Source organism: Stenella coeruleoalba (assembly GCF_951394435.1).
Source record: "Stenella coeruleoalba genome assembly, chromosome: 12".
Classification (NCBI taxonomy): Eukaryota; Metazoa; Chordata; class Mammalia; order Artiodactyla; family Delphinidae; genus Stenella; species Stenella coeruleoalba.
In genome coordinates, this window is record NC_137158.1 from 66,161,728 (window position 1) to 66,450,085 (window position 288,358).

General features: G+C 38.6%; 2 protein-coding genes across 4 annotated transcripts; one reads left to right on the forward strand and one right to left on the reverse strand.

Moving 5' to 3' along the window:
* Nucleotides 1-20,686: 20,686 nt before the first annotated feature.
* Nucleotides 20,687-134,030, forward strand: LOC307195353 (uncharacterized protein; the record flags this gene model as incomplete). 3 transcript variants are annotated; one of them, XM_079939430.1, is made up of 6 exons in its annotated part: nt 20,687-20,760; nt 21,153-21,290; nt 28,239-28,389; nt 53,101-53,269; nt 133,705-133,766; nt 133,910-134,030. In XM_079939430.1, the coding sequence occupies exons 1-6, from the start codon at nt 20,725-20,727 to the stop codon at nt 134,002-134,004; spliced, it is 651 nt and encodes a 216-aa protein (XP_079795556.1). In that variant the 5' UTR covers nt 20,687-20,724. The 3 variants fall into 3 exon arrangements, with proteins under 3 accessions (XP_079795556.1, XP_079795554.1, XP_079795555.1); XM_079939428.1 differs by having other exon boundaries at nt 133,881-133,996; XM_079939429.1 differs by having other exon boundaries at nt 28,254-28,389; nt 133,881-133,996.
* Nucleotides 134,031-134,054: 24 nt separating this feature from the next.
* Nucleotides 134,055-138,829, reverse strand: LOC307195354 (FUN14 domain-containing protein 2-like; the record flags this gene model as incomplete). The annotated part of the gene is made up of 1 exon (XM_079939431.1): nt 134,055-138,829. Exon 1 carries the CDS (start codon nt 134,622-134,624, stop codon nt 134,055-134,057), a length of 570 nt encoding a protein of 189 aa, XP_079795557.1. The 5' UTR covers nt 134,625-138,829.
* Between the last annotated feature and the right edge of the window lie 149,529 nt (nt 138,830-288,358).

A 288,358-nucleotide genomic window follows, 5' to 3' on the forward strand; every position in this document is an offset into this window, starting at 1 on the left:
AAGGGAAGGACCATGTTACTCTTGTTCTTTCTTTTTTTCCTTTTAAGGCGATCAGTGAAGCATCAAGTATAATTACGACTTAATAAATGCTTTTTTGTTGACGATGATGAAATGTTCTTTCATAGTTACAGACTGTACCTTCCTGTAATCCAGGTACTATAGTTCACGGAGAAGCTATAGTGGGATATTAAAGTGGATGAAATCTGGAGTGATATCTTTGTTATTAACAAACTGAAAATTTGGATAAAATTTTAAACAATTTCTTTATATACATCAGACCAGCTACTATCAGGGATCGGGGGGTGAAAATAAGTCCACAGTTTTCATCATGGATTGTGGAGTTTGGATAAAGACAAAGAACTTTCTAAAATGCCAAGAGTCCTCCAACCCTCAGGGAAATCACCGCTCCACACATAAGGTAACATATACTGAAATTTTTTTCTCGTGAGGGCACCAGATATTTCTCTGTACATATATTTTCTTTTGACATATGGAATACTGGGGAAATCTACCACTAAGTTTTGGAGATGTTGCCATAATCCCTGATTTCATAGGGAAGAAAGATGATTGTAGTGATATTTTTCTTACTTTGTTGTTGTTGTTCCTGGTAATAATTCATGGCATTGTTGAATTAGGAGTTGGTATTTTATCCAGATTTCTCAGTAGGAATATGAGTATGGGGGATTTTAAATTAAGGGGCCCAAGAGCACTTTTGTTTTCTAAATAAGGAAGCAGATGCTTAGATAGATGACATTTAAGATTTGATGGCTGACACAACCCATCCCATTGGTTCCAGTCTAGTGCCCTTTCCAGTGAATGGTGCTGACTCTGTGAGTGAGCTCTTGCCACTGAAAGTAGGGTAGGACACATTGATGTTGAGAAATTGCTCCCAAGTTTTGCCTATTTTTATAGAAGTCTTCATAGTGCTTCACTGATGCCTTTACTTTTACAGAGGTGTTATTATGGACGCAATCAATATGTGCTTGTATATATGGAATACATATACCTGGTGTGTAAAATAATGAGACACTGTAATGAAAACTTTTGTTGCAAATAATGCTGACCCATCACTAGCCTGGACTATAGGTCTCCATGAGTAAAAAAAAAAAAATTTTTAATTAAATATTATGGCAGCCAATATTTGATGTAGGATAGAAGGATTGAAGGTGGAAGAAAGGTGGAGAGAAAGCTTTTCAACTTTCTGTGCCTTTTTTAGGCCAGGTGACTCTAGCAGTGGTGCTCTGGGCTTACTGGCAGAGAAAGGTTGCCCCTCTCTTTTCTTTTATCCTCCTATTCCCATGCCCCACCCCCCAGTAGAGTTTCAGAAGTTCCTCTCTCCAGTCTAGGGGAAGAGATACTACATCTCTCCCTAAAAGGAAAATTTATTTATTTATTTGTAGGATCTTGGCGGTGGTGATGGTTGACTCGTCTATAAATTCAAGGCAAAAACCGGAAACAAGACCCCTAAACCTTTGTAAACTCTCTCTCTTCCTCTTTGTATCTCCTTTTGAGTAAATCCCTCTTGGCCTTGGCTGTGTCACCTGGCGCATTGCGTGTCACCACAGAACTACTGAAGTGAAGCTGGCCCTGTCCCCTGCTCACCAGCATTATAACAAGGCCTTCTTCTTTGTTCTACTTTTCAGGGCAATTCATTGCCCTGAAGCACGGGTCTCCCCTTCCCAAAAGATTTGAAAATGTACGTCTCTCTTCCAAAAGGAATCTTAATTGTAATAAAATCACACGAACGAGTTGTGTAAGTTTTTGGCAGGTTCAGGAAAATAATGGTTTCACTTAGACATGAATCACTGAAACACTGCTTCTTTAACACAATTAACTCAAAGCAGCTCTTATTGTTAGAATTAAGAGATTTCCTCCACAAATCTCTCTTCCTTACGCAGACTTCCAATATGGAAGCACAGAAAACTGTTTTAACAAATCTTCTTTTCTCTAAAACGGGATAAAGATGTGTTTCTTCTCATTGTCTTCCTGAGGAAAGCTTCTCAGGTTTCCAGCGTATTAATAGACTGACTAAGACATGCCTAAGTAAATATATCAAAGGTGAAAAAAAGGAAAAGTTGAAGAATGTCATTTCCTCTGAGGGAGATTTTTCAGTAATCACAAGAGGACCATGGGGACTGCTATCGTTTAGTGTGGAAGGCATTTTGGTTGGCAGCTTTACTAAAATAGGGGCTTAGAATGTGGACCCAGGTCGTCTTGTTCTAAACAGAACTGCGGTTGGGTGCACATGGCGGTCGTGAGCCCAGGGATGCACTGAGTGTGTGAGGTTGTCAGGAAATATCAGTGAGAGCTTTGCTTTGCTGTGGAATCAATTGTTACACGATATTGCTTCTGAGCTACATAAAGAACATTATTTTCGAACAATGTTTATTTTAAAACATAGGTAGACTTGACAATGCTTAAGATGCTAAAGAAAATTAAAACACTTTCCCCTCTGAGAACTTAAAGTCTAAAAGACAACATGATTGGCAGTAACTATTACTTTTCTTTTTCAAATGAAGGACATTAAAAGTCTTTATCTTTTTTATCCTCGGGCCCCTTTCTTTTTTTCTGTTGCGAGTTAGTGTTTGGTGATGCGGAAAGTTAAGGGGGTATATGACCTTATTTCATTGTAGAGAAAACTAGGGAGCTGACCAGAGAAAACAGAGCTGCCTGAAGAAGGAGAAGAGGAAAGTTTGTAAGTTAAGCTTTTTTTCTTTTAGGGTAGGATGGACCAATTTAAAAATATCAGGGGTTCACATGTTGACACATACCATGTTTCCTATTAAGAAAATTTGAAATAATTGTTGAGCTTGATTCCTTCTTTCAGGTAGGAACCTATGATCTGCTCTTCCTCTGGGATGCCTTTCACATTGAGTAATATCCAAGGAGCTGAGGAAAGCTTTAATTCACTATTAGTCCTATAGGAAAGATGAACACACAAAGTGGGATGGGTTTCAAAGGCATTTTTAAAAGAATCACATTTTATTTTTCTTTGATTAGGTTAAACATACACATGATACACAATTCAAAAGAGCACACAGTGAGAAGTCAACTTCCCTCTACATGCATCCCACAACCATCTAGCTTTCCTCCCCAAAGACAATCATCGTTGCTGTTTTATTTTGTTGTTCTGGAGTTAGTCTATTAGAGGCTTCTTTTAAAAACCCTCGTTTAGGGGCTTCCCTGGTGGCGCAGTGGTTGAGAGTCTGCCTGCCGATGCAGGGGACGCGGGTTCGTGCCCCGGTCCGGGAAGATCCCACATGCCGCGGAGCGGCTGGGCCCGTGAGCCATGGCCGCTGAGCCTGCGCGTCCGGAGCCTGTGCTCCGCAACGGGAGAGGCCACAGCACCCCGTTTAATCCTTCTGATAACGTCAGGTCATGGGGCCCAAACGTTTCCCACCAGGGAAAGGTGTTCGGCCTCTTTTTGGCAAGAGGGGTGGGTGTGCAGTGTGCCGCGCAACAACCTGAAAGGTAGGTACAGCCAACCCCATTTTCCAGATGAGGAAAACTGTGATTCCAGGAAATCGTGTGATTTGCCCAGCCAAACAGGTTGTTACTGGTGGAACCAGAGTTCCCACCCAGGCACTTTGAGCCCTAGCCTTACTCTTTCCACTGTGCAGTTGTGCTTGACCAACCCAGAGCTCTCCTTGGCACCAATTAGCCTTCTCCAGAGTGGGTGCAAATTGGTTTTCCTCTTTTGAAATCATGATCCAAAACAGCTTATAAGGAAACTTTAATATTTTACTAACAATATCCAGAGTTCCAACAACACATTGGGTGCTTGAATACAGATACACACAGGCCCGCAGCACTTCATGACCTCCTCACGTCTCCCTGCGCAACTCTGATGACAAGTGTAAACTGCTGCCATGGTTCACTAATATTCTAAGGAAGAGGTTGGGCTTGTTTTATTTCTATTCAGCCACAGGAAATCATTAAGAAAGGAGGTGATTTAAGACAGATTGCTGCAAGTGCCAGGCAATTGGTCATCATTGTTTGTGGATTTTATCTGCAAATTTGGCATCTCCCACCTCCCTGCTCCGCCCCCAGGACACCCCATTTCATCCTTGAGGTAGTGCTTCTGGCAGCGACCACTACTAGACATCGGAGGTTGTCAGGGACCCTATCGGTTTCCAGTTGGGTTTCACTGGTTTGCGCATTCTTACTTGTGCGTGTCATGATCTGGTTATATATAAACATGGCCCAGTTTCTTTGAGCTGCTCTGCAAATTTGGCCATGATGGACGTACATCATTTACTTTAGACTCACTTTTTTTTTTTTTTTTGCAGTACGCGGGCCTCTCACTGTTGTGGCCTCTCCCGTTGCGGAGCACAGGCTCCGGACGCGCAGGCTCAGCGGCCATGGCTCACGGGCCCAGCCGCTCCGCGGCATGTGGGATCTTCCCGGACCGGGGCACGAACCCGCGTCCCCTGAATTGGCAGGCGGACTCTCAACCACTGCGCCACCAGGGAAGCCCTAGACTCACTTTTTAAATCGTGATCATAAATAGTTTCTGAAGCATTAATAGGAGGACATGCTGTTCCTCATTTGTATCACCATGTCACTTTGGAATGTCATTAATGATTGGCTTGCATTATCCGTACATTGCCCCGTACTCTCCAAAAGTAATAATTTTGGCTTTATTTTTAGTCTGTGTACATAGTTCTGAAAATGACCAAGGAGAGGAGGAGTACTCTTTTAAAGGAGATTCTTTCTGAGCATGGGCTTATCAGCTGTGTTCACAAAGAATCAAGTATTCTGCCATTTGTTCCTGATCCTACAACACTAAAACGTTCCTTATATCTCAAAATGGGCACCTAAAAATCAAAGCTCATAGCTATCAATGTATGTAGGATGTACTTTCTTTTCCTTGTTATATTAAAAGCACAGAAACATGTCTGGCCCAGATTGGTATTTCTCAGGGTTAGAATGAATAAGCTTTTAAATTGCTTTGTAACTATATCAAAGTTAATTGAAATACCCTATTAAATTTTTTCTCTCGTCTCAGTTATGTAAGAAAGAATGTGCTTGAGAGTAACATTCCTCATTTGTAGTATTAAGAGAGAAATTGTATGTAGCATTTCAGTTCTCCCCCTTTAGGCAGGAAACATGCCTGAAGGTGACACAGGATTTGTCATAGAAACTTGGACTGCAGTTCATTGGTGGCTGAGGCTGGGCAACATCGGAGACCTGTCTAATTGCTGCCATGGAACCGGAGTCCTGGGGGTGAGGCAAAGACCACCTTCACCATTGGAGCTTTCACCACTGACTATGGTGGAAAAGCTCTGGTCTCTGCACACAGAACAAAGCATTCCTAAGCATGCTCTGGTAGGATGTTCACCCCAGCGGTTATGGACTGAGGGTGTGTGTCTCCTCAAAATTCAAATGCTGGAGCCCTAACCCCCAATGTGATGGTATTTGCAGGTGGGCCTTGGGGGATAATTAGGTTTAGATGAGGTCATAATGGTGGAGCCCTGTGATGGCGTTAGTTCCCTAATAAGAGGAGAAAGAGTGACTAGTGCTTTGTCTCTCTCCACTGTGTGAGGACACAATGAAAAGACGGCTGTCTGCAAGCCAGGAAGAGGGCCCCCAAGGGGGAACCGAATCAGCTGGCACCTTCATCTTGGACTTCCCAGTCTCCAGAACTAAACTAAGTAAATTAACTGAATAAATTCCTGTTGTTTAAGCCACCCAGTCTATGGTCTTCTATGACGGTAGCCTGAGGTGACTAAGACACCTGCATACTTTAATGCTACCCTGACACTGGATTTCTCACTTATCATTTAATCTTTTTGCTCAGTGCTGCTCTATGCCTTGATCTGGGCCAGTTCTTGCTTGTAACCTGGAGAGCCTATCAGGTCAAAAGTCATCATGTTGTTCAGTGGAGACAGTTGCTTCTCCAACATCTCCAAATTCAAAGACTGATGGTAGATTTCCTTAACCACGGGTATTTAGTTTTCTTTGTTACATTTCCTTGATAATTGATTCATAGCGCTTAATCCCCAGCACTGTGTAAAAATTATTTCGTTTTTTCCCCCTTGTCTGCCCTTCTCCACTAGAATCTTAGCTCTGTGAAGGTCAGGATGTGTTCTTTCTGTGCCTTTCTGCATCGTCAGCAGCTGGCATGGTACCCAGCTCCAACAGGTGCCGAGTGATGACTGAGTGAGGAGCATTGCTGGGTGTGATGAAAGTCACTATGTGAGAGCACCTCTGATTCAGTGCTAACTTGGACCCTGAAAAGAATTAAGGAATTCTTTGGAAGATGTATCTTTTCTAGGGTATTTCTTTCCGTCCACCTCTCTCTTCCTTGTCTAGATACTGTCAAACTCATTTCCTTGATTTGCTCTAAGCTGACCATTCTAAACAAATTGTGACAAGAAGACTGAATAGGAAAAGGGATTCGCCAGAGCTCTGAAGGAGTTAATGGAGGTAATTGAGAAACTGTTTGGCCAGATCTGTAATCTCAAGCAAATTATAATTTATACTCAGAACGAGGAAGATATCTAGCCTGGACCCAGAAGATTATGTTTTCTGTTTCTCCTCTGTTTTAGGCAGGCTCTAAAGCTAGGATCATTGAACATTTACATACAGAAAAGATTCCTCTGATAGGCAATTCTGAGCCCTAAATAATTGCCTTGCATTAGGATGTAAATTTGCATGCAGATAAGGAGAGAACTGTAGGTGGAGTATATGTAGATTTTCATAATGTATTTGATAATTCAATTTTTAGTGGAGTGTCCCAGTGTTTTTCTCACTGGGGGAAAGAGGATGATTAGTCACACTTGGGGAACCAACTTAAAAACAGAAAATGAAGTATATGGTTAACAGACAATTTCACATGGGGAAATATAAAGGAGGCAATGTTCAAGCCTTTGTTTTAACCAAATTCTTTATAAATTAATTTTAGTGTCTAAATTTGTGAATGACACAAAATTTGGGAGGTTGGGAGGCAAGCTAAAAAGATAGATAAGTGCAGAAAGTTCATAAGTCTGTTAAGTGGGGATAAAAGTGGCAACTAGAACATTTGAGAGGTTTTTAGGTAACAATCAATACTAACATTTATCAAGAGCTTACCATGCACTGGCCACTCTGCTAAGCACTTCACATCTATTATTTTACTTGGCCTCCTGACCACCATATGCAGTTGGTTCTAGTATTATCCTCATTTTATTAATGATGGAACTCAGATAGTTAACTTACTCAAGGTCATACAGCTAGTAAATGAAGGAGCTGGATTTAACCTAGGGAGCCTGACTCAGAACCTGTGTGCCTTACCACCACTGTAGAGGACCAACCACATCAAATACATAGAAGATGAAGGGAATAGAAACCAGGAAAGAGACTAAAAATCCAGACCATCGTTCAAAGCAAAAATTCTTCCAAGAGAAGAAAAAAAAAAAAAAGCCCAGCATCAGGAAGAGTGATGAAAAACCCGATCAAATATGGTCCTATCGCTTTCTAATTAGGACACACATTTATACTTGCATTTTTGTGAGCAGTTCTGTTCAAATTAGTTTAAGAGGGAACCAACCAACCAACCAACAGAAGACTGGCAATAAAAACTATAGAACAGATGAAAATGGAAGTTTGGGAGAATGACTTTAAGAACAAAGTTTGAGAAAAGGCTGAGATTACTATCTATGAAATCATAACTGACGTGACTAAAGTAGATACAAACATTACTCATGAAATAGCTGGCAGAGTTAATAAAGGGCACGAAAAGGATGTAACAGTGCACTCATTTAATAATAAAACCATGGCATCGTTACGCCAAGAGTTAGTGTGGGAAGAACATATAATATCTATTGCTATGTTTAAAACTACTAAGAATAATTATAAACAGCTTCTGAAAACAGAGATGGATCCGGCATACAAGTGTAGTATGAGGGTAGTCATGAGCCTAACCCAGCCAAAAAAAAGAGAGAGAAGTTGTACTGCAGTGGTCAACTGTGGCTTTGAAGTCATACAGACTTAGGTTTAGATTCCGACTCTACAATTCACTGAGAAGTTATTTAATCCCTCTGAGTCGTAGTTTCATCACCTGCCAACAGCAGATAATCATACTTCACTGGGCAATTGGGCCTGGCACATAATTGGCACTGAAAAAACGTTGGCTGTTATTATGATTAAGATGACCCCATGTATCTCTGTGTGATGTGCTCAAAAAAAGCTTTTCTCTTCCATTAGGCTGAAGGATGTTGAGAGTTTCAATTTTATTTTACCCTGAGCTGAGGTTCTTAGGCTCAGCTTTGAACAGAAGTTCATGTCCCTACATGCATGATGGGAAATTGCTGTGGTCTCCCTTAATCTTGGGAAAATTTGTACTTGTGTGGCATTCTCTTATAGATTAAAACAGCTTACATATTCTTTCTTGATTGCCTTTTCTTGAGTGTTTACAATTGTATAGGTGATCTCTTATGCATCTCTTTTGAATTTTGTTTTTTGGCTGCTTGGTTTGTTTTTGATGATCCTCCTCTGCCTAGCATGTGAGAGGGGAAGGACACTGTGTGTTTGCTTTTCTTGTGAGAGTGGATTCCTTTTCTTTGCCATTTCTTATCTCCTAGATTGAGAACCTTCTAGTCCAGGGACCAAACATACTGTAAGTAACAACAACAGTACTCAACTAAGCCTTCCGCTTTGAAATGACAGGCTGAATAAAAGACAAAGTAGCGTGTGCTTGTTATGACTCACATGTTGCCTAGAACTTCAGAGTCTCTGCCCTATTTTGTTTAAATCAAACATGTCAGGTGATCTGGCCACAGGACTGAGTATGACACTGATGTGCATTTTGCTGAAACAAGGTCAGCAGTCAGAGCTGGAGAGCTACACCCTGGGGAATTCAGCTGTGACCGTTGCCCAGAAAATTATAATTTAGGAAATTATTTCCTAAATTTCAACAACATTTCTCATTTCTGGGCAATGTTATTTTTTTTTAAATCTTATTTTTTTTCTGTTTGCCTGGTGAATAGGTGACTCTTTTTCAGTTACAACAGTCAGGCTTGACTTAAAAGAGAAACAGGAAGAAAGAAATTGTCCAGAACTTTGGAATTATATATTTCCATTTCCATTATGTTTATAGTGTCCAAGAAAGAAACAGAGAAATAATTTTAAAAAGGGAGCACCAGCCAAAACAAATTTACAGGGGAAAGTAAATAGTTGATTAGAATCTGAGATTATGAATATTACTTTGTTTTTTTCGTAAACTGACATCTACCTTAAAGACACAACTTTGGAAAAATGTATAAAATTGAAAACACATTGACAATAAAGCATGACCACCCCATCCTCCCTTTATTTTTACCTCAGCTTCAAATTTTCTGGCTACAGTCACAAACAGGAATGAAAGGTCAGTGGAGAACTACAGAGTTTCCTTTAATCTTTAAAACTTCTTTACATGCTTTAGATGGCATCTACCTGGAGCCTGGGGCCACCACCATAGACTCCTTGGAATTGTTGCTTCAGCAGGTCTGTCATCAATGGTTTCTGAGACGTAATCCTCTCAGAAACGTAGTCAACATTCATGTTTGCTTTAGATTAAAAAAACCTCTAAAGGATGCACGTACCCCAATGTTCATAGTAGCACTATTTACAATAGCCAAGACATGGAAGCAACCTAAGTGTCCATCAACAGATGAATGGATAAAGAAGATGTGGTATATATATAGATACACACCCACACATCCACACACCCACACACCCACACACACACACACACACACACACACAATGGAATATTACTCAGCCATAAAAAAGAACGAAATAATGCCATCTGCAGCAACATGGATGGATCTAGAGATTATCATACTAAGTGAAGTACGTCAGACAAAGACAAATATGATATGATATCACTTAGATGTAGAATTTAAAAAATAATACAAGTGAATTTATTTACAAAACAGAAACAGACTCACAGACATAGAGAACAAACTTATGGTTACCAAAGAGGAAAGGGACAGGGATGGATAAATTAGAAGTATGGGATTAACAGATACACACTACTTTATGTAAAATAGATAAACAACAAGGACCTACTGTATAGCATAGGGAACTATATTCACTATCTTGTAATAACCTATAATGGGAAATAATCTGAAAAAATATATAACTGAAACTTTGCTGTACACTTGAAACTAACATAATATTGTAAATCAACTAGACTTCAATAAAAAAATTATGAGAACAACAAAAAAAACCTAGGTGTTTTAAATCAACCAGGTAAATATATCACAGAGAACTTCAGCTACAAATTAAAGTGTATTTATTTTGAGAGAGAGAGAGAGAGGTAGGTGATTGGGACTAACAGTCTGTATTAAGTAAGTGAGACAGTAGACAGCTGCACTACCTGACCATCCCCTCTGCTTTTTTCCTTGTTCTCCACAACTACCAAAAAAATTGTCAAGGTCACCCTTCTGCCTTCTTTCTCCTGGATTCCCCCTTGTCTTTTTTCGGCTGGTTTTGAAGCATATTTGGTAAACTTCCTATCCAACAATGAGAAAGGAGAAAACTGGATAGCAAGGGATAAGGGGTCTCCATTCAGAGGGGCTGGGTCTAGTCTTTTGTACATAACGTAGCTACTACGTTATGGGTGAAACCTTTGTAGATGAAGGCAAAAATGCCTGATCATTTGTTTTAGCATTTTCAGATTTATTTTTTTAAATTAATGTCGATTTTGGAGAGAGTAGATAACATTGTTAATGCGTTCTCCAGCACTGAGGGAAGGTTCTGGAGTGGCCCCTGGCCGCTTCCCTGAGAGAGGGCACAAACTGGGGGCGGTGTGCCAGTTAAGTTCAAATTCCCATTTCCTTGTGCACCTTGAACAGCACTCAAAAGTTGACTGCAAAGGCTCCCCCCTCCCCCCTTTTTGTTTTGTTTTGTTTTGCCTTGTTTTTAATGCTCTAATTAAAGAATTCTGGGTACATATTAACTTCTCTCCCTCTACACCACCTCCCGACCCTGCCCCACCCCAAGTGTTTTGACTGCCAGGGACTAAGCAGCACAGTGCTTCGATGGATTTCCTATTTTGATAGTAAAATCCTTGTTTTTCTTACAAAAAGGATTTTTCTCTGCTTCTAACAAAACTCTAATCTTGCCCTTCTGACTCCTTATTCCCTGCATCCCTTCCTTCCACGTTTCAGGAAGGAGCAATTAAGCAATCCTGTCCTGTTTCTTCTGAAAGTAGCAAACAGAGTGGCTTTAAGAGCCATTATGCTGAGTCACCACGCAGACATGTTTTCAACACCTTCCAGACCATTTTGGATTAAGGCAGAAAGCCTGATTCTGAGGCACTATTGAACTCAACCCTGGAAAGACAGAAGTGTGGAAGAAGGGAAAAATGTTGAAGGAAAACAACCTTATCTGAGTAAAAAGTCCAGTTTTTCTTCCAGCATGTAGTTTAAAAGTGCTGACTCATTGGAATGAATTTGAGATTCAGGTTACAGTTTTCTTTTAGCAGCTTTTGGCATTAAATGCATCGAATAAACCCTTTTAAACCTGTTACATGACGTAGAGATTAAATTCTGCACCCTCTCTACTCACTCCCCCACCTCCACATCCATCAAAACCACTAATCTCTGATTTTTTTTTTTTGGGCAAAAGGCCCCAGGAAACACATTTGCCTTGGAGTCCTGAGCACTTGGGCAGCTGTGGGAACCACCATTCCTGAGGTTTTAGCTGCCCTGGGACAGGCAGCGCCCTGTCCGTGTCCGGGGTAAGTTGCTCCCCTGCGGGAAGGCCCACACCCTGGCCACACCTTGAGAGTCAGTGAGGCTGGAGGGAGACAGAGATAAGATTCAAAAGGGAAAGAGATCCCCCTTCCCTGCCTCCACCCGCATCTCCTTCCTCAGGTGGAGAGCCCAGGGCCCACTTTATTCTTCCTCTGGATGAAAGGAATGTGGCACTTGACCTACTCCTCTCTTCAAGACTGTGTAAAGGGTGAAGAGCCATTTCTTCCTAGAAGGGGTTCCTCACCCCCACTCCTACCCACCTCTGACCCCCTGACTTCCCTCCTCAGTCTGCTGCTTTTTATCCTCTCCTCTGAAGCAGCTGGCTTTCTTGTTGGTCTCTCGCCAGACAGAGAAGTACCTCGAGATACTGGACTCCCGGAGTCTTGGTAAATCTTTGTAGCCTCCGGTCTCGCACTTAGCAGATGCACAGTTGTTAACTGAGCAGACAAGCTGTGGGAACGCACAGAGTTCTTCTGACCGCCCCCCCCACCCCCGGACTGCACAGATAAAGCTGTATCTGTGGGCCAGGTAGACCACGCCTGTCACGTCTTAAAATGGGAGATGCTTTGAAGGAGGGAGAGGAGGAAAACAATGATAGAAGTGGTCTCCTGGTAAACAAAGTAGGAGCTTTGAAAGGATCAACAAATAAAAATTAACTAGGAATCTCTGCTTTACGGCAAATCTAGTATTCTAAACCCAGATTCAGGGCTGCGTTGCTTTATCAGTCTCCGGCCATCGCAAATCCAGTTGTGTTATTTTCTGCACGTGTTTTCTCCTTCCAGTTGTGATATAGACGAAGCCATCAAAATGCTAGTACGATCTATACCAATCACCTCCGAAGTGTTTAACTGTGCATTCTATAGGTAAAAACTGTATCAGCCCACATCCTCTCCTTCTACATAGCTGTAAATTGTATGCCTGCACTGTTACCGTGCTAGTGCATCCTGCACGTTATAAAACATTACCTCTATACATTAAAGATGAGATAAAAATATAAATAGATATTCCAGCATCTTCTCCCCAGGCCAGGATGGATCACTGTTGCACCCTACCTGGATGGCACACCCAGTCTGGAAGGGGCTTCTCCCACCTCTCCCACCCATGACTTAATGATTTGGACAAAGTCAGAGCATGCAGGTGTGGGCTACTTATTCTGCTTCTCTGTGCTTCAGTTTCTCTCTCCAGGTGATATAGGCTCATTTGTCTCACAGAAATATAGAGATCAATGAGTAAGGTCATTAGTTTAATATATTGTATTCCTTCTAACCTCTGCTGTTTTCCGGGAAAATCTTATGATTTCATTAAGTCATGTTGATTCTTCCACTAAGTGTTGGCGGTGGGGGATAGAGTCACCTTTGTCTTTGAATTGTGGAATTTTAGCAGCTGGAGGAATCTTAGTGATGACCTCTAGTCTAGTCTTTACCCAGTGACGTGAGGAAACTGAGCCGTAGAGAAGACAGAAGGCTCCTTGATATGGCAGATAATCCCCGTTGCCTGCAAAATTGACCTTTCCTCCTTTCCTCTAATTCTGTTTACCCTCCTCTGAGTGCCACATGCTCAAAGGCAGGCTGGGCCCCCTCATCAGCCACAGGGAGTGTATCTTGATTAGGGCAAGTTACTTATGAAGATTCCATCCATGAGCCTTGTGAAGTGGTTGCGTTTATGCTTAGGCATGTGACATGGTCTGACCAAGCATCTTGGAAAGTTTCTTTCACTCTGAAAAAAGGACACACCTGGCACACTTTCCCTTGCTTCCTCTGGATCTCATCACCTCCATGTGACACGGACCCTTCAGCAGCTGCCTGAGGGCCGTGGAGGGAGCTAGCCTACTGGGACAACCTGTCCAGGAGGCATGGCAGAGGACAGGGATGGTCACAAGGCATGGAGCTTTCAACTTAATCATGCTGTGACTTCCATCACTCTGGGATTCATGCTATGAAACATAATAAATTCCCTCATTGTTTAAACTACTGTTAGCTGCATTTTCTGTTATTTGTTGCCAAACGCATCCTGACCGATACGCACATACAAGGGGTTTGGAGATGGCAGAAATGGAACAAGACCCTAGATCTTTAAAAGAGCGAGTGCTATACTGCTTGGTTTTTATTTACAAACGATAGCTTAAAAGAATTCATTCATCCCGCACGGTAAGAGCAGTTTGTTCCTGTCTCTTCAGGAACTTTTGTCCCTGTATACTTGGAAGGTTCTGAGAGAATAAAATTATTTGATTATAAGAATGTCCTAAAAAAAAAAAAAAAAGAATGTCCTGCTTCTTCGCTTTCATTGAATGTTCTTCTCTGGTGACATCTTGATGGCTTTCTTCTAAGAATATATCTTCACTTTTTAATATTGAGCTCCAAGTATAGAGATATCCAATTACACTATACATTTCATCTATTGGCAAATATAAGTTGCCTTCAGAGGCCCGGGCCAACAGTCTCTTGGTGAGTTAGTGGCAAAACGCCTGAGTGTGGAATCAGGATAGTTGTACATTCAAACGAAAACCCCACCCACTGCCAGTCCGAGCTGCCCTTGCTGCTGCCGATTAGTTGGGACACTCAGAAATAACCCAGGAGCTTATACAGGTAATGAGTCGTTTCGAATCACCCATAGACACCCATAGTAAATGGAAAAGCTTTTGTCAACATCTTTAATGGTTTCAGTTGGTAAATTATTAACAGAATATATGTGGAGTCCTCAGCATTTCAAATACATTTACTTTCTGAGCGAGAACACTGGAGAACAGTCTCTCCTGCCAAGTCCCCAGCTGCAGGTGCCCACTCTCCTGCTCCTGCCTCCCTCCTTCTCCCAGACTGTGTAGAGTCTGCCTTCTCTTACACCAGGGGGCTTCCCCTGCCGCTGCTGAAGTCTCTTAGCTTCTCCAGTGTGCTTCTCCTCGGACCAGGCTCTATCACGTGACTAGTTTCATTCCCTTCTACTCCTCCTCTCCTGGCATGTGGGGGAAAGATTACAGTTTCAAAAAAATAAAAACATGGATTCTGGTGAAGCCGCCACCTCTTACTGACTTATTAACTTTCAGTAAATCATTTAACTTCTCTCAGCCTCTGTTTCTTCACCTGTAAATTGGGGCCAGTCATACTATGGGTGTTCTCTACCTCTCAGGAATGTTGTCAGAATCAAGTGATATAATCCATCTGGATAGGCTGTGACTCTTATGATTCTCAATACTTACAAATCGTATTGTTTATGCTGATATTTTTCCTTCCAAGGAGGTTGATACACATCCACTCAAATGTTCCAATTCTGACTAACTCAGTAGGCAGGAAGAACAGGTCCACATGCCAATGAGTGGAATGACCTATATGACACGTTGGCTGGAAAATATAGAGTGTGGTCTTGTTTTTACATGAACAAACACTGAGAAGCAGATCCTGTTATTATTTTTCATGGCAACATTTCCTGACATATACTTGGCATGCTGGTGATGTCCACATGTTGGGGACATTCAATATTTGAAGGAGAAAGGGAAGAGGTTTAGAAGAATAGAGGAAGGGTGGGTGGGAGAAACAGGTTTTACTACATCAAGATTTTTTTTTTAAAGAGCACTCGCTATTCCATTTTTATGATTACGTCTGTGGGACAGGAGACACTGTCCTGAATCAGAAGACAATAAAATGTATAGTCTATTATTGTCACTAACAGTAATGATGCTGGGCAAAATATGTAACTTCTCTGAGCTAAATTTTCCCCATCAGTGAAATGGAAATGGGAATGGTACCTACCTCACAGGGTTGATGTGAGTATTAATTGGGTTAACACACAAAGTAACTAGCACACGATGATGATGCTATGTGTATGTGTGTGGGAATACTTTACTATTACCCAGTTTCTGGCTTACTGAGAAGCCATACATTTGACTGATGACTTATAAATCACAGCCCCATGCTGCAAGGCAATGAATCTGAGCTTAGAATTTAGACAAAAAGTAGAAAAGACAAGGGGACAGAACACAAAAGTACCAGTGAAAAGTAAATAAACTGAGCAGAAGCAAGAAGAACTACAGTTCTGCAGCCTGTGGAAGGAAAACCACATTCATAGAAAGACAGACAAAAAGAAAAGGCAGAAGATTATGTACCAGATGAAGGAACAAGATAAAACCCCAGAAAAACAAGTAAATGAAGTGGAGATAGGCAACCTTCCAGACAAAGAATTCAGAATAATGATAGTGAAGATGATCCAGGACCTCGGAAAAAGAATGGAGGCAAAGATCGTGAAGATGCAAGAGATGTTTAACAAACACCTAGAAGAACTAAAGAACAAACGCCTAGAAGAATTAAAGAACAAACAAACAGAGATGAACAATACAATAGCTGGAATGAAAACATACACTAGAAGGAAGCAATAGCAGAATAACTGAGGCAGAAGAACAGATAAGTGACCTGGAAAACAAAATCGTGGAATTCACTGCTGTGGAATGGAATAAAGAAAAAAAGAATGAAAATACATGAAGGCAGCCTAAGAGACCTCTGGGACAACATTAAACACAACAACATTAGCATTATAAGGGTCCCAGAAGGAGAAGAGAGAGAGAGAAAGGACCCAAGAAAATATTTGAAGAGATTATAGTTGAAAACTTCCCTAACATGGGAAAGGAAATAGCCACCCAAGTCCAGGAAGCACAGAGAGTCCCAGGCAGGATAAACCCAAGGAGAAACATGCCGAGACACATAGTAATCAAATTGACAGAAATTAAAGACAAAGAAAAATTATTGAAAGCAACAAGGGAAAAATGACAAGTAACATACAAGGGAACTCCCATAAGGTTAACAGCTGATTTCTCAGCAGAAGCTCTACAAGCCAGAAGGGAGTGGAATGATATCTTTAAAGTGACGAAAGGGAAGAACCTACAACCAAGATTACTCTACCCGGAAAGGATCTCATTCAGATTTGATGGAGAAATCAAAAGCTTTACAGACAAGCAAAAGCTAAGAGAATTCAGCACCACCAAACCAGCTCTACAACAAATGCTAAAGAAACTTCTCTAAGTGGTAAACACAGAGAAGAAAAGGACCTACAAAAACAAACGCGTAACAATTAAGAAAATGGTCATAGGAACATACATATCAATAATTACCTTAAACGTGAATGGATTAAATGCTCCAACCGAAAGACATAGGCTCACTGAATGGATACAAAAAACAAGACCCATATATATGCTGTCTACAAGAGACCCACTTCAGACCTAGGGACACATACAGACTGAAAGTGAGGGGATGGAAAAAGATATTCCATGGAGGGCTTCCCAGGTGGCGCAGTGGTCGAGAGTCCGCCTGCCAATGCAGGGGGTGCGGGTTCGTGCCCCGGTCCAGGAGGATCCCACGTGCCGCGGAGAGGCTGGGCCCGTGAGCCATGGCTGCTGAGCCTACGTGTCCGGAGCCTGTGCTCTGCAATGGGAGAGGCCACAACAGTCAGAGGCCTGGGTACTGCAAAAAAAAAAAAAAAAAAAAAGATATTCCATGGAAATGGAAATAAAAAGAAAGCTGGAGTAGCAATACTCATATCAGATAAAACCAACTCTAAAATAAAGAATGTTACAAGAGACAAGGAAGGACACTACATAACAGTCAAGGGATCAATCCAAGAAAAAGAAATAACAATTATAAATATATATGCACCCAACATAAGAGCACCTCAATACATAAGGCAACTGCTAACAGCTATAAAAGAGGAAATTGACAGTAACACAATAGTAGTGGGGGACTTGAACACCTCACTTAAACCAGTGGACAGATCATCCAGACAGAAAATTAATAAGGAAACACAAGCTTTAAATGACACAATAGACCAGATAGATATAATTGATATTTATAGGACACTCCATCCAAAACCAGCAGATTACACTTTCTTCTCAAGTGCACATGGAACATTCTCCAGGATAGATCACATCTTGGGTCACAAATCAAGCCTCGGTAAATTTAAGAAAATTGAAATCATATCAAGCATCTTTTCCAACCACAACGCTATGGATTAGAAATCAATTACAGGGAAAAAAACATGAAAAACACAAACACATGGAGGCTAAACAATACATTACTAAATAACCAAGAGATCACTGAAGAAATCAAAGAGCAAATCAAAAAATACCTAGAGACAAATGACAACGAAAACACGACGATCCAAAACCTATGGGGTGCAGCAAAAGCAGTTCTAAGAGGGAAGTTTAATACATGCCTACCTCAAGAAACAAGAAAAATCTCAAACAATCTGACATCACACCTAAAGGAACTAGAGGAGGAAGAACGAACAAAACCCAAAGTTAGTAGAAGGAAAGAAATCATAAAGATCACAGCAGAGATAAATGAAATAGAAACAAAGAAAACAATTGCAAAGATCAATAAAACTAAAAGCTAGTTCTTTGAGAAGATAAACAAAATTGATAAACCTTTAGCCAGACTCATCAAGAAAAAGAGGGAGAGGACTCAAATCAATAAAATTAGAATGAAAAAGGAGAAGTTACAACAGACACCACAGAAATACAAAGCATCTTAAGAGACTACTACAAGCAACTCTATGCCAATAAAATGGACAACCTGGAAGAAATGGGCAAATTCTTAGAAAGGTATAACCTTCCAAGACTGAACCCGGAAGAAATAGAAAATATGAACAGACCAATCACAAGTAATGAAATTGAAACTGTGATTAAAAATCTTCCAACAAACAAAAGTCCAGGACCAGATGGCTTCACAGGTGAATTCTACCACACATTTAGAGAAGAGCTAACGCCCATCCTTCTCAAACTCTTCCAAAAATTGCAGAGGAAGGAACACTCCCAAACTCATTCTATGAGGCCACCATCACTCTGATACCAAAACCAGACAAAGATGCTGCAAAAAAATAAAATTACAGGCCAATATCACTGATGAATATAGATGCAAAAATCCTCAACAAAATACTAGCGAAGAGAATCCAACAGCACATTAAAAGGATCATACACCACGATCAAGTGGGATTTATTCCAGAGATGCAACAGTTCTTCAGTATACGGCAATCAATCAATGTGATACACCATATTAACAAATTGAAGGAGAAAAAACATATGATCATCTCAATAGATGCAGAAAAAGCTTTTGACAAAATTTAACACCCATTTATGATAAAAACTCTCCAGAAGGTGGGCATAGAGGGAACCTACCTCAACATAATAAAGGCCATATATGACAAACCCACAGCAAGCATCATTCTGAATGGAGAAAAACTGAAAGCATTTCCTCTAAGATCAGGAACAAGACAAGGATGTCTACTCTCGCCACTATTATTTAACATAGTTTTGGAAGTCCTAGCCACGGCAATCAGAGAAGAAAAAGAAATAAAAGGAATACAAATTGGAAAAGCAGAAGTAAAACTGTCACTGTTTGCAGATGACATGATACTATACATAGAGAATCCAAAAGATGCCACCAGAAAACTACTAGAGCTAATCAGTGAATTTGGTAAAGTTGCAGGATACAAAATTAATGCACAGAAGTCTCTTGCATTCCTATACACTAACGACGAAAGATCAGAAAGAGAAATTAAGGAAACAATCCCATTCACTATTGCAAGAAAAAGAATAAAATACCTAGGATTAAATCTACCTAAGGAGGTAAAAGACCTGTACTCAGAAAACTATAAGACACTGATGAAAGAAATCAAAGATGACACAAACAGATGGAGAGATATACCATGTTCTTGGATTGGAAGAATCAATATTGTGAAAATGAGTATACTACCCAAAGCAATCTACAGATTCAGCACAATCCCTATCAAATTACCAGAGGCACTTTTTTACAGAAATAGAATAAAAAATCTTAAAATTTGTATGGAGACACAAAAGACCCCAAATAGCCAAAGCAGTCTTGAGGGTAAAAAACAGAGCTGGAGAAATCAGACTCCCTGACTTCAGACTATACTACAAAGCTACCGTAATCAAGACAATATGGTACTGTCACGAAAACAGAAATATAGATCAATGGAACAGGATAGAAGGCCCAGAGATAAACCCATGCACCTATGGTCAACTAATCTATGACAAGGAGGCAAGGATATACAGTGGAGAAAAGACAGTCTCTTCAATATAGGTGGTGCCGGGAAAACTGGACAGCTACATGTGAAAGAATGAAATTAAACACTCCCTAACACCATACACAAAAATAAACTCAACATGGATTAAAGACCTAAATGTAAGACCGGACACTATAAAACCCTTAGCGGAAAACATAGGAAGAACACTCTTTGACATAAATCACAGCAAGATCTTTTTTGACCCACCTCCTAGAGTAATGGAAATAAAAAGAAAAATAAACAAATGGGACTTAATGAAACTTAAAAGCTGTTGCACAGCCAAGGAAACTACAAACAAGACGAAAAGACAACCCTCAGAATGGGAGAAAATATTTACAAACGAAACAATGGACAAAGGATCTCCAAAACATATAAACAGCTTATGCAGCTGAATATTAAAAAAACAAACAGCCCAATCCAAAATTGGGCAGAAGACCTAAATGGACATTTCTCCAAAGAAGACATATAGATGGCCAAGAAGCACATGAAAAGCTGCTCAACATCACTAATTATTAGAGAAATGCAAATCAAAACTACAATGAGGTATCACCTCACACCGGTTAGAATGGGCATCATCAGAAAATCTGCAAACTACAAATGCTGGAGAGGGTGTGGAGAAAAGGGAACCCTCTTGCACTGCTGGTGGGAATGTGAGTTGATACAGCCACTATGGCAAACAGTATGGAGGTTCCTTAAAAAACTAAAAATAGAATTACCATATGACCCAGCAATCCCACTACTGGGCATATACCCAGAGAAAACCATAATTCAAAAAGACACATGCACCCCAATGTTCATTGCAGCACTATATACAATAGCCAGGTCATGGAAGCAACTGAAATGCCCATCAACAGGTGAATGGATAAAGAAGATGTGGTACATATATACAATGGAATATTACTCAGCCATATAAAGGAACGAAATTGGGTCATTTGTAGGGATGTGGATGGATCTACAGACTGTCATACAGGGTGAGGTAAGTCAGAAAGAGAAAAACAAATATCGTATATTAATGCATATATGTGGAACCTAGAAAAATCATACAAATGAACCGGTTTGCAGGGCAGAAATAGAGACAGAAATGTAGAGAACAAACGTGGACATCAAGGAGGGAAAGTGGCGGGGGGTGGGTGGTGTTGGTGGGATGAATTGGGAGATTGGGATTGACGTGTGTACACTAATATGTATAAAATAGATAACTAATAAGAACATGCTGTATAAATAAATTAAATTCAAAAATTCAAAAAAAAAGAAAAAGGAAAATTGAATAAATTAAGATGCTAAATACAGACCATCATTGGCTGTAGATGCTGAGAAGATTACGTGTTCCTTGAAACCTGAAAAATTCACTGCAGTTGTGTTTCCTAGGCAGGATCATGGATCTATGTCTTGAAAAGGGGAAGAAATTCCAGGTCTAGAAGCCACGAAAGCAATGGCAAGCTGGGGAAGTGGAAAGAGACCCAGGCTGGCGAATGGCCAGCCAGTTGGAACTGGCTGGATAGCAAGGTAGGGGTCAAGTATCTTTTTCATGGATGCTGCCATTGGCTCCAACAGCAATGGAGTCTCCCTGGTCATTGCTTATGCATTCTTGCTTCTTAAGAGAGCAGCTGCTATGAATAATGCCTGAAGATACCTCATTGACACACAAAATACAGTGCAGCTTGGCTTTTCTCTTTGTAAAGAATTGCTGTTGATCAACAATATTTACTGGGTGGATTTGGTGTGCTAGGCATCAAGAAAGGTTATGAAGAAAGTAGGTAGCGTGCAAGATACCTGGCCAGAAGATCATTATAATTGTGGGCATAGGATAAAACACATACATAAAGAAAAGGGATCTTTATAGAATAGGATGGCTGCGTGTTTTACGATAGAAAGCCTTTTCTTAAAAAACAGCATCATAAAAATAGAAAACTGGGCGGTATTCCCTGTTGTTGACAAAAGTGGTATTGTTGTGAAGTTGGTGTGTGTGCAGAGCAGCGTTCAGAAAACCTGAAATCATGATTTGACTGTGCTTTGCCTGAGGCCCGCTCAGCCCTGGGGGAGTGGTCGGCGTGCCACAATATTTCCTGTTTGCCTGGCAGGTTACCCATAGTATTTTGATCTTGCTGCATCAAAGCAGTGATGATGTGTTCAATGACTTTTTTTTACTCCTCTTGTGCATTCTCTTTTGTATTTATGGATCATGTGTCTCCATTTCTTCCTTCTCAACCTGACTCTTGGTAAGTTTTAACAATTTCTCCCCTCAGTTGTGTGCAATTCTTTTTACTTCTCAAAACATCTGTAAGGATCTGGAAGAGGACCTCTGGCCGCTCCCTGCTTCTTGCTAAGTGTTAGGGCAAACAAAACCCTGAGAGATGAGTTGGCTGCATCTGCAATTTAGAATTAGAAGGAGAGAAAATATAAATGGATACCAAAAAATGGTGTCAATCTTGGAAAATGAGATTGAATCATAGCTATATAAGCTGGTAGAAACAAAAAGAAGCCACCTGCTTCCCGTAAGATACCTGCCAAATCTTAAGGAAAGTGAGGAGGAAAAGATGATGAAGGTGGCTAACGTAGGAGCTCCTACCAGCTTGAGCTCTCTGGGGCAAGGACTGTCTCTTTTATTCCTTTGACCTCACACAGTGCTGGGCACATCCTAGATGCCCACTTAGAGTTTTGTGTGCATAAATAAATGAACAGACTCTGAAAAGATTTCATGAATAGGTGGTAGCTTCAAACAGATCCACAGTCTTCTGAAGCTTAACTTCTGGGTTCACCAGACAATCACTGTGGCTCTATATTGTTCGTGGACGGATCTTAAGTTTCTGTAATTTAATGTTTCCTTTGGAATAAAACCGCTATTTGAGGCTTGAGACCAGAAGGTACCTGTGCAACTTTCACTCAAGAAATACTGTTGGTGGTTGCAGAATCTTTTTATTCCTCGAGTTTTCTTCTCCCAGACCCCTTGCCATTAATATTAGACTTAACTTTAAAACACTTTTAGAATTTCAGCATTCAAGATTTATACATAAATTATGGCATCTAGCATATGAGCATTCACAATTCATACCTATTTGCTTTCTACCTAAAATCTGTGTAATTTCTCACAGGGCTAAATAGAGAAAAGTGTTACACAGAAGAAAATCCACATTGTAACTTTGTCCTAAGAATGCCCTCGGTGCTATCGTTATTTCTGAGAAAAAAACAAGGTCTGTTTGTCTCAGTAAGAATGGGAAGAGGGTACAAGCACCTTCTTTCACTACAAAGGAATCAGTTTGTGTTATTCATGCATCTTTCTCTCTCTCCTCTTTCTATGAACCAAAGAACAGAACAAAACAAAAAGTCTAAGAACAAACAAACTCACAACAATAGCAGCAGCAAGAACAAACTCGAGGATTTAGGTGGAATGATACCAGATCAGCGAATGACATTTGGGAATGTCACGTGGCTTATATAATTCTAGGAAAGAGATGTTTTATGTGTTGCTACCAAAGGAAAGTGGGAGATAGGAAAAATAAAATAAAGAAGAGGAAAAAAAGGAAAGGGAAAGCACTATGTGTGGGTCCGTGTTTCTCAGGAGGGACGCTATTAGCGCTTGGGGTAAGGTGGTCAATCGTATTTTTAAAATATAATGAAGAGTTTTGATAGGGGCTTAAAAATGGGTTGGACTCCTCTTGATTAACTGTACATTTTAGTCCCACTTCCAAAATTCCTGATGTTTTAAACTTTTTGGAAAGAGGATTTCTTCCTGTTACAGTTTATAAATGTCTCAAAGTGTGGGTGTACGGCAAACCATTCCAAATTTACCCTCAGAGGAATATTCTTCAATTTTGACTCTTCCGGTTCTCCGCTTGACTTTTGCTTGAGCATCTGTAGCTCACTCTGCTCTTCTGTCTTTAAACTCTCTGGGTGAACTGATTAATTGTCATAGCTTTGATTGCTGTTGATGGCTTGCTTTTTACACCCATCCCTGACATTTTAACTGCTCTTCAGCTCCATGTCTTAAACAGGGGTAAGAAATCTGCCTTTAGATCTACTTTCCTCATCTAAGAAAAATATGATAAAAATCAAACTTAACTACTTCTCCTTAGCTCCCTTAATACAATCAATGACACCATCATTTATTGAGTTTTCTTAATTTCACAAATATTTGAACTTTTGATGCTAAGTTCCAGTGACCAAACTGGCAGAGTCCCCAGTCTCATGGAACATTATAATATAGGAGTAGAAATGTATTAGTAATCACACAAATGTATAATGACTGATAGAAATAATGGCTATAAAAACCTCCAGATTTCTATAAGTGTCTAATGTAAAGACCTCAATTAGTCTGAGCAGTTAAAAATGACTTTCTAGGCTGTATTTCCTTTACCTCCCATATCCACTCAACCACTAAGTCCTATTGGCTGCACCCCCATTTTTACAGTTGCAATTCTGTTGGGGGCTGTTTCTGTATTTGGATTACTCCAATTGGATCCTCACTTGATTTTTCTCTATTGCAAACTATCAGCACATGGCTGCCATGTGATTTTTCTTAAATTTTCATTTTTGTCACATTGCTCCCCAACTTGAGAATCTTTAGTGGTCCCCCATCATCCATTGACTCGACTTCAGGTGGATTACTTTTTCCTAAATGCTCTTATTGTGCTAAATAGGAGCATTTCTATCACCACTTTCTTATTCAGCTTCATCACGCTGTTCTCTGCACCCAGAGGGCTGCCTTCTTTCTCTCTGTACCTCGTACCTTCTAGATTTCAGTGATTTTCCAGCTGTGAACCCTTGAAGAGAAAAGGTTAGCAGGAGAGAAATACGGGCAGTGGACGGGGTGAGAGGTGGGCTCTGTTCTAATTGCTCCCTCCACTGGATTTCATGTGCAAGATTTCATTTGAAGAAAGGGGTCCAAGGCGAAAGAACACTTGGAAATCTACGTATCATTGAAGTTTCCAGTTGAAATTCATCTTCCCTCAGAAGTTCTTCCTTACTAAGCCCCTCTCCTCCACACTGACTTTTCCCTCTACTTTCAACACTCCACTCCTAGGTGTGATGCACTTGCTGACTTATTGCTTTGTTTTGTACTCTTGATAAATTGGCCTCCACAAACTCAATTTTTAATTCTGTTGCATTCTCTGAGGTGCTTTACTTTGGTATAAATGGGTGAATAAACTGAACACATGAATACCCTGTGGTTATTTCAGCTAGTGGAAAATTTCTGTCTATGACATTATGTCTCTAATCTATTCTCCATTTTTTAGCAACAAAATAAAAATAATCAGTACAGTAAGTTCCCTGCACACGAACGAGTTCCATTCTGCGAGTGCATTCATCAGTTCAATTTGTTCGTAAGTCCAACAAAGATAGCCTAGGTTCCCAACTAACACAATCGGCTATATAGTACTGTACTGTAACAGGTTTATAATACTTTTCACACAAATAATACACAAAAAACAAACACAAAAAATAAAACATTGTTAATCTTACAGTACAGTACCTTGAAAAGTACAGTAGTGCAGTACAACAGCTGGCATACAGGGACTGGCATCGAGTGAACAGGCAAGAAGAGTTACTGACTGGAGGAGGGAGAGGAGGTGGGAGGTGGTGGAGCCGAAGGATCGTCAGCAACAGGAGACGGAGGGCAAGCTGCAGTTTCACTCACGCCTGACGGTGATGGCAGAGGTTCTGGTTCCTTGCTGGATTCAATTCTATCTACTCTCTTGAAAAAACCATCCAGTGATGTCTGGGTAGTAGCTCTTTTTTTCTCATCATAGATGGCATGATAATACTGGATTGCATTCTGAACAGCTGCTGCAACCCTTGTGTACCATTCTACGTTTGGGTCCCATGCCTCAAATACTAACAGTGCCTCCTCAAATAAAGAAAATCCCCTTGCCACTTCCTGAGTCGTGAATCTCTTCGGTTCTTCAGTTACTTCTTCTTCCTCTTGTCTCTCTTTGTCCTTTCTCTGGTAAAGTACACAAAAGCACAACCACTTGTAGAGGATGCACACACGTGACATTGTATGCCAGACACTTGAACTAACTCACGTGACTGGACCTGTGAATGCACGTTAGCATCTTTGAAAGTTCGCTACTTGAAGGTTAGTGTGTAGGGGACTTACTGTATATGAGAAGTGACTTTCTGCCGTATGACGGTGAGTCCATGTAGATGGTCAAAAAATAGGGGAGAGGATTTGTGAGAAGTGCTGAGAATGTTCTCTTTGAAACCCCTTGTTCACCGGGATTGACCTCCTGTCCTTTTTACTCCCCCAAGGTTGACATGGGACTGTTTGCCAATCTGTGACATATAGGTCAAACTTTGTATCTTACCTCTCTTAGGGCAGAATGGAATCTCTTTTAGGACCGAGGTTTACTTAAGTTGAAGTAATGTACATTTAATTGGATCACAAATCTTGTTAGCACTTATTATTCAAGTCTGTTCCTGAACTACAAGAGGACCATGACGTATCCCAAATTCCCAACTGGGAACAAGCAATGAAGAGAACAAGTCCCTGCAGTGGCTTCTCCGCTGAGCCCAAAAAACCACATCTGATAAGCTATGTAATTTGCTCTAGCAATTTTGTGCCAAAAATAAAGGCACACTTTTGCAGAGTTCCACATTTCTAAGAAAAACTGAACTCCGCCTCATGCTAATCCAGCTCCCTTTCTTTCTTTTTCGAACTTGATGTTCATGGAGAGAAAATACCAGTTTGCATCTTAGGTCCGATAGACCCTTGGCCAGATGGCTAGGTCCATCCTCCTCTAGTCATCCTAAGCCTGCCTTGCTGTCACACAGAAACCTAAACCTGAAGGACAGGCAAAGACGCCAGCAGTGCTCTGTTTTACGACACCCCGATAACAGGATGTTTTTAGCAGCACAGCAGATTCTTGGCCGATGGCCCTGGTTAAAGGAAGAGAGGCACAGAATCTTCGAAGTCATCAATTTTAATGAGGACTGCAACTATTCCAGTAAACTAGATCCCTTCATTTTTGTTAGCTTGACAAAGAAACCTGATACATCCAAGACATTTATTTTTTTTTAGTTCAGTACCAAGACAGGAACTCGCTTTTTCACCACCAGTATTAGGCCCCCAATGGTGATAAAAATTCCTGTGCAGTCTTTTGGAGGGGAAGAATAAAAGCGCCTACAAGGGGGAAAAAAAGAACACCAAACAAATACGCACTTTTGAAAAATTCAGGCTTTTCTTGGCTCAGAGGTTAAATATGAATTGTTAGAGTTCCCTTTCAAAGTTGGAGTCTGCCAAGGTCTCTCATAAGCTTGGATAGTTTTGTGGAAGTTACAACAAATAAGAATAGATATATGTACACGTATAACTGAATCATTATGCTGTACACATGAAACTAACACAACATTGTAAATCAACTATGCTCCAATATAAAATAAAAATTAAAAAATACTTGAGATTAAAAGAAAAAGAAATTTCATCTGTGTTTTCAACAGTGAGGAATATTGCCTTTGAATAGTGGTATGTGTGTGTGTGTGTGTGTGTGTGTGTGTGTGTGTGTGTGTGTGTGTGAGAGAGAGAGAGAGAGAGAGACAGAGACAGAGACAGAGACAAAGACAGAAAAAACAGAGAGACAGAGAGAGAGGGAAAGAGGCAGATAAATCGAGCCAGAAGATGAGAATTCAACTAATTTATTTATGACTTAATAAATTAAAATAATTTGAAGAAGTATTTCTGAATTTTCTGGGTAAGTCACACTAGAGGTACTAAGTAATTTCTAAGTTTCGTGGTGAGATAAACAGCTAAATTGCTTGAGAAGTTTGAGTATCAGAGAACCCAGCCTTTGCTTCTAATCTTTTTCATCTTTGTGCAAACTCACTGAACTCTTATTCCAGATCTGAAGGCAACAGACAGGCATTTGTTTTAACTCCTTAAGTAGATTCAAGTTTTAGAATCACTAAGGTTGAAAGTAGTGGTACAATTTCTAAATCCCACTCTTCAGTAGTAAGGGATTCAGAGCAAGGGCAAGCTGTGCCGTCTCTTACGAATTTTTCAATCAAAAAGTTTCTTTTTTTTTTTCCCCCCTGTTAAAAAATTCTTTAAATAGAGTTGGGGGGGAAAAAAAAAACAACCCAGAAAAAGTTACGCAAATGGCAAGGTAGTGACAGGGCATCTATCAAAATGGCTCTGGAAATTCCATTTTTAAAGTGCTATAAAAATATCATTATTAATGATGATTGACTGGGTTTTCAGAGCCAAGATATTTCAAGACTGCTAAGTTAGCGCCGAGTGCAAAAGTGTGGGTGCTGAAGTGGCTTCAGGGTTCCCTCGCTGTGTTTCTTCATTGATTTTTAAGTAACATGTGAGCCCACTCAAATTGATGATTTTCGTTTTGAATTAGTTTGGCCTCTGTCATGGAGAGCCTTCCATCTTTGCCTGACTGTCAGGGTCTAATTCATCTTCATCAAGTCCCCAGCAGGAAGATTTGGATCTTACTACTTTTTGTTTTACAGTTTTATTGTTTACAGGAAATTGGGACACAGAGAAAAATAGAGCGGAATCTACCCAAGTTTTCAGTAGAAGTACTCAAAGGGAGAAGATACACCTTCACTCGTGGACCTTGTAGAAACTCCTGGATTGTGGCAGTCCCACGAGGTGGGAGAGGTAATAATATAATCCAGTAATAATATAATCCAATACTCCCTTCAGATTTTGTTTGTTTGTTTGTAAGATTCCTGAAAAATCTTAGCTTCCAGTCTGTGTCAACCTGATGCCTTGTACCTGTTGCTTTTATGAACCTAGAAGTCCTCTCCATTTTACAGATGGGAAAACTGAGGCTAAAGAAAATCATGCACAAGATTGGAAAAACCATATTAGATTTCAGTATAGTCGGCTGTTCCTGTGAAGGTCTTATATTTTGCTGTATTTTCACTCACTGCCAAGACTGGGAAAAATGACGAGTATGTTTTTTTTAAAGTGTAACTAAAATGTACTTGAAAAACATCACAAAAATATTATCCTGTTTAGGTAAGGCCCAAGGCCCAAGTTAAAGGACTTCTTTAAAGGATGCAGGGAAAAAAACACCACCACCAACAAACCCAATCATCTACTGAGCAAAAATCATGTCTTTTCTACTCCCTGAAGCTCCTTAGTACTCACCCCTCTGCTTTTCACAGCAAGCATTGCTGCTTCTTTTCTGAAGACTCACTCATTCTCCAGTCCTCTGGGAGAAAACTAGTTTGCCTTTTTGACGGTGTGCCAAAAATGGAAAAAAGGAAGAATTTAAGCAACTGTCAACCAGGAAATTTTTTGTTTGTTTGTTTTTTAAAAAAGGAAATTTCCCAACCTAGCCAAGAAATTTTGTCTAAGTTACAGACTGTCAGTCTTTATAATCCCTCTTTGTTCCTTTTCTTTTCTGAATCCCGCATTTTCACCGAGGGTAGATAATCTTTGGCATTATCCTCATTGGCTCGGCTTAGCTTTCAGTCCCTTGGGGTCCTGCTGACTCCATAAACTTTCAACTCCTAAATCCAGTGCTGGCTCACCCAGGAAAGAAAAAAGCAAATTGAACAATAAAATTCAAGCTGTAGCTTCCGTTGTGACTCAAGAGCAGAAAATGTTTTTAATGGCCAAAAGCACATAAATGCCATTAATCACCAAGAATTTGTTATTCCTCATTGGGTGCTCCAAACAAACACTGTTTTGTCCAACTCCATTACTATCGGGGATTTGAAAATTATCTGATTGAATATTCATCTAGGGTTGAGCATTTTGGAAATTCTTTCATAGAAATGATACATGCCAAAAAGGAGAAAGGAACACTTTTTTCTCCCTTTCTTTTCTTTTTCATCCCTCCCTTGTGTGTCTCTTCCTTTCCTTAGTCTCTTTTGCTGTGTCAGCCCTTCTATGCACGATCGGTTTTCTGTGATCTATGGAAAACTCCCACCTCAGGAATTTGAAGCCTTCTGTTAAGTCTTTTTATTTTGTTGAGTCCAGGCTACAGATTTTTGTTTTGAAAAAGTCTCAGAGGATTGTATTATAGCCACACATTTTCATTCTTTGAGCTGCATGTATAAATTAGACCATTTTTTAGGAGGCACTTTGCAGGCATACTGTCTTCTGGAATACTTTTCTAGTGTATCACTGAAGCATTAGTATTATTTGGAGGTTCACACAGTAAGTTGATGGGATGCTTTCTTTCTTCTCTTTTTTTTTTTCTTCTGATATTTCTAGAGCAATAGTGGTTGAAAAATGTTATAAATTAATTTGTTGGTGATTCTTGGAATAAATTAGAATAATTGATTTGGGAAACCTAAGTAAATATTTGTCATAACAAACCCATTTTTTAATTTCACGTGGAAGAAAGCTGCATTTTCCTTCATGCACAGAGATCAGATCAAAAGCTTGTGTTGAGCAATAGGGGCTCCAAATCTATTCTCTAGTCTTGTGGGACATAACTTCTTGGGAGAGGTAGACTACAGTGTAACTACAATATTCAGAATGCAAGCAAGAATTTTTTAAAAACAATTCTTCTTTTTCTGAGTTGGGATTAAGGAGTTTAATAGTGTGTCATTTTATATGCTCCATTCGAACAGAAAACTAATGGGGGAACAACTGCATTTGTTGAAAGCCTGCAGTGTACCAGGCTCTCTATATATTCTCCCCACAGCCCTGCAAGGGTGAGCATCATTTTCCCAGATGAAAAAAAAGAGGCTCAGAGGGGTTAGGGGATCAAACAAGGGTCAAAAACATAATAAGTAGTAATGCTAGGAAGATTCACATGACTCTTTTTCATTTTAACCTATTGCCTCTAGTAGGTAAGGATGCTAGTTTGATATTTTCCATTACTGCCTACCTAGACAGGTACATTTCACAGAGAATACTAATTCTTCCAATGGTTTGCCAGCCAGAGGAAGGGGAGGCCATTGCCTTTGGCTAACTGGTCTCTTCAGGAATCTTGAGGACGAGCAGAATGTCTTTCCCTTCTCACTGTATTGCCCTCCACTGCCACCTCCCCAAATGGACAGCTCAGAGGAGCCTGTCCATACTTTTAGCTGATGTCAAAGTGTTCAGGGTGAGGAGAAAATCAAGTCACACAAGCACTGTTGTATCAGGTATAGTAAAACAAGTGTGAATCAGCGTGAGTTCTCCTATGATCTTCAGTTTGGGATTCTTTCATAGGTCACTGAATAAAGCAATCTTAACTGACAAGATCATAACAAGTTCTTGGTGGGATGGCAGTGGTTCTGGCCCTAAGTACAACTGTAAAATGGGCAGACTTATTTTGGGGGGTACTTGCTTCCTCTTCAGAGCTGTTGTCTCTATGATGAGAATTCCTCTTCTGTCAGGCACCCTGGACCTTCATACTCTTTCCACTTTCCCCTCAACACAATCTGCTCTGGAGAGCTATCACTTGGAAAGACTCTAATGAATTAATCATCACTTGCAGGTATGACTGTAGGGGTGGAATTTCGGGAATCGAGGCAGGCAAGGGAAGATGCAATTCAGAGCAGCAGAGGTTTCTTAACAGCCTTCAATGAATAGGATGTAGGTGACCACCTGTTCATAGAATGTTCATGGGTAAGGCTGATCCTGGAGGGAGACAGAAGACTAATGTAGATGGCTGAAGGGCGCTTGACCAGAGTACGCATCTGGAAAAAAACCAAGAGTTCTCCTGCTGGTCTCTTGTCTCTCTGCCATCTTCCAAGTCACTCTACTATGAACTGTGGCATTTAGATTGAGGTTGGGGTGGGTTGGGGAGTGGGGGAGCATTTTCTGTCCTGCGTCTGGGCTCTCAGCCTCTTTAGAAGAAGGCCAAGATGGTTCTTTCAACCACGGAACTTGGTCAAAATATTCTCTATAGAAGAGTGATTACGAAGACTGATAGCCTAGGCAATGCAGCATAAAAATGTAGCACATTCTTAAAAACTAGTCCATTGATTGGCTGTAGTGCCAATAGAATTCGATGAAGTTTTCTTAAAGCTGTTTCCATGTCTATTGTTTATTAGAAGCTTTTTGGAAGACCTAAGCTTTTGGTTTTGGAGTGGAGGAAGTTTCCTGGAGTGTCAGCAATTTACCTGTCTCCTTACTTACTGTAGATACTCACCTAGGGCAGAAGGACATTGCCAGTCTATAAGGTGATCCATGGTGTAAAAAAACTAAGAACGAGGTTTCTTCCACAGCCAATTCAGAAGCACCACTCTTTTATCTAGAGAGCCAAGAAAATACTGGAGGCAAAGGGACAGTGGCAATCTGTGACAGGGTAGGTAGATGATACGTTTCTTTTGTGCTTGAGGGGTTGGCCAACGATATTTGAGGTACTTGTAACTTACTTCTCTCAAAAAGGAGGAGGTGAAAGGGCTCAGGGAACACCTCTGTATATTCCACACCGTGAGATGATGTGTTGGAGAAATAACACAGAAAATAAGCCAGATGGGAAAACAAGAAGAGAGAGAAGAAGAAATATCTATATCAACAAATCTATGTAGAAATTAGGCATATTCATACTTTTTGTTTTTTAATTTACATCCTTCTATTAGAGCATGGCTCTAGTTGTTTTCTAATTATTCCTCTAAGTCTGCCGAGCCCCACTAGGTTATGAACTACGTGAGGGCACGCATCTTCTTTATTTTTGTATCCCTGGCATCAGGCATGCTGCTGGACACAGAACAGTTCCTCAGTAAGTGATTTTTAAATGATGGAAATTATTTCCATATAATAGAATTTTGATTCTAAAATAATTGCTTCCCCGGGAATGAGACACCCCTGTGAGTCATCTCAGAGAATTTAGGGGATGAGTGGAACCAACAACCTGACCTGAGTAGGACTAGATATTGACTAGTAAAGAGATGTCAGTCTTTCTTACTGTAATTGACTGAATCTGAAACATGAATACGGTGAAGTTAGCCAAAGAGGATACCCTGGGGCAAGGAAGATCACACAAGATTGAAGACTAGGATGATGGGAGCCACAAAGACCAAGATCAGAGAAGCTGCACCCAGATAGTATCTGAGAAAAGCAGGTGAAGATGCAGGCATTGAACATAAGTAAAACTCATGTTACCTGGCTAGTGAATGTGCTGCAGGCACTGTACAAGATAGACTTCCCAGAATAGTGAATGACAGGACTACTAGTCAGGGGAGGACAGGCATCTTCCTGGGGAAAGAGTCTTCAGGGAGCAAATAAGAAAGGTCTGTTTCCTGCTGGGGTGATAGGAGAGATGAAAAGAAGGCCTTACAGGATTGGAAGACTGGGAGACTCTCAGGAAGAGTGAAAATTTACTCTGCAAATTCAGAGTAAAATATGCTGCGGTGCAGAGAAGGAATCTTCAGGTATTCCTAATCTTCGTTCCAAAATAGGCCCCCTGTACGAATGCCAGATGGGTCAACCTGGGAAGCCTCACACCAGGGACAAATATTAGAAAGTAAGACACTAAATAATAGAAGGCACTAAAAATTCACAAGACCTCACCCTGGTTTCTGAGTATACTAGATAAAAAGCAAGTCAGTAATTATATGCCAAGGAAAATTATTAGGACAACTCTTAGATATCTTGATATTTTGGGTAACTGTTTCACATTTGTTGTCATTATCTCCATCTAGTTTCCCATAGCGATTAATGACATTATCTTAAAGTGGAAGGGCCTGCCTGTGTACTTATTCTGGGATGTACCATGAAAGGGAGCATGTGGGAGAATCACATGGTATTCTGTCCTCTACCCTGGGAGAGCCTACCTTGGAGAAACACATTGGGACTGTAAAGTGACTCCAGGTTTGTCACTGGGAGTAGCTTGGAGGACTGTGACACAGCTGAGGATAAGCAAGAAGAAATTAGACTGCAAAGATGCCTTATCCCAGCCTCTAAGAAATTCCAAGAGATTCCTAAGCCTTCAAGAAATGATGGAACTACGTTATCTCAATCGAAGAAAAACGTAACATGTCGTAACGATTTGACAATGAACTCTCTGCTGGTTGGGAGGAAGTTGCCGTGCATAAACCTGGCATATTCATGGGTGCATGTGCTGTAACTTCTTGGAGCGAGATATGACAGAGAGCCTGCCAAGATCACCAAAGTCACCAATCCCCACTGCTCCGATGGTTCCTGTAGTAAAAAATATTACAGTCATAAGGAATCTTCAGTGAACCTCCAGGACCAGGTAAGGAAGTGAAACCGTTTAGGGGTTGAGTAGGATTTTTTTTTCTCTTCATCCAGTTTGTGGACATGACTCTGAAAGAGAAAGGAGGGTAATAATTGGTTACATAGAAGGCATCCGAAGGAAAGAATTTGTCTTCTGGATCATGACAGGAATGTCAGGAAGATGTACTACTGAAAATGGAAAAGGGCACTGGATCAAAGTAGAGAACGTATTTAACAAGGATAAATGGATGAAGGGGAGGGAGAAAAATCAGGACCGACTACCATGTAGGTAGTAAGGACAGTGGGCATGGCAGAGTGTATAGTGGAGGTGGTTCTTAGTAATTATCATTCTTTCATTCATTCAACAAATAACAGAGAAGTTCACTAAGAATAATCCTTACGACCTTAGAGAACTATCTGTGTCAACACAGAATAGGAGGTGACAAAATAACTCGAAGTTTCAAAGCACAAAATGAATATAATGTTATTGAGGGCATTAAGATTTGATGGGATAAAACTCAGCCTAAAAATATCAAGAGAAAGACATACTTTATTAAAAAACTTGTCTAGCAGAAGAAAAATAGAATAGTGCTATGTATAACTAAGGACACTTCCACGTGGAAGCAAAGGTAAAGCAAAAAGGCACAAGAGAAATAAACCAATCATACTGCCATGAGAATATACCTCAGACCACTTAGGAAGAGGAAAAATATGGATATTATGTTTTTGGTGTTAAATCTTGGTAGGAAGTAACCCTTTGCAGTTAACAGGAGACTATCTTTTGGAAAATTAACTTTGATAAAATTAAAGTATTTGATGAGCGTTTAACTTCTAATGTTCCATTTTTAATCTCTTAAAAAGAGGGCGAATACAAGAGAGGTAAACGTCAATATGGAAATTCTGAGGGGGATTAATAATAGTGAGGGAGTAACCAGAATCTTGGAGTTCAGACTACTGCAAAAGTCACATATGTCCCCTTGCCCAGTGTTCCTCAAGATGAGGTTCCTAGACACAGTAGTACCACACATTTTTGTTGGTCTGCAACAAGCTTAAAGTAAGTTCTGGAAACTTTTACAGTAATTTCCATCGCCACAACATTTTTACTGTTCAAAATTAAAACTGATCCCTTGCTCTCTTCCACTGGAGGCCCAAACACCACGCCTCTAGTAATGCAAGTACTCAACGCCCACATCGATGGGCGGCGGAAGATTGCCTTTGCCATCACGGCAGTTAAGGGTGTGGGGCAAAGATGGGCTTGTGTGGTGTTGAGGAAAGCAGACGGACCTCAGCAAGAGGGCAGGAGAGCCCACTTAGGATGAGGTAGAGCGTGTGATTACCATGATGTAGAATCCACGCCAGTGCAAGATCCCAGACAGAGGGACGTGAAGGATAGAAAATAGGTCCTGGCCAACGGTCTGGACAAAAAGCTCCGTGAAGACCTGGAGCGACTGAAGAAGATTCAGGCCCACAGAGGCTGCACCACTTCTGGGGATTTCGTGTCCGAGGCCAGCACACCAAGACCAGAGGACGCCGTGGCTGCACCGTGACTGTGTCCAAGAAGAAATAAATTTGTGGGAGTAGTCTGTTAATAAATAACTTATACAGTTAAAAAAACCCACAACTGATCCCTCACAGATGCTCTGACAAGCACTGTCCTAGTTCATGATAAAATAGAATTCAAAAAGTGTACTGCTCTTTGTTCTGAAAAGGAATACAGCTTATTAGGAAAAAGAACCTAAAGAGAAAACTAAAGAGTGAGGAAATCGGAGTGTACAGCTGGGGATTATTCCAATGGGACAAATGAGGGAAATCATCTAAAGAGTAAGGTGATTATATTAACAGCTCTCTTGATGAGAAAAGGGGGTGAAACCCTTTTATTGAGCACTTGTTTTCTACTGGACACTTTTATTTACATTATCTTATTTAATCTTCTCCCTTCAGATAAGTGCTATTTTTCTAATTTTTATGGAAGGGGGCATGAGGCTCAGTGACTTTAATAGGCTGCATGGTGGCCGCCCAAAAGATATGCACGCCCACATCCTAATTCCAAGAACATGTGAATATTACCTTATCTGGTAAAATGTGATTAAGTTAAGGATCTCAAGCGGAGGAGCTTATCCTAAATATATACTAAATTCAATCACTCGTATCTTTATAAGATGGACGCACAGAGAAGATGAGGAAGCAACAAGTTCGTGGAAGGAGAGATAGGAGTGATGTGTCCACAAGCCAAGGGGTGCCCAGAACCATTAGGAGCTGGAAGAAGCAAAGAATGGATTCTTCCTAGAGCCTTCAGAGCCTGCAGACACTTGATTTTGGATTCTGGCCTCTGGAACTGTGAGGGAACAAATCTCTGATGGTCTAAGCCACCCAATTTGTGGTAATTTGTTATAACAACATTAGAAACCTAATACAGTGACCTAAAGTAACTTCTACAAAATGAAAAAAATATATATGATATTTAACCTCGGGCTAACTCTAAAGCTTTTTTACTCTGACGTATCACATAACAGCCTTCCAGACTTTATAATGCCTGGATAAATGATTAGGAATATATTGAAAGGATAGGGAGAGCACAGAGAAATAAAGAGTATAAGATGTGGCGTCATGTACTAGGTGGGAATCTTGGTTCCTCTACCCACTTACTTGTCTTCTCAAAGTCTCAGTGCCCTCAACTGAAAATATCACGTTATTGTGAGGATTGAGCACAATAACATACCTGTAATTTTCTTTGCAACTTGTGCAGCACTAGCCCAATGCTAATTACCAAGACCAATTCTTTCCTCAAGAGAGACTGAAGAGACAACGTTGGTAGTACCCCATCCATTCACTCTTTCTCTGTTGCAGATGCAGTGGCACTGGATTGCCCACCTTCCTGCCACGGCAGATGGCAAGGCGAGCATCCTCCTGTTTCAGGATGCACAGTCCTACTATCACGTGCCGACAGGAGCAACAGAAAGCCCCTGAGCCTGCTGAGCAATTTCTACTTGAAAGAAAACCTCAGCAGCTACCAGGCCAAAACAAAATAGTTATTTTTGGCAGATCTTTTCTTCAGGATTCAGAGAGACAATAGTAAATAACTCTATTCAACAGGCCAGCTCATTTTTACTTGTTTATTTACACCCTGCCTTGTTCCAGAAAGGATTTAAGGTGGATTACCTATTAATACTGCACAAGATAAGTGAAAAATAAGTGGTGAGGAAAGTAGGACAACAGGAAAATGAAACTCAGAAAAATAAGAAACCAGGAATGAGTTAGACTCACCGTGTTTAGTGAGGATTTTCCCTCACCAGGGGTGGCCATGAGTGTGTCTCTAAGCTTTCTTGCTGTTAATATAAAAAACGGCTCTAAAGCAAGGTCCCCAGCAACATTCTCTTTAGGATGTGATTTCAGCCTGCCCAGGGCACTGGCTATGGGTGATCAAGGCCATAAAGATCTTGACACTGAGCATAACAGTCATCATTTTAGCCTGGATTAAAAAAGAAAAAAAATCAGTAAAGCATCAATGAAATTTGTATCTTTGAGGAACATAACTTCCTGATGTCGTGCATAATATAAACTAGCTATAAAATTTATATTTACAGAACTGTTGACTCACTAACTGTACAGGGTGATTAACTATAAATCAGGCAAGCAAAAGGGGACATCTACCAAAAAGGATGACTTTGGTTTTAGAACCGTTCATCTGTAACCCTTCTTTTTGGTACTAATCAGGGCAAGCTTGATCTGCAGCACTCTCTCTTCATGGTAATAAACTTACTGTCTGCTTATAAGAGAATGTCTATTTTTCTCTTCTCTAGAATGGGGGAAATGCATCCAGCTTATAGAAGAGTGTCATTAAATTATTAAGATTCAAATTGAAAGGAAAAGGGCAGTTGGAGCACGTCTCTATTTTTACTTCACTGAAATCACTATTAAAGATGAATTGAGCTAGCTTTTGGGGAGTGAATTGTGCAGCTAATTCACAGGGTGGGCGGGGGGGAGCCCTTCATGGTGTTGCGATGCTTAAAATAAAAGAGTTTATAAGGGTTATATTAAGGTATTTTATAGTGAAAATTGATGATGGGTAAGTAGCTATGGCCCTCATGCCCCTTTTAATCCTGAATTCCCTCTCTCTGCTCTCTGGCAGGGATTGGTAAATTTCTTCTGCAAAGGGCTAGATGGTAAATATTTTAGGCTTTGTGGGCCTTATGTTGTCTGCTGTGACTGTCCAACTCTGCAATTGCAGCGCAAAATCAGCCACAGGCAGCTCGTCAGTTAATGAGTGTAGCTGTGTTCCATTAAAGCTTTTTTTAACGAAAGCAGGTGGCAGGGGACTTGGCCCATGAGCCATGGTTTGCCGAATCCTGCTCTGTGACATAGAACGTGGGGTTTTAAATCCTTGTTCAACGTTTTCACTGTATTCTGAACAACGTTTCTGAGAGAAATTTTGCCTGACAGCCTACCTCCCTGAAGGTGATGGGAGCGCCCTCCCTTTAGGTTAGAAGACCTTGATTTTTGAAATAGATCACTGCCTCCTGCATACCGGTTTTCTAAATCATGGACTGCTCCATTCCACCGATAAGACTGAAAAGCTGAAAAGCTATGTTCTCGGCCTCCAGCCTAACCCCTACCTCAGTATATCAGAGCCTAGCCATGTGTCCAGGTCCGACTGGGACACACATGAGGGACATACCTTAGTGGGCACAATCATAACTCTTGATTTTAAAAAGTTCAGGCTTGCCTCAAGCCAGTTATAAGAACATTCATACATGTACAATGTCACCTTTTCTTTTTTAGAAGATCCTCACAGAATAACAGTTGGACACTACTCCATCTTTTATTAAGGACTGTACATAAAAGTGACCCTTTGGAGGGTATATTTCCTCCTTTGTAAAATTGCTGTTGAAGACACTTTCCATTAGATTGTTTTGTGTTCTTCATGTAAAACTTTGTGATTCCTCTTAGAGTTTACAGGGACGACAGAAGTGCTTCTCTTGTTATGCTTCCTGTTATTAACCAGACAAGGCAGTATAACTTCTCCTATGCCACCCGTTCGTCCTACTTTTTAGCTGTGTTTCCAAAACGTAAAGCTAAGTACATGTTCCGTTGCACAGGTTATAAATAGTCGAGGTCTTCTTACCCATCTATGTCTTCCTTTCCATTCTTGGTCTTTTCATTTTTTTTCTGTTTTTTTTTTTGAGGGGGGAGGGGGCATCTGATTGTATTTGTATCTTAATATAGAATACCATAGAAGTATAAATAACAAGTAAATAATAAAGTTTGGGCTTGTTGAAAATGTTAGAGACCACAAAAGGACAACTTCATCTGTGTTTGAAACTAGAAAAACAAGGAAGTGATCACCAAGCTGCCTGGGGCAGATGGTGTAATGATAACAGATAACAAAACTATTGAATTTATATTTTACTTTCAAATTCTGCTGCAAGGAAAGTGGTCTCCAGGCTGGAAGAATTAAGAACAAATAATACCTTGAATTATTTTTTTGAATTCCTTGTTTTCTTGGAATATATTTAATTTTTTTTTTTTTTTTTTACACCTTGTCCCATTGTATTTTCACCCTGGGAGGTGGTCACAGTAGTTATTATTATCCTGCTTTACTAAGGAGGAAATTGTGACTCAGTGTTAAATGACTTGTGCACACTCACAAACAATGCAAAGAGGGAGTTGACTGCAACTCTGTGTAAATAAGTAGACAGTAAGGCAAAGCCTGGTCGCTTTAAATAAATTTTGGTTGTCAGCACTGGATGCGAGTTACGCCAGCCTACTGAGAAAACTGGGGTGCGGTGCAAATAGGAGATGCTCAAAATATGTTTTTGAATGAGTGAATTGAGCTGAGCATTAATCTTAGTAAATTACTGAGGTATTGCAGAGACCAAAAGATGAATAAATAAGGGAAATCTCAGTCCATTTTTCAAAAAGAGGGAGAGATTCCACAATCCATAAATAGGTCAACTATTCTCAGAGGCGATCCCAGAAAAAATCAAGAATGGACTTTCAAGCTAATGGCTTTGAGTATTAACGAAGGAATGTAGTGGTTACTAGGAGTGAACATAGGTTCGTAAGGAATGCCATGTTATGCTTGCTTAATTTATTTTCTTGCTTTTGAAACAGAGCTACTGTAAGATCAGAGGATTGACTAGGAAAATTTAATTTTCACAATAATATCATAAAAATAGCAACCACTTCTTGAACACTAACTATATGGCAGACCCTGGCTGCCTTATTTCATTTAGTCCCATAATGGTCCCAGTGCATAGGTATGTTTCTATCTCCCTTGTTTCAGATAAGACAGAGGTTCAGAGAGAGCAAGTAATTAAAGTCACATTGCTAGCGAGTGACTGAGCTGGAGTCAAAGCCAGATTTGTCTGACTCAAAGCCATTGGTGGTAAGTCACTACAGCACCATTTCGTGTTGACACACAGCAGGGCTCATAAGATCTTTGAGGTGAAGGTGAACTAAAGATCTACAGGTTGGGTCACACTATCTTTACATAAATTCACAGCAGGTTGAAAACAAATCTAAGGCAGGTTGATTAGTATTTTGGTCTTAGTCTGCTCAACATTTGAATCTATAAAGACATAGAAAACATACTTATCCCTTCTGCAGTGGACAAAACCAAGAAGAGAAGCCAATCTTACCACTGCTATAAGCTAACATTTGCATGGTGTGTCTCATTTTACAAAATACTTTCACTTAGCTTGTCACATTTGATTCTCTCTCACAACTCTATAAAGAAGACTTACCACTAGCTCCCAAACTCTCCCTCTTGCCCACCCCCGCCACCCGCCTTTTTTTTTTTTTACAATGAGCAGAAATGAGGTTCAGGGAAATCAAATGACTCAATCAGAGTCATGGTGAATAATCTGGGGACTTCTGTTTTCTGTCACACTGCAACAGATATGGAGTCATGATTAGAAATAATATCAAGACATGCAAATGCCAGATCAAAATTATTAAGATGAAATATGAAGGTGATGAATGTGAAGTCTAACACTGAAGGAAAAAGTATGTTTTGTTGAATGCGTAATGTAAACCAACATTTCACTCTGATTACTAATAATACTAATTTAATTTTAGCCTGGATTAATGGAAACATAATGTCTACATCACAATAAGCAGTATTTCCACTGAACATGTAACTTTTCAAAACATACATGGACCCATATTTGCTGGGCCTAGTATTTATTAAAATCTCAGACTAAGTAGAGTGCACCTAAAGGCAGGTAAATACTGAAGAGACCATGGGCTACATTTGATTGTGGAAGGGAATGAGGAAATGCATAAAAACTCTGATTGGTTTCAAATTTTTAAAATTATCACGTGGAAGAGGAAAGATTAAGATTTGTTCTGTGTTGGTTGGTCTAGGTCCAGCAGGTGTTGGTGTACAACAAGACAAAAAGCACAAAGGTTTAAGTATCAGACAGTCAGATTTTGGCTCAACATAAAAAATAATTCTAACAGTGGAGCAGTTCCTGAGGAAATGAGCGTAGTGAGTTTTTAACATTTAACTTATTTAAACGAAACAGAGAGCCAAAAGCAATTCATTCATTTCTCCCATTCCCCACTCTTTACCGTGGCAGCTACCAATCTGCCTGTTCTCTCTGTCTGTGAGCTTGTATTTTGTTGTTTGTTTGTTTTTTTAGATTTCATGTATAAGAGAGAGCATATAGTGTTTGTCTTTCTCTGTATGGCTTATTTCACTTAGCATAATGCTCTTGAAGTCCATCCATGTTATCACAAGTGGCAAGAGGTCGTTCTTTTTTATGACTGAATAATATTCCATTGGCTAAATATACCACAATTTCTTTATTCATTCATCCACTGATGGACAGTTAGGTTGTTTCCATATCTTGGCTATTGTAAATAATACTGCAGTGAACACGGGGGTGTACATATCTTTTCAAATTAGTGTTTTTATTTTCTTAAAATAAATACCCAGAAGTAGAATTGCTGGATCATATGGTAGTTCTATTTTTAATTTTTTGAGGACTGTCCATCATGTTTTCCATAGTGGCTGCACCAATTTACATTACCACCAGCAGTGTACAAATGTTCCCTTTTCTCTACATCCCCATCAACACTTTTTATTTCTAGTATTTTTGACAATAGCCATTTTAACGGGTATGAGGTGATAACTCATTGTGGGTTTTTTTAATATAAATTTATTTATTTTATTTTATTTATTTATTTTTGGCTGCGTTGGGTCTTCGTTGCTGCACACGGGCTTTCTCTAGTTGTGGCGAGCTGGAGCTACTCTTCACTGTGGTGTGCGGTCTTCTCATTGCAGTGGCTTCTCTTGCTGCAGAGCACGGGCTCTAGGGTGCGCGGGCTTCAGTAGTTGTGGCTCATGGGCTCCAGAGCGCAGGCTCAGCAGTTGTGGTGCTTGGAGCTTAGTTGCTCTGAGGCATGTGGGATCTTCCCGGACCAGGGATTGAACCCGTGTCCCCTGCATTGGCAGGCGGATTCTTAACCACTGTGCCACCAGGAAAGTCCCGCTCTCATTGTGGTTTTGATTTGCATTTCCCTGGTGATTAAAGACGTAGAGCATCTTTTCATGTACCTGTTGGCCATCTGTGTGACTTCCTTGGAAAAATGTCTATTCAGATCTTCTGCACATTTTTCACTTGGATTGTTTCGTTATTTTTGCTGTTGAGTGTTCTTTACATATTTTGGATATTAGCCCCTTATCAGATATATGATTTGTAAATATTTTCTTCCATTCCTTAGGTTGCTTTTTCATTCTGTTGATGGTTTTCCTTAGCTGTGCAGAAGCTTTTAGTTTGACATAGTCACACTTTTTAATTTTTGCTTTCATTGCTTTTGCTTTTAGTGTCAAATTCAAAAATCATTGCTCTGACCTATGTCAAGGAGCTTTTTGCCTATGTTTTCATCTAAGAATTTTACGGTTTCAGGTCTTGCATTTAAGCCTTTAAACCATTTCAAGTTAACTTTTGTGATTGGTGTAAGACAGTGGTAAAATTTCATTCTTTTGCATGTGGCTGTCAAATTTTTCCAGCACCATTTATTGAAGAGACTGTCCTTTCCCCGTTGTATATCCTTGGCTCTTTTGTCATAAACTAATTGACCATATATGTGTGGGTTTATTTCTGGGCTCTTTATTCTTTTCCATTGATCTATGTGTCTGTCTTTTTTTTTTGCGGTACACGGGCCTCTCACTGCTGTGGCCTCTCCCGTTGCAGAGCACAGGCTCCGGACGCGCAGGCTCAGCGGCCATGGCTCACGGGCCCAGCCGCTCCGCGGCATGTGGGATCCTCCTGGACCGGGGCACGAACCCATGTCCCCTGCATCGGCAGGCAGACTCTCAACCACTGCGCCACCAGGGAAGCCCTATGTGTCTGTTTTTATGCCAATACCATGTTATTTTATGTAGAGGCTTTTATTATAAAGTATAAAAATACCTCAGTGATAAATGATATTCTCTTTCCCTTCCCCCAACTATCTCTCTCTCTCTCTGTCACACACACACACACACACACACACACACACACACACACACACACACACACTATCTCCTGTCATTTGAATGTTAGTTCCTTGGTAGCAGGGATTTTGTCTTGTTTTTTATGAATTGAATTTTGTTCTTCAAAACTTATATGTTGAGATCTAAACCCCAGTACCTCAGAATGTGATCTTATTTGAAAATAGGGTTGTTGCAGATGTAATTAATTAATGTGAGGTCATACTGAAGTAGGGTGGGCCCTAATTCAATATGATTGATATCCTTATAAAAGGGGAAATTTGGACAGGGACATGCACACAGGGAGAATGCCATGTGAAGATGAAGGTAGAGGATCTGGGTGATGCTTCTACAAAACAAGGGATGTCAAGACATTTAAACCACAAGAAGTTAGGAGAGAGGCATAAACAGTTCCTCCCTCAAAGCTCTGAGAAGGCGACAACACTGCTGACATATTGATCTTGGACTACTGGCCTCCAAAACTGTGAGACAATACATTTCTGCCATTTAAGCCACGTGGTTCACAGTATTTTGTTATGGCAGCCCCAGTAAACTAATAACGTGCTGTATTCCTGTATCTAGAACTGTGACTAGATAGAGTAGGCATTTTATAAATATTTTTTGAGTGACTGTTGAGTGAATAAATAAATGGCTGAATGAGTGAATATACATCATCCCAGGAAAGTCATTTATTTTTTCTAGTCCTCAGTGTTGTCATTTGTAAAATGACATTCGCCACAGTGTAGAAGATTTATACAGTTCTCGTCTCTTCTACTACATTCATAGAAAAGAACTCTTATGACAGAAAAATTGATCGCATATTAGAAGTTATCAAGAAAGCTTATTTAATCAGAATCTCTATTGAAAAATACAGGCAGACATGGGTTTTAAGGATGATTGAAATTTTAATTTGACCTGAGGCAAAAGTCTGAAATGAATAATTTCCTGAGTTTGCTTTTAGATTGTGATCCTGTGTTTTTTCTTGACGAATTTATCATCTATTTATAGAAATTAGGTCAGTGAGACTGTGTGAGTTATAGGCAAAGCGATTTCATCGCACTCCAGGCTCAACTATGTTTCAGAATCGAATCTTCCTTACTGTGGAGTTGAGCCATCAGCAAAGAAATGGTACAGGAATTGAATTAGAGCCGAATGCAGAAAATTGCCTTCATGTTTGAGAAGCTTGGGTGTGCGATTACCTGAGATGATATTAAATTTATCCATGTGCCTTCAAATAATAAGCTTTGGCGAAGGAGCTAGAGGAACAGAAAATCAACAGAACTCCAGAGAGTGATCTGGATGTGATGAGATTTACTAGTCTGGATGCCTTCTGGAAAGCCGCAGCTGGCCAGAATGAGCTTATGTTTTCAGTTCTTCAGGACTGGCCTAGGTGGGCTCTCCAGTGCTGATCTGCAGAGGTGATTTTCCAGAAACCCAGTCCACTGGACAGAGCCATGGTTCTATTTCCCTTTTTAGATCCTTTACCTTCCAATGGTCTTGCAGGGCCCTATTCTCTCTCTTTCTCTTGGTCTCTGTCTCTGTCTCTTTCTCGGTGTTCAGAACCTTTGATCCCTCCTGTGTGTAACTTTTCCAAGTGTCCTATCATTGAAAGTTAACATCCTCCACTTGGTTCTTTTTCCTTCTACTCCTCAGAAACTCATATTTCCTGAGATGGATCTTCACTCCAATAAAAGACATTGACACCTCGGTGTGCAAAACTCTTAGATTCATAGGGGATGAGTGAGAAGGGCAAAACATTTACAGCTCCAATAGGAGTTAGATGCATCTTCTCTCACTAGTAGTCTGCTACGCCCTATGGGGAAAATATTTTAAGCTAGAATTTTGGTACTTTTGGCTTCACTAACTCTTGGGTTCTTTTAGGTACCCACCACAGTGTTAAATATACGAAATTAAAATCAGCAAAGAGCAGAACATGCCTTTTACTTTCCCACCCCCTACCCCAGTTTTGCAAATGGGTCAGCAAAAATAGTGTCCTTGATGTGGGCAAGGGTGTAAATTCATACAGTGAAAACTCAAACGGAAAACAGATCCCAAGAACAGAGGCTATATTTCAAATCTTTGGATTATGGAGAGCAGTTAGAGAAGAAATCTTAAATGTCATCTAATTTAACTCACTTATTTTACAGATTAGGAAACAGAACGCTCTGGGCGAGAGATCTTCTGACTAGCAGACCCTATATTCTTCATGTACTTCTATATTTTTATGTCTTTTGGATTTTTGTTTGTGTGTTCGTTTTTCTTCCTTGCATTATCTCTGCCTGATCTAGGGCAAAAAATGTGTATAAAATAAGAGGGTGGGTGAATCAACCAAGATCACAGCGCTAGCAAAGTGAAAGAACTTGGATGGGACCCCGTGTATCCTGGTTCTTAGTTCCTTGCTCTGTGATTTGAGCATTAAAGCAAATCAAGACTGGGTGAAGATTAGAATCTGTAGTCCCTAGCCCCTTGGGTAAAACAGGCTGCTGGGTTATTCTATACAGTCTAATGTTTGCTATCAGTCTCTGTGGCAACTGTTCTAAGTTTCTTCTGGAGGACGGAGTAATAGTCCCCATCTGAGAGTCTGAATATCAAGGATCCTCTCCTCAGAAATATGTACATACACAATTTGCACAGAAATTCAGTTGATTCCCATAATTGAGGACAGACCCCTAGACTGTGAACTAGTGGTCTATATATTAATGTCAACTAATGGTTATTGAATGTTTTCTATGTTCTGGGCGTTATTCTGAGGACTTTACATGTGCTATATCATTTAATTCCTGCAACACTTAAAAGCAGTTTCCATTCTTATTTCCATTTTACAGAAAAAAGAGACATTTAGAGAACATCTGATTATTTAACACTATTTTAAAAATACTGACGATGCCAGGTGCTAAGGAAAAAATGGTGCAAAAAAACAAACAAAAAAAAGGCACAGTGCCTGCCCCCGTCAAGCTTGGAATCCAGTGAAACAGGCTGATTACATGTTTACAGAGAAATGTGCCATGAAGCAAACAGACATGGGCGAGTGTGTCAGGCAGTGATAATAACACTTATAAGTGGACTGTAAAATCCTTTGCTAGAGGTCAACACCAAAGGACAGACCCCAAACTCAAACCAGGTCCATCTGCCCCCAAAGTCAGCCCCTGCCCCATCGTTGCAACAGTTGAGTTCTTCTAACTATGATGACTTTTGGTGATACTTTATAATATCCTGTCCTGGTCTCCTCCATGACTGTGAGATACACTTTCCTGAAGCACCCAAAGCAGTGCTTCTTGGACCATCTATGGTGAAAGACCAAGTGTTAAAATTTTCAGTTTGTTACACTGTGCTCTGATACTTTTGTCCTTATTTTCTGCCTTAGCCCGCAAGCTTGTCCCCATGTCTGGATGGGCTCTAAGTAGGAACACAGAGAATCTTGGGTAATTATGGGTTCATGTTTGGTCATTTCCTGCCTCACCCTAGATATGGAGGGATTATGCATCTAGACTGGTAACTTAATTTGGTAAAAAAAAAATCTCTATTTCTAAAAAATTACCTAAAAGTGCTTCAGGCTCTCGCTGTTGCCCCCATATCTGCAAAGCCTTGCCCCAAACAATTGGGCCTTTATTTCTTCTTTCCAGAGCAACAGCTTGCTGACACACGTGATTCCCAGGCCCGGGGCTGGAGCCCTGCCCAGAGTGACAGGGGTAGGTACCTGGGCCACGTATGACTTGCAGTCTGTCGTCCAGCTGATGTACTTGGCGTGCTATTGCCGGCGAACATGCCGCACATGACAAACAGAAACACAGTGCTAATTTCAAGGTCTATTAGAAACACAAGGCAGTAGAAATAACGGTTGATGGACAGAAATGGTAGGAATTGGCAGGTTAAGAAATCTTCTTCTAAAAACTTCTAGGGGATGTCGACAAACACGGGGAAATAAATACACTTTACGATCATAAAAATGTGCCTGACAATGGGCTTTTGAATGAGCACAGTGAGGGACTAAAGTGGATGATATGTGACCGTGGTTTTTGCCCCCCACCATCCAGAACTACTGATAAGGTCAGGCTGAGAACAAGCATCTGTGCATGAATGTAAAAGCTATTGGAATGCAGAGTGTTCCCAGCTACTACATTAATAACTTTCAACAACCTTCACTCCTGGACATGATGTAATTAATTTTTGAACTGGGGAAGCAAGATGGTCTGTGGTCTGATATTTTCATTTGAAAGCAAGTGGGAAGACAAAAGCAAACAGGCTTTTTGGCTATGAGGGAATAAATGACCTTCCAAGTAAGGAATTTAAACCGGAGCTTTCGACTTCAGAGGGGATGGGGCTGGAGAACATTTTTGTAGCAGAAATTTAAGGTGGAGAAATGGTTGTGGGTTACAGGGCCCCCCATCTCCCCCAGCATGTGCGCCCTTCCCCATTACACGAGCCACTCTCAAGGGTTCTGGTGGCCCTAAACCCCTTTTGAACAGAAAAACATTATTGCTAACAGTTTTTGTTTTTTTTTTTAAACACAGGGCTGGCATGCCAGCACATGCTTGGATGCTCTCACAGTTACATATAAACTTAAAAAGAGGCCCCCCTTTCCCCCTAGCCTGACTCATACTCCATGCATCATATAACCAGTATTTGGAAAGGCTATGAAGAACGCTTGGGGCAGTTGGATATATTTTGTCCAATAGTGGGAGTGACAAAAACAGGTGATCTAGAAGCGGGTAGGAGTGTAAAGCTGGGGGGTGCATGTAGGGTGGGGCGGGAGTCGTGAAAGATGGAAGGAAAGATTGTCGTACTTCTTGACTATTCCTTAGGACATTTAAGATAACAGAACATTTTAAAGATGGAAGAGACCTTAGAAATCTGAAATGGAGATTCAGAGGTTATGCACTGCCAGTGCAAAATCCTACAGCTAGAGAGGAACTAGCCTCCAAACACTCTCTGTATAGCACAGACCCCACTTTGCACCACAGAACCTGTTTGAGAATCTGATGAAGCCTGCAGACACTTTCTTCTGAAAAACAAAACTACACATAATATTTCCTGAACGTTTCAAAGGAATTATGGACTCTTTAAGTTCATCAATGAACCTGAGGGACTGATGAATTTTCTGTTGTATTAAGGTTATCAACCGAGCATACAAATAACGTTCAGACTAGGTTTTAAGTCTCTCCTTTCTACTTATTGGCTGTTTGAGCACAAGCAAGCAGGCAATATATCTAGGCCTCAGTTTCCTGACGTACGAAATAGATATAATGATAGTATCTATTCCTAGGTTATCGTGAAGATGAACTGCCATAATGAGTTTAAGGAAGCCTGGCAGTGGGAAGGACAAGCCATGTTGCTATGGTTGTGGTTGTTATCGACCTCCATGCTCATTGAGCTGTGTCCTCTGTGGTTGGCTGTTGATGGGCTCCTCGAGATCCAGGTCTCCTGAATTTCTTCCTGTCCTTTGCCTTTTGCTTGCTTCCAGCATAAATCTGTTTGCTTCCTGATTGTTCTCCTTTCCTTAAGGGTCTCTCCTTCTCACCACATGAAAGGCAGCCTGTGTTAGAATGTCTTGATAAATTTGCTGTGCGGAAATCCATTAGAAGGAAGTGCTAGGAAATAAGATTGTTGGAGAAAAGAGTACATCTGTGAAGTGCTTCCTTACTGCAGTGGAGATCAAACAGTAGAACAAGTGGAAATACCAGGTCTGCAAGAATGGTTTGAAGTCATGTTATTATTTCAACTTCCCTTTAATAATTGCAGGGAAAAAATGTTTTTTTTAAATACAGTTCATTTTTTTTAATCTAAATTTTCAGTGTGGAAAACTTCTATTTTTAATATCAATTTCTCGTGCTGATGTACTTAAATTACTTGCAACTTCTAATGAGTTCCACCACCTGACTCCACCCCAATTTCTTCAAATCCGTGCTGAGAAACAGAAAGGTAGCCTCAAGAGGAAGAGGAATGTTAAAAATACTGAGCAGAGAGGAACCTGCTTACATCATCCTCCTTCTAATTTAGGTTGTCTGTTTTTCAGTATCGGAAGTTCTCCTGGGGACTGGTGTAGGGTGAATTATATGAAATTTTGGAAACTGAGTCTCCAAAGATAGTTTGGTGTAAGCCTCAAAGCTTTCCTTCTACCTGATAAAGGTTGACCAGAAGACTGATAACTTCTGGGGGCGGGGGGAGTTGTTTGTTTGTTTGGGTTTTTTGGTGCCAATTCAACTCCCTCCCACTTACACTTGAAAGTAGGACTTCAAGGTACTTTACCACTGAAATCAGAAAGCAGCCTTTAAATAGTTCCAGAACAGCAAAAGTCTACATTCTCATTAGGCTAACAACTGAGTTTACCTTCCCCCACACAACAATTATAAGAGCCAGAAGAGCAAGTTTCTGAATTTCTGATGCTTTATGATTAGAGGTAGTCATTCTCTTCTCTGTTGTCCTTTCACTATTGACCTGGTAGGAATGAGAGTGAAGTGCCAGTGATGATCTTAGGAACAAAGTCTTCCTCCTTGTAGGGATGGTGGTCATGTCACAGTTCCCCCAAGAGCTGCATCTGAGGGGTCATAAAATGAAGCAGCTTTGCATAAAGTGTCTTAGGGGTAATGCTGTCACTCTCTTTGCTCTTAGATTTGGGTTCAAAGCCCTCCTTTACTATCTTCTAGCTAAAAAGCCTGGACAACTTACTTACTTTTAGATTTGTAAACTTTTGTTTCTTTCTCTGGAGACATAGAGCCATTGGTGGAACCAGTCCATGTACAGTGTCTGGCACATAGCATATATGTCCTCATCTTGGGACAGGGAGTTTCATCTTGGACAGTGACTAACTGTCCTGGAGGATGGGAACATGCCTTTTGAAGAATGACTTAATCTCCAGAGTTAGTGGAGATGGCAGGTTCGGAATTGGAGTGTGTGTATATTGGGAAGGGGTGTTTCTACTCATTGAAGATAATGAGCTTTTCCTCTAACTTGTTATAAACATACACTAGAACCTTTCTTCACTGATTTTACTCAGTGTCTCGTAAGAGTGTCAACAAAGAAATCAGTTAGATTGGTACAGGGCCAGCTCATCAGGTGATTTGTTAACAGAGACCACATCCATTTGTTATTAACTTTGGCATGATATGCTGAAAAGAGAATTGAACTGGGCAGTACAAGGAGAAACATTTATTCCACTTATACATATTAACACCTACTCTGTCCCAGGTGCTGGGCTGGGTGCTAAAGATACAAAGATGAGGGAATCCAACATCACATTGCTGAGAGATTCTTATGTAGTATTTCTCAACTGGAATCCAAGGATTTTCAGGGATTGGAAGTTCCAGAAGAACTCTTTTTTTTTTTTTTGGCTTTTGTTTCAATAATTAATTTTAATAGTCATCTTACTTGTTATAAAGGCAAAACTTTTAAACTTTATTGAGATATAATTGCCATATAACATTGTGTAACTTTAACGTGTGTCCCATGTTGATTTAATACACTGGTGTGTTGCAATATGATTACCACTGTAATTTTAGCTAACACCTTCATCATGTCACATAATTACCATTTCTTCTTGTGGTGAGAACATTTAAGATCTACTTTTTTAGCAACTTTTGAGTATATAGTACAGTACTGTTATCTATAATCACAAGGTGGTGCATTAGACCCCTAGAACTTATTTATCTTCTAACTGGAAATTTATATTCCTTGACCATCTCCTCATTTTCTCTACCTCTCAGGCCCTGGTAACCACCATTCTACTCTCTGTTTATTCAAGTTTGGATATTCTTAGATTCCACATATCAGTGTTATACACTATTTGTCTTTCTCTGTCTGGCTTATTCCACTTAGCATAACATGTTCAAGGTCCATCCATGTTGTTGCAAATGGCAAGATTTCTTTTTTTTCTCATGGGTGAAAATATTGCATTTTACATATTTAGCATATCTTCTTTATCCATTCATCCATTGATGGACACTTAGGTTTTTTCCCTATCTTGATTATTGTAAATTATACTGCAGTGAACATGGAGATGCATATATCTTTTTGAATTTGTGTTTTTGTTTTCTTTCCATAAATACCCAGAAGTGGAATTGCTGGATCATATGATAGTTCTATTTGCAATTTTTTGAAGAACCTCCATACTGTTTTCCGTAGTGGCTGCACCAGTTTATATTCCCACCAACAGTGCACAAGGGTTCCCTATTATCCCCATCTTGCCAACACTTGTTAACTATGGTCATTTTGATAATAGCCATTCTAACAGGTGTGAGGTGATAATTCATTGTGGTTTTGATTTGCATTTCCCTGATGATTAGTGACCTTGAGCATCTTTTTGTGTATCGGTTGGCCATCTGTATGTCTTCTTTTGAAAAATGGCTATTCAGGTCCTCTGCCCATTTTAAAATCAGATTGTTTGTGTGTTTTTGCTTTTGAGTTGTATGAGTTCTTTATATATTTTGGGTGTTAACCCCTTATCAGATATATGGCTTGCAAATATTTTCTCCCATTCAATAGGCTGTGTTTTCATTTTGTTGGGTGTTTCTTTAGCTGTGCAGAAGCTTTTTGGTTTTATGGAGTCTCACTTATTTATTTTTGCCTTTGTTGCTTGTGCTTTTAGTGTTATATCCAAAAAAAAAAAAAAAAAAAAATTGCCAAGACCTATGTCAAAGAGATTTTCCCCTATGTTTTCTTCTGGGAATTTTAAAGACTTACATTTAAGTCTTTAATCCATTTTGAGTTAATTTTTGTGAGTGGTGTAAGATAGCAGTACAATTTCATTTTTCTGCATGTGGTTATCCAGTTTTCCAGGCAAAACATTTTTATAACAATAACACAGATCTGAAAGATGATATATCCAAAGATTATGGATTAAGTTTCTTAATCTGATATCTAGGAATAGATATAAGAATATGTCTGCATGTTCTCAGAATCCTCAAGAAGTTTCCTTTTATTAGGAGTATATATTTTATCAAAGAGAAACACTGACATAAGGGACCTGAGATTTTGTACTCTCCAGTCTCTAACTAGGTGGTATGTGGTCTTAGTTGAGACCCTCATTTAAACACATTGACTTTAGAATCTTTCTCTTAAAATAAGGTTCCCGGATCAGGTGAACTCTGAAGCTCTTCCAGCTTTAATAGTCGATGCCTCTATGACTATCCCTCTAACTGGGTTGTAACCTGAATTTCTTTGTAATTTCTGGTTCAGAGGAGAGGGCACTAGCCAGACATCAGATCTGTTCTAATTCTGCCTTTGATAATGATTGTTAGGAAAATGCTGATGGAATCACTTTTCTGCTTCATGTTTTAGGTTTTCCATTTGAGACTTGAAAGTGGTAACCTGAAAAAAAAGAAAAATTTGAAAATAAGTGATAAAAAACTTGAAAGCTTTGGAACATAGCAACAATGTTATTATAAAAACGAGCCCTGAAATGATGCTAAGTGAAAGGACAGATTACCATCTGTAAGTTAATTAGTCAGGAGAATAGAGGTTATGCTGTGACAACAAACGACCCTAAAGATTTACTTGAGTTATAAGTCAGTGCGAGTTGTCGGGGTTGGGGTGAAGATCTGCTCATCATAATCATAAACTGCACAGTGTGTTTTATTCATTTCATTGGCTAGTGCAGGTCACATGGTTTTGCCTAAGTTCACAGGGGGTGCAGGATAGCATTTTTACTTGGACCAACAGAAGAACATCTTGAATATTTGTGAAATTATTATGATACTAAATATTCACAAATGCATCATGATGTTCATTTTAAAATTTGGAGACTAAAATCCATATTATAATTTCAGGTTATGATCATTCTAAAATGCAAAACAGTGAACAAACTCAAGTTGATTTTGGATTTGACCATACGTATTTCTCAGAAGAGAGTGCTTTCCTGGAGAGAGTGAAGGAAGAGAAGGAGGACATCTGGCCGCTGTTGAGTGGTGGGTTGCCCACCAACAGAAGAACTGGCAGGTAAGAATTCTTCGCAGCGAGAATGTGCACAAGTAACAAAGCAGAATTAACTGAGGTTAAAGTTCATGGAGCATGAAAGAAAGCAGGTTGAAATGTGATCAAAGAAACAAGTGGTTTATGATAGAGCTTTTTTATTAAGGATTCTGAAATGGAAGCCACGTTTGTGTTTAATATAGGATAATCCTATATGGGGCTTGAGGAAGCAGGTTTGCAATGAAAGAAATGTGCTCAAATTGGAAGAGCTGTAATAAACAACAGGAAAGTCTACAGAGAAAGCTACAGTGAATGTTTGAATTTCTATGTCGGGTCATACAAATTAGTTTTGTCAGTAGTGTACCTTCACATTTAGTACTTTAGTGAGATTGTCACTGCATAGCTCATGGTAACCCAGCAGAATAAATGAAAATTCTAAAATATCAAAAATAACATGTTTTGATATTTTAATCAAAACATGTAATTAGTTGATTATCTGCTTTGTAGAGACAACTCCTCTGCTGTAATATGGTTTTCTGTCATTGATCTGGGGGATAAGGAGCTCTAAATAGCGTGGCTCTATGGTTCCCTTGAACACAGTCTTCTTAGAATGACATCATGATTTAGGACAAAATATTATGAATTCCCAAATCACTGGAAACATATATGCAGATATAAGTATAAAAACGTGTTCAAAATGCCAACTCTAACTTAAAAAAATAGATAAGCTGTCCAGGGCTGGCTGACTAGTGATGTTTGTACTTATTCACATTTATTTTTCACTATTGTCCTTTATATTGGTGTGTCGAGAGAATTTGTGAGCATAGAAATAAAAGTGAAACCCCACAAAGGGGAAAGGACGGTACATGTTGGCGCCCCCCAAATTTAAAAATACGAAGGACCTAGGCAGAAAGGAGGAGAGCAAATGCCTTGTGTGATATGACTTTTCTAAAATGACCATTCATGATTCGGAGGCAGCAAAAATTAGAAGAAAAAAAACGCTTCTTATTAAAAAAAATGTAGTGATGCTTAAATTTCTGATAGATATTGGGAATGCAGGTAGCAATGCACTTGGTGTGGAGAAAAAGCACCTCAAAAACCTGACTCACAAGTTCATGCATTTCATTTGCCGTCGTGTTGTTTGTAAATCACTTTAGAGCTTCAGAAGTACAATATATGCATACATAATATTAATACTAATAGCAACCATAGTAAGTTCCTGGTCCTGCCTGCACTGATGTCTCTCTTCTCCAAAGGCTATTATGGGAGGCCGCAGCAGTAAAGAACTAGCAGCAATGATTGGAAGGAATGTTCTCCAGTTCTTTCTCTAAGATGAATATGGCCTTACACTTCAGGTTCTGCTTCTGCCCATCTATAGAGTCGTAGGTAGCAAGCAAAACATAGCTACTAATTAAAGTTTTGATCAAGATGGCCTCATGACCTACTGAAATGGCAGGAAAGCAAGTTTAGGGGGGAAAAAAAGGACCTATGAGGATAGAGAGGAGGACATATATTGTTATTCTCCCACTTCTGCTGGCTGCCACCAAGTTCTGATCTTAAGAGCTTATAATGATCTAATGACACCTGAAATAGTTATGTTACCTGCATTCTTCATGGGCCTATCACCATGGAAAAGTGTTCTCATGCTTGATAAACCTGTCGTTCTTAGAGAGAGAATGGCATTGTTAAGAAAAGGGGTGAAGCGCTCCGGGAGCTGGCCAGTTCTCGTCTGGCATGTACTCATGGCCGCCCATTTCGGCAAACCTTAGCAAAGGCGTGGACAGACTCAGAGTGACACTAGCTCCTGGGACTAGAAGGGCCAGAGCAACGACTCAGGGATGGGCCTTTCCCTCCCGGAGCCTCGGAGAGCCAATGGTTATTGCCTGTCAAGTTCGAGATAAGAATTCAGATTATTATATAACTTGTTTTCAAAACATTCTAGTGGGGATGGGGAGGTTGCAGCTCTTCATGGCCCCTTTTGCCATGAAGCTCTGTAGCTCTTGTGGCTTTGGTCCTGCTGTGGTAGGGCAGGCTGATCAAGGTGGCCAACCTTGTAGATCCTGTCCTGCATAGAATATTTTCTTCTCTCTCCACTTTTGTTGTTTACTTAGCAAAAGGCACTCCACCCTCACTGCAAGTTTTGACACTCTCTGATACACTGTGTGGCTACTGTACTTTGACTTTCAATTACATTCAATCCTATTATAATCATTTTCTTATAACAAATCCTCCTTAACACCTGAAAAGCTCAGCTCCCATAGTGTCATGCTGTCAAAATAAAAAAACAGAGGGATCCTCCTGGAATTGCAGTAGCTATTGTATGTGCTTGAAAATCAGATCAGCATAAGGGCCTAACACACTTTGCTTTCAACTCTGGTAGTGAAAGAGAAAGTTTTTCTAAGTCATTCAAATATGGCTTGACCTATAAACCAGTGGCCTTAATTCAGTGATTTTAAATCAGTGGGATAGCATGTTAAAATCCTTTCTCTGGGAAAGCATTTCTTTCAGGAGCGAGGTCCAGAATTCCTAATTATTACCATTATAATGATTAATGTAAGCAGAATTCTTCACGAATACAAGAACACACTGTATGGGAAGGTTTCTCTTTGTTTGTTTGCTTTATTTCTTTTAATGCTTCTGGTATAATGAGTAAACCATGTTCAAGTTTCAAATTTTATAGGCACATGACATGATTATTTTTGGCCAACATCTGTAAGTGTAGCTCAGAAGCCTGTTTTATTATTTCCGGTTATTTAGGTTTCATTCCATGTGGCTTGTGGCAACTTTGGTGTAACATCATTTTGAGGAACATCCTCAGGGTCAAAGCAGAGAAGTGGATGTCTGAGGAAAGTAACAGATTTTGTCAGTGGTGCCTTTTCAGTATTAGTCATGCCTGTTGATTCTACAAACTGACATTCTGAGTTCCATCCTGGGCAATGAGGGCCCTTCGTGGATTAGCTGGTGAGAGGATATCTCTCCAGTTAATCAAATCCCACCCCAACAGTCTTGAACAGAAGTATTGATAAGATTGCTGATGACTCTGGTACCATATATGGCCACCAGGTCTTTTGCTATAACCTGGGAGAGGTGAGAGTTCTCTGCTTTCCTAAAGTAGCTTTGGTTCAGGCCCATCTTTCCAGCCGAGGGTAATGTGAGCTGGAATTGGTTGCAGAGGCTCTGGCAGCTGGCTTAACCTGTTTATATAAAGACGGAACACAGCCACTGATTAAGAGAGCCACCTCCTACTGGTTGGTTTTGGAGTGGAGCCCAGAATTTTCCATGGAGATAGCTTTTAAAAGTTAGGTCAGCATCTCAATGAGAGATAAGGACACACAAGAAAGCCCTTGTGGGTTTCCCTGTCTTCAGAATCCCCACTGTTCAGCAAGAGTTAGAATAGATATATTTGACCAATAAAATGCCTCTACTGGGTTTATCTCCATGAAAAGATCACTCTTCCTGCAGTGATCCTCTGGACTGAGGATTAAGTGGGTCAGTTTCAGCCAAGCTTAGCATTTAGCCACTTATGTATGGCCCTGGCTCTTCAGAGTGGACTGACCAGTGATAAGATCAATTTGAAGTCAAGACATTTTATATGGAGGATATTTTTAAATGGTAAGGACAATATTTTAATAATGAAAGACGACTGTTTCTAGGTTTAAATCGGGGAATAAGGTTAAAGGGAGCAAATGAGCATGGGAAGGAAGCTGAGTGGGGGAGCAAAGACCTGATGGAAGAATTCTGTGGAGATTCAGTGGAGAAACTCTAGGGCCTCAATGGCCCCATGGATTTTACTACCCTCAGTCATCAAGCATACTGGAAGAAATAGCATTCCTGAAAAACTGAGAAAAATGAGCCTAGGTCTTGGTGTGGTTTCTGGATGCAAAGGAACCCTTATCTTGGATTGGATTTTGACTCTACATTTCTATTTATTTAGCAGGCACAGACTATTCCTTAAGTCTTCTGTGTACTTGGAAATAAAGACATGTGTGGTAATGCCAAACCCTCCTTGAATTGGAGTCTTTAGTAGCTGGAATGTGTGCAACTAAAAATGGTGATTGGATGATATTCCTGCCCTCTAGTCTGCAACTTCCAGAGGTTAAAAAAAAGAACATCCCACTTTCAAAAAAAGGGGAAAAAAAGTCCTTTGCATAGATTATTATATAAATAAATCTTTTTAACAAGCACTGCAGTTCTTTTTTTTTTTTTAAACAAAGTACAAAGAGTTATTGTGTGATTTATGTGAAAAGGTTACATAACTGTACTCTGTTACTTTAAATAGTGTTTTTTATTTAAACTGCCAACTTCTTCATCACCAGCAAAGAAAAAAAATGCATATTTGCAAAGCACAAAGGTAATTTTCAAGGACTGTAATTAGCTCATGATAACTCTATCTTTTGTGATGTCTTTGCTGTGGAACTAGAAAAGAAATGGATTTTCATTGTTAAATCTAAACTGTGGCACCTGCAATGTGTCAGGGAGGGAGGAATTTTGAAGTATTACACTTGGTCAGGGGAAAATCACTGATGGACTACAGTAACAGATCTTACAATTTTCATTTGGCTTCATCTTTTCTTCTTACAAACATGACAAGTGGAAACCCTGTTCCTGTTCCCCAACTGACCCTTTATTCCCCAAATACTATTTAAAAACCAAACTGAATACATGATCTGGAAGATGGAAACAAGAAGGAAATTATAGTAAAAGAAAGTAGGAGAGCAAAAAAAAAAAAGTCTTTGTGTCTTAAAAATGGATTATAGGACAGAATGTTGGCAAGAAAAAGGAAGCAGCATTTGAGGAAGAGGATGCTAATAAATTTAATTCATTCCAGGAAATTGATTACTAAGAAAAATTTTGTTTCCGTGAAAAATTTTACCTTCGGGAGAAGTCAGAGTAGATGTGCAAGCGAAGTGTGTGTGTGTGTGTGTGTGTGTATGTGTGTGTGTGTGTGTGTGTGTGTGTGTGTGGTGTCTCCAAATGTACTTCTGTGACTGGTTGAGACGACATTATGGAGGAATCCAAGAGGACAGTCACAAAATTTCCCCCTGGTGAAGAATATATCCAAAGAAAATCTAGGAAGTTTCCTTTTTAGGAAAATAGGCTATTTTAGGTAGCATAACTCCCTGGAGTCATAACTATACTATGTTCCGGGATTTAAAGGAGAGATTTCTTCCGAGAAGTAAACCCTCCCTTTGCAGCCTGCAAGCTGGGATTCTAGAGCTTGTTTACTTCACGGTGGACTATGTAACCACATGAACAACAGGAAAATCCTTAGAGCACTTGAAGTCAAGGAATTGCAGTGTGGCAGTCTGAGTGCCGGTGTGTTTTCTGGGGGACTGTGAGAACATTATCACCTGTTCGGTCACCAAGTTAGTTGCCCAGGTGGCAGTTTGGCAAACGACCAGCATGAATAACAACCACCTCTTGCAGTGGACTGTGAAATATTCAGGCAGAGTTTTTCTCAGACATTGTTGATCCTTCTTAGTTCAAACAGTAGATTTCCATTTTAATGGGAATAAAAACAACTGATATGAGGCTGAAAATAAATACTTTCAGAGTTCAGGCAACAGATACCCACTTCGGGCAACTCTGCACAGGAAGAAGGCGATGGATTTTTAAAGAATGCCTTGCAACTTGCAGGGGGAACTGAGGCAGTAGCTGGCCATTTCAATATATTACTGACACCCATGTCAGTCAATATGATTTGCAGCTAGATCTCAATTGTAAATCTTTTTAAAAAAATTTATTTATTTATTTATTTATTTTTGGGTGTGTTGGGTCTTCGTTTCTGTGCGAGGGCTTTCTGCAGTTGCGGCGAGCGGGGGTCACGCGCGGGCCTCTCCGCGGCCTCTCTTGTTGCGGAGCACAGGCTCCAGACGCGCAGGCTCAGTAGTTGTGGCTCACGGGCCCAGTTGCTCCGCGGCATGTGGGATCCTCCCAGATCAGGGCTCGAACCCGTGTCCCCTGCATTGGCAGGCAGACTCTCAACCACTGCGCCACCAGGGAAGCCCCACAATTGTAAATTTTAAAGCTCAATTGTCTTTAAAAGTTGTGTGGGAATTTGGAGCCTCTATCAGGTAAAATCTATGGCATTTAGGGTCTCATGAAATCTTGTTGTCTGGAAAGGTGTCAGATACCCTGCTTAAAAGATCAAATAAAAGAGGACTGAAAGTTAATTTCCTAGCCAGGAAGAAGGAAGTCAATTAAAAACACACTGGTTGAAGAGTGATCAATTTCCTTCATGCTAGAACCCAAAGGAAGTGTTTTGAAATGTGCATTTAAACTAAGAAGTGGAATACATATCAAAGGGGAAAAGTTAAACTGTGAAAGGTAAGTCCAAGGTAGCAGCAATGGTTTATACATGAACAGGTGCAGCCTTTTCTAAATCCACCGCCACCTTCTCTGGCTTTGACAAGTGGTGGGAAAAATCTGTTCAAAGAGGAGACAGTACTTTCTCCAAGACTTAAAGACTATCTTAGGGTCCTAGCAAAGGTTGATACGTAATATAAAATCCTCCTTGTGCTCAGAATGAGGATCAGAGTAAAATTAACTCAACTTGTAGACAGAAGGTGGCCAAGATACTATTAACCATTATGCTGAACATGAGATGTTTTTCTTTAAACTTAGAGGAAAAATGCAGAGACAGTCTTTCAAATGAATTGTGCGTCCACCTTTATGCAGGCTGGGTCACTTGGAGAGACAGCTATTTATGTCTTCTTCTATGGACTCCATTTAGACCTTAAACAATTAGCCCTCTTTAAGTTTTGTTTTGTTTTGTTTCGTTTTTTCCCCAAGTCACCTGCTCTAGAAATTCCAGCATTTTGTATTTTTAGGTGCTGGGGTCAGGGAAAGTACAAAATGATGACATTTTCTGACTTTACAAGCAATTCTTTTTGACTTTAGCAGGACACAACAAAATTTTAAAAGTTGCCATATTCCATTTTAACCCCTTAGGGTCAGAAGCACCAAGTGTCAACACTAGTGTGTTCTTAGCGGTTAACCCCGTTAGAGTGAATCCCATTTAGGAAGACAAGTGCTCCCTGTCATGAAAACCCTCGAGGTCCTACAAGCTTTACAATTAGGCACATTTATTTTCTTGATCTGCTGTGATTCAATTGTAACTGTGAAAGTAAGGCAAAGAGGCTACTTTCTGATTTGATTCCTTTTTTCCCTGACAATTCTAAATCGAGTGTTCTCTGCACAGTTGAGCTTTCTAAAGTATCTTTCTCTTTTAAGGAGAGGAAGTGTGTGTTCTGTTGGAGGACAGAACCTCCTGTCTTCTCAATTACACTCAAATTCAGTCCAAGCCTCTTAGAATAAATCACATATGAAAGGAAAGGAGGATGGCTTGAGAGAAAGAGTGGAAAAACATACTGAATTGCATAAACATTTTAACTTTCAAATAAAGACAGGCCATTTCTCACTTGTGGTCACCCCTTATTTATGAACAGCTGGGTGTCCAGATAAACATTGCCCCTCTTTGCTCATTCCTCCATCAGCAGGGAGGGCTAACCCCTAACGTCCCTCATATAAAGCCTGAGAACCAGCCCTCCTCATTGCATTGCATTAGTTTATTCATGCATTCACTCAATACATATTTAGTGAATATCTACTATGTGCCATGCACTAGACAAGACATTAAGAACATGGTGGTGAAAGAAATAGAACCTGGAAATAGCCCTCCTGGAGCTCACAGTCTAGACTCGAGAGGAAAAAATACCCTTTAATCAAACAATTACATGAACAGATGTAAAATCACGGCTCTGATAAATGCAATGAGGGAAAAGTACATGATGCCACGAGTACAGGAAATAGGAGAAATTGAACCTCATCCGGGGGTTCAAGGAGGATTTTCTTGAGGAAACGATAAAAGTTGAAATGTGAAAGTTGAATAAGCATTAATTCACCCCAGAAGGAAATGAAGAAACTTCCAGCATGTTTGAAAATCTGAGGCGGGATTGATAGAGGGCTGATGTGGCTGGGGCAGCCTGGTGACAGCTGAGACAGGAGAGGAGTCAAAGGAGTCTTGAGGTCAAAGTAGGATTCTTTATCTTAAAAGAACCGGGTTTTATCGCGGTGCTAGGTGGCGGTGAGGAAGAGGGAGGTCATAGCCGTTTGATAGGCGGTACTAAAGGGGAAAAGCATGTCCCCTCTCATTCCTTTTTTCCTACCGCTGTACCTTTTTTTTTTTTGCGGTACGCGGGCCTCTCAGTGTTGTGGCCTCTCCCGTTGCGGAGCACAGGCTCCGGACGCGCAGGCCCAGAGGCCATGGCTCACGGGCCCAGCCGCTCCGCGGCACGTGGGATCTTCCCGGACCGGGGCACGAACCCGTGTCCCCTGCATCGGCAGGCGGACTCTCAACCACTGCGCCACCAGGGAAGCCCTGTACCTTTTCCTTAGCATCTTCCAGATGCCCTATTTCTGCTTCTCACCACCCTCTCACCCCACTCCTTACTTGAGAGCTCCTGCCACCTCTTCACTCTGGGTCTCTGCTTCTCCCCATCTTGGTTGTTACCCGACTGGGCCTTTTGCCTTCTTGGCCTAAGGCCACAAAACCCCCAGGCAGTTAAGGCAGGCAGGGACACTCTGGATTAGAACTTTGAATGTACTTCCCCACAGAAGCAGTGACACATACAGTCCTAAGAGTTTATGTCACCTATGGGACGGATGACATTGGTTTTGGAAGGCTGCTCTCAAAGCCTCACATCATGGGGCATTGTTTCCATGGGAAAGATTATTTTAACCAACAACTTACAAGTAAACTCCTGAAGTTGAATGCATTTTCTCTTTAGGGACTGCCTGAATATAAAGAAGTTTTTGTGTAGTAGGTACCTTGGTGATATCTGCCCCCACTTTCTTGTTTTTTATCTTTGCATATTGAACTCAATCAAGTATTGAATTAATGAACAACTGTCTAGAGAATTCTTTAGCCCCAGTGATAGGCTGCTTTGTTACAACTCTGGCGAGGAGCTGGATAGATCAATGATTTAAATGCTCATTTTGATAAAGTAGCCAGATTTGAAAAAAATTTTAAATCCAAGTGCTGAATGGATACTTAATCTTTGTGGGCAATTAACTGTTTTGCAGTTACTGAATAGGCAAATGCTTATGTTTGTCTTACGGCTATTCTTCCTGTCCATGTTTCACATTTATCACTTGTCATTTTAGCTAGGCTCTCACTTTTTTTTATCCAATGAGGGATTCTTTTTAAAGCTCCATTTTCCACCTTCCCACATTGGGAATAGACAGGGATATTCCTGGGTGGATTATTTATTCAATAAGTATTGTTGTGTTATATGCTAAACACTCAAGGCCCTGTGCTACCATAGGGAAGACGGATACAATCCCTGTTCTTATGGGTCATACAGTCTACAGCAGTGCTGTCCAGTAGAACTTTCTATGATGGTGGAAGAGTTTTATGTCTACACTGTCTAGTATAGCAGCAACTAGCCACGTGTGGCTAGTGAGCTCTTAAAAATGTGGCCAGTGTAACTGAAGATATCAATTGTCAGTTTGATTTCATTTTAATTAATTGAACTTGAAATCAAATAGCCACATGTAGCAACTGTATTGGATAGTACAGGTCTAGAGGTGCAGAGACATGGGCCTAGCAAGATATCAAGAAGGCAAATAGGTGGAGCCTGGGAAAATAATGAACGGCTTACCATTGTAGAACTGAAAAAAGAAGTAAGCGAGTTCCAGATAATTGCCATTGTAAATAGGAGAAATGTGGGTTGGATGACATTCACACAGTCTTCCAGGGAAATAAGTTAAAAGTCTTAATAAAGCTAAAATCCACTAAAAAAGATATCTGACCACTCACTGGCTCTTCTGTGCGCCTACCTACTGCCTTCCCCTTAAAAGCGATCCCATGAGGATTTCTAATACCAAATGCACAAGCACTCGAGCTTTTTGGAAGTCATAGGAGACCCTTACACTATCACTGTGCTAGAAACTATTACTTAACCGAGCTGCATAACAGGAAAGAAGTTGGGCTTTTAAGGATAAATGGGTCATGCAATGATTTAAATCACCGTTGAAAGAAAACCCCAGCATAAAATGTTATGTCCTGGAAGACTATCACCCATTTTAGAAATCAGTCCAGAGAAACTCTTTGGCCAGAACAGTTTGTATCAGACAGAGTTGTTTAAAAGTTGTATGTTGTGTAACTGGTAGCAACAGGCTTCAGAGATGTTCTGCAGTTGAAATACCTGGCTTGCAGCTGCTAATCAAAGAAGGAATTAGGAAAAGGAGGGAAAACTCTCCCCCATACTCTGAAAAGAACAAGGCCAGGAGAAAGCTTTCGTGGATTGGAAATGGTTGTGGGTGTGGCAGTTGTGTGGTGTTAGCCTGAAGAAGTAGAGGGACGCTGCGACTGTCAGCAGTCAGCTCTGCTTCCTTCACGTAGGGAGAGGCAGCTCCAGACAGAGCAGAGCCCTGCAGCTAGGGCACGGGGGCCGCCGGAAAGGAAATGAAAGCTGTGTATTTAGTTGTTTCTAGAAAGCTAATAAGGGAAAAGAGAGAGGTTGCACCTGGGGTTAGGCCTAGGTGGAGTCTGGCTTTAAGTCAGTGGATACAGCATGGATTACAAAAGCAGCCTAATCAAGTCTGGGGGAAGACTAAGGTTAGAATAGATGGTGATGAATAGACACAAATTTCTGAGGAAAGTACTTATGAACAATTTAACTGTATGCTATTTAAAAGTTGTTCAAAACGCACTTTCCCTGAAATAATGAGATATATATTTTAAGTTTCACTGACTTTGGCCCATTTGTGTCCATAGTAGAAATCTCAGTCAAAGAAACACATCATCTGCTTGCCTTCCACCACCTGGTGACAGTCTACTTCAAATATATTTCCCTGAGAAATTTTTTTTTACCGCTCAATCAGTCTTCTTATCGCTAGAATAAGGGCAATAACATCTATCTCTGCCCACTTCACAGAAGTGACAATTCAACAAGATAGCAAGTGCAAAAGACTTGGGAAACTCTAGAACATATGCAAATAGTAAGCAATTTCATTTATTATTTGAATGGCAAATGGTTGCCTTGAAAGTTAAATCGGTATGCTTAAACAGAGAGAGCAATTACAACAAACGTTGAGATGTGATTTACTGTCCCTACTGGCGAGGTGACGGGAAGTGGGCAAAGGAGGAAACCAGAGCATGTGTGTCCTCAGGGGTGCAAGTTTGCTCAGTAGCTGGATTTCTAAGTATTTCAGGCCCTGGGCCTATAATAGGAAAGGCTGGAATAGGAACATTAAATAAAGCCCCATTATTTTCTGTCCCATTATAATAGAAATCTAAAATATGTATGTGTTTTTAATTATAGTGCAACCTTCTATGTGTGCATCTTGTTAGTTCCAGACACATGTATCATTTCTTGTCTGTTCACTAAGTGCCTCTAACCACCTAGAAAGTTAGCTAACAAAAATTATCCCTGCTCTCTGAGTCATAAGATGAGAGCCAGGCTGGCCTCTGGCTATAAGCCTTTGAATCATTTATTTACCTTTCTAGGGAACAGTATTCTCAGCTTTGGAATAGTGTCTATCTGAGGTCTTGGATTTGAGGATCTTGAGATTAAGGGCACAGAAAGAGCTTACGTGAAGAGGGTTTACTCAAACTGGAATTGGAACTGGGCTGGATTCATCAACTCTGTTTCAGATTATTCCTCTTCCTCTTAGTCATTGTAGGGTTCAGGGAAGAAGGCAAAACCACGGAAGGCACTTAAAAGAAGAAGTCCTGTAGAACCCCAGTGAGCATCATATGCATTTAAGGGGCTCTGGACCCAGGGATCTCAAAGGAAATTTGCCTGAATGGAGAGGAACAAACTCACATTTATTTAATTTTTTAAATTTTTTTATTTTTGTGGTACTAGGGCCTCTCGCTGTTGTGGCCTCTCCTGTTGCGGAGCACAGGCTCCGGACGCACAGGTTCAGCGGCCATGGCTCACGGGCCTGGCCGCTCCGCGGCATGTGGGATCTTCCCGGACCGGGGCACGAACCCGTGTCCCCTGCATCGGCAGGTGGACTCTCAACCGCTGCGCCACCAGGGAAGCCCAAACTCACATTTATTAAGTGCCAACAATGTGCAGGAACTCTACCAGTCCCTTTATATGTTATCATTTTGTCTCATTAACAGGGATTAGGAAGAGTTGAACAATGTCTCTGTTGATTCAGTGTGGCTGTAAATTGCCAGTGAATCCAGTTTCCCATTGGCTTTCACATTGTGTTAGACCGTGCCTATTGTGGTGGCTGCTCTGGTGATCTCTCCTGAAGTTTCACTTTCCACACATGGTCAATTTCATAGCAGATCTGTGTCATCTCAGTCATAATCAGGCTTACTTGAAGGGATGTTGTCAGTTTTGTTCCAAATACATATTTTCTCCCTAAATATGTTGGAATTAAGATAGTGTCATTGTTTCCAGAACCAAATCCAAGTTGGCCACATTTGTGTTTTAAGTCTTCAGATCCCAGTTTCTTAATTCCATACGTTGGATCCTTGCTGTTTGAGTTTCCATAGGGAGGGAGGCTCAGGGCCTAGGGCAGAAATAGGAGCCCAGTAAGCAGTTAGGCTGGGCCCATGTATCCACCCAAATCCAAAGCTCACCGCGGCTGTCCCTGTGGGCTATTTTTGTTTTTTCAGAGTCACTAGAGTACTTGATTGTTTTTTACTATTTCAGCTGCTCTCTCTATGAGGACAGGTTCTCCTCAACCACAGAAGCCCTTTTCAAACATTACTGAGAAGACTGATAAGAAGAAAATGCATCCACTGATGGGTTCTCAGAAAGAAAGCGTTCGATTTAACTACAGGGCAATACTGCTCTGATTACCACAAGCCCAGCTGACAGCAAGGTTGCCAGGCAGCACTGGCTCTGCCAAGAGTGGTGGTGAAACGAAGCAACCATATGGTTTGTATTACCATTTTTCAGCTTTTTAAGGTTTAGAGAGGAGGATGTCACCAGTGATGATAATTCATTTTGGAATGAATACATTTTCAATGCAGTGTTCGGTAACTGCTGATTTGTTTTAAATTTTTAAGTCCATAGTCATGTTTTACAATGTGGACAAGATAAAGCACAGGATATGTCAAGATCCTACTCTATGCAAATAACAAAGTCTCTGGCCAAATCCTCTTTCAAAGTAAAAAAAGAAAGAGAGAGAGAGAGAGGGAGGGAGGGAGGAATGGAGGGGGAGAGAGAGAGAGAGAGAAAGAGAGAGAGAGAGAGAGGAAAGAAAGAAAGAAAGAAAGAAAGAGAAAAGAAAGAAAGAGGTCTCTCCAGCATTTCTAAGCTGCTACTTACAGCCTTTATAAAGATAGTACAGGAAAAAGAAACCAAAGCCAAACAATGAGCTAAATTCTGCCTTCCGTTCACTTACACCATCTTCTTCAAAGTCAGAGTTGATTTTTTTTTTTAAATGTCTCATGTCAGAACTTGCCACAAACTAATCAATTTGTGTAAGCTTACGTTAAACCATAAAATGCAACTATTTTAATTTGTCACTTAGGATCTAAATCTTTTAGTTTAAAAGGAGAGAGAGCGATCTGGGATTATTCACACTTTGAATTCTCCTGGGTATTCTTTGAAATATTCTTCTCAGAAAGTCTGAAACACTAAGTTGGAACAAATGGTTCAATTCATAGACAAATTTGCAAAGTCATAGGTTTGCTTGCATTGAGTTTAGTGAAATACCTTATGAACTAAGTCCTTCCTTGATGAAGCACATCCCCTGCCCTGTCAGTGGAGAACATCCAGGTCCACATAGCATTGCTGCAAGTCTTGTCCCTTAAAGAAATACATTTTTTTAAAAACTCAGATTTTTCAAAATCATTTTAGCGGAATTCAGGTGCCTTTAGAATGCTCTTACCTTCTTATAACATTTAAGAATTATGAGAAGCCCACTAAAACATGGTACTCCTGGAAGCAAGACCTTCCTGTCAGAGGTTATAAAGCAGCAGAAACCAGAAAGAATCTGTAGCTGGTGCAGTCATACATTTCTGCAAAGACTTTCCAACAAAGAAAAAATATAACTTGTCAGTCATGATGCCTTGGCCTAAAAGAAATGCAGTTTTGCTTAAAGAGACACTGTCAAACATAGTCATTTGGCCTCCAAAATTATGCTTTGCAAAATACTAAATTAGTTTTGTCAAAACATAACCTTGGTTCTCAAAACATTGTCAGAACTTTCAGAGTTCAATAAAAGAAGGCAGCATTTATGGTTTCAGTGGACATTGTCCTCTGTATTTATTCTACATAGCGTCCATCAAGCCGCCCGTCTGTCTGTCTGTCCACCCGTTCATGCAACAAGCATTACTGAATACTTATTACATGCCAGGCACTGTGCTGGGCCCTGGACATGAGGATGAAAAGACACATCCACATCCTCAAGGCAAGTTAGTCCTAGTGAGGAGACAGACATGAATAAATAACTTTGTTATAGTCAAATAAAATAACCACCATGATAGAAAGGCAGAGCAGACGGGAAGGAGGGGCTGTAATGTTGTATGAATTCAGGAAACTCTGGGAGCTAAGCCGAAGACAGACGATTCTTTTCAGACACCCATTACTCTCCGTGGAAGAGCTAGCATCTGAAATCACCTTATTTCTTCTCATAAGATACACCACTGATGACATGATCGCAGGGGACACGCCACCATAGGTATACACATATGGTGTTCCAACCCAGATTTCTAAGAAGAGGGAGCTTTCCTGGAGAGGGTGAAGGTAACAAAGGAGGACATTTGGCAATTGTTGATTGCAGGGTTGTCTCCACTAGCTGTATCCACATATTTTTCTCCCCTTTCAAGGAGACATAAGAGGATGCAAACAAGTGAGAATGACCTTATTGTATGGATAATCTAAATCGGATCTAATTTACTTAAAAACAAATATTTTGCTGTGCAAAAGCTTTTAAGTTTCATTAGGTCCCACTTGTTTATTTTTGTTTTTATTTCCATTTCTCTAGGAGGTGGGTCAAAAAGGATCTTGCTGTGATTTATGTCATAGAGCATTCTGCCTATATTTTCCTCTAAGAGTTTGATAGTGTCTGGCCTTACATTTAGGTCTTTAATGCATTTTGAGTTTATTTTTGTGTATGGTGTTAGGGAGTGTTCTAATTTCACACTTTTACATGTACCCATCCAGTTTTCCCAGCACCACTTATTGAAGAGGCTGTCTTTTCTCCACCGTATATTCTTGCCTCCTTTATCAAAGATAAGGTGACCATACGTGCGTGGGTTTATCTCTGGTCTTTCTATCCTGTTCCATTGATCTATATTTCTGTTTTTGTGCCAGTACCATACTGTCTTGATTACTGTAGCTTTGTAGTATAGTCTGAAGTCAGGGAGCCTGATTCCTCCAGCTCCATGCTAACACATATATATGGGATCTAAGGAAAAAAACAAAAGGAAAAAAAAAAAAGGTCATGAAGTACCTAGGGGTAAGATGGGAATAAAGACACAGACCTACTAGAGCTTGGACTTGAGGATATGGGGAGGGGGAAGGGTAAGCTGTGACAAAGTGAGAGAATGGCATGGACATATATACACTACCAAATGTAAAATAGATAGCTAGTGGGAAGCAGCCGCATAGCACAGGGAGATCAGCTAGGTGGTTTGTGACCACCTAGAGGGGTGGGATAGGGAGGGTGGGAGGGAGGGAGACGCAAGAGGGAAGAGATATGGGAACATATGTATATGTATAACTGATTCACTTTGTTATAAAGCAGAAACTAACACACCATTGTAAAGCAATTATACTCCAATAAAGATGGTAAAAAAAAATGGGAAAAAAAGCTAATATTTTGAAAACTCTTATACTTAGTTAGAACTTATGCATGACCGATTTCAAATAGATTGTGACTCTTGGGTAGTTTCATTGCAGTTGACAATGACTTGTTCCGAATGCTTGCCGAAGACATTCTCAAAGGGTTTACATTCTTCAAAGGTTAGATAGTTTTTTAATGCATCACTTCAGAAACAATCATAGAAAATAAATTTGATTTTATAATTTCATTTTTGATGACTCTGTGTGTCATCAGCCACATAAACGGTGACAACCAGAACTGCCCTCCTACTTTCCCAACATTAAGAATGAGAAAGTATGGTTGGGCTCAGCATTTATTTATGGCTGGGAAAGTGCCTTCTCTGCCACACAGCACTTTAGTAAAGCCCCAAAGGGAAACTCAGAAAGCAAACCTGATGGTCCTAGGGCAGTTCTTCGGAATGCCTTTGAGTTCCAACAGAACATGTCAACAGGGTGTAGCTGAGTAATTTATCCATTAGGCCAGGGGCAGTGGTGGTTGAGGTGGGATATTGCTTATTCTGGAATCTGTAAGCCTAGCACAACCCACTCGATTACAATCAACTGAGGGGACAGTTTGCTAATCTTTTTCAGTCACTAAGACTGCAAATTACAAATCCTAGATCAGTGATACCTTCGTCCACTCCTTTTAGTCACTGCAATTCCACTGATATTTCTGCTAAACAGATAAACTGTACTAAAGCTGTCAAGAGGCTTAACGGTTTACTAAATTAAAGGCAGGGAATGAATTTATTGTGAATGTCTTCAAATGTGATTCTTTAAATCTACTTGCCGTCTATCTCAGACTTTTCACTGAATGTTGGAGGTTGGCTCTAGTCCTCTTGACACTAAGTCATCAGGGGGCACGTAGCGGCTCCGCCCACGACCACACTCAGAGCTGAGAAAGTAGCCCCAAGTATTTTGGAGCCCATGTGTGTCCCTAATGCATGCCGCAATACATTTCTTGGCTACTTTATATGGAGAAGTCCATAATCAGTGTCTATTCATTTAACTTAAATAATTTTTCAAGTTAAGAAAATAACTAACAAACTGAATCTTCTTGGCTATTTAAGTGCATATACCTATGAGTGTTCGTCCACCAACGGACAGTGAATGCTTACCAACCATTATTGCCCCAGTGGAGCCCAATGAACACATTTGGACACATGATGCTACACCTTGTCCCCCTGTTCCTTAGCTCATTCACCTCAGATGGGCATCCCCACATGGAATCCAGCTCTGCCTTGGGCACTTCTGATTTGACTCTGCAGCTTGAAAGCTGTGTCCCTTTCTTGTTTCTTAGCTCAGATGCCTTTGGGTTAGCAGTGCTGCCAAGCATCGATCTGAATTAGCCACATTGCCCTCTGCTCTGTCCTCACCCCTCCTCCAGCCCTAGATTTACTCCAGGCTCTTACCTGGCCTTTCTTTTGTGTTGGGGTTTGCCCCGCTTGCCAGTTCATTTCCTCTACCTTTACTTCCCTTGCCTTCCCACACAATGGGATTTACTGCTGACAATAAGCACCTCAGTGTGAATTATTTTATTTGACCCTTTGTTGACTGCTAATACAGACGAACAGGGAAAACTGAGATAAGGGTTTGGGAAACTTTTAAGGTGCAGAAGGGAGAAGGGGGAAGGTAACTTCTGAAGGAGAGGTGGAAAGGCAGAGGCAGCAGAACTTGTGGAGATAAAAGGGAAGTTTGCCAATCTATCTTTAAATGATTCGTGCAGCTTTCCAGTTACGGTCACTCTGAACCTGCCAGTTTTTGCCTTGTACTATTGTTGTTCCTATGCACATCAGTGTTCGTTTATCTATTCATTCAACCAATTCTCCTTGATCATCAACTCTGGGCCAGTCATATAATAGGTACTAGGGCTATACTGGTGAGCAAACTGAACTCTCATAAAGTCTGGTGGAAGAGAGACATGAATCAAATTATCACATGACAAATACGTACATGAGTTGAGGGAGATATATGATACACAGAGAGGTTATAATTGGGGAATTTGACCAGGTCAGGAAAAGTACACCTGGGGAAGTAACAAGGTTGCTGAGATTTAGTGGAAATATAGGACATAACTCAGTGAATATAGAAAGAAATATTTTCACTGGAAAAAAGATTATGAACAAAAGCCCTGTGGTGGAAAGGAGCATGGTGTGTTCAAAGAACTGAAAGAAGGCCTGAATGTCCAGGAGGCAAACAGTGGTGTGGTATGTTACAGATGGGGCTGGAAAGCTGGGAAGCGGCCCTTATAAGCATGTTAAGCATTTTGTTCTTTGTTCTAAGAGCAATGGAAAGTTATCAAATTGTGTAACAATTTGCTACAAAATTAGTGGCTTAAAAAATAATAACCTTGGTGCTTCCCTGGTGGTGCAGTGGTTAAGAATCCGCCTGCCAATGCAGGGGACATGGGTTTGAGCCCTGGTCCGGGAAGATCCCACATGCCGCGGAACAGCTAAGCCCGTGCACCACAGCTACTGACCCTGCACTCTAGAGCCCATGAAGCACAACTACTGAGCCCATGTGGCACAACTACTGAAACCCATGCACCTAGAGCCTGTGCTCCGCAACAAGAGAAGCCACCGCAATAAGAAGCCTGCGCACTGCAACAAAAGAGTAACCCCCACTCGCTGCAACTAGAGAAAGCCCGCGCACAGCAACAAAGACCCAACATAGCCAAAAAATTAAAAAATAATAATAATAACCTCTTCGTATTTCACAGTGTCAGTGCGTCAGGAATCCAGGAGAGCTTAGCTGGGCAGTTCTGGCTGGACTTCTCTCATGAAGGTGCAGTCAAGATGTCAGCCAAAGCTTTGCTGTTATCTGGAGTCTTGGCTGGAGCTGAGGGTCAGTTTCCAAAGTGGCTCACCTACATAGCTGGCAAAGTGGTCCTGGCTGTTGGTGATATATCTCAGTTCCTGTTCATGTCTACGTCTACACAGGACTGCTTAAGTATTCATGTGCCATGGCAGCTGTCTTTCCCCAGAGCAAGTGATGAGAGAGAGCGAGAGCAAGAGAGAGAGAGAGAGAGAGAGAGCAAGCTAGCCTCAGAAGTCACACAGCACTTCTGTCTCATTTTTTTGTTAGAAGTAAGTCACTAATTCCTATGAATATTCAAAGGGAGGGGAATTAGTCTCCACCTTTTGGAAGAAATAGCATCAAAGAATTTGGGACATATTTTAAAACCATCAAACCACTGAAGGGTGTTAAGCAGGATTGGTAACATAATCAGATTTGCTTTTCAAAAATGTTATTCTGAATGGAAAACACCTTAAATAGGGCCAGTGTCAGTTAATAGATATTAGAGGGATCCAGGTGTGAATTGCTAGTATGGTGGAGTAGGGTGCTGGTGAAGATGAAGAGAAATGAAAGGGTCAAGATACATTTAGAAGGTAAAATGTGTCTTAAGAGATCAGTGGGACTTGGCAGTTGAAGGAGAGTGGGTATTACAGATTCCTATGGGAGGAGTATAATTCCCTGTCCCATTGATGCTAGGCTAGGCCATGTGATTCGCATTGGCCAATGAGGTGTCAGCAGGTGTGACAGTAGCAGGTGCTTGAAATGTGTGGTGTGGCTTTCCGTTTGTGCTCTTTCCTTTGGCTTTGAAAAGGACATGCTTTAGATAGCAACTGGTTCATGGAGGGATTAGCAGACCTGCACCCAATCCAAAGTTTGAGGCCAAGCCCAGTTGAGCCTGGCCTGTATCAACTGAGCCTGATTTACAGATACATGAGCAAGAAAAAAAGTGCTTATTTTTATAAGTCACTAAAATGTCAAGATTTTTAGTTGTTGTTATGCAGCATTGTTTTGGTAATAGCTGACTGATACAAGGGCCTAGGATCTAATAGTAAAGAACACTATTCTTTAAAGTCCTTATCGGACCACCTGTGCTTTAAGAGTAGTATTTATGTCTGATACATGATTATATTAGCAAAACCTAGCATAAAGTCTTGGTCAGATATCTGGTGACTGCGTGCCTGGATCATGATCTAATTTAAGAATGGCTGTTTATCTGTCACAGATGTCTATGTCACGCACATATGATCTTATAATAACTCTTCCAAGGAGTGTTTCCTCAGATAACAAGAGGGTCCATCAATCCGATCAAGAATTGCATCCTTTCCTTTTCCCTGAGTACATTTTTATGACATGTTGTAAAGAAACGCTTGAGAAAATGCTTGAGAAAATGGACTCTATGTACATACTGCGTTAATATTTTAGACTATAGTTTATTGTTGTTGTTAAAGCAGATTTCAAGAGAACAAATTTTAAAATAAAAAAAGAAGTTATTAGTGGCAATAAACAGGCCTGTAAATAGTGTGCCAATGGAGTGACAGCAGTCAAAGTGGCTCTTTGGCTACTAACGTTTTCATAAAAGCTTTGATTAGTTATGGGGTAATTGCGAGAGATGATGAGTTAGACTCAAAGAAAGAAAAATAATTTCTCCAGTTTAGCAGCTGTGGAATCTTTTGGTAATTGCTGTAATATTCCTCGTCAGTAAACTTAAAGCTTGCTCTTTTATGTCACTGTAGAATGCTTGATCTAAAATATATATTTTAACTTTATCTTATTTATAACTTTCTTCTTCAATGTAACTCTAAATTATAGTTGAGAAAAACAACACTTGGATTTACATGTTACTTCTGTTAAAAAGATAGAAAAACTCTATAGGAAAAGCCCCAAAGAAGCTACATTTAAAATATTTGATGCTGACGGCTTGGGTTATTAAAGTGTGATTCCCCTCCACCCACAGGTACCCATCTTAAATGTCCATAAAAATTGTGTGCTTATGTGCACACAGGACAAGTGTAGTTGTTCAGTGTTTACGGGGACATGTGAAATTATACCTTGCCTAGTTTGATCGCGGTGTGGAATTTTAAAATATAAACATGATCAAAAAGAAGAGTGGCTTCAAAAACGAGAAACAACAACATTCCATTCTCCCAGAACATTTTTCAGTCTCGCAGTCAGACAGCGGCCCCCCACTCCCTTCTCCCAGCAGTCACTATAAACAACATCCCATTCCCCACACCAACCCCCGCCTGAAAGTAAAGGGCACCATCAATTCTGAGAAAGAAATGGCCAAAATAACAAAACTTATTGGAGTGAATAATTCCTCACAGAGACTGCCAATCAGCTACAGACACAAATCTGCCTTCCTTATCCCTCACCCCTCCCCTCAGCTAGGGAAAACAACCTAAACCCTCGGGAGAAGCTTTCCAGCCAAACCTTTCAGCCAAAGGATAAAACAAACGACGCTGCCATCTTGGAATATTTTGCTTGTACTGCCCTTCCGCCTTCTTTATTACACAGCTGTGTGTGTGTGTGTGTGTGTGTGTGTGTGTGTGTGTGTGTGTGTGTGTTGTGTTGTTTTGCATTTTCATTTTGCTCAGGGTTCAAAAAAGTTATTATTTTAACTGAAAATATCCCACGAACATGGTTAAAAAAGCAAACAGCACAGAAATGAACAAAATAAAAATGAAAAGACTCCCTCTCCACATTCCCCACCCCTTTTCCCAGTTGACTTGAACTTCCAAGCAGTAGAAGTTCGGTGAGGGGAGGATGGTGTATGTGCATGTGTGAAGGGCAGGGGGTGGGATGTGGGAGGGAGAGTCTTGATATTGTCCTATTTTTAACTGAAGAAAAAATATATATGTCACACGCATACATACTCCTCCCTTCATCTCCCCTCCACCAAAAAAAAAAAAAAAAAAAAAAAAAAAACTCCAAACAAATGAAAAACCCAAACCTCTGCTGTTTAGAACTCTGAGAGAATTGCTGGTTAAAGGTCTTTCAGATTAAGCTCATTCCAAAGACATTTCCAGTATAACCAAACAATGAGAAACACCAGCCAGCCACAGCCCCTGCCACTTCTGATTTAGTGCAATTTGAAGATGATTAACTCAAAGAGAAGATGGAGATGGGTTCATGGAATGGGAAAACAAACAACTGCAAATTCCCCTCCATTTATTTATATTTAAACTGTCTTATTTTTTATCTGTTATTTTACATAATAAAGTCATGTGCATTTAGGATGATTCTCTTGGTAGGGAAAATTCTCTTAGGTCTTGCATTTTCTTCTTAATTATAAAGGGTTGTAGAATGTTTTCTAAGAACAGGACTTCTTCCTCATAGAGTTATTTTTCCCAGAATATTAGGAGGGTCTCTACCGGGTAAGCAATGATGTCAGTGAAAATGTTTTAGTACTCTCCTCTTCCATCCAAGTTGGCTTAATATCCTTTAGTTCTACTACTTGACTGTTTTTAAAATAGACTGAAAAATTTGCTCACCAAAAGAACAATGATTAACTAAATCTGTAAAGTGCCATTTTACTTGCTATCAATAGCTTAAAAGAAAATCTAGATCCGTGACTAACCACCTTGCTTAGAGGAGCCTTTTACACCAAAGTGTTATTATGAAATTTTTAGTGTTTTTTCTTCCTTCCCCATGTCATACTACATTAAACAAACAAAAACTTACTCTATTAATAATGAAGAAATATATTTCCAGGCTTTATTTTCTTTTTAACTACATACTTGAGTTTCTGTAGTCAGTTTCTCTTCTGAGTATCTATTCCTGGATTTGCTGTGAGACAGAGTAGAGTGCTGGTTAGGAGCGTGGGCCCCGGGAACAGCCCATCCTGACTCAAGACCTTACTAGCCATAAGGCTTAGATCAATTTTCCTAATCTCTCTATACCACAGTTTTCTCAACTGTAAAATGGGGGTAACATTTACAATTTTAATGTGAACTTGATAGGGTTGTTGTAAAATTGAAAGAGTAAAAGTAAGTGAAGCCCTTCATGTAGTTTTATCCCACAACAAGCCTCAGTGAGGGAGAGTTTAAAATATAAGATACAAAACAAAAAACTTTAAACTTTGCCAAAGTTCCCAAAGTCAAAAAAGAAAAAGAAAAAAAAAATTGCCCAACTATGTGATGTTGGATAAATAAAGCTTAAATTATTTCTGCAGATCATCCTATGTCTCAAATTCTATGATGTGGAATATGAAAGTGTGTATTACCTCAGTCTGTTCTGACCGCCAGGAAGTAACTGAAGATGTGGGGATGCCCATGGCAGCATGGCAGTATGCTGGTCTAAGAATGTGAAAGAAAAGGTCAAGAAAAGTTATGTAGATCATAGAGAGATTATACTGAATGGCCTAGGGAAAAATACATGTTCACTATTGTATTACTGATTGGATGGCACCTAGAAAATGACTAGTATTTCTACACTGGAGCTTACACATTGCTGCATATAGAGATAAGAGATAGAATTCATGACCAAAGAGATTACTAACTACTTATTGATCTGCAAAACTGTAAAACTCCAATGAACAAGTGTCCATATCAATGTTATAGACTATATCCATATCAGTTCCATATCATGTGAATTTTGTCTAGATTGGGACATTCATTCATTCCATAGAGGGTCAATGTATATCTCTTTATTTGCTATGAGCCAAGCCTAGTAGCCCAACTCTCAAGGCCATTGAGGTCAACTGATAATTCTAATAGAGTACTTTGGGGTATTATGGGGGCCCTTGAGGGACATCTACCACTCTCGGTGGGGTGGTGGTGGTGGCTGGTATCACAGCTAAGAAATGACATATGAGGTAATTCTAAAAAGAGGAGTAAGGGTCAATAGACAGAAAAAGGGGAGAGGAGAGAGGTAGTGGAGAGGACAAGATGAGCAAAGATGCAGAGGTGATTGATTGGTTGGTAGCTGGAGATGAATCTAAGGTCAAAGGAGGGTTTTTTAGTGAATGTGAAGAATGGAGGAATATATGCAGGTTGAAGAAAGAAAGTCAGAATAGAGAGAAAAATTACAGGTAGAAGAAAATGGGGGCAAGTTCTCAGGGGAGATGATGGTGGCCTTTATTTTTTTATTTAAAAATTTCTTTTTAATTGAAGTATTTATAATGTTGTATTAGTTTCCGGTATACAACAAAGTGATTCCGATTGTGTATATATATATATATATATATATATATATGTGTGTATATATATATATGTATATTTATATTATTTTTCATATTCTTTCCTATTATAGTTTACTACAAGATGTTGACTATAGTTTCCGGTGGTCTACAGTAGGTCCCTGTTCTTTATCTATTTTGTATATAGTCATTTGTATCATGGGGACGTTAACTGAAGGAAGAACACCCCACACTCTGGGGCTAGAGGAAAGGTCAGATGTGGGGACAGACTCTGATAAATACTATCGTTTCACTGTTTAGAAAATGGATTTTTCTTTGAACACAAGGGTAAACAAGTATTTGTTTACTTAGAATTTTCCTGAATGCAAAAGAAGTAGTGAAAAAAGAAAATAGGGAAATGAATTTTATAGTTAAATACTGGTTAATTCTCTATTTGGATGATATTAACTTCAAATTAGTTTTCCTATTTCATCCATCTTGCAGAAAGATTTGTGTGTCAGTGGGCAGAAAACATTTTACATTTTTTACAAAATTCTAGGTGGTTCAAAAACTATACACAAGGCAGGGGCATTCTTTGTATTATCAAATATTTGATTTCCTGTGAGGTTAACATTTTTCATATTTTTATTTCCCTCTTTTATGAATTGTCAGTTTTGTCATCTGAAAGAAGGCTTTTAATGAAACACCTTCAAGCTAAAAAATAAAAAGTCTAGGATCAAGAGAATTCAAGATGCTCTGATCTAGGGTGGATGAAATGGGGAAGCAGGAAAAAATAACCAAGACAGAAAAAGATGTATGGAAACATAGACTCATATATGAAAGGGACTGCAGTTGTTCCTGGTCTAGTCAATATCAAATGAATTAATCTGATGTGCAATTTCCCTTTGGAGTACTTATCTAGCATTGGTTTGATCACTTCTAGAGACAGGAAGCTGTTTCCTTTAGAAGCTGTTCATTCCATTTTGAGTAAACTCTGATCCCCCCAAGTTGTGAAGGGGTCAAAATTATTAATATACAATATGAATAGCTAGTATTTATAGAGGGCTTCTTATGTGCCAGGTGTAGTTCTAAATGTCTTACATGTATTAAAATCATTTAATGCTCAGAGTCATCTTAGGAAGTTGTTATCATTATCTTCATTTTACAGAGAGGCTAGATAAATTTTTCAGTGTCACACAATTAGTAAGTAATAGAGCAGGACATAGGACCTCTAAATTCTAGCTCTGGAGCCCAGGCTCTTAACCATATCAGTGTTCTTCCTTTCACTGCACGAATGTTCTAAGGTTTTCCTCTCCCCTTGGTTGGTCAAGAAGATTCAAGTGTTGCCCACTCGGTTTGTTCCCCTTCTTTGACCTACATGGACAGATTTGCTGTTGCCAGACTATTTGTTTAGACTTTTGTGATGCAGAATTGGGAAGAGTAAGGAAAAGAATAAAAAGCAAATGGGCTAGGGGAAGACATTTCTGGGAAATGTGGTAAAAAAGCAACATAATATGATAAAAGTGTTGGAGGGAAAATGGAAATTTGAAGAATTTTTAAAAGTTTTATACTTTTATAGTTTACATTTAGATCTATAATTAAGTTTGAATTAATTTTCATAATGCCTTTAGATAAGATGCAAGTTCATACATTTTGAATATGGTTATTCAACTATTCCAGCACAATTTGTTGAAAGAACATCCTTTTATTACTGAATCGCCTTTGCAACTTGATTAAAAATCAATTATATATATATATATTTCTTTATTCTATTTCACTGATTTCTTGGTCTGCCTTTTTTTTTTTTTTTTTTTTGCAGTACGCGGGCCTCTCACTGTTGGGGCCTCTCCCGTTGCAGAGCTCAGGCTCCGGACGCGCAGGCTCAGCGGCCATGGCTCACGGGCCCAGCCGCTCTGTGGCATGTGGGATCTTCCCGGACCAGGGCATGAACCCGTGTCCCCTGTCCCCCCATCGGCAGGTGGATTCTCGACCACTGCGCCACCAGGGAAGCCCTTTTTTTTAATCTGTCTTTTCATGGCCATCATATCATCTGATTACTGTAGTTTTATAATGTCTTTAAATCAGGTAGAATTAGTTTTCCAACTTTATTTTACATTTTCCAAATTGTCTTGACTATTCTGGGTTCTTTACATTTTCATATGAATTTTGGAATTAGCTTGTTGATATTGACAAAACACCCTGCTGGGATTTTGATTGGGATTGCATTGAGTCTAGATCAATTTGAGGAAAACTGACACGTTAATGGACAATTGCTATTCTTCCATCTGCTTAAGCCTTCTTCAGTTTCTTTTAGCAATGTTCTGTAGATATTCACATATCAGTCTTGCACATTTATTGTCAGATTTATTCCTAAGAAATTTGTATTTTTAAGTTATTTTAAGTGGTACTTTAAAATTTTCAATTTCCAATTGTTCTTTGCCAGTATGTAGAAACACAATTGATTTTTTATGCAACCTTGATAAACTCACTACTAGCAGCTTTTTTGTAGGTTCCAAGGGATTTTTTTACACAATCACATTGAAATAAAGAGACAATTTATTTCTTCCTTTCCAATATGCTACCTTTTATTTCTTTTTCGGTCCTAATTGCACTAGCTAGAAACTTCAGTACAATGTTAAATAGATGTGATCAGTTCAGGCATTATTGTGTTTTTTTGGCTCATAATATTCAGTCTTTCATCATTAAGTATGATGTTGGCTATAGGTTTTCATAGATGCCTTTTATGAAGTTGAAAAGTTCCCTTCTGTTCTTAGTTTGCTGAAAGTTTTTTATCAGAAATGTACACTGGATTTCGTCAAATATTTTTTCTGCTTCTATTGAGGTGATCATATGGTTTTTCTTTTCCAGTATGTTAAAATGATAAATGGATTGATTTTCAAATGTTAAACCAAAGTTATTTAACAACATTGCTTTCTTGGAATAAACCCTACTCTTCCATGATGTATTATCCTTTTTATATATTGTTAGATTTGATTTGCTAAATTTTTAAAAATAATTTTTGCATTTTTGTTCAGGAGAAGTATTGGTAGAGAGTTTTCTGGTCTTAATGTGTTTGTCTGCTTTTGGTTTCAGGCTAATGATAGCCTCACAGATTGAAATGATAAGAATCCCTCCCCTTTAATTTTGTGGAAAAGTTTGTGTAGAATTATTATTTCTTCCTTAAATTTTGGAAACATTCTCCAGTGAAGCCATGTGGGCATGGGATTTTCTTTGTTAGAAGGTTTTTAATTACAAATTCATTTTCTTTAATAGATAAATGTAGTATTATTCAGATTACCTACTCCTCAGTGAGCTTTAGTCATTTACGTCTTTCAAGAAATTAGCCAGTTTCATCTTTTGTTGAATTTATTAGCACAAAGTTCATAATATTTTCTTATTTTCCTTTTATTATTCATAGAATCTGCAGTGATGTAACTTCTAGCATTTCTCATATTGGTAGTTTGTGTCTCCTCTCATTTTTCTGATCAGGCTAATGGTTAATCACTTTTATAGATTTTCTTTAAGAAAAATCTCTTTGTCTATTCATTTTATGTTTTCTAAATTTCACTGAATTCTTTTGTGAACCTTATTATTTATTTTCTTCTGTCTACTTTGGGTTTAATTTCCTCTTCTTTTTCTAGTTCAGGGGTAAGCAAACTTTTTATGCAATACATTAGGCTTTGTGAGCTATCCAGTTTCTGTCTAGCTACTCAACTCTGACATTGTAGCATGTATGCTGCCTTAGAATGTAAAGAAATGAACATGGCTGTGCTCCAATAAAACTTTATTCTACAAAAGCGGTCTTGACTTGGCCCAAGGGCCATAGTTGGCTAAGCCCAGTTTTGTTTTCTTATGGTTGAAACTGAGTTGATTGCTTTGAAACCTTATTTTCTAATATAGGCATTTAGTGCTATAAAGTTTCCTCATAAAAACTGTTTTAATAGAATTTTACAAATTTTGGTATGTTGAAATAATTTTTTTTCTTCTGTAGCTGTGCTCTGCGTTTAATTTTCAAACCGTAACAAATGTTTCACAGATGCGATGACAATTGTAAGGTTCTTTTGATAAGGTATGCTTAATTTTTCTTTTCACTTAGTTTAAAATACTTTCTAAGTTGTCTTTGAATTCTTCTTTGACCTATGGGTTTTGTAGAAGTCTGTTAGTTTCCAGAGATCTTTGTTATTGATTTCTAATTTAATTCCTCAGCAAACACACTTTGTAAGACTTAAATACTTTTAAATTTATTAAGATTTGTTTTATGGCCCAGAATATGGTCTATTTTTGATAAAGTTTCCATTATTCCTAGGATGTGCCCTTAGAATGTGTATTCTACTGTTGTTTGGAGGAGTGTTACAGTGTCAGTTTGGTTGATAGTGCTGTTCAAATATTCTGTGTCCTAGATAATTTTCTGTCTACTTGTTCTATCAAATATTTGGAGAGGTGAATTTAAACTTCCAACTGTAATTGTGAATTTATCTATTTCTCCTTGCAGTTCTATTTGATTTTGCTTCATGTATTTTGAAGCTCTCTTACTAGATGCCTGAATGTTTAGCATTGTTATACCCTCTGGATGAGTTGACCCCTATACCATTATGAAATGATTATTTTTATCCCTAGATATATTCTTTGATTTGACATCTAATTTATCTGATAGTAATATAGCCACTTCAGCTTTCTTTTTGATTAGTGTTACCATAGTATACCCATTTCCATTCTTTATTTATAACTTATTTATACCTTTAAAGGATGTTTCTTTTGCTTGGGATTTCTTGAGCTTCTTGGATCTGTGAATTTATTGTTTTTATCAAGTTTTAAATATTTTTGCCTTTATGTCTTCAAATATCTTTATCTGCCTCCTCCTTTGGGGACTTCAATTACATGTAAACTGGGCCACTTGTAATTATTCCACAGTTAACTGATATTCTTTTTATTAAAAATTTTTTTTCTCTCTGTGCTTCATTTTGGGAAGTTTCTATTGCTATTTCAACACCAATCTTATCCATTATACTTTTATCTGAGACATTATTATTCTCATCTCTTAAAATTTGATTATGCCTATACATAATTTTTTAACCTATTGGATATATTTATAATGACTTTTAATATCCCTGTCTGCTAATTCTAACTCTGCATCAGTTCTGAGTCTGTTTCAGTGAACTTTCCCTCTTGTTTTGTCATATTTTCCTTCTTTGCATACCTGGTAGTCTTTGATTGAATGCCAGACATTGTTAATTTTACCTTCTTGGGTGCTGGACACTTTTCTATTCCTAGAAATATTCTTGAGTTTTCTTCTGGAATGCAACTAAGTAATGAGAAAACAGTTTGCATCTTTTTGATCTTCCTTTTAAGATCTGTTAGCTAGTAAATGCAACTAACATTTACTCGGAGGCTAATTATTCCCTATTGCTGAGGAAAGACCTTCTGAATTTACCTATATCCCATGAACTGTAAGATTTTCTAGTCTGGTTTGTGGGACAAGGCACTATCCTCAGCCCACTGTGAGCACTGGGAACTGTTTGCTCTAATCCTTTCACATGGTCTTCTCCCCCAGCATCAAGTAATTTCCTCCCATGAGTGCAGCATAAGAACACATTGCTTTTCATCAGTCTCATTATGCTGTGGCTTGGCAATGCGCATGCACAGCAGTAAAATACCCAGATATTCCTTACTTGTGTAGTTATAAGCTATGCTTCTTAACTTGTGTTTGTGCAATTGTTATATCTTATATTTCTAGTTGCTGGATTTTAATTTCTTTTAAAATTTAACTTCACTTGATTTGATTTCAACCAAGACTTGCTAATTCACAGTAGAAGAACAGATTTTAGGAGGTACCTAGAATCAAGGGCTGGAGGAAGGAGTAGAGAGAAAATCAGATTTTTAGGAATATACCTTAGGAAAGAGCAATCCTGCAGGATCTGAAACAAAGACATAGAGTCCCGGTTCTCAAAGCAAAGTGATGAAAAAGAATTGCTAGGAAGACTCACTGATGGTTTGAACCTGTGCCAGGAGGATTGCATAAATGCAAAGACTGTAGTTGAGATTTTCTACATTTTATGTATGATAATTATCTCAGTGTTATTCAACTGAACTAACATTTATTTGTATTTTTGAAGCTACTGTTTATGGTGGTTGGCAGGAGGCAAAATTAAAGGAATATGTTATATTGGTAAAAAGGGAGTAGAGAAAGGATAAAATCTAGGTAGATTGTCTTAATGTAAGCAGTGCTATTCTTTTCATTAATCTGCATAATATAAATGCAGACTTGACCTGTGAACAAACAATATAAAGTAGGGACTTATCTAAGCGGCAGATGTAGGTCTTTATTGAGGATGTTTGGTGATTTGAAGGCAAGCATTTTACCTCTTTGGGAGAGGCATATCAGTTTTTATCATAGCTACCTCTGAGTGAGCCAGGTTTAGGCAGTAAGGTGGATGCAGTGCTCTAGATTTCAGTAGAGGCCAGAGCCCTCTTAACAAACAAGCAACAATTTTTTTTTTCTTTCCCTTGAATGTTGTCCCATTCCTCTTCATTTTTGCTTTTTATTCACTTCTTATAATTTTTGTTTCTTCATTTCTGTGCCCAATACTTTTAGTGCTTTATATCTCTTCTTTATTTCTTTGTCTTTTTCTGTAAAAATGTTTTTAAGCAATGTTTTATCACCTGTGCTATCCATTTCCTTCAAATAACGTTCTATTTTTCACCCTTATAGACAATGCTTTCATGGGAGCAAAGAGGATTTAGGACAGGCAGAAGAAGAGGGACTAGGCCATGAACAAATCTGCTTTTTCTGAAGCAAACAATATGCGTTGCATGGCATGGGGAGACATTTCTGTAGTGGTCGGTTAGGCCTAATCATGATGGGGCCCTTGAAGAGAATAGTAAACAGGAGGTGGGAGAAAAAAGCTGTGCCTGCTACAGAGTAGTTTCCCCTTCTTACTCATGCAGCAGAAATATGAGACCACAGTTGATTAACTCAGTGACCTTATATTTTGAGTCATGGTTTCCCCCCCTTTTTGGGAATTTTCCTTCCCACATACTCACAGCAAACTTCTCCCACCCTTCTCTGTGAGCTAAATAAGTGGCAAACATATAGTATTCTCACCCAATACAGAATCTAACACAACTTCAATTCAACAGACGTTTATTGAGCACCTACTGTGCTGTAACGAATGGTTGAGTGTAAAGTTGTGCAAGCTATGGTCTTTAGCTTTGAGGAAACTTAATGCTGATAAGCACATAAAAACCATACTGAAGTTGGCAAAGATAAAATACAAAAATAAGGATCATGAGAGGGGAATAAAGTGGGAGGCAAGAGGAGTGAGAAGTTATTTCTTGCTATAAGATAGAGGGAGGCTTCATGGAGGAGCTGGAATTTCATCTGGATTCTAAATAGTGATGAATCACAGAGAAAAGAAAATGCAAAATTACTTTCACATTTGTAAAGTGAGTGATGGGAAGACAATGGAATTGAAAGGGCATTTCAGGTGAGCATGTGAAGCATGCTAGGGTCCACTAGGCAGGCTGGACTTTGTTCTGTAGGCAAAAGGCAGTCATTGATGGACTTTAAATAGGCATGATGACATGATGTAATTTGCACATGGATAACTCCATCGGTAGCTGCGTAAGGATAGACTAGAGAGAGTGGAGGCAGGGAGACCGGTCACGAAAAGAGAGAAGGAATAAGATCCAATTCTTAGTGAGGTCCAGTAGAGCACACAGGAAGCTAGGTGGTCTGACATAGAATCCTGGACTTACAAGCCGTGACCTGGGAGGAAGTTTCCTATGTTCTCTATGCTTCGGTTTCCTCCTCTGTAAATCAAGGATCAGGATAATAGTTATTTTATAGGGTTGTAAAGATTAAATGAATTAATATGTGTAAAGCCCTTAGATCCATGTCTAGCCAATAGTAAACACTCAACAATGTGATAAACTATGAGTAAGACAGTGGTAAGAGGAGACAAGAAGGAGTGGGTTTGAAAGTTATTGTACTATATTATTATGGCCTTGTTCATATTGGAGTTATTTTCCATTATTTGCCCATTATACATAATTCTATCATTTAGTAAGCAAAGCAAGAAATCAAATTGTTGCCCTAGCACTCATTATATTTTATTTGTTTTTTGTGACTGCTTTCTTCTAGAATATGTCTCAGACTTTGAGATAATACATGAGGTCACACTTGACATATGTTAGTTTTAAAAAGGAGCCTGAAAATGTAGTAGGGCTACCTGAACTATGTGGTCAGAGTTAGCTGTAATTGCTGTTTTATCATCTATATCTGTCTGTCTATCTACCTACCTATCATCTATCTGCCTATAAGACATAAGTATATTTATTTATTTATACTTTTTTACATTGCACCTAACCTATGAGAAGTTAAAGACCCTAAGAGCCTTTGCAGATATAGCCATGTAACTTCTTAACCCCTTCAAGGCAGAGAAAACTACATTGATTAAAGTCTAGAATGATAATGCCACCAGTCCCTGCACTGCTTTTTCCCTCCCTTCTGCTCTACCTCCGCTGTTGAAATCATTGCTGCTGAGCAGAGGGAACTCCTCTCCTAGGGATGTCACGTGGAAGCAGTTTGAGGGGCTGGAGAAGGCCGTCTCCAGTTGCCCTGTGTGCTGCTTTGGGTCCCATCCTCTGGGACCTTGGGAAAAGGCACAAGGCAAAACGAGACTGACAACGAGAAAACCAAGGCGCAGCTCTCTTTGTTCGAGACAAGGAAAAGAGGAAAATAGGGGAACATAAGCAATTCTCCTTTACTGTCTCCTGTGCAGTCTGTCTGAAGTGGACTTATGTATGGTCTAGACCACACTGGAAATATGAAGATCATGATAAGAGAGACATCTGCCGTCAACATCTAACTGTACAATGTTTATCTTGATCTACTTCGGGCTTTAATAATAATCTGGGACCTAAGAAAGGAACCATAGGAAGGTGTCAGTGGGATGGAAAAGTAGCCAAAGCTCCTCTAAGGGAAGAACAGGAAAGTGGGGTGCTCTTGTGGCTCGTGGCTCGTCAGCTCTTTCTCTGGGTGTCCTTTGACCTTCCTGTTTCAGGGCCCTCACTCAGCACTGACACCTGCCTGTCTCCTTTCCCACCTCTGACTGAAGGCGAAGTTGAAGAAGAGCCCTGCCTTAGTGCCCACCCTGGAAACACGCTTGACTCAGATGAATCAATGGCAGAGGCAAAGCAATTATGGGATTTCAGATGTGCCTCTGATGCCATCTCCTCAACTCTGCCTGGAGGGCTTATGCAGCTCAGAAAGAGATTAACTCACATGCAGCCTTTCAAGATAAACAGAGGAATATTTACTGGCAGGAAAATTTGTTCACGAGATGCTAAGTGCAAAAGCATGTAATAAACATTGTGTTAGGTATGATCTCTATTTGTGAGCCAAACCAAATTAACCATACGTATCACACACATGCAAAGAGAGGTTTACCCATGGCTGCCTCTGGTGAGGAGGAAATACAGGGTTTGCTATATATAAATATGTGTGTGTATCTTTTTCTGCCTAAGAATGAAGGTCATTTTTAGTTTTCAAAATAAGAAAGATACGAACCCCAACTTCCTCAGTAGCTGAGTGGGGGCACCTCCACAGACACCCCTTAGAAGCTGGTTTACATAAATGTGAAGATATCTGGGAAGATCACGCAGTCCTCCTTTCCCTCTTGCTTTCTGTTGTGGGCTCTTCATTCTTTGCACAGAAAGCATGGAGTAGCAATTGCCTCCTTCCCTAACAAGCATCCTCGAATGTGGGTGACTGAATGGTCCGGGGAAGGAGAGGTTGAGGAGATCTTTCCCCACACTTTCACGTGCCAATCAGCCTCCTGCACAGATCACCCCTCCCCCAGCTTCCTGGCAGCATCCCTTTAGCTGGAAGAGAAAAATGGGCTGGATTCCCACCACTTGGAGAAGTATCCCATTTCCTACCAAGCTGCCCGTGATTTCAGTGGACGTATTGAGTGAGGGCAGGGGGTTACATGCTGTAAGAACCTGTTCTCAGTATGTGTCAAGTCTTTCCTAACCACGTTCAGTCAATACAGTCACAAGGTTAGGTCAGCTTCCAGGCTTTTCCCTTCCTTGGCTTTCTCTGACCAGTGGCCTGTGGACTTGCTGTGTTAACTTTTTTCTTCGCAAAGCTGACTTTTAAACTGGCAACCAAAGTAACAGTTACGCTTACACAAGAGAAGGTGAGGAAACTTCAGGCTGGTCCCCGTGTTTGTTCATCAACTGACATTATTTAGGTGCCTTCTGAAGAAGGAAAGAAACAGGCCACAGTAGAATCTAAATCACAGTGACAAGGAGCTGGTCAAAGCCTGAAAATCCTAAGTGGGGTTGAATGAAGTGTGGGAAACTCTTTCTAGAATTTCACTGATTAACCATTGATAAAATAACAGAAGTCTATTTTTCCCCTCTCAGGGCCCCTTTTATTCACAATCTGAATGTGAAAAGTAAGAAACCCAACTTACCTAAGCTTTACACTGTGCTAATTGTGTGCGAGCTGCTGTCATTTGAGAGTGTAGCCTCGAATCTCTTTTCTGAAGGACTTGGTGCAGAGCAAGTGCGCTGCCACCTTCTCCCTCCTTTGAGGAGGTTGTGAGGAACACAACAGTGCATCCTTTCATTCTCCCTGTTTGTTTTAGGGAGGTCGATGGCATTTGTTTTTTTGGTCTCCTCTTCCTCAACTCCTGCCTCAGCAGGGTTCCTCCCCTCCCCATTATCTTTAGGGGGCACATTTCCATGTCAAAGACCTCTCTGGAGAGAAAGCCTCTTTTTCTTCGACCCCCTGCCTTGTCTGGGCGTGACTCACCTTAACTCTATCCTTTCCAGCCCTGTTCCCCATTAGCAATAGTGAGGAGCAGAACCTTATTTAGGAATCAAAACCACAGGAGAAAAAAATACCCAGCTTCTCTCTGTGAAGGATAAGAGCAGTTTAATTGCCCTTGAAAATATCAACTTGTTGTAAGAAAGATCACTAGCTCTTACAGTAAATACAGAAAGAAGAATCGTTCTACAGTGAAATTGTAGGTTTTACTTAGGAAAAAATGGAAATGCTAAGACTACTGGGTCCAGCTAGGTAAATCCATGCAGGCTAAGTTAGAAGCCTGTGTAAGGGGAGAGTGAGTATGGTGTCACTTGTCTTGCATCTACCCATTGTCTGCTGATATACTCATCCAGTAGATCTAGTGGGCAATTCTGTTGGACACAAAGAAGGGTCTCCATGCTCCTACCATGTTCCTACTCTTCTAGGGTTGGGGAACCTTGGAACTTATTACTGCTCTTGCACTTCTGACAGACCTTGGGAATCCAAATCCATTTATTTCCTGTCAGTTGCCAAGATTAGAAGGCATTCGTGGTAGGGCTTCACTTGGGAGTTCTCCGAGGTTTTGATCAGGGCTGTTTGCGCCCAAGTCATATATTTTCCTGAGGCCATCAAAAGCCCAGGCAAGCTCCTACACTCGTCACCAACCCACCAGGAACTCAGGCGCATTAGCTTTTATATCGTACCAGAGTAGACACCCACTAAACTTCGAATGGTAGCTGGCCCTCTGGGTCCCCCACATTAAAAGGGGGTCTTAGAACCAGAGAAAAAGTCAAGGTCTTCTGATTCCTGTTTATTTGTCATGCTCCAGAAGTTGCCCTCTCCCCTTCTACACTAGACTTGAGTCATAAGGAAATATTGGGACTTCTTGAACAGGTCTGCTTTGTTCTTTCCCCAGATATTTCACAAAGTATCCCTTTTGTTTGGAATGCTCTTTCCCCTCTTTGCCTCTGGCTAACTTCCACTTGGCTAACTCTTACGTCCAATTAACTCCTGAGTCTTTGAAAACTCTGTTAGTTATTCCTCCTATATAATGTCACAACTGGCAAGAGAAACAAATAAAACCATCATGGGAAAGAAAGAAAAGTTTCAGAAAATCTTCCAATTCCTTGCCTCTTACCTCTCTTTTTTAATGTAGTACTTGGAAGTCCTAATGTTCTTTTATTTTGAAAACATTGACCCATGTCTCTCTGAAACCAGAACAAGAATCTAGGCCTAAAAGTAATGAGTCTATACTAGCCCTATACTAGTAGGACTTTTAAATGCTCCATATATAAGCCAGCTAAGGAAACATAGCAAGTGATTCTCACTGGAAAGGTCAACCTAGGATGTTTATTTCCAAAGATACCTAGGAGATATACAGATGTCTACAAAACCTTGGATTTAAGATAGTTTACAGTCTAGCAGTAAGGTATGGTACTTGTATTACTTTTCTATTGCTGTATAACAAATTACCCACAAGTCTAGTGGCTTAAAACAATACCCATTTATCAGCTCACTCTTCTGTGACTCAGTAATCTGAGTGTGGCTCACCTGTCCACTGCTCATGGTCTCACACTCAAGGTACTGGCTGAGCTGAGTTCTTATCTGGAGACTTGGAGGCTTGGAGTCCTCTTCCAACCTCACACAGTTCCAGGCAGTTGTAGGACTGAAGTACGTGCTTTCTTTCTGGCTGCCCAGGGCTGTTCTCAGTTCCTAGAGACCACTCTCAGTTCCTTGCCATTTGTTCCCCTTCATCTTCCAAGCCAGCATCAGAGAATCCCCCTTGTGTCAAATCCCTCTCACATTTCAAATCTCTTTCACCAAGAAGAGCCCTGTCCCTTTTATAGTCTCATGGATGAGATTAGATTAGGTCAACTGTGACCTATAATATGACCTGAGCATGGAAGTGCTCTCCCACCATATTCACAGGTCCTTCCCACACACAAGGGGAAGGAATTATACAAAAGTGTGGGTCATTGTGGGTCATCTTAGCATTCTGCCTACCTCAACACTCAATGGATAAGGCAGAATAAGATAAATTCCACCTAAAAGATACAAAATGTTACATGGATGCATAGTAGGGAGAGAAACTTAGGGTATGTGCTTAGCATACAATAGATGCTCAATCAGTATGCATTAATATGTAGGAAATATTAATGCATATATCCCGAGGGCACAGTAGTGTATTGAACGGTATTAATCAGAATAAATTTCATTAGTCAAATAAGAAAACACTTTTGATCCACAATTTGTGTTTGGTTTGAACTCCAGAAGGCCACATAAGGGAGGGTTGGGGTGGGTCAAGAGGCTTCACCCATCTAGGCATTTTGAGCCATTCTAGGGGGAGGAGACAGGAAACCCGAGTTGTAGGGGGAAACCCAGTCAGAAACCACAGCAGATAGCTGGGATCAAAGGCAAAAACATAGATGCAGGCACAAGCCATCCAATGTTTTTCTTATTCACTAAAGTGCTTGAAAGAGTCCGCTTACTCACATGGGTTGCTACATTTCCATTCAATGTATTACTCCCTTTGAAAGAGTTAATGAGTTTCCCTAAGTAATGTGCTAATAACCTTGCAGCTAATGAGACAGACTGATCCAGACTAAAGTTCGACACCCAGTTGTGTTGGCAGTATCTTCCAGTGTCTAATAGGAGATTGAGTTGTGGTCATTGAAAGTGCTCCTCTGGAATCATTCAATAAAAACAACTACAGAGGCGCTTCTTTGACATAACTCCCACTCAAGCGATGTCAGAGCTTTATGGATAGATCTGTTTTGAGCTGTTCCCATTCCTGTTCAACAAATGGAAATAAGCTGAGGTATTCTGAAGGAAATTGACTTGTCCAAAGTCTTAGTAAGTCACTCGAAGCACGAGAAAGTTAATGCCATATCCCCAAATAGTTTTTACATTTCTGGAGTGGAGACGGTGAAGCTATGTCGATACTCTAAATTGATGCCTGCATTTCTAAGTTGGATATTTATTTTATACACTTCATTAAAAATTCTGTCATTGCTTTCAAAATCCTCTACTACTGATACCTGTGCCTGCACACCCTATGCAGAAACTCCAGATATTTTATAAAGCAGTTTAGCGGTTGAAGATCCAGATAAAGCCCGACTAACCGAGGGTGGACGTTAGGAGATTTTCAGGTTTAAACATTCTTATTTAATTGCTAAATGCACAACTGAATTATTTGAAGTGACCGTCTGATTATTTCAGTGTTATACAAGAAGTATTAAGAACTTCCTCTGAAGTGCTTGGGAAAGAATATTCAAGACATTGTTACTTCTTATAGAAAGTCCAGTCCTAAACACTACAGAGTAGGTTTAGACACCCTTGACCACTGCTTACCACACTCTGTTAAAGGAGAAGTAAGAGAAGCATGTAAGTAGAGAATGATGACTGTATAACTGCAGGAAATGCAAGTGTAGTCCAAGTACAATTTCAGTGTGCTATGGTTGGAATTTGAACACAGAGTAAACAAAGTTACATCTTGTTACATAAGAGTAAAAGATAAGTAAAGGGAAGGACTTGGAAGTCTATGGTCAGTGTCTGGTAACACAGAGTTTTACAAGTTTTTTCTCATTCTAATGGCGGGGGCTAATTCCCACAGGAATATCCTTTCTGTAGAGACTTGGTGATGTTTGGGTCAGGTGAATTCCATCGCACTAACACAACAGGAATGTAGTGTGGCAACAGTGTCCTAAAAACTGACTATAAGTGACATGGATATTGGATGTTTGTAAGCTCCTAAACTATGAGTTTGCATGTTTTTATAACAAATTTTTATTAAACTAGAACATTTTGGGTATTTTCCTACATTAAGTAGGAAAACAGAGCACTTTAAAATGGTGAGTTTTAAATTAGGAAACAACAGCAAAGTATCTAGCAGGACAGAGAGCGCCAAAGGAAACCCACAAACCACAAGCTAAGAAAGACATTGTTACTGTGTGGACTGACCACGACAAAATGCTCACTCCCCTTCCCCTCACAAGGGCGGCTTTCAGCTCAATACTCTGTATTATTGACACAAAAAACTCGGGGCACTAAAAATATATCGAGTCTGTCTTCCTAGTTTTTGTTTCTCTTCCTCGTCTACTGCAATTCTGTGTGAGAAGTGAGAACTCAACGTGCCACCAGTTATTGAAAATCAGAGGCTAGAATCAGAAAAAGATTACTTACTAAAGATTACCCACTAAAGGATGGCACCAAAACCTGGTAGCTTTTGCTCTCTTTTTGGAGCTGTCACGAGGAGGAAGAGTTAATGAAAGAATGCAAATCTGACCAAGCAAACCTCTCCTTGCTCAGAAAATTGAATGCATATATGAAAGCATCAGTGGTCAATATCACCACATTAGGAGAAGCATTGAGACTGTGCTGGCAAGATGCCAGGCTTTTAAGGTTATTGGTGGGGGAGGGAGGAGTCGAGCAGCAGGAAAACAGCCAGACCTTACACAGTTCTCTTCTATTGTCTTAATCCTCTACCATGTATATTGGGTTGGCCAGGAAGTTCATTCGGGTTTTTCCGTAACATCTTACAGAAAACCTGAACGAACTTTTTGGCCAGCCCAACATAATGGTTGGGTGAATAAAGTGAGAAAATCATTCTGTCTCGACAGTTACAAATTCCAGGGATGGTATCCTGGAACCAACAAGCAACTAAAATTTAGCTTCTAGCTCCTCAGTGTTCTAGATAGCGTCTACAACACAATTGCCATCCGTAGAAATCTCTGGCACATTCTCATAAGTGAGAGATATTTAGTATAAAACATAGATGTATGACTTGTACCGGATACCCCCTTTATGTGGAATGCCATTCTCCAAGATTGACATACGGCTATTTCCTTCTTATTATGTAGGCCTTAGTTTACAGGTCATCACCTCAGAGAGGACTTTTCTGACCACCCTACCCAGTCACTCTGTAAGACATGTTTTATTCTTATCACTGCCTGCTCTTTTCTCTTTTATTTTGTGTGTTGTTTGCAGTCTGTCTCCCAGCCTCTCCCTTGAGTTGAAGTTCTACGGAAGTGATGATTTTGTGGATCAGGTTCATTACTGTTTCCCTGTGTCTAGCATATGCCAAGCCAATGGCAGGTTCTCAATAAAAGCTGATGGAATGAAAGAATGAGTAAACGAATGAGTGATACATTATAGGTATATTCTGCCAGTATTGAAATCTTGGTTTGCCAGGGAAAGTTATTTGGTCTTAACATTCTGCCACTCATACTGTTACACACCAGGGTTTCCACAGACTGGGGGCCTTAGGCTGGAGCCCAGGGGGCACTGGGCAGGGACTGTTCTGATGAAGGGCAGAGTCTGGCAGTGAGAGAACTGGGGAGACAGTGAGTAGGATTGCAACCCCAGAAATGTCAACCCTATAGATGCTGGGGCTTGCGAGTGAGAATTGCGTCATGATGAAAACCACGCTGCTGTTTTCCCTGTTTCTACAGCACCTGGCATGGTGGCTGACATAAAGTAGGCCCTCAGAGGTGGTTGAATCATCATTACTGGGGGCAGGGGGTAGAATCTAGGAGCTTTTTTGTTTAGATTGTGTGTGATTCGGGAACTATTGATTTGCCCGAATACTGATTACAGATTCTCTAAAAGGAACTGAAAAACTACATATTTACTTTGCCTATGTGAGAATTAGATATTGAGTGACCTTTCTGTGAGCTGCTTGGGGTTTGTTAACACCTATAATACGATACTCATTATACTTGTCATTACATCTGTATCAGATTCGCTGTGTTGTACATTTTATTTGATTGCAGTAGCAAACTCGAAGTATGCTTAAGCTACATTTCCAGAATATGAGGCTTCATCCACAAGTGACAATGGAAACCGTTCTCAGTGCTTTATAGTCATACCTGGTGAGCTTAGACTTCATAGAATGTAACACATACCCCACCGTTGTTCATTCACCAGTTTATAAAGACAAAAAGGAAGATAAGGAAACATGTTGCTCAGAACTAAAGGTAGGGCAAGTGTGGCCAGAACTAGAACAGTCAGTTCAGAATGCTGTGCAGTACCCGTTATTGGGAAGTGCAGAATTTGAAACCTTTGGCGAAACCCAGTGACAACATGGAAGTGGAAGAGGAGAAGGAAGAAGGGGGCAAATGAGGGAGAGGACCACGAGGCCCGGCAGGTGCCTCCAATCATTCTTACCTTCTTCGTACAAAGGTAATTACATTAAAATCCTAGTAGAGAAGGTCAGATTTCCGTGGCATCCTATTGGCCCTAAATTTGGAGTAACAAATCTTGAGCGATTGAATGATCAAAAGACTTTTTCCCCCCATAGGGTCAAAGGAAGAATAAAAATTGGACATAAAGTTAACATTTTACTTGGATAGCATTTGTCCTTTTGGTTCCCAAATACTTGTTTGTAAACATAGTTTGAGTTTCACTGAGTGTTTTTCTTCTAGTTAATATCAGATCTTCTCACATCCAATATTTACCAAGGTCTGTCCACTAAAAATGTTTTCAGTAGCTCTCAAATCTTCTTTGGACAAGTTCACCAGAAGGACATCTCAGGGGGAGGACTCATGTGTAAGTGATTTATTCAGGAGGTGCTTCCAGAGAAGCAGGTAAAGGAGGAAGGGAAGTAAGACAGGGAAGAGTATGGTTTCAATCTGATCCCATGGAGAAATTTTGAAGTATAACTTAATGCCTTGGAATTTGTCCAAGCAGAATCAAAGCCACCAGACTTTTGTATTTTATATGTTATAATCACTGGTTAAGGACTGTGGGATTTGAGGGGTTAGTGGTAGTGAGGGTGGTGTGTGGAGAGTGAACTTCTAGTCACTTTGAGTTGTTTATGCCTACGGGCAGGGCCCTCCAGTGGCCAAGCGGTGTCTCCAAAAAAGCAGCACAGGTATGGGGAGATGTGGACCTTCAAGCCCAAGCCTAGTGGGAGGAGGGACAAAGCAAATGTTGGCAAGGATGCCAGGAGAGCTGGGGGGACCCAGGGAGTGTCCACAGCCTCTTCCTCATTCTCTTTGCCCCCCACTGTCCATCTTTAATTCATGCCCCTATGATGATTTCTCTTCTGGATTATATAATGCATTCCTAACCTACATTCTCTGACGCATGCAGGCCTCCTCCAGTAAAATCTTGCTGTGATCAGTGATCTTTCTAAACTGCATATGTGGTAGTGCTAGTCTAGTGCTTATAACCCTTCGGTTATCCTGTGAAGTCTAAGCTCCTCAGCATGTTTGTCTGATGCTCTTGATCTGACCCCGACCCCAAACTCCTAGGGCAGCACCAAACAGTCTGGTGAAGTGACTTCCTGCTCTCTGACCTCTGAGATTTTATAAAGCTATACCCACTGCCTGGAAAGACATTCACCCACATCCTCGCCTGGCTCATTGTTACTCGCCTTTGAACATCTACCCCAATCTTTCTGGCCTCTGGCTTCCCACTGCTCCCTGGTTGTAATATTTGCCACATGCTCTTTTCCCACCAGACTGTGAGCCTCTTTCAGAAAACCCTGTGCTCTGTTCATCTCTGCCTTTCATCATGCTCACATTCTATTAGGAGATAAGGTGAAATGGAGGAGGAGTGAGGATCTGTCTTTGCAGGCATCTGCAGGATGAATGTGGTCTCTGGGTTTCAAGGGCCCCATTCTTTACGTGTTAGGTCATGGGAGCTGGGCAAAGGGTGGGTCACCTCCATGTGCCAGATAATGAACTTGACGTGCATGGTCCATGGAGTCCTCTTGCAGTACGACTGAGGTACATGTTATTATCGAAGCCACCAATGATCATGTTGAGGTTTCTTAGCATCAAAGGGATCTGCTCTATTTTCAGAGATTTTCTGACTTCCTGATGTTTCTACCTTTCAGGAAAAAACAAAGTATAGCTACCATGTTCAGTTTGGCTTGCATCTGCACTGAAAATGGCAGAGATAGTTAAGCCAATTAAACAGATATTATCGAAGACCTTGGACTTCAGACAAAGACCTGGCATTAAGCTAGGTGTCAGGTAGGCAAAGATGAATAAAACGTGAAACCCGATTGTTATGGGTTGAATTGTGTTCCCTCCAATATTCATATGTTGAAGCCTAACCCACAGTTACTTCAGAATTTGACCTTATTTGGAAATAAACTCATTGCAGATATAATAAGTTAAGATGAGGTCATACTGGAGTAGGGTGAGCCCCTAATCCAATATGGCTGGAGTCCTTATGAAAAGAATGCCATATGAAGAAACAGACATGCACACGGGGAGAGTGCCACGTAAACACGAAGGCAGAGACGGGGTGAAGCCTTTACGAGCCAAGGAACACCACAGTTTGCCAGCCGGCGACCAGAAGCTAGGCGAGAGCCACGGGACAGATTTTTTTCTCACAGCCTTCAGAAGGAATTGACCCTGACATCTTGATCTCAGACTTGTAGCTTCAAGAACTGTGAGACAATCAGTTTCTGTGGTTTAAGCCACTCAGTTTGTAGTAATTTGTTATGACAGCCCTAGCAAACTAATACACTAATCCCAATCAGCTAAGAGACAGACATAAAAACAGCATGAGAAAACGTGATGAGACTAGTTTTGGAGATCTGTGCAAGATACAGATGCAGCCCAGAGAAGGGAGGGTTGGCTGGGAGTTCTGGGGAGGTGTGGGCAGGTGGAGGTGCTGGTCAAGGGAAGGTTGTGTCGTGGAGGAGTTGCTCGAGCTGGGTTTTGAAAGCTGGAGGTGATGAAGACGGATGTCTGTGTATGGCAGTTATGACAGTCACACACAAAGTCAACTACCTTGCAATATTACCCCTATTTCCTCTTAATGATTTTTGGCGGGAGCTGTGCAGAGAGGCCGGAGCAGACGTGGAAGCAAGCAGGTGGCTTTGGGTCCCGACAGTAGCAGGAGTAAACAGCCTGTGATCTTGCACCAATGGGTGTCATTCCCTTCCCATCCCCCTTCCCTTTGTAGCGTACTCTTTGTTCTCTTCTTGTTTTTTTCCTCTGAGTAAATCTGTTTACCGCCCAGAAGAGAACAGGGAAGGAATAGACCAGTTGCCGGGGGCAGATGGTGCGGTGTGAATGGCCGACACACAGAAAGCAGAACTCCTCAGCCCCTATCTTCCATTTGCTTTCTCCAGCAAGGCTCTTCGAACTAAAGAGCATCAAATAAACATGATGAAGCAGAAACTGAAGCACAGGTCAATGGAAGAGATAGTCAGGGAACCCTTGGTTGATTTAAGTGATTCCAAGTCTTCAGATCCAAGGGAATAATGCTCAAAAAAAAAACCCCAATAAAAACGAACTCGCAGAAATAACCAATGAAGCACTGAGGAGAAATTCTTTTCAGTTTTTGTTTGTTTAGAAATTCTGGTTAATATAAAATGTGCCTGAGGCCTGGAGAAGGGCGAATGTTTTCTCACATTGAAAAAAATATAAAAGAAAAACTCACAGAAGATACAAATTCATATTGATTCCCTGCAAACATTTTTTGTTATTTTATTTGACTTATGAACATACAAACATGTAAAGTGAAAAGGAAGGGAGGAAGGGGTAGAAAGAAAATGAAGGAAGGAGAGAGTTTGAGAGACAGAGAAAGAAGGCGAGAGAATAGAGCAGGAAAGACAGAGAAGGGAGAATAAGGAATTTATTAGATTTATAAAAATTACCTTAAGTTTACAGAGTACACACAGCTCAATTTGCCTATAGTTGTGACCTCAATAATCCTGCAAAATTTCAGGACAGGCTATTCAGTAAACGTGATGTATTTCTTGACAAAATAAAGGAGGATACTAATAAGAACCAGAGAAAGTTAATTAAGAAAATACCGTGCTAAACTTGGAGCTTCCTTCCTTCCCAGTTTCCTTGGACTTGTCTTTTCTCATTTCCTCAGAGTGGAATCCACTCTCGTTTTACCCAAAGACACAGCACCATCCACACCAAACAGAAGGTGATGGTTTCCAAGTCCTACACGCTGCTCCCCGGAAATGAATCTTAGAGAACGGGCAGTGTTGGTTGTGATGCTCCCTGTCAGTCCCTGAACTCTCCAAGTTCCTCATCCTAACGCCTCCTGCCCTTGCTTTCTCTCCTCTCAGTGCCCATAAATCCTGGGCTTCTGAGTGAGCCACTTCCTTTTGTTCCTGTTCTGCGAGTCTTCCTAGTACATTTGCCCATCCGAGAATTGCCTCCTGGCTTGCTTTTGTGGGTGACTTCTCTTAGAGTCTGTACCCTTGATTGGTGGGTGGGACCAGGAAACCACTGAGCAGTCCACCCTCAGATGCTGACTGTCTTTAGGGACTGCACTTGTTTTGGAGTCTCATGCTCTCTCCCCTATCGGGATCATTCCTGCCTCTTGAATTATGTCACTGTCATTCCTTTATTATATACTAATTGGACACCAACTCTTTGAAACACACTATTGCCCTAAGGTTAAGAGTAAGATTGAGATTTTCATCTGTAAAAACTGTACATTAGATCATATCTCCTGTCGCTTCAAACCTTCTAAGGTTTTTTTTTTTTTTTAAATTATGTTTAGAATAAAATCTCAACTCTCCCCCCCGCCCGCCCCCCCCCCCCCCCCCCCCCCCCCCCCCCCGGGCTGCAAAGATCAACATAATCTGGCCACTGCCCGCCTCTGTTCTTAAACCTACCAAGCTTGTTCCTGCCTCAGGGCTTTTGTACTTGCTTGCTCTCTTCCCTCAGATCCTTCAGATGTGGATCTTTCCCTTCATGCACGTTTCAGCTTAAATTTTACTTCTTGGAAGAAGTCTTCATGACTAACACATCTTAACAAACCCTCTTTTCACCTGCCAAGCAGTCTCTGTCAATATAGTGCTTTTTTGCTTTCTTGGCACTTAATACTCTCTAGAATTACCTTGTGTATTTGTTTCATTCCCTTGTTTATTTCTTTTTCCTTGACTCCCAGAATGCAGACATCATGAGAGTAGGCACCCTATCCCCAGCACCTGGACAGTTTCTGGTATATGGTAGGTGCTCAATAAATGTTTGAATGAATGAGTAAATAAATCCTTGCTCCATACTTACTGGCTACATGGCCATGGACTAATTGCTTACATGGACTTTAGTCCCTTATTTTGACAGTGTGGTTAGCAATTCCCATCTCATCAAGATTTTGTGGGAGTTGAATGAGGTGACATAGGTAAGGTGTCTCCAGCAGAGTGGGCAACAGAAAAAGGCACACAGTAACTCCCAGATGAGGTTATTATGATATGCTAGTCTCTGAGAAAGGCCATGGGAACACAGAGATGTTCCTAACATAGTCCTTTTTCCCAGAGTGCCCAGTCGCTTTGACTGAATGAGGATTAGAGATGTTGCCTGTCTTGGCTACCGCGCCTCCTCTGCCCTGCTGAACCTCTTCTGAGAGCCAGACTCTCCCCAGGGCCTGTCACACCCACTGGTTGGGACAGGTTTTTGGGCCTGATTATCCACATTACCTTGTCTTATTGTGAATAAACAGCCAAGATGCACTGACAATGCCTGAGATTACAAAACTAACTTAATTCCCTTTTATGGATGGAGCTATTAGACAAGGATTTCTAGGCATTTCATAGAGACTTAGTATCTCTGGATTTCAACAGAGAATATGACAGCCTTTTACGGTAGTTTTTGGTGAATATTGTAGATAAATATGGGATTATGCCTCTTTGACATTAATGGCTATTTAATTAGATAAACCTAAACCATCCCAATAGTTTCTAAGATCCAAATCCATTCTTAAGGTTACAAATTACAATGAAGATTCATAGTCAGAAGACTGAAGGCCCAAATTAGCCTTCATGGGGACTGAAGGCCCCATGTTGTACAATATATCCTTGTAGCCTGTCTTACCCAATAGTTTATACCTCCCACTCCCCCACCCCTATATTGCCCCTCTCCCTCCCCACTGGTAATCACTAGTTTGTTCTCTAGATCTGTGAGCCTGTTTATTTTTGGTTGTATTTACTAGTTTGTTGTATTTTTTAGATTCCACATATAAGTGATATCATACAGTATTTGTCTTTTTCTGTCTGACTTATTTCACTTAGCATAATGCCCTCCAAGTAAAAAATAGCTATTTTGTTAGATTGTAGGCTCCATACTCACAGGTGGCCTTTCTCTGACAGAGGTGCTAGAGAGAGGATTCCTACACAGGGTAGGGAGATGGACAAGATGATGTCTAGTGTCTAGAAGCTATAAGTATCAAACCTGTCACTTTTACTTGTTCATTATTCACAATATCTCCATGATGTGGATATCATTTCTTATCCATGAAGAAACTAATGCTCAGAGAAATTAAATACTTTGCCAAATAACCCAGATCTTGTAAATTTCTGAACTGGTTGTTGAGTTTAGATCTATTTGGCTCCCAAATCCAAAACTTTCTATTATGTCATGCTACTTTCCAACTTGGTGATTCTTTATTCATGTCCTTACTTTCTTCCCTCTTCCTTCTGTGTATTTCCTTTCTTCTTTCCTTTCCATGACTTAAATAAAAATGGCAACTGGCAATATATTTGGCTTTTATTTAATTCCTGATATTGACATTCAAAAGCAAAGAAATAGATGGCTGACTCCTGGAGGGTAGTATTATGACATTATTATTATTTTTGGGGGGCATAGTTGAGAGGTTATAATTTTAAAACTTCCAGTGATGAATGTCTATAGAAATCTTAAGTGTTTAAAAATCATTCTTTTAAATACTAAAATGTATAGTATGATGCTTTCAGTAAGAAACTAATGGGAGACGATTGAACCACAAATTGGAAGTAAAAGCAGGTGATTTGGTGCTGTTCTAGTTTTAGGTTCTCCAAATTTCATTTATTTGCAGTGTACGCCTTCCCCCTTTTGTGTGGAATTCTCAATTCTTCTGCATAGATAGAAGTAGTTTCTGTGTATATAACGCACCAGGCAGTAGCTCTTAATTCGGATGCCTTGATCCTCTGGTATGGTGTAAGTTAAACATAGCTCACTGGGACGTGCACAAGCAAAGTCTATCCTACATGGGCTCCAGCCCAACTGTCAAAATCCTCCAAGTTAGGGCTCCCCCCACGTTTGAATTATGTAGCTGCAGCAACGAGCTCGAGAAAGGCTGCTGTATGGGAACAGAGCTAAGGAGGATGTTAAGGCTTGGGTGAACTGACCCCTTGACAACCTAACATGGAGGCCTTTTCCTTTGATTTAACACATTTGTCAACTTGACAGGAAGCTTGGGCTGCAAATTCTTGCCCTCGTGAGACTCAGAGGCCTGCAGAAAGAGATTGGGTGTGGAAGTCAAACTCAGGGAGGGGCAAATCCTGGCCATGCAATTTACTATGCTAGGAATCCTGGCCATGCAACTTACTATGCTAGGATCTTGTTTCCCCTGACTGCAACTTTATCATCTATAGAATGGGGTCATAATAATTATTCACAGAATTTTTGAGAAGATTGAAGGGTTAATGATGCAGAAATAGGAATATGGAAAGAAATAGGGAAATAGAATCAAAAAGAGTAGATAAAAATTCCCAAATTGAGACTGTGCTTCACAAATCTTTATGCTTGACTTTTATGCTGGTCAAACACTTATAAACTATTATGAAGGTACAGTCCACACTCAGTATCTTGCCAGGCTCAGAAGAACTATCAAATTGAGCAGCCTAATGACCAAACCCCCCCAAACAAACAAAAAACCCTGTGAAGTTACACATGAAAATGAAAGCCAATGGAAATAAAACTGATAAACAAATAGTAACTGCTACTTAATCACGATCCAGGAAACATATATTTGCATTTCTTATAGACATTCTCTCCTTTAAACGCTTACAAAAGTCTAAAACTTGAAATTCTTTTGTTTGAAAAATAATACATTCTTCAAGTATTCCCTATGTCAGTGTCAGATTGGCAATAAGAGTAGTTAGTGAAAACCTAAAATGGGCTTTCAAACAAGAAATGAAGTAAAACATAAATTGCTTCATGAACTAAAGCCAGCTACAGATATTCCATGCAAATGGAAATCAAAAGAAACCTGGAGTAGCAATACTCATATCAGATAAAATAGACTTTTAAGATAAAGAATGCTACAAGAAACAAGGAAGGACACTACATAATGATCAAGGGATCAATCCAAGAAGAAGATGTAACAATTGTAAATATATATGCACCCAACATAGGAACACCTCAATACGTAAGGCACCTGCTAACAGCTATAAAAGAGGAAATCGACAGTAACACAATAATAGTGGGGGACTTTAACACCTCACTTACACCACTGGACGGATCATCCAGACAGAAAATTAATAAGGAAACACAAGCTTTAAATGACACAATAGACCAGATAGATTTAATTAATATTTATAGGATATTCCAGCCAAAAACAGCAGATTACGTTTTCTTCTCAAGTGCACACGGAACATTCTCCAGTATAGATCACATCTTGGGCCACAAATCAATCCTCGGTAACTTTAAGACGATTGAAATCATATCAATCATCTTTTCCGACCACGACGCTATGAGATTAGAAATCAGTTACAGGGAAAAAACATTAAAAAACACAAACACATGGAGGCTAAACAGTACATTACTAAATAATCAAGAGATCACTGAAGAAATCAAAGAGGAAATAAAAAATTACCTAGAGAAAAATTGCAATGAAAACACGACAATCCAAAACCTATGGGATGCAGCAAAAGCAGTTCTAAGATGGAAGTTTATAGCAATACAAGCCTACCTCGAAAAACATGAAAAATCTCAAATAAACAATCTAACCTTATACCTAAATGAACTAGAGAAAGAAGAACAAACAAAACCCAAAGTTAGTAGAAGGAAAGAAATCATAAAGATCAGAGCAGAAATAAATGAAATAGAAACAAAGAAAACAATAGCAAAGATCAATAAAACTAAAACCTGGTTCTTTGAGAAGATAAACAAAATTGATAAACCTTTAGCCAAACTCATCAAGAAAAACAGGGAGGGGGCTCAAATCAATACAATTAGAAATGAAAAAGGAGACGTTACAACGGACACTGCAGAAATACAAAGCATCCTAAGAGACTACTACAAGAAACTCTGTGCCAATAAAATGGGCAACCTGGAAGAAATGGACAAATTTTTAGAAAGGTATAAGCTTCCAAGACTGAACTAGGAAAAAATAGAAAATATGAACACACCAATCACAAGTAATGAAATTGAAACTGTGATTAAAAATCTTGCAACAAACAAAAGTGCAGGATCAGATGGCTTCACAGGTGAATTCTATCAAACATTTAGAGAAGAGCTAACACCCATCCTTCTCAAACTCTTCCAAAAACTGCAAGAAAGGAACACTCCCAAACTCATTCTATGAGGCCACCATCATCCTGATACCAAAACCAGACAAAGATACTACAAAAATAGAAAATTACAGATCAATATCACTGGTAAATATAGATGCAAAAATCCTCAACAAAATACTAGCAAACAGAATCCAACAACACATTAAAAGGATCATACACCATGATCAAGTGGGATTTATCCCAGGGATGCAAGGATTCTTCAATCAATGTGATACACCATACAACAAATTGAAGAATAAAAACCATATGATCATCCCAAGAGATGCAGAAAAAGCTTTTGACATAATTCAACACTGATTTATGATAAAAACTCTCCAGAAGGTGGGCATAGAGGGAACCTACCTCAACATAATAAAGGCCATATACGACAAACCCACAGGAAACGTCATTCTCAATGGTGAAAAACTGAAAACATTTCCTCTAAGATCAGGAACAAGACAAACATGTCCACTCCCTCCACTATTATTCAACATAGTTTTGGAAGTCCTAGCATGGCAATCAGAGAAGAAAAAGAAATAAAAGGAATACAGATTGGAAAAGAAGAAGTAAAACTGTCACTGTTTGCAGTTAACATGATACCATACATAGAGAATCCTAGAGATGCCACCAGAAAACTACTAGAGCTAATCAGTGAATTTGGTAAAGTTGCAGGATACAAAATTAATGCACAAAAATCTCTTGCATTCGTATACACTAAGAATGAAAGATCAGAAAGAGAAATTAAGGAAACAATCCCATTCACCATTGCAACAAAAAGAATAAAATATCTAGGAATAAACCTACCTAAGGAAGTAAAAGACCTGTACTCAGAAAACTATAAGACACTGATGAAAGAAAGATGACACAAACAGATGGAGAGATATACCATGTTCTTGGATTGGAAGAATCAATATTGTGGAAATGACTATACTACCCAAAGCAATCTACAGATTCAGTGCAATCCCTATCAAATTACCAGTGGCATTTTTTACAGAACTAGAACAAAAAATCTTAAAATTTGTATGGAGACACAAAAGACCCCAAATAGCCAAAGCAGTCTTGAGGGAAAAAAACGGAGCTGGAGAAATCAGACTCCCTGACTTCAGACTATACTACAAAGCTACAGTAATCAAGACAATATGGTACTGGCACAAAAACAGAAATATAGATCAATGGAACAAGATAGAAAGCCCAGAGATAAACCCATGCACCTATGGTCAACTAATCTATGACAAAGGAGGCAAGGATATACAATGGAGAAAAGACAGTTTCTTCAATAAGTGGTGATGGGAAAATTGGACAACTACATGTAAAAAATGAAATTAGAACACTCCCTAACACCATACACAAAAATAAACTCAAAATGGGTTAGAGACCTAAATGTAAGACCGGACACTATAAAACTCTTAGAGTGAAACATAGGAAGAATACTCTTTGACATAAATCACAGCAAGATCTTTTTTGATCCACCTCCTAGAGTAATGGAAATAAAAAATAAAAATAAACAAATGGGACCTAATGAACCTTAAAAGCTTTCACAAAACAAAGGAAACTACAAACAAGATGAAAAGACAACCTTCAGAATGGGAGAAAATATTTGCAAACAAATCAATGGACAAAGGATTAAACTCCAAAATACATAAACAGTTTATGCCGCTCAATATTAAAAAAACAAACAACCCAATCCAAAAATGGGCAGAAGACCTAAATAGACATTTCTCCAAAGAAGATATACAGATGGCCAAGAAGCACATGAAAAGCTGCTCAACATCACTAATTATTAGAGAAATGCAAATCAAAACTACAATGAGGTATCACCTCACACTAGTTAGAATGGGCATCATCAGAAAATCTACAAACAACAAATGCTGGAGAGGGTGTGGAGGGAAGGGAACCCTCTTGCACTGTTGGTGGGAATGTAAATTGATATAGCCACTATGACGAACAGTATGGAGGTTCCTTAAAGAACTAAAAATAGAATTACCATATGACCCAGCAATCCCACTACTGGGCATATACCCAGAGAAAACCATAATTCAAAAAGACACATGCATCCTAATGTTCATTGCAGCACTATTTACAATAGTCAGGTCATGGAAGCAACCTAAATGCCCATCGACAGGTGAATGGATAAAGAAGATGTGGTACATATATGCAATGGAATATTACTCAGCCATAAAAAGGAACGAAATTGGGTCATTTGTAGATACGTGGATGGATCTAGAGACTGTCATACAGAGTTAAGTAAGTCAGAAAGAGAAAAATAAGTATCGTATATTAATGCATATATGTGGAACCTAGAAAAATAGTACAGATGAACCTGTTTACATGGCAGAAATAGAGACACAGATGTAGAGAACAAAGGTATGGACACCAAGAAGGGAAAGTGGTGGGGGGAGTGTGTGATGAAATGGGAGATTGGAATTGACATGTATACACTAATATGTATAATATGGATAACTAATAAGAACCTGCTGTATAAAAAATAAATAAAATAATATTCAAAAATTAAAAAACAAAAGAAAGAAGAAGTCAGTGTTTGTACTAGCCAAGAAACTAGCAATGACCCAAAAGTCCGTCAAGAGAAAAATAGATAACTAAATTGTGGAATTGTCATATAATGAGATATTGTATGGAAGTGAAAATTAATGAACTACATCTATATACATCAACATGGGTGAATGTCATCAATGTTACTTTTTCTATGTTAAAAGTAAGTACCAGGAGAAATTATTCCATTTATATAAGTTTCAAAAATGAAAAAATTCAACAATTAGGGAAAAATACAAATGTTGCAAAAACTAGTTTTATAAAAAGGGAATAATAAATACAATGTTTTGTCATGGTTACTTGGGAGATGGAGGGAGGTGAACAGAATTGGGGAAGGGCACATGGGGAATCTGATTTATTGCTAATATTCTGTTTCTTAAACTGGGTGGTAGGTATATGAGTATTTGGTTCAAAAAAAAGAAGATGTGAATTATTGTCAATATTATTGTAATATTAATAAGTAAATATGTAAATAGATGAATAAACAACACAAAACAAGTGGATAAAGAAATGAAAGAGGGCTATAAACAGATAATAACAATGTGTTATTAAGAATTTTAATTAATCCAATTCTTAGTACCTGAAGTCTTTTCTAAAAAAAGCATGTACATTACACTAAAAAACACTAGTGGGGAAAATATTCATTCTCTATGCACAGAAATTTTTATTTTTATACAGCAGCTTTTCACAGGGTATCTGGGTTGGATGGGGTAGGAGGGTCATAAAGGGAGACTTTCTTTTTACTATATACCTTTGTGTACTGTTTGGAATTTTTGTTTTTCTTTGTGCGTAGAATATCTTTTCAACAAGGGTTTGTGTCAAGATGAAAAAATTAAAATAAAAACCAAGCTTTTTATTCGGTAGGAGAAAAAAAGAAAAAAAGCTAGCTACAACGATTGATAGTCAATAGTATGTGTTATTTATTCTAACACGAAGCAAGGGCAGAGATGTTTGAAAATGACTAGTTGAATATCAGTCTATTTTATTTAATAAGTGATCGTTTTTTCCTACATTAAATAAAATTCAGTCTACTTACCCAGAACTCACATTTAAGTCTCAAATTCAGCTTTGACTGAATAATGAGAAGCCATCACTGTGGACCAAAGCAGGGAAATTTTTGGTAAGGATTCTGTGACATGGTTATATAGAAGACCAAATGAATTTGGTTAAAGCTGGATTACTTACACAAAGTCCAAAGATAAATTTAGTTGAAAATTGGTCACAGGTAGCCTTGCAGTCTCAAAGGGCATTTCTGACTAGACAAACAGCATCTCCCAGCATCCCCTCCACTGAAATAAACAGCCAAGTGTTCCCTCGCCACAGGCTGGGTAAATACTAACTAAACTGTCTGCCTGTATGCCAATAGGAGCAACACTCCCTATTTTTTAGCAAAATATTTTTCCACTCTGGCCATCCAAGAAACTCTCCAAATCCAATATGTTTCAATAGACTTTTAAGGCTTCTCTATTTTTCTCACTATTTATAGCTTTCAGATGTTGGCAGGTAGAAAACTGCATTTTCTTCAGAATAAACTCGTAAATGGCAGTGATGCCGTTTCATCGTATGCCACATGGTATTAAGTATTAAAACAATCCTTTTTCTTTATGAATGTAAACATTGACAAAGTCTAGGAAATAAAACAAATCCCTCACAGATATGGTACCAGAGGTTATATTTATATTGTGAAGAGTTTTGCTGGTTGAAGACCCTGGGACTGGGCCCAGAGGGAAAGCCCAGGCTGGTCACGGCTAACGTGTGGAAAGAGTCTTTAGGAAGCTAAAAGACAAAAGTCCAGGATGCTGTGATCTGCCCTGTCAATGAAACTAAGGCTGAGGAAGGCATACAGGAAATGTGAGATGGCTTCAATGTGCATACTATTTAATACATTATAAATCTTTTGCCAGTGTAACACCTTACTGGTCCTTATAACAACCCTGGGCCACAGACAAGGTAATTATTCACCCATTATATGGATGTAGAAACAGGCTCAGAGAAATGACTTAATCAAGGTTACATGGCTAATATGTGGCAGAGGCAAGAATGTGGCACAGCTGGAACCAGAAGCTAGATCTTCTTCTGATGGCTAAACTCATTTTTCTTCCCAAACTTCACACTGTTCCTCAGAGAATTCAGCCCACAGAACTGTAGAGTCTCACTGGGAAGACAATCTATTCACGTTAAAGAGCTGGTGAATAATGAGAAAGAGAAATTAAGGGAATTTGTTTAGAGACTAAGGACCAGTTTATTCTAGTTGTTAGTAAAGGATTATATTTGGCTGATCAGGAAGTGATAATCTGGTCTAATTGGAATGTGGAAAAGTTGAGTGTAAATACCCTGTTCTGTCTCTAACCAGCTAGATGACCTTTGGAGTTCTCATCTGTAGAGCTATAAGGCCCCATTTGGGATTGTGGTAAAATCATCAGAGGTGAAGTCCCTCTGAGGCCACTTGAGAGAGAGCCTCTAAGATATTCCCCAAGGGCACCTGAATCAGGATTTACCAAGGAGGCAGGATGTGACTGGGGAGACTACAGCTCAGTGGAGGAAAAGTAGGAGGGAAGGAAATACTGACAGGGAAAAATAGCTTGAGCAAAGTTCTGTTGGCAAGGACCAATATGCTGCTTATATAGAACAGGAAGGAGACAGGTAGATACAAAAACAAAATGTGTGGAAAGTTCAATAATTATTAAATCAATTTTATCCATATAGTTAGTCATTCTGGACATTTCAGGTTAAAATCTACTCCTTTACCTGTTAATCAATTATCGAAATAATTGTACTAAAAATTTCTTCCTTCCTCCCGCCCTTCCTCCCTCCTTCCTTTCTTCTTTCCACCTTGCCTGTTTTAGACAGACTACTTTGGAGCGTATTTTAAGAGGGGTGGATATATTTGTCTTAGGCAGGGAAGGTTGTCAAATACAGGTCATGCACACTGCCACACCCCTGCCATAACAGACAATGTTGATCAATCACTGCTCTCTGGGCACAATCTCAGGATTCATTTCAAGGTGCATGGGTTGCTTAAACTTGGCACAAGTGATGAGACCTATTTGCCAAAACAAATCTCGGACAAAAGTAGGTCAAATATGGCTTTCTATTAAAAAAATGGTAAAAGTATATTGGAAAGTGCCCTTCCTTTACCCTCTTCAAACATTTTCCCCTTGCTGTTTTGATTTCAGCAAGAGCCTCATGCAAAAATAGGCAAATGTTATTTGAAGTTATAGTCTAGTGCATTGAGAGGCTAGAAAAGATTTTTTAGAAGCCTGAATATATCTCATGAATGGGTATCATCCTTTGAATATTTTGTCAAACGAATTGACTTCTGGACATTCTGACGTTTGCTCTTTGCAAATTTGAGTTTCCCTGGTGCTAAAATTTGTTTTTGTTTTTTCATTCCAGTACAAATATATTACACGTGTGCGATATATGTAGAGGTTTTGAACTCAGCTTCTGAAGCCAGTGTTGTAATCCCATCTCTGTCTCTTTCTAGCTGAGTGTCTTTGAACAAGTTAACTTGACCTTTCTTAGCTTCAGTTTTCTCATATTGAAAAGGGATATAATAATCATTTCTATTTCATAGGGTTATGGTGAAGAGTAAATTAGATAATTCATGCATAGCATTTACCATAGTATCTGGCACATGGCGTACTCAGTAAATGTGAGTTTGTGTGTGCTGTATGTAGCTGACATTATCTAGGGCGAATTATGGACTCTGATACTTCCTGAATCATTTGGCGAAATGCTGCATTTCTTTGCTCTTGTGGATTTAGGTTAGAGTTTTAATGCTCCTTGAATTCTGTTTTGTGGTCCCATCATAATTTTTTTGTCTGTGTTTGAACTCCAAGAAAAATGTCCCCACTTTTGGTAGCTGATATATTCGTACCACTAGTGCTGCAAGAAAAATAATCTGTCATTGAAGTAGATGTGAGTTGACATGACAGACTATCTTAAACATTCATAACATGCGTAATATGGTCTCTATGGAATGAAATAACTCCTTCAGAGCCTTTGCAGTCTCTTGTATCATGGCTCTCAGAGAGCAAAACCATTTTAATTCTAAAACAGCTATGCCTGTTTGGGGAATAAAACATCAAGAAGAAAAGGCATTTCACATACATAACGACTGACATTTATAAATTGTTTAGATATTTGTGCATACATGTGCACACATGTTTGTGGATGAGACATGCATATATACATGTGCACATAGGTATGTGTGGTGTTTTAAATTCTGGTGTTTGCTATCTTGTACCTGATTGGCTAGAAGTAAATTCTTCCAAATCTGAAACACTTGAATTCCAATCTCCACTTTACTATTTTACCGGTCATGTGATTTTGGACAAGCCACCACCCCTAAATTTTAGGTAACATATTTAAAATGGGGATAAACATAACTTTACCTTTATAATCTTTAATAGGAAGGATTAATTCATGTGAAATAATGTATGTAAAATGCATAGTAAGATATTTGACAAATATCAATCTCTTGAGCTAATAATAGATAAATAAAACAAGTAATTAAAATAACATCCAGAGCAAAGAAAACTGGTTTTCAGCTTCATTATTCAATGTCTTGCTTTGATTTTTATTTTATATAATAATCATTTGCTAGCTTAAGTAAATACAGCATTCCTTAATTATAACTGTCATAATTATAACTGTCATATAACTGTCATATATAATGTCATATAACTGTCATATTTACTAATCCATGCCTCTTATGAGAAATATAAGCATTTAAGCAAATATCTAACTTCTGACCCAGAGTTTCCTAATCCAAGAAAACAATCTACCTCTCTGATTTCATTCTGGCCTGGCCATTCCTATTGAAAGGATGAAATCAAATAATGGATTTTACAGGTCCTCGTGAAGCACAAATTGGTGAAACAACTGGAGAATAGATATAAAATTAAACACACTTATCAAATGTTCACATATTTATTGACTGACTGGCAGTGTCTCCAAAGAAGACTAGAATATTAGTGCAAACAATTAGCCCCATAGCAGGTTGTGATGATTAAATTGCTAATTACTTAGCAAATTAAAATTTGCTAATTTTACAGTTGGAAAAGATAACTTGTATTTGTTTTTTAATAAGAAGGTACAGTGCATGCTAAATTTCACCTTTAAAATTCATTGGTTTGCAGATAAATTGCATTCCCAAAAGAATTCTTGGGCTAAAAACAGTGCTATATGTGCATGTTAGGAAAGAAATGGTCACAGATCCATCAAGATGATAACATTTGGTGAACACAATCTACTTGGAGTGACCAGATACTACTGGGTCTCTGTTGATTGAGCTGGTGTGCATGTGGGATCACAAAGGCTGATTTCACCAAATGTTCCAGCATAAACAGCCTCTCTGCTGTCAGCCCTCTTCATACTTCCAGTAGAGAAGAGAACCATTATGATTTACACTTTTTTTTTTTTTTTTTAGTGAGAAACATTGCATCAGTCTAGTGGTTTAATTTTAAGAAGAGTGAATTTGGACTTAGGGCAAATCTAGCATCTACTTCCTTGCATCTTGGACGATATGATAAACTTGTTATTTCTGCCATCTGTAAAATAGGGCTAATGATACCCACTTCAGGTACTTTTATGAAAAATTAAATTACCTAAAATTGCTTTGTAAATAACACAATATTATAAATGTGTAAATTAGGGAAATACTGTCTTAGTCTTTCTTAAATGTCACTGAAGTTGTGATCAATTTGTGTTTTGGAAGTACCTTGAATCATTAATTCATTCACTCAGAATGAAATTTGCCCTTGAGCAAAGCAATATTTGATACTTAAATTTAGTTGTGTTAAAAAAAAGATAAGAGTTCAGAGGTATTTTCTACTACTTGCAGTTCCTGAGGCTATGTACTTGTGGGTTTCTGGGTAAAAGTTTCCTCTCATCTGCCTTGTGAGGTGGAAGAATACAAGTGGGACTATGGCAAAGTGCAGGAAGAAGGAAGCAGAATGAAATGTATAGGATAGTAGTTAAGCGCAAGAGGTATGTAGTCAGCCATACTTGGGTTTTAATATAATCTCTGGTACTAAGATGTTATTGTTTGTAAATTCTATCAGATGATGCTTCTAAAGAAATGTATCAAATCCGAGATAACATGATACCTGTCTACAAATATCAGAAATACATGAAAAATATTAATACTCAGATTGGCACTCAGCTAGTAGAGGAATCTCCTTTTTCTTCTGCAAAGAGAAATGCGTCAACTTTAAAGTGGATGAAGTGGATCAGCCAGTAAAGAAATAAAGAGATAGAGGGATATTGTCTTGATTCTTTTAAGGGACTTGAAGTGTAGCGCTGTGGGAAACATTGAAAACTGGAGGAGCTGAGAGAGAATTTCTGTGACTTTAAGATAACGTGATAGCAGAAAAGCCGACAGTAAAATATGAATACATACATGGACACACACATGTATATACATGTAGTGTTCCTGAGGTATAATTGGATACCTTCTACCTTATAAATTGTGCAACCACACAATTGTGGAGCAACGATCCACTTTCAAAACACTTCTATCATCACAAATGAAAAGTTCACTTGGGCGCTTTAGTAGTTAATCATCACTCCAAAATTTAGCCCTGGGCAACCACTATCTGCTTTCTGTGTCTATGGTTTTGCCTTTTTGGGAAAGTTCATGTAAAAAGAATCTTACAATAATAGATGGCCTTCTTTGTGACTCCTTTCAATTAGCATAATGGTTTTTAGGTTTATTCACATTGTAGATGTATCAGTTGTATCAGTGTTTATTCGTTTTTATTGCTGAATAGTATTCCATCATCTAGATATCCCACATTTTGTTTATCCATTCACTGGATGATGAACATTTGGATTGTTTCCAGTTTGGGGCTATTATCAACAGCACTGCCATGAGCATTCACAGGCAAGCATTTGTATGGACATATGTTTTCAATACTCTTGGAGAGATATCTAGGAGTAGAATGGGCAGATCATATGATAACTGTGTTCAGCTATTTAAGAAACTACATATCTATTTTCTGAAGTGTCTGTGCCTTTTTACATTTCCATCCGCAATATATGTGGGATCCTGGTTTTTTGTGTTTTTTTTCACATCTCTTCATTGCTTGGTATTATCAGTCTGTTGGATTATAGCCATTCTAGTAAACGTGTAGTGTAATCCATTGTGGTTTTAATTTGCATTTACCTAATGACTAATGATATCAAGCGTCTTTTCATGAGCTAATTAGCCATTTAAATGTCTTCTTTGTTAAAATATCTATTCAAATCTTTTTTCAAAATTTTTTTTGGATTTTTTTTTTCTCTTTGTATTATTGAGTTGGAAGAGTTCTCTGTGTGTTCTGTGTACAAATCTTTTATAAACTGTATGATTTACAAATAGTTTCTCCCAGTCTGTGTGGCTTGTTTTTTCATTTTCTTAATGGTGTGTTTTGAAAACGTTTTTATTGTTAATGTCACTATTTATTACATTTTTCTTTTATGGATCATGCTTTGGTATCATATCTAAGATATCTTTGCTTAATAAAAGATCGCAAAGATTATCTTCTTTGTTTTATTCTAGGAGATTTATTGTTTTAGCTCTTACATTTTGAGTTAGTTTTATGCATGGGGTGACTAAAGAGTCTAAGTTCATTTTTGAATGTGTGGACATCTAAGTGTTCCAACACCATTTGTTGAAAACACTGCCCCCTACCCACTGAATTGTCTTGGTATCTTTGTTGTAATCAACTGACTAAAAATGTAAGGGTTTATTTCTGGATTGTGTATTCAGTTGCATTGATTGATATGTCTATCCTTAGGCTGATACTACACTGTCTTGATTACTGTAGCTTTATTGAAAGTTTTAAAATAATTTAGTATAAGTTCTCCAAATTTGTTCTTTTTAAAAATTGATTTGATTATTCTATCTTCTTTGCATTTCCCTATAATTTTTATGATCAGCTTGTCAATTGCTTCAATAAACCAGCTGTAATTTTGATAGGGATTTCTGCCTTTTCCTTTCTCTCCTATGCATCTAAGAATTCCATTACATGAATACTGTGATGCTTGGCATTATCATCCAGTATCTGAGGCTCTATTCATTTTTCTCCAGTGTTTTTTTTTTTTTTTCCATCTATTCTTTAGATTGAATAGTATCTCTTACTCTGTCTTCAAGTTCATTGATTCTTTCTTCTGCCATCTTGAATCTACTGTTGAGCCCTAATATCCTAGGCATTCTTTCATTTTGATTATTATATTTTCAATTCTCAAGTTTCCATTTTTCTTTTCTAGTGCATTTTTCTCTACTAAGGTTCCCTATTCATTGGGTCATTGTTGTGATACTTTGTGCATATGAATTAAACTCAACATCTGTGCCCACTCAGAGTTAGGCTCTACTGACTATATTTTTTCCCTCTGTGCATGGGTTACATTTTTTTTGACTGTCTTATAATTTTTGGCTGAAAACTGGACAGTTTATATATTGTAATTGATAATATATGGTAGCAACTCTGGGTTCTGATTTATTTTTCTGCTTTTTTTCTTTTTGTACCTTGTCTGAGCTTAAAATGCAAAATATTTCCCCCCATAGGCAGTCACTGGCTTAGTTTTTTATTCTTATTTTGATTTTTTAGCCTGGCTTAATAGAGGTCACTCTTGTTTCTGTATAACCTAGGGGTCAGCCAATGATTTGGCTAGAGGTTGTACTCAAACACTGCCAGCCCATAAGATATTCACCTCTGAAAATCAATGTGCATGTGGTTTGGGGAGTATGTTAAACATTCAGTCGGTTCTCAAGTCATTCTTGGTTTTAGCTTCTAACTGGCTTCCCTCAGGTTTCCCCTGTGTATGCCAGTAGTTCCTCAGTCAACCATGGTTGTGTAGAGAGCTTATCTAGCCTCTAAATAGAGCTCTCTTTTCTAGAATCTCCCCATACAATTTCTGTTTGTTCACTTCTTGCCCCAGACAGGACCACAACCTCAAGATAGTAGAGCTGTGGGTTTTTCTCATTTATTCTTTATGGTGTTTGTCAAAGTCATGAGTTTTGCCCCATTCCCAAGCAAGTTTTCTCCCTCTGGCAGCAGTGCTGCTGATTTTCTACCCAGTCTTGCTTTGGTCACCAAATGAGCAAGGGGGACATAAGTGAGAATATCCCCGGACAAGAAGGAAGTAGACCCCAGTTGCGTTTACCCAAAGTTCTACCGGTTTTTCAAGAATAAATTCTTCTCAGATTGTTGTCTGCTTTGGGACAATTTCCAGACCTCTGATGTGGTTGATTATGGTTATCTTGTCCAGTTTACACTTTCTTTATGAAAAGAGAATTCTCTGACTTCTTCATGCCATTGTAGCTAGAAATTTCCCCTAGGTCTGAAGCTATATTTTTAATTTATAAAATATCTGCATTTTTAAGTGTGCCTTTTATGTTTTTTCTTCTCTTTCTATGTATGCATATGCATGTCTATTATGTGCATAAACCTAGACTTTTAAAGATCATCTGTGGATTATCTACCTTGTGCACGGCCCACAGTGACTCCTTTTCTGGTATCATTACCTAATTAAGGTTCTTAACTCTTAACAAAGTGTAACACAATTAGAGACACCGAGTTTAATGTGTTTTCATTTATATCGGTCTATAATTTAAAAGCAAATACAATTTGGTTTTTGTTATCTGTCATACTCATGCTATCATTCATTTTTTTTTTTCCTATCCAAAGGCAACTTGTTTTTCTGCTTCATTTCTGACTTGGAAAAGCATTCTGGGGAAAGTACGCTTGGTAATGATACTTTAGGAAATATCTGATATCTACAGAAAATGTTTTCAAAGCACTGTTCAAAAGTTATCACCTGATAATGTCACACAACCATTACCACCTTTTCTCACTTCTGTTCAAAGTGATGGATTACATTTAGGAGGTTTGAAGCAAATACAGAGGAAAAAAATGTTCACATTTACTCAAAGTAGTGCCACAAATGATAATTTTTTCACTTATTAAAGTTTAATTAATTATAAAAAAATATTTTTAAAACTGCTGATGAGAAGGCCATGATATAAATAGTTTCATATATTGCCAGTAGCAGGAGAATATTAATTTTAAAACCTATGGAGGTATGCCAACTATAAGAAATGGATAAATTTTTATAGACATACAACCTATCAAGACTGAATCATGAAGAAATACAATGTCTGATCAGACCTATAAGGAGATTAAATAAGTAATAAAATAAGTAATAAAAAAAAATCTCCTAGCAAAGGAAAGCCCAATACCAAATGGCTTCACTGAAGAAGTCTACTTAACATTTAAAGAAGAGCTAACAACAATCCTTTTTGAACCTTGCCAACAATAGAAGAGGAGGAAACACTTCCAGATTCATTCTATGAGACCAGTATTATCCTGATACCAAAATCAGAGAGGATATTACAAGAAAACTACCGACAAATATCCCTGATGAAAATTGATGTAAAAATCCTCAACAGAATACTAGTAAATCAAATTCAACAGATGGTACATCATGACCAAGCAGGATTTATTCTGAGAATACAAAGATGCTTCAACATACAAAACTCAATCAGTGTAATAACACCACATTAGCAGAATGAAGGACGCAAACCACATGATCATCTCATTCGATGCAGAAAAGGCATCTGACAAAATCCAACACCCTTTCATGATTTAAAAAACAAACAAAAAAAAAACCCAAAACTTAACAAACTAAGAATAGAAGAGAATGACCTCAATACAACAAAGGCCACATGTGAACAGCTCACAACTAACATCACACTCAATGGTAAAAAACTGAAAGTGCTCCCTTTAAGATCAGGGACAAGGTAAAGATGCCCAGTCTATCACTTTTAGTTAGCATAGTACTGGAGTCTGAGCCAGAGCAATCAGGCAAGAGAAAGAAATTAGAAGGCATCCAAATTGGAACGGAAGAATTAAAATGATCTGTTTGCAGACAACATAATTGTATATGCAGAAAACCCCAAATACTCACCCCACACAAAAAAGTGTTAGAACTAATAAATGAATTCAGCAAAGTTGCAGGATAAAAACCAACACATTAAAATCAGTTGTGTTTCTGTACACTAACAATTAACAACCCCAAAAGAAAATGAAAACAATCCCATTGATAATAGCATTAAAAAAGAATAAAATATTTAGGAATAAGCTTAACTAAGAAAGGGAAAGACTTATGCATTGAAAATTACAAAACGTTGCTGAAAGAAATTAAAGAAGACAAATAAATGGAAAAACATCCCATGTTCATGGGTTGGAACACTTAATATTGTTAAAATGCTCATACTACCTAAAGTGACACATTTTCAGTGTAATCCCTATCAAAATCCCAATGGCATTTTTTTGAGAGATATACAAAAGACATCGTAAAATTCATATGGAATTTCAAAGGACCCCAGATAGCCAAAACAATATTGAGAAGGAAAAACAAAGCTGGAGGCCTCATGCTTCCTGATTTTGAAACATATTATAAAGAAACATGTATAAAGAGAAAAGAACAGAGCTGGAGGAGTCAGGCTCCCTGACTTCAGACTATACTACAAAACTACTGTCTGATATGGGCACAAAAACAGATACATAGATCAATGGAACAGAATAGAGAGCTGAGAAATAAACTCATGCACTTATAATAAGTTAATCTAAGACAAAAGAGGCAAGAATATACAGTGGAGAAAAGGCAGTCTCTTCAATAAGTGGTGCTGGGAAAACTGGACAGCCACATGTAAAAGAATGAAATTAAAACATTCTCTAACACCATACACAAAAATAAACTCAAAATGAATTAAAGACCTAAATGTAACACTGGATACTAGAAATCTCCTAGAGGAAAACATAGACAGAACACTCTTTGACATAAATTGTAGCAATATTTTTTTAATCCATTTCCTAAAGCAAAGGAAATACAAGCAAAAATAAACAAGTGGAACCTAATTAAACTGAAGAGATTTGCACGGCAAAGGAAACCATCAACAAAACGAGAAGGCAACCTATTGAAGAGGAGAAAATTTTCAGGTGGAGTGACCAATAAGGGATTAATATCTAACATATATAAACAGCTCTTACAACTCAACATCAAAAAAACAAACAACTTGATTGAAAAATGAGCAGAAGAACTGAATAGACACTTTTCCAAAGAGGAAATGCAGATGGCCAACAGGCATATGAAAAGATGCTCAACATTGCTAATCATCTGGGAAGTGCAAATCAAAACCACAATGAGATATCACCTCATACCTGTCAGAATGGCTATCATCAAAGAGAACACAAATAACAAATGTTGGCGAGGATGTGGAGAAAAGGGAACCCTTGTACACTGTTGGTAGGAATGTAAGTTGGTGCAACCATTGTGGAAAATAGTATGGAGGTTTCTCAAAAAACTAAAACTAGAACTACCACATGACCCAGCAATTCCACTCCTGGATATATATCTGAAAAAAAACAAAACCACTAATTTGAAAAGATTCATGTACCCCAATGTTCCTAACAGCATTATTTACAATTGCCAAGATATGGAAGCAATCTAAGGGTCCATCAACAGGTGAACAGATAAGGAAGAAGTGTATACACACACACACACACACACACACACACACACACACACACACACACACACACAAGGGAATACTAGTCAGCCATAAAAAAGAACAAAATTTTGCCATTTGCAGCAACATGGATAGACTTGGAGGGCATTATGCTAAGTGAAATAAATCAGACAGAGAAAGACAAATACTGTATGATATCACTTATACATAGAATCTGAAAAATACAACAAACTAGTGAATATAACAAAAAAGAAGCAGACTCACAGGTACAGAGAACAAACTAGTGGTGGCCATTGGGGAGGGGAAGGGGCAGTATTGGAGTGGGAGAAAGGGAGATACAATAAGTGCAAAATGTTGACAAGAATGTGGAGTTATGGGAACTCTCAACTGCTAGTGTAAGTGTAAAGTAGTACCAGCATTTAGAAAATCAATTTGGTAGTACTTAGGAAGCTGAAAATGTACACTCCCTACAATCCAGCTATTCCACTTCTACGTATAAACTTTAGAGAACCTCTTGTGCTTGCATCTATGAGGAATGCTCATCCAAACTGGTTGTAAAAGGAAAGAATTGGGGCTTCCCTGGTGGCGCAGTGGTTGAGAGTCCGCCTGCCGAGGCAGGGGACCCGGGTTCGTGCCTCGGTCCGGGAAGATCCCACATGCCGCGGAGCGGCTGGGCCCATGAGCCGTGGCCGCTGAGCCTGCGCGTCTGGAGCCTGTGCTCCGCAACGGGAGAGGTCACAGCAGAGAGGCCCACGTACCGCAAAAAAAATAAATAAATAAAAATAAAAAAAATAAAAATAAAAACAAAGAATTGGCAATAGTTAAATATATATCTGTATTAGAATAGAAAATTTGTGGTCTACTCATATATAGTGAAAATGGACAAACTGGACACATAGATGAATCTCAAAAATAATTTTGAATACTAAAAAGCCAGTCTTGGAAGACTTCAGGCAATATGATTCCATCTACATAATATTCAGAATCATACCAAAAACATGCACTGTGTTTGTATATACATATAAATCTTATGCATGCTGGAACATTGAAGTGCTCAAAAGTTAAATAAGCATACCTTTTAGGGGGTTTGTTTGTTTGTTTGTTTTGAGGACTAGTAGCTAAGTTTCATAGTTTTTCTATCCCTTTCTCTGAATATTGGAAGCCAGCTTTCACTTTTCATTATGTTGAGAATGCTTCTAGTGGTACTCCCCCATGCCCTTGTAATTTGCTGCTTTTTAATTTTTGGTGGCCTGGGAAACCAGAAAACTAAGCTCAGTAGAATCTTGCATACGACACACAGTCTCTAGATTTGAGCCTAGGGCACTCTCCTCTGAGCAGACTGCATGACCTTTTGTGCATAGGCCATGTAACATTCATTTATTTAACAACCATTTAGCAATTTCCTACCACATGCCAGACTCTATTCTGGGTTCTAGAAATACAGCAGTAGATAATAAGACCAAATCCCTGAGCTTATGTAACTTGTAGTCTAGGGGCAACTATTTGGGCTCTTGACTCTATTCTAAGTAGACAAGGCTGATTCATAAGGCGAATTTGGGTGTAGGAGCCATTTCTGTAAACACAAACACGCACATTCCAGTGTGTACAGGTAGAAATACAAAGTTTGATATATACACTACCAAATGTAAAATAGATAGCTAGTGGGAAGCAGCCGCATAGCACAGGGAGATCAGCTCGGTGCTTTGTGACCACCTAGAGGGGTGGGATAGGGAGGGTGGGAGGGAGGGAGACGCAAGAGGGAAGAGATATGGGAACATATGTATATGTATAACTGATTCACTTTGTTATAAAGCAGAAACTAACACACCGTTGTAAAGCAATTATACTCCAATAAAGATGTTAATAAAAAAAAAAGAAATACAAAGTTTGCAGCTCTATGTGTATGACTGTAGATATGAGTAATTAATGCTGATGAACCTGATAAGATGCTTGGGAACATACAATGCTGTGGTACCATTGGGCAAGTTCAGCATCCTAGATTATGTTTGCTAAAGCCTAACCAAACAGACAGTGGTTGGAAGTAAAACAAAAAATTTAAACCATCTTTCCTTGATGGCATTTAGTTTCCTTCCAAGTACACTAGGGGAATATCTGTTATTGGTATGCAGAACAGGCAGTTTTTTTAAAGGTGACTTGCAAAACATTAAGAGTGACGCCCAGAGCTTCAGGTCATAAACTGATCATCTGGGGTGTATGTCATTGTGTTAGCAGAGTCAGTGTAAGACTCTCTTCTTTGAACAAACTTCTCATTAATCACTAGTATTGGGTAAAGTAGGACACTTCAGGCTCTCAGCCTTTATTCCTCTTAGTTAAGTCCTTTATTTCTGAAAAAGTTTGTTTTCAAATACCACTAAATTTGATATAAAGAAACAAAGAAGTAAGACATGTCCATTCATCCAGGATGGTATGTGGTATACTGTAATCTCTACTTGTGGTATTTATCAACTGTCTCATAGCATTATCAAGTTATTTTGCATTTAAATTCAAAGTCCACCTTCATGGATTTTCGTTCCGACTCTTAACTGGTTCAGAGACCTGAGGAGATTTTTAATGTTCATGTCAGTTGCCACTTAAAACAATGCTTTTCCACAAATTTCTGACACTAATAGTAATCAGAGAAGCATTTGAAAACAAGAGGACACTTGAATTTTCTCAGGCTATGAACCTGTGTGGCCTTTGGACCCATATTCTGATTTCATCAGGTAAAAATAATGACTAAACAATACAAGGCACAAGGTGGTTTCATAGGTTAATTCACTAGGAGTTAGCGTCTCGATCTGGGAGTTTACGTAAACATCTGTCTCAAGATGAGTCCAGCGCATTAGATGTTTTTGGTGGACTGGTTTCCCGCTCCCTCCCCTGGTTTAAAACAACACATACTTTAAATAGTTTAGTTCAAGTCACATGATGGTCATATCTCCTGAGGAAAATCCCAGCACCGGTCAGCAGGTAGATTACAGTTAGTGATGCTGGGACACACTGACACCTGTGGTCCAGGTTTTCCAGCCTCTTCACCATCTTCCCCCACATAACCACTCAGGGCTTGTCAGTCATTCCTGGCCATTGCTGTTGTAATTCACCTATTTACCCCATCCGTAGTTTTGAAAGGCAATGAAACAAAAAGATCAACGTAAACACATGAAAGGCACATATAATGTAAAAGCCTTATGGGTTAAAAAAAAAGGTCTCACATTTTATAGCTCTAAGTGATTAGTTTTATGCTGCTTTACAAAGTAAACTCAGTGTGGAGGTCATAATGAATGAATTCCTAGATGATTACCAAACCCCCAAATTAAATTGCATTATAAATCGTTTTGCAAAAACATTGGCTTACCTAATTAAATAGGAATGACTCTGTTGCTACAGAGGATAGAACATTGAAGCCTTTAGGACTCATTTCAAATGAGCTATTCTGCTTGATTAATGAATTTGGCCCATTCAGATATTTTGGTACTGTGAAGTCTTAATACAGTGGAAGAGACTACTGAAACAAATGTTTTTTGATAAAGAAAAGTGAGAAAAACAGATCCATTTATGTCTTGAATAGCATAATAAAAATATTATCTGCAGAAACACACACAAGAGCTTATATTTTGAAATCTCAAAAATCTTAAAATTTAAAAAAATTGGCCACATATACCAATATTCCAATATAAAATTCTATCCTACAAGAAGTTACTGTATGAATGTTTTATTCTTACCATCATAGATTATTAACTTATTCACTTCCACTTATAATTAGTATTTGAGAACATTTTGAAAAAAAGTGACATAAAATAGGACTTGCGAATTTTCTTTACCTAACTCATTTTTTTCTCAGTTTTGCCAGCTTCTTAAGGCCTCTGTTCTCCTTTTGAAAATAGTAATACTGATGCCAATGTTTACATCTTGTGAAAGGAGTTCCCCAAGGTATTTTTGTTTTTAACAAAAATTTTCCTAATTTAAAAATTCTGCAGAGGAAGACTTAAAACAACAACGATTTCTCTAACATTTTGTAGCTATTATCTAGTATTTTATTCCTTATTCTAGTCCAAATAGCATTTATGAGAGCAGATTCTTGGACTGCAAAGTTTGCCCACATACCATTTGCTTGTAAGATACTTTTTTCCCTTGGAGTTTCATTGGGAACTTTCTGGATGGCCTGTTGGTGGTATCAGGCCACCTAGTTATGTGACAAAGGCAGCTGGTATCTGTGCTGTTGACAAAGAGGGGTATTAGATCATTGGCTAGTCATTTCATTATCATTTTATTAAGGGAAAAGCATGTTTAAAAAATGAGAAGTGAATCTACTTCTATATTCCAGATAATATGTGCCTATACTTTCAATTCTTATGATCATTTCCTAAGACTGAGGTTTCTGAGAAGCAGTTGCTTTTTCATATTTCAATTATGAGTCCTGATAAAATGTTTTCCAAGAGGAATTTCCTAGGAATTTGGAAGCTTGGGGAAAAAAAATTAGAGGGATTTTGTTGTTGTTATTCTTTATTCCCCTGTAAGGAATTCTTAAATTTGAAAATTTTTCATTAAAATCAAAAGTATCATAGAAAACTCCTTTATGACAGCAGCATGCCTTGAAAAGAATTAGCTCAAATCACTATAGGAGAGTTTTTTACTTCTACAATAGGATGGGGAAAATTTCAATTGCCAGAATTCAGTTCCTCCAGGGGAGAGTTAGTTATATTTAGAAAAAGAATATATGTGTATACACACACACACACACACACACACACGCGCACACTCACACACACACACAAGTAACAAAAGACATAAACGATCTTCTAAGAAAGTGGGCCTTGTTAACCAGAAGTCCCTTTGTTTTATGGAATTCGTTGATGAGTTGGGCATGGAGGTTTAAAGATCATAGCTAGGACACAGATACATTGCTCTGAAAAGAATAGGGAGGGAATGGATGAGTGGGAAAGTTGTAAGACATTCCTGAGGAAAGAGAAAATTTGGAGGGGAGGAGAAGAGAAACGAGGCTGTGCACTGCAAATGGGAAAAGAAAGAATCAAAACCCCCTAGTGCAACTTGACTGAGGAGGTACTTATAGGGAGTAGAAATTTCTGATCAGGTTTTTAAGTTGTTTGCTGAGATAAGTGAGGATTAATGCCACCTTCTTCCTCCCCTAGTATCTCCAATAAAGGCCGCATTGCTCTTTTTTTTTTTTTTTTTTCCTGCTGCAGGGGCATGTGGGATTTTAGTTCCCTGACCAGGGATGGAGCCCGTGCCACTGCAGTGGAAGTGAGGAGTCTTAACCACTGGACTGCCAGAGACTCAGTCCCTGTGTTGCTAATTAACATTAGATCAAATGCATTCTTCTGGGTGAAATCAAATAGGTATTGAGTTCTACATCTGGATATGGACAAAAGCAGCAGATACAAGAACTGACCTTGGGGGGGGCGGTGTGCAGCTGACCTTGGGGGGTCACACTAGAACTTACCCTTCTCATACTGGCAGACCATTCTTAATAAAGATGAAAGGCTTTTTTGAGAAAATGACATATAGATGATCTTGAGGTATCTTTTTCTTCATGCACAGAACTACACAGCAGAACTAGTTTCTAAATTTAGACTGGAGTTAAATAACAAAGATGAGTGTCCATTTATATGAAATTCTAGTCTGGCAACCTGGAAAGCTATTCACATCCCAGCTGGCTCTGTGACAATCGGATACGAATTGTTAGGACCCTTGGTTTTAATAGGTTTGGAGCTGATTTAATATACAGTAGTTTTAAAGGAGCTGAATAAAAATAGATGCAGGGCTTGCCTTGGCTCTATGACCTTATGGAAGTCCAGGCTTGGCTTTATCATGTATGAAATAATGAATGTAGCTAAATGACCTCTAAGGTCCCATCTAAGTCTAATGTGATGAGTTTATCATTAGAGAAGGTTACTCCTTAAGTGGCTATAAATGTTTCTTTGATCTTTCTCAAGGCCTTAATTTTCCAAATGGCATGTACCTCCTGGAAATAGTAATAACGTAGATCCATAGGCAACCCTTAGTTCTAAAATGACCCTCTAGCCACAGTCTGGTACTTCTGGAGTCTTAATACATTCTCTTTTCAATGGGATTTAGCTTTTACAAAAATAACCCATTTTATAAATAATGGAAGTATAAAAAACTAATTAATGAATGTAGTAATAGTTATAAAATGCTGAGTTATGAAGGCAATGATATTGACAATAAACCAGTTATGATGGTAATAATAGTAATAAACCTAACCATAGCAAATCTTTGTTCTAACAATACTCCTCATTCATAATAGAGCTTTAAAACATGGCTATTTGAAAAGTGATCACATTGACAAGTTTCTTCATTTCTCAGGTATAGAAAAAATGTCTCTTGATTAATGAGCTGATGTTCATTCATTCATTCATTCAACAAAGGAATCCATTGGTAAAAAAAATTTAGACGTAATCTCTTCTTCATGAAGTTTTACAGTCTTGTGGGAGGGTCAGATATTTATCAATAAACCCAAATGAATGAAGAATTGCAACTGTGATGTTAGCAGCATTCGATCCTTCAAGGAGAATAGAGAAGGCTTCCCTGAGAAAGTGCTACTTGAACTGATATCTGAAGGAAGAGTAGGATTTAATGAGGGAAAGAGGGAGGGAAGAGTGTGCTCAGCAGGGAAACCTGTCGCTGGCTGAAGTGCCATGAATCAGAGGAACTGAAGAAGGGCCTCTGTAGCCTGAAAAGACCAGAGGGGAGCGTGGTGGCACAAGGCTTGAGAGGTAGGTGAAGCTAGACCATCCATGGACTTGTACCCCATGTTATAGTGATTTGTCTTTATCCTGATAGGTATGCTAAGTCTCTGAAGTTTTAAAGCAATTGTTTGTAGCATGGGGGTAGGGGTGCGGGCTGAAATGATCATAGTTAAGGTTTGGAACGATCACACAGGCTACAGTTGGGAAAACAGATGGGAGGGAGGCCGGTTTGCATTCAGGTAGATTAGATAGAAGATGATTGCAGAACTCCAGGAGAAAGGTCATAAAAACTTGGACTAGGAAGTTGATGGTGGATGTAAAAACAAGGGGCCAGATTTTTAGGGTTGAGGGACTGATCAGATTTTCTCTGCAAATATCTGTCAAGATTTAGGAATATTCCATGAAGGCAAGTTTCCTGGCAACTCCTACACTGGAGTGGAACCTTTCCTTTTCCTGTATCAGGACTCCTGATAGGGTAGGAAATAAAATGAGTTCCCCACACCTTTCCTTATTGATCACTTCCTTCTTGTTCTCCACATTGGCTTCTAGACATGTGGAGTTTTGAGCCATTGGATTCTGGGTCTAGATGGACTTACTATCTAGGGGACACTTGGTGGCCCCTTCCATTTTCTGGGATCTATAGCACTCTTTTCTGCCTAGATTGGGTTTAGGTTATGAGCTCTTTATAATCTGAAGTTTTGTAGTATATTGAGGTGATGGAAAACCTTGGAGAACATCTCTTCTGTGAAAAACAAAAGCTAAAGAAAACATTTACCTCTGACCTTGCTACTCCTCCTTCCTGCCAGTGATGTTTCCCCTTGTGAGACATGCCTGATAAGTGTGTCCCTTCTACCTAAATCTGATAATAGGACATTATTACCCTAAATCATATGAAGTAAGAAGAAACATTTTTTTTTAAGCCTTGCTTTTGTTTAAGTTGTTTGTTCCAGGAGAATTCCCCTCAGGGAGATTTTTTTTTTTCCTAAGAAAATACCTTAATGGCTCCACTGACTATGAAAAGTAGGCCAAAGGCCGTTGTGTCAGTCTAGATGGGAAAGCATGAAACAGAATATCAACTGCTCTAAAATGGCAGGAATTTAGAGCTTCTATGCTGTTGGGTCCGGAAAAGATGAAAGGAGAAAAAGGTCTAAGAAGTAAACCGTCCATAGACTAGGACCCAGCTTTTTTAGTCAGTGAGAAATTTCTGTGGATTGAGGAGAGACAAATACATTTTGAGGAAAATCACATCTGAAATTCAGTATGCAATATGCAGATGTTTTAAGCTCTGGGTTGTCATTATTCTTACTATCCCCAAACTTTTGGTCAAGTCTGTTATGCAAAATACTTTCGTGTTAGAGGTTCTTAAAGGGCAGTAAGAGAGAAGAGACCATGTCCATTCTAGTGAGAATCAGACTAGAGGGGAAAGCACAGCTTCAAGAAGGGAGACGGGGAGCCGAGTACAGGGAGGTGAGTTGGGAGCAGAAATTCTGAGCGAGCTGCGATGGAAAACATGAATGCATCCCTCATCTCATGCCTTAGAAATTCTAAAGAAAACACCAGAATCTCATAGTACTAGGAATGGGGCTTGGGTCATGTATTTGAAGATTGACGAGTTATACGAGAAGGCTGAAGAGTGGCATCCCCCTTGGTTGTCCCCCACCTTGGTTGTTCAGAGCTGTTTCTAGGGATGGAATCAACCAGTTGGTGCTTCCTGGACCTCAGACTGCCTTGGATCGGATGGACAGGTGGTGGCTCAGGAAGGCACTGGGTATAGACATGGATCTTGGGATCCATGAACTTGTGCATATATTTTGGCTGCTAGACTGACACCTTCTGCAACCCCATCACTAATGAACTTCCACGAAATCACTGCAGGTTGCTATTGCTTTTCTCTGCTTTTGTTATTGCAGGAGGTTGTAGTTTTTATAGTGAAGTAAGAAAATGACTAATTTGTAGCAACACTCAAACAACATTGAGTACCCTCTCTGCTATGTGCATTCACACATCTATTTGAAAGTGACTGCAATAACTTTTTTATTATAGTTTTATTATAGTTGCTATTACCTTTATTTTGCAGATAAAGAAAGTAAAGTTTAGAGAGGTTGTAACTTACCCCAAATCATACTGCTTTTGTGTTATGGAACCTCAACTTGAACCCTAGACTTCTGATTCCAAATCCAGTGCTCTTTTTATTATGCCAGTTTTCTTGAATTTATTTTAATCCGAAAGCATGGGAGAGAAGGTATTTTTCTTCACTGTGATTTCCCCAAACTCGCAAACCCCACTACAGACAGCTCTGGGTACAGAAGCATGCTAGGAGTCTATCTTGATGACATTGTTGTATTTTATACTATTATCTTTACAACTATAGAGTAACAAATGATGAGATACCAAAAGAATAAGTGAGAGTTCTTTAATTGGAAGTCTATTTTCATGTCCAGTTAATTTTTTCCCCAGTAGGTAAATAATACATCATTTTAGAGAATTGTAAGAACATTCTCATTATAAGTAGTACTTAAGATTTACAAGAGGTTAGGGGAATGGCTTTTCAATCTGGTAATTGTTTTTATGTGTATTCACTTCCTGTTGCCCCAGGAACTTAGTGAAATGTTATTTGTTCCCTGGAGAAATAATTTCAGATCTCTATATTGATAAGATACCACAAATATACAGTTTTCACAGGGAAACAAGAACAAAGCTGTATGAGGTTTCATTAAAATTTGGCCTCATTCCTAGTTTCATGGGTTAGTGAATGGCCTAAGAGATCGCCTCCTCCAGCCCCTGACTCTACCTTATGTAGTATCCGAACAATTCAAAAAGGAGCATTTCTGCTGTTCTTAAAATTCTGGAATTTATCTTGGTAACTGAAATCTCTATGACCGTGTTTTCTATACCATAACATATCTTTCTATCCAACTTAATCTTTTGTATTCTCATCTGGCAATTTCTCTCTAGAAATTTGTGTCCTCTCTCCACTAGAGACAAAACTCAGACGGTCAGCCACCTCTGTGCAAAGACAACTTATAGTTTCAACACATGTGGTCAGCTCTCAACTAGACCAAATAATCTCATTTAAAAATTTGTCTTCTGGGTCCAGTTTTCCATTCTCACAGCCACATTAATGGATCTTGTTTAGCTTTTTGTCTCTTATCCATTCACTGTGAAATTGTGAATTCCAAGATTATGTGTGGTCACGAGTTGATCTGAACACTTTTGGGCTCTAATTCTAGTGTGAACCAGAAGAATGACCTTTCATTGTTTTAAGACTTCATTTGGAAGTTACCACAGCTAATTTTCGGTGGTATGAAAAGGGAGGAAGCTGCTAACAAGGTCTATAAAGTATTCATTTTTTTAATTTAAAAATATTTATTAAGTGCCTGTTATGTGTTAGGTACTGTTCTAAGGGTTTGGGATCCATCAGTGAACAAAACAAGAATCTCTGTCCTCTTGGAGCTTACATGACAGATGTCTGTGTGTCATATGCATTTCGTGGCATGTATTTATGGGTTTTTTTCAGCATGCATTCATGGTCTGTAATACATCTGGAGCATTACACATCTGGAAAGGTTCTCATCCTCACATCCTCCCAAGCTGGGGAGATCGGATGATGAGAAGTCCCAGTTCCTGGCTCAGGAGAAAACGAAACTAAGAATATATTTTCAAATGAGACATTGTGTATGTGGTGGCTACTTGCGTTCTGATGCTTTGTGTGTTCAGAAGGCATGTAGCGAGTCCATGTGATGCCTTACCTTCTTTGTATGAAATTGTTTCTGTAGAAAAAGTGTTTTGCATCTCTCACAACTCACGTAACTATCCAATATTTGGGACATATCGAGTTTGTAATTGGGAGTTGTCTGTGCACCTGTCTACATCTACATAGAATATGAGTATGGCTGTGCTTATGCACGTTTAGACATACACTCATATAAGAAAAGCAACATAGAAGCTATTTATTAAACACATGTGTATTGTGTACCTATTCTCTACAAAACATGATGCTGGACTCTTTCTTTCAGTAAGAATAATGGGTGCATAGTAGATGGGATAGGAGAGCCTGTTTCCAAATTTGACTCAGATGCTTCATATGCTTGTTACTTGTATAATCTGGGGAAAGCCATTTAACTTTCTGAACTTTGATTTCCTCACCTGAGTGTTTGGAAAATAGCTTCTAAGTTACAGTACTGGCTGCTGGAAGGGTTAAATGAGATGATGTATGTGAATGGTACTAGGCACTTAATAAATGTCTATTTTTAAAAAGTAGGCACAGATCCTGTTCTAAAGGAAGAATCAAACACATGGATTTGTCATTTATAAGAGGCAGAGAGAGATACAGATAAATGGAGGCTTGTAGAGTCCAGGGAGAGGTTGTATATGGGACATGTGAAGGGGTAGGGATTCAGGAAGGTGCTGGAGGACCAGGCATTGGAGCGGGATGGGATTTACACAAGAGGAAATGATAAGGGTAGTCTAAATCCAAGTACAGAGAACTTTTACTAGTTTGGCCACCCATACACACATATCCTTTATGTTAAGGAAGATGTTACAAATGTGCTGCTGTGTCTTCTCCGTGTGTGATTTGTGATTGAAGACAATAATCACAGTCAGGTCACCCAATATCCAAAGTCTAAAAGGACCTGATTTTCGTTCTCACTTTCTACCTTCTAATTCAATTGCAAATTTAAAATCAGAATAATTACTTGATTTCTTATTGTCAAGTATGCTCTGTCTTTGTTTTCCACACTAGTGCTCTAATTTCATACACACATGTACACAAACACGTGGTTTAATAATAAAATGTATTCCAGGATATTCATCAAGATGATAGATATTCAACAGTAATCCCGTTTCCTAAAGGCCAACGGAATTTTTAAAACATATAATAAATTTACATAGTAACGTCATGGGCTAATTCCAGGCTCAATTCATCTTTGATGCATGGGGCACTTTCTCCTGCCTTCTCCTCCAACCTTAGATACCACAATTTCCACCCCTACTCACACACACACACACACACACACACACACACACACACCACTGCCCTCCAGCCACACCAAACTAGTTAAGGCTCCTGACTCACTGGACTTGTTCATGCTTCTGTGCCTTTATGCAGATTTTCTCTCTGCCTGGAATGCCACTCCACTACCCCCTCTGTTTACTTAGGCCACCTGCTCCACCTTCCTGACCAACTCAAATGCAGTCTTTTTGTAATGCGGTCCCTGATGCCTACAAGGAAAACAGTTCTTTATGTCCCCGCTGTACCTCAGCTTCAGCGCTCATCAACCAACACTGGAATGTACTTTGCTCCTGACCATCTTCCCTATTATGCTGTGAGGTCCCTCAGGGAAAGCCTGCTGCTTTAATAAGTTCTTGTAAAGCCTGGACTTATGTAGAAGATATACAGAAAATATTTATTGATTGAATAAGTGAATTAAAAAAATGAAATGATGTAGGACTATTTTCTTTCCTGACTTTTTTACACTCAGAGTGATGGAATTCAGTTAAGCATATGAGAGGATAAACCAACCAAAGGGGAAAAACTGAGAGTGAGAATGATGAGAAAAAAAATTGGGTGCTTTTGGTGGTTTTCAGGCATTCTGTAGAAAAACTAACTCCTGCAAGAGTGGTTCTCAATGTTGGCTGTATATTGGATTCACCTGGGGAGTTTTACAAACGTGATGCCTGGGTCCCAACTATAGAGACTTTGATTTAATTGGTGCTCAGTATAGCCAGAGCTTTAGTTCCCCAGGTGATTGTAAAGTGCAGACAAAATTGAGATTGACAGTCCTACACGGTGAAGATTGTTGTGAGTGCTTCCCTGAGACTAAGGTAAGCAGAAAGATGGGGGCATACAGTATGTGTGCATGTGTGTGTGTAATTTGTCAAGAATGTGAATTTGTGATAGGCAGGTTAGGAAGCTTCTTTTGAATTTATTAATATTTTTACGTTTTGAGGTGCAAATCTAAAGTAAATAAGACCAATGTTTATTAAATATATTTACACATAGGCCACTCAAAGAGGTCATTTTAAAGTCTAACACTTCAGGAAGTTGGTTTTCAAAGTCATTTAGCTTTTACTTGAAAGTTGATTTATTTTTAAGCTTCTAATTTCAGACTAAATAAACACACAGTAGATTATCTAGAGAATTGAAGCCAAACCTATTTTAGGCTCTAATTAGCCCTACTACTTGAGGTGAAAGTGAGTCTTTGTTTTGAATTTTTTAGCTACTTGAGGACAAAGCACAGTTTTTATCTGTTTTCTCTGGGTAATTTACAAGTATCATTGCAGCTTTAACATCTTCATTTTCTGAGGGAAGTGCAGGCAACACAATGTCGTGATGAGAACTTCAGTTTGTAGCTAGCTAGCACTTATGCTACATGATCTGGACTTTTTTCTGAAATATAAGAAGGGAATTTATACAATTAATTTTAAAGACATGGGTTTTCAACAAAATATTGGCTGCATAATCCTATATTCCAATCCAGATCCAATTGAATACTTTAAACCTCATCCAAGATTATCCACATTACCCAGAACCAGTGATGGGCTCTGATTCTCTCCCTTCCACTGGAGCATGAAATCTCTTGGCACCAACATTATGTTTTAAACTGAACCAAAGGCTGGAAACTCGAAAATGCCCCAACAGGACAGAATTATTTTTATTTCTATTGTTATTTCAATGTAGAAAGTATGAGAACATTTTATTTTCTTTATTTTAACTTTTCACATACTAAGGAAAGCTCTATGGAGCAAAGGTCCTCATTTCAAAGGGCACCAGTGTGAAAAGAGTATTTTCTTTCCTTATACTCCAATAAATGGGCAAAAAGCCATGAGAACTTGCTATAAAATATTTCTGCTATCCTTAGAACGCAGCATAGAGTAGACCCATCTTGGACCCTACGTTGAAAACTCTAGGAGATCCTTGTTATTATAATTGGAAGATTCTGAGGAGTAAGGTAATATTTGACTAGAGATTTAAAAAAATTAGAGGAAATAGATACTTGTGGAAACAATTCACTTCATAGCACATCTGTACTTTGTACTGATGATACTTTAATAAAGATCTAGTAATATCTGAAATGTTATTTTTATTACTTTTTTATGTTTTATTTATTTAATTAACTAATTTATTTATTTTGCGGTGCACGGGCCTCTCACTGTTGTGGCCTCTCCCGTTGCGGAGCACAGGCTTCCGGACGCGCCGGCTCAGCGGCCACGGCTCAGAGGCCCAGCCGCTCCGCGGCATGTGGGATCTTCCCGGACCAGGGCACGAACCCGTGTCCCCTGCATTGGCAGGCGTACTCTCAACCACTGCGCCACCAGGGAAGCCCTGAAATGTTATTTTCAAATACTGTTTTTATTTAAATAACAAACCTCCATATGGCTTCTAAATTCAGGATAGAAATGTGGAGTGATGTAGCTTATTCACTCTTGCAGAGTTATCTTTGAAATTAGATATTTTTATCCCCATTTACTAAAGAATAATGACTCACCAAGGATTGTTAAGTTTCCTACACATCGTCCTTCAGCTTACTGATGTCAGGTATTATATTAATAAATTCTCTGGTATTTCAATTCTTTTAGTCCTTCTGGTTTTCACATTTTGGCTAATGTGGGTCTGCTTGTTCCTGAGAAATGGGCACAGTCGTTTTTTTTTTTTTACCATTATGATTTGTATATAATTCATACATATTACAAGCGAAACAACTTAGTGTTGCCTTTAAATACTACCATAACATAATAAGGAGAAAAATGCAAATGGATGAATTCTAAAAAATTCCACACATCCACTAGTAGCTACAATTTCCAAATTCAATGCATCATTCACAAGGTAAGTTAAAAGGCAAACATTTTAAAAGGAAGGCATTAAAAACATACATTTTGCAAGGGATCACCTGCAAGTTTAAGACGTAATTCCGTTTTCTGAATTTTCAGAACTCATAAAGTCTCACAAATCCTGTGGATCAGTCCCTTTTCCAGATACTTTTCTGTGAGCTCATTATTCATATATTCAACAGATACCGAGCACCTATAAAGTGCTTGGCTCCATGGATATAATGGTGAAGATACAAGCCTTGCCTTCCTGCAGTGGATATTCTAGATGGTACAATAGAAGGCCATTACAGAAAAATGTGTTAAGTTTCTAAGCATGTGTATATCTATAAACTTTTATTTTAAAGAAAAATTCAAAGAGTTGGGGTCATCCTGAGACAGCAGGTTACCTTTGATGATGAAAATAATTTATTTCACATGTGCTGTTGCTACTGTTGTCAATTCTTAATGCTTGGAATGCCACCATTTAAAAACTCTGGTTCAAATGTTATATATTTCATAACTAACTGGATAAAGAAATAGTAGAATTGGCACAGAGGAGCTACGGCTACCCCTGATGTTTTGACAAGAGGTAAAGAATATTTCACATTTCGAAGCTTAAAACCTTTTCTATTAAATAAAAATCCAAGAGCTTCTTCCCTCTTCCACCTAAAGTCACTTATTTTACCATAAATAAATCCTTTGGAAACTGTATGGTGGAAAACATCCCTAGATAATACCTGAATGCCTCTAAATGATTCACTAAGTCTGACCATCCTAAATGTATCTATTGGTTGGTTTCCCTAAAGACCTTCCCACCAAACACAATACCTTCAGCTCAGCATATGTATCTTTAGAACGAGTTCATTCTGTATTCAGATATTTCAAGTGTAGTGCACATGCTACCATTTTGTCAGGATAATTAGAGCCAGTAGAAGTAGTTCTCATTCTGTAACTTAAAATCTACTACAAAAGAAAGTAGACACCAAGATACCAAAATCTTTCATGCTTAAAGGCAAATGTATTCACTTCCTTTCCATGCAGAACATAGTAAGGTATCTTACATGCTTGCTATTTCTTTTCCTAATCAAGTTTGGGACAACCTTTGAGGATCCACTCATGCTCCATGGTGAGCCATCTTGTACCCTGTTCTGGTAAGTATCTTACATAGAAGAGAAAGGAATATTCTTGCTGACCTAGAGATTAGTCAAGGGGGGAGTGTGGTGGGAGAAGAGTTAATGTCTACTGTCTCCTCCGTTGCCGTCAAGGTCATGGTGGGGCGTTTATCCACCAACAGATGCCTACAGAAGCCATTCAGATACGCCACGGCAGGGAGGAAGGCATGGGAGAAGAGGACCAAGAGGAGAGACTTGCTATCCTATGATGGCGTGAAGAGGCTGCTGGCTGGAAAAACCAGGAATAAGGAAGTGAAGTCATCCTCTTTAGGAGGCCATACCAAGCAGAAAGCCTCTGAAAAATCCACCAGTCACTAGAACATTCTTCTTCACAAACGACACCACCTCCTCTAGTTTGCTTTTGACCTCCGTAGGTATCTGGTTGCTCTTGCGGATCTTCAGCTGTTCCTTGGCTTTCTTCATGTCCTTCTCTACCCGCTGCCCGTCCAGTTTGATGTAGCCAGTATGGTTTGCAAGCTGAAGCAGGAAAAATCCACCTCCCAGAGCTGTGGCAGCCAACCTTCCAACCTTCCGGAATAAGAAACCCGTGCACCATCCAGTGACCCCTCCAATTAACAGCTGGGTTGCCACGCTGTACTTTTCAGCTGAAGGCCCAGACTCCTGCCCAAACAGCTTGCACCACCCTGGCTGCTTTTTAGCAAGTTCTGCAAGGTCCAGTGATTCAAAATTCACCTCCAAGTTTCCTTGACTGGCTGCGGCCATTTCAGCGAGCTGGTCTCGCGATGACACCCGTCGGGCCTCCGCGCGGTAGGATGCAGAGTGGCGCGCTGCGGTCGGCGCGAGCTGGCTTCCGGCACTTGGGGAAGATGTTTCCATTCCCACGGCGGCGCCGGGAGACGTGGGCGCCGTCTCGGTTTGTGTAGTCTTAAGTCTGGTTTTGGAGATCCTCCTGAGTATCTCCTGACACTTTTATTTTATTTTACTTTTCTGGTACGTGGGCCTCTCACTGTTGTGGCCTCTCCTGTTGCGGAGCACAGGCTCCGGACGCGCAGGCTCAGCGGCCATGGCTCACGGGCCCAGCCGCTCCGTGGCATGTGGGATCTTCCCGGACCGGGGCACAAACTCGTGTCCCCTGCACAGGCAGGCGGACTCTCAACCACTGCGCCACGAGGGAAGCCCTCCTGCCACTTTTAAAAGGTAAGTAATCCTTTTACCCTGCTACGGAGCACAATACTGGGGATGTGAGACCAAGAATGGTCAGGTGTAGGAAATTAAAGGAAAGCCCGTTCACTCTCCTTTAATAGCACCCTGTATTAATTTAATTTCAAAGTTGAGAAAGACTCCAGGATAGTCTAGTCTAATCATCATACATTGGGTGCACATTGGCTGCCTTAAATAAAACCTCCTGTTAGTATTTCCCCAGAGTATTTCCAAGGAAATGGGTCTCTGAGAATAGTGATTGCAGTCAGGTCCTTGGCACCTTGTACAAGGGTAGTGAGTGATGGGCTAGTGCTTATGATAAAAGCTAATTTACTGAATAAACTGCGTGGTAGACACTTTTCTAAGTTCTTCGTATGCGTTTACTCTTTAATCCTCACAATAACCTTATGAGGCAGGTACTATTATAATCCTTATTCTACAGATGAGGAAGAGAGAGCTGGAATTCAAACCAACACTTTCAACACTTGGCATCTTTTACTATTATGTCATACTATTCTAGAAAAAGAGAGACTATTGTAGTTAGTGGATAAGAATATTTCTTAGAGACCTTATTTATGATGAAGATATGTATATAAAACCTGATCCTCAAGGATACTTTCAGATCCTTCTCTGTGATTATCTGATATCAGGAGCTTTCTTACCCCATAGGAACATTGAAGTTTACTTTATTAGCAGTAAACTAATAAATAAGGGATTCAGAACTATAGGTTGCTGACTTCCTATAGATCTTGAAAGCATCATTTCTGTAACTGAACAATAGCACAGGGGCCATTGAGAAAACCAACCTGTAATAGGTTGAATTTCAATGACTTATGTTTTTATTTTATTTTGTTTTATTTTATTTTAAGAAATGGTATCTTCTCCAGGAAGAAAAATCCTGTTAACTTAAGAAAATACATTTTGGAGCATAAAAGTCCAGTCTGATATATTTTGCTTAAATCCAGGAGAACTGTACTTATTCAAATTATAAAGCAGAGAGTTCAACTGAAAATGTGGTCTCATGGTAAATAGATTGTAAAGGAGAGAAAATATAATCTGACAGCAGGCATTTTAAAGCTTATTTTTTGCATTATAGAGTTTTGCAATAGAGTTTTGGAAGAACTTTTAAGATACTTGGAGAAGTATCAGGAATGATTTAAAATCATAGTTAACAAATGCCATGGGTTTTATTGTCCAAGCAAATTCTTGTATCTTAACATCTATGGGAGAGATGAGCTATATATACAATAGACAAAGCACTTTTATTTTTTTAATGATTTTCTGTTTTTCTTTGTCTTTGACTCAAAAGGTTTTATTTTCTGGCCTATTTAGGTGGATGATATCCACTTAGGTAATCAGGTTGAAAATATGAGCTGCTATTATATTTTGATCATGACACACAGTTGCTGGAAAATTAGATTCCCTGTAATTGGATTGATGCTGAAATTGTAATTATAAATTTCTATTGTTATTTTGCTTTCTTTTATTTGATTTTTTAAAGCTGGACAGTTGTTGTGGAAATTAACTCAGACCTGACAACTTCAAGTGGTAGAAATATATGAGCTGAAGTTTCTAGTGTTCAACAAATTGAGGAACTTAGTTTTGAAATGTGAAGTTTCTGTTGCTCTTAATCTTTATAAAATAAAGATGTAGCATTTTTCTCTGCTTTGACTTAGACAAGTATAACATTTCCCACACTTGAGTCATCCCCCTACCACTTTCACAAATTTTTGCTGTCTACCACCCATATACACTTATTTATTATACCTTTTTTTTTTTTTTTTTTTTGTGGTACGCGGGCCTCTTACTGCTGTGGCCTCTCCCGTTGCGGAGCACAGGCTCCGGACGCGCAGGCTCAGCGGCCACGGCTCACGGGCACAGCCGCTCCGCGGCATGTGGAATCTTCCCGGACCGGGGCATGAACCCATGTCACCTGCATCGGCAGGCGGACTCTCAACCACTGCGCCACCAGGGAAGCCCTATTATACCTTTTTAATTGACTTGTTTTTATGCTTAACCTCATCTTAGGCAACAATATGCATGAAATGACAGGTTTGATATACTAATTATATACTTTTTCATTACTTAGTAGCAAAATAAGTACTAATGTGTTACAATTTTAAATGTTTTATCCTTATACCATCTAAAATCAACTGTAGTACCAACATTTGGGTAAAAACTGTCCTGGTGTAACAGCTGGGCATTTAAAGTAAAAGTATTTAAACTTTTCCTCTATTTTTTCTTCTTTCTTTCCTTTTTAAAGTTTGAATATGTCGAACTGACTTATCAAGTTACCACTCAAGTGGTGCTTCTCAATCTCTTTTCCTCTGTAGAGAAATGGTGGAGGATGTATATTCCTCTGTCCAAAGTGAATCACTGAGCCAACTCGGCTGTTTGTTATTCTGGGCATGTACGCCATAACTCCACCACTCTCTCTCCTGCTGAAGAAAGTATAACAGAATGCAAGTGAGCTAACCTTGATTTTCTGTATTTTTAAGAGTAAATCATTTACAAACTCAATCCTTTAATTATGAGTAGTAAAAAACAATTTCCTTGCAACATACCCATCTACTGATTGCAACATCATGCTTAAGAGCCTCTGTTCTTACAGATTAAAAGGTGCTGCCAGAATTTTTGTTTCTGTTTTAAATTTGCATTCAAGCAACAGTGTGCTTGAGATTTTTTTTTTTAACTACAAACAATTGTTTTAATTCCATTCTCTTTAATACCCTTTTTTTTCTCTTTCAGAAAGGTTCTTTTAATCTCAGAATTTTAAAAAGGAGAGTACTGTATTGAGAACTCTCAGTGACCTGGTGGATTATTATGGGATTATTCTTTGTCATTATAGGGTGACCAGTTTGTCCCAATTTGCCTTGGACTTTTCTGTTTTTATCACTGGAGTCCCACATCCTGGGAAATCCCTCAGTTCTGAGCAAATGGGACAGTTGACCACCCTAAAGCAGGCTGACAGAAATGGAGAATGTGACTGGATAGGATTTTAGTTGGGTGTATAATTGGTAATCCATATATTTAAATATGCTGAGATCTTGAACTTCAACATAATGATCGCAGCTGAAAATGGGCAGAGAGATCTCTCTATTGCTCAACTTGTCCGTTCTCTAAATTGCTTCTCTAGTGAGCTATCAAAAACACACTTCTTAATTATGTCACTGCATTGAGTAACAAGGCTTCACATTTATTTCAGGAAGAATCCAAACTCTAGAAATTGCCTCACCCAGCCTCGCTTGATTTGGTCCATTGGTTCTCAAACTTTACTCTGGGAAGGACCACCTAGAAAATGTGTTTAAAATGCACATTCCTATGCCCCTGATTCAAAGAGAATAAATCTGGAGAGCAACTAAAAGCATTTTTTCAAAAACAAGCACAGTGGGGGACTCTTTTTCAGGTAGTCCTTGGACCATGTTTTGAGGAAAATTGACCTAGTTTGGTTTTTTTTTTTCCTAGTTTGGTTTTTATCCCCATTTTTTAAATGCCCAGTTGTTGGTTTATTCTCTGGGCTTATTAAAATTCACTTAACTTTTCAGTGTTCCAGGCCTTCTACCTGAAGCCCTCTCCTACATCTCTGTTGGTCAGTCAGATTTCTACTACCTGGACGTCCCCTTTCCCAGGAAGCCTCTGCAAGGCCCCGTTAGGGTTAATGTCTCTCTCCTTGTCCTCTATTAGGACCCTGCCCCTCCTGCCAAGTGTCTAGAGCCCAGGATTGTAAATGCCTCTTCCTTGTGTGTATCTCTCTTTAAGCCGAGTTCAGTGCCCATAGACACCTCTCATCTTATTTATGATTATGTCCTCAGGCTCTAGCTCATTGTTGAGCACATGGTAAGAGCACAAGATTGTTTACTGAAGAATTAAATTTCTTTAGTAATGGGTAGATTGACGTAACACAGTCCTAGGAACTGAGACTCAGGTGCATCTCTCTGGTATTGGGTTATCCCCTTCCCCAGCCCTCCTCGTATCCGTGGGTATGTTTGGGGGCTTAGGAATACTGGGATTTGGTTGTGGGGAGAAGTGCAGGGCCCCTGGAGAGGGAGACAAGGGAATGAGAAGTTACAGGTTTAGGGGAATGTCATTGCATTCCTCCCCAGCTGGACCTGAGGGACTGGTCTGGAGCCTGAGTAGAGAAAGGGGTGGTGGCAATTTCATCCATTTCACAGAGGTTCAAGGGGCAGACGTGATGCAGCCAGGGGGCTTGAGAACAGGGAGCCACACGCATTCCCTGACACCACACATGTGTACACACACTGCACATCACACACACACACCACACGCACCACGTGCATCACACGTACATACCACACATATACACCATATACTTCACACACACCACTCATACCAAACCACACACACACACCCATACACACACTCAAAGCTTCTCCCTCCAACACCACCTAGGACCCAGCTTTGCCCCCTGAGGGCTCTGGGCCGCCGTCAGCAGGGCTAGCAGTGTTGTCTCTGAGGGAAACGGCAGTATAATTGTCCTGAATGCTCAAGAGCTCCTGATCTCCCTGGAAATTCCATAAAAAATCCCAAAGAGATTTAGTGGAGGTGTTGAAGGGAAGGTCATGAGCGGAGATCTTGCATTAACAAAAAGGGGCTGAGTGTTAGCATCATTGGACTTCATTTGTGAAAAGTGGACTTCTGAATGAGACCGAGAATAAGTAAAATCCAATTTCTAGACAAGGCCTGTCATGAAAGTTCAGCCTTAGACTGCCAAAAACAAGACTTTCTCATAAGACTGGGCCGACAGATCTATGAAATGGGCTGGCTGAATGCTAACATTTTATTGCTTTCTGGACTTTTTGTACGAGTCATTCGAAATAAAATGTGCTACCATTCTTGACAACTGGTGGCGCTGTGGAGTTCTTTTTCTGGCCTTGAGAAATTGCCACTGAGCCAGTGTACAGCAGGTCCTATATCAAATCTGGTTTTGAACAACTAGAATTGACCTTGCTGGTCGTGATACCGGTGAGGTGCTTCTGAATTAGATTGTGCTGAGCCCATCTCAGCAGCTTGGGAAATGGTGAGGCACGAACACACAGCTGATGTGTGCCTGGGAGAGTTTCACAATTGTGTGAATGATGGCTAGACAGATACTCAGTGTGAACACTACACATTGACTTAAAATGGTATTGACATCGTCTGGTGAATGATCTTGTCATGCTACGTGACAATATTCAGATGTATTCTCTGAGCAATTCCCTGCGTTAAACACCTTACTGTGTACTGGTAACAAGGAAGAGAATTTAGTATTTCTGTAGCTGTATCTTGAAATACGCCTAACTCTAGGAAGAACGAAAATAAACATATAAATAAGTAACCACGATGGGAATTTTCTAATGAAATAACACCTAGTTGTCCGAAATTTTGTTTCCAGTTAATGGACATCGAGTCAACTTATATAACTGTCATAGCAAAGTTACATTATTGTAAATTGTTATTTTTATTCAAAATAAGAGAGTATTATTCTTGAGGGGGGAATAATCAATGTATTTAGAAAGGTGGAGAGACCAACTGGTAAGAGTAATATGCACATTTATTTTAAAGATCACACATTAACATTTTTTTTTAAAAAGAGAGAGGGAGAGAAGAAAGTGTTAATGTAAATTTACTGCAATTTCACAATTTTAACACCAATTAAATTGAATGTTTGAAAGATACCAGAACTCTTATAAATGTATAAGGTCAGGGAAAGCTTATGCTTGACTTTCAGTTGAGAAGTAAAAAAGAAATGCCAAGTGTGATAAATGGAAATTCCAGAAAACACAGAGAATTAGATGGCTCTATACTCTGGTTAGAAACTGGAGGAAGGTTAGTGGCTGGTCTATCCGTCCTCTAGAAGAAAGGGCAGCAGAAAATGAAGTAGTCCTCAAGACCACAAAATAGGTGAGTTATGGGAGCAAATTCACAAAGACCCCTGAGTGGTTGTGTGTAAGTCAGTCAGTGAAAAGGATAATCAGAAGCTCCTGAGATGGAGTCAGCTGGCTGATTTCTGCCACTGAAGCTAGCATACCCAACCGTTACGTTATCCAGTTCAACGGAAGAAAATAAATTTCCAAATTCAAGCCCAAAATTCCCACGTTCTTGCAGGTAGGCAAGATTTGGAGGCAAAAATGAGGTACCCTGTTAAAATTTGAACATAGGGAAATAATTCTGACAGTTGGACTTCTAAACACATTTCATAAATTACATTAGAAATATGTACATTTGCCTTAAATTTTAATTCTTAAAATGGTGGCAGTAGTGGGCTTATCTCCCGACCACAACCATAATAGAATCATCTTGTCTTTTAAATCACCCCCTCCTAGATTCACCACTATCCTTTAGCCACAGTTATTGGTGATAATGTGTCGTTCCTCTCAGGTAGGCTGGGGTGGAGAAAATGTGAATCCCTCCATCTTCTAGTGCCTGAATGGCTGCAGAATTGTCTGTTATATGATGAAAGTTTATCGATGTAAAGAAGGAAAGTAATGGCAGTTGGTCAGCCATAGAAACGTGAAAATGTTGAGGGACAGAGGCCAGCACCAGTGGTCTTCATCCACGCACAGGACAACCTGACCTAGGATTGAGCTGCTTGCCAGTGTGGTGGGTCTGTCCCTGGAAGTGGAGATAAAAGCATATACCTCTGAGGGCTCAATGACGGACAGTCCAACTAAATCCCCCTGCTATATGTGATTCCATGCTCAATCAATAATAACATTTCTTCTAGTAATACTTTTATGTCTCACGTAAATATGTGTATGGGTGGACCATAGTCAGCATACACATTCTGTTATGGTTTGGGGTATCATTTGAAATAAACAAACTGGCATTGTGGTTTTCTACATCTTAGCCTTTGGGAGCTTGGTTAATGTAAATCCACCCTTGTCTTAGTCTGTTTGGGCTGATATAACAAAATACCAGAGACTGGGTAGCTTATAACAACAGAAATTTATTTCTCGTGGTTCTAGAGGCTGGGAAGTCCATGATCAAGGTGCTGACGGATTTGGTGTCTGTGAGGGCCCACTTTCTGCTTCGTGGACAGATGTCTATGTCTTCACGTGGTGGAAGGGGCAAGTGAGCTTTCTGGGGTCTCTTTTACAAGGCAGTAATCCCACTTATAAGGGCTTTACCCTCATGAACCAATCATCTCCCAAGGGCCCCACTTCCAAACACCAGCATACTGGGAATTAGGTTTCAACATGCGAATTTGGGGGAACACAAACAATCTATAGCAGGGGTCCCCAACCCCTGGGCCTTGGACAGCTACCAGTCTGAGGCCTGTTAGGAACCGGGCGGCACAGCAGGAGGTGAGTGGCGGGCGAGCAAGTGAAGCTTTGTCTGCCGCTCCCCATGGCTCCCCACCGCTCGCATTACCGAGTGAGCCATCCCACCATCCCCCGCCCCCCCAGTCCGTGGAAAAATTGGCTTCCACAGAACTGGTCCCTGGTGCCAAAAATGTTGGGGACTGCTGATCTATAGCAACCCCTTAAATTATTCTTAATTATTTCTTAACGGGATGGCAAATTTAATTTCTATGCCTTAAGGACTAATGGTCAGATCCCAGACTCTGATGAATTCCTGAGTTGATGGAGTTGATGCCAGCCTTGTGACTCCTGGCTGAGTGGCTAGCCTAAGCTGTGACATATGACCTTGCAGCCTTTCTTTCTTCAAATTGCTTCAATATGGTTATGGGCAAAAAGTTCCTTTCCAGATATGATATTCCTAGGGGTTGTATGTAGAAACTTTATTTGTTAATAGGCCTGTTTATTTTAAATAAAATATAAATGTATAGTTATAACTCAGTTTAGGGAAAAGACTAAATTTTCTTTTTTGGGGAAGGATGTGTGGTAGCCAGCTTCCAGTGGTCGTCAGTATTCATACCTTTCTATAATCCATTTCATGTGGATGAGGGCTGGCCTGTGTGACAAATTACGTATGGTGGAAATGATATCTGTGATTATCAAGACAGACTTATATAATACACTGCAGCTTCCACCGTGCTTTCTCTCAGATCACTCAGGCTGGAGAAAGCCAGCCACCGTATTGCAAGGACACCCAAGCAGTCCTGTGGAGAGGTCCACATGGAGAAGAATTAACGTGACAGCCATGTGATTGAGCCACCTTAGAAATAGATCTTCTAGTCCTGGTCAGGCTTTCAGGTGCCTGTAACCCCAGCCAGCTTCAGACCACAACGTTATGAGTACCTCTGAGTTAGAAACGCCCAATCAAGCTGCTCTGGAATTCGTGATCTAAGGAAACCGTGAGAGATAATAAATGCTTATTGTCGTTTTAAGCCACTAAGTTTTGCAGTGATTTATTATGCAGCAACAAATAACTAATACAGAATTTGGTATCTTAAAGTATGGTGATGCTATTAAAAAAATGAAAAACAAAAACTGAGAGCCCCGAGAGAGGGAACAACCAAGGAAAAACCTTCCTAGGCAGAAGTAGGATTGATGCTTAATCAAGGAGTTGGCGCATGGGCCCAGCTGTATATCAGAGCTGCTGTGGATTACTGACTCCCATGTGCCCCCTGCTCTAACACTTTTATAATAAATGAGTGTCTAGAGTGGCTATCCTGTACTTGTCCCACCATTTTATGTTTGATGTGTTTGGGGCAGATGGTGCATCTCTTTAGTTCATAGGTCTTGAGATCAAGAGGAATCCCACTCGAGGAGCTTTATTTGAAGAACTCTGCCTGAGGATCCTCATCTATACCTGATTCCATCTGCATAAGGAGATCCTGGGCCACGAGCCTGAGATGATGCTATAAGAGGATGAACATTTCAGTGACCTTGGAGTGGGCGAATGCCGTGTGTATGTGGGTGTGTGTGAATCACTGAGAGTCAGAGAGTGGGCTGTGGTGTCTTTCCTCCGGGGGCCCGTGATGACCCTCATCTCCTGGTATTCATACCCTTCTGTAGTCCTCTCTTTCTTCTGTACCAGAATACTGTAGCCTGGTGGCTTATAAATAGCAGACATTTATTTCTCATAGTTCTGGAGGCTGGGAAGTCCAGGATCAGGGTGCTGGCAGATTTGGTGTCTGGCAAAGGCCTACTTCTGTTTCATAGACAGATGTCTTTTTACTTTGTCTTCACATGGTGGAAGGGGAAAGGGAATTCTCTGGGGACCGCTTTTGTAAGGACACTAATTTCATTCATAAAGGCTCTACCTCATGATCGAGTCACCTCTCCAAAGTCCTACCTCCAAGTACCAGCACATTGGGGGTTAAGTTTCAATACATGAATTTTGGAGGGACACATTCAGTCTATAGCACCCCCTGTAAACTGAATCATTGTTGGTCTGTGTGGTCAATAAATTATGGTAGAAATGATGGTGTGTATCTTCTGAGGTTAGATCATAAGAGGCGTTGCAGCTCTGATATGTAAGGGCACTCAAGCAGCCCCGTGGTGAGACCCCCATGGAGAGGACTTGACTTGGCAACACAACTTGCCAACCATGTGAGTGAGCTACATTGAAAATGGTTCCTCCATTTCCTTCGGGTTGCTGCAGCCCAAGTGACGTGTGATTGTAACCTCATGAGAACCTTGATCCATAGCTACCTACCTGAGCCACTCCTGAACTCCTGACCCAGAGAAGCTTACAAAAGATGATTAAATGAGTATTGTTTTAAGCCACTAGGTATTGGGGTTGTTTGTTAGACACTATTAGATAAGAAATATGGGGTATAAAGATGAATAAATGATATCTGTTCATTTCTTCTTCATTTTCTTAAGACAAATTCAGGATAATATGCCAGAAAAGTTTGGATTACAGTGTTTTACAATGCCAAGAACTCCACCTTTGTAATGTGGAAACGGAATGTCCTTTCTGTTAAAGAACTGGTTAATTTGATATTTACCAAAGGATTAAGGATTTGTTCTATCATCATCATTATCACCAAAAGATGAATAGTAACAATGACAAACATTTACTGAGGGTGCTTTGCTAAATACTTTAGGTATTATATAAATTATTCCTCAAACAATGCTATGATGCAGATATTATTATTATTCCCATATTTTAGATGTGGAAATTGAGGTTCTAAGGGTTAAATAGAGTGACCCAAGGTCACACAGCTATTAAAGGTCAGGTCTTCCTGACTATAAAACGTATATATTTGTAACCAGTAAGCTGTGTTATCTCCTTATTTGAAAATTCTGCTTGGAGAGGCCTTGAATTTAAAATATGGAACATAGGCTCTAGCTGTTCAGGGTTTAGCGTCTGAATGCCAGAGAAGTTGACACTGACCATGTAAAATCTGTTTCATGCTATGAGCTATTCTTATTTCAGAATTTCCAGCGTTCGTTTATGTAATAGGAATCACACGGATCACACTCTGGTAGTTATACAGGAAGACAAATGAGATGACTACATGCTACAACTAATGACTCCTGGGCCTTGATTTCCTGCTTGCATTTCCTAACTAAAGCCACTTACTGGGATGGCAGGCTGTCACTGAAGTTAAACAAAATAAATCATGGGTTGTAAAATTAAAAACAATAACCCAATTTTATGGCTGTTTTGCTCAGACTGTAAGAGCATTGAGGATAATGGTCACGGCTGAACCAAGCTTAGATATTGCTAAGGCCAATTTTATGCCTTGTCATGCTTTTCATTTGCCTTTGCTTCAAGCTAATGGTAAAACAATTGGAAGATTGCTTTGAATCAAACATAACCACAGAAGAAACTTTAAAGAAGAGAATATATTAGCTTAATAGCTCAATAAAGCAAATTCAAATGTTCCTTTTGGCCAAAGTTTCACTTCATTTTAGCTCAGATTTTCCAGGATATTCTTCAAAAGGTAATGAATTGGCAAATTATTTGCCATTTCTAGTTGCATATTTAAGTGAAGACAAATCTTTATAGTTTTCATATTGAGAGGTTATGGATTTCTATTCCCTTTTAATGGAAATTAAAAATCTATCATCCACAAGCAAAAATGGTATAGGTGGGCTTCCCTGGTGGCGCAGTGGTTGAGAGTCCGCCTGCCGATGCAGGGGACGTGGGTTCGTGCCCCGGTCTGGGAGGATCCCACATGCCACGGAGCGGCTGGGCCCGTGAGCCATGGCCGCTGGGCCTGCGCATCTGGAGCCTGTTGCTCCGCAATGGGAGAGGCCACGACAGTGAGAGGCCCGCGTACCACAAAAAAAAAAAAAAAAAAAAAAATGGTATAGGTGTATCTATGCATAACTGTGTGTGGAGGGTAGGGAGGTGGAGGGGTGGAGAGGGGGTCAGGAAGGGAAGGGGCCCAGAGTAGAGCCAGAATAGCATTGTTACCATTGGAAGAAACTCACCTGGGAAAGAATAGTGACCTATCTCTAAATCAAATTAAATCTCTCTCCAGTTTGGCAGGAGATTCTGTCTCAGTCATCTTGAGACTTTAGAGTCATCAGAAAGCTAAAATGATGCCTAAAAAATTGGGAGAGAGCCTCACGGCTGTTCCTGGGCTCCTTGTTGTCCGTCCTAATGCCAAGCTGGCTATGATGGTGTTTGCCTGAGCTGGGAGCCCTACTTCCTAGGATCCAGTCTTCCAGATCCACCAGGCAGCCATTTCTGGTGGAAAGTTTTGATACCTTTCAAAGTACTGTCAAAGTGAGGCACGTACCCTCACTACCAATGGGACCTTCCACTCTATTCCCTCCCCAGAGCAATGTCCAGCTTCCAATGCTGCTTCCACACCTTTCCCACCAAAAGCACTCACCTCTTTTCTGCCCCTTCCACAACCCTTAGCTTAATCTCTTTAAGGAATTCAGGTTTTCTGAGTGTGAAAGTCAGGCAGGGGGCTGGGATGCTTTCAGGCAACTTCTGAAACAAAAATCTCCTCTGAGGCCAGTAGCACAGAAGGCCTGGTTCCCTTTTTGGAACAAGGGGAAGCAAGCAAAAAGCAGGGGTAAACAAAACTCAGTATCTCAGTGTATTAACGCCTCACTGTAAGAGTAAAGATTCCGGGTAGGGAAATGCCAGATGAGTAACAGCTCACCAGCCACGCTATATTCATATTGGCTCTGGTCCAGTGGAAGTTCAGTTGTTAAAGAGCAGGTATAAATTCTTCATAAATACGACTTGGCCACACCCCTTACTCTGGGCAAAGTTCCTTTAGGGAGGACCTACTAGTGCTGTCTTTACTGTATATCAAGAGTCAAGGAGAATAAGGATTGCTGGCACTTCAGGGCACTCCCCAGTGGGTTTGGAGTGAGTCTTGAAGAGGCAGTCGTATACTCTAACCTCCTCAGAGAAGAGCTTCCTCGGATAAATGTTAAATCTGCATTAGAGCAGAATACAGCTCTTTACTTGTCACTTGTTTCATCCCTGGGTCTATTGCTGGAAAATTCCTCTTGTCCAGTGTTATCAAGCGAGCTGGCTAACTTCTGGAGAAAGCTGCTCATAAAACTGATAAGAGCCCTCTCTTCAACAACCTAATTTGAACTTTATCCCAGAGACCTTGAGAAACTGGATCTGCGTTTTTATAATCCAAGAGTTGAACGTAGTCCTGCACATTTGGGTAACATTCGACCTTGAAATGTTGTTCTAAAAGTCATGTTTCCCCCTTGCCGGCTTTGACGTTATCCGTGCATCAGTGCACACTTTATCATGGTAACGCGTCAGGAATGTGCAGAATGGTTGAGGAGCTTGAATGCCAGGGCAGTTTCAAGTTTGCTGGACTCTTGTAACCAGCTCACTGGATCAGTTGCTGGAAGACTGTTACACTGCGTATGCTGAAGGAGAACTGACGTTCATGACCAAGTCGCTTTCAAGGGCAGTTCAAAGTGTTGGCTGACAAGGCTGTGCTTGGCCGATACTTTCCTTTTGGAGAATATTCTGTCATTGCTAGTGAGATATGCCACAGAAAATGCCTGTTTCTTATTTTGGTCTCAGGAAAGCTATTACAATTTGTTTGTAAAGAAATGCTTGAATTTGAATGTTAAAAATGGGTTGCTGTATTGCAACCCATTAAGGGGACAACGAACTTTGGTGTCAAAGTCCTGGGTTTGAATCCAGGCCTGTCACTCACTAGCTGTGTGAACCTGAAGTAATTATCTGTCTGAGCCTCAGTTTTCTAATGTGTAAGAGGGGTAGAATAATGTTACTTACCTTTCTAGACAGTCGCATATTATGTTAAAAGAGATAATGTATGCCATGCTCTTAGTGCACTAAGAAGCAGGAAAAAGTCAATAACTATTCTATGATATTGTTCACCCTGTTTGTTCTATCTGTCCAATAGGACTGCAAGTTTTTTTTTTTTTTTTTGGTGGTGGCTAAAGGGTATTTTATTTTATTTTTTTTACATCTTTATTGGAGTATAATTGCTTTACGATAGTGTGTTAGTTTCTGCTTTATAACAAAGTGAATCAGTTATACATATACATATGTTCCCATATCTCTTCCCTCTTGCGTCTCCCTCCCTCCCACCCTCCCTATCCCACCCCTCTAGGTGGTCACACAGCACCGAGCTGGTCTCCCTGTGCGATGCGGCTGCTTCCCACTAGCTATCTGTTTTACATTTGGTAGTGTATATGTGTCAATGCCACTCTCTCACTTCATCCTAGCTTACCTTTCCCCCTCCCCGTGTCCTCAAGTCCATTCTCTACATCTGCAGTTTTATTCCTGTCCTGCCCCTAGGTTCATCAGATTTGATGATGGCCATTCTGACTGGTGTGAGGTGATACCTCATTGTAGTTTTGATTTCCATTTCTCTAATGATTAGTGATGTTGAGAATCCTTTCATGTGTTTGTTGGCAATCTGTATACCTTCTTTGGAGAAGTGTCTTTTTAGGTCTTCTGCCCATTTTTGACTTTGGGTTGTTTGTTTTTTTGATATTGAGCTGCATGAGCTGCTTGTATATTTTGGTGATTAATCTTTTGTCAGTTGCTTCATTTGCAAATATTTTCTCCCATTCTGAGGGTTCTCTTTTCATCTTGTTTATGGTTTCCTTTGCTGTGCAAAAGCTTTTAAGTTTCATTAGGTCCCATTTGTTTATTTTTATTTCCGTTTCTCTAGGAGGTGGGTCACAAGGGATCTTGCTGTGACTTATGTCACAGTGTTCTGCCTAGGTTTTCCTCTAAGAATTTTATAGAGTCTGGTCTTACATTTAGGTCTTTAATCCATTTTGAGTTTATTATTGTGTATGGTGTTAGAAAGTGTCTAATTTCATTCTTTTACGTGTAGCTCTCCAGTTATCCCAGCACCACTTATTGAAGAGGCTGTCTTTTCTCAATTGTATATTCTTGCCTCCTTTATCAAAGATAAGGTGACCATATGTGCATGGTCTTATCTCTGGGCTTTCTATCCTGTTCTGTTGATCTATATTTCTGTTTTTGTGCCAGTACCATACTGTCTTGATTACTGTAACTTTATAGTATAGTCTGAAGTCAGGGAGCCTGATTCCTCCAGCTCTGTTTCTCTTTCTCAAGATTGCTTTGGCTATTCGGAGTATTTGCGTTTCCATACGAATTGTGAAATTTTTTTGTTCTAGTTCTGTGAAAAATGCCATTGGTAGTTTGATAGGGATTGCATTGAATCTGTAGATTGCTTTGGGTAGTATAGTCATTTTCACAATATTGATTCTGCCACTCCAAGAACATAGTATATCTCTCCATCTGTTTGTATCGTCTTTTTAATTTCTTTCTTCAGTGTCTTATAGTTTTCTGCATACAGGCCTTTTGTCTCCTTAGGTAGGTTTATTCCGAGGTATTTTATTCTTTTTGTTGCAGTCAGAGTGTCTCCTTAATTTCTTTCAGATTTTTCATCATTAGTGTATAAGAATGCAAGAGATTTCTGTGCATTAATTTTGTATCCTGCTACTTTACCAAATTAATTGATTAGCTCTAGTAGTTTTCTGGTAGCATCTTTAGGATTCTCTATGTATAGTATCCTGTCATCCGCAAACAGTGACAGTTTTACTTCTTCTTTTCCGATTTGGATTCCTTTTATTTCTTTTTCTTCTCTGATTGCCGTGGCTAAAATTTCCAAGGCTATGTTGAATAATAGTGGTGAGAGTGGGCAACTTTGTCTTGTTCCTGATCTTAATGGAAATGGTTTCAGTTTTTCACCATTGAGAACTATGTTGGCTGTGTGTTTGTCATGTATGGCCTTTACTATGTTGAGGTAGTTTCCCTCTATTCCTACTTTCTGGAGAGTTTTTATCAAAAGTGGGTGTTGAATTTTGCCGAAAGCTTTTTATGCATCTATTGATGTGATCATATGGTTTTTCTCCTTCAATTTGTTAATATGGTGTATCACATTGATTGATTTGCATATATTGAAGAATCCTTGCATTCCTGGGATAACCCCCACTTGATCATGGTGTATGATCCTTTTAATGTGCTGTTGGATTTGTTGGCTACTATTTGGTTGAGGATTTTTGCATCTATGTTCATCAGTGATATTTGCCTGTAGTTTTCTTTTTTTGTGACATCTTTGTCTGGTTTTGGTATCAGGGTGATGGCGGCCTCGTAGAATGAGTTTGGGAGTGTTCCTCCCTCTGCTAAATTTTGGAAGAGTTTGAGGATAGGTGTTAGCTCTTCTCTAAATGTTTGATAGAATTCGCCTGGGAAGCCATCTGGTCCTGGGCTTTTGTTTGTTGGAAGATTTTTAATCACAGTTTCAATTTCAATGCTTGTGATTGGTCTGTTTATATTTTCGGTTTCTTCCTTGTTCAGTCACAGAAGGTTGTGCTTCTCTAAGAATTTGGCCATTTCTTCCAGGTTGTCCATTTCATTTGCATATGGTTGCTTGTGGTAATCTCTCATGATCCTTTGTATTTCTGCAGTATCAGTTGTTACTTTTCTAATTCTGTTGATTTGAGTCTTCTCCCTTTTTTTCTTGACGATTCTGGCTAATGGTTTATCAATTTTGTTTATCTTCTCAAAGAACCAGCTTTTAGTTTTATTGATCTTTGCTCTTGTTTCCTTCATTTCTTTTTCAGTTATTTCTGATCTGATCGTTACGATTTCTCTCCTTTGGGTTTTTTTTTGTTTGTTTGTTTCTGTAATTGCTTTATGTGTAAGGTTAGTCGTTTATTTGAGATGTTTCTTGTTTCTTAAGGTAGGATTTTATCGCTATAAACTTCCCTCTTAGAACTGCTTTTGCTGCATCCCATATGTTTTGGGTCATCGTGTTTTCGTTGTCATTTGTTTCTAGGTATTTTTTGATTTCCTCTTCGATTTCTTCAGTGATCTCTTGGTTATTTAGTAGCATATTGTTTAGCCTCCATGTGTCTGTATTTTTTACAGTGTTTTTTCCTGGAATTGATATCTAGTCTTATAGCATTGTGTTTGGAAAAGATACTTGATACAATTTCAATTTTTGTAAATTTATCAAGGCTTGATTTGTGACCCAAGATGTGATCAATCCTGGAGAATGTTCCATGAGCACTTGAGAAGAAAGTGTATTCTGTTGTTTTTGGATGGAATGTCCTATAAATATCAATTAAGTCCATCTTATGTAATGTGTCATTTAAAGGTTGTGTTTCCTTATTTATTTTCATTTTGGATGATCTGTCCATTGGTGAAAGTGGGGTGTTAAAGTTCCCTACTATTATTGTGTTACTGTCAATTTCCCCTTTTATGGCTGTTAGCATTTGCCTTATGAATTGAGGTGCTCCTATGTTGGGTGCATAAATATTTACGATTGTTATATCTTCTTCTTGGATTGATCCCTTGATCATTTTGTCGTGTCCTTCTTTGTCTCTTGTAATAGTCTTTATTTTAAAGTCTATTTTGTCTGATATAAGAATTGCTACTTCAGCTTTCTTTTGATTTCCATTTGCATGGAATATCTTTTTCCATCCTCTCACTTTCAGTCTGTTTGTGTCCCTAGATCTTAAGTGGGTCTCTTGTAGACAGCATATATGCCAGTCTTGTTTTTGTATCCATTCAGCCAGTCTGTGCCTTTTGGTTGGAGCATTTAAGCCATTTACATTTAAGGTAATTATCGATATGTGTGTTCCTGTTACCATTTTCTTAATTGTTTTGGGTTTGTTATTGTAGGTCTTTTCTCTCTCTTATGTTTCCTGCCTAGAGAAGTTCCTGTAGCATTTGTTGTAGAGCTGGTTTGGTGGTGCTGAATTCTCTTAACTTTTGCTTTTCTGTAAAAGTTTTAATTTCTCCGTTGAATCTGAATGAGATCCTTGCTGTGTAGAATAATCTTGGTCGTAGGTTTTTCCCTTTCATCACTTTAAATATGCCCTGCCATTCCCTTCTGGCTTGCAGAGTTTCTGCTGAAAGATCAGCTGTTAACCTTATGGGGATTCCCTTGTATGCTAATTGTTGTTTTTCCCTTGCTGCTTTTAATATTTTTTGTTTGTATTTAAATTTTGATAGTTTGCTTAATATATGTCTTGGCATTTTAATCCTTGGATTTATCCTGTATGGGACTCTCTGCACTTCCTGGACTTGATTGACTATTTCCTTTCCCATGTTAGGTAAGTTTTCAACTATAATCTCATCAGATATTTTCTCAGACATTTTCTTTTTCTCTTCTTCCTCTGGGACTCCTATAATTTGAATCTCTTTTCCTCCTTTACAGCTCCTTCCCAGAGGTGCAGGTCCCACCCCTATTCTTTTGTCTCTGTTTTTTCTTTTTTCTTTTGCCCTACCCAGGCACGTGGGGAGTTCCTTGCCTTTGGGGAAGTCTGAGGTCTTCTGCCAGCATTCAGTAGGTGCGTTGAATGTTGCCCCAGAGGTCTCTGAGACTGTCCTCAATTCTTTTCATTCTTTTTTCTTTATCCTGCTCTGCAGTAGTTATTTCCACTATTTTCTTTTCCAGGTCACTTATCCGGACTTCTGTCTCAGTTATTCTGCTATTGATTCCTTCTAGAGAATTTTAAATTTCATTTATTGTGTTGTTCATCATTGTTTGTTTGCTCTTTAGTTCTTCTAGGTCCTTGTTAAATGTTTCTTGTATTTTCTCCATTCTATTTCTAAGATTTTGGATCATCTGTACTATCATTACTCTGAATTCTTTTTCAGGTAGACTGCCTATTTCCTCTTCATTTGTTTGGTCTGGTGGATTTTTACCTTGCTCCTTCATCTGCTGCATATTTCTCTGTCTTCTCATTTTGTTTAACTTACTGTGTTTGGGGTCTCCTTTTCACAGCCTGCAGGTTCATAGTTCCTGTTGTTTCTGGTGTCTGCCCCCCGTGGGTAAGGTTGATTCAGTGGATTGTGTAGCTTCCTGGTGGAGGGGACTGGTGCCTGTGTTCTGCTGGGTGGGGCTGGATCTTTTCTTTCTGGTTGGCAGGTACGTGTCCAGTGGTGTGTTTTGGGGTGTCTGTTAACTTAGTATGATTTTAGGCAGCCTCTCAGCTAATGGGTAGGGTTGTGTTCCTGTCTTGCTTGTTTAGCATGGGGCATCCAGCACTGGAGCTTGCTGGTCGTTGGGTGGAGCTGGGTCTTGGCGTTGAGACGGAGATCTCTGGGAGAGCTCTTGCTGATTGATATTACCTGGGGCCGGGAGGTCTCTGTTGGTCCAATGTCCTGAACTCAGCTCTCCCACCGTGGAGGCTCAGGCCTGACACCAGGCCGAAGCACCAAGACCCTGTCGGCCACATGGCTCAGAAGAAAAGGGAGAAAAAAAGAAAGAAAGGAAGAAAAAAATAAGCAGAGAGCAATGAAACCAATAAACAAATGCACCAATGATAACAAGCACTAAAAACTGAACTAAGATAAATGTAAAAATCAGAAACAAATCATTCCAGAGAGCAACCCCCAAGTCCACTGTTGCCCCCAAAGTTCACCTCAATTTTGGGAACACTCATCTATTCAGGTATTCCACACACGCAGGGTTTGCCAAGCCAGTTTGCAGGGATTTAATCCAGTGCTCCTTAGGCTGCAGAGAGAGATTTCCCTTTCTCTTCTTTGTTTGCACAGTTCCTGGGGTTCAGCTTTGGTATTGGCCCCAGTTCTGCACGTAGGTCGCCCTCAGGCATCTGTTCCCCGCCCAGACAGGAGGGGGTTAAAGCAGCAGTTGATTTGGGCTCTCTGGCTCACTCAGGCTGAGGGGAGGGAGGGGTATGGTAGTCATAATTGGAATGCGGGGAGAGCCTGCGGTGGCAGAGGCCAGTGTGTTGTTGCAACAGCATGAGGTGCACTGTGTGATCTCCCGGGGAAGTTGTCCCTGGATCGTGGGACCCTGGCAGTGGAGGGCTGCACAGGCTCCCGGGAGGGGAGGTGTGGATAGTCACCTGTGCTTGCACGCAGGCTTCTTGGTGGCTGCAGCATGAGTGTTAGCGTTTCATGCCCGTCTCTGGGGTCCGAGCTGATAGCTACAGCTCACACCTGACTCTGGAGCTCTGCCTTCTGTGCTCTTAGGCGGTGCTCTGCCTTCTGTGGGCACATGGGGAAGGAATCCCCTCTCCTTGGGCACCCTGAAACAATGGTCTCTTGCCTCTTCGGCAGTTCCAGACTTTTCCCCGGACTCCCTCTCAGCTAGCTGTGGTGCACTAGCCCCCTCAGGCTGTCTTCACACAGCCAACCGCAGTCCTCTCCCTGGGGTCTGACCTCTAAAGCCCAAGCCTCAGCTCCCAGCCGCCACCCGTCCTGGCAGGTGAGCAGAAAAGCCTCTCAGGCTGGTGAGTGCTGGTTGGTACCAGTCCTCTGTGCAGGAATCTCTCTGTTTTGCCCTCTGCACCCCTGTGCTGTGCTCTCCTTCATGGCTCCGAAGCTTCCCCCCCCGCCCACCCCCAATCACCACCAGTGAAGGGGCTTCCTAGTGTGTGGAAACTTTTCCTCCTTTACAGCTCCTTCCCAGAGGTGCAGGTCCCACCCCTATTCTTTTGTCTCTGTTTTTTCTTTTTTCTTTTGCCCTACCCAGGCACATGGGGAGTTCCTTGCCTTTGGGGAAGTCTGAGGTCTTCTGCCAGCATTCAGTAGGTGTTCTGTAGGAATTGTTCTACATGTAGTTGTATTTTTGATGTATTTGTGGGGAGGAAGGTGATCTCCACGTCTTACTCCTCCGTCATCTTGAAGGTCCCTACAGTATATCCTTGCAGCTTATTTTTTACATAATAATTGGTACCTCTTAATCCCCTACTCCTATGTTGCCCCTCCCCCCTTCTCCCCACTGGTAACCACAAGTTTGTTCTCTATATCTGTGAGTCTGCTTCTTTTTTGTTATATTCACTATTGTTGTATTTTTTAGATTCCACATGTAAGCAATGTCATACAGAATTATTGCAAGTAGAAATCCTAGCTCATCTTGCTTTACATTTCTCATGCAAGAAGAATTCCGAAGACATAGCAGGTAGTCAATGAATACTTGTTAACTCCTGCTTTCTTTAGAATCATCCAGCTGTCAGCCCAGTTACAGTGGCTACTCTTATTTGAAGGCCTCCCTTCTCTTTAGTTTTGATGGGAATGTCATAGAATGTAAAATAATACTAGAAGTCTTTTTTTTAAGTCTCTGCATCTGGTAGGTCATCTTAAAAATTAGACTGTATATATCATAAGAACTTTTGACAGTAGTCACTATAAAAAGAAAAGTAGTCAAATGCACGCAAGCAGAGTTCTTTAACCGGCATCCTTTGTGCCTTCCTAGTTAAGAGGATCACTTTGTATATCTTAATAACTTGCCTGAGGGACACTGTGCACTTCTAGGCTGCCTCTGTCTTTGTAATTCCATAGTTATCAATAAAGTCCTGCCTGAAATGGAGCCATGCGTCTACACAATCCACATTTTGGTAACAATATTTATGGTGTGGAGAGAGGAAGCAAGGAAGAGGTTTGAGGAGATGGTAACCCCAGGGCACATGATCTACAGTAGCAGTGTGGTCGCCACAAAGCAGGTGTTTCTTTCTGTCGTCACTAACTCAATAGGAAAGACTGTAGGAGATTCTAGGTTTAATTTTGGTCTGTTTGAAGGAACAAAAGAAGCCTCCTTAATTAGATAGATGGTTATGACTGGTTATTTTTTCAAGTACCTTAAGTTTCTTACTACATTAGGAGAAATGGCAGAGACCCTCAGTCTTGAAGGGAAGGGCAATGTGTGACATATTTTATTCTGTAAAATTGAACTAAGTGTACATATATAACACTGCCAGTGAAGAAAATCAAGCCTTTAAGGGGTTAACGTTGAAAAGGAGAGGAAAGGGCGTGCATACTAGGTTGTTTATTGTTGTTACTTTTTTTTTTTTTTTCCCGGTATGCGGGCCTCCCACTGTTGTGGCCTCTGGCTCAGTGGCCATGGCTCACAGGCCCAGCCGCTCTGCGGCATGTGGGATCTTCCCGGACCGGGGCACGAACCCATGTCCCCTGCATCGGCAGGCGGACTCTCAACCACTGCGCCACCAGGGAAGCCCGTTTGTTACTTTTTAAATAAACTTTTAATTTTAGAGTACACTTAGATTTACAGAAAAATAAACCCTGCACCCAGTTTCCCCATTAATAACATCTTACATTAGTATGTACATTTGTCATAATTAATGAACCAATACTGGTACATTATTACTAACTAAAGTCCATACTTTAATCAAATATCCTTAGATTTTACCTAATTTCTGCTTTTTGTTCCAGGATCCCATTCAGGCTGTTACATTGATACTAGTATTTTTAAAGAGCCAATTCAGTACCAGATGCATTCAGGTCATTATTTCATTTATGTTTCATACATAGTATTTAGGTAGGCATTACAGTTGACCCTTGAACAACATGGGTTTGAACTGTGTGAGTCCACTTATATAGGTGGATTTTTTTCAGTAGTAAATGCTATAATACTGATACTGAGCAGGGCCCTGTGGGGCTCCTGGGCACAGAGCCTTTCTGTGTCTCCCATTTCTTTGATTACAGGAAATAGCCTTCATGACCTTCCCTGAGTTCCAACGTGCAGATTCAAATGGTTGTTAATTAGGGAAGGGAAGGGATATAAGACAAGGGAGAAACAAAGTCAAGAAAAACTATGGCTTGGGGCAAGGTCCTGGTTCTACATCAATGGATACACACAACATCTTTGAGCTGTTTTGCAAATGCTAAAACCCCCCTCCAGGTGGGAGAAGTTAACGATCAATGATGGTGTGCTGCCCACAAGCACGTAGACTCCAGACCAGTTGGAACCAGAAGGTTGATGATGCTGACCCCCACTTACCTCACCACCAACCAATCAGAAAAATGTCCATGAGCTGATCACACTGTCTTTGAACCATATCTATGATACTTCTCACTATCCTCTGGAAGAGGGGCGCAGTTCTTGAGGCGCTAGCCTACTGTGTTCCCTCTTTGCCTGGCCAAGAATGAGGCTATTCTTTCTCTTCCTCCAAGATGCTGTCTCCATATTTCAGTTTGGCATCGGTGCACAGAGAGCCAAGATTTTTGGCATCAGTACTGCATGATCCTTGGTTGGTAGAATCCGTGCATGCAGAACCTTGAATATGGAGGAACTGTGGATACAGAGAAACCAAGGATATGATGGAGGGCAGACTAAAAATCCTAGTTATACTAGGATTTTTGACTCCGAAGAAGGTTGAGGCCTCTAAACCCCAAGTCTTTCAAGGGTCAGCTGTATGGTCTTATTGTAAGGATGAGACAACTGATACAGAGTGTCATTGACTTTCTCAGAGTAACTAAGGAGGTACTAAAGCCCTGATTCAGACCCAAGCCTTCTGGCCTCAGTTCCATTTTTTTCCTTCTCATATCTTCCTGTCTTTCTCACTTGCAATACAGTAATCACATTTATATTTCAAAAATGTACTGCACGTATAGTATTGCATCCACATTTTGGAAAATAGTTATAAAAGAACTCCCTTACGCTAAAAAAAGTAGAATTGTTTGTATGAATTTTCATATGATTCCTCAAAACCAGAGAGACTTATTTGAGCCACAGAAGTCTAAGTTAAAGCTGCCAAAGTATAATTGGTCTTTGAATGATAGATGACTTATTGCTATAATATGTTTAATAATGCCTTGTTTCTTTCTTGAAGGTTCTATGTCACAGAAGATGCATTTTGACTTCTATTTTACTCAGAAGTGATATAAAAGAATGTGAGCAAGGTTTTGGGTTGAGTCATAGTAGTGTAGGAGGTTTTCTGTTTTTTCTTTTCTAAACTAACAAGGTTACTCACAAACAGTTCACATCAGAAACAAAACACATGATCAATGGAAGGTGAATTGATGGGACTGTTCACAATCTGTAGTTATTTACATAATACTTCATTGCAATTCATTTATACAAAATCCCCATTCTAGAGTTTCAGCTTCTCTTAGATGCACAATATTAGTTGCAATGTGGTCGATAGGAAAATTGCACTGTCAAAAATGTTGATGTGCTGCAAACAAAGGTCAAAAAAAATCAAGATAAATTGTTAACCATTATTTTAAGCAGGTCTTTTTTCTCTCACACCTGTATTTCACCTACTTAACAATAATCATTAAAAGAATTTTTAAAATATTTGTATTGGAGCCAAAGGTTTCAGTGACAGATTAGAACTACTGGCTAGCCATTTCTTGTGTTGACTTAAAAGATAAAAGCGTGATTATTCCTAACAGATATTTTCTTCTTCACATAAAACAAGGAAGTATACAAAAAAAATACTGTTATTGGTAAGTAGATTTTAATTTGTATCTACACTGTGTTCTTCTGACTTCATTAGGCTTAGAATTTGTGACTGAACAGCATTGTCCGGGCAGTCTGCTGCCTAGTTGGAGATGTCAGAAGCAATTATTTTCAAAGATTTAAGATTTATTATCACACGTATTCTGTCTTTAGCTATCTGAGTGGACAGCCCAATCAAGGACGATATGTATTTCATCATCTCTTCCTTGTTGTTGTGCGGTTTTAATAACAGTTCCAGTAGCAACCCACGTTGCACAACAAGAATGCAGTGCAGCAGCTGGATGAATGTTTAAATGGAGTCATCCAAAGTTAGAAGATTTACTTCTTTTTTTCAAATTTCACCTTCTTTCTGTGGAATAAATGAGCTCTCTTAGACTTAGTGGTAAAGGATTTCTGAAAACCCACACCTCACTTTCATTTATGTTGAAAATATTCCAAAAAATGTATCTACAGGTAGATTGTTGAAATTACAACTTCCTCTGGTATTAAGTTCCCACATCTTCATATTTTTGGAAGAGGCCTGAGTTTAAACTGCTTCCTTTACTTATGGGCTTATGGTCCCTAGAAGGAGAGTGGTATATCCTCTCTTAAAAAAAAAAAAGACAAACCTAGAAATCATCATAGACCCTAGTCTGGCCTTCCTCATTCCATCTGAGACCAAGGGTTATGGAATTTCCTCTTTGACCTGTACCATTTAACAATCTCCTCTCTACCTCCACTCCTAGTCTCTTAGTTTTTTCTTGACTGGGCTCTTACAAGAGAATTCTAATTGTTTTGCCTAATTCTTTCATTTATACAATCACCACAAAGCTTTTGAAAAATGCAAATTTGATCATAGTTTCCTCCAATTAAAAACCCTTCAGAGGTTTTTTATTGCTCTCAGGCAAAAGTACAAATTCCCTGGCCAAGAAGGTCCACCATAATGTCACTTTTGTAGTTTCATCAGACATTTGCTTCCACTGAATCTGCTTCCTCCACCTAGAGATTTTCTGGCTTCACTCTATTAAAGGAAAAATAGAAACACATCTTTTAGGACTCAGTATAATGTCACATGCTCTCTGAAGATTTTCTGACCCCACAGGAAGGCAGAACGACTCTCTTCTTTGTCTCCTTGTGCATACATCTTTTATGCGTCCTGAATACTAATTATGGTAAAAGTTGTTTACAAGTCTGTAGAGACTCTACAGATTTAATATTTAATGTGTGAATCAGGTATCTTTTCTTTTTATCTGCAGTGATGTTTGAGAATCACTGACAGTCTTGCAGATCAGTCCATGTCTGTGCGGCTCTTATTGTGGCTGATCACAAAATTGGTTTAGGGCGGTGGTGCTCACACTTATTGAATGGAAGAATTGCCGAGGTGTTAGATAATGTTCAATTTCCTGGAACCCAAAAGGGAATCAAATTCCTGATACAAAAGTAAAGAGGAGAGATCCAGAAATCTTCCATTTCTACAGGCACTGCAGGCAATTTTGATACAGGTGCATAAGGATCAAACTCAGAGGAAACTCTCTTCCAGTTATCTGTTGTTAAATAATTACCTACCTTTGGTGGCATAAACAACTTAGAATCATAAAAAACAACTGTTTTTTTTATGCACATGGATTCTGAAGGTCAAGAATTTGTATAAGGCACGGAAGGAGTAACTTAGTCTGCTCACAATCTCTGGGATCTCAGCAAGGAAGACGCAGATGTCTAGGGGTGACTTGAGTGGCTGAGGGCTGGAATAGATAGGGTGTAGGATCTCTTGCACTGGGATTTTCTCACTCACATGCCTGGCTCCCAGGCCCAGATGACTCAAAGGTTCAGTTTGAGACTGTCAATAAGAGCACATTATGTGTGGCTTGGACTTATCACAACATAGCAGCTGGGTTCTGAGAGGGAGACTTCCAAGAGAGCAAGCATTCCAAGAGAACTAGGCAGAAGATGCATGGCCTTTTATGACCCAGCTTCACTTTCCCAGGCAGTTGCAAGTCCACCCAGATTTAAGGTGTAGGGGCAGAGACCCCACCTCTCAATGGGAGAAGTGTCCGAAAAATTGGAGGTCGTGTTTTAAAACTGCCACACTGATTTGAACTTTGATTTTTGTATATATTCTCTTCTGGATCTGTAAGCTATTTGAGGATAAAGATGGTGTCTTATTTAGTTTTGAGCTTTTGGGACTCCAGACAAGCCTTAGTACTTAATATAAACCCAGTAATAATTGTTGCTTTTAACTTATCTAAAGGTCAACAACTATAACCCTCAGTTACTGGGTATTATGGAGTATTGATCTAGAGACACTTTTCAGCAAGAAATTCTTTGTACAAGACAAGGGGCTTGCCTCATAAAAGTTGACTGATTTTTCATTGCTACTTGAATCCAGTTCCATCATTTCATGACTGTGAGATCTTGGGCAATTTACTTAAAGTCTCCATACTTCTGTTTATTGTTATTCATCTCTGATGTGGAGAATACAATAAGAGATTTGGCATAAGGGTCAAAAATGAAATAAAGTTCTTTGATAATGAGATGTAATGGGATTGAACAGAAAAGCCCTCTCCATATAAAAGATATTACTATTCTTACAAGAGCTATTGACTTCATTGTCAATACTCAACCATTAATCAACCAAATATTAATGGGGATAAACAGTTAAATTATTGCAAGATAGCCTCATAAGCTTTATTTGTGTATATAGGTATGCACATATGTGCTGATATATAAGAGATTTTATAAAAGTATACTTTTTAGTAAAGCATAATATGTATTGAGCAAAATACACAAATCATAAATGAGCAACTCAGTGAATTTTTACAGCGAACATACTTATACTAATACCACGTAGATCAAAAAAAGAAACTTCTGCATTTCAGAAGGTTCTCGTGTCCTCCTACCAGTCATACTTTATCAAGGGTATCTTTTCTTTTGATGTCTACCAATGCATATTTTTTTTGCTTGTTTCTTATATACATGGAGTCGTATACTATACACTCTTTTGTGCTTGCCTTTTTTTGTTGTTCAATATTAACATTCCTGAGATTCATCCATGTTGGTTCATATAACAGTATTTCATTTATTTTAATTATTGTATTTTATTATTTATACATTCCACTTTTTTGATATTTGGGTTGTTCCTAGTTTTTTAATACTATGAATAATGCAGTTATCAACATTCTTGTACTTATTTTTAATTTTTTTGCGGTACGCGGGCCTCTCACTGTTGTGGCCTCTCCCGTTGTGGAGCACAGGCTCCGGACGCACAGGCTCAGCAGCCATGGCTCACGGGCCTAGCTGCTCCGCGGCATGTAGGATCTTCCCGGACCAGGGCACGATGTGTCCCCTGCATCGACTCTCAACCACTGCGCCACCGGGGAAGCCCTTTTGTACTTATTTTTGACACACGTATGTATTCATTTATTGGATATACATATAGGAGAGGAATTTCTAAGTTATAGAGTAAGACAGTTTTCTGTTTTTTCCTTGATATTCTGAAGGAAAAAACACACACATGTTCTCTGTATGTACATATATCTGAGTATGTATGTATATATCTGGACAAGAATCTCTAGTTACAAATGTCTTTCCCCTCTCTGTGGCTTACCTTTTTATTAATCAAGTGATCACTTTTGATGAATAGAAGTTCTTAATTTTACTACAATCCTATTTTTCAATCTTTTTCTTCATAGTTAATGCTATTTGTGTCATGTATAAGAAATCTTTGTCTAGCCTAAGATTATCAAGGTATTCTTTTGTTTTCTTCTAAAGACACTGTTTTGCCCGAAAAGGTGAAATTTAGGTATATAATCCTCTGGAATTGATTTTTGTTTATAGACAGTCATAGCAGTTATTACTCTTGTCCCATATGGATAGACACTTAACCCTGCATCAATTTTATTTATTTATTTATTTTTGGCTGCGGTGTGTCTTCGTTGCTGCGTGCGAACTTTCTCTAGTTGCGGTGAGTGGGGGCTGCTCTTCATTGTGGTGTGGGCTTCTCATTGCGGTGGCTTCTCTTGTTGCAGAGCATGGGCTCTAGGCGCATGGGCTTCAGTTGTTGTGGCATGTGGGCTCAGTAGTTGTGGCTCGTGGGTTCTAGAGTGCAGGCTCAGTAGTTGTGGCGCACGGGCTTAGTTGCTCTGTGGCATGTGGGATCTTCCCAGACCAGGGCTCGAACCCGTGTCCCCTGCATTGGCAGGCAGATTCTTAACCACTGCGCCACCAGGAAAGCCCCTGCATCAATTTTTGAAAAAGATTATCTGTTCTCCACACTTTAATTCAGCAAGTCTAGTTTTAGAATCTTTATTTTGATCAATGGGTCTAATATCTATCTTTGTCCCGATATGATCCTGTTTTTTGTCTTAATTACAAGAGGTTTAAAATAAGTCTTGATATCTAGTAGCTTAGAGGGTTTTTTTTAATATAAATTTTAGAATTGATTTCCACATGCAAAATAATCCTACTGGGATTTTGGTTGAATTTTTCTTAAATGTATAACTTAACTTGTGGAAAATTGACATTGTTACAATATTGAATGGTATCCCAAACATGGTATATCCCAAGCATGGTATATTTATTTAAGACTTCTTACTACCCCTCAGTAATGTTTTGTTATTTGTAATGTAAAGACGTTCACATATTTCAATAGATTAATTTCTAAGTATTTGATATTTTAATGCTATTTTAAGTAGTATCAATTTAAAATTTTATTATTATTTTTGTATATGTTATTTGTATACATATGATATTTATGTATGTTTTTAACATCCAGTAACCTTGCTAAATTCACATAGCAATTCTAATAGTTTACAATAGATTTTTTTTGGTTTTCTAAACACAGTCGTATCATCATGAATAGCAATAGTTTTATTCCTTCCTTTTCCCCCTTTATATATATTTTCTTTTTCTCACCTTATTATTTTGGTTAAGAACCACAGTAACATAATTTACAGAAGTTGGTAGCAAGCATTTATATTTTTGTACCTGAATGGAAAAAAAATAAAGCTTTCAATATTTAGTTAAGTATGATTTTTACAGTAGAAGTTTTGGAGCTGTGTTTTGTCAGGTTAAGAGATTTTCCTTCTGTTCCTGATTTGGTATACATTTTTACCATGGATATGTTGAATTTTGTCAATTGAATTGTATCAATTGAGATGATCATATTTTTTTCCTCCTTAAGTCTGTTAATATGTGAAAAACAATTTTTTTCTTTTTTCATTGCTTTTCATATAATCTTTTTAAACATTAATTTTTGAAGGTTAAAAAATTGCATTCTGGAATAAAAAAGACCCCTAATTTATAATTATTTTTATATATAGCTGGATTTGTTTTGCTGATATTTTGTTCAAGACCTTTATACCCACATTCATGAGGGAAATTGGCCTATAATTTTCCTTTCTTTAAGTGTCTTTGCCAGGTGTTGATGTCAAGGTCATGCCAGCCTGATAAAACAAGTTGGGAAATGTTCTCCCTTGTTCTGTGCCCTTCATGAGTTTGTTTAATACTGGTAGTTTTTTTTTTCTTAAATGTTGAAATAATTCAGTAGTGAGAATACATGCACCTTGACTTTTCTTTGCAGGAAAGTTTTTTTTATTATGGATTTATTTTAAATTTATTTAAATAAATTTATTTTAAATTTATTTTATTTAATTCAGATATTTCTCTCTCTTTTCTGGGTTAGATTTGGTAAATTGTGTTTTCTAAAGGGTTTTCTTTTCATTTTACCTGATTATTCAAATGTATTGGCATTAGATTGTTTATAATATCCTTCTTACTGTTTTTAATGTCTTTAAGGTATGTAGTGATGTTTTCCTCTCCTGTAATTTGGTAATTTGCATCATCTCTTTTCTTTCTTGTTCCATCTTGCTAAGGTTTAACTTTTCAAAAAAGCAACTTTTTGTTTTATTGATTTTTCTCTATTGCACATTTGTTTTCCATTAATTTGTATTATCTTTATTATTTATTTGCTTGTACTTTTTTCAGAATTAATTTCCTGTTCTTTTCTTAGTTCTTCAAGTGGGCACATGGATCATTGATTTTTTTGCCTTTTTTCTTTTCCAATATACACATTTGTTATTAGAAATCTCCCTCTAAGCACTGCTTTAGCTGCATTAGACACGTTTTGATATGTTGCTTTCTTGATAATTATCATATCCAAAGTACTTTCTAATTTCCTTTTACATTTTTTCATTATTTTAAATTATTTTACAGAAGTATTGGTGAATTTCCACACTTCTGGGAATGTTTTAATTCTTTTTTGTATTGATTTCTAGCTTCAATTTACTCTTGTCAGTAAACATACTCTGTATAATTTATATCTTTTGAGACATTTGGAGAATTTAAAAAAATTTTCCAGCATATGGTCACTTTGGCAAATGTTTCATGTGGATTTGAAAAAAAATGTGTATTCTAGAGTTGCTGGGTATGACGTCCTATATAGGTCAATTAGGCCAAGTTTGTTTTTCAGATCCTCTATATCTCTGCTTTTTTTTTTTTTTTTTGGTCTTCTTGGGAATGATACATACTAATTGTCCAAATATTTTGGTGAATTTTTCTATTTTTTTCTCTTTATACTATTATCATTTATTTTGTATATTTTGACTCTGTGCATATATTTTTAGAATTGCTATACCTTTTTGGTGGATTTAATCTTTTATTTTCATGACATGTTTCTCTATCTCTAGCAAATCTTGCCTTAAAGCATACTTTGCCTGGTAACAGTAAAGTTACGTTAATTTTATTTTGGTCAATGTGTTAATGGTAGATCTTTTTTCCTCTCTTTGTAGTCAATATTTTTTCTCCTTACATTTAAAAGTGTCTCTTGTAAATAGCGTAAATTTGGGTTTTTAAGGAAAGTCTATTTTGAAAATCTTTGTATTTTTTTTTTTGCGGTATGCGGGTCTCTCACTGCTGTGGCCTCTCCCGTCGCAGAGCACAGGCTCCGGACGCGCCGGCTCAGCGGCCATGACTAACGGGCCCAGCCGCTCTGCGGCATGTGGGATCCTCCTGGATCGGGGCACAAACCCGCGTCCCCTGCACCGGCAGATGGACTCTCAACCACTGCGCCACCAGGGAAGCCCAAAAATCTTTGTATTTTAATTGGAGTTTTTATTTTATTTATACTTCATTAATTTGATATAATTGGGTTTAAATTGACCATCTTACTATTTCATATTCATTTGCCCCATTCGTGTTTGTTCTTGTTTTTCAACTTTTCTCGTCTTCTTTTGTATTAATTAAAAAAATTTTTTATAATTACACTTTCCTGTCTATTAGTTAGTTATACATATTTTGTGCTTTGTAAACAATTATTTTAGTGGTTTTGGAGAGTACACCATGCTTGCTTTATTAATTGTAGTTTACGTACTATAATTTAGTACTTTTGCCACTTCACAGAAAATATGAGGTCTTTAAATTATTTTCATGCCATTTACTTCCTCCTACCTATGTGTTAGTTTTTTCAAGAATGTAACTATATATTTTAAACTCCACAAAGCATTAATATTGTTTTATACAACCAATATTTATTTATTCTACACACTTATTTACTTTTCTCATTGGTCTTTATTTCTGCCTGCATTTTCCTACCTCTGAGATTATTTTTCTTTGGCCAAGAAAATGTTCTTTTCACGTGGGTCTCCTGGAGATGAATTTTCTTAGTTTTTTTTCCTTTTTGGTCTAAAAATATGGCCTTCATTTTTGCTGGTATAGAATTCTAAGTTGACAGTTATCTTCTTTCAACCTTTTAAAGTTGCAAATTCTTTTTTTCCTCTAATTCATTTAGTTTCTGTTGAAAAGTCAACTGTCAGGTTTTTTTATTGCTCCTTTGAAGTAATGTGCCTTTTTCTCTGGCTGCTTTTATGATATTCTTTGTTCTCAGTGTTTAGTAGTTCAAATATTATGTTCCTAGTTACCAGTTTTCTCTGCCTATGTCCCACTTGGGGCTTCATGAATCTGTGACTTAGTGATACACTTATTATGTAATTGCGGCAACTATTTCTTTAAATGGTGTTTTTGCTCCATTCTCTCTGTAGTCTCCTCTGGGGTTCCAATTATAGATATGTTAGACCATTTCATCATGTTCCATTTACTCTTTTTTGTATTTTTCATCCTTTTTCATACCAGATATATTTTACTGGTTTATCTTTTGGTATACTATTTTTCATTTCTGTTGTATCTAATATTACATGGAATATTATTTTCAGTTATTTTGTTGTTTACTTCTAAAATTTCAGTATGATTCACTTTTATGGATTCCAGTTCCTTAGTGCATTCCCCACCTTATATATTTTCTTAAATACAGTAATCACAACTATTTTAAAATCAGTGTCTGATTAACTCCAATTTTATGTTTATTTGCAGTGTGATTGTTTCTATTATCTATGTTTTTATTTTAGATTTTGGCTGTTTGGACCTGTCTTCTGGTATGCCTGGTAATTTTGGATTGAATGCCAGACACTCTGTGTCTATATTATTTTCTTCCAGAGAGAATTGGCTTTACTTTTGCCAGGTAGTTAGAAGAATGGAAGATTATTTTGATTCAGTCAACAATTGAGATGATTCCAGGTCTATTTCTGATTTGCCCTCACTACTGGATCTATTTCTTTGTCAGTCTCAACTGAAAATTTCCAAGGTCTCTTCTTTTCCTTGGCTTGCACTACTCTTTAATTTTTGATTCTCTAGCATGATACTGTTACACAAATCTCTGATTAGCTTTTTAACCTCTTATGGATTTCTGCTTGGCTTCTCTGGCTCTCATACAGCTTTGTATTTTTAAGTGCTAAGAGAGAAAACATTGGGACATGTTATCTAGGGTTGTAGCATATCTGGGTGTAAAGACATTTTGGAACTAGGGTAAGAAATTAGGTTTTTTGGTTTTGTTTTGTTTTTGGAATTCCTCAAATAACATGTGATTTTTGGAACCCTTTTGGTTTTCAAAGCTCTCGGTATAATTTTCACAGGAGGTTGTGTCCAAAAAAGAACAACAGAAATCTCACTGTTGGTAAATATTTTTCTTCTTTCCCAAGTGATGCAGAGAGCAAAACAAGTGGGAGAGGTCAGGACACACACCATAAGCTGTGGACGAGAGAGCAGGGGAGTAGGGCTTTATCACCATACTGACCTGTATTCCAGTCGTGGCCTCTTTTCCTAATAGTTATGTGATCTTGGAAAAAATGCTTAGCTGCTCAGGCTTCTATTTTCACATTTGTGAAGTGCCATCCTCAAAAGACTTTTGTGAGGATTAAATGGGAGACTATAAAAGGAAACGAGCACAATGTATAACAGAGTAGGTACTTGAATTCTCCCCTTTCATTCCGTAAATGTAACCGTGATAGTGGAAGGTCCATGTATCACTGCAGGCTGTTTGATGTCTGTTTGGTTAGTCCAGTTAGTTAGAACTAAGTGATAGTGAGACCTGGGTCATGGGTTAAAAGTCTGCTTGAGCCAAAGAGTCTCACTCTCTGTCTGTTTCTCTCTGCCTCTGTCTCTGTTTTACGAAATGAACTCTACATCATGGTTATGAGGTAACAGAGAGAAAATGTGGGCAAAAAACATTGCACAGCCACCTCCCCGGAAGGAAAAATAACTTAAAACTGCCTGGGTGTTGGGTCAGTACCGTTAACCCTCACATGTGACGTGTAGTATAGGACATAATACCAGGCTGTTTGAAACTTTCTTCAAGCCTGATTCTGTCCCATGACCTAAAGGTAGAAGACAAAGAGCTCACGGCACCTTTGAAAAAGAACAGAGGTGACCTTGTTGTTACAACCCACATTAACTATCCAGCATTTTTAAAGCTTATTCTTAGAGCTAAGGGGCTGAGCAAGCTCTTGCTGAGCAGTGAATGGTTCCGTATTTGCCTCCCAAATCTGTGTACTTCTGGTGCATGACTCATTGCTTTCGGGTGCAATAACTTGAACCACATAAAACCAATTTTAATTCTAAATATAATTTCGACACTTAGGGAAATAATACACAGCATGCATCACTTGAATTACAAAGTAGATAAAAATAGTCGGAATTAGGTTATCATCTGTACGTCAAACAGGGTGATTTCTCAGCTGTATTTTGAACTGTGGTATGCAGCAATTTTATAAGGAAAGCTAATTTAAATATGACACACAGGCACACAATCCTCTGTAAGGTATTCAGGTAATTGGAGAATGATGCCAGTTTTGTTCTAAGAGTTGGCTTTTTGATTTTAATAAGCTTTTATACTTTAATTCTTGAGAGCAACGTATTTGCTATCCTCTGGTACCTTACTTGATTTAAGTTGTTAAATTGACAGCATTCACAGTGTTAAGAAGAGTGACTGTTTGATGGATCATTAGATTTGATTTTAGGGGTTTCCTTGCCCGTTTACATTAATCAGTTTTATGTACCTTGTGCCTTGGTTCTTTTTCCCAGTTCATCATAAATATTGATGTCATTTTCAATTGGAAGTTTCAGAAAAGAAATTGGAATGAGAAAGCTGGCTCCAATAGCCATCAGTAGTAAAACCAATTCCCGTCATCTCTATCAAAATTAGCTACTTTTTCAGTACATAAAATCCATTTATGCAAAAGGAAAATCAAATAAACTCTCATTAAAAAATCTGTATTGTTTTTACCATTTCCATCATTAAAAAATGATTTTCCACTGCTACCAGTCGAATTATTTTTCTAATAACTCATGTGAGTAACCCATCAGTTTGTAAAATAAATAATCTTTCTATGAAATTGTTTAACTATTTACTTTCTCCATTCATTTTGGACTTCTTTTAGTTTCAGAGTACCTTAGTTTAAAATAAGGGTATACCACAGCTTTGTTAACTGGGTTGGGATTTTAAACATATATATTTAATAAAGATGTACTAGGTAGAGCTCTTATAGGATGATGAGTGGGAATAAAAACAAGTTTCCTGAGCGCTGAGTGCTCTGGAGCCCTGGAGCTCTAAAACTAAAACGGCCAACACATAAACTTGAATAAAGAGGAAGATTGGAGGGCAGTCATCTTTGACTGCCTAAAATGTTCTGACTCCTTCATCTCCGACCTGCTTTCTACCCTGTCATGCTAAAAAGCTCTAGAAATGTACTCTTCAATATAGTAGCCAATATGTGGCAATTTTTAAGAATAGACTTTACTTTTTAGAGCAGTTTGAGGTTCACAGCAAAATTGAGAGGAAGGTTCCTGCCACTATTGGTTCACACAGTGTTATCACCCAAAGTCCACAGTTTAAGGTTCACTCTTTTTATTTATTTATTAATTTGGCTGCATTGGGTCTTAGTTGTGGCATGCGGGATCTTTGTTGCGGCATGCAGGATCTTTTGTTGCGGCACACAGCCTTTTCTCTAGTTGTGACACGTGGGCTCTAGAGCACGTGGGCTCAGTAGTTGCAGTGTGAGGGCTCTGTAGTTGCAGCACACGGGCTCTCTAGTTGTGGTATGCATGGGTTCTAGAGCATGCAGGCTTAGTTGCCCTGGGGCATGTGGGATCTTAGTTCCCCGACCAGGGATTGAACCCACGTCCCCTGCATTGGAAGGTGGATTCTTAACCACTGGACCACCAGGGAAGTCCGAAGGTTCATTCTTGGTGGTGTATATTCTGTATGTTTAGACAAATTTATAATAACATGTACGCACCATTATACAATCATACAGAATAATTTCACTGTTCTAAAAATCTTCTGTATTTGCCTATTCATCCTGCCCTCTCCCCTAACCCCTGGCAACCACTGATCTTTTAACTGTCTCCATGGTTTGCTTTTTCAAAGAGTGTAATATAGTTGGGATCATACAGTATGTAGCCTTTTAAGGTTGGCTTCTTTCACTTAATAATATGCATTTAAATTCTCTCCATGGCTTGATATCTCATTTCCTTTTAGTGCTGAATGATATTCCATTGTCTAGATGTATCACACTTTATTTATCCATACACCTACCAAAGGACATCTTAGTTACCTACAAGTTTTGCCAATTATGAATAAAACTACTACCTGTATAAGCATACATGTGCAGGCTTTTTTATATACATAAGTTTTCAACTCCTTTGGGTAAATTGTGCTCCAAGTGTCTGTGCCATTCTGTATTCCTACAATGAATGAGAGTTCTAATTGCTCTACCTCCTCACCAGCATTTGGTGTGCTCAGTGTTGGCCATTCTAATAGGTGTGTAATGGAATCTCGTAATTTGCATTTCCCTGATGACATATGAGATGGAGCATCTTTTCACATGCTTATCAGTCATCCATATATCTTTTTTCGTGTGGTGTTTGTTCAGGTCTTTGGCTCATTTTTTAATTGTCTTGTTTGTTTTCTTACTGTTGAGTTTTAAGTATTCTTTGTGTATTTTTGATAATAGTCCTTTATCAGATATGTTTTTTACAAAAGGTTTTTTTTCCAGTTCGTGATTTGTCATTTTTTTTTTTTTCTCTTGACAGTGACTTTCTTTTACAGAACAGAAATTTCTAATTTTAATGAAGTCTACTTCTTAGCTCTTTCCTTCATGTATTGTGCCTTTGGTGTTGTATCTAAAAAGTCATTACCAAACGCAAGGTCATCTAAATTTCTCCTTTTATATCTTCTGGGAGTTTTATAGTTTTGTATCTTACAGTTAGGTCTGTGATCCATTTTGAGTTAATTTTAGGGGAAGATGTAAGGTTTGTGTCAGAATTCTTCTTTTTTTTTTTTTTTGCATGTAGATGTCCAGTGTTCCAGCACCATGTGTTGAAAAGACTATCTTTTCTTTGTTATATTGCCTTTGCTCCTTTGTCAAAGATCAGTTACTATGCATATGCGGTTCTGTTTCTGGGTTCTCTATTCTGTTCCATTGACCTATCTGTCTATTCTTTTGCCAGTACTATACTCTTTTGATTACTATAGCTTTGTAGTAAGTTTTGAAGTTGGTTAGAGCTAGTCCTCCAGCCTTGTTCTTCTCTTTCAATATTATGTTGGCTATTTTGGATCTTTAGCCTCGCCATATAAACTTTAGAATCAGTTTGTCAATATCTACAAAATGACTTACCAGAATTTTGATCGAAAATTGCATTGACTGTATAGACCAAAGTGGGACAAACTGACATATTGACAATATTGAGTTATCTCATCCATTAACAGCGGATATCTCTCATTTATTTAGTTCTTTCATCAGAGTTTTGTAGTTTTTCTCATATGGATCTTATAAATGTTTTGTTAGATTTATACTTAAATAATTTATTTTGGGGGTGCTAATATAAATGGTATTGTGTCTTAAATTTCAAATTCCACTTGTTCATGGCTGGTATGTAGGAAAGGAATTCCCTTTTCTATGTTATACCTTGTATCTCGCAGTCTTGCTATAGTTGTTTATTAGTTCAAGAAGTTTTTTTTTTTTGGTCAGTTCTTTTGGATTTTCTACATAGATGATCATGTCATCTGTGGAAAAAAGGAGTTTTATTTCTTCCTTCCCAATCTGTATAAATTTCTTTTCTTGTCTTTTTATATCAGCTAAGACTTCTAGTACAATATTGAAAATCAGAGGTGAGAAGGGATGTCTTTGCCTTGCTTCTGATCTTAGTGGGAAAGCTTTGAGTTTCTCATCACTTTTTTTTTTTTGGCTACACCACACATCATGCAGGATCTTAGTTCCTCAACCAAAGGTCGAACCCATGCCCCCTGAAGAGGAAGCATGGAGTCCTAACCACTGGACCACCAGGGAATTCCTGAGTTTCTCATCATTAAGTGTGATACTAGTTGTAGTGTTTTGGCAGATATTTTTTTTTATCAAGTTGAGGAAGTTTCACTCTATTCCTAGTTTAATGAGAATTTTTTTTGGATGGGTATTGGATTTTGTCAGATGCTTTTTCTGCATCTATTCATATAACTGTGTGATTTTTCTTCTTTAGTCTGTTGATATGATGAATTACATTAATTGATTTTCAAATGCCAGTTTTGTTCAAATGTTGACCCAGCCTTGCATACCTGGGATAAATTCTACCTGGTCATGGTGTATAATTCTTTTTGTACATAACTGAATTTGATTTGCTAATACTTTGTTGAGGATTTTTACATCTGTTTTCATCAGACATATTGGTCTGTAGTTTCCTTTTCTTATAATGTCTTTGTCTGATTTCAATACTAGGGTAATGCTAGCTTTGTAGAATGAGTTGTGAAGTATTCCCTTTGCTTCTATCTTCTGAAAGAAATTGTAGAGAATTGGTATAATTTTTACCTTAAATGTTTGGTAGAATTCACCAGTGAAACCATCTGAGCCTGGTGGTTTCTGTTTTGGAAAGTTATTAACTATTGATTAAATTATGTTAATAGATGTAATCCTATTCAGATTGTTTCATTCTTGTGTGAGTTTTAGCAGATTGTGTCTTTCACAGAATTGTTCTTACCAGCATTTCATCAGGGTCCATTTCATCTAGGTTATTTAATTTCAACAGGGTCCATTTCATCTAGGTTATAAAATTTGTAGACATGGAGTTATTCGTAGTATTCCTTTGTTATGCTTTTAATGACCATGGGATCTGTGGTGATATACCCTCTTTCATTTGTGATATTAGTAATTTGTGTCCTCTCTCTTTTTTTTCTCAGTCTGGCTAGAGGCTTACCAGTTTTATCGATCTTTTCAAAGAACCAGCTTTTGGTTTCTTTGATTTTCTCTATTGATTTTCTGCTTTCAATTTCATTGATTTCTGCTCTAGTCTCTATTTCTCTTATTCTGCTTACTTTGGATTTAATTTGCTCTTCATTGTTCTAGTTTCCTAAGTTGGAAGCTTAGATAATTGATTTTAGAGCTTTCTTCATTTCTAATGTATTCATTCAATGTTATAAATTTCTCCCTATGCAGTGCTTTCACTGTACCTCCCAAATTTTGATGTTTTGTTTTCATTATCATTTAGTTAAAAACATTTAAAAATTTCTCTTGAGATATCTTCTTTGACCCATGTGTTATTTAGAAGTATGTTGTTTATTCTCCAAGTATTTTTGGGTTTTCCAGCTCTCTTTTTGTTACTGATTTCTAGTTTAATTTCCTTATAGTTTGAGAGCAGACATTATATGGTTTCTATTCTTTTAAACTTGTTAAGGTATGTTTTATGGTCCAGAATGTGGTCTTTCTTGGTGTATGTTCCAGATGAATCTGACAAGAATGTGTATTCTACTGTTCTTGGTTGAAGTAGTCTATATATGTCCATTATATACAGTTGATTAATGGTGTTATTGAGTTCAACTATGTTCTTACTGGATCTGTCCATTTCTGATACAGATGAGTGCAAGTTTCCAACTGTAAGAGTGGACTCATCTGTTTCTCCTTGCAGTTCTATCAATATTTGCCTCACATCTCTTGACATTGCTGTTAGATGCATACATGTTAAGGACTGTTATACAGTCTTGGAGAATTGATCCCCTTATCATTATTTAATGCTCCTCTTTATCCCTGAAAACTTTTCTTGCTGTATAGCCTGCTTTGTCTGAAAATGAAGCAATTCCTAATTATTTTTTTTAACATCTTTGTTGGAGTATAATTGCTTTGCATTGTTGTGTTAGTTGCTGCTGTATAACAAAGTAAATTATTTTTGATTAGTGTTCCCATGGTATGTCTTTCTTCGTCCATTTCCTTTTAATTTATATGTGTCTTTATACTTAAAATGGACTTTTTAGACAACATATATTTGGGTCTTGGTTTGTGATCCACTCTAACCATCTCTGTCTCTTAACTGGTACATTTAGACCATTGATGTTCAAAGTGATAATTGATATAGTTGGATTAATATCTGCCATATATGTTACTGTTTTCTATTTGTTTCCTTTGCTTTTGTTTCTGTTTTTATCTTCCAGTCTTTTTCTAATTGATCAAGTTATGATATTATTTTCTCTCCTTTCTTAGCATTTCAGTTGTACTTCTTCTTAAGTTTACTTTTTGTGTGTGTGGTTGCCCTAGAGTTTGCAGTATACATTCATAACTAATCCAAGTCCAGTTTCAAATAACACTATACCACTTCGTGGGTAGGGTGAGTACCTTATAATGACAAAATAGTCCTAATTTTGTCCTCCAGTTCTTTGTATCATAGCTATAATTCATTTCACATATACGTAAGCTTATATATACATTCTAACATAAGCATACATAATTGAATACATTTCCTAGATCTGTGGTTTGGTGTCTGACATTAATTTGGGGAAATTCTCAGTCATTATTATTATTTTTTAAAAAATTTATTTTATTTTTGTCTGCATTGGGTCTTCGTTGCTGCGCGTGGGCTTTCTCTAGTTGCAGAGAGCAGGGGCTATTCTTCATTGCGGTGCATGGGCTTCTCATTGCTGTGGCTTCCCTTGTTGCAGAGTATGGGCTCTAGGTATGCGGGCTTCAGTAGTTGTGTCCGTGGGCTCAGTAGTCATGGCTTATGGGCTGTAGAGCACAGGCTCAGTAGTTGTGGCACATGGGCTTAGTTGCTCCGTGGCATGTGGGATCTTCCCGGACCAGGGCTCGAACCCATGTCCCGTGCATTGGCAGGCGGATTCTCAACCACTGCACCACCAGGAAAGCCCATCAGTCATTTTTAAAAATATATTTTCTGTGTCTGTCTTTCTTCTCCTTTTGGTATTCCCATTATGTGTATGTTACACTTTTTATAGCTGTACCACAGTCCTTGGACATTCTGTTACTTCAGTTATTTTTCTCTTTGCTTTTCAGTTTTGGAGGTTTCTATTGAGATATCCTCAAGCTAAGAGATTTTTTTCTCAGCCACGCCCAGTCTCCTTATAAGCCCATCAAAGTCATTCTTCGGGGCTTCCCTGGTGGCGCAGTGGTTGAGAGTCCGCCTGCCGATGCAGGGGACACGGGTTCATGCCCCGGTCCAGGAAGATCCCACATGCCGCAGAGCGGCTGGGCCTGTGAGCCATGGCCGCTGAGCCTGCGCGTCCAGAGCCTGTGCTCTGCAACGGGAGAGGCCACAACAGTGAGAGGCCCATGTACCGCAAAAAAAAAAAAAAAAAATCATTCTTCATTCTTCATTTCTGTTAAAGTATTTTTAATCTCTAGCATTTCATTTTGGTCCTTTCTTAGAATTTCTATCTCTCTGCTTTCATTACCCATCTGTTTCTTCCATGCTGTCTACTAAATCCATTGGAGCCCTTAGCACATTTATTACAGTTGTTTTGAATTCCTGATGTGATCATTACAACATCTCTGCCATATCTAAGTCTGATTTTGATGCTTTCTGTATCTCTTCAAATTTTGTTTATTGCCATCTGGGTATGTTTTGTAATTTTTTTCTTGTTACCTGGACATGGTATACTGTGTAAAAAGAATTGCTCTAGATAGCTCTTTAGTAATGTGGTGGTTAGTTGTGGGGGCAGGAGAAGCATGCTGTAGTCCTATGATTAGGTCTAAGTTTTTTTAGTGAGCCTGTGCCTCTAGACTACAAACCTCACAAGTGTTTCTCAGCAGGATGGTTAGAGTGAGTGGGCTGGAGTGGGGTATTTCCCTTCCTGCATGTGGAAGACTGCAGACAGCTAAAGTTGGGTATTTGTCTTCTTCCACCTCAGATAGGTTCAGCTAAAGTCCTAGCAGGTTAGGCTCTGGTTAAATAGTTTCTACTCAGGGCAGACCTTGTTAAGAAGAACGGAGTGCTATGGCATAATTCCATATGATCCCTTTACCCCTCCCCTTGCTGGGAGCTTGAGGGGATTTTTCTCTAACAGTCGCTGGAAGAGAAACTGGTAGAGCTCTAGAAGGTAAAAGTTACAAGTGTTTCCCCTTCACCCCATCCCCCATGACTTGATCTCCTTAGAGTTTTTATCTCTCAGACTTGTTCACACTGAGCCTCCAGCAATTCATTAATTGTAGTTTAGGTTTTCCTACCCCGGAACTGGTTTCCACAGAGGTTGCAGCTCCTGGGTTTCTGCTCTAGTAAGTTGTGATTCTCTGTATCTGCCGGTCAAGCTCTCCAGTTTTGGGGGTGGCAGTTTGCCCTGCAACCTCACTTCTCTTATGGATCTAAGAAGAGTTGCTGAGTTTTCAATTTGTTCAACTTTTTACTAGTTAGGACAGAGTGGGAATTTCTAAGCTTCTTACTAGTGGGACCAGAAACTGGAAGTCATCTGGGTATTTAAATTTAAATTAATTAAAATTAAATAAGATTAAAAATTCAATTCCTCCATCACACTAGCCACATTCCAAAGGCTCAGTATCCACATGTGACAAGTGGCTATCGTGTTGGACAGTGCAGGTATAGAGCATTTCCATCTTCACTGAAATTATTATTGTATTACCCTGCTCTGTATTATCACATAGTGCCCTCTCCTATGCATAGAAATGAGTAATTAGAATTGGGAAAAATAAAAGAAATGCTACAGCCAAACATCATTGGCTTTATCCAGAGTATTATCCTGGCTTCTTGGGAGGCTCGGATTCTGCCAGCCAGATCCTGAACCATTAATCTGGCTTCCACTGTCAATATTTTATTAACAGTGGAGATATTCATGTGTTTTTTCCCATTTCCTTCCCTGAGTTCTTTTCTGAAGAGACTTTGCCGTAGTCCCTGACTTGTTTAATGAATGGTTGTTCACATTCTTTGGCTTGTCATTATGTTTTTCCATCTGTGATATATTGTGGCTTATCAGCACACCAGGATATTCACTCACAGTTTTAGAGTGCTTTTCAACTACCATTCAGTTTTAATTTCTTTTCTCTTTTCAAAATTGAGAAGAGGGTGTTTTTTTAGCTCAGTTGATTATCAGGCTCCGATTCAACTTGAGATACACAGATGAGCTAGTGCTTGAAAGCAAGGACCATGATGCCTGAGCATAGTGATTCCTCTGCAACCTTCTCAAGGGGTAGCTCTTTCCTTTACCACCCCCTTGCTCCATGGGATTTGGTAGGTGGGATAGATGTTCTCTTTGCTCCCCACTTCAACTTTCAAGCCATTATTCTTCCCCCTCCTCCCTAAAGTCACATCTTTGAATTTCAGGTTGTTTGACCATACCATATGCTGCCCTTCCTTGTTGCAATCATCCAGAGAACCCCTTTTCGCTTTCGCATTTTCTTTGATGCTCTTTGAGAGGTGTTAGCTCCCTCCTATATTGTCTCTAGCACTGCTCCCTTTACAATGCCTTGTGATTTCAGTACCACACAGATGACCCTTCAGTTCCTGGTCTCTCAGTTCCTTGTCCACTTTCCAACTTCAATAGCTGACTGCCATGGCCATAGTCTAGACCTTGTCTTATTAATACCTTTAACCCTCCCATAATTGCCATTTCAATCATCCTCTTCCCCAACTACTGTCTCCTATCTTGCTTCTCACTTTCTCTAATATTTTTACTTCCACAGTACCGCTAGGACCTAGAATCCACCGTTCCCTCATATTCTCACTTCTCACCTTTCACCAACTCCCTTTGCCTCTTTCTCCCTTCTTTATACTCTTCTGGCAAAACCAACCCTGTTACCATCCAACTCTCTTGCCAGCTCTGCACCAGCAGCTTTACAGACTTGAAAAAAAACACCCAATCCTCTCATTTCAAATTCAAGTGTAATAACTTCCCAGTGATCCCTCAGTTTTGCCAAGCAATCAGGCTATATCCCCCTAGTATGTCCATTCTCTCGCTCCTGGGTGACTGCTTCATGCCTTCTTTTTATCCTCAAGCCTTCACTCTCATTTGATCGTTCTTCTCCCTATTTTACTGAGAAAACAGGTGCAATAAGAAGCTGTTCCACAAGCTCTGCCATTCTATCTCCCTCATGAGTTTGTGCCTGTTTCTTCTTCCCGTCTATTGCTGTGGATGCCCCATCTATGCTCCACTCAAAGGCCATTCCTTTCCTTCTGTACTTGATCGATCCCCTCCCCCCTAGCCTAGCCAAAGACACGGCTCCAGCTTCTCTCCCTTCTCTGTCTCACATTGTCAGTGTTAAGCCATCTTCTGGATTATTCCTATCAGCATAAAAACATGCTATTATTTCTGTCATCCTTAGAAAAAAAATCTATCTTTCTCTCCCTTTTTTCTCTAGGCCTCTACTCCATTTTTCTTTGCCCTTTTACAGCCAAATTAATCAAAAGTGTTTTCTACATTCACAACACCAGTTCATGTCCTTTCATTTGCTCTTAGAGTCAGTTCAGTCAGGACTTGACCCCATCATTACATTGAAATGGTGAAAATCATCAATGATTGTCATGCTGTGAAATGAAATGGTCAGTTTCAATATCCATCTCATTGGACCAATCAGCAGTGTTTGTTTGACCCACCTGATCACTCAGTCTTCTTGAAAAACTTGCTTCCCTCAATTAGCAGTAAAATTCACTTTCCTGCTTTCCACCGGACTTCACGGGTCTCTGGTTTGTTGGTTCTACCTCATCCCCCTGATATCCAAATGTTAGACTACTGCAAGCTCCAGATCTTGGATATCCCCTCTTCTTCACCTGCACTCCTTTTTGTGGAGATGTCATCCAGTCTAATGTTTTAAATTACTTATAAGTGCTGATCCTTCCCTAATTTATACCTCTAGCTCAGATCACTTTTACTGAACTTCAGATTTGTATGTCCATTTGCCATCTCAATGGCAAACAATAATCTCACATTTACATGTGCAAAACTCAACTCCTCATTGTCTCATTCTCTTCTCCCCTCTAGACCTCCATTCCCCTCAAGGGAAAATTTCCCCATAGTATGCTCACATAGCACCAAGCCCCTATCCTTTATAGCACTCACATGTGCAATTCTGAATTTATTTGTGTGACTCTGATTCATGTCTGTCTCACAGATAGACTGTCATCTCCTTAAGGACCAGCACCTTGGCTACTGTTTCTCTTTATTGTATCCCCAGTACCTAGCACAGAGCATAAAGGAGATCAAAAAGAAAATAATATATAGGTATAAATGTTTTAAGGGACAGATACGATGGAATGTATACAGGTCAAATCCTTTTCAAGGAAACCAGCAATATTCATCTGAAATAGACTATGTCTGTTTTGGAGATGCCACTTATCTCATCTAGGTGCCAAAATATCAAGCTTACAGGCACAGGAAGAATTAAGAGGCTATAGCACTGTGGTTAAAAGCACGGGATTTGGAATCATACTCTCTCTGAGTGTCAGTTCTTCATCTTTTTAATGGAGGACAATGACAGTATCTGAGTCACAGGGCTTCTATGAAAATTTAATAATATGGTATATATATATTTAGAGAGTAAAACCTAAATACATATTTAATATGTGATGATGATGATGCCTAGCATTAGCTGCATACCAAGCAGAATATTCTGGAGCACAAAGGCAGAAGGGACTAATACTGCTTATGCAAGTTAAAAATTGCTTCACAGAGGAGATAACATTTCAACTGGCTTTAAAGGATGAGCAGGAAGTTGCCACAAAGAGAATGGAGAAAAGGTACAGAAGACTAAATAAGCATGTTCAGAAAATACTCTGTAAGGAAAATGTAGTTAGAGTGGGAAGGGAAATTATCTGAAGTTGGAAATTTCAAAAATAGATTTTTGTGTTAATTCTAAAAGCTCAAATAGTTGAATAGCTGTATTTCATTATGGCTGTAGCATCTCTTTATTCTTATTAAAAAAGAAATTAATACCAGTTAGGGAAAATCTGAAAAAACAGAGAAAAGCATATGTATATATTTGTATTTGTAAATGTATATACACACATGTACAATTTATTAGTGTTCTTTTGGGGACAATCTATATTGTCCTTTAGATATTTTACTATTTCCTTCCAGTCTGTTTCCTATATCCATATGCACTTTTACGTAAGTAGATTGTAATATGCAAATGGTTTTACATTCTCTTCTTTCCTCCTTAATATTCTATAGTAAGTATACTTTGCTGAGTGTTTGCAACATCTTAGACTTTGTATCACCTGTTATGTATATTTCTAAATGACTGTGTCTTTATAAGTATTGTTACAAATTAGAAAGCTGAGATTAGTTTTATAGAGCTAAAAAAATCCTGTTAGAAGCAGGATTCAAACTCTGGTCTTGTCTGACTCCAAAGTACATCCTGACAAATTTTTGAAACTTCATAATGATATTTAATTGCTATATAATAATATTTCATTGTTATGAATATACCATAGTTTACTTAAATATGCCTCTATTTTTAGAATATTTTGGCTTTTGTAACTTGTCACTGTTATAAGTAATGCCGGTAATGAACATATCTGGAGTCTGTTATTTCCTGTATTTAGGGCTCAGGTATTACAAGAGATTCCTAGAAATCATTATTAGGTCAAAAGGCATGAACTTTCAGCATATTGACATTTTGCTTTCCAGAAAAACCCATGGCATTGCTGGTATTGTATAAACAGTTTACTTCAATGAAAAAATTTCCTACGTTTGATTGATGGGCCACAGATATAGTGCTTTATTGATCCCCTTATAATGAATTCACTACCATAAATGATTCAGTACAGTACGTTCTTTATTCAACCTGTAATCCACAAAACAGTTACTTACTGTAATAAAAATAATTATAATAATGGTGGGTTTAAGTAAAATCCCAGGATAATGTAAATTGTTATAAAAAACCTAATAACAAAATCTGTAAAAATGACAACAAAATCAACCAACAATCCCTCTTCCCAAACTATCTAAATGTGTTTTGATGTCTGAATAAAGAATGTGTTATTATTTCCCAATAAAGCCAAATTTGCCCTTGTGTGTTTTACGAGGGATGAATATTATTTGGAGGTGAGACTTTGATCACCATTTCTGTTTCTAGGACATGCTTTTACATTGGCAGTAACTGAAATTTATCCAAATAGACTTTCAAAGCTCCCAAGTGTTCTAAATTTATCTCACTCAATTTCTTTGGTTTAGAAACTAGTTTGGAAATCTCACAAGGCCAACTTGTCTTCAGTAATTTCTAGTGCTTCTTGTTTGGGGCAGGCTAGAAAAAGCTCTGAGAAGCTGCTAAATTTGATGCTTGGCAGAAACCATAACACACAGAGAGAAATACATGAAGTGTAAAACCTAAAATATCAAAACTCTTTGACATTTCAAACTAATTTCAAATGTACAGAGATTATAAAATTATAACATCTGCATAAATCAGCTGTGTAGACAAACTATATTAGTGAAAGCAAAAAAGGAAGTCTTAATGAAATAGTAGATTTCTTTTAATATATACCAATCATTTAATAAATCTAATGTTTGCATATGAATGGAGTGATTTAGCCCAAGGGAAAAAAAGTCTATATATTTTTTCCTACTGGTTAAAAACAGTGTTAGAATTTGCCAAAATTGAACATTTAATGTACAGACCAATAAGACACTGTTTTGTGATAAGAATAGAATTGTTCTTGGAAGACCTGAGCTTAAGTCCTGGCCTCACACATGTTTACTGTAAAACTTGGAGGCAGTTTACTCAAGTAGTCTGCATTTTGATTGCTTCATCTGCAAGATGGAAATAACAGTATCCACCACCCTGAATTGTTCTGAAGATCAAAATGAGACAGTGTTCATGAAAGCATGAAAGCACTGTGAAAACTCTAAAGCCCTCTATAAATATGAGGTGTTACTTTAATTTTTTCTTAATTGCTATTTACAATAAGAGTTCCTAGGATTAACTGAGAAGGAGGTTCTCACGAAGTTTAAGAAAAATTTTATTTTTAAATTTGGCAAAGGGAAATTGTTAACTAGATTGGGATGTTGTGTATGACTCTCTTAGGTGTAGACGTTTAGGCAGCTGTTAATGAATTGTAATTGTCCCCCGCATCCCCTACCCCATTTCTCCTTCTCCTAGTCAGTCACCAAAGTAATGCAGTTCTATTATTCAAGTGTTCCTTTCAAGGGATAGGAAAGGGGGCAGTGAAAAACGAATTTTCATCAATAACATGGATCTTTCCATGGATCTAAGTACCAAAATGGCATGTGAATATGTAAGAAAATGGCTGAATTCTGGGGATATATTTAGACATTCTACTCCCCCACCCCCATAACAAAGTGATGTCACTGTGAATAGAGAGAGTTTGGCAGAGATGATGCAATAAGAAAATGACTGTTTGGCGTTTGGGGAAATTCCAGGCAAATTGGATATTAAGGGAAAACCCATAAATAGGTATTTGGATCTAGGCCCATTGCTGGTCCTTAGGCTCCCAAGCCAAGTTCCTTGGAAGGATAAAGTCCTCTGATATGCAGATGTCCTTTCAGAGGCAATGTGTGTACGGCCCAGAGATTTTGACCAAGGTTCTGCCACATTTGGCTCCAGAGCTCAAGTTACTACTAGTAATAGGCTTTTATTCAAATATCTGTCTGTGGATAATTGTAGTCAATGGAAATTGCTAGTGAGTAACAGGGAGATGGATTTCGCATTGCATTTTGAAGAATGGAACAACTGCTTAGTGTTTATTCTGCCTGTGAATCTGCACTTCAAATATTTGTTAGTCATCCAGATAACTTCTCCTTGGTAAATATATTTACAAAACCAGCTTTTTTGGATGTTGTTAATTTTTTGTCTTCCAACATTTTTGACCAGTCGTTTTAAGATATTTATGTCAGGATTGAATTTTCCATGCAGATATGAATTAACTGTTATCTTCTTTCACCTGTGAATGCAAGATTTCCCCTCTGTATTTTTTAAGATAAAAGTATTTTCTAATTGTTAAAAATCCTAGCTATACAAGAGCTAATGGAGTAGCTGTTGTTTAATGGGTGTACAGTTTCAATTTTCCAAGATGAAAAGAGTTCTGGAGATTGGTTGGACAACAATGTCAATGTGGTTAACACCACTCAACCATATACTTGCAAATGGTTAAGAGGGTAAAATTTTTGCTAGGTGTATTTTATCAAAATTAAAAAAAAAATTTTAAGTTTGTGGAGTAAAAATGAAAGTCTCCCCTTTATCCACGTCTCAATCCTACTTTCCTCCCCAGTGTGGCTGTAGAGCCAGGTCAGCCCTGTAACCTTGAATGCAGTTACAGACTTTGGGAGACAGGCAGCCCCTTCCTGATCAAAACAAAACTTCTTCACAAAGAATCCCATTAGTAATAGTGGTTAACGGCTCCATTTTTTCAATGGCGTAATCTTATGAGTTTTTGCAAAATGAATACATTTTCATATTCATATTACTTTGGTTTCTGATTCATTTTTCTTAAATGGAGACTTTTAAGATCATGAGAAAGACAAAACTCGAGATAACATCACTGGGGTTTTCCCCTTCTGTGACAGCTCACTCAGGGACTCATGGACAACAGTTAAAGAGGAGAAAACTTATTTTAGCTTGTCACCTAATCAGTGCATATTTTCTTTAATATAGTGGCCTCATCCTTATATACCTGTTTGTTCCACATTATTGACAAAATACTAGCAAGTCGGGTGCTCATCTGCTTGCCTGGGGTGGATCTGCCTGAGTAGCCGTTGCATGTCCTGTTCCTTGTTCTCTGAGTCATGCCTTCCCCAGCTGTGTGTTTTTGCCAAGACGGTGCACAAACAAGTTGTTCATTGTTTAATCTGTCAGTGGAGCCAGGACTTGAAGTTTCTACAAGCTTCAGGTATTATTCAACTCTACTCCCAACTCTACTCTCTTTCTCACCCTTTCTTTTTAAGTGTTTTTGACCTCAGAGAAAACGTCTTTCACATAATTTTCAAAGAGGAAAAATCTCTGTGTGTAAATTTCCCCTTAAAATAACATATGTATTTTCAGGTCTCTTCATTCATTGCTAGAGCTAATAAATATTAATTGGGAGCTTCGGTCCATACCTGCTTCACAGCAGTGTGCTCATTAGATGCTTGGTGTGAGTGAGAAGTGTGATGTGGCTTCAAGGGATGTCATTTGAATTTCGAGGGAGTATTAAAGAGCTGCCTGGGGAGAGAAGAGGCGGGAAGGAAGGTCACGCTGCTCCTTATGGCCAGGCTGTACCTGCAGCCTGGTCATCTCTTCTGGTGGCAACACCTTGATTTCCGCGTGGGGGCTTGGATTTCCAGCAGCTGAGTGAGAAAACCTGAAGCACATCCTTCATTAATTTAATCATATATTGAACTCCTAATCTGTGTCTTCTCTAGGCCATGGGGATTATAACGGTGAGAAGAAAACAGCTAAAGTCCTGATCTTTATGGAACTTACATTCTGGTTGGGGTGACAGACCATGAATAATCAGACAAATCAATAGGAAACTATTACATAGTGATGATAAGTGCTAGGAAGAGAAATAAGTAGAGTTAGGGGATTGCGAGTGAGCGGGATGCTGGTTTTGAGAGAGTGTTCAGGGATCATTCTGAGGAGGAGACACTGAGTAGACACCTGGATGGAGTAAGGGAATAAGCGGTGGAATATCTGGGGGCAGGGTATTCCTGGCAAGGGGAATAGTGAATGAAAAAGTCATGAGGTGGTGCTATAGGCTGAATGTTTGTGTCTCCGCAAATGGATGTATTGAAACCTAATCCCCATTGTGATGGCATTTGGAGGTAGGGCCTTTGGAAGGCAATTAGGTAATGAGGGTGGAGCCCTTACGATTGGGATTGCTGTTCTTATAAAAGAGACCGCAGAGGGTTCCCTTGCCCTTTCTACCATGTGAGGACACAGTGAGAAGTTGCTGTCTGTGAACCAGGAAGTGGGTTCTCACCAGACACCAAATCTGTCTAAGCCTTGATCTTGGACTTACTAGCCTCCAGGACTGTGGGAAATACATTTTTATTGTTTCTAAGCCACCCAATCTATGCTTTTTTGTTACAGCAGCCCAAACAGACTAAGACAGATGGGGACATGAGAGCAAGAAGACTTTGAGGCTAAAGTGGAGTGAGAAGTAAATAGTGGTAGGAAGTAAGATCCGAGAGAGTGCCTTGTGGGCCCTGATACGGGCATTGCTTTTGTTCTAAGAGTGATGGGAAACTTTTGGAAAGTTTTGAGCAGGGAAAAATTGGTCTATTTCTTAAGATCACTCTAGCTGCTTTGCAGAGAATGTATGGTAGGAGGGTCAAACCTGAAGATCCCCCATAGATGTTCAACTAGTAAAAGGAGGTGATGGGCAGGGAAGGGGCATTGCAGTTGCTTCCAATTTTTAAAGAATTTTTATGAGTAGAAAGAATTTTTTCTTTTATATATCCTCAAGTAAAATATGCTGAAGTTATTAAAAAAAGGAGAGAGAAAAATTTCAGTTCAGTGCAGGGAAGGACCTACATGACACTTTTTCTCTGATTACAGAAGTAACAATTTTTTGAGAAAGTCTGTAAGAAAAGAGTAAAGTACAAATAAAATATACTACTCATAATCCCACTGCTCAGAAATAACTACTAACAATTCTGTAAGTTTCCAGACTGTTTTCTGTGCATACAAATAAAAATTGTTTTAAAAAATTATTTTTTATTATGTAGATATTATACTTTTCTGTAATATAACTTTTTCATTTACCAATATACCATGAATATTTCTTCATCTCATGAAATATTATTGATATATAAAATGATTTCACTGTACTCATATACATGAACGATCATTTATTACAACAGTTTTGTATAGTTGAGCAGTCAGGTAGTTTTCGTTTTTTTTCTTTTTTATTATTATAAATAACACTGCAAAGAACAGCCTGGAATTTGCATCATTGTGTAAATCTCTGATAATTTCCTTTCAATAGATTTTTAAGATTACCTGGTTGAAATATATGCATATTTTAAAGGCTCATGACTTATATTGCTAAAGTTTGCACTAATCCACACTTCTACCAATTAACATGTTCCATTTCTTCCCAGATTCTAGTTTGAGAAAGCTAAACATGGAACAATCTCCATTAGAAGGAAGAGAGTTCCATGTCACTGGAGGCATTTTAGTAGGTGCTGGAATGTCATTTGGATGGGATATTATCCAGAGAAATTTAGTTGAGTATTTGAAGTGTCAGTGGAGTTTTAGGATTCCTTTCCAATTTAAGAATGGGAGCAGAGGGAGGGAAAGAGGGAGGGATGTTGAATAATTCTGTTGCCTGTGTTCTGCTCTATATATAGATGAATTAGTTGGTTTTGGTGATAATTCACATAAAGCAAAAAAAAAAAACAAAACAGTAAAAACAACAGTGCAGGTATTTGTAAGCAATTTTCTACAACTTGTTGAAGGCTGAAATTAGCAAGCCCAAGTAGGATAACAGAGGTTGGAGATGTGCTTTAGTTAATAAACATTCAATTTAAAATAAAATTTATATAGTTTAAGAAAAGTGAACTGTTAGTTGTTCTTAGACTTTCCCTTGTGCAAAGCATAGCAACACATAACCCAAATATTGCCATCTCTATTATTTATTTAGCAGTTTATGCATTAATTTAAAATATTATCAAACATTAAGTAGTCTGATGGGCTCTGGGGGTGCAACACCAAATAGAACATGATCTCTGCCTTCCATGGACTTACCGCTTACAGGGGAAGACAGGCGAGCAATTCAATAATTTCAGTGTGATGAGCTCTGAGATCGATATTCCATAGCATACACAGCATCCTGTGGCAAACATGGAGAGGTATCACCACACAAAGGCACATGGGGAAAAGCATCCGTAGTTTCAGGAAAAAAATCACTGGACTGAGATTTAGGTTTGTGTTCTTTCTTGGGCCCTGTCTGGCTGGATGAGGTTAGGTAACTCATTTAACCACATCTAAAATATTTGGGAAAAGTAATATTTACCTAATACGGTTTTTGTAAAAATTAAATAGAACAGCATGCGAGATCAGCCAGCACAGTGAGAGGCATGCACGGTGAGTAAATGTTAGTGAATCACTGGATATATGCATAGTTTGATAGAATACATCTTCCCAAGTAATTTTATGAACAGCCCACCAGAAAAGCACAGAGTGAGACAGTATTTATTGAAACTGGAAATAGATTTTTTTGCTACATCCAATGCATTTTCCCCAAGTAGTATATCCTACATAAATCTGAGATCAAAATTATGTATTACATATGAATTTTCATGAAGTTAGGATACAAACTAAGATGTATCACAATTGGACAAAACTCAGGAAGTCAGATGAAAGTTTTCTATTCATAGTACACACTGGCAGGAGGAATTTTTCTTTGCTAATTATCTCATGTCCTGAGGAGCACAGAGATGATTGCTTTGTGCCTAATGATTAGGAAGGTCAAGTTAAATTTACAGATAAATAGAGGCAAGCATTCAGTGTGCCAAAATACCTCTTCAGAGAAGAACAAAAGTGCTGTCAAGCAGTGAATACTTAATAGAAGTGATTGTAGGGTAAGTATGAGGGGGAGGCGGGATTCAGGATGTCAGCCTCTCCGGAGATGATCCTCTGTCCCATTCGAGACTGATTTCTTCCACGTGACACCAAGTCTGCTGAAGAGAGGAAGTTGGTGCCATCTCCCAGGCTGTGCAACGTGTACTGCTGACACAACAGTGAACAAGACTGCCAAGTTCTGGGCTGCACAGAACATGGAGTCTAGCAGGAAATACATCTATTTAAAAATAAGCCAAGAGCTGACGCCTATGGAAGTGGAAGTCTAGGAAACTATGCAGTTCTATGCACATGAACTCAGCCTGAGGTACCTGGCCCAGAGTGCTCTCAGAACATGGTGTGAGTTCTGAGGAGCATGCTTTTTGTAAATTTGTGGTCAGAGATTATTTTAGTCTTCAAATGAGCAGTGATGTAGCAATTAGCAGAATCCCAGAAGCCTTTGTGCTGTTCTGTATGTGGATGATCTGAGCTATTGGTTTTGTCCTAATGACAATTCAGTCTTAGATTCCCCCAAATAAATACAACCAGCTAACAAAGGGAAAAATATTTAACTTCGCTAGTAATCAAATAGATGCAAATCTGAACAACTTTTTTAATACTCTCAGATTAAATATTTAAGTGAATATTCAGTACTGACAACTGTCAAAAAATGCTCTCATGGCTGATGGGAGTGAAAATTGATATAATCTTTGAAAAGCAATTTGGCAATACATATTAAGAGCCTTAAAAACTTCATACCCTTTGATCAGTTCATTCTAATTCTATTCTGGAGCCAAAGCAGTCTTTGTTAGTTATTTTGCTTTTGCCAAACAGAATTACTCCAAAGATTCAAAAAAAAAAAAAAAGACTGATTCTAAAGAGAATTCAAAAAATAGGGGAAAAGATCATTGCATACGAACATGCTCATGGCAGAATTACCTAAATGTCTAACAACAGAATGATTGATTAAAGTATGTGCACCTAATGAAATCTCCATGGGATGTGGAGCTAATAAAACTGATAGTTATAATGATCCTTTGTTATAATGTTCATTTAAAAAAAAAAGCTTACTTTTGGTTTCTAATAAAAGAAACAACTTAAAGCACTAATAATGTGCTACCGTTTATTTAACAGTTCAGCACATAGTGCCACGTGACATCTAGTACTGTGGGGTTTAGTTTTTAAATATGCGCTGCTAATTAATATGATTGCAACTGTGTCAAACAAAATAATAAACCCAAAACTTTGCAAAATAAAAAAAGACTGGAAAGAAATGCACCATTTTATTAGCAATGGTTGACTCTCTGTGATGGGATGTGTGATTGTTTTCCTCCTTTCATTTTTCTTCATTTTCCAAATGTGCCAAAATTAGCATATATTGCTTTTAGAACGGACATATGGACCTCAAGCCTGAGGAAGTTTTTTCTTTTCTTTTCTTAAAAAGCAGTCCTGTTTTGTGTTCTGTTGTCCTGGGTGAAAAAAAAAGCCTGAAACATTGACTTAATAAATAGGCCTCTCACAGCTTAAAAAAGTCAGAGACCCATAGACTCAGGGTTGGGAGGTCACTAATTTCAAGGCAATACTGCTTTTCTCCAGAACAAAAAGACAATTACTTATTGAATGCCTACTATGTGTAAAACCCCCTTTGCATCACTTCCCACCTGATTCCACTGGCAAATCCCTACTCATTTGTGCTAGAGAAGAGTCAGGCATAGACTGCTTTACGTAAATTTTCTCAGCTTTCATCAGGCCCCCCCTGCCCCTGCTCCAGACGCTCTGGGCTAGGGCCCCTTCAGTCTGTCTCAGAAGAGATTATTTATTGAGAGCTTTCTGAGGACAGGGACTGTATCCCCAGCTGCTGGCACACGGTGAACACATAGACTGTTGAATGAATCAGTGAATGAATAATTATTGAAGGTACTATTTTAGGTACTCTAGAGAGACAGAGAGTAGTATGAGAAATGGTATTTGCCCTTAAAGATTTTACGAATAATTGTGATGTAAAAAGCTAATTAATGGTGCGTATTTAAAACCTAAAAAAGACAGCAGTGTATGTCAGATGGTTCAATGTGCTTGTTAAATAAAGGGTGGCCTGCGATTAATGCTTTAGGGGTTGCTTCTTTTATTGGAAATCAAAAGATACTGGGAAAATAAGATATCACATGGCTCAGATATACTTTTTCATATGATTAAATTATGTGGTTTTAGTTTATAATTTTTTAAATCAGTAAAACAATACACTACTTAATAATCATATCTTCCACTTACACAAATATAAGAAATTAATATCAGGAAGCCTTTTAACTTTTTTGTCATGACTGATCTCCCAGTTGACTTATAACTGAACAAGGGTCAGAAAATGTAATGTCTTTCTTAAAATGCACATTTCTTTTTGGTGGGATTGTGTAGCTCTTAGTCATTGTTAGTCATTGAGCTATTTACCGCATAAGTTAGGAAGGTCGGCTCTTCAGATAGCTTATGACTGGAGAAAAGAACTCTACTCAGATTAGTAAGCAAGAGTCTCCTTTTTCAAATTGGGAATTGCATGCACTCCTGACTGGGGAGAGATGAGCTTCCTCTGTGAGGGTGTTTATACTTTATTGCAGGGAGGAGCAAAGGGAATCCTCATGTACTTTTCTCTTCACTGAGTGGATGACTTGGCAAATTTTCTAGATTATGTCAATTTACCTTCCTCTCTCCTTTACCACACAGGCAGGGATGCCAAGTGTATATTTTCCAACCTTTATACTGCTCTTTAATGTAAATTATATCAAAAGTTTAAATTATGTTAATTTTTTTATTTATGGAAAAATGTATTCTACTTACACATACCCTTTAGTCTATAAACATAGACCACAGCCTCTCAGAGCCCTAAACAAATGGTAGTGGAGTTCAGCTATGTGGAATCTGTAACATGGCTTGTTACTAGGATGAATAGGGCATGACTTGGGCTGACTGTGTCTGTCTATAAATATCCCTGAGTAATATAGATGTAGACATTTTTCATTATGCAAAAAAGATATTTATAACACCATTGATCAGAAATTTAGATGCTAACTCGAAGAGGAATATAACAATTATTTTAAGGCTACCTAGAAAAATATGTCATATGGTTCAAGCAATTAGGGAGAGTTATCAACAAAGAGAAATTGTTTCTAGTAGAAAATTGTAAATAGTGAATTTTATTCAAACAAGTGAGACCCCATATTACTATAAAGTAATTATCAATTATACATACAGTTTAACATTTTATCACAGCATTTACATAGGGATGGCAGTAAGCTGGGCTCCAGAGAATTAATTCACATGGCCCACGGGGCTATGGGATACCTGGTCCACCATCTCAGTGGCTCTTAAGGGTGATACTGAGTTGGTGTCTTTTGTCAAAATTTGGGAAAATAGGGAGCTGTTGCAGCACATAGGAGTCCAGAGAGCTCAGGAGAGTACCATGATACAGCAGAAATTGTTTTTAAAGGAAATTGGAAAACATCTAGAGTTGTGGAGACATTGACAAACTAGACTTCCCAGTGGAGGAAGACCAGGTTGGTGAGGAGATCGGACAGTGGGCTACCTGAGGTCAAGATGAAGAAGATTCAGTGGAGTCCTTGATAGGTATTTTCCAATCTCTGAGGAGCTGCCATATGGGAGAAGGAGTAGCCCACAAAGACAGTATATTTTCAAAAGAAAGAACTCAGATCAGTGAGTGGAAAATTTAGGGAGGCAGATTTTGATTTACTATTTATAGAACCTATGTTTTTCCATGTTACTTCAGGACACAGCATGATGTAGTGAGGAGTCAGACCTGTTTTCAAATCGTGGTTTACATCTTACCAGCCATGGATTTGAGGATGTTACTTAGGCCCTCTGAGACTTAGTTTTCTCAACTGTAAACTAACAACACTAATGCCAGCTTCGTAATGTTGTGATCAGCATTAAGAGCGAGAACACATAAAAAGGCCGAGTGTAGTTATCATTAATGCCCATATTTGTGCTGTTATTATCATTCAGCCTCATTGAAAAATAGGGTCATGGTGGCGTTGGTAAACATTTTCCTACTTCAGTTTCCTCCTGCTCTTGAGGTTGTCTGGTCTTCTCAGATTCTTTTCAGATAGTTCTGAGACTCCTCTGGACAGTGTCCCATGTGTGGAAGAGGCTTCTCAGCTACCCTGTGGGTTCCATTATTTACTATTCACCATGTATCTCCTCTCTAGTTCTGATTCACTATGCTTATATCTACTGTTAAGGCCACTGGTTGGTTAGAAACCTAGAGCAGCTTGATGATCATATGTCCTTCTTTTCCATCCCAGCTGTAGTCTGGTCCTGTTCTCTCTCAAGAAAGAATCCCAGCCCTGATATACTGCATGTAGTCAACTTGTGTCTTATCTTCACTGCAAGCTGAATTCAGTCAATATACCTGTGATCCTAATGTTTTATACAGAGATTTGTTTTGTTTTGTTTTTTTTTTTTCAGTACACTTACTGATTCAAAGGACTCAGTCTGTTGAGTCCATGAGGGCCAGAGGGAAATACGGAAGATTGACAATGTGATCTATTCAAAATGACCTCACCATCTGACACCAGCTATTACCTTTGGGTCAAATTTGTGTTTCTTGAATCATTCTTCTATTGGTTAGCCCAATCCTATTATCTCCACTGGTTTGACAGACACATCTGAATCCTAGCTCAGGTTCTCAAGTTTAGAATCCTGCTACATAAAGAAAAATTTTTAATAATTAGAGTTAGTCTCTCAAGTGGAATGAGGTAGGTCAAGAAAAAACAACCTTCTTCCAGTGGGAATATGCAAACAGAGGCTCAACTGCCATGTTGAAAACATTTCTATAAGAAGGAAGGTTGCAAGTGTGGGCTAAGTGTCCAATAAGGTCCTTCTTATCTATAATATTTTGTTGATCTCTGGGAAATTCTGCCACTATGTTAGCATCCCTGACAGGATAAGTAATCCTACTTATGAACAGCAAGAGTGAGAAGAGGGAACAAACTCACACAAGTGCACGCACAGGCCCCTGGAACTCCTGTATAATGCTTCTTTGTCAAGAATTGGTCTGATTATTTCTTTAGTTTTTTCTTGGGATTATTTAACACTCTTAAAAGATGTTCAGCAGCCTCTAGAACACCCAGTATCTTAAATATGGAAGATACTAAATATGTAAATGAACCTGGAAGATTGCCGCTTTCCGTTCATCCATTGGCTATTTTGCATTACAAGGTATCTTTTAAAGAGCTCATTTGCCTTGTCTTTACAAATGACAGTGTACCTTTTTTGTGGCTATCAGGGATTCCAGCTCTTTGCCCAGCCAAAGAAGATGCTCAGTTAATGATTGAAGTCTACCATTTCAGCCAAGAAAAATTGTCGTACTCACTGCTTGATCTAAAATGGCTCTGCTACAATCTCTGAGACTTGGGAAGGCTATTTTTAATGTATAAGAGAAAGGATTTTGAGTTCTGCAGGGTTTTGAAAATTCTTCTCCTGTACCATACAGCCCAGAAGTAATATGGTTTAGATTATTAAAAAAAATTGAGCAAGAAGAAAGAAGACCCTGCATTCTAGTTCCAGTCCTACTAATTTCTAGCCATATGGCCTTAGACCAATTAATTGACTTCTTTTGAATCTGTTTCTTCATCTGTAAATACCATTCACATTGAGCTATAGTGGTATTATTTTCTTACTGAAGGACAAAGAGATGTTTATGTACTACACTCAAAAGGTCAGACAGATGGGATTATTTTAGATTGAAAGTGCATGTGTAGGAGTCATGCCTTTTGTGAGCCACATAAATTCCCATGGGGTCTGGTAACTTGCTGTGTACCCAGCAGGAACCCAAAAAGTCTTGTGATGGTGATGAATATGGCACCATTAAATAAGGCCACATTTAACACAAAGAGAAACCTGGGAAAGAAAACAAAGCAAAAACCTAGACTTCATCTCTAGGTACTTTGTGTAACTTCAGATAGGTTACGTTATACCATTTTCAGCTCTTTTATCGACTCATAAAAAGAACCAAATGCTAACAAAGGGTGGGAAAGCATATAATTGGAGCAGTACAAAGGATAACTGAGCCCATGAGGTGGGAAGTACAGTACTCTGAAGTGTATGACATACTGAAATTCTGGCTTCCTACATCTATTCCTCTCAAAGGGATGGACTTCCCATAAAAGTTAGTATTGAATGATGCTAGTTAAGGCATTTATGGGAGTTGCTTAGAATACATAATATGTTTGAATTGGGAAGGAGCTTAGAAATATTTTAGGCTAACCTCTTAATTTTATAGTTGGGAAAAGTAAGTCTCAAAGAAGTTATGTGAATTCTTCAAAATTATATAATTTATGAGAGGGCTAGGACCAGATTCATAAGGCTGTAAGCCATTGGGGAATTCAAGTCTTTCTGTTCTGTCCTATTTTGCTTATTTTTGAGTTTAAATGACAGAAGATAATCTTATTTTCTTAACGTCTGAGTTTTAGAAGACCTTGTCAATGCCCTCTTATTTCTTGTCTATGAAAACAAAATGAATCTAAAAGGCAATTTCACAAACACATTACCAGCCAGACGCTGCCTTTTGTTGGCCATTGGTAACACAACTTGCTACAAGGTACTTGCTGCCCTTGAATAGATTTCTTTTCATTCCTTCACATTGTTGATGTTCAACCAGCTGCTTAGGAAAAGAACACACATTGTGAAGATCTATACATATACAAAAAAGAGGAGTTCAATTTATGAGTCATTCCTACAGTGGCCTTGAGGTAGCATAATCCAAAGAAGTTTCCTGCAGTAGACATTAACTGCTGTCAATTTCTTCTCTTATGAAATAAATAAAGTCTTTCTTAGAAACAGGTATTTTCTTGGCTAATGAGCTTTTTACTCCTTGGGAGTCTTCTGTTTAAAATCTGAGACTAAACGGTAGAAGAGACTTCATAGGGAGGAGGAAATGGAAATGGCATGAGACCTACTTCCTTTTGCATCTGTGGATGGTTGTGGGAAAAGGCTTGTGGAAAAGGCAATACTTGTAATAGCACAGTTCAGGAAACAGGATGTAAAAGTCAATGCCTATGTCAGGAGGGCTGCCTATGCTTCTTGCATTGCATTGAATGCTTTTAATCCTTTTGCAAATACTTACTTGGTTGTAAGACAAGTCAAAGCAGCACTGATGATGTCTCAGCTGAGAGAGAACTTGTGGTCACTTAAAGTATAGCAAAGAGAACTGTCTCTTAAATAATAATAAAGAACATAATTTTTCATTTAGATCTGGTCTAGAAAATACCCCCTCTTGAATCTCTTTTTTTTCTTTTCAAAAAGTGAAGTGACCTGAGCAATATTAAATGAGCAAAGTGATGGCTTTCTGAGTTTAAAGCTACTGAGTTCCTACTTGTCTCTCTTTATACTGAAATTTCCACATAGATTCTGTGCAAGAGAGAAAAGATTAACTGGATCCCATATGACCCAAGGAGATGCAGGACAGGCAAATGAAAATTGTCTCAGGGGAGCAAATAGTCTCTCCAGCTCTGCAATTTTGCTTCTGCTCTACAGTTTGACTCTCCCAAAATCTGATTTCTAAAACAAATTAGTCCACCCCTGAGCAAGGAATACCGACTTTACATCTGGAGATTTTACAAAAGTGCCCCAGTCTATGTGCATCTAATGAGTGAGTGTCTAGGTTATGGAAACAGAGATACCCTCTTCCCACTGTAATGTTTGTGTTGATAGGCTCTGTTTGGAAGATTAATTTTCAATGTCATCATTCATGAATTACAGGGAACGAGAAACAAGAGGAAGGAAAGCAGAGAAGGATGTGCTAATGCTATGATGTTTTGGCGATATTTTCAAACCCTAAATTCTTATACCAGTCAGACCATGTCATGTAAATTTAAGACTGTGATAACATTGGCTTACAGAAATATTTTCACTTGTGTGACTTCACCCATCCCTGATGCCAGAGTTCAAAAGGGTGTGTAAATAAGATGGGGGGAGGGGCGCATAATCACTGACCAACAGCAACAACAGAAGTAGCTCAAAACTGTTAAGTCTAAGCTGAGAATGAGCTAAGGCTTGTGCAACATTCTAATTCATACAAAAATGACATTAAAAGCAATATTCAGAGAAAGAAGGGTAATGGAGACCCAGTTATGGCGCAGATGGTGTAACTTTAACAATGTCACAGAGGAGGCAGGACGACCGACTGGTTCTACTTACATCTTCTCTGTTAAGGATCTTCATATTGGAAGGGAGGGAACATCATCACCATTATGATGGAACTGAAGACCTAAATTGATAAAATGATGGTAAGGAAACATCTTTCTTCTTTAAATCATCAGTTAAGTATCTAAACTCAGAAAAGTGCATTTTTAGAACATAAGTTTTTTGTACATTCGGTCACAAAATATATCTAATATGGAAAACTATGGAAAATGGGAAATGTTTCTCCCCATCTTGGCAAAAAATAGATGTTGGCTAATATCCAAGTTTTTTTAATTTTTATTTTTAAGTAGATTACAGGAAATGAAGAGAAGCTGATGACCTTAATATAGTTTTCTGAAAACTTTCTAGAAAATTACACTAAGCTTATCAGCTTGTTTTCATGACTTGGAGGTATTGAGAACAGAAAGCAGTGATAATTAGACATCAGCACCGACTTAAAACAATTCATGCCAAAATAGACTCATTGCATTTTTATTGTCTTCAGTCTTCAACGAGGAATTTAATATAATATTAGGTTATACATTTAGAAATATGTGGAAATACATCAGAAGAGAGCATACTTATGTGAGTTCAAAACTGGCTGAAGAGCTGAATGCAAGAAGCACCGGAAAGTAATTTATGACCAGTGGGGAGGGTCTCTCTGTTGGTGTACAGCAAGAGTCTGTACTGGACCGGTGCTGTTGGATGTCTTCATTAACAAGTTCAGTGGCAAAGTAGAAGTAAGTCGTGCTTCTCAATTCTGTGTGTAAGTTACCAAGCTGGGCAATACACAGAGGCTACACTGTGTGACTGAAAGGATGCAGGGCTTGGGACTCAGAAGTAAGTTTGAAATCTGGCTCCATTCTTACCCAGTGGTCTTGCCTTTGACCTCCAGGGTCCCCCTTTGTAAAATAGTAACCACCTAGCAGGGCTGTGAAGATCACATGAGTTAATGTATGTACAGTGCTTACCTTGGTGTCTGGCACAAGGCAAGTTCTCTTTTCCTTTTCTTTCTCTTCCCCTCTTGCTTGGAATACAGATTTTTAGAATGAATTGAACTGAGCCAACTAGTGGTTTGGTTCATATAGAATTAGTGTCTTAAACAATAATTGATCCCAGTGCATAAATATCTAGATCACTTATGTGCATGGTCAGTAGACCTTAATGTTTGTAGAGGCTGAATTAAAACATCACTACTAGTAGTTTCTGGCTTATTCTTTCAGTGTTTCTCCTTAGCAGAAAGACACACTAATACTTCTTATGTGCTATTGCCCCTTCTTTCCACACAGAAGTTAACATAACTTCCTTTCACAAAAGGTGCCATATGCACTGTTAAGTACCTTGCTTTTCTCAACTAATGGCATGTGCTGGTATATTAATACAGTGAGACGTTACTCATTCTCTGTAATGTTTCTAATCACTTGGCCCAGGTTTTGCAGGGTCAGTAGGAGTCTGCCAGGTAGATGGTGGACGCAGTGGTTTTCCAATATGAGGAAACTGGGTGTGTCAGGGCTCACTTGTCCACTTCTTCAATTTTTTCAACAAATGTTTATTAGTTCTTAATATGTGCCAGGCCATAGGCTAAATAGTTTTTGTTCCTTATGTCATTACAACCTCACCACGGCTTTATGAAGTAAATAATATTATTTTGTCATTTTATAGATGAAGTTGCAGTTAGAACCGCTATGTCATTCAAGGGAAAAAAGTACAGAAACTCAGATTCAGAGCCAACATGTTTTCCTCCAGAGTCATGCTCTTAATCACACACTCAACTTCCAGATGAAGGGTGGGAATGAGTCAGAGAATGTTCTAGATGCGGAGGCAGCAATGTAAATGAAGGTGCATGATATGTAGAGGAACTGAAACTCTCTTTCCTGTTGGAAGAACTCCGAGTTGCACTAGGAGTTGTATTGCAGGAGCAAAGCAGGAAATGTGGCAGAAGACGAGGCTGAAGAGGTTGGTGTGGCAAGGGATTGAGAGCCCAGTGGCATGCGGCTTAAACCCTATTTCTGGTGCTTGGGCGTGGTGGCAGCGTGAGTGTCCTCAGCCCTCAGTAGTAACCTCGTGGGGAAACCTGCTTTGTCGGGCCCTGAGGCGGGGTCTGGGAGGGAACACCAAGGGTTCAGGGTCACAGGTTGTATGGAGCAATTTGCCACAGGAACCTGTGGACTTAAATGTTCTCTGTGGTTAACCCAGAGTGAGACCTGGGATTCCCTGGGCAGTTTGGGGTTGACTGGGGTTCATGAAGCACCTATAAACCATGGCTCTGGCTCTTGCCTGGGTCAGGGCAGCATTCCTTTGGTGGATTCATCCTTTCTGTTAAATGCCAAATGTGATCGTAGTGTAATCTCCCAGCACCTTTATTGTGGTCCCTCATTATCCTTTTAAATTGATTCAGTGGGGTAAGCTCTTCCCTTTACAGTGATTGGCAGCCTCCATGAAATCCTGTGGTTACGTTCAGACCTTTACTTCAAGTCACCAAACACTGTCACACTGGCATCATGATGTTGTCCGGATCAAAGGCCTTTCCTGCTAGTAGGTAAAGAGGGTGAGGTCAGCTTCTTCACCCTTTTCTCACATGATTCTTATGTCTCTTCCCTCATCTGGCTAACTCTGGGGTTCTGAATCCCTCCCAAACTGGGGATGAGGGAAGATGGAGAGGAAGAGGCAGCAGACAGTCCTCACTCACCTGGTGATCAGGCACCACCCTCTCTCTGGACTTGGCAGGTGGGTGAGGCTGGTTCATTCTATCGTGGACACTCTTGGGTTTGTAGAAGAGCCTTCTCCCTACCCCACCCCACATCAGTGAGGGTCTCTCACCTGGCACTTCCCCTTAAGGGCAAATGCTGTTCTGCTTAGGCTGATCACTTCCTCATCCTTTAGTCCCTACATATCCAGCAGAAGCTTCAGCTTCTGCCAAGGTGTGAATGATCACCTGGACCCTCCTCCAGGGACCCATGATAGCCCTTCGCAGGCTCAGCTCTGTGCTGCTTTCTTATCCATTGTTTTCCCTAGGCCATCGACCCACATTCACATATCCTTGGTTCCAGGACTCCAGGCCTGTGGCCCCATCTCAGCACAGCCCAACTCCTCCACACCCCTGTCGAGAAACTAACCAGTCCGTCTCTCCTCCTCTAGGTTTTCAGGGGGCAGTCAGATACAACCTAAACTGCAAACGACGAACGTTGAGTTCTTGCACTAGTCTTAGTGAAGTTGCTTTTCTTCAGTGTGAGTTGAGGGGCCAGTCCCTCCTACTGCTCTCTCCAGAAAATTCTTCCTTGGGTTATTACCTGGAAGCTCTCTAACTAGGTTTGAGGTTAGAGCTATCTCCTGCTCTCCTGGACCAGAGATGGTGTGGTTGTGTCTCAGACCAAACGCCTCTTCAAATAAATCTTCTCCTCTCCAAAAATTCTCTTCTAATCTCCAGCTCTTGACCATTTTCTACTTTGATGTGGTTGAGGCATTTAAGAGTTATCTAAAGTAGATCTTATCCACTTACTTTGAAACCTTTTTGCTCCTTGGTCTATCTCCTCACTTTGGAATGTGCCTGGGCTGAAACTTCCATTTTAAATCAGATCAACCATAGATACTATAATCCAAACAACATCCTTTCCCTCTGCTTCAATCAGAGTTCTCTTTCTAGAGTCCAAATATGACCACATGGCTCTCCTGCATAGCACCCTTCAGTGAGAACCCCATGCCGTGTTTGCAGTATCATGAGGAAGACAGGCAGCATACAAGTACACAGATAAATAAGGCCTTATAAAATTGGACGCATAGAATGCTGAAGCAGAGAATAAATTAGGAAGAGGTGAGTGAAGAGGAGCCAGGCTTTCTAGCCTCCCAGCCTTAGAGCCGCAGCATATAACCAAGAAAGTTAAAAGCATAAACTCTGACGCCAGAATGCCTGGGTTCATACCGCAGCTCTGCTACCTACGAGCTATTTGACCTTGTGAAATTACTTATCCTCTCTGTACAGTGAGTCCCCTATATACGAATGAGTTCCATTCCGAGAGTGTATTCGTAGGTCTAATTTATTGGTAAGTCCAACAAAGTTAGCCTAGGTACCCGACTAACACAGTCGGCTAAATAGTACTGTACTGTAATAGGTTTATAATACTTTTCACACAAATAATACATAGGAAACAAACACAAAAAATAAAATATTTTTAGTCTCACAGTACAGTACCTTGAAAAGTGTAGTAGTACAGTACAACAGCTGGCATCCAGGGGCTGGCATCAAGTGAACAGGCAAGAAGAGTTACTGACTGGAGGGAGGAGAGGAGGTGGAAGATGGTAGAGCTGAAGGATCGTCAGCAGAGACGGAGGGCAAGCTGCAATTTCACTCACTCACATCCTGGGCTTGAAATAAAGATACTGTACTACTGTACTCTATATAGTACTGTACAGTAAAGTACACAAAAGCACAACCACTTGTAAAGGATGCATGCATGTGACAATATATGCCAGACATGTGAACTAACTTAGGTGATTGGACATGCGAACACACGTTCACATCTTTGAAAGTTCGTGCGACTTGAAGGTTCGTATGTAGGGGACTTACTCTACTTTGGTTTCCTCATCTGTCAAATGGGGATGTTAATGGTTCCCTCATATAGTTGTTGTGAGTATTAAAGTGCTTGGGAAAATGCTTGACGTATAATAAGTGATATACCATAAAGTTTCTTAACTAAATATAAAGTGCTACTGTCTTTGTCTACAAGTCTTAGGTCTTTTCCCTATTGATTCAGAATTACCATCATCTCTTCCGAGAAGCTTCAGATGATCCTCAACATTCATTCAGGTGTTCTTTTGATGTGCCATTGGTGTATTTTATACATATCAATATCACCACAATTCTCCCACTGTGTTGTGATCGACCTTTTCTCTCCATAGACTAGAAACTCTCCGTTGAAAGCAGGGACCATATCTTATTCATGGTTGTATAACCAGAGTATCTGATACCCATTAAATATACGATGAATGGATAAATAAATGAATGAGCAATAGAGAAATTCTAATAGATAAGCTTAAAATTACATACTTACGATTTTATATTTTTCTTTCAAGATAAGAAGAGCCTTCTACAGTTGGTTAGGTATTTCACAAGTTCTGTATGAAATCATAGTCTCCTAAGTCATTTATAAGGGAAGGAAGTTTGGAGATTCATCTAAAATTTAAACTTACAAAAACTGAAGTTGAGTTTGCTTGATTTTTCTAAGTCTTTACCACACTCATTCAATATGTTGAAAATAGGATTTAAGTCAACAGAGTGCCCTTCTGGGCAAATCAATGTGAAAGATAAAACATGAGTAAAATAAGGCCCGTACCACCTAGGAGCTTATATAGTCTAGCAGAGAAGGCAGACACATGGGTGGAATGATAACTAAAGTCAAAAAAGACTGGGAGTTCTAAACAAGAGGGGTTTCATTTATTATCATTTCTTTTTAAGGATTTGTTTTGTAAACTGAAGTCTTAATTCCTAATTACTTTGTCTCATTTTGATGTGTTATTAACTTTTTTCACCTCTTGAATTTACTGTACTAACTGCACCAGAAGAACAATTTCTTGATTATATAATTCACACAGAAATCAAAAGGCTGTTTTACAAGAGACCTTCTTTTCCTTTTTCTAAATCTTGCTTTCTTATCTTTTGGATGAGATAGGCCTGCATTCATTTGTGTAGCATTTGGGTAGCAATGTTCCCTGTATAGGACATCAGTGTTGTCAGTATAGCATTTTAGAGCTTGAAAGAAATTCAGAAGTCATCTAGTATATACTGTTTTCTTTTCTTTTTCTTCTCTTTTATCTTATCCTTCCTTCCCTCCTTCCTTCCTTCCTTCCTTTCTTTCCTTTCTTCCTTCTTTCTTTCTTTTTCTGTCTCTTCCTTCCTTCCTTCCTTCCTTCCTCCTTCTTTCTTTCTCACAGTTTATTAGAACAGGCAAAAGAAAACCCCGACATCCTGATGCCCAGTACAATTCTTTTTTCCATATACCATGCTGCTTCTAGAATAATTTTAGACTATAGGAAATGGAGTCCTAGGCAAGATATTTATAACAAGTCTCTGGCTCATTTAGCATGCCGTTGTTTGGGATATCCAGCTGCACACTTTGTTCTTGTCAGTAATAAATTATTTCCTGACAATTTGGTTGACAAACGGGATCTCAGCCCCAGATTTGCACACATCTTTTAAAAAATGATCAGCTTAACCATGCTAAATAGACTTTTTGTCCTTCACTTATCTTCTAGCATGAAGAGAAGGAAGATTCAAGATCTTCAATAAGAGTGTAAATCACACCCACAGACAGGACTCTGTTTATATAACATTTAGGGTGAAGGTACCCTTTTATGAGCCTTTGTTATCCAATGGAGAGTCTCTGAAAGCCACAGAATCTCTTCTCTGCCCTGAAGCTAGCTACATTTGCTTTTCTAACTTCCCAGCAGACTAGGATACAAAGTATGTGGACATTTCAAATGTTGAAAAGCAAAATAGAAGCAGGAGGTGGGGGTAGGGAGGGGAATGTAGGGGTGGCCAGTAAGGATTCTTTTACAACTCATATTTCTCTATTGAAAACTGAGATTTCTGGTCACATCAGGGCAGAATAATTGATAGCAGCTGCAGATGGGAAGGTTTGAGCATGCATCTCCCCAGGCAATATTTTCTTTGGTATTCTCTATGGTATGTTGTAAAGTATAGCAGTTCAGTATTCAGCCGTACTTTCTTTAGTTAGCTAAGTGGATAAAAACAATTTTATTCATTTTTCTTCACAAAACTTGCCTTGATCTGTGTCCTTTCTTCGTCCACCTCTGGTGGCCACGACATCTGCCTGCCATCAATGTTTATGATGTTGGTAATACCTTCCTGCAGTATGCAGTGAGAAACAGAAGGTGAATGAACACAGAGTGAAGACAGACTGGCACCATCTTGGCAGCAAACTGATCTCTTGGAAGTCAAGAATCCTTGGTCTGATTAGTAAGAAGAAAAACGTTTTAAAGGAATAACTTCTCTTTCAGCTCCCGTTGTTACTAAAAGTAAGATAATGAAGAGCATGTTGATCTTTGAGATGTTTGAAAGTCTTAGAACAGGCAATAAAGTCAAAATTTAAGGGATAATAATACAAAATGGTGAGAAAGAGTAGAGTATATTTCCAAACTGATGAGTTGAAAGGTGGGATAGGGGAGTTTTCCCAATATGGATCCTCTTAAAAGGCCAGGTCTCTGATTTGTTTAACAAAATGTTTCTTTAAGAACTTTACATCCCTTTCTGCTAGTGAAGAGTTCTCATTTTAAATGCTCCTATTATAGTAAATAGAATGGAAAGGGTATGAAAAGTCTATTAAAATAATTACAGAAGTTCAGGTCATAAATTATCTGTTGATTCAGCCTGTCAGCAAGCAAGTCAGTTGGTTCAATGTTAAGACCAATTGGCTAGAGGATTGGCTACAAATGACTTCAGATATCTGGATCAGATGTAAGTCATCAGCTTGGTCAGTGGGGTCTAAACTGCACTGAGTGTTGCCCTTGTTTGAGCAATAGACATTGGGTGTTATTGTGTTATTGGAATTTTGTGAGGTCAGTTTGCCACTGTGCTGCAAAGCATGATGGGATAAAGCACATGCACTATAACAGTAGGGGATAATGGTGACCAGCAGCCTGGCCGTGTTCTCACCTGAGTGAACATGGCCAAATCAAACTGTTAGCTAGTGAATATTTACCATAGTCTGGGTTCATCAGCCAACTGAATTATTTTCTGCCTGCTATGCTCAAGAAAAACTCACATTTAACCAGTTTTGCCTGCTTCACAAAATGCCTAACCTGGAAACTACCATCCTGCCCAACCTCCTTCTTGCGTACCCCCTTGCAAAAACATAAGACTAGGAATGGTGTAAACTTCCCTAGTGGCATGCATGTACTTATGTATGAGTGGATCGTCTGAAAAGAATCAATAGTTTTTTTTTAAATGAAGAGTCTCTTGGCAGCAGAAAAATGCAGGGTCTAGCCGAACCTGAAGATGAAACCAGTAGCAAGGTACCCTTGTCTTACATACCCTCCATAGCTTTGCTATTGTCAACAAAATCCTGCCTTACTCATTACATTCCATCTCGTGATCAGCAAAACATTTTCAATGTGACAGCAGGCTTACTGTCTTCTAGATAAAACTTCTAGTCTTTTACTTGAACTCCTGATAACTTTTTACTTCAACAGTGTAATCATTTGAACTTTAGAATTACATCAATGCCAAATATCTTCTTAGTTCTGTGGATGCCTGAAAATGAGGCATTCTGCAAAAATTAATTTCCTAAATATCTAAAGCTTAGACTTTTTAAATTTTAAAACTTAAAAAAATCTGATTATTTTTATTGGCAACATTTATAACTGTACTTGAAATTCTCTGCTTTCTTAAACATATTAAAGAACATATTAAACATAGCTATTTTTATGACTCAGGTATAACTGTAAATATAAATGTACCAATGAACTTATGGCTCATTAAAACTCTGGAGAAATTTTTGCCTTTTAATAAATCTCTATATTATCTCAAATTACTATATTTTCTTTGCCTGCTTTAAGTAGTTTTTCTAGTAGCTATTTATCCTTGTCGTTGTTGGGGGGCTTGCTATTACTCAGTTCTTTCCCTTTTCCATTTACAGCTTCTAATCTGCCATGGTCTAGAAAGTACATAGCTAACATTCTTAAAATTTTGAGAAAACAGGAGAAAAATGCCTCATGAAGTGAATGGGCTTTACCACCTTCATGTCAGGAAAACTACTTCTGTTGTTCAGAAGACTTATTTGCTTGTGCAGTTGAGGAACAAAAATTATTTGTTTTCAGATGACACTAGACTTTTTTTTGATAGGGAAATGCTTTGGTATCTGCATTACTTTACCACGAATATTCCAGGTGCTTTGATACTCTGGTGAGTATAGAATGAATATACTCATAATAATAAGGGTTCTTCTAGACAATGCAAAATGTACATCCTAGTATATATTCTCAGGTGGCTGTAGTGTGAGGAAAATGTGTCAATGTCAGGAAAACAAATACTCAAAATGTTGACGTAAGTATTGTGGTGTATATGTTTTGTTTTAATATTAATTTTGCTGATTTTAGGTAGAGAAGTTGCAATAAAAATCATCTGCTTATGTTTCTGTTTACGCATTCTAAAAAGGAACACTAAGCCAAAAATTATTGTCAGGAAAAAAAAGCTAAATGAAAATTAGAGATGGGCAACTTATTGCCATACAGAGAGATGTAAAAAATTCTCAGAATCTTTGTAAGTATGGGAGGATTCCATAAAATCCCTTGCTGATTTTTTTTCTTAAATATTTACTCACTTGGTTTAAAACGTATTCCCCTTGGGGATCAAATGAAACATTTAATGTGTGTTTCTGACTTTTTCACACTTAATATAACACAGTCTCTTTATTATGAGAGCTCTTCATCCAAAAATCCTAGGATGATCTGATGTCTAATGCATATAACAGACTTCAAGCATTTCTATTCTGTTATTTCTGATCCAGGAAGCTTCTTTAGTAGGTCACAAGTAAACTTGAACTTTTAATTGCATTTTGAAATTAGGAACATGTTCAGATGGTTACTAAAGCTGAAAACCAATGTATAAAGTACATTGTTTCCCTTTTCAAATAGAAATTTTGCAAAGTCATTACTTAGAAAGTTGCCCTAGAAAAATATACGTAAATTTGTATTCCTTTAAAAAAAATTTTGTCAAAGTGATTCCTCTTTAACATTTTCTACATTCTTTTGCTGTAACTTTTTTGTTACCTTGTACCATTGCTATTGAAGTTGTATGATTATGACTCCATCTATTTCCTGTGTGTGTGTGTGTGTGTGTGTGTGTGTGTGTGTGTGTGTATGCACGTGTGTTGGTGGGTGAGATGACTGGAATATTAGGGGAGTTGTGGAGGAGAAAACAAATTTGCAGGTGTGTATATGATGTGTTCAGGAAGCTGATTCCAACCTTGGGAGCTCGATGGACAATAGTTATTCTTCTTTCTTTTCTTTTCTTTTTTTTTCTTTCTTTTTAAAATATCACTAACAAGTCAAGAGGTCGCAGGATCAAATTAAATAAACTTTTTGGGAATTGCATTCATGTTTCAATAAACTGTGAGAACAGTGGATTTAGCCAGATACGGAATTTGGGCCAATTCCTGCTTTGTCATCACATACAGTAGTTTGTTTACTTCTTTCCATGACTAAAAATGAACAACATTAAATACAGAGACCATTTGCTCTGCCTCTTGCCATCTTTCTGTGTATTCTGCAACAGTTGAGCTAATCAGGCAGAAAATTATGGAGTTTGACTCCCAGGAGAGATGCCAATTATGTGTATCTTATTATAATGTTCAACTAGATCAACTTCACTTTACATATTAAATAAGTGCCCCCTTAAAGCACTTTTTCTGACCTCTAATGCAGTTCATTTCACAGAACATGAAAAACAAATCATCAAAATAAACTTCCTGAGTTGTATTTGTGAGCTAATTCTCAGTCTACTTATAATTATTATTAGGCGTATTGGCTAAATGCTACCACATGTTAGCACAGAATTTGTCGAATCAAAATGCCATACACATCACAAAATAAATGAAGTTAGCTACCTATCATCCTTAGTTATTTCAACGTTATACTTGTGGTGTGTTATGAAGGCTATTTCCCTCTAAGAAACACGTGCTGTGTGTAAATTATTAACTCATTAATTCCTGAGTTCCTTATGCCCTAAGGGCACAGGTGTTTATTTTTCTTCAGCTTGCTGGTTTCATAAATGTGGAAACTGAAAGACTTATGACAGGAAATCAGTGCTAGAGCCCGAAATAGAATTCAAATCTTTATGTTCTTAGTACAGAGTTGAAGAGCTTTTGCATAGAAATAAATTATTGCTATTTGTGGGCATGATATCAATTAAGATTAGGAAAATTGTTTTTGACCTACCATTATTTCCAATTTTTTAAAAATTGCTATACAGCATAAATACGACATTTTGGTTTGGGGAAACATTCTGCTCTTAGAGCAATATAACTCAATTGGAATTTTTTCAATAAACTTAGTAATAGACTGGGAGAAAGAATTTGATGGACTCAACTAAGTATCACCCTCTAGTCATGTGTGCAGCATGAGTCCAGTGGAACCTACTGTGTGATGCTTGGTGAGAGGGGAGTCAGGGAGTTGCAAGAACCAAGAGGAACAAGTCTTGAAGGAAAAGAACAAGTTCAAGCTTTTGGATTATATCTTTCAGAATTCTCCAGAGGCCTCACAGGCTATTTGGCATTTTCTGAAAATAAACTTTCCATTGTATATGCTGTAATGATATACTTAATAACAGCCTGTTTTGGGATCCTGTGTGAGGAATGCATTACAAATACTCTTTGAGGATATAGCTATAATAATAACAAAACAAAGTAGCTGAATCTAACAATAATTTGACAAATACTAATGAAGAGTTTACCACAGCAGCATTGATTTAAAGGAAGCAGATAGAGCTAAGGAAAGAATAGGAGAAAGAAAACCCAAATAGGTACAATTTGTGTCTACAATAGAATATCTTCGTTTTTACATAATGGAATACTTTAGGCAGTATTTTACATTTAAGCATTTTCTAAAAGACTGAGGAATTCTTTTAAGAGTTTCTCAGCATTAGTATCTCTTTTCTTCCCCTTAATATGCTTTGAACACCAAAATTGCTGTAAGAATCAGTGCCATTGTAATCATACTATACAAATATGTTCCAAGTCTATTTATTGAATTCACAAAGGAACAAGACAAATGACCAATGGACAAAGCATAAGGAGAACTCAGTGATTTTATGCTGGGGAGATAGAGGTAGGAAAAAAGATATAACAACCTATATTTTTATTAAAAATGCTTTACGTGTATTCATTCAGCATCTCAGCTGTGAAAATTAGTGGACATTCACAAGAAAATTTGATGCAATAGTTGCATTTCCATTGTAGAATGTGGCTACCTAGAGAAAGTAGATGCAGTTAATTAGGCCTGTTTGGGAATGGGTGGCAGAGTTAAGGAGACATGAGTCCTGAGGGCTATACTGAGGGATTAATGAGGAATGCCGTCAGTTCCATGGTTCTCTATCCTGGCTGTTCATGAGAATCATTTGAGGAGCTTTTAAAAAATACTGATGTCTGCCACAGCCACCCCACTCCCACCTCTGAAAACCGTCACCTCCCACATTCTGACTCAACTGAGAGTGGAGGACAAACAAAATACCATATTTGGACAAGATTGGAAGAGTAGATTTTCTGTTTGCAAATTCTGGTCTGGTGACTAGTGCTGAAGATTACTTAGAAATAGTGATGAGGGGAAAAACCATGGAGAAAGTTATAACATAGAGGGGACCAAGGTAAGAAAGAGAATGAATTGACAGAAACAATGGGAAAAAAGGCATGCCATTCATGGACAAGTATGTCCAAGGAATTTAGTTGAGATGAGTAGAAAGTAAGTGAATATCTCCAAGAGACATATTCTTTTCTAAGTATGGGCGTAAAGGAGATAATTGGTATTTCTGGGTAATCTCCCCAAAGCCAGCTTTTTCACACTAAATTTCCAGCAACTGTTAACAACTTCCACTAGCATTCAGCCAGAAGTCTCTGAAATTGGTACCAGACAAAGAAAGCCCTCGGGCATTCTCAGCAGGCCACAAGATTCTGGACCAATTAAGTAAGAAGGGAACAAAAGGACTAAATTGGAAAACCAATGGTAAGACTGAGAATATCTATGAGGTTTCTACCCTGAAACAAAATAGTTCAAGAGTTATGTAATTTGTGTGGGGTTTCTGAGGAATCTTTATTTTGCAAGATTTGTAACACTCTGTTATTTTGGCTGAGGCTCCCATAAAAAACAAAGTCATTTCAAACAGTGCAGTGAAAATCTTTGCACTTTCTTTGTGTTCCAAGCACAGGGGACTACGCATCATTCTACAAATCTATCAGGCCAAACTACATTTGCTCTTGTTGTTTGTCTTCTTGGAATGTCTTTGCCCCTTCAATACCATCTTTAAAGTCTTAACTCCAAAAGGCACATTCTCTGTAAAACTTCCTGCAGTTGACAAAAACCGTACCTAGGTACTGTCCTCCAGAATGTACACATCTTTAGTATCACTCTTCGTGTTATTCTGTTTACTTATCTGTCTCTCCTTCTGGATAGACTGGGAATAATTCAGAGAGAATTTATAGCCAGTGCCTTGCAGAGTGTCAGTTTTTAATTGCACTGGAAAGCTAACCCTTCTGTTGGGTAACTAGAACCCCTAAGGGGAGGTGGACAAATGTTTGTTGCATTAAATTGACACCCTTCAACTACTTGGAAATTTTCCCTCTGGCCGGTCCTGTTGAAGCAACTTTAGTTATGTCAGCTGAGCTTGTCCTGGGGTGTGTTTTTGTGTGAGTGTATTCATCAACCTCAAGGGGTGTATAAGTCAACTAAAGCTACATGAGAAATTTGCTGATTTACACAGCACATTAATTTGAAAGGAGGATAAAGAGGGTCTGTAACTTTTATTAGATTCTCGAAGTAATCTAAGGCCCCAAACAGATGATACAACACTATCATAAACAGTGAAAAAACTAAAGCCTTTCTCACTGAATTCTGAGCTAAGACAAGGATGATCATTATCATTACTTCATACATTAGAAAATAAAGGCAAAATGTATTACCTGTAGCATTATGACAGTCTAAGAACAAAACCAAAAAACAGCTGAAACCAATTGAAAATTTACTAAAGCTAATTGAATTTAGGAAAGTGGCTAGGAGTAAAATACAAATTCAGATATCAATATGCTTTGTTTATATGATTAAAATCATTTGAAAATATAATGAAAAAAGTCTTAGCACATCAGCAATAGTAATATATAGTACATAGAAATTTAATAAAAAATTTTCAAGATATCTCTCCGGAAAATAATATGACTTTATTGAAAGACATAAAGAACATTTAATAAACGCAAAGCTATGCCATACTCCTTGGTGAGATGACTCAATATTATAGATTCCAAGTAAACGTGTAAAGAACCTCAGTGTAGCTAAAAATTTAAACAACAGTAATATAGTTTATCTTTCAGTTTAAGCTTAAAAATATGTGGAGTGGCATATTTTCTCATACATTGTTGATAGGAATGTAAATTAGTACAACATTTTTTGAGGTAACTTGGAAATATGTAGCAAAAATTTTAATTTTGAACTTAGTTCTGTTTTTAGAAATCTATCCTCCAGAAATATTCACCTAATTGATTGTAGTATTGATAGATCAGAAATATTATAAATGTTTGTCAATAAGAATTGGTTAAAAAAATATTTTCCATTAATTCAGTGAAACTGGACCGACATTAAAAGAACGTGACAATTCTATACATTGAACGAGAATACTGTCCTCGATATATTGACAAGTGTACGAAAGCAAGCTGAAACATAGTTTGACAAGGCTCTATTTTTGTTTTTAAAAAAGTGTGTGTGTCTGTGTGCAAAAGTGCATGTAAAATAGTCTAGCAGGGAAATAGACCAAACAGTGACCATCTCTGGTAGTAGAATTTCAGGGGTTTTTCTTTCCTTCTCTCTTTCTTTCTTTTTTTGCTTTGTCCATTGCCACAAATCTTCAAGATTTTTAAAATGATAATAGATTTCTTTAATCAGAAACAAACCTGCACATACAGTCTTTTACTTCTTTAGCTTTTCACTTGTGGTTATTGTGGCTTCCTTTTCGTTTTCCCCATGTTTAAAGTTCAGGACACAATCCTTTTGAGGGTAACTGCGTAGATAGTCCCTTGGGAGGACACGGATAACATTCACTATTTCAGAGTTGAGCAAAGTTCATGACGGCAATGACAGTGATCATGACAACAGAGGGCCTGACACATCCCTGAGGTTTTCCTCAACTTTTACTGCTCTCTCTTTACTTGCCTTTTATCTTCTGCCCTAAGTGGGAGTTTGAGAATGTATGTCACTAAAGTTCACTGAAATAGAAACACCTCTATGAAAAAGGGAGAAAAGCATCAAAAAAGATACTTCTGCTTTACTGAAAGAGAGACACATTCCTCAGAGGGGCAAATGCTAGGCAGAGCTGCTTTTTGACGGAGATTTGAAATTTCAGATTGAGAGTTTTTCTTGATAAGGTAAAAAAAAACCCTCCCAACTGAGACAAAACTTAAGTTGGAAACGTCACAGGTATTTGGAGAGCCTTAGTTGTTGGATTTCAAAGCATTTACTACCTCCCCAGGCCTCTAGAGTTTTCATTAAAATGCTTTTTCCATGTCTTGTCAACGCATAACCTATTGGGCACAAAGAAAATGTTCTCATAGTTAGCAAATACTAAAGAACCTTGAACAAACCCCATCGTTTCTTTAATTTTATTGCTGTTTTGATTGCATGATTATTTATTTCAACATTAAAGAATATTTCTGCTTTTAAATTCTGAACCGATCCAGCTCACAATGAGTTATTTTAAAACACATTCCAAATATTTTATTTTGCCCAGCTTCATGTTGACAGGTACAATAGTCCCATCTTAGCTTCTGTTCACACGAGAACACATTTTGAAACCCAATTAATAAAAGGTAGAGCTGTGTAAGCTATGCTGGGCCCAGCACCTGCTGAGCAAACTGTCAAATGTTTGCCACGGTACTTAGAGATGTATTATGGCAAAATGAAAAAAAAAAAATAGGCATGGGAATGAAATTAAAAACTCACAATGAAATAGTTGATTAAGAAAATTAAGCCATTTAACACAGACCCATGCCTGCGCCTCTGGGAGGTTACTGTGCAGCAGAGTCAGTTAAAACGTTTGTCCTCTATGGCGATGACCGCTTAATTTTATTCACAAAGGACTCCTTTGGCATTCATCTAAATTTTCAGACCCCCTTTCAAATTTATTCATAAGTTTCCTCTTTCCCAGTGACCCCAACATACTTGGTGCCGGGAAAGGGTCTGTCAACAAATGCCAGATCTGCACCTAAACCAGAATGAAACCTTAGGGGTCCTGAGGCCCAATTTTCGATAGCTTCTTCTGTAGAGGCTGAGGCTGAGCTCCGCAGTCTCCCTGGGCCAGATATTTTAATTGCTAGTTGTTTTTTTTTGTTGTTGTTGTTTTAACGTCTAAAGGAGGAGGGGGAGGAAAGTGTGATAAGGGGAGCTTTGAAGGAATAGTGATGAATAGACCTGGCCCAACTTTTTCTTCTTCCAGAAAGCCTCCTCCAATTAATTTTATTCTTATACAACCATCCTTTTGTTCTGAGTTCCTCCAGACCCTGGGTTCTTAGCTGGCCCAGAGTAGTTTTGTCCGTTGTGAGTTGTTTGTGTTTGTTGCTTTAATCATTGAATTGAACTCCCAAGCCAAGCTATGAAATTTTCCAGAAGTCCAGAAATATGCCTTCCATTCCTTTATGTGACTTAATGGTGCCTAGTATTTTACTCAGTAAGAAGAGGAGCTAAATTGAGTAGAAGTATTAGACTCATTCATTCATTCATTAAAAGAATTACATTGTCCATCCTGAACCCCAAAGGCTTTCTATAAAGAAAAAAAAAACACAAAAGGAAATACAATCAGTAAAACTGTTCTTCTAAGGAAGAACCTTTTCAATTTGACTTGGCTGTAAACTATTTAAGATTCAGGTTCAAGGGAATCTCTTCTAATAAGTTAGTTATTGATTTAGGGGACTAAAATTTTGATAGTTATTAGGAGAAATTTTGGTGACATGCCCTAGATACATGACATTTACATGTTTAGAAAGAATAAGATGGTAATGATACTGCACTATAATTTAATTAATTAAAACATACATACCCCCCACCTTGTTCTTTAAAGGACTTGAAGTGGTTAAGAAAATTAAACAAGATACACCAATTAAATAATGTGAAAACATACAGTGAGGTACCATCTCACACCGGTCAGAATGTCTATCATTAAAAAGTCTACAAATAATAAATGTTGGAGAGGGCATGGAGAAAAGTGACCCCCTTACACTGTTGGTGGGAATGTAAATTGGTGCAGCCATTATGGAGAACAGAATGGGGGTTCTTCAAAAAACTAAAAATAGAGTTGTCATATGATCCAGCAATCCCATGCCTGGGCATATACCCAGACAAAAGTGTAATTTGAAAAGATACATGCATCCCTGTGTTCATAGCAGCACTATTTACAATAGCCAAGACATGGAAACAACCTAAATGTCCATTGACAGATGAATAGATAAAGAAGATATGGTATATATTGACAATGGAATATTACTCGGCCATAAAAAAGAATAAAATAATGCCATTAGCAGTGACATGGATGGACCTAGAGGTTATCATACTAAGCGAAGTAAGTCAGGAAGAGAAAGACAGATACCATGATATCACTTATATGTGAAATCTAAAATACGACACAAAAGAACATGTCTATGATACAGAAACAGATTCACAGATATAGAGAACAGACCTGTAGTTGCCAAGGTGGGGAGGGGGAGTAGAGGAAGGAAGGATTGGGAGTCTGGGATTAGCAGGTGCAAACTTGTATACCTAGAATGGATAAAAAACAAGGTCCTATTGTACAGCACAGGGAGCTATATTCAATATCCTGTGTTAAACTGTAATGGAAATGAATATGAAAAAGAATATATATATGTATAACTAAGTCACTTTGATGTACAGCAGAAATTAACACAACATGTAAATCAATAGAATTTAAAAAATTGTGAAAACAGAAAGTAACAAGACTAGATACATAATATAGAGTCAAAAGTAAGACTTAAAAAAAATGGACTTGTGTACTTGCCAAAATATGGCTCTAAGCTGCCTGGCAACCAACCTGAAAAAGATTAACTCCATCAGGTATGCGATACACAGTGTATAAGAGATGGAAGTAGTTCATTTTTCTCAGAAGAACTATAATGATTCTTAACACAAAGCCCAGGCAAAGACTTCTTTTGAAGATGTTCATCGAATTACGTTGGTGGAATGCCCGTAATCCATGACAACCTCTGTGTGAGTGGGGACCAGGGTGGCTTGCATGAGGAGTACCTATAGGAATTTTCAGTGCAAATGATCTTCACGTCGAGTGTTGTTCCGTAAAAGGAATTCTACTGATATCCATACAATAAATTCCATGAATAAAATTTTCCCTGGTCGGCCTAAATTTGGCAATAGATTTGAGAGTGTCTGCCTAAATGGACAGATGACTCCGTTAAGTTGGGCTAGCTGGTGCTGTGATAACAAATAACCAGAAAATCTTAGTGGCTTAAAACTCGAATGTTTATTTCTTGTCCATGTTATATAATTATCATAGGTTGACAAAGGGTTTCTGCTCATTATAGTCACTCAGAAACCCAGGTGAATAGGGGCTCCAGGCTTTTATAGTCACAGAGACTGGAGGAAAAAACATGGTGCACCCACACTGAGTCAAAACTTCTGCCCAGAAGACTCCTCAAGTCTGCTGACATTTCACTGGCTAGCAAGTGAGCCATCGAGCCAGGCCAGGCTTCCATAGGACGAGGGTGTACAACCCTCCCATAGGGAGGTGGCTGGGATATTGTAAACAACAGTACAAGTTATGACAACTCTATCTCCTTAACAAACAACTCGAAAGAATTCTTTTCTCAGCTGACCTGTCCTAAGATACTGGGTGACAAAACCCTCCAAATTGCATTATTTCCTGTTGACTTCTTGAAGTGTAGCATTCTCTGCTGGTTAAAAATGAGGACTGTCTGCCTTCACAGAGAGCCCTGCTGGGGGTAGGATTGACATGCTGCTGTGAAAATGCAGTAGCCTATCAAGAACCCATGCCGGAATATTCTCCAAAAGTTAACACTTTTTATTGTTTTCGCAAATATTCCCTGCTGTTTTCCTCCTCTAATTACAACGTACTGGCAACCAGACATATATACAAATGCATAGAGATATAATGATGGTGTCTTATGATTCACCTTGACTATTCTCTTGTGACTCCTCCCATTAAAAACATTTATTGACTCCCAGCGGCATTCCTAGCATATTTGACAGCTTGACTGGATTATTTTTATAATACCTGTTCCCCCACACACACACCATGTGGTGAAATTATTTTCATGTAATAATTGGTAATCAACATAATTTTTAATCTTTTTTTAAAACAACAAATAAGTGATTGTGATTTTAAAGATAGTTCAAGGTCATAGAATATTTTATATATGAACTAAAATTTGTATTTTTCAAATAAAACTATTATGCTTGCATTTGCATTTAAACCAAAATAGAAAACTCCAGTGATCCAATAGAATGACAGAAGTGAAGTAACTCAAGTTTTGATTCTCTGACTTACGTCACAGCTATGTCTGCCTAAGGCAAGCTCAAGAATTTCCCAACCTGTTCTTGGATACGTGTAGCCAAGTATGGGTATCTTGGGGGCCAACAGTATAACTGGGAGTTAGGTGAATTAACTTCCATGTAGAACGCAATGTTTAGTAAAGGATAAATGATAAAAATGTGATAGTTCAAACCTTACACCGTATTATTAAAACTCAACATTAATGGCAGCAATTGTTTAAAAGTAAGGTACAATAGTTCTTATTTTTTTGAGGAGGAGTATTTTATCACTTCATTGTTGAAAGTTGTAGGCAAGAGGAGGTGATTAAAATCAGAATGACTTGGTTTTATTATTGCTTTAAAATTCTGTATATACAGGGTACCCTCTTATTGCTTATACCTGGGACTCCTACCAACACCCCCATACACAGTCAGCCACTGGTAACTCCCCATTATTGACATAATTGAGTGCAAAGTAATGACACTAACAAACTTCTCTATCATATGGCCTCAGCCTTTTTTAGCCTACTCCTCCACAATTTTCCTCTTGTGAAAATACCCCATCATCTAGAACAGTGGAAAAATTCTACTCCCTGATCCCTCCTCCTTTTAAAAAAAGACTTCTAGGTATTTATTCATATTTCTCCCTCTAACGGTTTAAATGTAAAGCGCATAGGCTTTGGAGCCAGGATTTTATGGGTCTGAATTTGCTCCCTGCAGTTCATAAATTGTGTGACTTTGGGCAAGTTACCAAACCTACCTGGGCCTTAACCTCCTCACCTGGAAAAATGGTGATAACAGCCTGGTTTACAGATACTCCTGGATTAGATGAGAACAAAATATATGTGGGATTGTCTGTGACAATAAGTATATCTTTATTATCTCCCTTACAAAATGTTACATGTCCATCGCTTATGGAACTTTGTTCAAAATAGGTCCTCATAGAACTTGAACAAGTGCATTGAACTGGTTGAACGTGATGGTATACAAGGTACAAAGGTCCATGTTAGAGGCTCATGCTCCAGCCCTTTCTCTAATTGCTTCAGCTGTGAGCTTTGAGCATCGTCATGAGAAGAAAATCTAGGCTATTTTTCATTTGGCCTCAGTTCTTCTTCTTCAGCTGTCCAGAGCTCTCTCGTTTAGAACAAACATTGTGGCAAAACAAGGAGGCAGCAGAAGCATAACTGGGAGTGTTAACCACAGGGGAATCTGGATGAGGTGTCCGTTTCACCTACAGAACTGTCTTAGCATTTTGAGCAGCTCAGAGGTCAGGAATGCTGTTGTCATCGGCGGCAGAGCTGCGTCCTGAATAAATACCAAGTTAGGAGGAAGATGACTCAGCCCTCAGAGCTGCCTAAACCTCATACTCCTCCGATATTTTAAGCAACACAAAGTGGTAAGCAGCTGTTAGATATCTTTGCTTCTTTATTCAAGCAAAGCTTAGCCTGTTCCATTCGGAAAGAAAATGGTCATAATTTCCAGCCCATTTAAAGCTCTCCTTCCTTAGAATTGTTACTGCACACGTAGCCTGGACCACACAACTTAGTTTTATATAGCCTCATCTCATTTTCTAATTATTTCCTGATTCCAAGTGGGTATTAAATTTGTTGTGGGAGGAGACCATACTTTATATTCCTGTTACATTCTCTCCAAACTTAAAGATTAGTCTTGGACCCATAGTAGGTGGTACATACAAACACTAATTTCATTTGTATAGGACTTTAAAATGAACAAGTTACTACATCCATTCTTGCCTTTGAACTTCACTATACCGCCTAAAGTAACAGTTATTATCTCTGTTTTATAGGCCAGGAAACTAAGGTTCAGAGAGATGAAGTATACTGCTAATGGTCATATAACTAGTAATTAGCAGAGCCTGAACTTATATATATATTCTGAAAAATTATATGGAATTTATGTAATATAATTCCAAAAATTCAATCTTAAATTTCATTGTTTAATGAAAGCTAAATTGAAAGACTTTAAGAAGAGTATTTAATTTTTTTCTAGGTATTGGATTCCTGTTGCTCACCTTTTTCCTCTGGCTCTGGAATTAAAATACCTTTTGTAATTTGTGAAGATGTAGATCTAAAACCTAATTATTTTATGTATACACAGAAAAGTTTATCTGTGCATATGTAAGGAGAAATGGCACAGGAAAATTCCCAAGTAATAAGAAACCACAAATTCATTTGTATTCTAGTTAATATGTTTGTAGCAGGTTTTCAGAGAATTCACAATATTTGGGAACATCATTGTTCATCTTAAAGATAAGGAAGGGTGAGCAAGAGTCTGTGTGGTTAAAGGAGAACAAAACTGGTGGAAGTAATGTAGTGTTAGAGACATTTGATTCAGGTGACAGGTCTCTATGGAGCATCTACATCTTGTAACACGGTTTTGAACACATGTTAAACATGGGCAGGTAAGGTGCTCTTGGAGTTCAATCAAGATAACCCAGGTTGTACACTAAAGTGAGTCAGAAGGAACAGGAGAGCTACCTAGCGTTTTCATTTTGGTCTCCTGGTACAAACGGACAGCAACTCTGAGACTGATGGAAGACACTGGCCTCGATGATTATGTTTTGATTCATAGATTCCTGGTATAGAACGCAATTGAGTGTTTTGTCTTTAGAGGCTTCCTTTTTCAGTTATTGACAGACTAGAGTAAATAAGCATCCTATTTATATCAACAAAGTAATAATTGAAGCAAATTAAATGTTAAAGCCTATTAAATCTGTAAAAGAAGCTGAGTTTCAGTCTGAGTGAGTGCAAGCACAACAACTTAGTCTTGATTTGAGAGATTATTGAGTATGATGTGCAAACATTTTATTTCGCTTGTATAATTAATGTCCTCAGTAATTTACCACACCTTTTATTTCATTCATGAGAACAGTGAAGGATTAACTGTAAGTGGGTATTTGAGGAAGTTGGCTTCACTGATCACCAAAGTAGGAAAAGAGTGGTCCAGGGAGGGGTGGGAAGTAGGAGAGTGTTCAGAAGATTATTATTGTAAGCTACAGAGAAATGCATATTTCCATCTCCCAGTTTAATCCCTCCGTCCCACTCTCTGTGCATTAATCTGGAATAGATCACTGTGCTTGTCCATTAAAAATAATGCACGGACATTTAGATTGATGATTCCTGCTGCATTCAAGGTTCTGTAAATAATGATAACATTACTGTCTCGCACATTATATAAGATCACCTAAATTATAAGTAGAAGATGTATCATGTCATGGTCAAGTCTAATATGTATAATTTACAGGCTTAATTCTCACTGTCAGAAGTGTCTGTTGAAGAGGGCAAGAGTAATCACCCTTATCTAGAAAAATATGTGAAGCCTCTGTCTTTCTCTAAATCTGGAGTTTAAGAAATTGCACAATCCAAGGGAGAATCCCTCTCAAGGGGAAAAGTGAGATCATTTACAATCACCTCGCCCTCACTAAATTTCATTGAGCACAGTTTGTGAACCTAGTGTGTGTCGGACACAATATGGAGTGTGATTGTGGCAATGGTGGGAAGGGGAAGAAGTTGTTAGCTACCTGCCATGCTTTCAAGGTTACCGTGAGCTCGTTCAGGAATTTCGGCTGTCTGTCTTTTACTTCTGCTTAGGAAGTACCCTGAAGTGTTATTAAAAATTCTTTCACTTTACTTTCATTTTGTCCTCAAAGTCTTAAGCTTTAATTTTGTTGTTGTTATCCTCTGAAACCGTATTCAGCTAATATTAGCCTTTCTCACAGCTCTATCTATCCATCTTTCAAATATTTTTTTTTTTCTCCCAAGACAGCTTTATCATTTCTTATCTCACCTGTCTTCTTTCTTGTACATTTTTGTTGATTTTCTTAACGTAACAGCTTCAGACTCCATTTAGGCAATTTATGATTTCATGAGTCTGTCGACAAATCTACCATCATCACCACCTATTGGTGCACAGAACTGAGTTACTCTTCTTCCCAGTTCATAGCTTCTCACACCCCAGAAAAGACCCTTCTTTTGTTTTATTATCTTCTTTAATCTATTCCTCTACATCTCTTCTCCTTCTTTCCTAGGTAACTGTTAGTCATTCAGTGTATTAGGTTGAACTTTATGAAACTGACGTTTGTGTAACTCAAAACAGACTAATATCAGCATTTCCACGTGATTCAACTTAATGTCTTTCCAATCCACATTTATTATTAATTATATGTATACAATAAAAAATGTACAATTTTATGTATATGTGTGCACATATTCCCTGACTAAATTAGTAGTGCCACCTCTATCAAACACCAAGTCCATACAAACATAGGACCTTTCCTGTGTTCTGTATTCTCTTTCATTGGTGTTTGCTGCTGCATAGTCATCGTGAGATGCAGTGGCTTTGCTTCTTTCTTCAATATCATTTTGTGTATTCATGGGTCTTTATCATTTTCTGGATAGATTTTAGCTAATATTTAGCAATTAATCCTCTAGTTTTAAAATAATTTTTCTCCTGTTCTCTATCCCTTAGTCTGTTTGTTCTGCTGTCCTTTAGATTTCTCTACAGTGTATTTCAAATTTTCTACTGCATTTTTTTCTATTGGCTTTTATAATTTTGATAGCGAAGACCTCGATCATGTTTTCTGATTGTTCTTTGTAACAGCATCTTGTTCTTGATTCACGGATGCTATATCTTCTCTCATGTCTTTCAAAATAATACTAGCTTTCTTTGTTTCTCTGTTTAGTTTTCCCTGTAAAGTCTCTTTTTCCTCCAACTTGCTTCTCATCTCCCCCACCCCCAATGCCTGCTCATATTTAAGAGTGGAGCTTTTGTGAGGCAAATGAAATTGTTTCTCAGATTTCTCTGCCACCAGTTCACGACTCTGTGTCTTAGTTTGCTAAGCCATTTAATATACATTCTTCTGTTTTTCATCATCTGAAGTTTTATTGCTATTCCTTCATCCTCTGTTCTTTTTGTCCTTATAGATTTATGCCTTAAAAGATCCCTTCACCATTGTTTTATGGGCTTTATGGAGAGGATGGGTTAAAAGGCACACCTCCAATCCCCCATCCTTAACTAGAAATCCCTGCTGTTATCTTTTATTATTTCCTTCTTGGTGGTTTACTTGGTCACTCTTTTGCTAGTGCTTTGAGTAATCACTTATCTATTTAAATCTTTCTTTGGTTTCTGATAAATGTATTTAAAATTTTAAATCTTCTCTAGTACTACTTCAATTCCAGAATTTGACCTGTAAGTTTTCATTGTAAAGGTTTCACAGTTTTTCTTATGTCTTTCTCTTTAATTGAAATATTTTTATGTAAAATGTTCTCGCATTTCCAGTAACGTGGAGTTTTGAAAGCTATCACTTAATAGTTTCTGATTTTATTGCATTGTGATCAGATCAAAAGGTCTATGTGATATTAATTCTTTGGGGTTTATTGAATTAGTTTCATGGCCTATTGTGTGGTAGATTTTTTTTTTTTTTTGGATAATCCATGTGTACCTGGAAAAAAGAATTGTGTCGTCTGTGTTTGTTGAGTGAAAAGATTTCCAGCTAACTGTAAATCAAGTTTATTCATCCTCAAATCTTTTTTCATCTTGGTTATTCTTCACAACTGCTTGGTTCTTTCTCATGGTTCTTCTATCCTCTCTCAAGTCTAAAAGCCTCCCTTTCTTCTCTGGCATCTGTAGGACTTGCAAAAAAGAGCCAGGGATTCCTGAAAATTGTGATAGTTCTCCCTTCTGGGAGTCTGTCTGATCCTTCTTCCACTTTATTAATACAATGCAGTTTTGGCTGTTTATATTTTTCCATTTGGCTGTTTGTTATCAGAGGCCTCTGTTCTTTTTCTTTATTCTTTACATTGTCAGTTCTTATTTTTCAGATACAGCCTAGTTTTCAGAGCAGCCTAGTTTCATGCATAGTAGTACCTAGAGTTTATCCTACCAGTATTTATGGAATTAAATTAGATAAAGAGATGGTCCTGTCCAGGTAATTCTTACACTCTGAAATCAAATAAATAATCGCAGAGTGGTAAAGGGGAATTTATAGAGACTCACATCAAATGTTTTTATTTTATAAGTAGAAAAACTGAAACTTAGAGAAGTTAAGTAACTTTTCTAAAAGTCTACAATTAATCTAGTTACTTTGTCTAGTTAGTTAATCTGGTCTATTAACACTTTTCTTAAGCATTTAAAATAAAATTTTAAAAAGGCAATTCCCAAAAATATAAAAAAATAAAATAACAAAAAAAAAAAGAAATTGAGGATAAAAATGTTTTCACAGACCTAATGATATAATAATATTTGTAAAAATGCATTTTAGGCAATGAAGTATTTTACAAATGTAAGAAATATTATTATAGTTTAGTACTACAAGGTTCATGATAGAATTCTTCTGAATGCCTGATGCATATATTGACTATTTTTGCTATTAATATGTATCAGATACATTGTGAGGGTTCCCTGTTTCAGAAATGATTAAATATCCTAGCTCTCTCATAACTTCTGGTTTAGTAGAGAAGGCACATATGTAAAAGAGAAACCCAATATAGGGAGGTAAGTGCTCTAAGGAAGAAAGCGACAAGTCAGAGGTTTTCCAGTGAGGGAGTGTCTCCCTCTCCCAAGAGGTCAAGAGAGGCTTCCCAGAGGACAGACTCTGAGTCATCAATACAACCATTGCTTGAAATGACCATCTCTCCTTTGTTCTCTGGTGAACATCCACAGGAAATTTTAAGTCCTTCGGTATTTCTACAGAATATTGTGGGAGTGGAGGTGTGGAAGAAAACAAAGTTTCAGAGTTAAGCTGTGCTTGGTTTTTGGAGAGCCTATGGATCCCATATCTTGCAGAAAATGGGAAGCCATTAGAAGAAAATATTTATGTGTAGTAATAGTGATGCCTTAGGTAGAGTGAAACGTTGTTACGTTGACTAGGTACACTTGTTTGTTGGATATTTACAGGAAAACATTTGTTGATTGTTAGGCTTAGGGTTGCCATTTCTTTTTATTTGTGGTTGTTGCTCATCTATTCACTATTATTTTGCTAGTGAAGCCATAATTAGAGTGAGATGCCAAGAATCCAGGGAGGGAAGAAGTGAGGAGGTTTATGAAGACAGAAATTTAGGGGAATTATTTATGTTCTCCAGACTTGTCAACCTCTCAACTTTTTTCCAGAAGTTTTCTTTTATATATTGTTCATTCTCTTTTCTCTCTTCTTCCTTCCTCCCTCTTTCTTTTTTCTCTTTCTCTGCCCTACATTATTTCCTCCCTCCCTCCCTTCCTTCTGCCCTCCCTCCCTCCTTCCCTCCCTCCCTCCCTTCCTTCCTTCCTTTCTTCCTTCCTTCCTTCCTTCCTCCCTCCCTCCCTCCCTCCCTCCCTTCCTTCCTTCCTTTCTTCCTTCCTTCCTTCCTTCCTCCCTCCCTCCCTTCCTCCCTCTCTCCCTTCCTTCCTTCCTTTCTTCTTCCCTCCCTCTTTCCCTCTGTTTTTCTTTCTTTCCTTCCTTCCTACAACCCAGAACAGATTCTATATTTTTGTTCCCATCTGGTAGGTCTTTGGGATGAAGATGGGGTTATAGAAGCTCACACTTTATATTCATTGTTCACTGGTAAACCCTAAACTGTCTGGGGGTCATTCCAGCCAGGGACAGAGTCAAAATTCAAAGCACCTTGACAGATTTTTTTTGTATTTCAGTCACTTATACCTAATTTACTCAAGGGGAAGAGAATTTTCAAACAAAATAATTTTCAACCCCAATATTGCTTTTTTTTTTTTTTCAATTACTAAACCAGAGAAATGCCTTAAGCAGTAAAATGTTGAAAAGCCGAAGATTTTTCATGCTGGTTCAAAATTGCTGCCACTTACCTTACCATAACCATGCATCCACCCAGAATGGCAGCCCTCTGTTTATTTTGTCACTCCAGGTGCTTCTGTAGTGTATACAAGTGGTAGCCAGTGACTTGGCTATTGTTACGAGTTTGTATTACATTTTGTACTGTTTTGTGTTCTGTATTGCTCCAAGATTGTATTGCAGTTCTTTATTTCTAATTTTATTTTGTCTCTTTTCTTTGAGGTAATTATATTTGCATTATAATGTCAAATGGGTAAACATTTTCTTGCTTCAAAATACTATGAAATTACAATATCATACAGTTTAAAATTGTGAACAAATGTGCTGATTATGTTCACTTTGCTTACTTTAGTAATTTTAAGGCTATTCTTCTATTTTCTTTTTTAAAGTTTAAGAAGTCCAACAGCATGGCTTTGTGTGTGTATCTGTCTGTATGTGTGTGGGTGCATGTGTGTGTGTGTGTGTGTGTGTGTGTGGGTGCATGTGTGTGTGTACAAGGGGACTCTCTTAGTGATTTATGGATATTAAATGATTTGTCCAACTTGTGAGTAGGTACAACCAGAATTAGAACTCAGATCTCATGAGTTCTCATATATTGATCTTGCCTCTCTACTTTTCCGCCCTTGATATAATTAATATACCCAATCACTTGTCTTGGTCTCTGAAAGTTAAGTAAAATAATTTCAGGTGTGAATCTCATCCAGCATAAAGTTGTGAAGGCACAGATCAGGGGAGGTGGATAGCATTAAAAATTTTATAGTTACTAGTTGGGTATTTTGTGTCTGCTTGGGCATCGAGGTATAAATAATGAGCGTTACAATAACATAACTTATCATAAACTTTCAAAGAAAATTACAGAGTGTTTTATCAGGTCAAAATAATTTTGGATAACTTGTAGGGTTGATTTGTTCACCCCACTTTTCTCGTGAATTAACTATAATAGTAAAGCTCATTTTCTTTAGACCATAAAATGATGGAAATGAAAATGCCTGAGAGTGTTTAATTTCACTCCCTTGAACTATGATAGGGCAAAACTTTTCTAAGTAGATGGATATACACCTTTTTCAGAAGATTCCCTGATCTTGTAGAATGAACAGTAGACAGATATTTAACTAAGCTCTTATAGAGATTAGTAAGATATGCTCTCTGAATTTTTACAAAGAGTTTAAAATATGAAGAAGTCATATGATCAATACTTACTTTATTACTGGCAGATTATAATAATGGTCATAAAATACACATAAAAAAGACATGTTCTGGGAAGTCAGAGTAAGACAGGCATCTGTAGCTTAGGCATGTCAGGAAAGGCTTCCTGATGGAGGCATTAAGATGAACATTGAAGGATGTGTAGGAGTTCAAGAAGGACGGGAGGTGGAGGGGACTGGGGTTGACGTGTATGTATGGAACAAAGGCCTGGAGTCTCTGGAGTGTGTGTGACCCAAGCAGGGAGGGGCACAGGTCACAGGTAAGGAGGTCCTGAGAGGTATCCCTGCACAGGGAGTGGAGACAGAATGGAGACAATCTTAATGGCAGAGTGAGAATTTATAGATTATTCTATATGATGATTCTGGGCGGTCAGTGCACGCTCTCCAGCCAAGAGGAATTTGAGGAGAACAATGCCTTAGAAAGATTAGTCTGGTGAGTTGTGTAACAGGGATTGAAAGGGGAATGTGACTGGAAGTGGGAGGGGCAGAGAAAGAGATGTAACAAGGGTGGCGACAGAAAGGGGATTTGGAAGGAAGTAGTTGATGGCAAGAGATTTCCTGGACTTGGCAATTGATTTGATAAAGGGGCAAAGGAGACAGAGTAAGCAAAACAAAGAAAAGAAAAAGAAAAAACAAGGACCCCTCCCCTTGGTGTTTCTGTCTGGTTGGCTGGTAGCAAGGTGGCTCTATAAGGCACAAAGAAGTCTGAGGAGCAGCTTTTGGGGTAGGGGTGTGGGTTGTGGATGGCGAATAAAAGATCACTTTACATCTAAACGAAATGCCTCCTATGTCAGCTTAAAACACTGGACATATAAAGGACTTAACACCTGACCTTTTGTTTTTCACAGGGCCTATGTGATTTTCGTGCTGCCTTTTGCTCACAGCCTGTATTTTACGAGTACATCTTCACTGAAGAAAACCGGCCCGGCTTGTAGTTGGAACAAAGTATAATTTCCTGAGTTGGAAAACAACATTAACGATAACAGTAGCAGTAACATCAACAGAGATCACAACAACCGAACCCAGAAAATCCAGCTGGAGCGGTGAGTGTGCAGCCCTTTTTGCTCGCTATCCCATGAAATTCTCCTCATTTTATTGCTTCCTGCTTGCTCCGTGACTCCATGCCCAACTTCAGCCTGCTCGGGTGAGCCTGCTAGGGGTGCCCCCACGCCATTGTGTGCACTGCCCTAGGATCAAAGCATTCTTTCTCCATCCTCATCTACCTCTTCTCCCTACTGCTTGTCTGCCTTCTCCTGCAGGGGGTCAGGCTGGCCACATTTCCACGTCCCAGTGCCTAGCCCTTTTATACAAAGTTTTCTTTGTTAATCAGGAGAAGTAAATGCAAATCCTCTCTATGTACAATGAACTGCTTTCAGAAGAAGGTGTGACAGTGATATAATGACCTGGTGAATTTTCAGACAAGGAGGATCAAAATATCTTGTTTTTATTTTCCAGAGATTAGTATTTGAGAGACGTGTGTGTGTGTGTGGGGGGGGGTGGATATGTGAGTGTGCGTCTTTTTGTCCACATTCTTTCTCTGGAAAACAATATCAGTCTGAAATAGAGCAGTAGAGTCCTTGAATTCTCTTCTTTTCCACGTCTGTATCTGAATCATTCTTAATATTAGTGTCAGTACAAGAAGGCTTTGTGATTGAAACTGCAGGATTGTCTGTGTGCCTTTGGTGGGTTAATGAACTTTCATATCTAAACTTAGCCTGTCTGTCTCATAGTCCCTGGTTAGGGTTGAGAGGGGTACGTGGTACGTGGGCTACCTCCTGGTCGTTGGTTGTAAAGCCAGATTGAACTGGAACATAAGCACTGCCCCCATCAGGTTTCTCTGCAAGATATTAATAAAAACACAGCGACCGTTCATTCTGTTTTTCACTTTTACTTGTCACTACTTCTTGCACCAATCAAACAAACAGTTGGTCATCACTTAGTTAAAGTACAGGTAAGTTATGAGGCAGTCTTCTGAACAATTCAGCGATCTTTGGGTATGGCTTACACTTGAAGACCTTCTTGGATGACATCCTAGGTGGTTGTTATCATTTCAGAGAAAAGATGTAAATTGAAGAGGCCTGTGTCGTGTTTTATTTAATTTCTCCTTCCTTTGTTAGCATGGTAGAACCAAGAAGACGGTGGCTTTATTTGACCTCCTCTCCATGGGAATAGTAACTATAATGGATTTAATTAACTATGTGGTATTGACGTAATTAGTTATCCTGGTGATTATACTTCTTTAATAAAAGCACTTCATTTGAGATGTGCTGGGGTCTGCAGTGGCCCGAGCCCTACCCCTATACTTCATAACTGTCTAGACATTGGAACTGCGTACATATTTTACCAACAGCTCTTGAGAGAGGTTATCTTGCATGGCTTAAGGTAATTGGGAACTAATGATTTTGCCCCCTGGTTTCAGACTCCTTTGCTTGGAGAGCAGAGAAACTGTTGGGGGAGGGGTAGCCGCTCATTCCGAGCAAACTAAAAGGAGGGGGAAGGGCTGTGTTTTGGAAACCATATGCTCTTAGGAACTGTTTCTCTTTATGCTAGAGTCAGAGAGTAACAGCAGAGGGAATTGGGGGGTGTTTAATCCATGGGTGGACTGTATAAATACATTGAAATAAATGTACACAGTGTATGGAGACATATGTTCACATTAACAGGAATCCCGGCTATGCACTTGTCTATTAACAAAAACGCAGTCCATTTCAGTATTAAAAGTACATCACTGCTTAAGTCTAGTCAGCAGGTGACTGACAATGTCCCTTTCACACAGCATAGTGGACAATGAAGTCGGACTGTATGGAAAAAATAGGACAAATATAAAAGAAGAAACATATAATGCAAAAATTTCCATATGAACATGTCAATAATAATATCCCAAGAAATCTCAAAGAGGAAGAGAACAAAAGCAAAAAGATTATCTAGCTGTGCCTGGACCCGTCCACAATAAAACATCATGCTTGAACCCCCTTAGTCTCCTCACTATTCAAACTTGGGTGATGGACGGGGAGTGGGGAAGGATGTGGGAGAGGACGGGAATGGTGTGGGCATGGAGAGGAGGTTGAGAAACCTAGCTGAACTAGGCTCTGCTGAGAAATAATAGGTTTTGCACACAATCCCTTTTGCAGCTAGAAGTGCTATTTCTTTTCCAGTCTGTTTTATTTGACTCTTCTTTTTTCAAAGCTGTGCTTTCCCCTGTCACCTCTTCCCGCAGCTCTTTATCCCGCAGTACTGTGCTGCCTCCCCTCCACGTCTCCCTGTCTAGAGACACGCAGGGAAATCACTGCAGGCATCTGACTGCTTCATGCGGCACAGGAAGGAAAGCTGTGGGTCATCCTAACAGCCAAACCCATAAACATGCACCATCGCAAAACCAAACAAATGGAAGAGAAGTGCCTCAGTGGAGGTACCTGCTAACAAGACTTGTTCCTCTGCCATGAGGGATGCTCCTGCAAAAGCCTCCATCCCTCATTAAATCAATAAAATCAAGTGTCCTTTATTTTAAGCCTCTGCACTGTAATCCAGTAGCAAGGAGAGGGGCCCAGGCTTTTCATCTCATTGTTTCAAAACAGATCGTTTGGTTAGAATTGACAAAAGGTTCATTCCTTTACCTTTGTGGAAATGTCAGTAAAAGGCAGGTGCTGGGCATTCGGACTCTTTTGCTCAGTAGAAGAAAAAACGGAGAGAGAGAGAGAGAGAGTGTGTGTGGGGGGAGGGGGGATCTGTGACAGGCTAACTGCATGTACTGAAGCCTTCTAAGACATTTTGTTTAGCTTGATATTGTGCTGCAGTGAGGAGAGAGGTGGAATCTATTGTGTGCCAGCTGCATGAATCGCCGGATTGAAGTCTAACAGCCTCAGATCCTCTTTTATACAGTAAAGGGGAGATTAAAGCAGGGAGCTCATATGTCACAAAATAGAGGTACAATGCAGTTCTGGCTTGCTTAGTGCACTCAGCCGGCATTTGATCCAAATTTAGCCAAAGGGAGTGAACAAAAGTGTGCTGCCATCAGCCAGGGAGGTGACAAATGTTGGGCTGTAATATCCAAAATTCCTTTTCTGTTTCCCAAATGTCATCGCTCCTTTGTCAGCTTCATTATGATTGAATCTATGTATAGTCACAGACCAACTGGAAACAAACAAAAAACACCCAAACCCTAGCTAAATTATTCTACACCTGCCTCTTCCTAAGCTGTGTAATTGATACGGAGCACAGGGGAAGGTTTGTTTTTTGTTTTTTATCTAGGATTTACAACCCCAGTTATTTAACAAGTATTTGCTGAAGGCTATAGTATATTCTAGAAGTTGAAAGGGATACACAAGGAATCTAACACATATCTTTCTACTCTCTAAAAACTTGCAGTTTGGTTAAAGAGACAAGATAGGCAGACTGACTGACAGACAGACATGCACACACACATACTCTTAGGAACAAAGGCAATGGAGCATTTTGTTTAATGACTAAATATGGGAGCATAAACAAGAAATGCTATAGGAACTCAGAAAAAAATGAGTTTTGAGCAAAAATTTTTTTGAAAGCAGAGTAGAAGAAGGGAACAATTATGTTTGGAGTACTAGTCCTTTTCGATATCTGACATGTGCCACATCATGTCATACAGAGTGTGTCTATAGTTGTATTATTATCATCCCCATTTAATAGACAAGGAAAGTGAAGCCCAGAGAAATAAGTAACTGCCCAGAGTCACATAGTTGATAAGAGGTGAGCAGGAATTTGAACTCCCAAACTATTCACTCTTCATCACATCCCCAACCTGCTTGGCAAAAGAATGGAAGCGAGACGCTCTGAAAGAACAATCAGCCTGGCATCTCGCCTCTTCCCCCTCACTAAGTGAATTCTCCATCTGTCCTCCCTGAAACTTCCAGGCCCTCACCTGTTTCTGTTTCAACTGAATTATTAGCCCCTTTCTCTGTATTTAGATTTCCTTCCCTGGACAGTCTTCATGGTCACATCAGTAATAAAACTTTATTTCTAGACGAGATCATACTGGTGGCTTGTCTAAGGTCAAACAGGTTATTAGTTGTGAGCATGAGCTACAATTTGTCTTTCGAAGCGCAGCCCAGTGTTCTTTCTGGCAGCCCCCACTGCGTTTCTCACCTGCATGCTGATCTTCAAGATGGGCTTCTAAGACCTACCAAACTTCTGCTGTGTTCACCATACCTATCACACCCCTACTATTTGCTTTTCCTTTTGCTTTAGAGGAAACCTCAAGGAGGATGGAGACCCATGCAGCTCCGGCCATCTGCAACACCAGGGACTCCAGTCACAATGGAACAGTCACGTCCGCTCACTGACAGTGCTACTCATCTCTTTTTGAGACACCCAGGAGCCATTCCAGACATTCTGTCTTTTCAAGTCCCCCATGTAGCTGGTAGATGATCTCCTCTCATATCTTAATGCGAACATGGACATCATCTGACATGAGATACCTCATTTTCACTTCAGCACTCATTTCCGGCTCCCTGTCCTCGTTCTCCCAACTGCCCTGTCCAGTGCCAGAAGAGCTGCCCCTCGCTGGCTTTCCTACACTAAATGGTAGGGTTGCTGAGGGCTGGTTTTAGGGCTAGTGTCCCTTTTAGCCCTCAGATTTCCCCCATTCCATCTCAGAAGTCTCAGGTGTGTACACCCCAGCTACATACTGCAATCAACATCTGAACTCAGAGAAGCGCCTATAAACATGGATTTGTAAAATCTTTTAGGCTCATTATGCTATTATGCTAAAAATCCGTATATGCATTTTTATTTTTTAAATAGGAGGAAGAATCCACATGCCAAAGGAACACATTTATAATTGTGGGATATCAGGCACCATTGAAAATGACTAAGGAATTTTAGGGACAACAGTCCTCAAATCACATCACCTCTGGTAGGAGTCCATCTTCTGTGTCTAAATGGACAGCCTGCTCTGCTTATCAGCTCAGTGCTAAATCTTCACCTGAAGAGCACCTCCCGTTCTTTTAGGACACAGCTTGTTCTCATGATTTTCTGGCCCTTTCTCTGGCTTTTCTCATCTCTACTTCCTGACTCTCCATGGATATCTTCCCCTTGGGATACACAAGTTCACGCAACTTGACAATCCTTCATGATTCTGTTGCTGACTCTAACAGTTCTGTATAGCTCCTCTCTTTTACTGCCCGAACTTCCAAATGCGTGTTGTATATATTCTCTGTCCCCGTTTCTCACTGCTGCCCATTCTTCAAATTTTTGATTAACTTCCAGTCAACAAAACTTCTGGTGGCAATCTACTAGGTCCTTATTCTCCTTAATGACTTTTTGAAATCCAGCTCTTCTAACAAACACTTCTTCTAGAATAATCATTCTCAATCCTATCAGACCCTCAATTCCTTTTAAAACAAATGCTTGTAATGCTGCCCTATCATCCTGTAATGAAATGCATTGACAATATAACTTTCATACCCACATAATTTTAATAACTCAACATAACGCCTTAGTTGCATATCAATGAGAATTAAAGAAAAGTTATTTCTAATAAAATAATATGCATTAATATATAAAATCACCATTAATACAATAGATACAAAAGCAGATTAATACAAATGTAATTCAAATATCATGAGCAGCACTACCCTCAAAAATATGAATCTATGAACTGATGAACAAGGTTTGATAAAGATTCAAATAAAGCAAAGAACAACACAGTAGTTGCATTTCTAGAAAATTTGGTATATTTAAAAACATGCAAATAAATTAGGTCCTAGGCTGAAATAATTGTAACTTTTTTTTTTAACATGTAGGGATGTCCATGAGTCATACAAAAGTTTGTTTGATGCAAGACAATTCTTCATTATATGGGACTGTCTCAGACTTTGCAAGATATGTAGCATTCCTGCCCCTACTCCCACACAATGTAAAAATATTCTCCAGTACTGTTGGCAACCAAAAATTTCTAAAATACCCCTTCATGGGTGGTGTGCTACCCCTTAAGAATCAATATTCTATATTATCTCGTCTTTGGTTCAAGTGTCATTTCCCTTTCGGCATCTCAGATCCCTCTTTATCCTTTGGTGGGTTATTGTTCCGTTTCTCCTATGTCCTTTGTGGATATTCTTCAAGGCGTAATCCTTGGCCATCTCTCTCTCTTTGCTTTCTTGAGACATAATTTATACAGAATACAATTTACATATATATATCAATGAGTTTTCTGTGTCTAGAGTTTTACCTGTTATAGAATTTCATATTAATTAAATCATACAGTACTTAGTGTTTACTAATCATTTCTTCTACAATATATAATCTGCTATTAATCCCATCCTGTGTCTTTATTTCAAATATTGTATTTTTCACCTCTGGAAGTTTTGGGTTTATTTTTACTTTTCTGGGTTTTTTTCCTGAAGTATAGTTGATTTACAATGCTAATTTCTTCTGTACAGCAAAGTAACTCAGTTATATATATATATATATATTTCTTTTTCATATTCTTTTCCATTAGGGTTTGTCACAAGATATTGAACATAGTTCCCTGTGCTATACAGTAGGACCTTGCTGTTTGCTTTTTTGTTTTTAACAGACTCTTTTTTAGAGCAGCTTTAGGGTCACAGCAATATTGAGCAGAAGTGTGGAGATTTCTTGTATACCTCCCACCTGTATACATGCATAAAGATTTACTTTTCAAAATCTTATCCATTTTTTTACCTTATCATGTTCACGCTTTTTTCTACCTTCTTTAATATGAAATATATATATTCATATATGTGAAAATTGTTTTGAATTCTTGGCCTATTAATTTTATTACTCGTGTTACATCTGTGTCTGTTTCTATTGATTTCTTTTCTTTCTGTCTTTCTTTGTTTCTTTGGTCATGTGTCATTATGTTCCCACTTTTTTTCAGGTATGACAGTTTTTCATTGGCTACCGATACTGTGAATATTATGTTGAGGAATGCTGGGTGTTTGTTTGTTTTGGACTTTTCCTGGTGCACGTTTGTTTGGAATCAATTAGATAGTTTTAGGGTTCATTTGAAACTTGCTGGAAGCTAGGTGGGATGAAATCTAGAGCAGCCTTTTGTCTAAGACCAATATGCTAATAGTCTAAGGCCGCTACTAACTTCTAAAAATTCTACCCAGTGCTAAGTGCCTTTCTGCATTGGCTGGTGGGAACATGAACCAGTCCCAGTTTTGTCTGATCTCTGGGAGTTGTTTAGCCTACTGATATCCAGTAGATTTTTCTCCAGCCTTTGGTAGTTTCTGCTCCTATATGTACAGACCAGGACTGAGACAGGTACTTGAGGGGCTGTCTCTGCAGTCCCTGGAGCAGTCTCTCTGTGTCCTTCCTCTCTGATATTCTGCCCTAGAGATTCTAGCCCATTTGGCCTTTCTGCAGACAGAAATGTGGGGCAATTGTAGGGCTCACCTCATTTGCTTCCTTTCTTTCAGGGATCATAGTCTTGAAATGTGTACTTTTGAGTATTTCCAAATTCTTGTTTCATATTTTTTACTTGTTTCAGTTAGGAGTGTAAATCTGGTCCCTGTTAATCCATCATGGTCAGAAGCAAAATTCTCCACTCTCCTTGAAGGGTCCATCATTCATCCAAATATAATAGTTACCTTTATGAGGCTGTCCCACAGAGTTGAAGCTCACTCGGTGACCTGTCACTCAGGCATGTTATGTTGTTAGATTTCCAACTGTACATTAGTCAGTTCCACATGAATTTTTTCCTGTCTTGTCAAAATTGACAACTTTTTTCCTTTTTCTTAGGGTTCACAAAAGACACTGTTATATTTTTTACCAGATATCCAGACTCTTCGTTTTGAAGTTATTTTTGAATCCTTATACTTTTTCACTGCCCATATGTCACTGAAGTCCTGCAGATTCTTTCAAAATTTCTCATCTGTCTTGTTCTCTCTATACCCACCGCCACCAATGTAGTCAAGATCTTTGTTATCTCATGTCTTCTATGTAAAAATATTTTGTAACTGACTCTCCGCTCTACTCTCTCCCACACTAGTTCAATTTGCATAAAATATTATTCATTGCATTGATGTGTTTACAAAATAAAGTGTAAAAGGCTTGTATTGGAATATTTGACATTATCCAGCTCTAACCAGTTTTTCATAACTTCTCTTCCACACGTAGCTTTAACTTCCACTTCCAACAAAACCCTGAGGATATTCTAGTACATGGTTGCTCCTCAGTGTTTTGTGAGCCTGTCATGCTAATTCAGGCCTCCATGCCTTTGCTCATGATATTATTTCTGCTTAGAATTCCCACCTCCATTTTGTCAGATTTTCTTTATGTCCTGCCTTCTTGTAAGATCCAGTTTAATTTCCACTTACGATAGAGAAAATCTAACATGGATCTTTCTCTAAGCTCTGGACTAAATTTTTTCTTTTCTACACCTATTGGCTTTTAATCACATGATGTTACAGAGTATTAGTCAATGACTTATTGTGGTCTCCCAGACATTCCCATTCAATATACTCAACCAATCACACCCATGCTGTAATGGTGTGTACAGCAGGCGAGAGGCCAAGTGCTGACCTTCCAGATTCCTGCCTTGCTTGAGTTGACCCCATGACTTCTTTTATGCTGTGTTACCTTTCCTTCCTACATTTTTTCATTAGGCTGTTTGTTAAGGAGCTAAGTGAAGCAAACTGAGGGAAGAAAAAAAGGAGGAGAAAAAGAGAAATTTCATTTATTTGAAACAAGAAAATAATGAGAGTTTTTAATATATAGATAGAAACAGATCTGGTAAAGCACTATGCACATAATTCCAGAAGGAGTTCCAAACTTTCTCAGACAATTGTTTGTGACACGAATATTGTACATCTACCAAGAAGCCTATTGTTGAGCACTTTCTTCTTGGAAGAAGTATAGTTATAGTGACGAAGAATGCGAGTGTGCTCAGGACCTTCTTTGGGTTCAAATCTCATCCCCAAAGCTTAAGAGATGTGTAACTGTAGGCACTTTGTTCTCTGTTCTTTGGCTTCTTCATGTGTAAGATGGAGATACTATTAATCTCTACTTCACAAAGTTGTGAAGCTTAAATGAGATCTTCTCTGTGTCCAGTGGGCTGATGGGAGGAAAGATGTTTTGGTGACATTTTCAATCTCCTGTTAGTTGACAAAATAAAAAAAAAATAGACTGAGATGGATAGAGTTTGGTTCTTTTGGTTTGGAATAAGATCTAATTCTGGCCACCATTCAAAAGTTTTTGACTCCTGGAAACAACAGGTGGATGAGGCATCAGAAATTCACTGTAAGAGCTAGTTCATAAAACTTAGTTAAGTTTTTGATTCAGCTTTGTCCATCTCTTCTTTTTCTTTCTCACATATTCTCCTCCAGCCTCTCTTGGGTGGTCCCACAAACCTCAGAATTTCAGATTTAGATAGGATTTCAGGTATAAAAGGGGCGGGGAGAGAGAGAGAGAGAGATTATTTTGAATCTCATTCAATGAAATAGAGACAACTGATTTGAAAAAAAATTAATCAAACTAGTTATTCAGGCACATAGCAAAATTCTCCTCTAATCCTTTCTTGATTTTTCTCTTTTTACTTTTAAGTGCATTCAAATAAACATGTTTGTGCAGATGTAGTAATATATAGCTGACTCTACAATCACCTATGGCATCTTCAGACTGGCTTCTGCCTATCTCATATGTATCATAATCTCCTATCATCTAAACAAGTATTCAGCTATAAGCATCTGTCGAGTGATCCATTAGCAGCACCTTGACAACATAATCATGATTCTAAGCAGGAGGAGTTTAGGTGGAAGCTCTTCAAGAAAGAATTCAAAATTTAAGAGAAGCATAAAGCTTAGCAGAAAAGATATCTAGGTCAGAATCCATCACCTCTGGTTTTCAGGTTCCTAATTTTGTTCTCACCTTACATGGTTCTATCAAACCATTATCAAGCAATGCTGATTAAGTTTTCCCCCTGCCTACAGCCGTGTTAGGATTCTGATAATGTGAATTAATTGGTTATGGTTCCAGTCATTTGGAAGTTTTCTGAAAGGTATTGTTTCTAAGCCTTTTCATATTTTAATGTTAAACTGTGTTAAGTGTTACAGTATGTGGTGAACTCCTATTTAACGATAGTTTATTTTTATTTATTTAGTCTACAGATAAAAAACTTAAGGCACATTTCAGTAATTCCAAAACTCCCTCATTAATCAGGGACATATAACTCTGGAACCACTGATCGCTCACAGTGTATAAAATTCATGTATAAAGGTGATCAAGAGACACATTGGAAGTAATATTTTAAAAGAATGAAGTGCCAACTTTGGGACATATCCAACAAGGAGTAAATCAGTGTGGATTCAACGGTATATCAAAAAATTGTTACTCTTATTTTTATTGTGGTGTGTTTGTGTGTGTGTGTGTGTGTGTGTGTGTGTGTGAGTAGGAGAGAATGGGTGAAATTACAGAGAGTGTGTTTGGAATTAAGGCAGTAATAAGACATCTGTTGGTCATTATTGGTCATTATTATGTGCCAATTGGTCATTATTATGTGCCAATCCCCATGTTTTATATGCATTATTTCATTTATTTCTCGCCAAAACTTATGAATTAAATATTATTATTTTCTCCATGCTTTAGATAAGAAATAAAAATTTAGAGGAGCTAAATAAATGGCAGAGCGAGGATTCTAGCAGTTCTGCCTCATGCTGAATCCTGAATGTCGGAGTGCACTGTGTATATGAAACCACCTGTCCCCAGTGGTATAGCAGAAATAAGGTCAACAATGGCTAATGCCAACTCACATCCATGAGATGCTTTATAGTTTACAAGGCATGTTCACACTTTTTATTTCCTTCAAACCTCTCAGTATTACTGTGAGATAGTAGTTTTATTATTACATACACTTCACAAAAGAGGAAATTGAGAATTGGGGGGTGCTGAATAAATTATTTAAGTTTGAAGAGCTGGTAAGACATAAACCCAAGGTGAAACTCAGGCCTCTGATTCAAGATCCCCTTACTATTTCCACTGCATTTCAGTGCTTCCAGATGTAAACATACAGTTATCAAAATCAAGCATGTGTATGCTCACGTGTGCTAAGTATAAACTGAAGTTGCCATTGTTTATCTCTCTTTTGTTAATAAATAAACCAAAAGATAATCCTGGTGGACTTTGGGCTATATGGCATCTAACATACACCACGATAAGATTAAAAAAATCTCTGAATTATTGAAAAATAATTTATTTACAACAGGTCCAGCATAGAGAAGATTAGCCCCTGGCTCTTGGTCTGGCAAGGATGTCCTCATAGGAAAGTTAAAATGGGGAGAGATAGTATTTAAAGAAAAATGTCACTGCAGAACCCTTGACATACATCCCACAAAAGAGTTAGGAGAGAAATGAAACTGGAAAGGAAACTCTATCAGATTTCTCGGACAGGATTTAGCTGTGACAGTTTTATCCAGAGGTGGACAAGATATTTTTTCTTCATCATGATTTATGATGTATAAGAACTAACTTTCCTGTCCAGATGATCTTTGCCATTTGCAGTGACTGCTATAATCATTATTAGATTTTATTTTCATGGAGTGGAAGTATTATCTCCAGGAAACTTCATAAAATTACTCTCTTTCCAACACAGAAATCTGTATTGGATGTTAATCATTATCCAATTGTTTTTAGTAACAACTAGCAAGAGAGAAGAGCACATTGGACTAATGTGGGGAAATATAGAGAGAAAAGCCAGGAGGCTGTGCCATTTGATGGGAAGGATAGGCGTGATTTTGGTGCTGGGAGACCTTCATTCAGTCACTTGGTCATTCAACAAACATACAACCTGCCCTATGCAAGATGCTGTTCCAGGTACTGAGATACAGCACTGCTAGCTCTGAGCTTGTATTCTCGTAGTCAAGTGAAAATAGCCAGGTAGCAGCACATGCTGGTCTCTTTTACCCCTTCCTTTGTAGCTTTCTCAAAGAATGTCATCAAGGCACACAACGCTAGTATTTTAGATCAAATGTATTTTACCTGGAAAGAGGTACAATAAGCAAAATGAGCCTGCAGAGAAGAAATATGTTTGGAAGAAGCTGTTTTGCTTTTTCTCCTTCTCCATATTTCCCGGCAGAGTGGAGGCTTGCAGGATAGGGAGCAGCAAATAGTGGTGAAGCAGACTCAAAACAATAGAGCAGAGGATGTGTTTGAGAATGTGTCAGAGTCTGGCATATCACCCAGGAGCTGGTGAGGGCTTAAGCCGAGTGGTATGGAAGGATATCTCTTCCCCTTGGGAGAGTCTCCAAGATAACTCAGATTCCTGTTATGCCAGGATTATTTCTGACATAGGGTTTGTGTGGGTTACGTAATGTCTTCTACTAGCAGGATTGATTGTACAATGAGAATTTCACTCTTGGGAGATATTTCTTCTGCTTTCATAATGTATCCAAGGAGATAGGGAGAACATGAGTTGGGGAATCAGAAGTGGGGGACACAAAGTCCCTGAATTTTGAGAATGAAATTTTATAGGCTTGGAAAGAAGTATATAGTAAAATAAACATGGTTGAAAATGACAGTTCCCAAGGTGTGGTCTGGGAACTCCTGGGTGCCCTCAAGACCATTTTGGGGGATCCATGATGTCAAAACTATTTTCATAATAATAAGATATTATTAAGATATTAGTTATTATTTTCACTCATTCTCTCATCAGTGGTTTTTCATTTTCCAACGGCTTGATGAGATGTTTGATATTACAACAGGTGGAATGTAGTAGATATGAGAATCTAGTTGTCTTCTATAAGCAAGACATTTAAGATATTTGTAGAAATGCAAACCAATGCCACTTTTCTCACTACTTTTTGTCTTTAAAAATATAGTTGTTTTTATAAAAATATATTGGTATATTGGCAGCAATGTATTAGAACTATTTTAAACAAGTTAATAATTTTTAAATATTCTGTTTTAATTTCTGCTATGGCATGTATAGCATATAACATATAAACAAAAGTTCACTGGGGTCTTTAATAACTTCTAAGAGCAGAAAGGAGTCCTGAGACCAAAAAAATTTGAGAACTGATGCCTTAGAATATTAGAGAAAAAAAAGAGTTCAGACATTTGTTAGAATGTGAGAGAGAAAAATCATACATTATCTTCTATCTTCCTCAAAAATCAATTGAAAAATGACAAAAAGAGTGAGAAACAAAAATGGAAGCTATATATTCAATGAAATTAAGAAATACCTAAAATTCTGATCTAAAACATTTGAAGAAGGATGGCTAAGCATAGTGAATTGTGGAGAAGAGAAAATGCCACCACAGGATGGCTCTTGATGAAGACCTTGGGCAGAGATGGCAGAATACATGATTGTCTTAATAGGCAGCACACCCTTACTTTTTTATTCTGTTGCTGTATAATTCATATACCATAAAATCACCCTTTTAAAGTATTCAATTCAATGGGTTCTAGTATGTTCACAAAATTGTGCTATCATCACCACTATCTAATTCTAGAATGTTTTTGTTGCCAAAAAGAAACCTGTACAAATGACCCAATTTCGTTCCTTCTTATGGCTGAGTAATATTCCATTGTATATATGTACCACATCTTCTTTATCCATTCATCTGTCGTTGGACATTTAGGTTTCTTCCATGTCCTGGCTATTGTAAGTAGTGCTGCAATGAACATTGGGGTACATGTGTCCTTTATAATTATGGTTTTCTCAGGGTATATGCCCAGTAGTGGGATTGCTGGGTCATGTGGTAGGTAGTTCTAGTTTTAGTTTTTTAAGGAACCTCCATACTTTCTCCATAGTGGCTGTATAAGTTTACATTCCCACCAGCAGTGCAAAAGGGTTCCCTTTTCTCCACACCCTCTCTGGCATTTATTTTTTGTAAATTTTTTACGATGGCCATTCTGACTGGTGTGAGGTGATACCTCACTGTGGTTTTGATTTGCATTTCTCTAACGATTAGTGATGTTGAGCATGTGCATTGACCTAGAGTCTGTCATACAGAGTGAAGTAAGCCAGAAAGAGAAAAACAAATATCTTATATAACGCATATATGTGGAATCCAGAAAAATGGTACAGATGAACTTATTTGCAGGCCAGGAATAGAGATATAGACGTAGAGAATGGACATGTGGACACAGGGGGGAAGGGGAGGGTGGGACGAATTGGGAGATTAGGTCTGACAAATACACTACCATATGTAAAATAAATAGCTACTGGGAACCTGCTGTATAGCACAGGGAGCTCAGCTCACTGCTCTGTGACGACCTAGATGGGTAGGATGGGGGCGGTGGGAGGGAGGTCCAAGAGGGAGGGGATATAGGTATACATATAGCTGATTCACTTCATTGTACAGCAGAAACTAACACAACATTGTAAAGCAATTATACTTCAATAAAAAATAAATAAAAGAAAAAAGAAACCTGTATCTGTTAGCAGTCACTCCCCATTCTCTCCAATCTGTAATCCACTTTCTATCTCTATGGGTTTGCCTAGTCTAGACATTTTATATAAAGGGAACCATGCAGTATGGGGTTTTGGGTCTGGATTATTTCACTTAGCATAATGTTTTCAAAGTTCATCTATGTTGTAGCATGTGTCAGTTCTTTAATAATTTTTATGGCCGAGTAATATTCTGTTTATCCATCCATCAGACAATGAGCATTGTTTTTTCCTAATATTTTGCTATTATGAATAATGACGCTATCAACATTTGAGTACACGTTTTTGCATGGATATGTTTTCAGTTCTTGTTTTGAATGTATCTAGGTGTGAATTTTCTCAGTCTTATGATAACTCTGTTTAACTTTTTGAGTAAATGCCAAACTTTTCCACAGCAGCTGTGCCATTTAACTTTCCCACCAGCAATGAATGAGAGTTCCAGTTTCCTTGTATCCTCATCAATACTTGTTGTTATTCATCTTTTTAATTACAGCCATCCTTGCAGTAAGCAGTGTCTCATTGTGGTTTTGATTTGTGTTTCCCTCTTTTCACATGCTTACTGGCCGATATTTCTCTTTGGAGAAATATCTGTTCTAATCCTTTTCCCATTTTAAAATGGTGTTGTCTTTTTATTGTGAGTTGTAAGAATTCTTTGTATTATTAGATACTATTCATTTATCAGATCTATAATTTGCAAATATTTTCTCCAGTTTTGTGGATTGTCTTATCACTTGTTGATGGTGTCTTCTGATACACAAAGTTTTTAACTTTTATGAAGTTCAACTTATCAAATTTTTCTTTTGTTGCTTTTGATATCATATGTAAGAAATCATTGCTTAACCTGAGGTCACAAAAATTTATGCCTATGTTTTCTTCTCAGAATCTCAAAACTTCTAGCTATATATTTTTAGTTATATACATTTAGGTCTTTGGTCCATTTTGAGTTCATTTTGGTCCATTTGTATGTATAGTGTGAGGTAGGGGCTCAACTTTATTGTTTTGCATTTGATATCCATTATTCCAAGCAGCATTTGTTGAAAAGACTGTTCTCCCCCTCACTGAATTGTTTAGGAACCTGTGTCAAAAATCAATTGACCATAAATATGAAGGTTCCCCCCTCCATACTCTCTATTCTATTCCATTATCTATATGTCAGTGTAATACTGTCTTGATTACTTAAGTTCAATTGTGGTAAGTTTTGAAATCAATGTGAGTTCTCCAGCTTGGTTGTGCTTTTCAGGATTGTTCTCACTGGAATTCTGGGTCCCTTGCATTTCCATATAACTTTTAGGATCAGCTTATTTATTTCTACAAAAAGGGAAGCTGGGATTTTGATAGATATTGCAGTAAATAATTTGGGAATTATTGCCATTTTATTAATCATGTAGTTTTTGTCCTTTGTACTATTAATATTGTGCATTATGTTGGTTACTTTTAATACATGGAACCAATTTTACATTCCTGGGATAAATTTCATTTGGTCATAGTTTGTGGATTCAGTTTCTTAGTGTTCTGTTGAGGATTTCTATGCCTATATTCACAAGGTATATTGATCTGAATTTTCTTGTGATGTCTTTGGTTTGGGGATCATGGTAATATTGGCTTCATAGAATGAGTTGGGAAATGTTCCTCTTTCTTCTATTTTTTGGAATAGTTTCTTCTGTGTGTGTGAAGAATTCCTGTTAATTCTTCCTTAAATATCTGGTAGAATTCACCAGTGAAACTTTCAGGTCCTAGGATTTTTGTGTGTGTGTGTGTGGGATATTTTTGACTACCAGTTCAATTCAATCTCTTTACTTTGATATGGTTCTATTCATATTTTTAATTTATTCTTTAGTTGATTTCAGCAGTTTGTATCTTTCTAAGAATCTGTCTATTTCATGTAGATTATCTAGTTTGTTGGCATACAATTGTTCATACTTTTAGCTTACAATCCTTGCTAATTTTTATAGTCTGTAGTAATGTCCTGTATTTCATTCTTGGTCTTTGTGATTTGAGTATTCTCTCTCTCTCTCTTTTTGTTTTTTTTCTTGGTCAGTCTACCTAAAAGTTTTCAGTTTTGTTGTTGACCTTTTCAAAGAACAAACTTTTGATTTCATTGATTTTTCTCCATTCTTCTATTTTCTATGTAATTTTTTCTCTCATCATATTTATTATTTCCTTCCTTTTGCTTTATTTGGATCTAGTTTGCTCTCCAAATTTACCTTGAAGCAATGCTGTAGCTACATTTCATTCATTTTGGTTTGTTGTGTCTTCATTTTTATTCATCTCAAAGTATTTTCTAATTGCCCTTGTAATTCCTTCTTGGACCAGTTGGTTATTTGGAACTGTATTGTTTAATTTCCACATATTTCTGATTTCCCCATTTTTTTCTGTTGTTAATTTCCAATTTCATGACATTTTGACTGAAGAACATTTGTTGTATGATTTCAGGCCTTTTACATTTATTAAGTCTTGTTTTATAGCCTAATCTATAGTCTATCCTGGAGAATGTTCCATGCACTGAAAAATAATATGTATTCTGCTAATTTTGGGTGGAGTGTTCAATAGATGTCTAGTAGGTCTCTAGTTGGTTTATAGTGTTCTATCTAGTTATTCTTTCTATTATTAAAAACAAGCCATTGAAACCTTCAAATAGTATTGTTGAATTGTTTATTTCTCCCCTCAATTTGATAAATTTTTACTTCATGTATTTTGAGGCTCTATTTCTATTGTTAAGTAAGTAAATGTCTATGATTGTTAAAACTTCTTGATACATTGACATTTTTATTATTTAAAAAATTTTAAATTTATTATTATAAAATTTATTATTTATATATTATTATAAACTGTCCTTCTCTGCTTCTAGTTTAATTTTGTCTTAAAGTTTGTTATATGATATTCATATATCCACTCCAGGTAGTTTTTGGTTACTGTTTGCATGACGTATTTTTTTCCATCCATTTACTTTCAACTCTTTTTGTATATTTGAATTTAAATTATTGAAATGTAAATGGCATATAATTGGATCATATTTTTAGTCTATTTTGCTAATCTTCGCTTTTATACTGGAGTATTTAATCCATTTATATTTAATTGTTGATAAGGTATGATTTACATATGCTATTTTTCTATTTGTTTACTATGTGTTATTTTTTTTATTCCTCTTTTCCATCATTACTGGAATATAAATTCTCTCTATTTATTGATATTCTCTATTTGGTGAGACATCATTCTGTAATGTTGGAATTCTCTGTTGGATGTGGCTACTGAAGTCTCTTTTGAGTTACCTTAGTGATCATCAAATGATTGGACAGAGATTTCTATACCTAGGAGTAAGTTTGAGAAATGTGAACAATCTCTATAAAGAAAACTTTAACACACTCCTGAGTGATGCAAGGGCTTAAACAAAAAGAACCTCATAATACTTTTGAATAGGAGGAGTCAATATAATGTAAATATCAGTTTTCTTTAAGGAAATGTATTAACACAGTAGCAATAAAATGCCAAGATAATTTGGGGGCATTTAGACAACCTGAACCTTGAGTTTGTATGGAAAAAATAAATAAGCAGAGACAATTCTGAATAAAAGAATAAGATATCATACAGTTAGATGAATCAAAACAGTGCAGTAATGGCAAAAAAAGTGGGTGGATAGCTCAATGGAACAGAAATAACAGTCCAGAAACAGTTTAATGCACATGGGTATCATCTCAAATCAGTGGAGGAAAGATGAATAAATTAAATAAATTATTGAATTATTATTATTGGATAAATTCTGTTTGGAAAAAAGTTAACCATATAGAAATAAATTATAATAACGGAGTGGCAAAAAAATTTTAAGTAAAATATAAATTTCATTAATCATATAAAGATTGAAAGATTATCCTGCATAAAAAGGATGCCTAGGAATAAAACACCATTAATCAAATTAAAAGATGAACAAGAAACTTGTAAAAACTATTTGCCATTTATAATTTCTATAAAATATATGGAAAGTTAGAACCCAATAACTCAATAAAAATGGGTTAGGGATATAAAGAAGAGCTTAAGGAAAAGGAAATACAAATGTCTCTTAAACATGTGAGTAGGTACTCAACTCACAATAAAAGAAATGCAAATAAAGACAACAATAAGTACCATCTTTTACCTATCAGATTGACAAAGAGCGAACGTTTCATATCACAGTATTACCATGGGTGTGAGAAAACTGGTATGTTACTGGTGGGAGTGTGATTAGGACAGTTCTTACTGATCACAACCTGGCAGTGTTTACACAGATTACTAAAGCAAACACCTTTTAGTTCAGCAACTACACCTTTGAGAATGTAACCAACAAATATACATGCACATGTGGGAAACAATATACCTGCCAAGTTATTCAGTACAGCATTGTTTATAAAAGCAAAAGAATAAAAACAACTTTAATATCTGCCCATAAGAGCCTGAATAAATTGTATACAAAAGAATGTTACACAACTTACAGAAGGAAAAAAATAACTAAAAAAGAAGGAAAAAAAAGAAAAAGGGAAGAAAGGTAAAGAAGCTCTTTATATATTAATGGGAAAGATCTCCAAGATATATTTAAAATATAAAAACATCAAAATGCAGAGTAGTATGTATAGGGTGTACCAAAAGGGAAAACAATAAATCTTTTTATTGCTTGTACATCTGGGAAGACACAGAAGAGCATTTGTTTTCTGCAGGGAGGGGGACTAGAATTGGGATACTGGGGTATAGAAATTATGCTGCCTAAATTTTGAAAACTATTCCTGCATTTTCTATTCAAAATATAAAAATCATAAACAATTCAACTACCACCAAAACAAAAATGGAAGAGAAAAATAAAACCACCTTAGAAACAAAGTATATTTTGGAAGCAGTTAAAATTATAAATGCAGGCTAAAAACACCATCAGAGATAGCAGACATCTGATAAAAAATGAGCAAAATTAAGTAGAAAAAAAGTGTAAAAGGATTAGCAGGAAAATGTGAAAAACTCTGAAGCATCAGTAGATGTAAAACTAATATCCAGTAAAAAGGCAATATTTTCACCAATACATTCAAAGAAAGTTTTCCTGGAATGATGGGAGATATTCTAACAATTGAGAGCAGAGCATGTCTGCTGGACAGGAAAAACTGATGCTTACTGATGGACCACAAGTTTTTCTTAAGAAAATTTATCGGATGTAACCAGATCAGAACACTTCTGTGAGCCTGCAGCAAAGGAAGAAAAAATAGTCTGATATTTAAGGAGGAAAAACAGTAAGTCTGGATTCAAACTTCTCCAGAACCACATACAATGCTAGCAACTGTGCAGTGATGTCTACAAAGTTTTAATGGAAAGGAGCATCATCATATTTTATGTCCAGCTATACCACTGTGCAATAATCAAAACTAAGGAGAAATATTTTCAAACATACAAGAAATCAAGAAATATTGTTTCCATAAACATTCTTGTAAAAACTACCAGAGGACAGGCTTCAGCCAACCAAAATATGGATTTTAAAGTCAAGATAGAGTCATGGTGAGCAGTGAATCCATTTATATATTCCATTAATGTTAACAACTGTGGGAACTATATGCTTAAGGAAGTGACTATGAACATTTTCCACCCTGAAATTGTAGAAATGATATAACTAATAAAAGTCAAAGGGTGAGAAAATATAGGAAGTAGCATATGTAGTTAAAATGAATTAGAGGAGGTCATACTTTATAATGTTTTAAAAAGTGGACTATGTAAATATGGTGGCCTTGGTGGAGGAAATGAAGCCTGGGATAGGATTTGTTCTAATATTAGCTGTGTTCTGATATTAGCATATTGGTGAGACTTCTTCCTCTCTTCCATGCATGGTTAAAAAACTATTACATGTGAGTCTCAAATAGTTTCCACAGTATCTCCTTATAATATTGAAGCGATAGAAGCCAAATGACCAGGGTTTCAGCCTATATCAGAAGCCTAAGGACCAGGCCTTACCCTCTAAAACTTTCTCTCATGCAAAAAGTTCAGGGTTAGACTTACCACATGATCCAGCAATTTCACTTCTGGGTGTATACTAAAAAGAACTGAAAGAAGGGGCTTGAAGATACATTTATATGCCTTATGTTCACAGCACATTATTCACAATAACTAAAATGTGGGAGCAACTCAAGTGTCCATCGGTGGCTGAATGGATAAGGAAAATGTGGTATGTACACACAATGGAATATTATTCAGCCTTTAAAAGGAAGGAAATCCTGACATATGCTACAACATGGATGCACCTGGAGGACATTATGCTGACTGAAACAAGCCAGTCACAAAAGACAAAATACTATATGATTCCACCTGTACGAGTTACTTCAAGTAGTCAATATCATAGAGACAGAGAAGGTAGAATGGTAATTGCCGGGGCTGAAGGGAGGGGATAGTAGGGAGTTATTGTCGAATAGATATAGAGTTCAAGTTTTACAAGATAAAAGCGTATGGAGATGGATAGTGGTGATGCCTGCATAACGTTATGAATATTTAATACCACTGAACTGTACACTTAAAAACGGTTAAGATGGTAAATTTTATGTTATGTGTATTTTACCACCATACAAACAATGGTAAAATAGTTCAGGGTTAGGCTGTTATATTGGTTAAGGTTCCTTGCTGGAAACAGCAGAATCCATTCTACCTAGTTATCCAAGAAGGATTGCTTTGGAATCATTAGAAGACTGGAGTTATAAGATGTAGGCTAAGCCTTCAGGAAAAAACTCCTAAAACAATATGCCAATACTGGCACCATCCCCAGATGGCTGTGCAACGGCGCTCCATAGCCCATTCAGCTACTGTTTCATAACTGTGTTAAGGAGGCACTTCTGCCTCAGATCTTGAGTATTGCTTGGTTCAGGATGTTGGTGAACATGCACTGGTGCTCAAGGCAATTCCAGATGAAATGCCCAGGTGTAACCCAGAAAACCCATGTATCCTCTGACCCTCAGGGGTTACCCCTTACTTTAATATTCAACAAGATGGACCATAGCTGGATGGCAAATCTCACTTATTTCTATGTATTTCTGGGCAGACCATTCTGTAGTCTGCTTCATCCTCTGTAGTCTGCTTCATCCTCAGCATCTGCTTTCTTCACTCACCTCTCCTGTTTTTGCATTACTTTTATATACCGCTAACCCAAGACGCAGGGTAGAGAAGAGTCTTTTCTGAAGGTTTGAAGATATTGGAGGGTAATCGTAGCACAGAGAAGGACATAATTTTACCACTAACACAAAGCGATTGGTATGGAGAATACTTTTTACTAAAGGTTTGTGGTTAATGAGGCTAATTAATTAATAAATCAGAATTTCATATTTGATGTCAAACATTAGCATAGTAGAAAAGCATTAAGCATCTCCCATCTTAGGGACTTTTTCACTGGTCCCATCCCTCCCTCTGCTGCTAGGGCTCATCTCTTTCCAAAGTCCCTTCTCATCTCTTACTGTTCATGTGCCCCTTATTCTCTTGCTTGTGCTGCCAACAGAAACTTAATTTTCTTACTTGATTATCTTTTTGTTTTACAGTTTTCTTCCAGGTCATGTCTTGGGGAATGGGGTTTATTTTTCACACCAGTAGATTCATTGAATTATTGTTCAAAGAAAAATCTTTCTTCCTCATATAAACTGTATGCTCCTACCTCTGTAAGTAAAAAGCCTATCTCCAGAATTTTTTTGGAATATAGCTACTTTACCCTCCTTGAAACAGTAATAATGAAAAAAATTAGTGGTGCAGATTGAAATGGAAAACTGGTAGAAAGTAGAAAAGATAAAACAAAGATTTGATTTTAATAAAAAGGAGTGAAAACAATTTTTGACCTGTACTAAATTCGCAGAAGATCATCAATGGGCTTTAGTGGATATTTTATTCCTTGAATTCTGGAAATCAAAAGTAAATTCATTCCTTTTGATCTTATTTTTACATAGGTCACCTTTTTTCTTTCATCTGATATTGTAACATCTTCAAATAAAGTCCCTGCTACCTTTCTTTTATATTGGCAGATCACTGAAATCTATAAAATGAAATTAAAAGAAGCATCACTATCAGAATCCATGTTTTGCTAGTTCTCTAAGACAAGCATTAAGTATGGGGCACTCAATATATTGGCAGTGAAATGGGACTCCCCACCCCCAAAAGAACAGTCATGATCATAGAAATGGAAGCTGATCTTTATTTACTGTGGGGTCAGAAAACGGACAAGATGTAGTTGATATTTCTTAACTCTTTCCTTGTTTCACTCAGACCCTATAGCAGACTAAAAACCATTGCCCAAGTATCAGCAGGTTAAAGAGACTGAATTCATTCTTTATTATGCATTTGTATATTCGTTAGTGAGAGGAAAATTGGGATGCTCTGGAGGTTCCACTGCTCCTCACTTTGGGTAGTTTGGCTGAGGACTGGCTCAGCAGGTTGAGTTAGATTTACCAAAAATTAGGATACCAATCACAGGTTCAAAAGGCACTACTTTCTAACATGGCTACTTCTCCAACCATTGCTACATAAACGTGTTATGGGGTGGGGGACCCTCTCTACTAGAATGTTAGCCATGGGATGTAAATAAAGACCATTTATGACTGTTTTAAGTAGCAAGTCATAGAGTTCAGAAGATTCCTTGCACTCTACTACTTCTCAGCTTGTAACTCATCCCCATCACAGTAAATCATATATCTATAGGATTGCCATAGATATAAGATTCTATATTTCTATACTTCTATCTATATTTCTATAGATATAGGATTCTATAATCTATAGGATATCTATATCTATACCATGTGACATGAATGGTTTGTATCTGTCATCCCTTTAGGCAACATTCATTCCACAAATATTTACTGAGTGCCTACCATGTGCCAGGCACTATTTTAATTCCTGAGATACCTCAGTGAACAAAACAAAGAGTTCTGTCCTTCTGGGGGTTAAATTTTAGTGGTGGTAGTCAAGGTGGAAGGAGACGAAACAATAAATATGAGAGGTAATTTATATAATATGTTAAAAGGCAGAAGTACTATGGAAAACAAAATGTAGAAAGGGGTAGACAGGGATCAGGGGTTGATGTCAGTTTGGAAACAGCGATTGACATGTAGCTTGGCTGTGGATAAATTGTACTATATACACTCTTTAAGACAGATTTTGTGTTTTTTTTCATCCATGTATCCCTAGCACAGTACCCAAAATATAGTAGGTGGCTGAAGATTGTTTGTTGAATTAATTTTTCTGATGCAATTTAGAATACATAAAGTGATTTGTCAGGTTTTATTTGTAAGCAACATTACCTCAGCACTTTTCTAACTCAAGGACATTCCTCTGCTTCTGCAAAAAAATACATGGCACATATTCATTTTAAGGAAACCTCATTAGGAAATAATGTTCTATGCCATCACCTTCAATTTAGTTAATGTCTCCATTGAAGATTGGGTCACTGTGCTCTTTCTAGCGTCTGGCAAAATATAGCATATAGCCTAAGAAGAGTTGGCCATTTTACCCTCAGAAATGGAGGCTACAAACAAATTGTCAGGTCTGTGTTGTAACATGGACATAGTTCTTGTGAACAAAAATGAAAGAAACACAAATTCTGCCAAAAATCAAGGTGCATCTGTATATACTAGCTTTGAAGATTGAATTCGGTTAGAATTCTGACGATAGAGATATTACCACTGTTCCTAACAGGCAGCTGATGCGCTTTCAACCACCTTCTGTTTTAGTTAGGGTTGAGATTGTGCTAACATACCAGAATGGCCCAAAATACAGTGGTGTTAAAAGGATACAAATCTATTTTGCTTTCAAATGAAATGTGACCAGTTTAGCCCACATGGGCAGATCTACCATCGACTGGCCATTTTCCATGCCTGTATGGTCAAATCCAAGATTCTGCCATGTCCTGAGTTCCAGCCAGCAGATAGGAGAAAGAGAGTATAGAAAAGTCACACCCAGTGTTTTAAAATTCAGACCTGGAAGTGGCAAACATCATTTCCTCTAATTGTCCATTTGTGAGAAGTATATCTCATACCCACATCTAACTGCAAGGGAGGCTGGGAAGCAGAGTGTAGCAGTGCAGTCATGGGCTGATTTATGGAAGAAGGGGAGAATATATTTTGGTGGGCAATTTGCTGTTTCCTTCATAATCTCTGAATCAATACAACATAAGAATGAGTGTTTTGTGTTTGCTTGTAATACATTCATGCATGCGGAAAGGCCGTTACAGGATTACACCAAGATAAAGCGACATCTCTCATCCCCATCCCCGGTGTCCCCTGGAAGCTCTTGTAAAGCAAATTAATACTTTCAATGCCCCAGTACTAACAATGTAAGCCGACTTGGTAAGGGCTGCTGAGTCTCAGACGATTCCATATGAAGATCATGAGAAGGTGCTGCATGTGACAGAATAAACACAGAGAAATCACAATACACCAAAAAACACTTCTAATTTGATTCTGTTCTTCTCTTTCCAAAAAAGACACTGAACCCTCTCAAAGTCCTTGATGCCGTGCCTCTTAGTCAATACGCAGGCCAATGACTCCACATTTTTTCTTTGCAAAGGAATAGGTAGAAATTACTGTTGACTTTATCCTGTTTATACTGATAGTTAATGATGGTACTTACAAGAGGTTTCAGAGATAAAAGAAAATCTTGAAAAAAAAATTGCTGGAAATCATATGGCTCAACTCATGAATTGCACTGCAGGCAGACAAATTATTTCTTGGCTGTAAAAATTGTCCAACTATCTTTTTGCTCCCTAAAGCTGATCTTGACAAGGATTCATTGATCCTTAATATGGAATACTTCAGATGACAAAAATCAAAACCAGTAAATATTGATTTGGCAGCCTACAGATAGATCACCTTGGAATGAATGGGCCAAGAGTCTGAACAGAAGATAATCCTCCAGCTCCTTTCAATTTTTTTTTTTTTATTATGGAGTCCATAAGATTTAAATCTGGAACCACCAAAAGGAAGTATTCATTCAGAATAAACACAGACACAGAGAAAAGACACATCAACTCAAAAACAAATGTATATGGTATTAAAAATAGAGATAGCACTGAAGTTCTTTTATGAACATCTTTTGGCTCAGTTTCTATAGAGTCAACACTCTGTGTTTACCTGCAACTTTATATCAGGCAGACAAAATGATTTGCAAAGGAGCAAATAATGTATTTGTGGAATAAAAGGAATGTAGAGGAAAAGTGGTATCACTAGACTACTCCCAATTTATTGACTTTGGTAAGACATTTGTATCTCTGGAGTCCAGTTCTTTTTTTGTAAAATGAGGGACAATTATGCTTATCTTCCACAAATATCATACCAATCCAGTGAGGTAATACAAGTGAACATGTTCTGTAAAGCATTAAATTCTGCACACCTATGAAGTTTGATATTATTTATTATTTTGCAGGGATTTTAGGACAAATGATTTCTTAACAACATAATTGCTGGTCCCAGAATTGCTATTAGTCTGAATGTGACTTTCAAACATTTCCTCTACTTCAACTATTTCCTCATTTTCCTCTCATCTCATGTGATATGTCTGTTCTGTCTACATTATCCCCCCAAAATCCTACTTCCCTATTCTCCAAATGCCATCTCTCTGCCTACCAGATAAGGAACACTATCTATCTGTGTTCCCTTGTTAATCTATTGACCTTTAAGCACAGTTGTGTTTCATTAAGAGGGCATGTACTTTGAGGCAAACATTTTCCACTGGTTTAATTTTAGCTGTAAGAGAGACACGGGAGGTGTATCACCAAAAGAGGTCACAGACACAGAGGGGGAGAGAAAGACACTCTACAGCACATTCCTCTGGTATCATCTCGTATTTAATTTTCTGCAGCAAAGATCTATGCTGTACTGATTTCATGGAAAATACAGAAAGAGATAAAACAATAGAGCATTTCAGCACTCCTTCCAGGAGGGTACACTGCCAGGGCATTAGGAGCACAAAATAGAAATCAGTTTGAATAGATTATGGTTGAATAGATTGGTTTCACAGGATCCCAGTTACACCAGTTTTTAACTGGGTAACTCTGGGCACATCGAAAGCTTTCTGAACCTCGTTTTCTTTCTCTGTTAGGAAGGAATAACTGTGACTTTCTGGTGTGATTATTATGAGGATTAAATGTTAGTATTACATGTGAAAAGTTCTGGCCTAAAGTGGGTTCTTAATAAATATTATTTACTTATACATTTATAAACAATAAATATTATTCATTTATAAATGTATAGCTCTCAGTGGATACTGGCCATGTGCCTTTACTGAGATACAGAGAGCTCAAAGAAGAGGCACACTATTCATTTGCTGAAGACTTAAGCTATGGTTACATAAAGTCTAAAGAGTACTAGAGTCCAGACTCGCAGGAAAGCAAGATATCCTTCTGTGTATCATCCATGATTGGCAAATATCCAGCCTCTGATTAAACTCAACAAGGGACAGGATGTTCATTAGCTACAAAGCAATTCATTCCTTTTAAGAACACTTCTAACTATTAGAAAGAGCTTGCTTTTTTTTTTAACATCCTAATTGGAGTATAATTGCTTTACAATGGTGTGTTAGTTTCTGCTGTATAACAAAGTGAATCAGCTATACATATACATATGTCCCCATATCTCCTCCCTCTTGTGTCTCCCTCCCACCCTCCCTATCCCACCCCTCTAGGCGGACACAAAGCAACAAGCTGATCTCCCTGTGCTATGCGGATGCTTCTCACTAACTATCTGTTTTACAATTGGTAACGTATATATGTCCATGCTGCTCTCTCACTTCATCCCAGTTTACCCTTCCCTCTCCCTGTGTCCTCAAGTCCATTCTCTATGTCTACGTCTTTATTGCTGTCCTGCCCCTAGAACCTTTTTTTTTTTTTTTTAGATTCCATATATATGTGTTAGCATACAGTATTTGTTTTTCTCTTTCTGACTTACTTCACTCTGTATGGCAATCTCTAGGTCCATCCACCTCACTACAGATAACTCAGTTTCGTTCCTTTTTATGGCTGAGTAATATTCCATTGTATATATGTGCCACATCTTCTTTATCCATTCATCTGTCGATGGACATGTAGGTTGCTTCCACGTCCTGGCTATTGTAAATAGAGCTGCAACGTACACTGGTACATGACTCTTTTTGAATGATGGTTTTCTCAGGGTATATGCCCAGTAGTGAGATTGCTGAGTCGGATGGTACTTCTATTTTTAGTCTTTTGAGGAACCTCCATACAGTTCTCCGTAGTGGCTGAACCAATTTACATTCCCACCAACAGTGCAAGAGGGTTCCTTTTTCTCCACAACGTCTCCAGCATTTATTGTTTGTAGATTTTTTGATGATGGCCATTCTGACTGGTGTGATGTGATACCTCATTGTAGTTTTGATTTGCATTTCCCTAATGATTAGTGATGTTGAGCATCCTTTCATGTGTTTTTGGCAACTGGTATATCTTCTTTGGAGAAATGTCTATTTAGATCTTCTGCCCATGTTTGGACTGGGCTGTTTGTGTTTTTGTTATTGAGCTGCATGAGCTGCTTGTATATTTTGAAGATTAACCCTTTGTCAGTTGCTTTGTCTGCAAATATTTTCTTCCATTCTGTGGGTTGGCTTTTTGTCTTGTTTATGGTTTCCTTTGCTGTGCAAAAGTTTTCAGTTTCATTAGATCCCATTTGTTTATTTTAGTTGTTGTTTCCATTTCTTTAGGAGGTGGGTCAAAAAGGATCTTGCTGTGATTTATGTCATGGAGTGTTCTGCTATGTTTTCCTCTAAGAGTTTCATAGTGTCTGGCCTTACATTTAGGCCTTTAATCCATTTTGAGTTTATTTTTGTGTATGGTGTTAGGAAGTGTTCTAATTTCATTCTTTTACACATAGCTGTCCAGTTTTCCCAGCACCACTTATTGAAGAGGCTGTCTTTTCTCCACTGTATATTCTTGCCTCCTTTATCAAAAATAAGGTGACCATATGTGTGTGGGTTTATCTCTGGGCTTTCTATCCTGTTCCATTGATCTATATTTCTGTTTTTGTGCCAGTACCATACTTTCTTGATTACTGTAGCTTTGTAGTATAGTCTGAAGTCTGGGAGCCTGATTCCTGCAGCTCCATTTTTCTCTCTCAAGATTGCTTTGGCTATTTGGGGTCTTTTTTGTTTCCATACAAATTGTGCAATTTTTTGTTCTAGTTCTGTGAGAAATGCCATTGGTAGTTTGATAGGGATTGCATTGAATCTGTAGATTGCTTTGGGTAGTATAGCCATTTTCACAATGTTGATTCTTCCAATCCAAGAACGTGGTATATCTTTCCATCTGTTTGTATCATTTTTAATTTCTTTCATCAGTGTTGTATAGTTTTCTGCCTACAGGTCTTTTGTCCCTTTAGGTAGGTTTATTCCTAGGTATTTTATTCTTTTTGTTGTAATGGTAAATGGGAGTGTTTCCTTAATTTCCCTTTCAGATTTTTCATCGTTAATGTATAGGAATGCAAGAGATTTCTGTGCATTAATTTTGTATCCTGCAACTTTACCAAATTCATTGATTAGCTCTAGTAGTTTTCTGGTAGCATCTTTCGGATTGTCTATGCATAGTATCCTGTCATCTGCAAACAGTGACAGTTTTACTTCTTTTTTACTGATTTGGATTCCTTTTATTTCTTTTTCTTCTCTAACTGCTGTGGCTAAAACTTCCAAAACTATGTTGAATAATAGTGTTGAGAGTGGGCAACCTTGTCTTGTTCCTGATCTTGGTGGAAATAGATTCAGTTTTTCACCATTGAGAACAATGTCGGCTGTGGGTTTGTCATCAATGGCCTTTATCTTATCAAAGAACCAGCTTTTGGTTTTATTGATCTTTGCTATCATTTCCTTCATTTCTTTTTCATTTATTTCTGGTCTCATATTTCTGATTTCTTTTCCTCCTTCTAACTTTGGGGATTTTTTGCTCTTCTTTCTCTAATTGCTTTAGGTGCAAGGTTAGCTTGTTTATTTGAGATGTTTCCTGTTTCTTAAGGTAGGATTATATTGCTATAAACTTCCCTCTTAGAACTACTTTTGCTGCATCCCATAGGTTTTGGGTTGTCGTGTTTTCATTCTCATTTGTTTCTAGATATTTTTTGATTTCTTCTTTGATTTCTTCAGTGATCTCTTGGTTATTTAGTAGTGTATTGTTTAGCCTTCATGTGCTTGTATTTTTTATAGATTTTTTTCCTGTAATTGATATCTAGTCTCATAGCATTGTGGTCAGAAAAGATACTTGATATGATTTCAATTTTCTTAAATTTGCCAAGGCTTCATCTGTGACCCGAGATATGATCTATCCTGGAGAATGTTCCATGAGCACTTGAGAAGAAAGTGTAATCTGCTCTTTTTGGATGGAATGTCCTATAAGTATCAGTTAAGTCCATCTTGTTTAATGTATCATTTAAAGCTTGTGTTTCCTTATTTATTTTCATCTTGGATGATCTGTCCATTGGTGAAAGTGGGGTGTTAAAGTCTCCTACTATGATTGTGCTACTGTCGATTTTCCCTTTTATGGCTCTTAGCATTTGCTGTCTGTATTGAGGTGCTCCTTTGCTGGGTGCATAAATATTTATAATTGTTATGTCTTCTTCTTGGATTTTTCCCTTGATCATTATGTAGTGTCCTTCTTTGTCTCTTTTTTTTTTTTTTTCTGGTATGCAGGCCTCTCACTGTTGTGGCCTCTCCCGTTGCGGAGCACAGGCTCCGTACGTGCAAGCTCAGCGGCCATGGCTTACGGGCCCAGCTGCTCCGCAGCATGTGGGATCTTCCCGGACCGGGGCACAAACCCGTGTCCCCTGCATCGGCAGGCGGACTCTCAACCACTGCGCCACCAGGGAAGCCCTTTCTTTGTCTCTTATAATAGTCTTTATTTTAAAGTCTATTTTGTCTGATATGAGAATTGCTACTCCAGCTTTCTTTTGATTTCCATTTGCATGGAATATCTTTTTCCATGCCCTCACTTTCAGTCTGTATGTGTCCCTAGGTCTGAAATGGGTCTCTTGTAGACAGCATATAAATGGGTCTTGTTTTTGTATCCATTCAGCCAGTTCATGTCTTTTGGTTGGAGCACTTAATCCATTTACATTTAAGGTAATTATCAATATGTATGTTCCTATTTTCATTTTCTTAATTGTTTTGGGTTTGTTATTGTAAGTCTTTTCCTCCTCTTGTGTTTCCTGCCTAGAGAAGTTCCTTTAGCATTTGTTGTAGAGCTGGTTTGGTGGTGCTGAATTCTCTTAACTTTTACTTATCTGTAAAGTTTTAATTTTTCCATCAAATCTGAATGAGATCCTTGCTGGGTAGAGTAATCTTGGTTGTAGGTTTTTCCCTTTCATCACTTTAAATATGTCCTGCCAGTCCCTTCTGGCTTGCAGAGTTTCTGCTGAAAGATCAGCTGTTAACCTTATGGGATTCCCTTGTATGTTAATTGTTGCTTTTCCCTTGCTGCTTTTAATATTTTTTCTTTGTATTTAATTTCTGATAGTTTGAGTAATATGTGTCTTGGCATGTTTCTCCTTGGATTTGTCCTTTATGGACTCTCTGTGCTTCCTGGACTTGATTGATTATTTCCTTTCCCATATTAGGGAAGTTTTCACCTATAATCTCTTCAGATATTTTCTCAGTCCTTTTTTTTTTTTCCTCTTCTTCTTCTGGGACCCCCATAATTCGAATGTTGGTGCGTTTAATGTTGTCCCAGAGGTCTCTGAGATTGTTGTCAATTCTTTTCATTCTTTTTTCTTTATTCATCTCTGTGGTAGTTATTTCCACTATTTTATCTTCCAGGTCACTTATCTGTTCTTCTGCCTCAGTTATTCTGCTATTGATTCCGTCTAGAGAATTTTAAATTTCATTTATTGTGTTGTTCATCATTGTTCGTTTGCTCTTTAGTTCTTCTAGGTCCTTGTTAAACGTTTCCTGTATTTTCTCCATTCTATTTCCAAGATTTTGGATCATCTTTACTCTCATTACTCTGCATTCTTTTTCAGGTAGACTGCCTAGTTCCTCTTCATTTGTTTGGTCTGTTGGGTTTTTACCTTGCTCCTTCATCTGCTGCATATTTCTTTCTCTTCTCATTTTGCTTAACTTTCTGTGTTTGGGGTCTCCTTTTTGCAGGCTGCAGGTTAGTAGTTCCCGTTGTTTGTGGTGTTTGCTCCCAGTGGGTAAGGTTGGTTCAGTGGGTTGTGTAGGTTTCCTGGTGGAGGGGACTGGTGCCTGTGTTCTAGTGGATGAGGCTGGATCTTGTCTTTCTGGTGGGCAGGACCACGTCTGGTGGTGTGTTTTGGGGTGTCTGTGAACTTATTATGATTTTAGGAAGCCTCTCTGCTAATGGGTGGGATTGTGTTCCTGTCTTGCTAGTTGTTTGGCATAGGGTGTCCAACACTGTAGCTTGCTGGGCGTTGAGTGGAGCTGTATCTTAGCGTTGAGAAGATCTCTGGGAGAGCTTTTGCCACTTGCTATTACTTGGGGCCGGGAGGTCTCTGGTGGACCAGTTGTCCTGAACTCGGCTCTCCCACCTCAGAGGCTCAGGCCTGACACCTGGCCAGAGCACCAAGACTCTGTCAGCCATACGGCTCTTTTGGGAAGTCTGAGGTATTCTGCCAGCATTCAGTAGATGTTCTGTAGGGGTTGTTCCACATGTAGATGTAGTTTTGATGTATTTGTGGGGAGGAAGGTGATCTCCATATCTTACTCCTCTGCCATCTTGAAGGCGCCCCTCAGAATGAGCTTGCTTATGCTTCATTGAAATCCACCTTTTCATAAATTCCAGCCATTAATCCTATGTCTTCCTATTACAATATTAAAGATGAAGGTGGATCATCATTATTTCATGAAACATCTATGAAAAAAACAAAGACAAGATCATGCCAGATTTAAGTCTTCTCTTGTTTTATTTCTTGATTCTCTTATGATATAATTTGGAACCCTTTACTGGCCTAGTTTACTCTAGTTTTTAATGTATTGTCTTGTTTTTAATGTATAGGAACCAGGTTTGAACACAGTGCTATATGTGTGGCCAAATACAATGAGTCTCTTTTCTTTTTTAATTAGCATGTGGTGCATTTATAAATGTAATCTAAGTTTGCAGTTTATGTTTACCTTCCACTAGGAGCAACACATGCTTTTATTCAAACCAGGACACTTTTGAGCATGGAAAACAGACATTACACTTGGAAAACAGACATTAACTGGAATTATTAAGACTAACAAGGACAGGTCATCTTCCTACAGCAAAAGTGTCCTCCCCTTCTGTTCTATTCTCTCTCCCTTTCTCTCTTGTATTTCTCACCTAAATGGTCTCTTCTCTGGTTTATTCTGGTAGTTCATGGAAGTTTATGAAATTCAACTGCATAAGTCTTGTTCTATTATACTGTACATACTCTAACGTCTTCTAACAGGTATGCTTTTGGTACATACAGTGTTCATTGCTCTATTTCACATCTCATTAACACACCAGGTTTGTGTAATCTCTTTTGGAAAAATGTCAAGCTTCCTTTCCTATAGCCTTCTCTGTACATTAGAATACTATAACCATCTGAGACTGTTAAAATTACCCTGGTGTTTATACTTTTCTCTTGAATTAATGCTTCCCATATATATCTGCTGCTTTTGAGTATTCCCAGCTTCATCAGTTTATCTGAGTAATTCTCTCTTAAATTTCAGGTTGATACTTTCCAATCACATCATCAAGTCTACAAATAATTATATCAAATTGCATTTGTTTAATACTTTATACATTGCAAAATTGATTTCATATTTGCATTTGAGTGTTCCAACAACTCTTGAGCAAGGCTGAAAAAGTATAATTATCTCGTCTTTACAGAGAAAGAGATGAATGACTTAAATTCAAATGTTTAGTTTCTATTCTGGTGTTCTTTCAACTATACCATAATGTTTTCTTCTTTCTTATCATTCAATAAATACCTCTGCCTTTTTGCCCATTTTCATGTGCTGAGTGATACATTTGTAAGAAAACAAGTAGTTATTCAACATCATCTAAATACTTTCTTTTCCTAAGCCGTGAGACTCAACTTGAAGAAAATTTGCAAATAGTACATATGTCTCTATGTTTTTATCCTTCTCCCCGTGGAATAAAAATTACTAGATATAGATTCTGTCTCTCCCCATATATTTTTGCCTTATTTTTTAGTTCATGTGAATAAGCAAAATTGGTAGAAGTTGGTGGGTTCAGGAAATCTAAGCAAGTTCTCTATGAGATGCTACACATTGTTGTACTTCTACGTTATTGGTCTATCAAATGGACACATGAACAACTTTAAACTTTTCTAAGGGATACCCATCACTACCAGACAATGGACACACCTCTTCTTATTTCAAGCATATCCTGTACTTGGAAAGCCTGCTACTTATTTCTTTAGAAGATCCTGATTCACCTTATTTGGAAAGGTTGTCATGTCTGAAACGTGGATCCCACGATGCAGTTTTTCTCTTCCTCTTTGTTACATTATTTTGTTCTGCAGAGTACTGAAGTTAGATTCACTCCCTTTAGCTCACTCTTTTGTCTTTACTTCTGCTTTCTTAGTAGCAACCCTTCATACTTCCCAATATGTCAAAAATAGAAACTTACCCCTTAAGCATTTTTATCTCTTCACTAGCAGGTATTTTATCTATGGTACGAGTTATAATGTAACTCCTCCCCTTCCTTCCTGCTGGCCTTTAAGACTAGATGTTTGTAATGAGGATGAGTAGTGGAGACAACTCCGGCCCCATCAAAGGAGACTTTTAATCTGAATGTTCTAAGTCTTTTTCTTACTCAGACTTCCTTTTCTGCCACTGTTCAATTCTGGTCTTTTGGCAAGATTTGAACCCCAGGAAGAGAAGTATTATCACATTATCTCAGGCATCATACATCCTGATTACTCTTTATATGGCTCCAAGACCAATTCTGATCCACAGAAAGTGAAGAGTGTGTCCCTGGATCAAGAGTCCAAATCCCAACCCTTACAAATTAGCCACATGACCTTGGGCTTGCCACTTGATCCTTCTGAGCCTCAGCTTCTTCACCTATTTAACGTGAAGGGGTTGAACTAGCTGCTCCCCAATGTTTTCTCCTACTTTGACATTAGCTTATTCAGACCATGAATAAGGTATTTCATATGTGGCTTTGAGTATCACACAGTGGTCCTCTCCTTGGTTGGGAGTGATGGGCTTGATGACCAGGAGGTGGTAATTGACGCTCAGTGGTGTTGCTTATAAGAGAATGATTTACTTCTTTTCACCTCCTAACAACTGCTCATCGTTCATTTTGTCTTAACATTCATTTCACGTATTTCTTTCTAGAGTATTAAATGCATAGAAAAATCACTTTACTTGAAGAGATTTTTTTTTAAGCTTTCACATTCAGAATTCATCATTGAGATTCTGGAACTTTAGAAGATTTGTGGACTCTAATATTCTATGCTCTTCAGAGTTTGTGAATATATTTGTCCATGATCGAGTCTGGGTACCTGCAGATAAGAAGTACACATCTCTCAAAGGTAAAAGTCTCTATCTACTTTTAGGTGGTTTCTGTCTCCTATTTATCACAAGTTTTTTCCCCAGGTGCCCAGTATTTCCTAGGGTCCAATATTTCACAAGCCTTGTGGCATCGCTGTGAGATGGGTAACAAACCAATTTATATTTTATAGATACTAAAACTGAGGCACAGAGAAAGTATGTGATCTGTTCCAGCACTCCAGCAGCTCAGCAAGGAATGGCAGAATAAAGATCAAGAAAAGAAATAACCTAATTCCTCTGTGATTCTCTTTTGCTGAGCATCAGAGCACCACAGGGCTGACAGAATCTCTGAGAAACTATCAGCCTACTACCCTCTTTGTAGGGAAGCCTATCTGTGAGTTTCTCCAGTAGAGATGGCAAGCTCCTGACTATAATCTATACCAATGCTTAACATTCTTCATTACTAGAATGTTCTTCCTCAGACTTTGCCATCATCCACACCATATGCTGGCACTTATCATGTCATGCCTCGAGCCCTGTAACAGCCTTCTGACTAGGCTGTTACAGTAATTCCTCTCCTCCACTCCCCCTTTCCACCCACCTCACCCAGTTTATCCTGCATTCTGTATCCAGTGATCTTCCTTAGGGCACTATTTCATGGCACCGCTTGAGTGTGTAAAGGCTTCCTGTTTCCCAACACATTGGGTCTGTGATTCTCTGCCTGCCATTCAAGGCCATCCACAGTTGAACTCTGCTCCATCCATTATTCAATCATCATTTTCCTATCATATCCCCAGTCCAGATATGCGGATCTCTTTTATTCTTTCCTCAGGATCTCATGTTGCTTTTAAATCTTAGTCTTCTCGTGCCCTCCTTGAAGCCTGTGTTGACTGCTCTAGCTGTGGTAATCTCTTTACTGTTTTAACACTAATTGTCCTTGTGGGTAGTGTTATCTACAGTCATTCTCTCATTGTATTTGTGTGTCACTTTAGTCCATCTGGACCATTAAGCGTCCTAGAGTGCAGGGACTGTGTCTTCTTTTTGTCTTACAATAGTACAAAGCACAATAAATGAAGATCATAAAACAACGTTCTCAATAAGTACTAGTTGACTCTTTGAAATTCAGGGAATTGGATTTGTCAGTTATATGTGTGTGTGTATGCACGTGTGTTTGTGTGTGTGTGTATTTATGAGTGGACTTTTTACTTTTGAAACAGAAATAGAGTTACAAGTGTAGAAAACAAACTTATGGTTACTGGGGGTAAGGGAGGGGGGATAAATTGGGAGATTGGGATAGACATATACACACTACTATATATAAAATAGATAACTAGTAAGGACCAACTGTATAGCACAGGAAACTCTACTCAGTACTACTCTGTAATGGCCTATATGGGAAAAGAATCTAAAGGAGTGTGGATATATGTATATGTACAACTGATTCACTTTGCCATACACCTGAAACTAACACAACATTGTAAATCAACTATACGCCAATAAATTTTTTTAAAAGGTCATAGATAAAAAGAAAAGTATATTTAGTTTTTTGGATTTTTTTGAGTATAATTTATCCTCAATTATCACCTGAATTTCAGATGCCTTCCAGAGTCCTCCTTCCTTTAACTGGAAGTTGCTTTGCTGCATATGAGCAATATCTTCCTTGTTGAAGTGGTGTGGCATTTGCTTTCCATTCTGATTTCCCTATCATGCTCTGAGCATCCCAACCCTTGCCTTTCATTCTCTACAATACAAGACTAAATCTCAAATTTGGGTATTGTATGAACTGGCATATGACCAAGGTTCATATTTTATAAGCAGCTGGAATTCATTGAAAATATTGACATAATAATATAAACTTTCTTTTTCTTAATTTTGAAGGCAGATAAAGTATGAACAGACCTTACCACAGAGGAAAATTAAGCAGTCTTCATTTTGTGAATATTGGTTTAATCTAGAAGTTATGTAATATTTAAAATGTCTCAATTTTAACATATGAGTGTTTCTTCTGATTCCATGGGGTTGTGTTTAGAAATTCTGGAAGTTTTATTACATAAAAAATTATAAAACCTCATACATAGGCCCTTTTGAGTCTGAATTAGAGGATTCTGTTCATCCAGTGTAGCAGTCTACCCAGCAAAAATTCATTCTTTCTTGGCATCTGCCCAAAACTTGTTTATGCTCTTTGAGAGGATAATTGTTGTAAAGCTCTGATTCTTTAATGTTTTCTTCTTATGCTAGATTGAAACAACTCACAGTAATTTCCACCCATTGCTTCTGTACTCTAAGGAGCACTGTCCAGTAGAACTGTTTTTCCATGATTAAAGTGTTCTCTATCTGCACTGCCCAATATGGTAGCCACTAGCCACATATGGCTTTGAGTATAGCAGCTTGAGGAACTGAATTTTAAATCTATTTAATTTTACTTAATTTAAATTTAAACTTAAATAATCACGTGTGGCTAATGGCTGCTGCATTGAACAACACAACTCTAGCATTTTGCAGAATGAGCCAGCCATCCCTTTCACATGCCAATTCTCCAAAAATTTTGAGAGGATTTGATCTGTGTATATTCTTTTTAGGACATTCTTTGTTTCCTCATTAATAGGTTTGCACTTTAGAACGTATTTTGTTGCTGCTGCTGTGGCTGCTGTTGTTAAAATCCTCTTTTTTTTCTGAAGTCCCTTCTAACTCACAGATTCTGTGATTGTTTCTAGATGTTCCCTGGAGTTGTTTAGCAATTGCAGTCTTGATATATATAAAGCACTCTGAATTCACTGAAAGAAACAGATTGACATATAAATTGCTGAATTTGGAGGCATTTGAAGACATAGGGGACATAAGACTTAAACAAATGTTCTCAACTAGAGACAGTAGTGCCCCACTGGGGACATGTGGCCATGTCTGGAGGTTTGTTTTGATTGTCACGACTTGGGGGGAGGGGCTTCTGGTAGCCAGTGGATACAGGATGGGGGTGTTGCTAAATCTGCACAGGACAAAGCCCCTGCAACAAAGAACCATGCAGCCCCAAATGTCCATAGTGCTGAGGTTGAGAAAGTCTGATTTACACAATCATTTAAGGAAGAGGTATCATTTATTTAGACACATAAAGACGTCATTCATTTGAAAAGAAGGAGAGATTATTACACAAAACTGCTTGGGAAGGTACTAAGTTTGTAAAGTTTTATAACTTTATAAATGCACATTTGCCTCTGAATTCTCTCTTCCATATCGAGGGCCCTATGGAGTCAGTGAGAACAGTGATAAATTTGTTAATCTAAGAACATTTTACTAAGTTCTTTCCTTCTTCTTTCTTTTCCCTCTGAAGCTCTCATTGTGCATCTTGTTATTACCATTGTCAGACAGTCCTAATTTTAGTCCTCATCTATGTTTTCGTTTTCATGAGCACTATCTGTATTAGAACAAAGCCGCTGTTCAAATGAGTCCAGGTGTAAATGACATGATATTGTGAAGTCAACTTCTTCAGATGATATTTGATGGGACTCCTCTTTCCTTGGTAGTATTTTCTTTGGTAGTGTGAGGCCAGTTAATCTTTCTCCTTCATCTAGAGGCAGGAAATAATTAATACAACCTGGGGGGAGAGCCTGGTGAGCTGGTCAGTATGAAGTCTGACACCTAGTGAAATGTGCTTCATTTTCCGGTTTCAGCCCTAGCGTGAAATTTCCCGAGGTTCAGAGAAAGGTTCATCAAATCTTGGCAAATCTTTCCGTAAACTGGGTAGTGTCAGATTCCAAAAGAAATGTGAAAGTTTTACCTGGCTTCAAATTTCTAGTGTTAAAAGTTTCAGCAGTCCAAGCAAGAAGGTTCCTTGCAATGTCAAGAAAAATCCCAGTTTCTTATTTTGGATAACTAATTGGAAGGGACAATTGATTGAGAATAAAATCTCCAGGGAGACACATTTCATAGCAACCTATCCAGCCTCATTCAGATCACGCAGTAGTTTTCAATGGACCTGGATGCTACCATGGCACCAACAAATTCACATTGTTCATTATCACATCGTATCATAAGTTTCCCACATTCAAAGCCAAGCTAAGGAGAAAATATTCTCCCAGAGGGTTTTTCAAACTTCACGTGAAAGGAGAATGCATGGGACATTTCCTATCAAGTTCCAAAGAGTAGAAAAGAATGTATAATGATAAGAATCAAGAGAAAATCCCTAAAATATTGTTCATGAATTAAGTTCTAGCAGGCTGTGAAGGTGAACAGAGAGGTCACATTGCCAAGTTCTAATAGTAGTTCTGGACTCTGAAATAAAAATGTAGAAAACCTTGTCCTGATTTGAGTAGATTCAAGATCTGATATACTGCATGCATTCTTTATTTATTTATTTTATTGAAGTATAGTTAATTTACAATGTTGTGTTAGTTCCTGCACGCAGTTTAAAAATCTCCTTGCAGAACCTTCATACATCCACTTAGTACCAAAGGGCTGCCTTGCCCAGTTCCCAGGGGGCTCTAGGCAAGCTGAATGCAGCCCTGCTAAGTCAGGGAAGGGAAGCTGCCTTTCTAGCGTGTTGCTCCTTTTAAAGGAGCTATATCCTGCCAGGGCCTTGGAATCATTACAGCCTCATGATAAAATTTCTGGCAATTTAATTAACACAAAGACATTTGAATAGTTTCTAGTGTTTTGTAATCTCCTTCTGTCTGAATACCATATAACCAAGGACATTCAAATGGAACAGAATTAGCCTACTTTAAGGACCCCTGAAACAAAATCATACATGCTGAAGTTATTTAATCATTGGGGCTGAGAAATGGATGTGGTTAAGATGATGAACAGACTTTCTCCATAGTGCTTTTGATTGAAGGGAGTGCTCCTATAGAGATATTGATCTCTGGGATAAATAAAAACACTGGGGATTAAAGTCACATTGATTATCACTAACTACGCCTCCTTTTTCATTGAAAACAATACAGGGTCCATCAAATCAGGTCTATAGCCACAAATCAAAGGCCATTTTTCCATGTCCAAACATGGGGAAAAAATGTTGTTACCAAATCTATCTTTTCAATCACTCCCATAACATAGGTAGCAACTGCTGTCAGCAGTGACACGGGCTAACATGAAGAGTGATGATAGGTTATTCTTTCTCGGTCTCTTTGGTGATCAAGCACGTGGCAATTGTGATTGATTGCTGTCTCATAGTGGATTTTTTTTTTTTTGAGAGCTATGTTCTAAAAGATTTCCTAAGGCCGAATCTAAAATAGCATAGTGAACAAAATTATAAATTTACCCCAATAATTGATGCTAAAAACTAATTTTCAAAATATTCCTGAAGAAATCATATCTTTTGAATCAGTTTACTAGGAAATTGTTCTAATTGTTCCAACAAAAGTACTGCTCTTAAAAATAATCTGGGGTGTTCTGTTTTGATTAGTGGTAAATGGGGTTTAAGACCTGGCAAAATTCAAATCCATTCGGCAATGCCTTGGCCTCAATATCTTTCTTTGAAATGAAAGCAAGCTGTGTGTCAGGGCTTGCACTGATCTGTAACACAAACACTAGGATTGGCTCCCAGCAAACAATGATGGTTTCCTTTGGCTACATGCAGACATGTGGTGGCCCATTTGGGTGAACCAATTTTTTTTCTTTTTTTTTTTTTTTTTGCGGTACGCGGCCCTCTCACTGTTGTGCCCTCTCCCGTTGCGGAGCACAGGCTCCGGACCCGCAGGCTCAGCGGCCATGGCTCACGGGCCCAGCCGCTTCACGGCATATGGGATCTTCCCAGACCAGGGCACAAACCCGTGTCCCCTGCATTGGCAGGCAGACTCTCAACCACTGCGCCACCAGGGAAGCCCTGAACCAATTTTTTGACTTGAGAAAAGAGAGTCCACTTGTAGGGGTCCAGGAAGAGCTGAGTCATGGCAGCATAGGAATGAGTGAGGGGACAAAGTTTGCATCACAATAGGATTTTCTCTAACTCCAGGCCCCTGACCCAGTACAAAGAAGGATGCCCTTCTCTCCAGAAAGTCAGAGAGCAGCGCAACTCTGTATTTTCCTGAAGGGGACAATTTAGTATCCTGTTAAGCTGAGAGTAAAATAAACCTGCCAATCCCACTGACATTGGACTAAAGAATTGCTCAGGGAAATTAATGGAAGGCTTTAAAAAACTAAGTGGAAAGAAAATTCTGCACCAAGGGGGAGGCAGTCAAATTTATGGCAGTAGAAAGTACTTTAATCAACTTGTAAAGCTGTATTTTAAAAAGATTGGATAATTTTATGATCAATAACAATATTTGTAAGCCTGTATGCTAAAATGGGGAAAGCAAATCTCATGCTTCAAAGCCTAAGCTAGTTGCTGCAGGTATCTAGAAGGAATGTTTCCATTACACACATCATTATAAAGCAACCCAGGCAAATTACCGTCTATTTCTGCTTTTCACGTGAAGCATGAGGAATCGGTCACTACAAGTGGCCTAAGACTAAGTTAAATGTCTGATACAGAGATTGTCTGGGCTCTTCTCCCATTAACTATTAAAGAACAGACATCCTGGGGCTGGGTGGGTCTGGGTGGGGCTCGAATGGGGAAGGCAGAATGTAATGAGGAGTTGGTTTCTCCACATCTGAGTAATTTGAAGCTGACAACTATTTCCATTACCCGTTGGTAAAAGAGTGAGAGGAGAAAGGCAAGTGCCAAAGAGTGATGTCAGCTAAATGCCGGTGGTTTAACCAAGTGACACAGAGCCCAGGGGCTCATTCTGTTTTCTATACATATTGGTGTGAGCAGACAACCCAGTAAAATCCCCATCGTCTCTGTGTGTAATGCCAGTTCTTTTTTTTTTTTGCCAGTGGAATTACTGAGTTTACTTTAAGAATCACTTATAAAAATGTTGGAGGAAATTTAATAAAAGGGTTAAATGGGTTCAACATTACAAATAACAGGAATAGTAGTTGTACCCTTGAAGACATCAGTCTAAGCAGGTCCATTTGGTGCCCACTTCTGAGAAACTTCATTATTGAAGAGTCCAAAGAACATTACTGTAAAGGAGTTGAGCTCATCAGGGTATATCATAGGCATCAAGGACAGCACAGTACTGAGGTGGAATGTCATATCATTATTGCTTCCTACTTTAGACTAATTGTAGGAAAAGGCTGGTTTATAGAATAGTTTTACAAAGTGTAGTTGAATTACTTTTAGGCAGGCTGATACTATCATCATATAACCCAAGGTGTCAGCTTCTTCATCCTTCAAGTGATGAGGTTATAAGTAACTAAACTCTGATTCCCAGCCAATGATTTCTTATCTATTAAAAGTCTCTTGTAATTTGAAGGATGTTGACTACCGAATGATGTCCAGTCAGCACCAATGTATCAGCCATTTAAAATCAATCAATAACCACTGGAAGGACAAATAGAGGCTTCTAATATATTCAGTTGAGATTACTATAGAAAAAAAAAGATAGAAATTGGATGCTTTCTTTAGCTAACTGAACCATGGCTAAATAAAAATACATGATCACTATCATGCTTCTTAATATACAATTCTCTCGTTGCTGTCTTGAGACACTTAAAAAATACCAGCCTGGAACCCACTGTTCCCAGCAGCATTACCCAGTGTCATGCCTCGGTGGAGAAAGAGTGAAGTAGGTTTTGTCTCTGGCATGAAGAACGTTGGTAAGTGCTTATGTTACAGGTGAGCTGTGTGTCAGTGCAAGTGTTGCCTTAACGTCTCTCACCTGAAAACTGGAAATCCTCAGTAGTCATTCCCATCCATCTCATGCTGAGTTTTACATTAATAAGGTAATGCCTTTAAGTTCTCTGAGGTTTCAGGGAGAAAGGCATATGGGAGAAGAGCTGTTATTATTTCCGAGACCGCCTGTCTCGAGCCAGCTTAAAGGCTGAGGGTCCCGCGATGGCACTGTAATAGCAGCTCTAATAACATGCAGGAACAGCACACCTCAAGTGAGGCACTCCAAGGGCATTATACACATTTATTCATTAAACCTGAACACACCCCGGAGATAGGTTAACTGCTATGATATCTCCTTATGCCAAAGTAAACGAAAACAAAGAAGGGGAAGCAAGTTAGTCAAGACAGTACGATGAAACTGTGGTAAAACTGGAGTGAAGCTGGTGTCCTGCTCCCTAGGGATTCGGTGAAAAGCCTGGCCTCACTCAGCATGAGTGTATGCCTGTATGGATATGTTTATTTAATTTTATACCATCTTGTTCTAGAAATAACTGGAGAACACATTTTTAAAACAGCTATATAACATAACTTGAAAATAAGTATTTGGAGAAAAAGACCCAAGGAAAATAAGGATATGAAAATGAGATGAAACTAGGATGAGGTACAGTTTGTAAATATTTGATGTGAACAATGCTTAACAAGTGATTTTGTTACAAATAAATGGAAATGCAAAGCTTCAGTTTCCCTTTTTCACGTGCCTTGGGAAGGAAATTTTTTGTGCCCTGGGAAGGAAAGGGCTACAGAAAGCATTAAAAATTTGTAAAACTAAACTTCAAGCCAGATGCTGAGTGGTAAATCAGAATAGTACCATTAGGGGCCAATAGACTCGAATCTAGTGGTACCTTTTCTAAAGGGTAGATGTAAGAAGTGGATGACATTTTCCCACCATCTGGAGATGTGAACATCAGAGACAGTGAGATAAACTAAGAGGAACCTTGGCAGCAGAAACTTAATGCTCTATTCCCAATAGAGAGTTTGGAAGATGTGCGTGAATTGGTACCACAAATGGGGCAGTGACTCATGACCTGGGCAGAGTCTGTAGGCACAGAGGTCCTTTGCAACAGCATGGACAGCAGCCCATAGGCAAACCTGGTGCCAACAGCACTGTGCTGCCTCCACGTGTGAGGGCTACATCAGCACAGGTGAGCAAAGTGTCAACCTGAGTGAGGACAACAGAGTAGCAACATGTGTGAAATGCCCCCTCGAAACCCCACCTTCAAGGTGTCATCTCCACCTTGGGAGCCCCAGACACAGAGGAAAGGCAAGTACTGATGAGGGTCTTGGTGTTTGATAAGCGTAGCTATTCTTCTGGCAGGAGGAAATAGAATTGACTTGCATTATCTGAATGCAATGGAACATCCAATTAGAAAACTTTTTTTCTAAGACTTTAAAGAGACAAAATATATTTTCATTGGACTAGCATGGCTTAAGTGTAATGCTTTCTTGGGATAGTCAACTTCTATAGCTTTCCTTTAGTCACAGCACTATCATATCAATAGTTTTTGTTCGTGTGTGTTTTCCTGTGGTTTCTTGAGGTCCTCATCCAGTACATGAAGGCAAAGTTTTGCACGTGGTGTGACAGTCGCTGATGGGACTTGGCTATCAGGTGGAGATTTCAGGTCCCTTAGTTCCTAGAGAAGATCAGCTTTAAGCCCCATTCCATGCCCTATGGAAGTCCAAAATGATCCTCACTCTTTCTGTACATGCATTAGAGTTTTGTTTTGCAGTTATCCCAGACTCAAGGTTCCTGCCTTCACTGAACAAGTTCGACCACATATACTGTCTCTATTCTGCACCATATCACCAGATGTGAAATTCAGCCTCAGTATTCTCAGAGAACTCCCTGAATGATAAAGAACTTTGGAATATAGTAAATTTGACCTCTTCTTCTTCTTTTTTTTTTTTGGATTAGTTTGATTCCCATATCACAAACTATTTCAAGCTGAATGGTGAAAAATCTTACTAACCATTCCTTCATCCATTCTTTCATTTCTTCAACAAGCATTTATTAAGTGCCTACATTGTGCTAAACACAGTTCAAGGTGCTTGGGGGTTTATCAGTGAATGAGACTGACAAAGATCCCTGCCCTCATGGACACTGAATTACAGCAGATGTTTGAACTGAGCCACTGTATATCCCCAGAGGGTTCTTCCTGGCTGTTCCTTCTGTGATAGGCTCTAATCTGCCCCAATTTTTCTGGCTTTTCTCTCCCACACCTCCCCAGAACAAAAATAAAATCCTTCAATCTTCTCATGCAGATAGTTGAGTTAACTATTATTGTGGTGCCTTGACTCTTTGAACTCAGGTTCTCAGGTTCCCTAAGTGATAGCTAAATCATATAACAAAATATTTTCTTGATCAAAGATAGTTACTTCCTCAATAGTAATTCTGCCAGAGGAAGAAAGAAATTTTTTTTCAGCTCTGTTATTTGCATATAAACAGTTTAAGTTGTCAGACATTCATTAATAGAAGAAATCTTTTCCTTATAATGTCAATGAGTAGTTTTAAATGTTGCTTAGAGAGCAACTCCTCATCTGTAAGTTATCACTTTCAATCTCCCTACTTCCCCCAGTCCAACCAGGATGGCAGACACATTGCATAAGAACCACTCCAGGGGCTAAAATACGGGGAAAATAAACACTCTGGTTTTATTCCATGTGTTACCACTCAGCACCACTAATATTCTGTTCATAAATAATTTTAGTAATTTAAAATATATTTCCGTAAATATATTGGTCTTTAATAGGTGGTCCATGGAGAAGCAATCCATCTACTTCCCAATGGCCCTGGTAGTTCACCATTTGAGCCACCAGCAACCTTGGAGTTCATATCCGAGAATGACTAACTCTGCTGTAGATATGTAGGATAAATGAATGTTAAACAGCAATCCTATGTCCACACAGAATGAGCCTTGACTAGAGAATGTGTGTATGAAAATAAACACAAGCATTAAGACAAATCTACCAGAAAAATAAATGATCCAGAAACTGTGGATTTGGGTTGATGGATGTTTTAAAATCCAGTCCTCTTTCAAATAAATAGTTTTACCACCACACAGAAGTGTATAAGATCCCAGGCTTTGAGTCCCAGGAGACAGAGAGAGACAGAGACAGAGAGAGAGAGACAGAGAGAGAAGCCAACAACAAAAAAATCACTTTGCTTTTGAGATAAAAATTCAAGGGAAATTTACTAAATCTAAAAAATATAACTGTCAATATTCCTAGGTAGATTATCACCATTTAAAACTACTCTCCTAAGTGGAAAGGATCACCTAGACTTTATAATCCATAAATACAAGATCCCTCATCAGCCATTCCCTCCTGCGTGCAACTGTCTACAACTGCCAAAACCAACATGGTGTAAGATCTCAGGAAGTGAAAATATCTCAATAAATGAGTTGCTGTTTCTACGTAGAGAAAATTGTGATCTTGGGGGCATTGATTAAGATTTCCCTCCTAAAGTGAGGGTTGTTTGGGGATTGGAGGAGATAACCTTGAAATGAGTTAAGGATTAACTTGAGGGAGGAGGTAGAGGCCCAAAGAGCCATGTAGAGAAAGAAGGTCTTCAATTTCACTCTTCTGCTATTATTATTATTATTTTATCAATTTCATCTTCATAATCACTATAGCCACTTTGACACTCATCTTGTCAGCCATTATAAAAATTTATTTTTAAAAAGAAATAGAGAAGATAGAAGAAAAAAGTTAGAAGAAAGTTAAGGTAATAGAGGTTTACAGAAGAAAATTAAACATAAAAATTGAGAATAAGAGACAAGAGAATAAAGTAGAAGTGGGTATCAGAGAAATAAAATTCCAGTAGAATAAAATATTGAGTTAAAAAAGATTAAATACATGAGATTTAAAATAAACATAAAGGGATGGATCAATAAAATTATAAAGCTATAGATGATTAAAGAATAAGATAAAATACTTAAACCTGTAAAATAAAAAGTTTAAATACAAAAATAGATAAAACTAAGGATTAGTAGGAATTAATCACTAAGTAGGAAAAAATTAAGCCATTGAGACTAAAAATAAAGACGATTTGCGGAAAACATGTTAAAGAAGAAATTAAGAGACCTACCAAAGAAATAAAAGGTCTCTGAGCAGTTAAAAAAATGAGTCTTAAGATGTTCATAAATTTTGTCCTTCTTATGCTAACAAAAGGACAACATCCTTTGTGAGTTAGGAGCTGAGGGAGGAAGGCAGTACCAGGGATGAGTTGCATCTTGGCCATCAGATCAACCCCACAGAGATCCTTCTGTGCTGCACCTGATATGCCAAAAAGTTAGTCCTTTACACAAATAGAGAGCTGAGCACTCCTGAGCTTCCCCTGCCTGATCCTATGACATGTTATTTTTTTGTCATCCATTAATGTGGTCTCCTCCTTATTTAAGGCAGGGATCCTTAACTCTCATGTACAGAGCTCATAGGCTGCTGGAGTATACATTGATGAACACCAGGGCATCTGAATCATGAGTAGAAACCATAATAACAACAAATTGTTTTTCTATTAAATCTCCTTTCTATAATTTGTACATTTATCTTAGTGAAAAATATGTTTTTAATGGTTATATGATTAGGTTTTATTCCCCCACCTCAAACAAGATTAGGAAGCATGCATGACGACTATACACAGTAGATACTTTATACTTACATTTTCACCTTGATATCATCTATGAAGTTGTTTCCATCATCATAAAGTTTAAAAATATCCTGTCGTCGTGCACATGGACATTGGCCTTCCTTTATATCAGATGATGTCTCTGTTTCCTTCCCTTTCAGGGAGCATCCTTCATTCTTCCTCAGCTACTCCCCACTTCTCCATACATGAGGTCCAGATGGGAGTTCCACCACCCTGCCAGCCTAGCAAAGGTTACTGGTTTTGAGTATGTGACCTCTGCAGGGTCAGTCTGAGAGCCTTACCTCCTAGCTTGCTGATTGGTCCAGAATGTGGCTTATACTTATAATTTGCACTCTTCCCCAGACTCAGGCCCATTGCAGAAAAGAATTTCTTATGCCAGATTTCTTTCATAAGAAATATTTTTTTTTCTCGGAGTTCCCACTATTACCATTTAGGTGCTAGAAAAATCTGAGGACTTTGTCTATTTATGTTTGAACCCCACTCACCAACTCGGAGATTGGTACCCAGCCCCCTAGAGGAGCAGGCATTTCAGAGACCTGCCAGGGAAAAGTTGTTGCCTATATTTACCCTCCAGGAATCTAGCTTTTAGTCTGTCTACAAACTCTGTTGAATACACACACGTGCTCTGTAGTAACTGAATTCTGCCGAGGTAGCAAGAAAGTAGCCGTAGGAAATACGTGAACAAATGGATGTGGCTGTGTTCCTATAAAATTGTAATTATAGACACTGAAATTTGAATTTCATAAAACTTTGATATGCCATGAAATATTTTTCTGTTGAACTTTTCTCAACATTTAAAACTGAAAAAAGTTCATTACTAGAGCCATACAAAAGCGGTGGGGGACTGGATTTGATCTGTAAGACATTGTTTTCTTATTACATTAATACAAGATGCACCTGGATTTCAGAGATGTTAGAATGTAGAAATATGTGCATCTTAGATTGAAATGTGATACTTAGCTCAGTACTGCAGAGGGCTAGGTCTTTGGGATTTCCCTCAGTTTTAACATTAAGAATATATTTCTATAACGCTTTGCCATTTAGCCTTTGGCAGTCAACAATGATCACTGCTGAGTATAGAATTTATCCTTTTTGGGAAATAGTGAGAGCCAGGGGGTGAAATGAGGAACTTGAGAAGAAAGTTAGTGAGAGTCAAAGAGTATGGGGTAGTCTCTTGGAATTGGAATGTTTAAGAGAATAATAATACGTACTATTTGTATATCATTTTACAGTCTATAAAATATTTATATATATATTGTTTTATTGAATTGGCACCATTTATCCATGAAGTAACCATGGTAGAAATTAGCTGAAGACCATAAAAATACACATTTAAGTGAATTAGAATTACGTATCTTGTAAGAAATAGACCCTGACCTTGTCTCTTGATTGTGAAATTGTTCTTCCTTATGCAAAAAGCTCATATTCAGTGAGAGTTTCTGAGGGTGAAAGCCAAGCAGACGTGCTTCAATGCACCGGGAAAAAGAGATGAGAAAAAGAGGTAAGATTCAGTGTTCCAGTGCTTTGAATAATTTCCACCACTGAAGCAAATTGAAGGAGGGAGGGTTTTCTCACTCAAGATCACAGTGATAGGGCCACAGTCAGTCTCTTTCTTTTTCCCTGCAATACTGACTTCAGCAGAACCCACTACTACTTAGCCAATTCTAGTCAAAGCTATTTTTAGGACACTGCATGTGCATATCCAAACCAAAGTGTAGCTGGTTCATTAATTAAATTCCAACATTTGACAGTTATCTCTGATTTCACTTCCTAGTTCTGTTTTGCTTCTCTTCCTCATTTAAGCTAAGTAAGCTGATATGGTGAAAGTAGCATAGACTTTGGACTCAGGGAGTTGAATCCCAGATGTGCTGTTTATTAGCTTGTGATTCTCAGCAAATTACTGAACGCTACTGAACTCTTTCATTATTCTCATTTTAAAAAAGGAGCAATATTACCCACACTGTAGAAAAGTTATCCATGAGTTAAGACGTATAAAGCTCATAGAAACATGCCTGGTGCAGAGTCATATATATTAGGTATAATCATAAGCATTAAATGAGTGTTACATGTAAAACATCCCCCAAAGCACCTGATACTTGACAGACAATCCCTGAACCACTGAGAAAACAAAATCCTCTCTATGTAGATTCTTCAGATTCATGTTTTTATACCGTTCCAAATGTTGTACCAGGAATTCACTGGAGGTCCAGTGGTTAGGACTCCACGCTTTCACTGCCCGAGGGCCTGAGTTCACTTCCTGGTTAGGGAACTAATATCCCACAAGTCACATGGCGCGGCACAGCCAAAAAAAAAAAATATTGTACCCCCCTCTCCCAACACAGAGAATGTGACTGAATGACACAATCTTGGCCACTCTAGTCTTCCTTTTTTCAGTTTCTTTACCCTCATTTTCTCATGTTTCCCCTAAGGACTGTGCAGTAGAGAAATCACCCAGCTCATACCTACTCTTTGTCCATTCAATAAGATCTTTTCTTTTTTTTCTATATATTTCTATTTGTATTAGCCGCTCTCTTAAAGATTGAATATTTGATTAATTGCTTACCCCTCACACACACTTTGATATCTGTAAACCCAATGTTGATTTCTCTGCCCCTCATTTACTGGATCACTCAGCAGTGCTGGACGCTGTTGACATCATCCCGCTTCTTGAAATATTCTTTCTCCTTGCCTTCCACAGCACCTCTGTTTTCATCCTATCTCTTTGCTGGCTCCTCTTTCTCTGTCTAACCATTAAATATTAGATTACCTCAAGGTTCCCCCTAGGTCTTCTCATTTTCTCATCAAAGTTCTTTCAGCAGGTAGTTTGTTTCACTTTTTTCACTTTTAATATTTCTGTTTTCATTTTCCGAATCCTCCCTGTAATCCAAGCTAATAAAATCAGTTTAATCTGTCTCCTCCTTTCTCCTCATTCTAGTCCTTTGCCAGTGTGCCTTTATTACATAATCATGGAATGAGTAAATGATCTAATGTCTCACAAAACAGATTGAATCACACACTTAGAATCTGTATAATTTAGTCCCTACCAATCTCTTCTCTCAAGAATACTACATTGCAAAGATAATGTTCTACTTGTTCTCAGAAAAGCCTATGAGAATAGAGCATCTTCTTAAATGAAGACTTAAATGAATTCTTGGTGAAGAATTTCAAAGAGCTATTACTCAGTGGACATTTCACAGACTCTTATGTCAATAAAAAAGCATCAATTAAATGATAAAGTAGTTCTATCCTTGATTTGGTTTACTCCAAGAAGGAAAAAAGAAAAGGATTTTTTTAAAAAAAGCCCTCTTCTTTATCATTTAGCTATTGCCGTGTTAACAACCAACCAGCAAATCCCTGTGGCATATAACAATAGCACTTAACTTCTCCTGCACCTGTAGGTTGAGGGGGGTTGGCTGAGCTCAGCTGGGCTCTGCTTCTAGCTGGGCTTGTCTGCTTGCTGTGGGCTGGCTTCTGGTTGGCTCCACAAATGCTCATCCTGGGGTCTAGGCTGAGTGTGTATGAGCTACTACTCAGGGAAAGTTCTCCTTTGCATTGGGGTTAGTGCAGGGAGCTAGCCAAAACACATGAAGTCTCTTATCATCCAAGATTGAAACTGGCTCATTGCTGCTTCTGCCCATATCCTGCAGGCCAAAGCAAGTCAAACAGTCAAGGGAACCCACAATCAAAGAGCTGGCAAGTGCTTACCCTCTTTTATAGGAGGAACTATAAAGTTACATGGCAAAAGGCAGGGACAACAGAAAAGGTGAAGAATGGGAATTGCCAATTCAATCAACCATACCCGCTCCCCAATAATGGGATGCTGAATTCATTGCCAACTGAACCAAGTGTTTCATCTTTAGTATGGGATTCACTGTGCTGTTTCCTTTTATCCTTTTCCCCTCTCTCCTCATGGTTATCCTTCAGAGATGACTTTCATGTATCAGGAGACAAAAAAGATACAGACAGGCTTGCCTTCAGCATACATTCCTGGAAATACAACTCAATCAATCAAGACAATGGGTCTTGAAGAGGTAATTGTGTGGTCCCAGACACTCAACATCCTTTATCCTGCTGCTGCAGACCTGGGGTGGGATTCAGATGGAATCATGGACTCAGATGGGGAGAAAAATGAATTGAGAAAGGGGGTTGGATCCTTGCAATAAATGGGGGTAAGGCTTCCTGAGAAGCAGGTGGAGTACACCTAGAAGTTTTGAAGAGGTGTGTAGAGGAGACTGAGTCCCACTTCACTGATTAGGAGCTATAAGGTGAAGCTTATTTTGTCTCCTATAGAATCTGACAGTATTTCACACATAGCTGTCTTTCAATATATGGTGAATTAGAACATTATCTTTGATTTACGACAGTTAATATAAGGATTAATGCAATATGCTGAAAGTAAATTATAACAATGAGGGTCTAATATACATAAATTCTATTCAGTGAACATTTTGGGGGGAGAAATACCATTTTAAGTGAAACTTTTTTGTTTGTTTGTTTTGGCATTGGCAAGCTTAAGCTTTACTGAGAGTTTATGTTATTTTTTAAAGCTATTTTTCATCATTGTCAATTTTGGGAAAATGATATTGAGAGGGACTGTGGTCTAGGGCAGAGAAAGAACCTGACTAGGATCTAAGAGCCTTGTTTTCTCTTCCTGGGCCTGCCCCTGACTTTCAGTGTGACTTGAGTAAGTCATACAACCTCTCGTAGCCTCAATATTTCCATCCGGAAAATGGATATTGTGAAGCATGTGATTGCTCTCAGTTTTAGATTTTAAGTAGACTTCACAGGTAGTTATTATAAGATAAATTTTCATGTGAAAACAAGCTAATTTTGGACAGAAATAGAGGGAGAGACATTTTTCCGAGGCAATGGCATGTACTTAACAACTTTATCCTTTAGCTTTTATGGCTCACTCTTGGACACAGGCATTTTATGACTTGTAACAGATTAATGGTCCTGCTGGGTTCACTCCTCCTGTAGGTTAAGTTCCTCTTTCCTGAAACACACACCACACCTTAAGTATGCTGAGAAGGTCAGGTGCAAATGCAATGCCTGCAAGAGTAGCTTCGTCATGTATGATGTACGAGGCACTGGGGAGAGCCTTCCTTTTCCAGTACCTTCCCTCTCTCTCTTCACTCTCGCTCCCTGCTGAAAAATGAAAAACAATTATGTCCCTCGCACCATGGAGACAGCAGACAGAAGATAAACAGTGACTGATAAAGGAAAGCAGCTTTATTACAGGGTAAAAGAAACTTTATCATTAATAATAGCAAAGTAGAGAAAAATGATGATGAATAATTAAGCACAATACAGTCAGGATAACAATAAAAGCCGGTGAATAATGCAGTTTTGTTTGTAATAATATGACTGTTCATCTGGATGAAGTGCCCCATTTTGACTGTTTCCAGCAGAGGTGTAAGCAGAGTGTGGCTTTTCATTTATTTCTCCTAAGAATGCACCTGAGAGAGCTGTGACTCTGCTCTCTCCCCACTTCCTGAGAATTCTCTCTTCACTCCTTTCCTTTCCAATTATATAAAATGCACAGTCACTTTTAGTTTCCTCTGATGTTTCTAGTTTGGGATTAGCACTAACAATGCAATTGAATCCTCAGGAATGTTCTTGTTGTTATAGAAGGTCCAAGGTGTCAGGTGATTTCATGCTGGCTGGCAATCCCTTGGGTATTCAGGTATCTCCCCACACACCTTCCTCCCTTACAGAAATTTACTGGAGCAATAAATCTAGTGCAATCAGGAAAGAAAATTAAATTAGACCATTTTGAATAGAGAGACACTGGCTAAAACACCAGCATGGCAACCTCCATACGTGATCACAAGGCTATTTCACCAGGCTGTTCGTTGTCTTCGGTATTTTTGTGAAGTAGTGAGTATACAGTCTCAGACTGTGAACAGTTTAGCCTGAGAAATCAGTGCCAAGGAGTTACAGCATTTTTAGAGGGTCCAGATTGCTCAGCTGGTTAGAAAGCATAAGTAGGTTATCTGATTCTCCAAGAGCTACAGAGGTGGCAGAGTAAATGATATCTTTTCCCCAGGCGAACAATGCGGCACAGATAATGGAGCTGCCAGCAGAGCCCCTCCTGGTTCTCCCTCCAGACAATGTCTGTCACACCTAAACAGAAATAATAAAAAACTCGGAGACCTCTGAGCACATCAAAGATAAGACTTTTGTGTTTTTGTTTCCGATAGATTTTGTGTGCTTGACTATTATTAACCCAACCCACAAGTGCATGTGATCACTAAAAAAATAACCTCTGTCTTTGTGTTTCAGTCTGTCCTTCCTATCGGCTGGGAAAGAAAGGTGTGCTATCATCTTGCGTAGTAGTTCAGGGATCGGAAGACCCTTAGATTCCAAGGGCCGGTATATATTGGCGTAGATAAAAAGTAGTGGATAGAGTCCGTGTGACAAGCCTAAAAGCCCCTCCTGGTTTTCAAGGGAACTTAAATTAGGTTGGAACAAACTGGCCATTTTTCAGGAGGTCAGGTTTACATCACAGACATATAACTGCATAAAATTATAGCTTATGTAAAACTCAAATAAAATTTGTCAAGTCTTCATACAAATGCACTGAATTTAGTGGATGTGATGAACAAAGAGGCTGGGGAATGGGGCCTAAAGCAAAGTTATTTTAACTACCAACATTATGTAAGTATTTTTTAGGTTAAAAAACAAATTCATGTGCAATCTCATTTTCTCCTCCCAACAATCTTACGAGTTAGGTCCCATTATCATTCCCATTTTATGTATGAAGTAAGGTTTGTCTCAATGTGATCTAGTCTAAAGAACCTGAGATTTCCATTCCGAGGACCTTAGGTTTAAACCTGATTTCACCAGTTGCCTTCTCTTGTCAAGTTACTTAACAAGTGGCAGGTGTCCTCTTAAGTGGGGTAATTGTATGTGTCTCATAAGGTAATTGCAAAGATTTCCTGCTTCTCTCTTGTACTAGTTTCCCAGTTGGGAGCACCCAATGTCCTCATGCTTCTACAGCCACACTACCATTACCAAGTTCAAGCTTGGGCTTTTATGATGGTCCCTAAGTGGGACCCCTCCTTGCCTCCTGTCTCAAGCCTCTGTATGTACCCTTCATAAAACTGTCAGAGATAATTTTCCAAAATGGAAATCTGTTATTTTGTTGCCTTAAATCTGCTGACAGCTCCCTATTGTCTACAGAAAAAAAGCCCAAACTCATTAGCATGGCTTGCAAGATTCCAACATCTATTTTGATATAATCCCACCTTCGTCATCTTAGAGCCAGTGCCATTGGTGCCCCTGATCTATGACCATTTCACATTACCTGTATGTTCTGAATATGGACTGCTCTTTCCTGCCTCTACATCTTTGGACAGATTGTTCCCTCTGCCAGGAATGCCTATCTCAACTATTTCTTCTTGGTAAACTACTTCTCCATAAAAATTCAACTTAACCATAGTCTCCTGTATAAATGTCCCCAGTCAGTTAGTAGCTGGAGATACCAAATTGTAACACTTAGTTCTTTAGCTCTTCTTTCTTTTCAATTAAAATTAGAAGTTTTTTTTTTTTTTTTTTGCGGTACCGGGCCTCTCACTGTTGTGGCCTCTCCCGTTGCAGAGCACAGGCTCCGGACGCGCAGGCTCAGCGGCCATGGCTCACGGGCCCAGCCGCTCCGTGGCATGTGGGATCTTCCCAGACCAGGTCACGAACCCGCGTCCCCTGCATCGGCAGGCGGACTCTCAACCACTGCGCCACCAGGGAAGCCCTAGAAGTTATTTTTATCAGTGATGCATGCACAAGGTTTTTCATTTGTTTGTTTGTTTATGTTTTGGCCATGCCGAGCTGCCATGTGGGATCTTAGTTCCCCAACCAGGGATCACCAGACCTCCAGGGAAGACCCTGCACAAGGTTTTCAAAGTCAACTTGTCCTATAAGTCAACTTGTCCTATTGCCCACATTCAGTTCCCACTTCTCAGAAGCTGATACTTGCAAGTTTTTAGTAGTTTCGTCTAGCAACCTCCATACTTGTATATGATATGCTTATGCTATTATTTCTTGATTTTTCAATTTCAGATCTTAACTTCTTATTCTGGATTTCTCCTACAAGAGCCTTCCCTCAGTACCATCCCTCCTCCAATGTTCTCCCCATTCTCTCAATAAAATCAATATTTAGGTTAAACAAGTATTCAATAGTTACATTGTCATGCCTTTGTTAACTACGATTCACAGTATTCTGTGCAGTATACTATGAATATATTTCATTTTCATCCAGCATTTTGTTTACCTAGAAACTAATAAGTGAACATTTCTGTGCACCTACCACTAATTTCTTCCAAAATTCTTCGCTAGAAGTGTCATTAAAACCTATCAGGTGAGCTCTCATTTTTACTTTTTTATGGGAGACATCCTTTCTGGAATCCTCCATCCTGCTTCTTCAGTATGAACCAATTTTTCCCCAGCTCTACGTCTTCCCTGTTGTCCTGGGATGCCCCCTCATCCTCTTGAAGGGACTATTCCTAATCTCTCTTTTTCAGTTTGTCCCCTGTTTGCTGAATCCCAAATGCTCCTTCTCTTGGCTCAAATACATATTTTGGTTGTGGCACCTTTTCTAGTAGGTCACTAAGAAAAGGTACATGAGAGTTACATTTTCTTGAGAATCTGCATGTCTTAAAATACCTTCATACTACTCTCAGACTTATGTGATAGTTCGCTGGGTATAGGATTCTAGGTCGGAAATAATTTTCATTCAGAATGTTGAAGGTATTTTATCTTCCAATGGCATATTGGAGAAAACTGATGGCACTCTATTTTCTGATTGTCTCTTGTCTGTAATTTGTTTTTGATGTTTGTTTAAAAGTGAACATTTAAAAAAATATGAAAGTTTTTAGAATTTTCACTATATCTCTGGTGATCCAAAATTTCATGACTCCATTCTTTTCTTTCCTTCTCTCCTTCCTTCCTTCCTTCCTTTCTTCCTTCCTTTCTTCTTTTTCTTTCCGACTTTCTTTTTGTTCTACTTTATGGAGCTTCCTCAAATTTGTCTTCTAGTGTGTCTTCCGAATTTTTCTTTCATCATATTTTTATTTTAAATAGCTCTTTTTGTTCTGATTTTTTAAAAGCACTATTTTCTTATTGCATTGATGTAATGTTTTCTTATAATGATACTGATTATATGTTTTATAGTTTTATTTCTTTCTTCCTTGCTTGCACGTCTTCCAAGTTTCTTTATTTTTTAAAATTTATTTTTGTCTGTCTTTCATCAAATTATCTTTGAATATTTAGTGGACTATTCATATTTATTAATGGAGCCTAAGAAGCTGACTGGAAGCTCTGTATTCATGGGTGGAACTTGTTAAATGCTAGGTTTCCCAGTAGAGTGACAGGGTTGAAATTCTTCATTGGAGGTCCCCAAATGGCAGGCTTTGTAGGGCTTTTGTCCTCAGAGTAATTCTCCCATCTTTTGCATGGCAGGTATGCAAAAAGCCTGAGTGCCATTCCTTCTAGAACTTTGCAAAGGAAGAGACTGGGGTAGTATTCAGAATATTGACTTTCACTTATTCTTTCTTTTACAAATTGAATCCCAGCCTTCATATGGGCCTGGTTTTCTTGCATCTAGGGCTTCTTCTCTTCATTGTCCCTAGAAAGTAAAATTGTAGTATTCTCCTAGGGGGAGAGAAGGAGCTACCTCTGAGCAGCTAGGGTGCAAGTTTCTCTTTCTTTTAAACATTTTGCCGGTTCTTATAGACTTTTAACTGTGTACTTCACTTTCCTAGTTACTTGATATTGTCCAGACTCTAATGCTCTCCATAATACTAGTGTGACTTTTCACTTCAGTGTTCCCTTCAACTGGGCTGGGGGTTCTGCTATGTCAGTTATTACTCTTCCTTCCTTTCTGGCATCCTTCCTTCTTTTTCTTTTTCTTTTTTTAAAATTTCCTATTGTCTCCTCTCTCTTCCTATTGTTTACCTCTTGAGTAAGTGGTAATCTTTTTAAATGTTTTTACTGTGATTTGGGGAGAAAGACATGGTAATCAGTATGTGTTCAGTCCTCCATGTCTATCTAGAACTCCCTTTAGGCCTTATTTTGATTCAGTCTATAGCCACATATACCAAGACTAGGCCTACAGATAAAACAGATTATTTCTCAGCTTTGGTCAACCATTTTGTTTCTATATTTTCCTGACTTAAACAGCTACTGTGTAAGCCAAGGTGGTTGAGTACTGTAACTTGCTGTTACTCTAAAGATTTTTGTATCCTATCACCAGATAGAAAAACTGCTTATGAGCCTCTCATCACTATACAGTTTCACAGAGAGAAAAATAATATCACTTTTTAGGTAGCAATATTAAGAAAGTTGCTGTGGACTTTTATCATCTCCTCTCCTGACTTGCCTGTAGGCTACTCATAGTCACAAGGAAGGAAGGATACACATTTCTCTTCATTTACAACCTTTTCAGGAGCAAAGACCTTACTGTGAAACAGAGGCAGCCTGACCGCTTTTACGATGGGCCTGTGACTTTGTTCCACATTCTGGTTGTACTTACTTTCAGTGGAGCTCATTCTTGACTGTTTCATGATTTGAGGAGACGCGTTGCTGATTTTATTGTTCAGTGCCTTTCTTCTCCTTTTTCTTGTGGAATGAGTGATGTTCCACGCGGAGGATTAGGATATCTAATAGCAAAATAGAAACTCCCACGTTTAGCTGTAGCTAGATTTATGGCTAAGTTTATGGAGATTATTTAGGGCTGGGAACACATGTTCCAGAACATCTCTGCAGTTACAACTGTGCACGGAGTGAGATGCTATTACAGACTGTGGACAGTAAACACCTCCGAGGTTGTGTGTCACTTCCCTCCGGCCCGGGAGTCTCTCTGATTTAAGTAGAAAGGTGTCTGTTAGTAATGCAAACAAAACCTACTTTAACCTCTGATTCCCAGCATCTGGAATACTTATCCCTGTGGCAGCTGTGCGGTTCACTGAACGCTCACTATTCCAGTGGTCTGCCGAAGCACAGTTTTGGCTTGAACAGAGATTGCCTTGGAAAAAAAACCCCCGACTCAGAGTAGTTATCACCGAGAAAGCCAAAAGGATTTGTGATCACAGTATCACCACTGACTCGACAGCTGGGCTACATGGATTGTGCTCTGGTGAGAGCCTGCTTTCCTAATGCCATAGAAAAGATGCAGAGAGAGCCTGCCTTTGGACTTCATTGTAAACACAAGAATTTTCTTGTTCCCTTTAAAGAGTTTCTAATCCAGATACTGAGCTTCAAATTTTTCTTTCTCTGCATGCCTCTGAATGGAATCCAAATAGTTCAACTTTGGATTTTTTCAGAAATGGCTGAGTGACTCAAGTATACTTTTTTGATGTCCCACACTCCATCTTTGCATTTTTATCTGTTAGACAAAAAAGCAAAGAGCCGCTAAAATAGACAGCTCGTTAATGGCAACAGACACCTGGATCTTTTTCCAGAGCTTCTGGGAACACACTGTTTCTCAAATGCTGAAGTAGAATGCCATGTGTGGTTACTGCAGCCTTGAGAATAAGGGTGTGGAGCCATCAGGCATCAGGGACCATGGTCAGGGAAGTAGTAAGACCTTTACCCAGCAGAGTTAACTATCAACTGTAAAAGTATCTAGGAGCCGGCCTGAGTGAAGCATGTGTTCAGTTAGTTATTGAAACAGAAGTATGTGGCTTTCCTCAAGTTCCATAATGACTTCAGGGCTGATTGACTTGGTATTTCTTAGTATTTCTCTGTCTGTGTGATTGCTTTTCTCCATTTAAGGGTAAACTACAAGGAACAGATACTGCATAGCTTCTGGAGATTTATTCCTTCAGCCAGGGGCAACTTTGGCTTTTATTGGTTGAAGCCCTTAGGCAAGTTTCAAGGTACTGCCTTGTGAAAATAATAAGCATGTTCTTGAAGCTCTAGTGCTCTTTGCAAGCTAAGATTCCTTTTACATGCATCATCCTCACTGGGCATCCTGGAAATTTCTTTTCCTCCAAAATTCTCTTTGGATAAGAGTAATAACCACCAGTGGTATAAAAGCTTACCAATATTGTCAAATATCTGGCCTCATTGTTCCTTATTCTGTGAATTACTGTTTTATAAATGACTAAAGGATACTGAGAAAAGTTGATTTGGCCAAGGTCACACAGTAAATGAGTAATAGAGGTGAATTCAAAATTCAAGACTTTAGACTCCAAAACACTACCATTTTTTGGTTTTGTTTTTTAGCATCGTGTTAAGATCTTTCAGCTTCTTCTTCATCAGAAAATAAGAGTTAGAGGGAAAAATAGCATGCTTATAGTTACAGAACAAAACAATGGCAAAAACTTAAAGAATTAATTATTGATTACTTATTGTTACTTGAATTATGTCCATCACTGTGTTAAGAACTATACAGCAGCGGTTTGCAGAAGCTTTTTCTTATGCCCGTTTGTAAGGAAGTTTTCAACTGTCTTCATCAAAATGAGATCATAAGAACTCTATTCACAAGTATACACTACTTCCCCCACATATATCTCCATTATAAGATTTCTAATCTTCTTTCTCCGCTTTAGCTTTTCTTCTTAACACTGTCACTACCTGGCACTTTATGTTTAACTTATGTTGCTTATTATCAGCAAATCTCAATAAAATATGAGCTCCAGTTAGAGTACGGCTTTTTGTCTATCAAGATAATTCTGTATTCCCTGCAGCTAGAACTCTACCCGGTCCATAGTAGGCACTCAGTAAATGTTGGTGGAATGAATGGATGAATGACAAGGCTAACATATATAATACAAAATCATCAAGTCCCTAATTAGGGCATTACAAAATCTAGCTGCAAAAAGTATTCAGAGAAAGGAGACAATTTAAAGCTGTTATTTTCAAAGAATGAAAAATGGTGGCACTGAGGCAGGATTGTGAAAACTGCACTGAGTTTGGCTAGTGGGATCAGAGAAAGGAGATATTAAAGCTGAAGATAACAAGGAAGCCATAGCAAGCAGATCTAAATGGATAACAGCAAAGTCCCAGCCATTCTTGGAGAAAACGAAGGTGTTCTATGTCTCCTAATCCTGATTCGCTCCCAAGACGTAGCTGATAATTTATTTTTTTAAATGACATTTAAAAGTGTACATGTTTCCACGTTTTGGGGAGGCAAATTTATATGGGTGTATTTTTCTTTGGTTCTGAACACAATGGTCAAAACAGAGAGCAGACATCAATGATTTCATACAGTAGAAAGAAAAGATGCCTTTTGTGAGTGGGTCGAAGAAATAGATCCAGAGCACAGAAGAGAACTGGAAGTGAATTACATGTCTCAGTATTTACTGCTGTGCTGGCTGACAAGTGAACAAACACCTTCATAAATTAATAGCCCCTAATTGGAGCTTGAAAGGCAAACAAATGGATGGTTTAGATTTTGTCTCATACCATCTTTAATGTTATGAAATATGACCCTTGCTGAGCTTTTCTTGTTTGGAAACACTGAGCTAAAATTCAGTTGTCTTTCCAACGACTTCAGCCAAGTTAGTCTCTTACTTCTGTCTCTTCATGAGTTATAGAAATAGCATCTCATTCTCATTAGTAGTTTGTGTATATTTATTATAGTAGAGATAGTGACCTAATTTTGATAGGTCATAATACTTTTTTATATGTGACATGCCTCTGGATTGCAAGAAATATCCTAGTATGACTTCCCCCTGCATTTCTTAGACTGATGCTAACATCGCTGGTTATTACTAGAATGTTCTATTCTAAGGCATTTTGATCATTACTTATTTTTAGATTTTATGTAGCATCTTTTCTCCAAGGAACTCAAGGCAAATTTTACAAACGTGAACAATCATCCTTTATCACAATGTTTTGGTTTGGAGAAGGAAAAAAATTGTAATAGTAATTTCCTGCCTCGGTGTGTTCCACCAAAAATCAAACTAAACACCCTGCTTACCTCTCCTTTTCCCTGGGTTCAGGTGTTTTATTTTATGTAGAGGCTTAACAGGAAGAGCTTGGACTTTGAATCACCAGTGAGCAGGCTGAACCGTTAAAACAAAACACAGCAGAGAGAGCCTTCAGGACAGACAGCGGAATGCACAAGGAAGATTGTCAAAAAATGTTGTAGGTGGTTGTGAAAAACCTCTGTGAGGCACTTCAGTCAGCACAAGTGGGCCACTTAATTTTTCCAGTGAATGCCCTCCATGGGGGGACTTTGGTTGCAGTCTCTCTAGCCAGAGCTGTCTCCTTAGAGGAGATGTGGGCAAGTCTATGGGATGTTTATTTTGTAATTAACCCCTTAGGCATGGAGGAAACTGTTTACTATTCCTTCTTGTTCTCTCCTGTTTTGTTTTGTTTTTTTCCTGTTAATTAAAGAAATCACAGTTGAACTTCAGAGAAATCTCCAGGAAAAAAAATAATTAGAAAGAATGAAAGGAAGGAAGGGAAGGAGGGAGGGCGAGAGGAAGGAAGGAAGGAAGGAAAGAAGGAAGGAAGGGGAAAATGAGAGAAAACAGGCTGGACAAATGATGTCTTTTACTTGTCCATTCCTAAGGATTATTTCCAGAAGAATGATTGTAATCTTCAGTGACTGGCTTAGGAGTGTACTTGTGTGAATGTGTGTGGGCAGGCTGGGGTACTAAACGGTACTGCACACATAAGTATCCTTGTGTATGGAATGTCAGCATTTGCCACTGGCTCATTTTCTTGACTTACTCCCCAGGACAGTGATGTGTGGAAAACTGAAATCTGGATATGGGAGTACAAAGGGAGGGGTAGAGAAGGTCTTCTTTAAACAGTGATTTGCATAAGGGGAATAAAAGATGAAATCTGATGGAATCACACACACACAAAATTAAATTATTTACAAGCTATTAGAACGTTCTAAATTCTGCATTTGGTTTGAATTTCATTTCAGTTTGCAAAATAGTTAGCTAATGAAACATACTGTTTGACGGGAATGGTTTATAGTCATTCTAAAACATCAACAAAATTCCAAAGGAGATAAATACCTCAAAGAAAGAGGAATCTGCATGAGGCAACTCTAAGTAGTCTGTGATCTTAAAACATAAACACAAGCCACATTTACAACACACAACTCATACATATTTCCATCTCCCCCAGAACTACCAGCTTTTTAAAATATTCAAAGTAGATGGCTGGTGAAAGCATATTCTTAATTTTACAGAGAGTTTAGAATAATGAGAATATGAAATGCATCCAAAAATTGAAGTTCTGATTAGAAAATATTAGATCTTCAAAGTAGAGAAGTGATAAAAACAAGTGCAACCTTTCATTAATGCAATAACCTTGTTCCTGGTATATTCCACCAAAATGAAGCTAGTGGTCTTCTATTTAGAGATGGATTAGGAAGCCTTAAGGTAGGAAACGCTCTGCCTCTTAGATTCCACGTTTGTAGTTTCATATATATCCTGAGAGCCTAAATCATTTGTCTTAGAATCGTTGACTCAGTCCCAGTGTATTGGAAACAGGCTCATTGTTCCTTGACCAGGGCTGTTTTGCGTGGCCCTGCAGGCTGGATGGGGCACAACTCCATGAGTCACCGTTCATGCAGACTGTAATGCCAGTGGTGACTTCTGGAATAGTCCAGTACTTGGGGCACAATAATCATCCCCAAAGGGCACTCAGATACCTTCTTGGTGGAACACAGTGGTGAATGATTCACCTTAGTAATAAATTGCGACCTGCTTCCTGATATAATCTGAATAATTCAAAGAAAGACTTTTACTAAACATTTTATGCCAGAACCAAGAAATTGAGTAGTAATTTATCCCCAGATATATCTAGAATTTTCTGTCTTTCCCTTTCTCTTCTTTCATACTTCCCTTAAATGAAAACAGGAATCCTTTGGCAATTTTGTTTATAAAGCAAATAACCATTTTGAAATGCCAATAACAAAGTCCTAGTTTATCTCTCTGATGAACACTGCATGTTATATTTTGGATTGGTTTTTAATAAAGGTAACATTTTACTACAGAATCCCTCATACTTTAAAAATATTTGATGTAAATTGTTCTATGTAATTCTTACAACAATGCCATGAAAGAGGAAATGTGAGTATCATCCTTCCCATTTTATGGACAAAAGAAGTATTACTCAGGAAAGTAACTGCTGTATTCAAGTTCACCCAGAAAGTAAGGACAGAGCTAGGATAA